Source organism: Scyliorhinus canicula, chromosome 11 (assembly GCF_902713615.1).
Source record: "Scyliorhinus canicula chromosome 11, sScyCan1.1, whole genome shotgun sequence".
Lineage (NCBI taxonomy): Eukaryota > Metazoa > Chordata > Chondrichthyes > Carcharhiniformes > Scyliorhinidae > Scyliorhinus > Scyliorhinus canicula.
The window spans coordinates 3,180,118-3,418,324 of record NC_052156.1 but is presented as its reverse complement, the minus strand read 5'-3'; the positions used below and the strand labels follow the sequence as shown (position 1 = coordinate 3,418,324).

Below are 238,207 nucleotides of genomic sequence, written 5' to 3'. Positions count from 1 at the left end.
TTCAGCCCACTTCTTATTTAACCAACTGGATTTATTGGGCTGAATTCTCCACCTCGCAACATTGGCAGCTAAAATTTCCATCGAGTGAAAAATGGCAGATAATGTAAAACCGAAACTCAGGCCCAGTGGGGAAGGCTTCTTGGGCTGGGGGCAGTAGCGGGGACTGACCTGGTACCAAGTCCATGCACTCGGATGTCTCCCCCTCAGGATTGGGGTGACCTGGCTCAGACCGCCATTGCTTTGTCAGTGCCCCTTTTATAGGATGTGGGATGCGATGGGATGAGGGAACTAAATATAATATCTCCAAGTTTGCAGATGTCACAAAGTGAGGTGGGAGGGTGATCTGTGAGGAGGATGCAGGGATCCTTCAGTGTGATTTGGACAAGTTGAGTGAGTGGGGAAATGCATGGTGGATGCAGTATGATTTGGAAAAATGTGTGGTTATGCACTTTGGTTGCAAAAAGCGGAAGGTAGATTATTATCTGAATGGCTATGGATTGAGCGAGGTAAATGTGCAACGAGATCTGGGTGTCCTTGCACATAATTACCGACGGTCAGCATGCAGATGCAGCAGGCAGTAGAGAAGGCAAATGGTATGTTCACCTTCATGGGTGAGAGGTTTCGAGTACAAGAGAAGGGATGTTTTGCTGCAATTATACAGGACCTTGGTGAGGCCACACCTGGAATATTGTGGGCAGTTTTGCCCCCCTTATCTGAGGAAGGATGTTCTAGCTGTCAAGGGAGTGCAGAGAAGGTTTACCAGACTGATTCCTGGGATGGCGGGATGGACATATTAGGAGAGATTGAATCGGTTAGGATTATATTCATTGGAGTTCGAAAGAATGAGGGGGCTTGTCATAGAAACCTATAAAATTCGAACCGGACTGGACAGGGTAGGTACAGGAAGGATGTTTCCGATGGGGCGGGGGGGGGGGGGGGGGGGGGGGGTCCAGAACCAGGGGTCACAGTCTGAGGATACGGGGTAGACCATTTAGGACAGAGATGAGGAGACATTTCTTCACCCAGAGAGCGGTCGGCCTGTGGAATTCATTACCACAGGAAGTAGTTGAAGCGAAAACATCGTGGGGTGAATTCTCCACCGGAAGGATTCCCGTTCCACCAGCAGCCCACCCCCCGCCTGTGGGTTCCCAGTGGGTTCTTACAATGGGAAGTGACATTGGCCAGTGGCGGAATGGACAATCCCATTGCCAATGACGGTGTAATATCGAGAAACATACGGCTGGGAGGGGGAGAATTCACCACTGTATATAACAGTTAGATATGGCACTTGGGGTGAAGGGGGTCAAAGGATATAGGGGAAGGTGGGATCCAGCTCTTGAGTTAGATGATGAGCTATCATAATAAATGGCAGAGCAGGCTTGAAGGCTGAATGACCTCCTCCTGTCCTATTTTCTATGTTGACTAACATTCATTCCCTCCACCACCGATGAATCGCGTGTACCATCTACAGGATTCACTGCAGTAACTCACCAAGGTTCCTTCGACAGCACCTTCCAAACCCACGACCTCCACCATCTAGAAGAACAAGAGCAGCAGATACCTGGGAACCCCACCACCTAGAGGTTCCCCTCCAAGTCACTCACCACCCTGACTTGGAAATATATCGGCCGTTCCTTCACTGTCGCTGGGGCAACATCCTGGAGCTCGCTCCCGAGCAACACTGTTACTTCAAAGGTTCAAGAAGGCCACACACCACCACCTTCTCAAGGCCAATGAGGGATGGGCGATGAATGCTCACCTCGTGAGAAGTACCCACATCCCATAAATTAATTTTCTTTTAATTAGGAAAGAAAATGACATGATGTTCTTTATCACAAGGAGATTGGAATACAGGAATATATAATGTTGTGTTACAGGGAAGATCACATCTGTAATACTGATATACTGTGGGCTGATTCCGCCTCCATATTTAAGGAAGGATATACTTGCATTGGAGGTTGTGAAGGGGCTTGACAGGGACATCACCGGGAGGCTGTTCCCCTGGTTGGGGAAGACGTGTGTACACTCTCAGGTTAAGGGGATGGTGTTTTGGGACTGAGGTGAGGAGGTTTATGAATTTTTGGGATTCTCTATCTCAGTGAGTTGTGACTGTTCCTTTGTTGAATATATTTAAGACTGAGACAAGCAGAGTTTGATCTCTCGGGGGAACCAAGGGATATGGGGGCCAGGTGGGGAGTATCAGAGCCAGAACAGGCCATCTAGGCTGCTCCACCATTCAATACGATCATGCCTGACCATTCACGTCAATGCCTTTCCCCTCACACTATCCCCGTATCCCTTTATGTCAATCCGTGCTTTAAACATACTCAACGCTGGAAGTTCCACAACTCTCTGGGGTAGAGAATTCCAAAGAATCACAATCCAGTGAGTAAAGAAAGGCCTCCTCATCCTGGTAACATCCCAGGAACAGCAGGGGAGTTCCCCCTCCCCCCTCCACCCCCACCCCAACGTCCGGACCAATATCTATCCCTCGATCAACAACACCAAAAAAAAAATCATCTGCTCATTTTCACATTGTTAACCACGCTTGTGAATGTTGGCAGAACACAGATATTCATCTGCGATGCCAACAGTAAGTGTCGGTTTACATCCCACTCCAGGGTTTGTTGGCCAAGGAAGGAGATTCAGTTTGATAATCAGCCCGCGAATCTGTCCAACTTTTCCGCACTGTTCCCCAAAGGGTGGGAAAAGTGTGTGTGAAAATAGCAAACAAACAGAAAAGCAAGTACAAAATTTAAATATTGAATATCACAGAATTGTCAAAACGCAGCTCACTTAACCCATTGTGTCTGCACCAGCTCTCCAAATAAGAATTTCCTTTCCTGCCATCCTCCCAACCTCTCCCTCTAATCCTGCATATTCTTCCTTTTCAGAAAACCATCTAAGTCCCATTAGAATACTTCAATTGACCCTGCCTCCACCCCACTCTCAGGCAGCGCATTTCAAACCTTAACCACTGGCTGTGTGAAAATGATTTTTCGCACGTGACTTTTGCTTCCTTTGTCAATGACATTAAATCTGTTCCCTCTCGACCCTTTCTTGAGCGGGAAGACTTTTTCCCGGCTACTCTGTCCAGAACTCTCATGATTTTGAATACCTCTATCAGATCCCATCTCAGCTTTCTTATCTCCAAGGAAAAATGTCCCAACTTCTCCACTCTCATCCTCATTACACACCCCTGGATCTTTTCTGCACTTTCTCCAATACCTTTACATCCTTCTTAAACTGTGGTGTGCAGAACAAGACCCAATACTCCAGCTGAGGCTTAACTAGTGTCTTATAAATGTTCAACATAACTCCTTGTTCTGTACTCTATTGATAAAGTGCAGCTTTCTTAACCACACTCGAAACATGTCCCGCCAACAAATACATAGATACATAGAACATACAGTGCAGAAGGAGGCTATTCGGCCCATCGATACTGCACCGACCCACTTAAGCCCTCACTTCCACCCTATCCCCATAACCCAATAACCCCTCCTAACCTTTTCTGGTCACTAAGGGCACTTTAGCAGGGCCAATCCACCTAACCTGCACAGTTTTGGACTGTATAGAATGTATAGAATATATAACATTGAATAATGTAAGTCTTTCTGATATGATAAAACTATTCTGGTTTTCGGCAATGCCAATTTGCTGATCCAGACCGGAAAGGCTCTATCTGTTCCAGGTTTTCTCAACGTCCAGTTACTGAAGTGGATTTGGAAAGGATCTGATCCGCTTCATGTTTTCACAATGTCCAGTTTGCTGATCCAGTCAGGCTCTGATCCATTCCATACCTTCTCAATGACCACTTACTGGTCCCGGTGGGCTTTCACCGCTCCAGGTTTTCTCAATATCCTATTATTGATCCGGATCCGGACTGGCTCTGATCCACTTCAGGCTGTCTCAATGTCCAGTTTGTTGATGTAGGAGGACTGTGACCCGCTCCAGGTTTTCTCAATCTTGAGTTAAAGGTCTGGATCCAGACAGGCTTTGATCTGCTCCAACTTTTCTCAATGTCCAGTAACTGATCTGGATTCGAACAAGCTCTGATCCACTCCTGGTTTGCTCGATTGCTATGACTTTTAAAAAATAAATTTAGAGTACCCAATTCATTTTTTACAATGAAGGGGCAATTTAGCATGGCCAGTCCACCTAGCCTGCGCATCTTTTGGGTTGTGGGGGTGAAACCCACACAGGCACGGGGAGAATGTGCAAACTCCACACAGACAGTGACCCAGAGCCGGGATCGAACCTGGGACCTCGGCACCATGAGGCAGCAGGGCTAACCCACTGTGCCACCGTGCTGCCCTCCAATCCAGGTTTTCTCAACGTCTAGTTAATAATCTGATAAGGATCCCAGATGGGCTCTGATCCGCTCCAGATTTTCTTCCTGTCCAGTTTGCTGATCTGGAGAGGCTCTGGGCCACTTTAGGTTTTCTCAATGTGCAGTTTCCTGATCCGGATGGACTCTGATCTGCTTCAGGTTTTCTAAATATCCAGTTTGGTGATGCAGATCTGTCTAGGCTCTGATCTGCTCTGGATTCTCTTAATGCCCAGTTACACATCTGGGTCTGGACGGTCTCCGATCCGTTCCAGGTTTTCTCAATATCCTGTTATTGATCCGGTCCGGATGGGCTCTGATCTCCTCCAGGTTTTCTTTGGGTGGCACCATGGTTAGCAATTCTGTCTCACAGCGTTAAGGATCAAGGATTGATTCTGACCTTGGGTGACTGTCTCTGTTAGGGTTTTGTGTTCTCCCCGTGTCTGCGTGGGTTTCCTCCGGGTGCTCCGGTTTCCTCCCACAGTCCAAAGATGTACAGGTTGGGTAGATTGGCCATGATCAATTGTCCCTTAGTGTCCAAAGCTTCGGTGGATTTACAGGGATGGGCAGGGGAGTGGGCCTAGATAGGTTTCTGTTTTGGAGGGTGGGTACGGACTTGATGGGTCAAATGGCCTCCTACGGCACTGTAGGGATTCTATGATTCAATATCAAGTTGCTAATCCGGATCCAGATGGGCTCTGATCAGCTCTAAGTTTTCTTAATGTCCAGTTTACTGAACCAGATCCGGATGGGCTCTGCTCCGGGGTTTCTCAGTATCCAGTTTGCTGATCCAGATCAGGACGGGCTCCGCTCCACTCTGGGTTTTCTCACTCTCCACTTACTGGTCGGGATTTGGACGGGCTTTAGTCTGCTCTGGGTTTTCTCAATGCCCGGTTATGCTCCGGATCCAAATGGGCTCTGCTCCGGGTTTTCTCAATGCTAGGTTACGGATTTAGATCTGGCGAGCTCTGCTCCAGGTTTTACCAATGCTAGGTTTCTGATCGGCCGGCTCCGGGTATTCCCAATGCCCGGTTTCTGATCCAGATCCAGACGGGCTCCGCTTTGCTCCGGGTTTTATCGATGCTTGGTTTACTGGTCCAGATTTTGACAGGCCTTGCTCTCCTCCAGGCTTTCTCAATGCCAGGTTGGTGATTCAGATCCGAACTGGCTCTGCTCCACTCTAGGTTTTCCCAATGTCTGGTTTCTGATCCGAATCCGGACCTGTTCCGCTCTGGGTTTTCTTGATGCCCGATTCTGATCTGGACGGGCTCTTTTCTGGTTTTTCTCGATGCTCAGTTCTGGTCCGTATCCGGGTGGGCTCCACTCTTGGTTTTCTAAATGGCCGATGTCTGATCCGGATCCAGACAGACTTGCTCCGGATTATCCTAATGCCCGGTTTTGGATCCGGATAGGCTCTGCTCCTGGATTTTTAGATGCCCGGTTCCTGACAGACTCTGTTTTGGGTTTTCCCAATACCTGGTTTCTGATCTGGATCTGAACGGACCTAGCTCCACTCCAGGTTTTCTCAATACCCTGTTACTGATCAGGATCCGGATGGGCTCTGCGTCGAGCTTTCTCGATGCCTGGTTTCTGACCCGGATCCGGGAGGGTTCAGCTCCTCGTTTTCCTAATGGCCAGTTTTTGATCCGGACGTGCTCCGCTCCAAGTTTTTCCAATGCCCGGTTTCTGATCCAAATGAGCACCACTTTGCTCCGGGATTTCTCAATCCAGGGTTTCTTATCCAGATCCAGGAGAGCTCCGCTCCAGGTTTTCCCGATGCATGGTTTCGGCTCCGATCCGGGCGGGCTCCGCTGTGGGATTTCCCAATGCCCGGTTTCTGATCCAGACAGGCTCCACTCCAGGTTTTCCCAATGTCCGGTTTCTGATCCGGATCCGAACAGGCTCTGCTTCACTCCATTTTTTCCCAATGTGGTCAACGTATTGCATTAACCATTCACCATGTATGTCACTACCATGCTGTTGCCCATGAGGGCTCCACCTATGGACCATTGTAAGGCATTACCTGTGGTGTATCATATTGGTGTCTTTGTGAGCTCCACCCCTGGCTCCTCCCCTTGAGGGGAGGTATAAAGAGCAGCAGCCCTGTAGGTGACTCTCAGTAGCAGATCAGTCAGGCACCGTTCTAGTCGATTAAAGCCACAGTTTACATCTACTCTCTGTTTCGCGTGAATTGATGGTCGCATCAATTTAATCGACTACAACACCACAATGGAATCTGCCCTCAAACCTGACCGACTGGTACTCGACCCACAGGCCGCGGAGGCCAAAGAGATTTTTCCGCACTGGCTCCGCTGTTTTGAGGCCTACCTCGCCGCCTCCTCCTCGCCTTCCATCTCCGACGAACAGAAGCTGAGCCTCCTCCACGCCCGGGGAAGCCTCCACCTACGCAGACGCCCTCGCGATGCTGAAGCGCCTATACGTAAGACCCGTGAATGAGGTGTATACGCGGCATCTCCTCACTACTCGCCGCCAATTCCCCGGGGAATCACTGGAGGAGTACCTATGCGACCTCAAAGTCATTGCGTGAAGTTGCAACTACCAGGCCGTTACAGCCACTCAACATATGAACCTCTTTTCCTATTACGCCCAATGGGTCCCCAAGTATGCGGACAAAGCCCGCCCACTAATCAAGGCCACCACCTTCCCACTGGCGGCCGAGGCCCGCCAGAACTTCAGCTGCATCAAGGCGGACATCGCCAATGCCGCAATGCGCTCAGTGGACGAGTCCGTCCGGGTGGATAGCAACGTGTCAGAGGTCGCCCTCTCCGCTACCCTCAATCAGGCGGGCAGGCCAGGAGCATTTTTTTCACGCACCCTCACCGCCTCTGAAAATTCTTTGGGTCAAAAAAGAAGCCCAAGCCATCGTGGAAGCCGTACGGCACTGGAGGCACTACCTCGCTGGTAGGAGGCTTACCCTCGTCACCGACCAACAATTGGTAGCCTTCATGTTCGATAATATGCAGCGGGGCAAAATCAAGAATGATAAGATCAAGAGGTGGAGGATCGAACTCTCCACCTATAATTACGATATAGTATATCGTCCTGGGAGCCCCCAGATTCCCTGTCCCGCGGCACGTGCGCCAGCGCACAAGCTGACCGACTCCGGGCTATCCAAGATGGCCTCTGCCATCCGGGGTCACCCGGCTTCTCCACTACATCAAGTCCCGCAACCTGCCCTACCCCACCGAGGAGGTCAGAGCCATGACCAGTGACTGCCCATCTGCGCGGAGTGCGAGCCGCACTTCTATCGACCAGATAAGGCCCACCTGGTAAAGGCAACCCGGCCCTTTGAGCGCCTCAGTATCGATTTCAAAGGGCCCCTCCCCTCCACCAACCGCAACACATATTTCCTCAATGTCATTGACGAGTTCTCCCGCTTCCCCTTTGCAATCCCCTGCCCTGACATGACCACTGCCACCGTCATTAAAGCCCGACATAGTGACTTCACTCTGTTTAGTTTCCCCACATATGTTCACAGTGACCGGGGCTCGTCGTTCATGAGCGTCAGTACCTGCTCAGTAAGGGCATCGCCTCGAGCAACACTACCAGTTATAGCCCCAGGGGGAACGGGCAGGAGGAGAGGGAGAATGCGAAGGTCTGCAAGGCCGTCCTCCGGGCCCTACGGTCTAGGAATCTCCCAGTTTCCCACTGGCAGGAGTTCCTCCCCAACGCACTCCACTCTATTAGGCCCCTCCTTTGTACGGCCACAAACGAGACCCCTCATGACCACCTGTTTGTTTTCCCTAGGAAGTCCACCTCTGGGGCCTCGTTTCTGTCCTGGTTGAAGACACCAGGGCCCTTCCTACTCCGCAAACACGTCAGGAGCCATCAGTCCGACCCCCTGGTCGAGAGGGTCCAGCTCCTACACACCAACCCCCAGTATGCACACATAGAACACCCCGATGGCCAACAGGTACGGTTTCCCTCCGGGACCTAGCGACCGCAGGTTCCACTACCACCGCCACCCCAAATTACCCCGCCCAACCTATGCTGACCAGCGTCCCCGCCCCTACATGGCACCCGCACCCCCTCCCACCCCCCATTTCCCCTTCACCGACCCACAGGAACGAAGCTCCAGAAGACACGCTCCCGGAGTCTGCGTCTGTACCCACACTGGCAACTTCACTACTTTGAAATCGTGACCCCTTTGTAACTGACAGCCCCACTCTTGGAAAAAGCTTGTTGCTATCCACCCTGTCCATACCTCTCATAATTTTGTAGACCTCAATCAGGTCTCCCCTCAACCTCCGTCTTTGCAATGAAAACAATCCTAATCTACTCAACCTTTCTTCATAGCTAGCACCCTCCATACCAGGCAACATCCTGGTGAACCTCCTCTGCACCCTCTCTAAAGCATCCACATCCTTCTGGTAATGCAGCGACCAGAACTGCACGCAGTATTCCAAATGTGGCCTAACCAAAGTCCTATACAACTGTAACATGACCTGCCGACTCTTGTACTCAATACCCCGTCTGATGAAGGCAAGCATGCTGTATGCCTTCTTGACGACTCTATCGACCTGCACAGCCACCTTCAGGGACCTGAACTCCCAGATCTCTCTGTACATTAATTTTCCCCAGGACTCTTCCATTGACCATATAGTCTGCTCTTGAGTTAGATCTTCCAAAATGCATCACCTCATATTTGCCTGGATTGAACTCCATCTGCCATTTCTCTGCCCAACTCTCCAATCTATCTATATTTTGCTGTATTCTCTGACAGTCCTCCTCGCTATCTGCAACTCCACCAATCTTAGTATCATCTGCAAACTTGCTCCTCAGACCACTTATACCTTTGTCCAGATCATTTATGTATATCACAAACAACAGTGGTCCGAGCACGGATCCCTGTGGAACACCACTAGTCAGTTTCTCCATTTTGAGACACTCCTTTCCACCACTACTCTCTGTCTCCTGTTGCCCAGCCAGTTTTTTATCCATCTAGCTAGTTCACCCTGAACCCCATACGACTTCACTTTTTCCATCAACCTGCCATGGAAAACTTTATCAAATGCCTTACTGAAGTCCATGTATATGACATCTACAGTTCTTCCCTCATCAATTAACTTTGTAACTTCCTCAAAGAATTCTATTAGGTTTGTAAGACATGACCTTCCCTGCACAAAACCATGCTGCCTTTCACTGATAAATCTATTTTCTTCCAAATGTGAATAGATCCTGTCCCTCAGTATCTTCTCCAACAGTTTGCCAAGCTCACACGTCTATAATTCCCTGGATTATCCCTGCTACCCTTCTTAAACAAAGGGACAACATTAGCAATTCTCCAGTCCTCTGGGACCTCGCCCATGCTCAAGGATGCTGCAAAGATATCTGTTAAGGCCCCAGCTATTTTGTCCCTCGCTTCCCTCAGTAACCTGGGATAGATCCCATCCGGTCCTGGGGACATGTCCACCTAAATGCCTTTTAGAATGCCCAAAACTTCCCCCTTCCTTATGCCGACATGACCTAGAGTATTTAAACATCCATCTCTAACCTCAACATCCGTCATGTCCCTCTCCTTGGTGAATACCGATGCAAAGTACTCATTAAGAATCTCACTCATTTCCTCTGAGTCCATGCATAAATTCCCTCTTTTGTCTTGAGTGGGCCAATCCTTTCTCTAGTTACCCTCTTGCTCCTTATATACAAATAATAGGCTTTGGGATTTTCCTTAACCCTGTTAGCCAAAGATATTTCATGACCCCTTTTAGCCCTCTTTATTGCGCGTTTGAGATTTGTCCCACTTTCCCGATAGCCCTCCAAAGCTTCATCAGTTTTAAGTCATCTTCATCTTACATATGCTTCCTTTTTCATTTTAGCTAGTCTCACAATTCCACCCGTCATCCATGGTTCCCTAATCTTGCCATTTCTATCTCTCATTTTCACAGGAACATGTCTGTCCTGCACTCTAATCAACCTTTCCTTAAAAGACTCCCACATTTCAAATGTGGATTTACCCTTAAACAGCTGCTCCCAATCCACATTCCCGAGCGCCTGCTGAATGTTGGTGCCTTTGTGGGCTCAGCCCCTGGCTCCTCCCCTTGAGATATAAAGCACAGTAACCCTGTAGGCAGCTCTCAGTAGCAGAGCAGTCACAGGCAGGCACTGTTCTAGTCGATTAAAGCCATAGTTTACAGCTACATCTGTTTTGCGTGAATCGGTGGTCACATCACCCAATGCCCGGTTTCTTATCTGGATCCGGACATGCTCCACTCTGGGTTTCCCCGATGCCCAGTTTCGGATCCAGACAGGCTCCGCTCCATGTTTTCCCGATGCCCGGTTTTTGATCGGGATCAAGATGAGCTCGTCTCCGGGTTTTCCCAATGCCGGATTCTAATCCGGATAGGCTGCGCTCCAGTCTGGGTTTTATTGATGCCCGATTTCTGATCGGGATGGGCTGGGCTCTGCTCTGTTTTTTCCTGATGCCCGGTTTCTTATCCGGATCCGGACGGACTGAGCTCTGCTCCGGGTTTGCTGATTTCTGATCCAGATCCTGACGGGCTGGACTGCGCTCTGCTCCGGGTTTTGGTGGTGTCAGATCCGGACAGGCGGGGCTCCGTTCCCGGTTTTGGCGATCTCTGATCCAGATCCGGACGGGCTGGGCTCCGGGTTTTGGTGGTGTTTGATCCAGATCCGGACGGTCTGGGACTCGCTCTGGGTTTTGCTGGTTTCCGATCTGGATCCGGATGGGCTGGGCTCCACTCCGGGTTTTTGGTGGTGTTTGATCCGGATCTGGATGGGCTGTGCTCCGCTCCGGGTTTTGGTGGTGTTTGATCCGGATCCGGACTGTCTGGGATCCGCTCCGGGTTTTGGCGGTTTCTGATCCGGATGGGCTGGGCTCCGCTCCGGGTTTTGTTGGAGTCTGATCCGGATCTGGACGGGCTGGGCTCCAATCTGGGTTTTGGCAATTTCTGATCCAGATCCGGACAGGCTAGACTCCGCTCCGGGTTTTGATGGTGTGTGATCCGGATCCAGACGCGCTGAGCTCTGCTCTGGGTTTTGGCGGTGTCTGATCCGGATCCGGACGGGCTGGGCTCCGCTCCGAGTTTTGGCAGTGTCTGATCAGGATCTGGACGTTCTGGGCTCCGCTCTGGGTTTTGGCGGAGTCTGATCCAGATCCGGACGGGCTGGGCTCCTCTCCGGGTTTTGACGGTGGCTGATCCGGATCTGGACGGGCTGGGCTCCGCTCCAGGTTTTGGTGGTGTCTGATCCGGATCCGGACGGGTGACCTCCGCTCTGGGTTTTGGTGGTTTCTGATCCGAATCCGGACGGGCTGGGCTCCGCTTTGGGTTTTGTCGGTTTCTGATCCGGATCCGGACAGGCTGGACTCTGCTTCGGGTTTTGGCGGTGTGTGATCCGGATCCAGACGGGCTGAGATTCGCTCTGGGTTTTGACGGTGTCTGATCCGGAGCTGGACGGTCTGGGATCCACTCCGGGTTTTGGTGGTGTCTGAACCGGATCCGGACGGGCTGAGCTCCGCTCTGGGTTTTGGTTGTTTCTGATCTGGATCCGGATGAGCAGGGCTCCGCCCCGTGTTTTGGTGGTGTCTGATCCAGATCTGGATGGGCTGGGTTCCGCTCTGGGTATTGGTGGTTTCTGATCCATATGTGGACGGGCTGGGATCCGCTCCGGGTTTTGGCGGTGAGTGATCCGGATCCGGACAGGCTGGGCTCCGCTCCGGGTTTTGGTGGTGTCTGATCCGGATCCGGACGGGTGACCTCCGCTCTGGGTTTTGGTGGTTTCTGATCCGGATCCGGACGGGCTGGGCTCCGCTTTGGGTTTTGTCGGTTTCTGATCCGGATCCGGACAGGCTGGACTCTGCTTCGGGTTTTGGCGGTGTGTGATCCGGATCCAGACGGGCTGAGATTCGCTCTGGGTTTTGACGGTGTCTGATCCGGAGCTGGACGGTCTGGGATCCACTCCGGGTTTTGGTGGTGTCTGAACCGGATCCGGACGGGCTGAGCTCCGCTCTGGGTTTTGGTTGTTTCTGATCTGGATCCGGATGAGCAGGGCTCCGCCCCGTGTTTTGGTGGTGTCTGATCCAGATCTGGATGGGCTGGGTTCCGCTCTGGGTATTGGTGGTTTCTGATCCATATGTGGACGGGCTGGGATCCGCTCCGGGTTTTGGCGGTGAGTGATCCGGATCCGGACAGGCTGGGTTCCGCTCCGGGTTTTGGTGGTGTTTGATCCGGATCCAGACGGGCTGGGCTCCGCTCCAGGTTTTGGTGGTGTTTGATCCGGCTCTGGACGGGCTGGGCTCCGCTCCGGGTTTTGGTGGTGTTTGATCCGGATCCGGACGGGCTGGGCTCCGCTCCGGGTTTTGGTGGTGTTTGATCCGGCTCTGGACGGGCTGGGCTCCGCTCCGGGTTTTGGTGGTGTTTGATCTGGATCCGGACGGGCTGGGCTCCGCTCCGGGTTTTGCTGGTGTTTGATCCGGATCCGGACGGGCTGGGCTCCGCTCCGGGTTTTGCTGGTGTTTGATCCAGATCCGGACTGGCTGGGCTCCGCTCCGGGTTTTGGTCTGGTTTGATCCGGATCCGGACGGGCTGGGCTCCGCTCCGGGTTTTGCTGGTGTTTGATCCAGATCCGGACGGGCTGGGCTCCGCTCCGGGTTTTGGTGGTGTTTGATCCGGATCCGGACGGGCTGGGCTCCGCTCCGGGTTTTGGTGGTGTTTGATCCGGATCCGGACGGGCTGGGCTCCGCTCCGGGTTTTGCTGGTGTTTGATCCGGATCCGGACGGGCTGGGCTCTGCTCCGGGTTTTGGTCTGGTTTGATCCGGATCCGGACGGGCTAGGCTCCGCTCCGGGTTTTGCTGGTGTTTGATCCGGATCCGGACTGGCTGAACTCCGCTCCGGGTTTGCGTCGCCGTTCCCGCCAGAGCCGCGGGGAGAACGGGGATGGATCGGCAGGGGCCGGGCCCGGGCCTGAGCCTGGGCCTGGAGTGCCAGCAGCTGCCGGGCGCACAGCCACACGGAGCGGAGGAGGCGGAGGGCCGCGGACGGACCGAGCCCGACATCCTGGTGCTGCTGAGCCTGGGCGGCGAGGCCGAGCTGGAGGCGGGCGGGGAGGGCGCGGGGCCCGGCCTGGGGCTGACTGTCAGCCCCGAGGCCCCGCCGCGCCCGGCTCCCCCCGCTAGGCCCGAGCCCCCCGCCGGCCTCTCCGGCACCATCACCATCAACAACCGCAACCTGCTGGTCCGCATCGAGAACGGCCTCCTCCTCCTGGCGGCGCCTGGTGCGGGGGAGGCGGCGCCGAGCGCAGGCCAGCCCCAGGCTACGGCCTACCCCGAGCCAGAGTCCGAACCGGAGCCGGGCCTACAGGAGGCGGGCAGCCTGGGCCTCGAGTGCGGGGCCGGGCCGGCCCCCGGCGCTTCCTACGGGGACCTGATCCTAACGGAGAGCGGGGATGTGCTGATGAAGCTGTCCGAAGGCCTGGGGTTGGATCACGGCGCCAAGGCCTCGGGCCCTGCCCTGTACCCGTGCCCCGAGCACAACTGCCGGGAGGCCTTCGACAAGAAGCACCTGCTGAAGGTGCACCAGTTGTCACACAGCCCGCGGCCTTTCCGCTGCAGCGTGCCCGGCTGCGAGTGGGCCTTCACCACCTCCTACAAACTCAAACGCCACCTACACTCGCACGGCAAGCTGCGGCCCTTCGGCTGCCAAGCCGAGCGCTGCGGCAAGCGCTTCACCACCGTCTATAACCTCAAGGCCCACATGAAGGCCCACGTCCAGGAGCTGGCCTTTGTCTGCGAGGTCTGCTCGCAGCCCTTCGCCACCGCCCTCAAGCTCAGCGGCCACCGGCGCAGCCACTTCGAGCCCCAGCGGCCCTACAAGTGCGACGTGCCGGGTAAGCCAGAGCCAAACCCAGACACGGGCTATCGGGGGGACCGGCAGAAGACACTCGATAAAGTTCCCCACGATAGACTGTTCGCTAATGTTGAATCAGGTGGAATTATTGATCTGGTTAGGAAGGTGGGAACAGGAATACACCATTTAGTGAGATCGAGGCTGATCTGTGGCCTCCTGCCTTTGGCCTTTAACTCCTTAATATTTTTGCTTTCCAAAAGTCTATCTCCGATTTAAAATTAACAGCTGATCATGCATCAATTGCTGTTTGTGGGAGAGAGTTCCAAACCTCTACTGCCGTTTGAGTGAAGAAGTGCTGACTAACATCTCTCCTGAACGGATTGGCTTTAATTTCTAGACTGTGCCCCCAGGTTTTAGAATCTCCAACCAGTGGAAATACTTTATCTTTATCTACTCTGTCTTTTCCTGTTAATGTCTTGAAGACTTTGATCAGATCACCCCTTAACCTTGTAAATTCTAGAGAAAATTTGTATAATCTCTCATAACATAAGCTCTGAAGTCCACGGGTTGAATGATATGGGTTCTTCAACTGGGTGTGGGACATAGAACCTGCGTTTGTTGCTTCATCTGTTCACCTTTATTAGCAATATAGTTGATGGGGTGGGGTCATACATCAAAGTTTTCCAGTGACACAAAGATAGGCAACATTATGCACAGTGTGGATGGGTCCATCAAATTGCAAAATCATGAATAGATTAAGTAAATGGACAAACGGATTTCAATGTGGGCAAATGTGTGCTCTTCCACTCTGTATCGCGGTAGAACAGGAGAATTTCAAACTGGTGAAAAGTTAAAAACATTGGAAATTCAGAGAGACCTGGGCTTCCAGGTACGGAGATCATGTCATAAAGATAATAATCAAAAAGGCTGAAGGAATGCTGGCCGTTATATCCAGAGGGCTAGAATACAAAGAAATAAAAGTCCCTGCAATGATAGAACGTAAGTAGCAGGGGCTGTATTTGGTCATTTGTTTGAGTAGGTTGGGCCTGTACTCATTGGAGTTTGGAAGACTGATGCAACCTTAGAAAGTGAGAGGTTGTTTCCCCTTGTGGGAGAGCCTCGGGCCAGAGGGCATAATCACAGAGTAAATGGTTGCTCATTTAAGACAGCGATTGGGGGAGAGGGGGGGATTTCTTCTCTGAAGGTAGTGAACCTGTGGAATTCGTTACCGCAGAGAGATGGAGAGGCTGTGTTGTTTATTATGTTCAAGGCTGAGATTGATTTTTAATCAGTAAGGGAACCAAGGATTATGGGGATAAGGAGGGAAAGTTGAGGATTATATCAGATCAGCCATTTTATTGAATGGCAGAACCAACTCAATGGGCCGAATGGCCTAATTCTGCTCCTCCGTTTTATGGTCTTTCGAGCCTATGGAACCATTTAAGAAATTTGTGGCTGATCTATTTAAACCCATCTTCCTGCTCTATCCTCCTGTTCCTTAATTCTTTCAGAACCCATAAATCTATCTGTACTATGACAAACTCACAATATACTTTCAGAAGGAAGTATTGTCCTCTGAAGGAAAGTTCACTCAGCTTCCAAGTGTAAGATTACAAGGAGCGATTAAATAAAGCAGAGTTCTTGTCCTGGAATTGTGAGAGTTCAGGGGTGATTTGGTCAATGCTTTCGGGGAACATTTAAGGGAGATTAAAAAAATATTACTGCTGATTTAGATTTTCAAGAGTTTTAATTAGGAAATACTCTACACCCGCACAATATTGGAAGTCCCTTCCACCAGAGGCGATTATTAGTCGATCAGTTGTTCGTTTTAGCTCTGAGACTGATAGAATTTTTTCAGCTTGAACTATTGAAGGCAAAGTTGGGAATTTGGTCACAGATCTGCCATGATCTCGTTCAGAACAGGCTCAAGGGGCCTCCTCTGTTTTGATGTTCCCAATTGGCAGCAGGGGTCCCCTCCGAGCATCCATAATAAGGAATATGTGTTTGAAGGGAGAAAATGACAGAATTCTTTGGAGGTGGGGCAGAAAACAGGGCAGTTGCACAACTTTCAAAGCACCGACACGATGAGCTGAATGATATACTGTCGTGAAAACCTCTCCTATGGGAATTAGTTAGAATTGGACATGAAATTGGAGAGGAAATGTTCATGGCTGTATTCAGTACAGGTGGAAAGCTGTCCTGTTTAACCCGACACCTCAGCTTTTACTTAACGGCAAACATGGAGATGTTTCCATTTGTAGGGGCAATACAACAGCCACTAATAAATCTAATCAGGAATTTAGAAGATTCTTTACCCAGACAGGGGTGAGAATTTGGAACTCGCTCCCACAGGGTGTGGTTCAGGTGAAGAGTATCGAGACATTTAGAGGGAGAGAGAAAGGAATGGGAAGTTATGGTGAGAAAAGTTGGGTTGAATTTTCTGCAACTGATTTGCTTGTAACATTAGAATGATAAAACACAGAGAGACCCAAGGCTGTACTGTAGATGCTGCAAATATTCAGCAGGTGTGGCCACACCTGGGCAGGATAGAAATGGCCAACGTCTGAGATCGATGACCTTTCACCAGAACAAAAAGTCATCAACCTGAAGCATAACACAAGACAGCATATCAGGTTTTATTACATGTAGAAGCCATTCAGCCTCTCGGATGTTGAAGGACAGTACACCGACTTGATTGGTTGGTGTCTTTAGTTGTCCAGACGAGCTAGTTTTTCAACAACAATGTGACAGTTTTCCGTAGCACTTCAAGGGAACACAAATTTGACACAGCTCGGTTAAAGTGATAGGTGGAGAGACACGGGCATTATGACTATGGTCCAGACACGAGGCTACCCGTGGATAGTGTGGGGAGTTCCCATACAGCTGCATGTCTAGGATTCATTGCGTTCTATCGACGCATAAATGGACACTTTTTTTGTTTTTGCATTATTAATGCAGACCAATATCTGGAGATGGCCATGTGTGTGTTTTGTTTTAAAGCTGGCAAAACTCATTTTCTGTTGCAGGTTGCGAGAAGACGTTCATTACCATCAGTGCCCTCGGATCTCACAACCGCTCCCACTTCCGAGATCAGGAACACTTCATCTGCTCCTTCCCAGGCTGTGACAAACGTTACGACAAAGCCTGCCGCTTGAAGATTCACCTGAGAAGCCACACGGGTAGGCTGATAAGTGGGGCAGTCTGGTTCAGCCAAGATTTCTTCTCTGGAGCTCTTAAAGGAATCTCACTCTGGTTAACTGTTATGACAGGACTGTTTAAAACAGGCTGTTCAGCTGTAAGTATTGATGTTTTCAGTGGAGTCACTGTAATGTCAAAACAGCTCCAGTTTTCAGAGATGGGAAGCTTTGTAGCTCTTCCCTTTGTGTGGAAACATTTACAATTTCCTTCAATTGGAACAGCCTTTTCCTGTTTCAGCCTGGCGACTGTAGACTCTACTGTCGTTGCAGACAGATGCAGAATGCATACCCTTCCTCAGTCTTACGGGTTTGGTGCATTGAGTGCTATGAGGATGCTTTCCAAATTGTGTATCATCACCGCTGGGTGTTAATGTTTTAACTTGGTTGGAATGCTGTAAAATTTCTGAGCTCAACTGGAATAATTGTCGCCGCAGATTTTTAAAAGGACAATCTTTCTTGTGCAGGTGAAAGACCCTTTATATGTGACTTCGATGGCTGTGGCTGGTCATTCACCTGCATGTCAAAATTACTACGACACAAAAGGTAAATTAGAAAGCCCAAAAATCAGTGTTGGTCTCCAGGGGGTTTCCATCAGACTGTGTGCGCAAAGCTGCAATTTATAAATTGAAATTTAGCACAGTGTGGTCACTGTTGTAATGTGAAACACAGCAACCAGTTTGTACAGAGGACCCACAAACAGCAGTGCAATAATGAGCAGATGATTTGTTTATCGTGATGTTGGCCACGGCATTGGGGAGAATTTCCCTGCTTTTCAAAACAGTGCTCGCTGCTGAGCTGTGGCTGACACAGGATTAGACAAATGGCCCCCGCACTCGTATGCTTTAAACTTCTCATTTCATTCCCAGGATCTCGAAACGGTGAAATGCCCCCGTCTTCTCTTACTGTCACAACCTAAACGTTTTAAAATGTTATTTAGATCAGCCATGATGTAAGGAATGGTGAACAGGTTTCGGGGCTTAATAGCTTCCTGTTTCTAAAACTAGCCTGTTGTTAGCTAGTCGCTATTGTTATTTCCCCTCTTTTTTACCCTTTGCAGCCTTAGAGCTTTCCTCATGTGTGACCTTTAGTACCTCACCCAGCTCTCAAAATAAACTGTGTCGTGTTTCCTGGTGCAGCCCTTTCACAGCCTGAAGTTGCAACGTGACGAGCTCTAAAACAGTTTGTTGTATTTCCTCTAGGACCCACGAAGATGATCGGAGGTTTGTCTGCCCTGTGGATGGATGCGGCAAATCATTCACCAGGGCAGAGCACCTGAAAGGGCACAGCATCACTCACCTCGGAACCAGGCCGTTTGTTTGTCCTGTCGAAGGTGCGTCCCAGCTAGTCTGTGTGGGTACAGGAGTCATACTTTAGTTCCTTGATAGTAAAAGAGCAACTGAGTGCTGGGTAGGCCAGAACGAAAAGGTTACCAGTTAGTCAGGTGAGACTCTAAGCAGGTGTGTGATGGAGTTCTCTCCAATTGCCTGGTGGCTAAAGCTGTTGAGGCAAATATCGGCCAGGACATTGGGAAGAATATGTTAGGAATCTTTTCTATCCACCTGAGTGGGCAGACGAGGCCTCAATTTAACATCTCACCCAAGCAACAGCACCTCTGAGAGTGCAGCGTTCCCTCGGTAGGTTAGGGGCTCGAGTCTCTGGAGTGGGACTCTTCAACCTAATCTGACTGGTGAGATTGCGAGTCCCAGCTGCTTCCTAATGCCTGCCATGCGGGCCTGTACAGCAATAGGTGCTATATAAATACAGACCGTCCTCCGCCATTCCTCAAACTCCTAAATTTTATAACCGATGTTTGTGTTTCAAGTCCCAGGTGTAACAGCTGAGTTGGGTCACACATTGTAACACAACATATTGACAGTACAGTAATGTTCTCTCCTCTGCCACCAAATTATTTTAAGAGTAATAATTTATTCCCCCAAAAGATCACAAGTTGAATTCGGAAAATGTTACGAAACGTTGGAGAAAGGATTGCAAAAATGGTGTCAGCACTGAGGGGCTAGAGCAATCCGGAGAAAGTGAACGGGTTGGGCTCCTTACTTTAGGTAATGAAAGGGTTTGACATGGTGGATCTACAAAAGATGTTGCCTGTTGTGGGTTAGTGGGAGTGTTAACCTAAGCTAGTCACTAATACACCCAATGGGACATTCAGAAAAACCTCTCAAACCCAGAGTGGAGAAAATACTGGAGGGAATGGTTGAGTTGCATTTAAGGGGAAGCTGGATAGACACATGAAGGACAAAGGAATAGAAAGAAATGCTGATTGGGTGAGATGAAGAGGGATTGGAGGAGACTCACTTGGAGTCTAAACACTGACATGGGTGGAAGGCCTGTTTCTGTGCTGTACATTAGATATTTTCTGTATTTATACAGTTGTACGTTTTCTGCATGTATACATTATGTATTTTGTATTTGTTCAGATGAAGATATTGGAGGTGTGGGGCGTTTTTCTAGAATGAATTGTCTTTACATAATGCAAGTTTCCCATGTGCGCAGGTTGTGAAGCCAGGTTCTCAGCACGTAGCAGTTTGTACATCCACTCCAAGAAACACCTAGAGGATGCAGACAAGGTGAAAACTCGCTGCCCTCTCTACAACTGCAGCAAGCTCTTCAATTCTAAGCACAGCATCAAGACCCACATGATGAAGCAGCACAATATCAGCCCTGGTATGGTCACCTTGACTCGCTCGATCTCTACTTATGACTGTGGCAGCATTTCCTGGTCTTGGCTAGAACATAGAACATACAGAGCAGAAGGAGGCCATTCAGCCCATCGAGTCTGCACTGACCCACTTAAGGCCTCACATCCACCTTATCCCTGTAAGCTAATAACCCCTCCTAACCTTTTTGGACACTAAGGGCAATTTATCATGGCCAATCCACCTAACCTGGAGAATTAGCAGAGGAGGCAAGACCATGGAGGGATTTGGACTGTGGGGGGGGGAAAACCGGAGCCCCCGAGGAAACCCACGCAGACACGGGAGAACGTGCAGGCTCCGCACAGACAGTGACCCAGCGGGGAATCGAACCTGGGACCCTGCCGCTGTGAAGCCACAGTGCTAGCCACTGTGTACCGTGCTGCCCGCAGTGCAGGATTATAGGAACTTTATCCTCCCACTGGCCTGTTTCAGTGGACACCCTAACAATGGGCTATCCCAGTCAGTGATTTTTGAAGCATTGGGCTCCTGCCCCTCCTTTCTCCCAACAATCATGTCAGCAATGTTTCTGTACCTGGGTGCAGAAGCGATGTTTCCTCGTGGTGTTCCTAGTTTTCACACTGTGGGTGGCTGAGGTTACACCTGTCAGTGTTGGCTGGAATGTAATATCTGGAATTAGCTTCTGCTCTATGTTGTTACATTTCGGTACATAGGAACTAGGAGCAGACTCGGCAATTCAGCCCTTCGAGCCTGCTCCACCATTCAATCAAATCATGGCTGATCTCTTCCTGGTCTCAAATCCACCTCCCTGTCTGTCCACCATATGAGCATGTGAGAGGCAGTTGGGCCTCCTAATGGGGCAGCATGGTAGCAGAGTGGTTAGCACAGTTGCCTCACAGCTCCAGGGTCCCAGGTTCGATTCCCGGCTTGGGTCAACTCTGTGCGCAGTCTACACGTTCTCCCCATGTCTGCGTGGGTTTCCTCTGGGTGCTCCGGTTTCCTCCCACAGTCCAGAGCTGTGCAAGTTAGGTGGATTGGCCGTGATAAATTGCTCTTGAGTGTCCAAAAAGGTTAGGTGTGGTTACGGGGATAAGGTGGAGGGTGGGCTTAGGTAGGCTGCTCTTTCCAAGAGCCGGTGCAGACTCAATGGGCCAAATGGCCTACTTCTGAACTGTAAATTCTGTTGATTTAGCCACCGACTCTATCCCTCTCCCTGGCAACAGGCTAAATCTGAACCAAACCGTTGGCTTTGGTGTTGTGTTTTGACCCTTCATTATCAAGACTACCTACACCCATCTCCATAACGTGGCCTGACCCTGCTTCTGTCTTAGCCCATCCACTGCTAAAACTCTCATCCATGACCTCTTTACCTCGAGACTATTCCAACACTTGTCTTGCTCACTTCCCATCTTCCACTGACCACAAACTCCAGCTGATAACTTGCACCGAGTCCAGTTCGTTAGTCACCTCCTGTTTGTTGACATGCATTGACTTGCCAGGAAATGTTCAATTTAAAAATGCTCATCCTTTTTCAAATCCCTCCATGGTCTTGCCTCCTCTACTAATTCTCTTTACCTCATTCCCCTACAAACCTCTCCTTAAAACCTACGTCTTTGACCAGGGATTTTGGCCACCTGTTTGAACACTCCTGTGAAGCACCGTGCGTTATTTACTTTGTTGAACGTGCTATATGAATACAGGTTGTTGTCCGTGACACATCCCTCTCTGACTGATTAGTTTGATAGAGAAAATCCTGAAGGGTTTGTTTGAGTAAATAAAGATAAACTATTTACAGTTATTGGACAGTCCAAAATTCAAAGGATACAAGTTTGAGATAATTAGGAAAAGCACCAGGGTGGGTTTCAAAATATTTTTACACAGTGTAATCTGGAATTCACTGCCTGGATAGCAACTTTCGAGGGGAGCTGGATAAATACTTGAAAAGGAGATAGTTGCAGGGCTCTGGGGAAAGTTATGGGGAGTGGACAGATTGGATAGCTTTACCAAAGAGTTAGCACAGGTAACATTAGGCTAAAGTAGCCTCCACCCACAATGTGTTTCTGTGATTTTAAGTAGAATTGGTAGTGCCTGCTCTGAATTGATAGATTTTCTGAACATCTCTGTTTCAGATTTGTTCTCCCAGTTGGAAATGACGGGCTCCTTGACCCCAAGCAGTGAGCTGACCAGCCCGAGCCAAGGCGACCTCAGCAACGTGGACATTGCCTCGCTCTTCACCACCGTCCCTGTCAATCCAGTCAGCATCTCACCAGATATATCGCTTGTCAGCTCTGGAATCCTGACAATTGACGCTGCATCTGTGGGGTCCACTCTTGGAGGGGCAGTTTCTGTTAACAGCAACGCCATGGTGCAAGCCTCAGACCCTCTTATCGTAGCTGCCACGGATATGTCGCACACCATAGACAGCAACCTGGGCCTCACTACGAGCGTCTTGCAGCAAACTAGCTTGAACTTGGACGGTGTGCAGCCAGTCAGTACGGAACCACTAGGGTCCCTGAGTTCCTTGTCGATGCGATCTGCGGGAGCCTGTCAGGAACTGCAGGGTCTCTCATCCAGTGGGGCACTGACCCCTTCCAGCAGCCTGGGGGGCAGCCACGTGCCAGAACTGTTAACTCCAACTAAAGTGGAACATCACATGCTGAGTGTGTCCGATATGATGAGCCAGCAGGAAACGGGCAAGGTGGTCACCCAGTTTGTCTTCTCCAATTTAAACCCTCCGGCTGGCAACTTTAGCGCACAGAAAGAACTAGAATTAAACATGGTGCCCTGCTGCCCCTTTCTGGTAGGTAATGACTGTGTTGAAAACTTCCAATCGTTTAGACAGTTCTGATGGGGTGAGATTGAGCAGGGTTGGGAAGAGCTGGTGTGGAGTATAAGCACCAGCATAGACTAGTCGGGCTGAATGGCCTACCTCTGCTGCAAAGCATTGTGCAATTCGGGTCTCATTGAAATGGAAGGTTTATAAGTTCAGGAAGTGAATAAGTTCATTGTTCAACTAACCCACACACACGAGAATATATGAATTAGGAGCAGAGGAAACCACTCACCTTTCCAGTTTGCTTCACCGCTCAATATGATCAGTGGCTGATCAGATTGTAACCTCAATCCCACATTCCTGCTTCCTCCGCCCCCCGATAACCTTTCACCCCTTAACAAGAATCTAGATACCTCTCTCTGCCTTAAAAATATTCAAACACTGTCTCTTCCGAATGAAAAGAAAATTCTTACCTCTGTCCCAAATCAGTGACCCCCTAGTTCTATACTCTCTTACAAGAGGAAACATCCTCTCCACATCCACCCTGTCAATAACTCTCTGGATCATTTATGTTTCAATCAAGTTGCCTTTACTCTTTTAAACTCCAGCTGATACAAGCCTAACCTATCCAAGCCTTACCTGATAAGACAACCAGCCCATTCCATATATTAGTCTAGTAAACCTCTGAACTGCGCTTTTTATACCTCTGAGAATGTTCATTTTCACAAATTATACTCCATTTGCTAGATCTGTGTCCACTCACGGAAGCCATCTATCCCTTTGTAGCCTCCTTAAGTCCTCTTCACAACTTCCTTTCCTACCTATCTATGTGTCATCAGCAAATTTACCAATCATACCTTCGGTTCCTTCATCCATGTCATTTATGTGAATTGAAAAAAGTTGAGGCCCCAGCACCGATCCTTGTGGTACGCCACTCGTTACATCTTGCCAACCTGAAAAAGACCCAACTATGCCTACTCTCCTGCTAGCTAGCCAATCTTCTATCCATGCCACTCACGCATCCACACCATGAGCTTTTACTTTCCGCAATAAACTTTGATGAGGCACCTTCTCAAAGCCTTCTGGAAATAGAAGAGCATATCCACCGGTTCCCTTTAAACCACAGCACACTCTTCAAAGGACTCCCAATAAATTGGTTAAAACATGATTTCCCTTTCACAAGACCATGTTGACTCTGCCTTGAATTTATCTAAGTGCCCTGTTATAATATCTTTAACAATAGCGTCTCATATTTTCCTATTACAGAATGTTAAGCTAATTGACCTGTAGTTTCCTGTCCTCCCCCTTCCCCCACCACCCCTCCTTTGAATAAAGTTACATTTGGTAACTTCCAATCTAAGGGAACCGTCCCTGAATCTAGACAATTATGGAAAATTAAAACCAATGTATCAACTATCTCATTAGCCACTTCTTTTAAGACCCTAGGATAAATTCCATCGGTATCCCTGGAAGTTTTATCCCGCAGTTCCCAACAATGTGCTCAGTGCCACTTCCCTGGTGATTGTAATTTTCTGGAGTTCTTCCCTTCCAATTCCTGACTTACAGCTATTTTGGTGATGTTACTGGTATCCTCTATATAGAGAAGGCTGATGACATGGCATCTCTTTAGTAATTCCTATACGAATTTCTACAGGACCAACGTTCACTCTAGTTTTAAAAATATCTTTAGAGATCTTAACTATCTGTATTTATATTTCTAATTAGCTTTCTCCTGTACTCTTGATTTTGCCTTCCTTATTAATCTTTGTCACTCTTTGCTGTTTTTTATATCTTGTCCAATTTTGTATTCTGACCTGCCACCCTTTCTTGCACAATTATATGGTTCTCGCCGTGGAATTTTCCTTTCTCGTTAGACTATGTTTATTCTGTGTATTCTGAGATACCACCTTAACTGTCTGCCACTGCATCTCTATTGACCTATCCCATAGTCTAATTTGCAAATTTAACTTTGGCTAGCTCTGCTTTCATGCCCTCAGAATTACCCTTATTTAAATTTAAAATACGAGTCTTAGATCCACTCTTCTCTCCCTCAAACTGAATGTAAAATTCAATCATATAATGACAGCTACTTCACTATAATGGCATTAATGAATTGTCCTCATTTTTGCACAATACCAAGTCTAGTAAGCTTGCTTTCTCTGGTGCTGTTCTAAGAATCTATCCCAAAAACATTTTATGACCTTCTCATCAAGGCTGCAGAGATTTAAAACACCCGTCAATATCGCCAGATCATTCTTACAAGTTTCCAGTAGCTTTGACAAAGAGTCATCGGACTCGAAACGTTAGCTCTTTTCTCTCCCTCCAGATGCTGCCAGACCTGCTTGAGATTTTCCAGCATTTCCTCTTTCGTTTCAGATTCCAGCATCCGCAGTAATTTGCTTTTTTCTAGTATTTCTTCCTTTGTATTGAATCCTAGCATGTGGGTACTGTTGGAGGCCTGTACACCACTCCTACAAGTCACATCTGATCTGCCTTTATCATTTTTCATCGTTACCCAAGTTTCTCTCCAGTCCTGAACCCTGGCATCGGGCAGGCAACACAGACGTCTGGACTCGCGTTCTCAACTGCAGAGAATGGTATCTGCGCCCTGACTATTCTGTCTCCTATCACTGACACATTCCTCTTGGTTGCCACTGCTTGAATGGCATCCTTCACCATGCTTAAACTCCTCATCCACCTTGCAGTCCTACGCGCCATCCACACGGATAGCAAGCACCTCGGACCTGTTGGACAAAGTCAAGGCTGAAGCTCCTCCATCACGACATGCTGATTCCCCAAACCTGCCTGACTCGCAGTCATGTCCCCCTGCCCCTGACCAACTCTGATGTTCTGCCTAAGCTAAGGGACGTGACTCCCTCCTGGAACAAAGTGTCCAGGTAAATCGCCTCCTCCCTGATGTCCTGTAATATCTGCAACTCAGACTCCAGCTCAGCAACTCTGAGCCCAAGTTGCCTAATCTGCAAACATTTTCTGCATTGTCCAGGTTTGAAGTTCATTCCACAGATGCTGCAGTCACTGCACACCACCAGCCCTGCCATTTCTGTCCAACCTCATTTACTTCATTAGCCAATTAGTGAATAATTTACACAGTTAAACTAATAGAAAGTTGCACTCGCCTCGCCTAGAGACACGGGAGGAAACTGTAGACTACTAGATGTACAGGTGCACAGTTCTTGTGGAAGGATGGAGTTGACCTGATGGACATATCCAAACCGATTCAGGAAAGCGGGTTGATGTGTGAATTGTCTGCTGGTCTTAGCTATTGAACAGCAGTGAATCCACAGCAATTCCTTGGATGTGAATGCCTGTTTTATGTCAGAGGCTTGGTTATGCAACATTGCAACAGCCATTTTTACCCGAATGCTTTTAGCCGGAATGAGGGATTTTGGCTGGAGGAACTGTGATTGTTCATCTTGGAGTGGAGATGCTTGTGTGGATATTGACCAGAAATGTTCAACGTCCAGAGTCTCTGATGAGTAGATTGGGCGAAACAGTTTCCACCGGCTAGTAATCAGAGGACAAAAGGGAGAAGAGACGTTATTTCATGTAATGTGTTATTGTCATAAAGTCATTATGACATACAAAGATTCATTCAGCACATCTATTGATGCAGGCTATGTGTAATGCAAGTTTATTTCCTTCACTTTGGAACTCTGAAGAGCACTTGATGCTAGGTTATTATAAGTTTTGTAACTGCGATTGGTAGATATTTGTTAACCAAAGGTTTTGAGGGTTATGGAGGGATATATGGAATTAGGTTGCAGATCAGCCACAATCTCGCTAATGTCAGAGCAGGCTGCTTCTTGCTTGTGTTGAGCTTGAACTCACAACATTCAGATTCATAGGTTAAAGCTTTAGAAGCAGCATAACAAGTAAAGCCAGTCCTGAAATTATAGAACTATTATTAAAAGCTACTTTTCAGCACATTGACCTTTGCTGCCATTGAGTGCTTACCTTGACTATCTGTACATGCTGTTTGCTTTGCCTTGAACTAATTAATGAAGTGTTATCTAGGAAAGCGGGGGATCAGCTCGGACAGACTACAGGGCTATTCAGCTTGCTAAGAAGAGGAAACAAAAGGGAGTTGGAGGTAACACAGGTAAGGACTGCCCTTTCAAAGTTGACTGAGGAAACTATGCTTTTTCTGGTTCTATGTCTACTGGGTGTATTTACAGCTTTTCTTTTTCCATTCCATTTGTCATCTCCCTGAGCCCCCCACACACCACCTGGTAGGGAGGTAGCTTTGGGATCACAGCTCGTGCTGCCCAATGACTGATGTCTGCATGAGGTGATTAAAGCTTCACTTTTGGAAAGAAAGTCTTGCAGTTATACCATGCCTCTCGTAACCTGCGGATGTCCTGAAATCCTTGGCAGCCATTATTGTTGTAATAGAGGTGACCGTCAGTAGATGCTAAGCAAACTCCCGCAAAAAGCAAGGAGTAAATGACATTCAGTGATGTAGATTGAAAGGGGGGCAAATATTGGCCAGATGAGAGGGAGAACTCCCCTGAATTAGCCATGGGATTGTTTAATACAACAAGATGCTTTACCAAACAAAATCTGATACTGAGCCCCTTAATTAGAACAAATAGGTGCTTGATGGCCGACGCAGACATGCTGGACAAAGGGCCTCTTTCTGTGCTGTAAAACTCTGACTAGGGACACTCGACAGAGGATCAAAGGTTTGGTTTTAAGGAGCATCTTAAAGAAGGCAAAAGAGGTGGAATTGTTTATGGAGGAATTCCAGAGCTTGGGGCCTGATGGGTAAAGGTGTGGCCACCAGTGGAGAAATGATGGAGATAAGGGGTCAAAATCTGATCGGGGTGGATATCTTGGAAGGGTTGTAGGTTGGAGAAGATGTCAGAGATTATGTCAGACAAGGCCTTGGAGAGATTTGAAAATAAGGATGGGAATTTTAAAATCAAGAACTTGCTTAACTAGCAACAATGAGGACAGATGAGACCTCAGTTTAATGTCTCACCCCTTCAGTAAAACCTCTCTGACATAGGGAGCAGGAGTAAGCCATTCGGCCCCTCGAGCCTGCTCCACCATTTAACTAGATCATGGGTGAACTTCGACCCAACAACATTTTCACGCACTACCCCCTATATCTTGATATTTTTAACATCTAGAAATCAATCAACTTCCGTCTTGAACATACACTGACTGAGGATTGGATTTGGTTATTGTCATGTGTACCGAGGTACAGTGAAAAGTATTTTTCTGCGAGCAGTTCAACAGATCATGCTGTACAAGAAGAGAAAATACATAATAGGGCAAACGTAAAATACACAATGTAAATACATAGACACAGGCATCGGGTGAAGCTTTGGATTCAGTACCACTCAGTAGAGAAGATGTGTGAAGAGAACAAAGAAAAGTACAGCACAGGAATAGGCCCTTCGGCCCTCCAAGCCCGTGCCGACCATGCTGCCCGACTAAACTACAATCTTCGACACTTCCTGGGTCCGTATCCCTCTATTCCCATCCTATTCATGTATTTGTCAAGATGCCTCTTAAATGTCACTAACGTCCCTGCTTCCACCACCTCTGGCAGCGAGTTCCAGGCACCCATTACCCTCTGTAAAAAAACTTGCCTCGTACATCTACTCTAAACCTTGCCCCTCGCACCTTAAACCTATGCCCCCTAGTAATTGACCCCTCTACCCTGGGGAAAAGCCTCTGACTATCCACTCTGTCTATGCCCCTCATAACTTTGTAGACCTCTATCAGGTCGCCCCTAAACCTCCATCGTTCCAGTGAGAACAAACCGGCTTTATTCAACCTCTCCTCATAGCTAATGCCCTCCATACCAGGCAACATACTGGTAAATTTCTTCTGCACCCTCTCTAAATCCTCCACATCCTTCTGGTAGTGTGGCGACCAGAATTGAACACTGTACTCCAAGTGTGGCCTAACTAAGGTTCTACACAGCTGCAACATGACTTGCCAATTTTTATACTCAATGCCCCAGCCAGTGAAGGCAAGCATGCCGTATGCCTTCTTGACTACCTTCTCCACCCGTGTTGCCCCTTTCAGTGACCTGTGGACCTGTTCAACTAGATCTCTCTGACTTTCAATACTCTTGAGGGTTCTACCATTCGCTGTATATTCCCTACCTGCATTAGACCTTCCAAAATGCATTACCTCACATTTGTCCGGATTAAACTCCATCTGCCATCTCTCTGCCCAAGTCTCCAAACTATCTGAATCCTGCTGTATCCTCTGACAGTCCTCATCGCTATCTGCAATTCCACCAACCTTTGTGTCGTCTGCAAACTTACTAATCAGACCAGTTACATTTTCCTCCAAATCATTTATATATACTACGAACAGCAAAGGCCCCAGCACTGATCCCTGCGGAACACCACTAGTCACAGCCCTCCAATTAGAAAAGCACCCTTCCATTGCTACTCTCTGCCTTCTATGACATAGCCAGTTCTATATCCACCTTGCCAGCTCACCCCTGATCCCGTGTGACTTCACCTTTTGTACCAGTCTACCATGAGGGACCTTGTCAAAGGCCTTACTGAAATCCATGTAGACAACATCCACTGCCCTACCTGCATCAATCACCTTTGTGACCTCTTCGAAAAACTCTATCAAGTTAGTGAGACACGACCTCCTCTTCACAAAACCATGCTGCCTCTCGTTAATACGTCCACTTGCTTCCAAATAGGAGTAGATCATGTCTCGAAGAATTCTCTCCAGTAAGAGATCCCATCAGACCACAAGAGGGTTGTTTAGGAGTCTGGTAACAGCTGACATCTACCAGGTGATGCAGGAGGTGGAGGAGGCATCGGTAGAGGAGCTGAAGGCTAAGTGGGAAGTGGAGCTGAGGGAGCAGATTGAGGAGGGGACATGGGCGGACGCCCTGGAGAGGGTGAACTCCTCCTCTTCATGTGCGAGGCTTAGCCTCATCCAGTTCAAGGTACTGCACAGGGCTCATATGTCCGGGACGAGGATGAGCAGGTATTTTGGGGGTGAGGACAGGTGCATTAGGTGTTCGGGGAGCCCAGCGAACCATGCCCATATGTTTTGGGCATGCCCGGAACTGGATGAATTCTGGAAAGGGGTTGCAAGGACGGTGTCGAGGGTGGTAGGATCCAGGGTCAAACCAGGCTGGGGACTCGCAATATTTGGAGTTGCGGTGGAGCCGGGAGTGCAGGAGGCGAAAGAGGCCGGTGTTTTGGCCTTTGGGTCCCTAGTAGCCCGGCGGAGGATCTTGTTGCAATGGAAAGATGCGAGACCCCCAAACGTGGAGACCTGGATCAATGACATGGCGGGTTTCATTAAGCTGGAGAAGGTCAAATTCGCCCTGAGGGGGTCGGTACAAGGGTTCTTTAGGCGGTGGCAGCCTTTCCTCGACTTTCTGGCTCAACGATAAGGAACTAGGTCAGCAGCAGCAGCAACCCGGGGGGGAAAAGGGGAGGGGGGGGTTTCACGGGGGTATTGTTTATGTTAATTTAATTAATTTATTTTGTTGTTTATTGGGTTTGGGTGGGGTGGGGGGGGTTTCGTTATATGCGTTGTTACGGGTGCCGGGGGGTGTTTATTATTGTTATTATTATTGTTGTTCTGTTGCTATACATTTTTCAAAAAATTTCAATAAAAATTATTTTTTAAAAAAGGAGTCTATAACAGCGGGGAAGAATCTGTTTGTGTGTGTTCTCAAACTTTTGTATCTGCTGCCCGATGGAAGAGGTTGGAAGAGAGAATAACCCGGGTGGGAGGGGTCTTTGATTATGCTGCCCGCTTTCCCAAGGCAGCGGGAGGTATAGACAGAGTCAATGGATGGGAGGTGGGTTTGTGTGATGGACTAGGCAGTGTTCACCACTCAGTAGTTTCTTGCGGTCTTGGGCCGAGCAGTTGCCATACCAGGCTGTGATGCAGACAGATAGGATGCTTTCTATGGTGCATCTGTAAAAGTTGGTAAGAGTCAATGGGGACATGCCAAATTTCCTTAGTTTCCTGAGGAAGTACAGGTGCTGTTGTGCTTTCTTGGTGGTAGCGTTGATGTGGGTGGATCAGGACAGATTGTTGGTGATGTGCACCCCTAGGAATTTGAAGCTGTCAACCATCTCCACCTTGGCCCCGTTGATGCAGACGGGTGGTGGAAGCAGAGAATAATCTTGCACGGTTCGAGTGGGGCTCACTGGATTGCTCCATGGGAGCCAGCATGGACTCAATGGGCCAAATGGCATCTTTCTGTGCCGTGAATGACTTGTAAGTCTCCCACCATCTTCTGACTTGGGAAAAGCATAACCGACATATTGTCCTTTATCCTCCTGTAGAAATGCACTGGCTTTTATGGAGTAGTTATCATCAGAAACATGCTGGGTTGGGAGTTGTAAATGAGGGGCTCTGAGAAAATGTGCAAAAGTTCCTTTTACTTTTCTCTTTTCCACTGCCTGCTCCCTCCCCCTCTCTGCTCCCTCGGTGCTAACTCACAATAATGTTTTATCCCATTTTAAGAGAGTACCAACGGTGCTGGACAAAGGAAGAAAGCCAACAGGGGACAGTCCACGCCATCCACTGCTGTGAGCCAGAATTGTCGCTTCGGTAATGTTATAATGCCCACTGGTGGCCTGACTATCCGTGACCCGACTACCTACGTCCAGGCACAGCTATTGCAGGTAGGACTTGCTAGTGGCTGCAAGCATCAGTGTTCAATACAACATCTGGTGTCTCAGCTTGGTCTCAGCCTACTTTCAGTAATGTCCACGAACAGCTTCGTTTTTGGAACTCGTAAAGAAACATGCAGTCATTATGTTTAAAAACAAAACCCCTCACAGGCCTTTATTGCGAGGAGCCTGGAGTACAGAGGTAGGGAAGCCTTGCTCCAATTGTATTGAATTTTGCTGAGTACTCTGCAGTTTTCATCTCCATTACTAAGGAGGATGAACCTGCCTTTGGAGGCAGCAGAGCGAAGATTGCTGGATTGGTTTCTGGGCTGAAAAGCTGTGCACACAGTCTATGTTCTGTGGAGTTTGGAAGAATGAGAGGTGATCCCATTGAAAGGACCGTGATTATGAAGGGGCTTGGCAGGGTAGACACTGAAAGTTGTTCCCCAGGTTGAGCAATCTGCAACATGGGCTCAACCTTGGGATAAAGGGTCAGTTGCTTTGGACTGGGATAAGGAGAAATTTCTTCACTCGGGGTGTTGTGAATCTTTGGCATTCCCAGAGGGTTATGGATACTCAGCTGCTGAATATATTTCTGAAAGGTAATCAGTAAGGTGCCGCATTAAAGATTACTGCTCAAGGTTAAAGCTCATGGTGCTGGAGGTGACATATTAGAATGATTAGAGGATTGACTAACAGGAAATCAATTGGGGATAAATGGGATAAACTGAAAACCAGTGGAGTGCTGCAAAGATTGGTGCTGGGGCCTTAACTAGTTACCAAAGTCATTAGTGTAAAGTATAACAGGACTATATTGGAGCCAAATTTCCTGATATGAAGGTGGGACAAGCATTTGTGAGCAGGATAGAATCTGTAAAGGGTGAGAGAAAGAATGTCACTGGGCAAACCATGGCAGATGGAGTATATTGATGTAAACCGTGTGGTTGTCCATTTTGGCCAGAATTTCACTGGACTGTTTAAAGCAGCCTGTTTTCTGACAGTAGAGCATTTTGATTGACTGGGGCAGTTAAAAAACAATTTTGAGGAGAGGGGTGTTGATGGTAGCTGCAGGTGTGAATTGTTTGTGAGAATAAGGACAAGGTGGCCGTGAGGGAAGTGGAGAGAACTTTGACAAAGAGTTAAACATGAGGGGGGGTGGAAAAATCACAACATTGCAGGAGTCAGGACGGGAGGGTCTAGGCTCCTGAGAGACAGTCTTAATAAAGATATCCATGGGCTCCTCATACCCAGAACTGGTGATGATGGAATAGCAGAAGATGGTTGCAGGAGGCAGTTTGAGACCTGTCGGTTGGGATTGAGCTGCTCTGAGGCTAGGAGGATTGAGCTACAGGAAGAAGTGGGATGGGCCAGCCAGATCCATTAGTGATGCCCCTGTGCGCTCCAGTGTAACAATATCATAGACATGAGCCCGAGGAAGATCCTCATCTGCAGAGTAGACTTAAATAAAACATTCCGAATGTGTCTCCAGGTTTGGCAGTCATAGTGCTATTTATATACGGCAATGAATTTTCATTAACCGTTCTTAATCTAGCATCAAAATATATATTCCAACAGTGCCTTAAATTCACAATATGAAATGAAATGAAAATCGCTTATTGTCACGAGTAGGCTTCAATGAAGTTACTGTGAAAAGCCCCTAGTCGCCACATTCCGGCGCCTGTTCGGGGTCGGAATATGACAGGTTGATCAGAACCAGGTGCCAGGCTGCTGTCTAATGGATTTTTAATGGGCCTTTGGGAGTTTACTGACTGTGGGAGGAGTAACTCCTGTTCTTGTGGGAGGGGTAACTCCTTCTGTCCTTGTGGGAGGGGTAACTCCTTCTGTCCTTGTGGGAGGGGTAACTCCTTCTGTCCTTGTGGGAGGGGTAACTCCTTCTGTCCTTGTGGGAGGGGTAACTCCTTTAAATGTTTCATGTGTTATTTTTGATACTGCTGTCTGGAATCCCTCCTTCGATGTTCTCAAATGACTAATTCAGTCAGCTGCAGCTTGATGTTTGATCTTTTAAGTTGAAAATTATGAGTTTATTTACATCATTGCTATATAACTAAACCCGTTTAAAGACATCAGTGAAGGGGGGCTTTTCAAATGGTGTCCTTATTACTGGAATAGAGAATATCAAGGGAGATGAAATTGAGGATTCCAACTTTGGGAAAGGATTTGAAAGAGTAAATGGTGAAAGGTTGAGGGGCAGCAGGGTAGCATGGTGGTTAGCATAATTGCTTCACAGCTCCAGGGTCCCAGGTTCGATTCCCGGCTGGGTCACTGTCTGTGTGGAGTCTGCACGTCCTCCCCCTGTGTGCGTGGGTTTCCTCCGGGTGCTCCGGTTTCCTCCCACAGTCCAAAGATGTGCGGGTTAGGTGGATTGGCCATGCTAAATTGCCCGTAGTGTACTAATAAAAGTAAGGTTAAGGGGGGGGTTGTTCGGTTACGGGTATAGGGTGGATACGTGGGTTTGAGTAGGGTGATCATGGCTCGGCACAACATTGAGGGCCGAAGGGCCTGTTCTGTGCTGTACTGTTCTATGTTCTATGTTCTATGTTTCCTCTGGCTAGTAGATCGGTCAGTAGGACGCAGACTGGAGGATATGTTGTTTGACAAGTTAAGCAACTTTGCAGCCTGTGTGTTTGGACTTGAGTTGCTGTTACCTTCGATGTCCATTTATATAACAGATGGGACACTATAGAGGGTGGGCAAATCAAGGGCTGCTGTGGAGATTCTCCCCTGACCATGATCAACGCGTGTAGAATTGTGGGGCCAAAATCCTTGCCATTATTCCAAAAGTGGTCGACTGCTATGATGGGAACTGTCGGGATTGTTTTTGATGAATGGGCTGAATGGCCACCTTCCATCAGTTTCTACCTTCTGATGTACATTATTAAACATTTCATTTTAGGATGACCCGTCGGGAGATGGGGATCTGGCCTTCCAGCTCACGGCACAGTCGACAACATCCCATTCACAACTCACTGTTGATCTTCCTGTCAATATTCTACAGGTACCACTCTACAGAGATGTTACTTCATAAAACCTGCTCTCGGATTCCTCTCTTAGAGCAAAGAGATTAACAGAAGAGTTAATGGGAGTGATTTAGTACTGAAAATCAGGAGGGTTTTGAGAGAACAAGGAGAACTGTTACCAGGGAGAGTAAGCAGGAGAACATAGATTGGAGAGCACAGGCAGGGAGTAATGATCATGTAATGAGTTGTGATCGGAAATCTGAATGGGTAGTCAATGGAAGCATATTCAGTAGTAACATTCAATGGGGATTGAATAAATACTCAAAAGGGGAAACATGCAGGGCTAAGAGGAAAGAGTGGGGGGTGAGACTGATCTAATAGCTTGTTCAAGGAGTCAGAACAGACAGAATGGGCCAAATAGTTTCAATATCTTGATTTTGAAATGGGTCCTCATGGCTCGTTAATCTAAAGCCTTACCTGATCTGCGTTCATACCCTTGAAATAGCTTCAGGAGTTTCAGACAGATTACACTGTCATCCAACGTGCATAACTGTTTCTGCTTTTGGTCTTTTGAGTATTGACATCCATAGAAATCCATCACTGCTTATGTCACTGAGCACGTTACATATCCCTCATGATTTCCATTGACTTCATTTTGATAAGGCTCCTTGATGCCATACATACAGTCAAATGCTGCCATGATATCAAGGACAGTCATTCTCATCTCACCTTTAGCGTTCAACTCTTGTCCATAGAATCCCAACAGTGCAGAAATAAATTGTTTGGCCCATCAAGACTGCAGCGACCCTCTGAAAGAACACCCTCCCGAGGCCCACTCCCCTGTCCTATACCCGTAACCATGCCTAACCTGCACATCTTTGGATTGTGGTAGGAAACCGGAGCACCCGGAGGAAACCTATGCAGACACGAGGAGAATGTGCCAACTCCACACAGACAGTCAGCCGAGGCTGGAATAGAACCCGGGTCCTGGTGCTGTGAGTCAGCAGTGCTAGCCACTGTGCCGCCGTGCCGTCCAGGTTTTGGAACGTCAGGAGCTGAGTGACACTGGAGGAACTCAAACTGAGCATGGATTGCGGTGGTTCAAAAAGGCAGCTCACTACCAGCTTCCCGAGGGCTTTTGGGTATTTAGCCGTTCCTTGATAACCCCTGAAATGAATCAGATTGACTGAAGACTGACATCTCCAATGCTGGGGACCTCAGGAAGAGGCAACACTGGATCATCCAATCAGCAGTTCTGGATGAAGATGTTTGCGAATGCTTCGGCCTTGTGGTGTGATGGGCTCTCCCATCATTGATGACAGGCTGCACATGGAATCTTCTCCATCAGGAGGGGAAATTTGCAGTGTTGGCAGGTCCAGGTGTGTCTTTGTCATGTCCGATGCCCTCTGACCTGCCCCTTTTGTTATTCCCAGTTGGTACAGCGAAATGGCTTTTTAAACATTCTTTCGAGAAACTTTTTAAAGTTTCGAGAAACTTTAAAAATATCCTCTTGATTACAGCTCATTCCTGTCAACAGGAGATTAAAGTAAGAGAAGGTGTTAATAAGACTGTTCTCAATAATCACAGGCACAGCCTTCATGAGGACAGCATTTGTTACCCATCTCGAATTCCCCCTGAAACGAGAGCTGGAAACTAAGACCCGATCCCTACTGGTCTGGAATTACATCAGATGGAGAATTTCTTTCCCTGAACAACATCGATGAATTAGATGGTTTTTTATGACAATCTGATAGTTTCATGCTCACCATTACTGATGATGTGGAGATGCCGGCGTTGGACTGGGGTGAGCACAGTAAGAAGTCTTACAACACCAGGTTAAAGTCCAACAGGTTTGATTCAAACACTAGCTTTCGGAGCCGCGCTCCGAAAGCTCGTGTTTGAATCAAACCTGTTGGACTTTAACCTGGCGTTGTAAGACTTCTTACTGTGCTCACCATTACTGAGACCAGCATTAGCTGAATGTAACTTTTTCAGCAGGTGGGATTTGAACTTGTGTCTCTGGATCTTTTGTCCGGGCCTCTGGATTAGCAGTCCAGTATCAGAACCATTGCCTCCAGGGATCCAGTGGGATTTAGTGGGGATCTGTATGCCCTTTCATCGGAAGGATTTTTGGACTTGACTCCACTAGAAGGTGGTTTAGTTGTTAATCTGGCCTATCACTGATGGAATCGCTATCCTTTGGATGGTGCTTTGAAGACATTGGCTGCTGATGTGACCGTCAGAGCCTCAGACCATGATTTAAAGAGCAAATGTTCTTGCTATCCTATGGCCAGTGTTTGGCCATGTCAAAAAGCCGGCTAACTAGTCATTTCACTATTGTTTTCTTGGGGGGAAACATTTTAAGATATTTTGATGGTGGAATTTTACAATCTACATCACAGAAATGGCATTCATCCCAGTTTGTCTGAGCTGGTGTTTCTGTTCCATAAGACTCCTCCCACCCTACTTTATCACACATTATCCGTCTATTGGATTCCTGTCCGCATCGTGTGCTAACCTAGCTTCCCTCTTAATTGTATCTGCCATTCACCGCAATCACTCTGCCTGGTGGTGACTTCCACACTCTGCGTAAAGACTTTCTGCTGAATTCCTATGAATTTATTAATGACCATCTTATATTTATGGCCCCCAAATTTTTGACTCACTGGAAGTAGAGACATTTCCTTTATCGAACCCGTTCACAATTTAAAAGACTCTGGTTAGGATATTCCTCCGCCTTCCCTTCACAATCATACAGCACAGAAGGAGGCCATTCGGCCCATCCTGTCTATGCCATCTCTCCAAGTGGGCAATGCGCCCAGTGCCATTCTCCCACCTTCTCCCGTAACTCAAAAGGGTCCTTCCGGCAAAAGAAGCCCAGCCTCTTAAGTTTTGGGTGCTGTATAAATGTGCGTCTTGCTTTAGGTGTAGGATTAGTGTTACTAACTGATGTTTCATTTCATCCTTCCAGGAGCCTCACCCATCAGTGGAGGATGACAGCACTGGCAACTCCCAGTTTACTGGAAGCACGATAAATCTCCAGGACTTGGAGTAACTGACAGTACGATTCGGGTCCAGCTGATGAAATTTGCACTTTCTACAGAGCCAGGCACAATCCAGGAGCTGGGAGATTCAGATTGCTGCTTCTGGAACTGTTGACTGGCCTAATGCTGGAAATCACAGAGGTTTCACTGTACTTCTGAAAGTGTAATTTCCTGAAGAACGCAAGCTGCCCAGAGTTTGAGGGTGAACGGAAACCTGAGCTTTAAATTTTGGCCTCCTGGAATCTGCAGCTTAGGGGATGTCTGCTGCTGGAGGAATGAGAAAAACCTGGCACCTCAAGCTGAAGGTTTCGCCTCCACTTTTAGAATTGCAACTTCTGGGAAAAGGCAGTAATTCTGAAGTTAACATGAGGGTAACGCATGTAGCTGTCAAGGCAACAAAGCTTAACTGGTCTCTGAGAGGTGTGCAGTGGACTTTTCCATTCCTTTCTACATCTGCCTTAAAGAGATGGCCTGGGATCAACTGGGGATGGCTTATAGCAGCTCAATAAAACTGGAGTGTGTCTGATTCCTGCTGTTCTGATCTGAGCTGTCAAATCTCTAAATGGTTTTACTGTACCGCAGTGTGCACGGGAGACAGAGACTTCTCACTGTTGAGATTTTGAAACGAAAATCTATTAAGCCTCCTCCCAGGTCCGATTCCAAGGAATCCAGTGCTGTTCTCTAAGAATGGATTATCATCGACATCAGTGTGTAAACTGCCTGTCTCTGGGACCCTTGGCAGTCATTAATGCACCTCATCTGGCCTGATGTTGTGGGGCTTGTGTAAGAATGACCACACCGTAGCCGGGACGCTTGGATTACATGTTACTATGAGTGAATGAGTCTGACGAACGTGTGTAAAGTTTGTCTCGTCATTCTCTGCTCTCTGGATGTTTTGTCAGGGAATGTGAACCTTCTGCTGTGTCAGCTCGTCACCACAAACCCGGCCCCCTTAACTGGTTTAAATATGTATATTTTAAATGTTTTTATATTGTACAGTATGTATATTTATTTATTCTTTTGTACATTTCTAAAGAATATTTGCGTGAAAGGAGATTTTGAGTGAGCAGGAATGATTGAATTTGCACTCATTTCTGTGCCTGTGGATACATGACGCACCATGAAAGAGCAGTGAGATGTACGGTCGGGCTGGGGGGGACGTGTTGTGCATTTACTGAGCATCAAATCTCAGTGAGGAGAGAAATGGACTCCTGACAACTTTTAATTTTCACAATTGAACTATTGGGACAGGCAGGGGAAAAATTCCCCCCCCCCCCTCTCTCTCGCCTCGATCCATCCCGTTCCGACTTTTGCGATTCTGACACAGACACACTGCAAGTGTTAAAACTACTTAATGGCCTGGTTAATGCTTAAGATTTTGAAACTTCAAACTTCCTATAATTTGTTTGTCTGTGTTGTGGCCCAAACTCAGGCAAGGCAGCAGATTTATATTAACAAAAATAAATGGAATTTTGGCACTTGTCTCCAGTTATTGATCTTTTCCTGGACGTTAAACCTTTATCGTAGTACCAAGCGTTCATTGCAAAATAAGTTTTTGTGCACAGTCATACTGGTGGCTGCCACTTCCGCCTGAACTGGCCTTTGATTAGTTTATGTTGTTACAGCAAACTACGCATTTAGTATAATGGGAATGGTCTGACGGAATACTGTTTAAGTTATTATGATATAGCAGCAGAATTAGGCCATTTGGCCAACAAGTCTGCTCTGCTATTCGATCATGGATGATCTCATCCTGACCTTAACTCCACCGTCCTATCCGTTCTCTATAACCCTTCAACCCATTACTAATTGAAAATCTGTCTAACTCTTCAAATGTACTCACTGTCCCAGCATCCCCCGCACTCTGGGGGAGCGAATTCCACAGATTCACAAGCCTTTGGGAGAAGTAATTTCTCCTCAAACTTGCTACCTCTTATCCTTAGACTATGCCCTCGTATTAGAATGCCCCACAAGTGGAAGCATCCGCTTCACATCTACTTTATCCAAACCTTTTCGCATCTTGTATACCTCAATTTGATCTCCTCTCATTCTTCTCAACTCTCAATCTCTGGAATCAATCTAGTGAACCTCTGAACTGCCTCCGATGCCACTACATCTTTTCTCAAATAAGGGGATCAAAACTGTGCTCAATACTCCAAATGTGGTCTCACCAATGCCTTGTGTAGTTGCAGCAACACTTCCTTACCTTTATACTCAATTCCTTTAGCTATAAATGCCAACATTCCATTCACTTTCTTTATTACCTGCTGTACCTGCATGTTAGTTTTCTGCGACTCATGAACAAAGACCCTCAGATCCCTCTCCATTGCAGCACCCCATAGTCTCTCCCCATTTAGATAATTAGTTATCTTCCCATTTTTCCGACCAAAATGCATGACCTCACACTTACTTGCCCACGTTAAACTCCATCTGCCACATTTTGGCCCACTCTCCTATCTATCTATTTGTAGTTATTTCCTCATTGCAACTTACTGTCCTGCCTATTTTAGTGTCATCTGCAAATTTGGCTATAGAACCTTCTTTCGCTGTATCCAAGTCGCTAATATAGATTGTAAATAGCTGGGGCCCCAGGACCGAACGCTGTGGCACCCCACTAGTTACACCTTGAAGAATTTAAATTGTTTTTATGAAAAATCTGGAAATAAGCTTGTATTGTGAAACTGGCAAATTGTAAAAACCCCAACTAGTTCACTAATATTGTCGTGAATCCGATTTGCTCATTTATCTTAACAGTACGGGAAAGGCTGATCAAAATATGATTGAATTCAATGATTGTTTATAAAGTAGAAACTTAGCAGGGTTGCTAAGATCCTCTATTTTGATCATGCTAACTTTAACAGGAGAGAAACAGGCATACAGCTGACAGGTGCAAACTGTGATTAGGTAAAACTATAGATGAACAGGGGGTATTTGAAAGCTCTGGTTTAGTACGAGACCAATATATAAGCCCTAAGGGGCAAGAGCTCGCGTTATCACCACCAGGGTGAGATAACGTCACTCCAGCAAAGTGTAGTTTCAGTGAACTGGAGAGTCAGTGACCAGCAAGTGGCTATTTCAAAAAGAAACTTGGATAGATTATCAAGATGAACACTTCTTTTTCTGTTTCATTCAAAGAGAAAGGATAATGTGGGCCCTTTGAAAACAGACGCCGGTAACGCTGCCAATGGAAATAATGGATTGGCCGGCCTGTCGGATAACTTTGTGAGGAAGATCTGCTGAACAACAATCAAAATATATCCGACATTCCAGGGAAACCAATAATATAACATGAGTTGGCAAGTGGGGACTTTGAAAGGAATTGATTAAAACCTTTTCTGCTGATGGAGGGGGGGGGGGGGGGGGGGGGGGCCGTCAAGACAAAGGGATGATGAGAGAACCTTACAATCCCAGCCAGGCCATTTATTGAGATATTAGGAAACGCACACAAGAATGGTAAAAATGTGGAACACGCCCACTAAAAACGGGACACACTGGAGCTCAATTAATAATGTTAAACTTGTCAATAGATTTTATTTTGTGAGGAACAGGATTTGGAACGATGGCAGGTAAATGCAGTTATGATCCCACTAACTTGGGCCTAGCAATAAATTCTGTGTATCAAAACCAGCACCAAGGATTCGAGAAGGCACGCCATCATCTTGGTGATGGAGAGGAACTGGGATCAATTAAGGGAATAAAAGCTGGACGTGGGTCAGTTAAACATCATTAGAGAAGGTATTTAATATTCAGTCCACTGAAAGCTTGATAGCACAGCCAGTGAGCTGATGCATCTGGAACAGCGATGCTGTGTTAGCATCACCTTGACAGCTGCCTTTTCACAGCACTGTGGAACTCTCCGGTAAATATCAACTCTTGTCAGGTAGGAAATGAAAATCGCTTATTGTCACGAGTAGGCTTCAATGAAGTTACTGTGAAAATCCCCTAGTCGCCACATTCCGGCGCCTGTCCGGGGAGGCTGGTACGGGAAGGAGTGTAAAAAGTTAATATAAATAGAAACGTTACTATAAGTTATGAAAGGCTATCTCCCCACCCCTAACCCTACCCCACTTTTAAGGCTCCTTAAAGGCTGCCTCTGACCAAGCTTTTAGTCACCTTTCCCAATCTGCCCTCTTGTGGCTCAATGTGAGTTTTTAGAGTTATGCTTTTTTTGAAGCACATTTACTAAAGGCTTGTGCTGCACTCGTATCCTGCATTTGTGCACGTGTTGGTGTGCCAGCTGTATGTACCATCTGTACAGTCCCGAACAAGTTGCCAGTTCTTGTATCCACGTTATCAACTGTGTCCTCTGCAAAACATGCTGAGGAGGATTCAGTAAATAATGATTATATAATCGGGAAATGTCAGTAATAATAATCGCTTATTGTCACAAGTAGGCTTCAATGAAGTTACTGTGAAAAGTCCCTAGTCGCCACATTCCGCCGCCTGTTCAGGGAGGCTGGTACGGGAATTTAACCCATGCTGCTGGCGTTCTGCATTACAAGCCAGCTATTTAGCCCACTGTGTTAAACCAGCCCCGAGTACAGGGGATTCCCAGCCTTCAACTTGGAGAATTGATTGTAAGATTTAGGTGAAGGACATTCACGTTAGATCAGAATTATTTTGATGAATACAAAATCATTACCCATTGAGAGACTCAAAACATCGGCCCTCGGATTAAGAGTCCCATTGTGCTCCAGAACTTGCCGCTCCCCTAGCCAAGCTGTTCCAGTACAGCTACAACACTGACATCTACCCGGCAATGTGGAAAATTGCCCAGGTGTGTCCTGTACACAAACAGGACAAATCCAACCCAGCCAATTACCGCTCTATCAGTCTACTCTTGATGGAAGGAGTCATCAACAGGGCTATCAAGCGGCACTTATTCAGCAATAACCTGCTCACGGACACTCAGTTTGGGTTCCACCAGGGTCACTCAGCTCCTGACCTCATTACAGCCTTGGTTCAAAATGGACAAAAGAACTGAATGCCAGAGGTGAGATGACATTGCCTGCACTTGACATCAAGGCAGCATTTGACCGAGTGTGGCATCAAGGAGCCTGAGCTAAACTGGAGTCTATGGGAATCAGGGAAAACTCTCCGCTGGTTGGAGTCATACCCGGCACAAAGGAAGATGGTTGTGGTGGTTGGAGGTCAATCATCTCAGCTCCAGGACATCACTGCAGGAGTTCCCCAGGGTAGTGTCCTCAGCCCAACCATCTTCAGCTGCTTCATCAATGACCTCCCTTCCATCAGAAGTGCGGATGACTGCACAATGTTCAGCACCATTTGTGACTCCTCAGATAATGAAGCCATCCATGTCCAAATGCAGCGAGACCTGGACAATATCCAGGCTTGGGGCTGACAAGTGGCAAGTTACATTTGTGCCACACAAGTGCCAGGCAATGGCCATCTCTACAACAGAGGATATAACCAAGCCCTTTGACATTCAATGGCATTACCATCGCTGAATCCCTCACAATCAATATCCTGGGGGTTACCATTGATCAGAAACTGAACTGGACCCAGCCACATTAATACTGTGGCTACCAGGGCAGGTCAAAGGCTGGGAATCCTACGGTGAGTAACTCACATCCTGAATCCCCCCCCAAAGCCTGTCCACCATCTACAAGGCACCAGTCAGGAGTGTCATGGAATACTCTCCACTTGCCTGGATGAGTGCAACTCCAACAACACTCAAGACGCTCGACACCATCCAGGACAAAGCAGCCCCGCTTGATTGCTCCCCCTTCCACAAACATTCAGACCCTCCACCACCGACGAACAGCAGCAGCCGTCAGTACCATCCACAAGATGTACTGCAGTATCTCACCAAGCTTCCTTCGGCAGCACCTTCCAAACCCACGACCATCACCATTTAGAAGGACAAGCACATATCTGGGAACCCCACCACCTGCAGGTTCCCCTCCAAGTCACTCACCACCCTGACTTGGAAATATACCGGCCGTTCATTCACTGTCGCTGGGTTAAAATCCTGGAACTCTCTCCCTAACAGCACAGTGGGTGTACCTGCACCTCAGGGCCTGCAGCGATTCAAGAAGGCAGCTCACCATGCCCTCCTGAAGATCAACAGGGATGGGCAATAAATGCTGGCCTAACCAGCGACGCCCACATCCCGTAAATGAATTTAACAAAAATCATGTCTCAAAAGCTGTCTGGGCTGTGTAGAAATTCCTTGCCCACAGCTTAACTAATTTTAAGAAGGCTGCACTCGTACAAAATCTCACACCCTGGGTGGAAGGAGGAGGGTCTCCTCGTAAACCTGGGCTTGGCCAGTGTGGCCTTCAACGGCTCCAGGCAGTGAGCGGTCAAGGGGGATGTCCGACCCGAGTAGCTGCCCCTCTACCGTGGCTGTGATAATGGCCAGGTGGCCCCGGGGGGGGGGGGGGGGGGGGGGGGGGGGGGGGGGGGGGGGGGAGGGGAAGCACAGGAGCACGCCGTGTCCACCGGCACACGTCAGGCCTTCTGCGACCGGGAGGCGAACACAACACAAGCAGTCATGTCAGCCAACCTGTCTGCCTCTTCACTGTGGCTATATTCATGGCCAGGTGGTCCTTGAGAGGCAGGAACATACTGTCCACAGGTGGGCTCCAGGCCTTCTGCTACCAGTGTGTGCATCAGAACTCTGGAAACAACTTTGGGTTAAAGTCCCTTTGAAGTGTAGATTTTTTGTTACAGTGCCTTACGTATCTTTCATTTGTGTTTATTATCCATTTGTTCTATTTAACAGTATGAAATCTCATTGACATCAGTGACCCATCACACACGAGGAGCCGGGATAACTTGTTCCTGGACAATGTGCTGTGGTGAAATCGATGCTGATCCAAACCTGTCACCAACAGAGAGATGTCAGGAGTTAATGCCGATTAAATGAACGGCAACTCCAAGATACCAACATCAGCCATGATTGAATGGTGGAGCAGACTTGATGGGCCGAGTGGCCATTTCTGCTTCTATGTCTTATGGTCGCGGTGACAATCTGGCCTTGTCATATTGTTGTAATCTGGTTTGAAATGAATTTTCTCTGACTCCTCCGCACAAACTTGTATCACTTCATAAAAGAGGAAGGCAAATAGTTAACATTTATTTCAATAATTCAGACCATTTCTGTGAATACAAACTTACACTGCAACATAAACCAGGCAACTAAAACTGCTCCAAATTGTTTTGGGTGGGCATGGCCACAGACTCCCCCACCCCGCTGGGCTGGTGTGGAAACAAGTCACTGCTCCCCACCTGAAAGACAATATCATCGCAAACCCTCCGCCGTGGCCAAACTGTACAAATCACTCACCGCAGCAGAACATTTTAACATCATGATGTCTGTGCACCTGCATTTCATTCCTTCATAAATTGTACATTTAATTGCTAAAAAAATACTCAATCTCCTCCTTCTCCTTGTCAGTGGTCACTTGGCTCTTCTTCTCCAGCTCCTTCATTAAAGGTGGGTTTGATCGGTACACCAGCCTCCTCACAGTCTGTGGAGAGGAACAGGAATTAGTGCCAGAATTCACAAACGACTTCCCCCGGAACCCCGCACTGCCAATTGTGGCCTGAGGGGGTGTCGGCACCTCTTAGTTTGGCCTGAGAACAGACACCCGGCTGCCACTCCCAGTGCCAATGCTGTGGGTAGGGCCATCTCACAGGTGATAGGTTAAATGGGCAGCAGTGCTTTAAAATGATCTCAGTACAGTGAGTGGAGGGGTAGGGGGAGAGGAGGGGTCTGTGACTGTGGGGCCTACCTTTTTCTGGTGCTCAGCCTGTGATCTGAGAACTGCGCGGTGCATTCGCTCCTCCTGGTGAAGTCTCTCTGCCATCAATCGCTCTTCCCTTACCCTATGGAACAAGAGGCATCATGGTCATATTTATGCACAATACATAGACGATAGGAGCAGGAAGAGGCCTTTTGGCCCTTCGAGCCTGCTCCGCCATTCATCACGATCATGGCTGGTCATCCAACTCAATAGCCTAACCCTGCTTTCTCCCCATAGCCTTTATCCCATTCTCCCCAAGTGCTATATCTAGCCGCCTCTTGAATATATTCAATGTTTAGCATCAACCACTTCCTGTGGTAGTGAATTCCACAGGCTCACCACTCTTTGGGTGAAGAAATGTCTCCTTATCTCTGTCCGACATGGTTCACCCTGAATCCTCAGGCTGTGACCCCTGGTTCTGGACACACCCATCATTGGTAACATCTTCCCTGCATCTACCCTGTCTAGTCCCGTTAGAATTTTATACGTCTCTATGAGATCCCCCCTCACTCTTCTGAACTCCAGCGAGAACAATCCTAACCGACTCAATCTCTATATGACAGACCCGCCATCCCTGGAATCAGTTTGGTAAACCTTCGCTGCACTCCCTCGAGAGCAAGAACATCCTTCCTCAGAGAAGGAGACCAAAACTGCGCACAATACTCCAGGTGTGGCCTCACCAAGGCCCTGTATAATTGCAGCGACACATCCCTGCTTCTATACTCGAAACCTCTCGCTATGAAGGCCAACACACCATTAGCTTTCAAATGCGAATGATTCAAATGCAGAGGTTATTGCCGAGCCTTAGTCAGATCCCCCCTGCCTCACGACGACTGTTCCTGGTTCACATCCTCGCTGACTGCCGAGTTACTGGGTCGTATCCCGGAAAGATAATGCTGTAATATCCTGAAGGCTTTCTTAATTTATTCAGGCATGTGGGCGTCGCAGGCCCAGCCAGTATTTATTATCCATCCCTAATTACCCCTGAGAAGGTGGTGCTGGGAAGCTATTTTTCTGGAGTACAACCTCGGGGCTTCCTGGGCCACTGCTGAGGGCGGTTAAAAGGCAGCCATACGTCTCTGTGTCTGCAGTCACCTGTAGACCAGGTAATTGCAGCAGATTTCCTTCCCTAAAGGATATTAGTGAACCTGATGGGTTCCATCATCACCATTTTCATTCCAGATTTATTTAATTCAATTAATTGAAATTCCTCAGTTGCTGTGGCGGGAGCTCGACCCATTTCCAGGTCATTAGAATTATGAGTTCAGTAACAAAACCACAATAAAATGAAAATGAAAATCGCTTATTGTCACGAGTAGGCTTCATATGAAGTTACTGGGAAAAGCCCCTAGTCGCCACATTCCGGCGCCTGTTCGGGGAGGCTGTTACGAGAATCGAACCGTGCTGCTGGCCTGCTTGGTCTGCTTTCAAAGCCAGCGATTTAGCCCTGTGCTACACAGCCCCTATAATGTTCCTGTACTGTTAACTGAGAGCCCACACCAGTCCAGGGGCATGCTGGTTAGGCGGATTGGCCATGCTAAATCGCCCCTTAGTGTCCAAAGATGTGCAGGTTTGGAGGGGTTACGTGGGTCGGACTGGTGAATGGGCCTGGGGAAGATGCTCTTTCAGAGGGTGATTGCAGACTCGATAGGCCGTATGGCCTCCTTCTGCACTGTCGGGATTCTATGGATTCAACACGGATGAGGAATTACCCAGAGGATCATCACGGCGTTCTCTGGATTGCCATTGGCAGAGCATTCAAACAGAGACACCTCTCCCCCATCTTCCCTCTTCATCAACCCACAGCTGAATTACGTTTGTGTCCTCAGTGACTCCTATAGCTGTTCGTGTGATTCCTGCAGCAGGAAAAGGCAACACACACACGTGGCTCATCATTCAGACCCGAGTTCCAGAGTCTTCGGCTGGGAAAACATCTCAGTAGCAACCTGTCCAGCCCTCAATGTTTCAATGAGGTCACATCTCATGTTTCCAAACTCCAGAGATGCAAGTCCTTTCGTCTCAATCGTTATTCAGAGGACAACCATTTCACCCCAGGAATCAGCTGGAGAACCTACATTGCACCTTTGCCAAGGGATCAACCCCCCTTTGATAAGGGGACCAGAAAGACACTGGGCACGATTCAACAGCAGCATTGTGTGCGGCCCGGATCCGGACTCAACGGGTGAATGGCGTGGTATGGTGTGATCTGGTTCTCGCCCTCGATGGGTGAGATCCAGATATGAATATTTAAATACTCGAATACTGGAATCACCTGGGTCCCTGGGTGACCTCGCCAGGGCGCCCTTTAGTACTGGTGTACCTGGGGGGTGGGGGGGGTCTCCCAGGGCATTGGAGACCCCTGGGTGGTCAGGGCAGGTTGGCATTCTGGCAGTCCCCCGGTAACTGGGCACCTTCCAGCCCGGCACCCTGACTGTGGCACTGCCAGGGTGCCCAGACTGACACTGCCAGGGTGCCCAGACTGACACTGCCAGGGTGCCCAGACTGGCACTGCCAGGGTTCCCAGACTGACACTGCCAGGGTGCCCAGCCTGACACTGCCAGGGTGCCCAGCCTGACACTGCCAGGGTGCCCAGACTGACACTGCCAGGGTGCCCAGGCTGGCACTGCCAGGGTGCCCAGCCTGACACTGCCAGGGTGCCCAGACTGGCACTGCCAGGGTGCCCAGACTGACACTGCCAGGGTGCCCAGACTGGCACTGCCAGGGTTCCCAGACTGACACTGCCAGGGTGCCCAGCCTGACACTGCCAGGGTGCCCAGCCTGACACTGCCAGGGTGCCCAGACTGACACTGCCAGGGTGCCCAGGCTGGCACTGCCAGGGTGCCCAGCCTGACACTGCCAGGGTGCCCAGACTGACACTGCCAGGGTGCCCAGCCTGACACTGCCAGGGTGCCCAGCCTGACACTGCCAGGGTTCCCAGGCTGACACTGCCAGGGTGCCCAGACTGACACTGCCAGGGTGCCCAGGCTGGCACTGCCAGGGTGCCCAGCCTGACACTGCCAGGGTGCCCAGACTGGCACTGCCAGGGTGCCCAGACTGACACTGCCAGGGTGCCCAGACTGACACTGCCAGAGTGCCCAGACTGGCACTGCCAGGGTGCCCAGACTGACACTGCCAGGGTTCCCAGACTGACACTGCCAGAGGCCGGGCCAGAGGGAGCTTGCCAAGTGGAGAGGCAGTGAGGGAGGGTACTTGGGGCCCTCCCCAAGGTTGGGGGGATGTGAGGGGGGGGGGTCAAAAAGTGAGGGGGGTGGGCCTGAAACGGGAGGTGGGGGCAGGGGCACGTTCGGAGCTGCTGGGCAAAATGGCGCCCTGATTTGCGAGGAGCCTTTCCTGCTGCTGAGCTGAGCCCTCGAAGTGGGGCCTCGGTGGGGAAAAGTTCCCCAAGGCCAAACATAACGGCAAAGTGGGGTCAGAAAGCAGGATATTTCCCAGCTCTGCAGCCACCGGGGAACACCCCACTAAACCCGTCCGACAACAGACTTTAACTTCAGCCTGCTGAATCACCCCCACCACCTCTATGCCTCCTTCTCACAGCTTATGTTGCCACAAAACATTCTACGCTTCCTGCTTAAAAATGGGTGTTTTGCCAAATAGTTTGTACAACATCAGGTCCAATCTCTGCTGAACCGTCTCTACCTCATCCTTCTCTCCTTTTCTTTGTTCCTTTGTGCCAATTCCACCTTCTCCCGAGGCAGCTTCTCCAGATTATCAAACAAATCTTCCAGGTAGTTCTCAATACTGGTCAGCATCTGGAGCGTGCTCATGTTGGCCTCGTTCTCTCCGATGCAGGATCTGTAAACCTCTCCCACCTTCTGATCAAGAGAGTCCAGCATTTTATCCTGGGGGATTGGGGAGAGTGGGGGAGGGTGGAATAAATCGCAACAGTCAAGAATGTCAAAAATAGGAGCAGGAGGAAAACAGACAAGTCCTTGAGCCCAACCTGCCATTCAGTACAGGTCAAGACTAATTTCCTCCCTCCACCCCACCTTCCTGCTCTATTCCTCTGCTGTAACCTTTGATCCTCTTAGTATCCAAAAATCAATAGGTCTCAGTCCTGAATATCCTCTTCGGCCAGTGGGCCGATGAATGGCAGATAGAGTTTAATTTAGATAAATGCAAAGTGATACATTTTTGTAGATCAAATCAGGGCAGGACCTACTCAGTTAATGGTAGGGAGTTAGGGAGAGTTACAGAACAAAGAGATCTAGGGGTACAGGTTCATAGCTCCTTGAAGGTGGAGTCGCAGGTGGACAGGGTGGTGAAGAAGGCATTCAGCATGCTAGGTTGAATACAGGAGTTGGTTGAATACAGGAGTTGGGACGTCTTGTTGAAGTTGTACAAGATGTACAAGTTGAAAGACCACACATGGAATATTGTGTTCAGTTCTGGTCACCCTGTTATAGGAAGGATATTGTTAAACTAGAAAGAGTGCAGAAGAGATTTACGAGGATGTTCCCAGGACTTGATGGTCTGAGTTATAAGGAGAGGCTGGATAGACTGGGACTATTTCCCCTGGAGCGTAGGAGGCTCAGAGGTGATCTTACAGAGGTCTATAAAATAATGAGGAGCATCGATGAGGTAGAGAGTCAACGGGCGCGATTCTCCGCCCCCCACGCCGGGTGGGGGAATAGCGGGAGGGCCTCCCGACATTTTTCACGCCCTCCGGCTATTCTCCCCCCCCCCCACCCCACGCCCGACCCACGCCACGATTCTCCGAGGCCGATGGGCTGAGCGGCCGGGCCTTCACGCCCGTTTCAACACGGCAGCAAACACACCTGCTCGCTGCCGTCGTGAAACGGGCACCAGATGCCAGTTTGGGGCATCTGGGGCCCCGATTGGCACGGCAGTACCACGGCCGTGTCAAGGGGGCCGTGCGTCCGTAACGGACGCACTCTTTTCCCTCCGCCAACCCCGCAAGATCAAGCCGCCACGTCTTGCGGGGCGGCTGAGGGAAAAGATGTCAACTGCGCATGCGCGGGTTGGCGTTGTCCAACCTGCGCATGTGCGGCTGCCGTCATCGGCCGCGTCAGCCGGCGTGACGCTTGGCGTGCGGCCTTGACGACCGTCGTCAAGGCCGCGCCGCCGTGATGCACGGGGCCGTGCTCCTAGCCCTGCCAGGGGGGGGGAGAATCGGCCCCGGAAGTGGGCGTGAAGGCTGCCGTGGGTCACTGCCTGTCCCACGGCAGCCTTTACGATTCTCTGCATTTGCGGAGAATCTCGCCCAACATCTTTTCCCAAAGGTAGAGGAGTCTAGAACTAGAGGGCACAGGTTTAAGGTGAGAGGGGAGAGATACAAAAGAGACCAGAGGGGAACTTTCTCCACACAGAGGGTGGGGAGCATCTGGAACGGGCTGCTAGAGGCAGTGGAAGAGGTGGGTACAATTTTGTCTTTGAAAAGCAGTTAGACAGTTCCATGGGCAGGGTGGGTATAGAGGGATCTGGGCCAAATGCGGGAAAGTGGGACTAGCTTAGTGATAGAAACTGGACGGCATGGTAGCGCAGTGGTTAGTACTGTTGCTTCACGGCGTCAGAGTCCCAGGTTCGATTCCAGCTTGGGTCACTGACTGTGCGGAGTCTTCATGTTCTCCCCGTGTCTGCGTGGGTTTCCTCCGGGTGCTCCGATTTCCTCCCACAGTCCAAAGGTGTACAGGTTAGGTAAATTGGCCAGGCTAAATTGCTGGTAATGTCCAAAATGGTTAGGTGGGGTTACTGGGTTTTGGGGATAGGGTGGAGATCTGGGCTTAAGTGGGATGTTCTTTCCAAGGGCCGGTGCAGATTCAATGGACTGAATGGCCTACTTCCGCACTGTAAATTCTCAGTATGACAAGCTGGGACGAAGAGCCTGTTTCCTAGCTGTCAACATCTATGACTCTATGACTGAGCATCACAACTCTTTAGGTAGAGAATTTGATACATTCTGATTGAAGAGATTCCTCCTGATCTCAGGCCGAAATGGCTAACCCCTTATTCTGAGACAGGGGAATAAAGGAACGGTGATGTATTTCCAAGTCAGGGTGGTTAATGACTTGGAGGGGAACTTGCAGGTAGTGGGGTTCTAAGTGGTAGAGGTTGTGGGTTTGGAAGGTTTATCTAAGGGACCTTGGTGAGTTGCTGTAGTGCATCTTGCAGATGGTACACACGGCTACCACTGTGCTTCGGAGATGTAGGGAGTGAATATTAAAGGGGTGGATGGGGTGCCAATCAAGGTCTGTCCTGGATGGTGTCGAGCTTCTTGAGTGTTGGAGCTGCACTCATCCAGGCAAGTGGAGAGTATTCCATCACATTTAAGATTAAGTCAGGGGTTGGGAAGGGTGTGTAGGGGGTGTTCTACTAACTGTACCCTATGAATGTGAAAGACAAGCTCGCAGGGTACCTGATCTTCAATTGTACTCTGGCTGAATGAGAACATCTTAGCTTTGAGTTCGAGTTCTGCAGCCCTGCTCTCCTCCTTGGCCACAGCTTCATTCAACATGTTCAGCTGTTGCTTCAGAAAGTCAGTCTCGCAGTTCCTGCCAAACACAAACAGTGAAGTCACTGGCTACAACTCCACAATTAAAAATATAGTATTTACCCGAATGATTGATGAAACTCTTTCAAGAGTTTCAATTCTGTGAATTGAAACCACTTTTGTGCCTGCAGCGTGACCAGGAAGGTTTGGGATTCCAGTCACTGGGATGCAGTGAGATGGTTGTTTTCTGTTTGGATGGCGAAGGTGGAATGGAAGAAGAGACCATTCAGTCCCCAGAGTCTGCAGTATAGGAACAGGAGGAGGCCATACGTACTTCATACCTGCTCTGCCTTCTCATTTCATAGGATTACAGAAAACAACATGGCATCAAAAACAGACAGTGAGGCATCACCCTCAAACTTTGATAAGTTACATTTACTGCAGTAATAAACCTGAAATATTAACCATGTTTGTTTCTCTCTCTCTCTCTGCCGCTCACTCACTCTGTCGCTCCCTCTCTCTATCTGTCCCTCCCTCTCTCCCTTCCGCTCCCTCCCTTTCTGTCCCTCCCTCTCTCTCTCTGTCCCTCTCTCTCTCTGTTACCACCTCAAAAAGTTCAAGAGGTTTGGTCAAGCAGGATTTTTCTTTTTGGAATGCATGCTGAATAACTTTGGTTGTAAATCTAGCACGGACTGTCCTCTTGTAAGTTTATTTGAAAAATAAAAAATTTAGTGTACCCAATTAGTTTTTTCCAATTAAGGGGAAATTTAGCGTATTCAATCCACCTACCCTGCACATCTTTGGGTTGTGGGGGTGAAATCCACGCAGACACGGGGATAATGTGCAAACTCCACACGGACAGTGGCCCAGAGCCGGGATCGAACCTGGGACCTCAGCGCCGTGAGGCTGCTGTGCTTCCACTGCGCCACCGTGCTGCCCTCTCTTGTAGGTTTATGAACAGATTGTTCCAGAAAACTCATAAAACTTGCTAACTTTTAGGACTTGAGTGGTTCTACACCTTCCTGTCTGTCAAATTAAAATCTCTTATTACATATAAGAATTCTCTTTTTGCACAAATTTGTGTGCTCTCAGTGATTATTTTTCATTATGGTTCTGCTGGTTTATCTGCTTTTGTTCCTTCACTGTCGCTGGGTCAAAATCCTGGAACTTACCCCCTAACAGCACAGCGGGTGTACCTACACCACATGGACTGCAGTGACCACCACCGATTGGTGGGCAATTCGGGATGAGCCCCAAACGCTGGCTTGGCCAGCGATGCACACATCAAATGACAAAATGTTGACATCCTATCAACGAATAACTAAAAAAAAAACCCAGCGGTCTCCAGACAACAAAGTCTTGCATCTTTTTTGATTCCTCAGTTCTGCAACAGGAGAGGATGAGGACGGAGCTACTGATGGACATCAATTGACTGCAGGTCTTACATCTTCAGCTGTGCCGTGGCCATGGCCTGTTTGATTTCCTCCACAGCTTCCTCAGTCTCCTGTGAGTTGAGGATGAGTGACAGGTTCTGTTCCTCCAACTCCGTGTAGATATCCAGTAGCTGCTTGGGATCCGTGAAGTAAAGTTCTTGCTCCTGCAGAACATCAAACACAGCTGCAAAGGACAACATTCTCAGATTCTCAAAGACAAAGATATAATACTGCAGGTGCTGGAAAAGTGGAATAAAAACACAAGCATGCTGGAAACAGTCAGCGGGTCAGGCAGGATCAGCGGAGGCAACGCTTCAGATCAATCATCTTTTATCAGATCAAATTCCTGAAACTCCCTCCCTACCAGCACTGTTGGTGTACCTACACCTCATGGACTGCAGCGGTTCAAGAATCTGGATTACCACCACCTTCACAAGGGCAATGAGGGATGGTTCTGACAAAAAGTCATAAACCTGAAATATTAACCATGTTTGTTTCTCTCTCGCTGCCGCTCACTCACTCTGTCGCTCCCTCTCTCTGTCCCACCCTCTCTCTCTTCCGCTCCCTCCCTTTCTGTCCCTCTCTCTCTCTCTGTCCCTCTCTCTCTCTGTCGCGCCCTCTCTCTCTCTGTCCCTCCGTCTCTGTGTCGCTCCCTCCCTCTCTCTGTCTCTTTGTTGCTCCCTCTCTCTGTCACTCCTTCTCTCTCCCTCTCTGTCCATTTATATCTGTCCCTCCCTCTCTCCCTTCCGCTCCCTCCCTTTCTGTCCCTCTCTCTCTATCTGTCCCTCCCTCTCCCTGTCCCACCCTCTCTCTCTTCCACTCCCTCCCTTTCTGTCCCTCTCTCTCTCTCTATGTCCCTCTCTCTCTCTGTCCCTCCGTCTCTTTGTCGCTCCCTCTCCCTGTCCCACCCTCTCTCTCTTCCACTCCCTCCCTTTCTGTCCCTCTCTCTCTCTCTATGTCCCTTTCTCTCTCTGTCCCTCCGTCTCTTTGTCGCTCTCCGTCTCTTTGTCGCTCTCCGTCTCTTTGTCGCTCCCTCCCTCTCTCTGTCCCTCTGTCTCTTTGTTGCTCCTTCTCTGTCACTCCTTCTCTCTCCCTCTCGCTGTCCATTTATATCTGTCCCTCCCTCTCTCTGTCCCTCCCTCTCTCCCTTCCGCTCCCTCCCTTTCTGTCCCTCCCTCTCTCTCTCTGTCCCTCTCTCTCTCTGTTGCTCCCTCTCACTCCCTCTGTCACTCCCTCTCTCTGCCTCTCACTCCCTCTGTATCTCCCTCTCTCTCTGTCGCTCCCTCTCTCTCTCTGTCCCTCTGTCTCTTTGTTGCTCCCTCTCTCTGTCACTCCCTCTCTCTCCCTCTCTCTGTCCATCTCTAGCTGTCCTTCCCTCTCTCTGTACCTCCCTCTCTCCCTTACGCTCCCTCCCTCCCTGTCCCTCTCTCTCTCTCTGTCCCTCCCTCTCTTTCTGTCGCTCTCTCTCTCCTTCACCATCTCTCTCTCTGTTACTCCCTCTGTCCCTCCCTCTCTCTCTGGCCCTCCCTTTCTCTCTGTCGCTCCTCCCTCTCTCTCTCTGTCCTTCCCTCTCTCTCTCGCTTCTTCTCTCTCTCTTTCCCTCCCTCTCTATGTCTTTCCCCTCTCTCTCTGCCACCATCTCTCTGTCACTTCCTGTCTCTGACCCTCCCCCCCCTTTCATTCCCTCTCTCTGTCCTTCCCTCTCTTTTTGTCGCTCCCTCTGTCTCTCTCTCTCTGTCCTTCCCTCTCTTTGTCCCTCCCTCTGTCTGTTGCACCCTCTCTCTCCATGTCACCATCTGTCTCAGTCCCTCCCCCATCTCTCTCCGTCCCTCCCTCTCTCTCTCTGTGTCACTCCCTCTCTCTCTCTCTCTGTCGCTCCCCTCTCTCTCTGTCCCTCCCTCTCTCGCTCTGTCCCCTCTATCTTCTCTCTCTCTGTCCCTCCCCCTCTCTCTCTATCCCTCCCGCTCTCTCTCTCTCTCTCCCTCTCTCATTCTCTCTCTCTGTCCCTCCCTCTCTCTCTCTGTCCCTCCCTCTCTCTCTCTGTCCCTCCCTCTCTCTCTCTGTCCCTCCCTCTCTCTCTCTCTCTCTGTGTCACTCCCTCTCTCTCTGTCCCTCTCTCTCTGTCCCTCCCTCTCTCTCTCTGTCCCCCTATCTTCTCTCTCTCTCTGTCACTCTCTCTCTCTCTGTCTCCTCTATCTTCTCTCTGTCCCTCCCCCTCTCTCTCTATCCCTCCCGCTCTCTCTCTCCCTCTCTCATTCTCTCTCTCTGTCCCTCTCTCTCTCTCTGTCCCTCCCTCTCTCTCTCTGTCACTCTCTCTCTCTCTGTCCCCTCTATCTTCTCTCTGTCCCTCCCCCTCTCTCTCTATCCCTCCCTCTCTCTCTCTCTCTCTCTGTCCCTCCCTCTCTCTCTCTCTGTCCCTCCCCTTCTCTCTCTGTGTCACTCCCTCTCTCTGTCCCTCCCTCTCTCTGTCTGCTCTATCTTTCCTCTCTCTGCCCTCACCTTGTCTATCACTTGCATTTGGCTGGAACCGGTAGCAGTGACATTATATCTGGACCTCTGACGACATAGAAAGTACAGCCCAGAAACAGGCTCTCCAGCCCATCCATTGAACACGTGGCTACAGGGATGGTACAGGAGGGAGGGTTTCAGATTCCTGGATAATTGGGGCTCATTCTGGGGTAGGTGGGACCTCTACAAACGGGATGGTCTACACCTGGACCAGAGGGGTACCAATATCCTTGGGGGGGGGGGGGGGGGTGGAATTTGCTAATGCTCTTCGGGAGGGTTTAAACTAGTTCAGCAGGGGATTGGGAACCTGAATTGTAGCTCCAGTATACAGGAGGTTGAGAGTAGTGAGGTCATGAGTAAGGTTTCAAAGTTGCAGGAGTGTACCGGCAGGAAGGAAGGTGGTTTAAAATGTGTCTACTTCAATGCCAGGAACATCCGGAATAAGGTGGGTGAACTTGCGGCATGGGTTGGTACCTGGGATTTCGATGTTGTGCCCATTTCGGAGACATGGATAGAGCAGGGACAGGAATGGTTGCTACAGGTGCCGGGGTTTAGATATTTCAGTAAGCTCAGGGAAGGTGGTAAAAGAGGGGGAGGGGTGGCATTGTTAGTCAAGGACAGTATTACGGTGGCGGAAAGGACGTTTGATGAGAACTCATCTACTGAGGTAGTATGGGCTGAGGTTAGAAACAGGAAAGGAGAGGTCACCCTGTTGGGAATTTTCTATAGGCCTCTGAAAAGTTCCAGAGATGTGGAAGAAAGGATTGCAAAGATGATTCTGGATAGGAGCGAAAGTAACAGGGTAGTTGTTATGGGGGACTTTAACTTTCCAAATATTGACTGGAAACGCTATAGTTCGAGTACTTTAGATGAGTCCGTTTTTGTCCAATGTGTGCAGGAGGGTTTCCTGACGCAGTATGTAGATAGGCCGACAAGAGGCGAGGCCGTATTGGATTTGGTACTGGGTAATGAACCAGGACAGGTGTTAGATTTGGAGGTAGGTGAGTACTTTGGTGATAGTGACCACAATTCGGTTATGTTTACTTTAGTGATGGAAAGGGGTAGGTATATACCGCAGGGCAAGAGTTATAGCTGGGGGAAAGGCAATTATGATGCGATGAGGCAAGACTTAGGATGCATCGGATGGGGAGGGAAATTGCAGGGGCTGGGCACAATGGAAATGTGGAGCATGTTCAAGGAACAGCTACTGCATGTCCTTGATAAGTATGTACCTGTCAGGCAGGGAGGAAGTGGTCAAGCGAGGGAACCGTGGTTTACTAAAGTAGTTGAATCATTGTCAAGAGGAAGAAGGAGGCTTATGTAAAGATGAGACGTGAAGGTTCAGTGAGGGCGCTCGAGAGTTACAAGTTAGCTAGGAAGGACCTAAAGAGAAAGCTAAGAAGAGCCAGGAGGGGACATGAGAAGTCTTTGGCAGGTAGGATCAAGGATAACCCTAAAGCGTTCTATAGATATGTCAGGAATAAAAGAATGACTAGGGTAAGAGCAGGGCCAGTCAAGGACAGTAGTGGGAAGTTGTGCGTGGAGTCCGAGGAGATAGGAGAGGTGCTAAATGAATATTTTTCGTCAGTATTCACGCAGGAAAAAGACAATGTTGTTGAGGAGAATACTGAGATTCAGGCTACTAGACTAGAAGGGCTTGAGGTTCATAAGGAGAAGGTATTAGCAATTCTGGAAAGAGTGAAAATAGATAAGTCCCCTGGGCCGGATGGGATTTATCCTAGAATTCTCTGGGAAGCTAGGGAGGAGATTGCTGAGCCTTTGGCTTTGATCTTTAAGTAATCTTTGTCTACAGGAATAGTGCCAGAAGAGTGGAGGATAGCAAATGTTGTCCCGTTGTTCAAGAAGAGGAGTAGAGACAACCCCGGTAACTATAGGCCAGTGAGCCTTACTTCTGTTGTGGGCAAAGTCTTGGAAAGGTTTATGAGAGATAGGATGTATAATCATCTGGAAAGGAATAATTTGATTAGAGATAGTCAACACGGTTTTGTGAAGGGTAGGTCGTGCGTCACAAACCTTATTGAGTTATTTGAGGTGACCAAACAGGTGGATGAGGGTAAAGCAGTTGATGTGGTGTATATGGATTTCAGTAAAGCGTTTGACATGGTTCCCCACGGTAGGCTATTGCAGAAATTATGGAGGCATGGGATTCAGGGTGATTTAGCAGTTTGGATCAGAAATTGGCTAGCTGGAAGAAGACAAAGTTTGATGGGAAATGTTCAGACTGGAGTCCAGTTACTAGTGGCGTACCACAAGGATCTGTTTTGGGGCCACAGCTGTTTGTCATTTTAATAAATGACCTGGAGGAGGCGTAGAAGGATGGGTGAGTAAATTTGCAGATGGCACTAAAGTCGGTGGAGTTGTGGACAGTGCGGAAATATGTTACAAGTTACAGAGGGACATAGATAAGCTGCAGAGCTGGGCTGAGAGGTGGCAAATGGAGTTTAATGCAGAAAAGTGTGAGGTGATTCATTTTGGAAGGAATAACAGGAAGACAGAGTACTGGGCTAATGGTAAGATTCTTGGTAGTGTGGATGAGCAGAGAGATCTCAGTGTCCATGTACATAGATCCCTGTAAGTTGCCACCCAGGTTGAGAGGGTTGTTCAGAAGGCGTACAGTGTGTTAGCTTTTATTGGTAGAGGGATTGAGTTTTGGAGCCATGAGGTCATGTTGCAGTTGTACAAAACTCTGGTGCGGCCGCATTTGGAGCATTGCGTGCAGTTCTGGTCGCCGCATTATAGGAAGGATGTGGAAGCATTGGAAAGGATGCAGAGGAGATTTACCAGAATGTTGCCTGGTATGGAGGGAAGATCTTATGAGGGAAGGCTGAGGGACTTGAGGCTGTTTTCGTTAGAGAAGAAGGTTAAGAGGTGACTTAATTGAGGCATCCAAGATGATCAGAGGATTAGATAGGGTGGACAGTGAGAGCCTTTTTCCTCGGATGGTGATGTCCAGCACGAGGGGACATAGCTTTAAATTGAGGGGAGATAGATATAGGACAGATGTCAGAGGTAGGTTCTTTACTCAGAGAGTAGTAAGGGTGTGGAATGGAATGCCCTGCCTGCAACAGTAGTGGACTCGCCAACACTAAAGGCATTCAAATGGTCATTGGATAGGCATATGGACGATAAGGGAATAGTGTAGATGAGCTTTAGAGGGGTTTCACAGGTTGGCGCAACATCGAGGGCCGAAGGGCCTGTACTGTGCTGTAATGTTCTATGTTCTCTATATTCTATTCATGGCAGACATGCTGCACTTAAGCCTCCTCATAGATCACATCCTCACCTGTCACCATACACAGCTATTGCTTGCTGCCTCCTGCGCTTTTCTAGTTGCCCCTTAGCTGCCTCCATGTTATTATATTATCAATACCAACACCTCAACCACTCCCTGTGGGAGCAAGTTCCACATTCTCTGTGGGAGCGAGTTCCACCTCCCCTGTGGGAGCGAGTTCCAAATTCCCCGTGGGAGCGAGTTCCACATTCCCTGTGGGAGCGAGTTCCAAATTCCCCGTGGGAGCGAGTTCCACATTCTCCGTGGGAGCGAGTTCCACATTCCCCGTGGGAGCAAGTTCCACCTTCCCTGTGGGAGCGAGTTCCAAATTCCCTGTGGGAGCGAGTTCCACCTTCCCTGTGGGAGCGAGTTCCAAATTCCCTGTGGGAGCGAGTTCCACATTCCCCGTGGGAGCAAGTTCCACCTTCCCTGTGGGAGCGAGTTCCAAATTCCCTGTGGGAGCGAGCTCCACATTCCCCGTGGGAGCGAGCTCCACCTTCCCTGTGGGAGCGAGTTCCAAATTCCCTGTGGGAGCGAGCTCCATATTCCCCGTGGGAGTGAGTTCCACGTTCCCAATCTCCAGGTGAAGACATTTCTCCAGAATTCCTGATTGGATTGGTGACTATCCTATATTGACGGTCTGTAGTTTTGCTCTTTCCCAGAAGAGGAAACATCCTCTCTCCGTATCCACTCCATCAAAACCTTTCGGAATTTAAAAAAACTCAATTAGTCCCCCCCCCCCCCCCCCCCCCCCCCCCCCCCCCCCGCCCCGAAGAGAACCGAGACCCAATTCTTTCCTGATTTGTAAACCCACACAGTTCTGGTATCATCCCCGTGACTGGTTTACACTGTGTAAGGCCCCTTCCTGTTTGTTCCCGTTTAGTTCCTTAATTTCCCTTTCTTTCATTTTTCACATTACATTTTTGATCCATGGCTGATTAATGGACCTGTCTCTTTAAGGCAGCCAGTATCTTTAATTCAAATGGAAGGAAGCAGAAGGCTCTGTTAATTTAAATTGGTGATTACAGACAGACCGGCATTAATGACAGAGATGGCTGGCATCAGTGATGATTCGGTTTGATTGACTGGCTGGTGGCAATGAATTGGTCCAAAAGGCTGTGCTCTGCCTGGTAACGGATGGTGATTGGGTCTGATCCCACCAGAATGTTTCGGAACTTCAAGGGTTGAGTCTTGGTTTCAGTTTGGCTCCTGCCTCCTCAGAGGAAGGACGGCTGTCCTCTCCCTACTCTGTTTTCGCCAGAAAGTCTGTGTTTCAGAACTGGCAGGGTGCCTGGATGAATCGATGTGCAGGAGAGCCATTACAGGCCGTGCCAGCAGGGGAGAACCAACCAACCCTCTCTCCAGAAAATGCAGAGGCCTGGAAATAAACCACAAACTGAAAGTAACATTTGACGTGAAGCAAGGGACCCCTCCAGGAAAAGCTGGGAATAATACATTTCTAAACTACAAAGAAGATCATTAAAGGCTGCAAACCAGAGACTTTGATCACCTAGTGTGCTGAGGAAAGTGTGCTGAAGAACCACCATTGGAAGCAAAGAATCTTATCTTTTGACCTTCATCCATATTATTTTCACCCTTTCCCCCCCTCTGTGTTTGTCTGTCTTGTGTGTGTGGATAGAGGGTGGGCAATTAAAGGGGATAGTAGATATTAGCTTGTTGTTAGCCTGTTGGGTTTACTGTATATTTTATCATTATTCCTATTATCAATAAACAGTAATTGTGTTTAAACTTAAAACCTGGTGATTGTAATTATTGGGCAGCCAGGGGCCAAAAACTTGAGGAATTTTTCATAAGAACTATTGGTTAATTCACTTGTGTTGTGACTCCGGGACGAGTGGGGCTGGAATTGACCGTGCGTTAGCTCAGCGTGTCGCAACAACACCTTCTCCGATGCCCTTAGTACAAGGTGGAAACCAGAACTGTGCATAGCCATCCAAGTGTGATTTATACAAGGTTCTATTAAAGTTTAGCATACTTACCAATTCGACCCCTCTACAGATAAAGCTCAGTGCTTGGTTTGAGTTTGTTAATCGGCTCGCTAACCTGTGACACAGCCTCGAGTGATTGGTGTATTTGTACTCCTGATGTTTGTCCTTTCTGGTTCTCCATTTTCTAACTAATATGTGACCTTATTTTTATTATAAAGATGTAATTCCACACACTCAGTTGAAACACATTTATGATTCTTTGCCTGCGTGGGCAGCACGGTGGCCTAGTGGTTAGCACAGCTGCCTCACGGCGCTGAGGTCCCAGGTTCGATCCTGGCTCTGGGTCACTGTCTGTGTGGAGTTTGCACATTCTCCCCGTGTCTGCGTGGGTTTCGCCCCCACAACCCAAAAATGTGCAGAGTAGGTGGATTGGCCACGCTAAATTGCCCCCTTAATTGGAAAAAATAATTGGATAATCTAAATTTTAAAAAAAAAATGATTCTTTGCCTGCTCTTCCAAGTTTATTAACACCTTTGTAATTTGCGATCCTCCTTGTTTAGCATTCTCCCTTGCCCCCCCCCCCCCACTTCAAATGGTATCATTCACAAATTTAGAAGTTGTACTTTTGAGTCCAAACTGTGACATTTATTGTGAATTACAGCGATCCCAGGAATGACTCCTAATTCTTATGGTCACCATCAATCTTAGAATTCTCAGACTCTGGTTCTCTGCTCGATTTTATCTTTGACAAATATCTGTGAAGAATCATCTCCCGTAGAGATAATTTCACCAGTATCAGCCGAGTCACATTCACTATCACTATCACTTGATATGTGGTTAATGTCGTTCAACATTTCTTTCTTTGAGTCACTTACTGCCCCAATGGGTTTTCCTAACTCACACATGCTCTGCCTTTGGAATCTCAGGTGATATCTGCAGTACTTCCCTCGGACTCTCTGTGATCATGGGTGCAGCTACAATCTTCACTCCTGCCAAATCATTCCCCAGAGGTAAGTCTACTCCAGGGGCTGGTTTAGCACAGGGCTAAATCGCTGGCTTTGCAAGAAGACCAAGGCAGACCAGCAGCACGATTCAATTCCCGTACCAGCCTCCCTGAACAGGCGCCAGAATGTGGCGACTAGGGGCTTTTCACAGTAACTTCATTTGAAGCCTACTTGTGACAATAAGCGATTTTCATTTCATTTCCTTCCACTGGGAATTCCTTTACCATTCCCAACAATTACTGAACCTGACACTAAATCACACTCCAATTGTACTTTATACAATGGAAATAGGATACAATTTACACCTATCCCACTCACTAATACCTCAGCTTTCATTGAGTTCTCTGGAGGGAAAACCAAATCCTTCTCCAGATAGTGACGTTTAAGGGGCATCTTGACAAATATATAAATAGGATGGGAGTAGAGGGATACGGACCCCGGAAGTGTACAAGATTTTAGTTTAGACGGGCAGCATGGTCGATGCAGGATTGGAGGGCCGAAGGGCCTGTTCCTGTGCTGTACTTTTCTTTGTTCTTTGTACGAGAGTTTGAGTAGCCCCTGTATCGCTGATGATATTTATGTATCCAAGAAGATATTTATGGGCATGGCTATGTCAGTTGAGGAAAATGGTATGACCTTCCCCGGAGACAGAAACCCAGCATAGATCTCATTCCTCACGCCTGCTCCCACAGCAGTGTTTACCTCAGCTCTCCTAAGTCCAGTCAAAGCTACAGTCTGCCCTATAGTATTCTCCACTTTTCTTCCATTTTCAGAATCCTCCTTATGAATTCCCACAAGTCCCATAGGTTTTCCTTGGAACCTCCAACATGCTGAATGAACATGTCCCACCTTGTTACAATGGTAATACCTGGGCTTTCTAATCTCACCTTCCCCCTCAGTACCTTCTTTCTTGGTCCGAGGAGGTGATCTCGAAGCATTCCCATCTGTCAATCCCTTACCTTGGCCATCTGCCTCCCTTTCACTCTCCCACTTCCTATCATTGCCTAAAGTATGGAGGTGATGGAACAAAGATTCACATTTATGGGTTAGCTCATAATCATCAGCCATAATTGCTGCTTGTCTAGCAGTCTTCACCCTCTGATCGTCCACCTGAGTTCTTACTAAAGAAGGTAGCGAACTCTTAAACTCCTCTAAGAGCATGACCTCTCTCAGAGCTATTGGTAGTTTCAACTCCCAATGCTCACACCCACCTATCAAAATTGTTCTGCTTAACCCTTTCAAATTCAGCATAAATCTGTCCCGGCTGTCTCCTTGAATTCTGACGCTTTTGCCCATCCGCTTTGCGAACCAATTCATCTGCATCCAGAATAGGCCTTCTTCGCACATCATAACTCTTAGACTCTCGCTCTGACAGGGAAACATAACCTTCCTGTGCCCGTCCCGTCAATTTACTCTGCAGGGGTAATGTCCACTTTGCTCTTGGCCACTCCATTTGGGTTGCTATTTTCTGAAAAGGCCCTCATTCTTATTGAATTTTGGGAGGCCTGTAATAACTTTAAACATATCACCACTGGGTTCCATTCTAGGGTTAAGCTGCCCTCTACTTTCTGGCTGTTCCCCACTCACTCCCAGTGCCTTAAGCCGCAAGTCTCTCTCTTTTTCTTTTTCCTCTCTTTCCTCTCTCTTCATTTTCATCTCCACTTCTTTTGCTCTTTCTTTTCGCTTCAGCCCCCTTTCCTTCTTCTGCATCTCCATCTCTATTTTTTTTTAAATCCCTTTTTGCGCTCTAACTGGATCAGAACTCTCTACAGCTCAACATCCCCACCAGAAAATATCCCCGAGGCTACACTACTTTGTTGGCTCTTGTTAGATGTTGAACAATCGCTTCAATTAACTCCGCCTTTCTGGCTCTAGCTGGTATCTGTTTTTAGTTCAGCTACCAGTTTGATTTGATTTGATTTATTGCCAGGTGTACCGAGGGGCAGTGAAAAGTATTGTACTGCACATGACCAACTTGTCTTTTCAAACTCTTTTAACTAAACCAGAGACAGGTCTTCCACCTTAAGGAAGTTCTTAGCAGCTTCCAGAGCCTTCCTGTCAAATCACTACAAACCTGGTGTCTCTTTTAATTTACACTGTCGCCTTAATTTGCTGTCTACCACTCCAAAAATCCCAGACGAGCCCCCAATTTATGTTTCGGCTCCCTGGGCAAGTGCGTGGTAAATTACAACCCCACTCATCCTGGTATCAACCAATAATTCTTACAAAAAATACCCAAAATCTTTGACCCTTGTCTGTCCAATAACTACAGTCACCGGACCTGTAAGTTTAAACACAATTACTGTTTATTTATAAAAAGAACAAATGTGAAAATATGCAGTAATACAGCTGCTTAATGACAAGCTAATACTGCCCCTCTAACTGTCCCACCCTCTACCCCCACCCTCTACCCCACACACAGGATAAGCAAACACTGAGGGGTGGAAAGAGGTAAAAATAATAAGGACTAGGTTAAAAGATAAGAGTCCTTGCTTTAGATAACGAGTTATTTAGTGCACTTTCTTCACAGTGTGAGCATGGTTTGAAGTCTCTAGTTTACATCCCGTAATGATCTTCCTGGCAGTTAGCAATATCTTACACAGCTTTTCCAGGAGTGGCCCCTGGTTTCACATCAGTCTGTTCTGCAGAGAGACAGGTATCAGATTCCAGGTTCTGCTTGCATCAGCCTTTTCTGCAGAGAGGGATCGTACTCATGGTAACCTTTTGGTGAGAATTCGCTGGTTACTTCTGGAGAAAACAGAGTGGGAAAAATAAAGCCTTTCTCCCTCAGCTGCCAAAAGAGAAACTGAAAGCTCTTTAAGCCTGTGAACCATTTCAGTGTGGACAGATCCAATCGCCACCTGTTACTGGCCAGAGTACCGCCTTTTAGGCCAATTCATTGTCCTCAGCCACATCCATCAATCCGGGCCATCACTGATGTGAATATAAAACAGCGTCTTCCTGTTTGAACTAAAGGTGTAGGATGCTGCTCAGCCAAAAAGTCACAGGTTCATTCAACAGCCATGGATCAAAACTGTAACAGCAAAAATAAAAGAAAGGGAATAAACAGGAATAGACAGGAAGGAGCGTTACACCAGGAATGAATTGTGTGACATGAGCGGTGGCAGCATATTCAATCATAACTTTCAAAAGGGAATGGCATAAATATAAATACCTGACAAGGTGGCATGTGCTGTGCTATAGTGGAGTGCGATTAATTGGACAGCTTTTCCAAAGGGCTACCAGGGGCACGATGGGCTGAATGGATTATGAATTGAGTTAAGACACTTTAGATAACAAAAAGAAAACATCACCATGGGTGCTGTTGCCAATCACAAAGAAGGTGAGAAAGCTGGCTTAGCAAGTGAGCAATGAGGTGCACCAGCCAGGCAGCGCATTTTAGGTGGGCAATATTCAGGCCATGAGTAAAAGCGCCTCTCAATAGCCGTGGGATTGTACGTTCTACAAACCTCATCACTGTCAGACCACTCGACCTCGTCTTTTGATGCAGAATGCACGGCGCTCCTTAAGAGACAAGAGGATATAAATGGTTAACAGAGAAACTAACAGAGGGCAGCAAAATCTGCTACCACCCCATCTCTTCCTCTCCCCCAGCCCTCAGTTCTCGACAAACATCAACAAAGACCAATTCAGATCAGCGCGTTATATGCCTCCCACTTTGGGGTCAGCTGTAGCTCCATGGGCAGAGGTTCTTGCTCCTCAAACTGAGCTTGTGGCCTCGAGGTGCATTCCAGAGACTTGAGTGCAGAATCCAGGCTGACACGCTGCAGTTCCCAGGGAGTGCTGCGCCGTCACAGCGGCAATCCATTGGTTCATAAATTAAACACAGGATCTGACCACCTTCTGAGGTAGACATAAAATATCAACCATTGTAGTTATCGTAGATACAGAGTAAAGCTCCCTCTACACTGTCCCCATCGAACACTCCCAGGACAGGTACAGCACGGGGTTAGATACAGAGTAAAGCTCCCTCTACACTGTCCCCATCAAACACTCCTAGGGCAGGTACAGCACGGGGTTAGATACAGAGTAAATCTCCCTCCACACTGTCCCCATCAAACACTCCCAGGACAGGTACAGCATAGGGTTAGATACAGAGTAAACTCCCTCTACACTGTCCCCATCGAACACTTCTAGGGCAGGTACAGCACGGGGTGAGATACAGAGTAAAGCTCCCTCCACACTGTCCCCATCAAACACTCCCAGGACAGGTACAGCACGGGGTTAGATACAGAGTAAAGCTCCCTCCACACTGTCCCCATCAAACACTCCCAGGACAGGTACAGCACGAGGTTAGATACAGAGTAAAGTTCCCTCTACACTCTCCCCATCAAACACTCCCAGGACAGGTACAGCACGGGGTTAGTTACAGAGTAAAGCTCCCTCTACACCGTCCCCATCAAACACTCCCAGGACAGGTTCAGCACGGGGTTAGATACAGAGTAAAGCTCTCTCTGCACTCTCCCCATCAAACACTCCCAGTACCTCACTGACACACCCAGTCCCTCACTGACACACCCAGTCTCTCGCTGACACACCCAGTCCCTCACTGACACACCCAGTCCCTCACTGACACACCCAGTCCCTCACTGACACACCCAGTCTCTCACTGACACACCCAGTCCCTCACTGACACACCCAGTCCCTCACTGACACACCCAGCCCCTCACTGACACACCCATATCCTCACTGACACCCCCAGTCCCTCACTGACAGACCCAGTCCCTCACGGACACACCCAGTCCCTCACTGACACACCCAGTCCCTCACTGACACACCCATATCCTCACTGACACACCCAGTCCCTCACTGACACACCCAGTCCCTCACTGACACACACAGTCCCTCACTGACACACCCAGTCCCTCACTGACACCCCCAGTCCCTCACTGACACCCAGTCCCTCACTGACACACCCAGTCCCTCACTGACACACCCAGTCCCTCACTGACACACCCAGTTCCTCACTGACACACCCAGTCCCTCACTGACACACCCAGTCCCTCACTGACAGACCCAGTCCCTCACGGACACACCCAGTACCTCACTGACACACCCAGTCCCTCACTGACACACCCAGTCCCTCACTGACACACCCAGTCCCTCACTGACACACCCAGTCCCTCACTGACACACCCAGTCCCTCACTGACACACCCAGTCCCTCACTGACACACCCAGTCCCTCACTGACACACCCAGTCTCTCACTGACATACCCAGTCACTCACTGACACACCCAGTCCCTCACTGACACACCCAGCTCCTTAATGACACACCCAGTCCCTCACTGACACACCCAGTCCCTCACTGACACACCTAGTCCCTCACTGACACACCCAGTCCCTCACTGACACACCCAGTCCCTCACTGACACACCCAGATCCTCAATGACACACCCAGATCCTCAATGACACACCCAGTCTCTCACTGACACACCCAGGTTCTCGCTGACACACCCAAGATGTTCACTGACACACCCAGATCCTCACTGACACACCCAGATCCTCACTGACACACCCAGTCCCTCACTGACACACTCAGTCCCTCACTGACACACCCAGCCCCTCACTGACACACCCAGTCCCTCACTGACACACCCAGTCCCTCACTGACACACCCAGTCCCTCACTGACACACCCAGTCCCTCACTGACACACCCAGTCCCTCACTGACACACCCAGTCCCTCACCGACACACCCAGTCCCTCACCGACACACCCAGTCCCTCACCGACACACCCAGATCCTCACTGGCACACCCAAGATGTTCACTGACACACCCAGATCCTCGCTGACACACCCAGTCCCTCGCTGACACACCCAAGATGTTCACTGACACACCCAGTCCCTCACTGACACACCCAGATCCTCACTGACACACTCAGATCCTCGCTGACACAGCCAAGATGTTCGCTGACACACCCAGAGCCTCACTGACACACCCAGTCCCTCACTGACACACCCAGAGCCTCACTGACACACCCAGTCCCTCACTGACACTCAGTCCCTCACTGACACACCCAGTCTCTCCCTGACACACCCAGATCCTCACTGATACACCCAGCCCCTCACTGACACACCCAGCCCCTCACTGACACACCCAGTCCCTCACTGACACACCCAGTCCCTCACTGACACACCCAGTCCCTCACTGACACACCCAGTCCCTCACTGACACACCCAGTCCCTCACTGACACACCCAGTCCCTCACTGACACACCCAGTCCCTCACTGACACACCCAGTCCCTCAATGACACACCTAGTCCCTCACTGACACACCCAGTCCCTCACTGACACGCCCAGTCCCTCACTGACACGCCCAGTCTCTCACTGACACACCCAGCCCCTCACTGACACTGTGAATTAAGCAGTGAGTGAGTGGCTGGTTCCTGTAGAGAGAGTCGGTTAGAGATGTAGATTAATGGAGACTTAACTCTCTTGTCTGTCTGCTTTCCATTAAATTCCATCTTTGGAACATTTGGCTGAAATCTCGTGTCTCCCTATCTGAATCATAAACATCAATCTTGTCGACTCCAACACGGCCCTTACTTTCTCCTGTCGTGGGTTTGCTTCACGCCCAGCTTTACCGTGCGGAGTTCCTGACTGGATTGGAAGCTGGACTTGCTGCCAATCCCTGGATGGGGAAAGGGACAAAGTGAGATATATTGAAAGCATAACTTTGAGAATCACATTCATGCATCACGGGTTGATGATTAACAGGGGCAGGACATCGCGCAAAATGTTTTTTTTTGCCCTCCTGGGCACGTCTGTCTGCTCGTTCCATTGGCCTTACCTGAAACCAATTTACAATTCATTGATGCGAGAGGTAAGTGGTTTCGCTGCTGACTAACACAACATGAGGACAAACCACAATCTGGGCAGTTTGAAAATTTGAATTTAGTTTAGATAAATCTGGAGAAGTGATCAAGAGGCCTTTGGACTGGCCAATAAACCCAACTGTTTCACTGCTGTCCCTTTGAGCAGGACTCCGGCCACCCTCCTGTACCTTTTCTGGGCCTGTCAGTGACTCCAGTCCCCCCGCCCCCCACCAACATGGCCGATACATAATTGTGAAATGTTTCTGTGAGACATTCAGTTGCATTGATGCGAAGAGGCCATCTCACCACCATCTTCACGAGGGCGATGAAGGATGCCGACCTCATCAGCATTATTTATCATTTCAGCATTCATTAACAAATTTCATAATTGTGTCTCAACCAGCGATGTACCTTCAACACCCACTGTACCATACACAAACCTCCTCCAATCCAACAGCGTCAATTAACCCAATAACTCTGTCTTGTCTGTGAACACACTTTCTAACCGTGCTACTACCTTCCCTTTTCACACCATGGGCTGGATTCTCCGTTTTTGGGACAAAGTTCCCACACCGTCGTGAAAACTGTGTTTTTTACTACAGGAAAACTGGCATCAAAAGGTCATGGATTTCCCGTTTTGCAGGCGCGAGCAGGCAGCTGCCACAGAGCTCTCAGCTCTAGCTGCTGATATGGCCCCCCCCCCCCCCGCACTTCCAGTTTAGAAGCAGCGCATGTGCACAGCGGCAGCCTCCTGTGGCCACACCGTGCTCCATGGCAGACTCAGCCCGCGGACCTGGACCGGCAAAATAGTGCCCCGTATTGGCCACTCGCGCGCCCCGGACCGCCCCCCCCACCCGCCGATCAGCCCTCCCCCGACTTTGGCGGCTCCGGACTGAGTCTGCAGACGGCACGCAAGATTCCCAGACGGTGTGAGCACACGTACCCCACACCGTCGGGTAACTCGGCCGGTCTGGGGCGGAGCATCGTGGGGCGGGCCTCAGGGAATTCCCTGAACGCGGTGTACTCCACGAGGACACTGATTTTCGGGGGCCGGAGAATTGAAGAACCGTCGCCGTTCCCGATTTTGTGCACCGAAACGCATTCTCTGCCCTGTCGCCGAATGCGATTTTGGCGTTGGGGTGAGGCAAATCCAGCCCCATGAGTCAGAATGTTTGCCTAGACTTCCTCTGAGACATATTAGTTAGTGTTTTAGGAAACATTTTTCCAACCCAGTGTAAGGAACCTCTTTTAAATCTTTGTCTGGTCCTTATGTCTGGTTTAGCTCACTCAGCTAAATCGCTGGCCTCCCCGGACAGGCGCCGGAATGTGGCGACTAGGGGCTTTTCACAGTAACTTCATTGAAGCCTACTCGTGACAATAAGCGATTTTCAATTTCAATGTCCTTTTTAATTCCTGTCTTGTTGGCTTTTAAATTGCAGATATTGCTTTTGTATTATGAAATGAAATGAAACAGACTTTGGTCAAACTGAAAACACCCCTGGTCTAAGGTGCCATGTGGACTGGTCCAGGCAGTCCGTTTTTATGTCTACCATGGCGCTCGGTGCGGCCGCTGGAGGCCGCCGCAGTGCGCATGCGCGGAGTCGGAACCGGAAGTGCAGGGGCCCGTATCCGCAGTTAAAGCTGTGTGAATTACTCTGGGTCCCTGCTAGCCCCCTGCAGGGCTGTGAATTAGCTCCACTTATTCCCAGAAATCGGCAGAGTAAAATGCCAGCATTTTTACGCCGGCGTGGGGATCATCGTCCCATTTTGGGAGAATCCAGTCCGTGGTCTTTTACGCCAGGAAAACTGGTGTCAAAAGGCCACCGATTCACAGAGGGGCAGGGGGCTGTCGTGGATCTCTCAGTTCCAGCTGCCGATACAGCCTCCGCACTTCCAGATCAGAGGGCGCACATGCACACGGTGGCTGCCTCCAACGGCCCTGCTGTCCTCCATGGCGGACTCAGACCGCAGACCGGGACTGCGGAAATAGTGCCCCTGATCGGACGCTTGCCCACCCCGGATTGCCTGCACAAGAAAAACCCTTGTCCCGAATGCTCCCCCCCTCCAAAATGGCATCATCGAGGAGTACGCGCACGCCATTGGGAAGGCCTCAAGACATTACCTGAAGGCCCTACCCCAATGGGCCACGTTCCCGACCGCACGGTTCACGTGAACCCAGTGCGGAGACTGTGGACTGTGTCCAGCACCGTCACAGATGGACGGAAGCCGTGCCGCTGGTCAGGGGGTCGGCTTGGGTGAGGGCTGTGGGGACTGGTGGAGGGTGGCGAGGGGGTGTCCAGGGGGGCACTATCTGGCAGGTCGGATCCGCGCATGGCAGGCGCTAGGCTGTACGGCACGACCGCTGCAGGTAATCGCCATGCACATGCACAGCCACGGACCCGGTAATTCTCCATGCACAGCCACGGACCCGGTAATTCTCCATGCACAGCCACGGACCCGGTAATTCTCCATGCCTTTATATTGGGAAGGCCGTGCGTTTTACGTTGCGTGGTTGCTAGCCCCTCACCGGTTGGAGGATCGGTGCTGGGGCCTCGCCGATTTTATCATCCAAACATCGCCTCAAAATCGGAGAATCCAGCCCATTGTGTGTAGTCTTTGTAAGATGATGTAGTTAATGGGAGGAGCAGGGACTGAAGCAGTTAGATTTGGGATCAGTTTGGGATTCAGTTAGAGGTCTGTCTGTGAACAGACCAGAACCTTCTGTCAAAACAGTAAGTTTGGAGTTTGCCTGGGAACAGAACCAAAGTCTATGAGAAGGCTGGCAGGTTAAACAGTAGTCTGACACAGACAAGAAGCTGCCGGCTGTATCCTGATCAGTTTTTTCTCTCTCTGTCTCCAATCAGTCTGTTAAAAGGAACTCTATTCAAGAATACAGCAGCTAACCCTGGTGTTTGCTAACCGTACTTAAAAGTGGATTTTGCCTCAGATGGCATTGCTTGAGTGGAGGTAAAAGATAGCAGTTAGGAGTTTAGGCTTTCGTTTTCACCTTTGAATATTGTTTAACGGGTAATTGTGAGTTATTTTATTGTATGACGTTAAAGTTATTTAAATATACTGTAAGGAATTTGTTCAATCCTTGTCTATTTCTTTTTTTAAATTCCTGCAACATTGCAGATTTTGTATTAAACTGCAGACTTTGGTCAAACTGAAAAGAGTCTGGTCTAATGTACTGGCCCAGGACTCTCCTTGATACTCTGTGGCAAAGCCCATGATGTCATTTTGATGGAATTGACAAGCAGCCAATCGGTGCCTCTGAAGTTGTGGGGGCCTTGTCTGTTCTCATTTGGGATTGGTTGAGTTAGTCAGAGTTTCTGGGAGATTCTGAAACAACCAGACAAGTTCCATTTTGTCTCTCAGTTCTATATAGACCTGGAAAGCAGCACAGAGCAAGACCCTCTCGCTCTATCGGCTATTGGCCTGCCGATTTGAACGCTTCCAGCCAGCCCGGGGAAGTAACGTCTGCCTTAAATATCTCCAGCCAGGTCGGTGAAAGTGCTAAACTCTGTTTGAAAGACTGCCGATTTAAATGTTTCCAGCTAGCCTGTGAAAGTGACCTATCCTGCTTAAGAACTGTGAAGTCAGTGCTCCAAATTCTCTCTCCCTTGTTGGATTCCTGAGGGTTCAGAACAAGACGAGGGGCTGTTTAAAAGCCCACTTGAAACCCTCACGCTGACAACTGTAGTTTCAACTCAGTAAGGCTGATACTCCATCTGGTGAACACAAGCTAGAATTGACCTGAGGGGAACCGTCAGTGGGAGATTGAGGTCAGTCAAATGGAAGTGACTCCTCAGAGAGAATTCTACAACCTGCCGATTCTAATTGAAGCAGACATGAGAAGATCTTAACCAACCAATGATTGCAATGCTTTGTGTCTGTGGCATATCGCCAGCTACAAAGACCGCTACCTCAGCAGCAAAGACCCATTTCAGGCCCTTTTGACCCCTGTAATTTTCAAGCCTTTCCCTACCCCCACTGTATGTTTTTCTTGCGTGTGTCTGGGTGGAAGGTGGGACGGGGTTTTGGGAATAATTAGATTAGTAGACCATTGTTCCATCCTTATCATTATATGTTCATCTTTTTTGTTGTTAATTATAAACAGTTTTTTTTATGTTTTACCTACAGATCTGGTGCCTGGAACACACTGGAGCAGACAAAGGTCAAATATCTCAGGAAAATACACAAATTATTGGTTAATTCCCTGATGTTGGGGCTCCGGTGTCTGTGGGGCTGGAATTGACCGTTCACCTGCCCGGGGGTCGTAACAAAACAATATCCTTATTTGTGCGCGGAGTCACTCCGGAATGCAAAGTAGCTCTTCCTCGCAGTCTTGCACATTAAATAAAATATTGGGGTTTTTTTTTGTCCGGTATCCTAGCAGCTGGTGGGGTCTGGTCCGGGATCGTAATTTGGAAGTAAAAACAGGAAGGCAGATTACTACCTGAATGGTTGTAAATTGGGAGAGGGGAGTGTGCAGCGGGACCTGGGTGTCCTTGTGCACCAGTCGCTGAAGGTAAGCATGCAGGTGCCGCAGGCGATAAACAAGGTTAATAGTATGTTGGCCTTCTTTGCAAGAGTTTCGAGTATAGAAGCAGGAATGTGCTGCTGCAGTTGTACAGGGCCTTGGTGAGGCCACGCCTGGAGTATTGTGAGCAGTTTTAGTCTCCTTCTCTGAGGAAGGATGTTCTTGCTCTCGAGGGAGTGCAGCGAAGGTTTACCAGACTGATTCCTGGGATGGCGGGACTGTCATATGAGGAGAGATTGATGAGATTAGGATTGTTCTCGCTGGAGTTCAGAAGAATGAGGGGGGGATATCATAGAGACTTATAAAATTCTAACGGGACTAGACAGAGTAGATGCAGGGAAGATGTTACCAATGATGGGTGTGTCCAGAATCAGGGGTCACAGTCTGAGGATTCAGGGTAAACCATTTTGGACAGAGATAAGGAGACATTTCTTCATCAAAGAGTGGTGAGCCTGTGGAATTCATGATCAGTCATGATCGTGTTAAATGGCAGAGCAGGCTCGAAGGGTCAAAAGACTATAAGACCATAAGGCATAGGAGCAGATCCAGACCACTCGGCCCATCGAGTCTGCTCTGCCATTCAATCATGGCTGATATTTTTCTCATCCCCATTCTCCTGCCTTCTCCCCATAACCCCTGATCCTATTAGAACATAGAACATGGAACATACAGTGCAGAAGGAGGCCATTCGGCCCATCGGGTCTGCACCGACCCACATTAAGCCCTCACTTCCACCCTATCCCCGTACCCCAAGAACTCTTCCTAATCTTTTTGGTCACTAAGGGCAATTTATCATGGCCAATCCACCTAACCTGCACATCTTTGGACTGTGGGAGGAAACCAGAGCACCCGGAGGAAACCCACGCAGACACGGGGAGAACGTGCAGACTCCGCACAGACAGTGACCGAGCGGGGAATCGAACCTGGGACCCTGCCGCTGTGAAGCCTTATTAATCAAGAACCTATCTGTCTCTGTCTTAAAGACACTCAGTGATTTGGCCTCCACAGCTTTCTGCGGCAAAGAGTTCCACAGATTCACCACCCTCTGGCTGAAGAAATTCCTCCTCATCTTTATTTTAAAGCATCGTACCTTTAGTCTGAGACGGTGTCCTCTGGTTCTAGTTTTTCCTACAAGTGGAAACATCCTCTCCATGTCCACTCCATCCAGGCCTCGCAGTATCCTGTAAGTTTCAATCAGATCCCCCCTCATCCTTCTAAACTCCGACGAGTACAGACCCAGAGTCCTCAACCATTCATCATATGACAAGCTCTTCATTCCAGGGATCATTCTTGTGAACCTCCTCTGGACCCTTTCCAAGGCCAGCACATCCTTCCTTAGATACGGGGCCCAAAACTATACTCCAAAACTATACTCACAATACTCCAAATGGGGTCTGACCAGAGCCTTACACAACCTCAGAAGTACATCCATGGTCTTGTATTCGAGCCCTCTTGACATGAATGCTAACATTGCATTTAGCTTCTTAACTGCCGACTGAACCTGCACGTTAACCTCAAGAGAATCGTGAACAAGGACTCCCAAGTCCCTTTGTGCTTCTGCTTTCCGAAGAATTTCCCCATTTAGAAAATAGTCTGCCTAAATTCCTCCTTCCGAAGTGCATAACCTCACACTTTTCCACATTGTATTTCATTTTCCACTTCAGTGCCCACTCTCCTAGCTTGTCCAATTCCTTCTGCAACTCCCCTGCTTCCTCAATAATACCTGTCCTTCTACAGATCTTTGTATCATCTGCAAACTTAGCACCAGTGCCTTCAGTACCTTCTTCCAGATCATTAATGTATATTGTGAAAAGTTGTGGTCCCAGCACAGACCCCTGAGGCACACCACTAGTCACCGGCTGCCATCCTGAAAAAGATCCCTTTAATCCCCACTCTCTGCCTTCTGCCAGTCAGCCAATCCTCTATCCATGCCAGGATGTTTCCCTGAACACCATGGGCTCTAGTTACTTAGACTGAGGCAAAGTAAATATTTAACAGTCTCCTATACGGCACCTTGTCAAATGTGCAGAGTACTGGGCTAATGGCAAGATTCTTGGTAGTGTAGATGAACAGAGAGATCTCGCCATCCAGGTACATAAATCCCTGAAAGTTGCCACCCAGGTTAATAGGGCTGTTAAGAAGGCATATGGTGTGCTAGCCTTTATCAGTAGGGGGATTGAGTTTCGGAGCCACAAGGTCATGCTACAGCTGTACATAACTCTGGTGCGGCCGCTCCTGGAGTACTGCGTGCAGTTCTGGTCACCACATTATAGGAAGAATGTGGAAGCTTTGGAAAGGGTTCAGAGGAGATTTACTAGGATGTTGCCTGGTATGGAGGGAAGGTCTTACGAGGAAAGGCTCAGGGACTTGAGGTTGTTTTCATTAGAGAGGAGAAGGCTGAGAGGTGACTTAATAGAGACATATAAGATAGTCAGAGGGTTAGATAGGGTGGACAGTGAGAGTCTTTTTCCTCGGATGGTGATGACCAACACGAGGGGACATAGCTTTAAATTGAGGGGTGATAGATATAGGACAGATATAGAGGCAGTTTCTTTACTCAGAGAGTAGTAGGGGTGTGGAACACCCTGCCTGCAACAGTAGTAGACTCGCCAACCTTAAGGGCATTTAAGTGGTCACTGGATAGACATATGGATGAAAATGGAATAGTGTAGGTCAGATAGGCTTCAGATGGTTTCACAGGTCGGCGCAACATCGAGGGCTGAAGGGCCCGTACTGCGCTGTAACGTTCTATGTTCTAAAGGCATTCCGGAAATCTAAATAAATCACATCCACTGGTTCTCCTTTGTCTCAATTCCCCATTACCTCCTCAAAGAACTCTTAACAGATTTGTCAGACATGACCTTCCTTTGACAATGCTGTGCTGACTCAGTTCTATTTTACCATGCACTTCCAAGTGCTTCGCGATCTCATCTTTAATAACAGACTCTAAGATCTTACCAATGACCCAAGTCAGGCTAACAGGCCTATAATTTCCTGTCTTCTGCCTCCCTCCCTTCTTAAACAGCGGTGTTACATTAGCCACCTTCCAGTCCTCTGGGACCCTTCCTGCCTCCAGTGGTTCCTGAAAGATCATCACCAATGCCTCCACAATTTCCTCAGCTATCTCTTTTAGAACTCTGGAGTGTAATCCATCCAGTCCAGGTGACTCACCCACTTTCAGACCTTTCAGTTTCCCCAGAACCTTCTCCTTGGTGATGGCCACTGCAGTCACCTCTGCCCCCTGGTTCTCCTGGAGCTCTGGCATCCCACTGGTGTCTTCCACCGTGAAGACTGAGGCAAAGTAACTATTCAGTTCGTCTGCCATTTCTTTGTTAAGGCCTCCTCCTATCTTCTTTGTATCTATGTATATGGAATACTTTCTGCTTTGGATGCTAGTCCTCCTCTGCAGGGAGCTGGCGCTGACCAGATTCTCCACCCACGGAGCTGGCGTGAAACCCGTGAAAGATTGTTTCTTTTAATTGGCTACTAATGCGATGGGATAACCTGCCAATGCTGCCAGTGGGCTCTGCTCCACTTTTCCTGCCCGAGATGACACTTCGACAAAAATTGGGAAAATTCGCCCAACGTTTGCTGATTCTCCCTTATCCACTCTACTAATTACATTTTTAAAAAGCTCCGAACAGATTTATCCAACACAATATCAGTTCAATAAACTCTGGCAGTTTTGGTGCCGAACACTCACGTCGTAAGAGAGGCGGAGTCATAGATGCCTTCACAAGAAAGTCCGAAGGTCTCTCCATCGTAGGGGGCTCTGGTGCCTTAGCTTCCTTCTTTTTTTTCTCCTTCTCTTCTTTCCATTCCTTGGGGGAGAGTTTGATGAGAAAGTCCCTGTAGATCTGGTAATCCTTTAGTGTCTCTTCAAACTTGACAATATCACTGGTGGATAATAAACAAGGACAAGAAAAAAAACTAAATTAATCCCTTCAGATTGGGGCCAGTGCCTCTCTCTCAGAGGGCGCTCGAGGGGAGTGGGAATAGAAAAGATTAAGCTGGGTAGAACATGCGTGCCACTTGGCAAAGCCCAGCTGAATTCTGTCCCCAATGCCACAAATCTTTGCTTCTGTCCCGACACTGATTGCTCGCAGAAGCCACTGGGTTGTGAACTTGAGGCCATTGTGGATTACTTTCACACCAACTCTCTCACTCTGGGGTCAATGTCATACACCCTTCCCCCAAATATCTTCAGCCGGCGCAGAGGAAATCAGGGATTAAAATCCTCACTTCCACACAACACATAGACTCAAGGCTGGTGAAATGAAATGAAATGAAATGAAAATCGCTTATTGTCACGAGTAGGCTTCAAATGAAGTTACTGTGAAAAGCCCCTAGTCGCCACATTCCGGCGCCTGTTCGGGGAGGCTGGTACGGGAATCGAACCGTGCTGCTGGCTTGCCTTGGTCTGCTTTCAAAGCCAGCGATTTAGCCCAGTGAGCTGGATCAAATTGCTCTTGGCCTTTTATTAAACCTTGCCACAACTGTTCAACTGTGGGTTTTGATTTTTTCGGCTGAGTTTTCAAAAAATTAATAAACCTCACAGCACAGAAGGAGGCCATTTGGCCCATTATGCCTGTGCCATCTTTTTGAAAGCATTTCTCAGCTATTCTCATTCCCGATGGCCATGCAAACATTTCTTCCAAGTGTGTTGAGTAAGTTATTATTGAGCTTGCTCCCACCACCCTGTCTGGCAGCACATACCAGATCACGACAATTCATCGGCCAAATATTATTTTCCTCATTCCCTCCTCTGGAATGCTTTTTTGCCAATTAGCTTAAATCTGTGCCCTCTGGTGCCAGGATTCCCTCCCGGCCAGTGGAAGCAGTTTCCCTCCGCCTCATATAGTCAAAACCTTTTGCTGTCTCACTTTTTCACCGCCATCATTTGCGTTGTCACTTTCTTTATTTCAGCCACTTTATCCAGCTTCAGTTTCGTTTCTCGTTCAGCTCTGAAAACAGAAAGACAATTAACTTCACCCAGGAACTCACACAGAGCGGCAGAGAGATTTCTGTCATGGAACAAGGATTGCTGGAAAATCTCAGCAGCTCTGGCAGCATCTGCAGAGAGAGAACTCGGAGTTTTTAAAAATAAATTTAGATAACCAAATTCATTTTTTCCAATTAAGGGGCAATTTAGCGTGGCCAATCCACCGACCCTGCACATCTTTGGGTTGTGGGGGTGAAACCCACTCAGACACGGGGAGAACGTGCAAACTCCACACGGACAGTGACCCAGAGTCGGGATCGAACCTGGGACCTCGACGCCGTGAGGCCGCAGTGCTAACCCACTGCGCCACCGTGCTGCCCTCGCGAACACAGAGTTAACACTCCGAGTCCCTCCGACACTTCATGGGAACGGGCTTGAAACGTTAACCCTGTTTCTCCCTCCCCACAGATGCTGCCGGACCTGCTGAGATTTTCAAGCACTCTCTGTTTTTGTTTCAGATTCCAGCATCCGCAGCATTTTGCCGATTATTCAGTCACTTTTCTTGGAGCATTAATGTTCTAAATATTCGGCAGATTATCCGAGATGACAAAGATTCACGTTCCATGGAGGCAGCAAGAAACGTCAGAGAGTCGTGAACACCGCCCAGTCCATCACACAAAACTGCCTCCCATCCATGGACTCCATCTATACCTCCCGCTGCCGGGGGAAAACGGGAAGCATAATCAAAGACCTCTCCCACCCGGCTTATTCACTCTTCCAACTTCTTCCATCGGGCAGGAGATACAGAAGTCTGAGAACACGCACAAACAGACTCAAAAACAGCTTCTTCCCCACTGTCACCAGACTCCTAAATGACCCTCTTATGAACTGACCTCATTAACACTACACTCTGTATGCTTCATCCGATGCCGGTGTCTATGTATTTACATTGTGCACTTTGTGTTGCCCAATTATGTATTTTATTTTTATTTTCTTTCCTTTTCATGTACTGAATGATCTGTTTGATCATCTTTCTGACATCCTAAGCACATGACTGGCCTACTGGAGTTGGTTTTGGATGATCATGGCCTCGATGCTGGTGGTCTTGGCTCCTTCAAGGACACTTGTTAGCATGCCTGACCTCCCAGATGATGCAGAGAAACTGTCTCAGGTTGTTTGATGGCACCTCTCCAGGGTCTTGAGGTGGCGCCTGTATGTAGTTCAGGTTTCTGAGCCGTATAGAAGAGTTGGGAGGATGACCGCCTTGGACACGAGGATCTTGGTTGCCAGGACGGATGTCAAAGACCCTCATCCTAGGCGTCCAAAGGAGGCGCGTTTAGGTTGGATACGATATTGGATCTCCGCGTCAATGTCAGCCTACAAGAGGGGGCTCCCCAGGTATGGGAAATGTTCCATGTTTGGGAGGGTTTCTACATTGATCTTGATGGAGGGAGAGACCTGATCTTGCCCTGGGGTGGGTTGGTAATGGACTGGAGTCTTCTTGGGGTTAAGGCTGAGACCAATTCTTCAGTATGTTTCCATGAAGGTGTCAAGAACAGCTTGGAGATTCTCTTCTGAGAGCGTGGAGATGGCGACGTCATCCACATACTGAAATTCCGCGAGCGATGTCAGTGTGGGTTTCTCCTTGGATTTCAACCGGTTGGGGTTGAAAGGTTTTTCGCCCATACTGTAGCCGACGTCCACTCCCCTGGGAAGCTTGCTCTCCACAAGGTGAAGGATGATGATGTTCAAGATGGGGAAATGGGTGGGGGTGATGACACATCCCTGCTTGACTCCAGTCTTGGTCTCAAAGGTTTCTGTATTATTTCCATTGTGAGGCCTGTCACCGACATCTTGTCGTGGAGAAGCCGGAGATTAATTTCTCTGGACATCCGGCCTTGACAGAGTCTTCCACAGCACTTCCCGATTGACTGAATCACAGCCTTGGTCAGATCGATGAAGGCCATGAAGATTGGTTGATGCTGCTCCAAAGTAAAAATGCCCAAACACACATCACAGGAGCGCCATTCAAAAGAGAACCATACAGCAGAATGGGTGGGATTTCTCCAGCCTCCCAGCCGCGTGTTTCGCGGTAAGGGTGGACGGAGTGCCATTCACTGGCAGCAGGAATCTCTGCTCCCACTGCTGTCAATGGGAATTCGCATTGAAGCCACTCCAGGCCGCCAGGAAACCCGTAACTTGCATTTACATAGCATCTTGAATGTACTGAACTTTTCTAAGGTACTTCACAGGAGCAATTATAAAACAGAATTGGACACAGTAAGGAGATCATAAGTAGATAAGGGTAGCACAGTGGTTAGCACGGCTGCCTCACAGCTCCAGGGTCCCAGGTTCGATTCCTGGCTTGGGTCAGTGTCTGTGCGGAGTCTGCCCATCCTCCCAGTGTGTGCGTGGGTTTCCTCCGGGTTCTCTGGTTTCCTCCCACAGTCCAAAGATTTACAGGTTAGGTGAATTGGCCGTGCTAAATTGCCCCTTAGTGTCCAAAAGATTAGGTGGGGTTACTGGGTTAGGGTGGAGGCTTGGGCTTAAGTAGAGTGCTCTTTCTGAGAGCTGGCGCAGACTCGATGGGTCGAATGGCCTCCTTCTTCACTGTAAATTCTATGATTTATTGGTCAAAAAGACAGATTTTAAGGAGCATCTTAGAGGTGGAGAGAAAAAGGTGAAAGGTGAAAGGTTTTAAGGAAGGAATTCCAGAGATGGGGCCCAGGTAATTTAAGGGATCGACGCCAATGTTGAAGCGATTAAAATCAAAGATGTCCAAGAGGCCAGAATCGGAGGAGTGCACCGATCTCAGTAAGGGGTTGCAGAGATAAACAGGTGTTTTGAAAAAAAAAGAATAAATTTAAAAATCGAGGTGTGGCTGGAGTGGCTGCCACTGTAGGGCAGCGAACACAGGGGATGATGGTAAATGGGGATGGCTCAGAGTTTGAATATAATCATGTCCTCGTTTGATCTCTTGTTCTTTTGCCAGCTCCTTTAATTTGACTGACCTGGATCTGGAATTAAGTTTCCATTTAATCATTCCCATTCCAAGATAAATAATCCCAGCTCCTGTACAAACATATGGCATAAGTGGATAAGGAAAGACCAGTGCTCCATCTATCTTTCCCCATAAACAAACCATGGCTGGAGCATTGTGACAAGGCATTTCCTTTACCCCCAATACCAAACACCTTTCCCAAGATCACTAAATCAACCAGCATATGGGGGAACTAGAACCAGACACCATGCATCAGGTACGTCTGAGAATGATTTGTGCAGCAACAAAGTGATGCCTTCTGATTATAAGGAATATCTACATCAACAGCAAACCCAATACCTTGCAACTATAACAACAGCTTCTCTAATTTGCGATCAATGTAAGCGATCGATGTATATGGAATGGCAGGAATGTCATTAAAAGCCCTTGGTTAAGGCATATATTTGTTGCAGGAATATTATTGAAGAACCTAGGATAAAGTTGTAATTAAAGAGTCATAAAAAGTGAGATCATGATTGAGTTAAACCACTTACAAGGTTACAGATACAGGTCTAATGGGACACTTTTTGAATGCGGGAGTAGACAATTTATAAGGGTTGCATTTAGTCCTAGCTATGCAGGTCATGTGAGATTCAGATGATGTATTAATGGGAGGAGCCAGGTCTGTCTGTAGCTTTACAGTTTGCCATGGGATTTGAGTCTGACAACACAGGAGGATTTTAAGTTGAACAGCAGTTTTTGTCAAAACACTGATTAGCTGAGTAGAAGTGTACTGAACCTGCTTTTGAAAGGAACTCTTTCCAAAGGACTCGACATAGGTGAGCAAATAATCTGTTTGTCAACTTTATTTCTAAATGGCATTTGAACCGTAATGGGTTACTTAATTGGAGTTAGAAGCCGGTATAGATCGTACGTTTTACCTTGTGTTTAATATATAATATATACAAAATATAATCGCTTACTGTCACAAGTAGGCTTCAATGAAGTTACTGTGAAAAGCCCTTAGTCGCCACATTCCGGTGCCTGTTCGGGGAGGCTGGTATGGAAATTGAACCCGCGCTGCTGGCCTTGTTCTACATTACAAGCTAGCTGTTTGCCACTCTGTTAAACCAGCCCCTACAGTGTTTAAGAACAGTTTAACTGATAACTATAAAGCTATTTCTTTGATGTTAATGTGGTTAATTCTGTGTTTAAATTAAAGTTTGTTTTAACATGAAAGATACCGATTGACCAGAGTCATCACCCCAGTGAAGTATCCTTTCCTCACAGTTTTACAAATTAAAAAAATCATTTGGGATTCTTGACCGGTATCTTAACAAATTCACCATGAACCTTTGCCTCTTGTCAGGTAATAAAAAAGTAAAATGTTTACATTTGCATCGCTTCCACAGAATTCTTGTCATTTTCTTTCAAGAACTCGTCAAACATGGCGGCGTCTTCCTCAAGGTACTGCTCTGCCGTCTCCAGCTTCTTCTCCTCTGCTGCGGCCACCTCGTCCAGTTTCCTCATCTCGTCCTTCTTCATGGTCAGTGAGTACTGGACAGAAACAACAAGCCAAGAAGCTTAGGAAACCATCAGCAAAATACATCCATCTCCCACACCCCTTTCACCATTTCCTTTAATATACTCAGGTCTCTGTCTCTCTCTTGCTGTCTGTGGGTCAGGTGGTTGTGGGTTTGAGGCTGATCTCTACAACCCAGGCCGACAATCCCAGTGCTCATATTGAGGAAGTACTGCAGCGTCGAAGGTGCAGTAATCTGGGTGAGGTGTGAAACCAGATGTGGCCTGTGAAGGCCCTGTGGGCAGTTTTACAATTGCCACTAAATGGCGTGGAGGATACTGAAGGAAAATGCTCCTCCAATCACAGGCCATTTCTCTCCTGCATTTGCCGCTGATAGGCCAGTAGAAAGTGGGAGAGCAGCAACATGTGATTGGAGGAGGAGCAACACCGGCTGCAACGAGTGCGCCCGGAGAAAGAGGAGTTCGCTGCAGATAGAAAGGCTGTCGGAGTGAGCAGGGAGGGGGAAGGCTGCCGGACCTGGGCCGAGGTTGACTGCTGTGCTGGAAGATGCTAGAAACAATGGCCGGGGGAGGGGTGGTGGCAGTTGGGGGGGGTGGCGAGAGCTAAAAGATTCACTGCCCAGAGGTATGAGAGAGAGATAGAAAGTGTGGGAGGGAGATGGGAGGAGTGGAAGGAGTGAGGCAGAGATAGAGAGTTGAGGTGATGAATGTAGAAATTCAGATAGCTTGTATTATAAGTATTTGGTGCAGTAAGGGTTAAACGCCTGGATTAGAGTGTGTTTGACAACTGCAGTCATGCTTTTAAAAGAATCTTAGTTTGAACAACAACAACAACAAAGCTTTTAGTGGCGAGGGCTGCAATTAACCACTGCAAAAGGCCTGGGCTAATGCAATTTTGTTTTGATTAAGGGGATTCCCTGGGGAGTTAATTAGTTTTCAGCTTGTTGTCATTGCTGGGTGCAGCTAAGGCATCAGGCTGTTTGAGAAAGCAATTTTCAGTTGAATTCCGATCTGTCTGATGGCGTGCCCAGTGAAACAGTTCTGCTCACAATGTAAGTTAGTGAAAAGAGATTAACTGTATTTAAAGTAGTGCAGACTTGTCTGAGGACAAGGGGAGCTGAAACAAGCCAGCTAACAACAGCTTTTGAAAACATCCAGCCAGTGTTTCTGCAGGGGATCGGACCAGAGTCAGTATAGAGCCGTGACCAGAGATCTCTTCCTCAAAGAATAACCCTGTAAAGCAAGTATTCCTCTGTGCCATTGGCATTTAAGGTGGAAAGAGAGCTGAGGTTATTTATTTTCTTGTTGTTTAAGTGAGAAGTTACTACGCACAGAATGAAATGCAGTGACTGGAATCTCCTGATTGGATTATAGGACACCCGATCCGCAGAATCCCATTATACTGGAAAGAATTGCATTGCCTGCAACTCATCATCATGTACTCCTCGCAAATTAAGTAATTCTGTGTAACTTTCCATTTCTAATCCGTATGTTTTACTTTTTCTCCTGACCTATTAATAGTTAATAAACTTTGTAGTAATCCATGGGAGGCAGGAGTTCCGTCACCACACCAATATTTATTTACAATAACGATATTACAGGAGCAGCTACAAACAGTGCTGCTAGCAGTCCAGTCAACTTAAGACTGCCTCACAAAGCCTACACAGGTGATTATATGGGACCCCTCAATGAGCTATCATTGAGGGAGCTCATACTCCAATTGGCCAACCAATAAAGCCAATTGGAGTTCATTACACCCCTCCCCCCCCAAGGTCCGAGGAATTTCTGCCAGCTGGCATTCCTCTGAGCTTCTTCCTGCTCCTCATGTCTGGGTGTGTCACCTCTGTGTCGTCCGCCGGGTCGTTCTCCGACGTGGGCAGGGTGTACCTTATAGGTGTCCGTCTTTTCCTTGACGACCTCCTTGGAAGTTGTTCTTCCTCCTCCTTGGGGAGAGGTGTCGCGGCGGCCTCGTCGAGTGTGTCCATCTCCGACTCTGACGACTGGATGACGGGGTCTGGAGAAATTGCTCGGGGCTGGGGATCCTTTCCGTCTGGGCTACCCCAGCTTGAGGCGGTCCTGCTTCGCCTGCCTCCAGGTGTGGTTCCACTGCCCTTATTTGGTCTAGGTGTTTCTTCAGCACCTTGCCTCCTATTGAAACCTCATAGGATATGGGCCCTGTTTGGGACTCTACTGTGCCTTTGACCCACGTTGGTCCATTCCCATAATTCTTGACCCAAACTTGTGCCCCAACCTGGAAATGTCTCTGCTGCCGACTATTATTATGCCCCCTGCGTTGTGCCTCCTGTTGTTTCTCCACTTTCCCCGTTAAATTTGGGAAAAGGATACTCAGCCTCGTTCGCAGCCGCCTTCCCATTAAGAGTTCAGCTGGCGGTGTGCCCGTTGTGGAATGCGGTGTGGTCCTGTAATCAAACAGCCAGCGGGAGAGCTTTGTGTCTATTGACACTGCCGGCTGTTCTTGAGTCCCGCTTTAAGTGTCTGGACCACTCTCTCTGCCAGGCCGTTGGATGGTAAGGGGCCGTTTTGATGTGACGGACTCCGTTTTCCTTCAGGAATTTTTCAAATTCCCCACTTGTGAATGCCGTTCCATTGTCTGACACCAATACCTCCGGAAGTCCATGTGTTGCAAACGAGGCCCTGAGCTTTTCAATTGTCGATGCTGTGCTTGCCGTGTTTACCCGGTGGACGTCCAACCATTTGGAGTGGGCGTCCACTATCACCAAAAACATTGAGCCCATGAAAGGGCCGGCGTGGTCAATATGCAGGCGGGTCCACGGTCTGCCTGGCCATTCCCACGGGTGCAATGGCGCCACTGGTGGCACTCTTTGTCCTTGTTGGCACTCCTGGCACCGACATACCAAGGCTGCTATGGCTGTGTCCAAACCTGGCCACCAAACGTAGCTTCGAGCTAGCATCTTCATTTTAGACACCCCTGGGTGTCCGTGATGTAACTCGGTTAAGATTGCCTGACGGCCCTGAGTTGGGACGATTACCCGGGCTCCCCATAACAGGATACCGTCTTCTACGGTTATTTGGTCCCTTCTGCTCCAGTATGGGTGCATCTGGGGCTCCACTGGTCTTTCCAGTTCCCCTGTTAGCAGTAAATGCTTCAGCTTGGCTAAAACTGGGTATTTTTGCGTCCACAACCGAATATGTTGTGCGTCTACTGGTAGGGTGTCCAAAAAATTTAGAGTCATCACTGTCTCCTCTACTTTTGGTATTTGCGGCGGAGTGTCCAGGAGGGGAAGTCTGCTCAAAGCATCTGCATGTGCTACTCGCGTTCCCGGTCTGTGCTCCAGAACGTATCTATACGCTGCCAGTAGCAACGCCCAGCGTTGGATCCTAGCTGATGCAATCGGGGGTATTGACTTGTCTTCTTTTAATAACCCTAATAACGGCTTATGGTCCGTCACTATGGTGAATTTCCACCCGTACAGATACTGGTGAAATTTTTTTACTGCGAAAATCACCGCCAGTGCTTCCTTCTCGATTTGGGCGTACTTCCTCACAGCCATCGCCAAGGTCCTCGAAGCATAGGCTATTGGCCGTTCTTCCCCATTCCTTCCTCTATGGGCTAAGACAGCTCCTACCCCATAGGGGGATGCATCACAAGTGACCACCAACTCCTTCCTTGGGTCATAATGCTCTAGGACATTTTCGGATGACAGCTGTTCCTTGATGTCCCTAAATGCTCGGTTTTGGCGGGTGGACCATTTCCATTCTTGCCCCTTTTTTAGTAGCTGGTGGAGGGGTTCTAGGATGGACGCCCTATTTTCAATAAATTTTCCATAATAGGTTACCAACCCTAGAAATGATCGTAACTCCTAGACCGTGGTGGGAGCTGGGGCTTCTTTTATTGCCCTTACTCTGTCTTCTAATGGGTGTAAGCCTGACTCGTCTACTTTATATCCCAGGTACGTCACTTGTGGGGCCAGAAAAACACATTTTTCCCTTTTTAGCCGTACGCCTGCCTTTGCGAAACGCCTGAGCAATTCCTCCAGGTTCCTTCAGTGTTCCCTGTTTGTCCTACCCGTGATTAAGACATCGTCCAAATAAATCGCCACCTGCGGTAGTCCCTGCAGAATATTTTCCATCGTACGCTGGAATATAGCGCAGGCTGATGACACTCCGAAAGGTAGCCTAGTATAACGAAAAAGGCCCTTCAGGGTGTTGATCGTAGCGAACTTCTAGGAGCCCTTGTCCAGTTTTAACTGCAGGTAGGCATGGCTCATGTCCAGTTTCGTGAACAAAAGCCCACCTGCCAATTTGGCATATAGCTCGTCTATTTTCGGGATTGGGTATTTGTCCAGCAGTGCGTTTTTGTTTACTGTCTGTTTGAAATTTCCACAGAGACGTATCGAGCCGTCTGGCTTCAAAATTGGTACCACCAGCGCTGCCCATTCCGAGAACTGTACTGGTCTGATAATGCCGTCGCGCCGTAACCTTTCTATTTCGTCATCTACTTTCTTCCTTAATGCAAAAGGTACCGGCCTGGCCTTACAAAATTTCGGAAGGGCTTCTGGGTCCACGTGCAAAGTTGCTTTTCCACCTATGATTTCCCCCAAACCTTCCTGGAAGACCTCTGGGTATTTTTGGAGTACTCCACTCAACTGCCCGCTTCCACTCTGGAAAATTTTCATCCAATCTAATTTTAGGTCTTTCAGCCAGTTCCGTCCAATTAAGCTCGGTCCGGAGCCCTCTACTATAGTCAACGGTAATCTGAGCAATTGTTTCTCATATTCCACGGGTACATGAGTCGTGCCTAGAACTTCCAGGGGTTCCCCTGTGTAGGTTTTAAGTTTCGTCAATGTTTTTGTTAGGGTTAGTGGCTGGAGTCCATCTTTGATTTTTCTAAATGCTGCCACTCCCATTACTGATACGGCCGCACCCGTGTCTATTTCCATTATTGTCGGCCGCCCGTTCACCCGTGGGGTAATCCTAATGGGTTCTGCTTTCTTTGTTGTAATATTATATAATTGTTCCCCTTCAGAGGAGGATGGGGCGTCTAGGTTGTGTACTTCCCTGCGTCCCCACCTGCTATTCCTCTTTTGCCACCTCCTTCTAGGGTTTCTGTCGTTGTTACCCCACTCTGTCTGGTGCCAGAAACGGTCCTTCTCTGTTGGGGGAGCCTCAGCTGGTACTTCCCTCTGTCTCCAGTTAGTCCTGGCAGACTTGGGGGCAGTTCTGGGGTTTTCCTTTTTCCCTCTATTCCTCAGGTTTTTCCTGAGGGCGGCTATCTGGTAGCAGGACCCGTTGTGGTAGTCCCTCTCACAGGTATCTACCTCCATTGGCGTGCCCTGTAGTTCCTGCGCCCCACTTGCTGCCTTTTCTAGGGACAGTGCGAGCTGTAACGCCTACCTGCAGTCTAGCTCCGTTTCCGCCAACAGCGTTTCTGTATTGTGAGGTCGTTTATGCCACACACTAACCGGTCCCGAAGCATTTCATTTAGCGTCGGGCCGAACTCACATTTTTCTGCCAGCCTTCTCAGGCGGGTCAAGAAATTCGTGACTGACTCCCTGTCTTCCCGCTTCGCTGTGTAGAATCTGTACCTACGCAAAATGAGGGGTGGTTTTGGGTCGTAGTGCTCTTTCACCAATTCCGTTATTTTTTGGAAAGTTTTCATGTCCGGCGCATCGGGATAAGTCAGACTACGTATAATGGTGAAAGCTGAGGGTCCGCATGCCGACAGCAGGATAAGCCGTCTCCTTTCGTCCGTCAGTCTATCATTTGCCCGGAAGAAGTAACACATTCTCTCCACATACTGGGACCAGTCCTCAATAGCCGGGTCGAATGCCTCTAACCTTCCAAAAAACGGCATTTTTAAAATGGCAAGGCTTACCCTCCGAGTGCGGCAGCTGGTCTCCACAAAATTCTTAGTTTACCTCGTCGCCACTGTAGTAATCCACGGGAGGCAGGAGTTCCGTCACCACACCAATATTTATTTACAATAACGATATTACAGGAGCAGCTACAAACAGTGCTGCTCGCAGTCCAGTCAACTTAAGGCTGCCTCACAAAGCCTACACAGGTGATTATATGGGACCCCTCAATGAGCTATCATTGAGGGAGCTCATACTCCAATTGGCCAACCAATAAAGCCAATTGGAGTTCATTACAAACTTCCTCAATCTTAACTCAAGACAGCCGGGTTAAATTAGCTCCTTTGCTGTCTCGAATAGATGTGATTCACAATTGGACAGCACTTGATGAGCAATGGCAAGTGCGCCATGAGTCCCACAAAAAAGCAAGTTATGATTATCAGTCGAGCAATGGAGTTCAAAATTCCACTGAATAAATGCCTAAAAAGGAAAGTACAACACTGCAGCTGTGAGGGAAGAACAAGAGAAGTGGAGCTAAGTCGATAACTCTTGCGAGAAGCTGACATGGGCATGATGTGCCGCGTAGCTCCGTCTGTGCTTTAACATTTCATGAGTTTGAACAAAAGTGTGATGAACGTTGGTTTGAGTGCAGTGGGATGCCTGGAAGGGGGAATTACTGCCAGACGAGAATGTTTCAGCTTGCCAGGAACCAAGAGCAGAGCAGGATAAAAGAGTCAACGGGAAGGGAGAGAGCGAGCTGGAGAGAAAGGGAAAGATAGTCACAGCTGGTGACAAGAGCAAGGGGTCAAGAGTGAGAGAATGAAAAGTATAAACAGGTACGCAGACAGAGCAGGAAGGCTTGAAGTAAAATAAATAATATTGAGAGTGATTTAATGGCCCTGTTTCGCCCGACTTGGTGACGTGACAGAGTGGATAGTCAGAGGCTTTTTCCCAGGGTAGAGGGGTCAATTACAAGGGGGCATAGGTTTAAGGTGCGAGGGGCAAGGTTTAGAGGAGATGTGGCAGCACAGTAGCACAAGTGGATAGCACTGTGGCTTCACAGCGCCAGGGTCCCAGGTTTCGATTCCCCGCTGGGTCACTGTCTGTGCGGAGTCTGCACGTTCTCTCCATGTCTGCGTGGGTTTCCTCCGGGTGCTCCGGTTTCCTCCCACAGTCCAAAGACGTGCAGGTTAGATGGATTGGCCATGATAAATTGCCCTTAGTGACCAAAAAGGTGAGATGGGGTTATTGGGTTATGGGGATAGGGTGGAAGTGAGGGCTTAAATGGGTCGGTGCAGACTCAATGGCCTCCTTCTGCACTGTATGTTCGATGAAAAAAAAATGTGCGAGGCAAGTTTTTTACACAGAGGGTAGTGGGTGCCTGGAACTCGCTGCCGGAGGAGGTGGTGGAAGCCGGGACGATAGTGACGTTTAAGGGGCATCTTGACAAATACATGAACAGGATGGGAATAGAGGGATACGGACCCAGGAAGTGTAGAAGATTTTAGTTTGACGGGCAGCATGGTCGGCACAGGCTTGGAGGGCCGAAGGGCCTGTTCCCGTGCTGTACTTTTCTTTGTTCTTTGTGACAAGAATGTTAATCACGAGATTTGGGATGCTTGCAAAGCTTCGAGAGATTTCACGACATCTCGCGGGATGTCGGGATGTGGATCCCGTCTTCGCTGGGTGAAGTCCAGATGAAAATATTTAACTGCCATTAGGATCATTTAAATATGTTGGCAACCGAATTCTCCCGAGGCCCAGGAACCAGCGGCCTCACCTGGGAGAACTCGCCAGGGTGTCGGTATAGCACCGGCCCACACAAACGTGGACCAGGCATAATGGCACCTGGGGGTCTTCCAGGCCATAGGAGACCCCCAGATGGTAGGGCTCTGGGCAGGGTGGTACCCTGGCACTCCCACTGTCACCATGGCCATGCCAGCCTGGTACCTTGGCAGGACCACCCTGCTACTGCCAGGGTGCCCGGATTGCCCTGCCAGGACAGCAGGAGCATTGCCAAGGTGTGCGTGTACCAGGTTGCTGTGCCAGAGATCGGGCCCGAGGGAGGGGGTGCTCTGCCCTTAAGACGTCGGGTGAGGGGGAGCTCGAGGACCTCCTGAAAGATAGGTTGGGGCAGTGGGGGATCCAGAGGCTGCGATAGGGATTCTGAGGACAGAAGGTTGGGGGCGCCGCCTTCGTGCATTGATGAGCTGAGCTCGTTCGTACAGGAAGTGAGGTAACCTCGGTGGGGCGTTCCCAACCACAGCAAAAATAAACAACACAATCCCGCTAGGTCCAGTGCTGCAGGTGCCGAGAGAAACCCCACCAGACGCGCCCACAAAAACGTTTGCGCTTTTTATTTCAATAATAATAAGGTTACCTGCAGGATAAACATCTCTCTTTTCTTGTTGATATATTCATTCAAAGTTTCTTTCTCAATATGACGATCTGCAATCAAACAAAGTTATAAACCGACCAAAAGCAACAGGGAGAAATAGATAGAGAGATTCAAAGATAGAAAGTGAGAGATACAGGGAAGGGGGTAGAGAGTGACAGAAAGAGAGTGAAAAACACAGAGAAAGAGAGAGAGAGACACATAGGAAGGGAAGGAGAAAGAGAGAGATGGAGTGAGAAAGAGGCAGAGAAAAAGAGATGGACTGAAAGAGAGAGAGAGTGCGAGAAGGAGAGAGAATCAGAGACATAAGAACACAAGAACTAGAAGCAGGAGTAGGCCATCTGGCCCCTCGAGCCTGCTCCGCCATTCAATGAGATCATGGCTGATCTTTTGTGGACTCAGCTCCACTTTCCAGCCCGAACACCAACCCTTGATCCCTTTATTCTTCAAAAAACTATCTATCTTTACCTTAAAAACATTTAATGAAGGAGCCTCAACTGCTTCACTGGGCAAGGAATTCTATAGATTCACAACTTTTTTCCTACTAAAATCAGTCCTAAATCTACTTGTCCTTATTTTGAGGCTATGCCCCCTAGTTCTGCTTTCACCCGCCAGTGGAAACAACCTGCTGCATCTATCCTATCTATTCCCTTCATAATTTTATATGTTTCTATAAGATCCCACCCGCATCCTTCTAAATTCCAACGAGTACAGTTCCAGTCTACTCAACCTCTCCTCATAATCCAACCCCATCAGCTCTGGGATTAACCTAGTGAATCTCCTCTGCACACCCTCCAGCGCCAGTACGTCCTTTCTCAGGGAAGGAGACCTAAACTGAACACAATACTCCAGGTGTGGCCTCACTAACACCTTATACAATTGCAACATAACCTCCCTAGTCTTAAACTCCATCCCTTTAGCAATGAAGGACAAAATTCCATTTGCCTTCTTAATCACCTGTTGCACCTGTAAACCAACTTTTTGTGACTCATGCACTAGCACACCCAGGTGTCTGCACAGCAGCATGTTTTAATATTTTATCATTTAAATAATAATCCCTTTTTCTGTTATTCCTACCAAAATGGATAACCTCACATTTGTCAACATCGTATTCTATCTGCCAGACCCGAGCCCATTCACTTAACCTATCCAAATCCCTCTGCAGACTTCCAGTATCCTCTGCACTTTTTGCTTCACCACTCATCTTAGTGTTGTCTGCGAACTTGAACACATTGCCCTTGGTCCCCAACTCCAAATCATCTATGTAAATTGTGAACAATTGTGGGCCCAACACTGATCCCTGAGGGACACCACTAGCTACTGATTGCCAACCAGAGAAACACCCATTAATCCCCACTCTTTGCTTTCTATTAATTAACCAATCCTCTATCCATGCTACTACTTTACCCTTAATGCCATGCATCTTTATCTTATGCAGCAATCTTTTGTGTGGCACCTTGTCAAAAGCTTTCTGGAAATCCAGATATACCACATCCATTGGCTCCCCGTTATCTACCGCACTGGTAACGTCCAGTTAGAATTGATTTCTCCAATATTGGAGCTGCTCCCTGATTGCTGGGCGGTTCCTAAATGTCATTAACCTTCCTTTGTCTTGGCTCCTGCTGGCACCGAGGAGTCTGGTTTGGTCTTGATTACTTCAATGTATCTAATTGTTCTTGGGGATTGCTCATTAATATGTAGATGGCTTTTGATTTCGGTTCTGTCTGGGTTCTGCACGTCTTAATACACAGGAAACCTTGTACCTGCTTGTTTTCCTGTCCTTGGCCATTTCTCCCAGCATTCTTAGCGGATCTCCATTTTGGAATCAGGAAGTGGCCAACCCAGGTGGCTACACTCCCATTATTAAATCTCCCTTCTCATCCTCTAAAGGACCAATATTTACCTTAACTGCTCTTTTTTGTTTTATGTATTTGTAGAAATTTTACTATTTGTTTTTATATTCTGAGCAAGTTTACTCTCATAATCTTCTTTAAAGCTTTTTTAGTCGCTTTCTGTTGCCCCCTAAAAATTTCCCAGTCCTCTAGTCGCCCACTAATCTTTGCCACTTTGTATGCATTTCCCTTCAAATTGATACTCTCCCTTATTTCCTTAGAGATCCACGGTCGATTTTCCCTCTTTCTACCGTCCTTCCTTTTTGTTGGTATAAACCTTTGCTGAGCACTGTGAAAAATCGCTGTGAAGGTTCTCCACTGTTCTCAACTGTTTCACCATAAAGTCTACCTCTTCTCTCATCCCATTGTAATCTCCTTTGTTTAAGCACAAAACATTAGTGTTTAATTTTACCTTCTCACCCTCCATCTATATTTAAAATTCCACCATATTGTGATCACTCCTTCCGAGAGGATCCCTAACTATGAGATCATGAATCAATCCTGTCTCATTACACAGGACAAGATCTAGGACCGCTTGTTCCCTCGTAGGTTCCATTTCACACTGTTCTAGGAAACTATCGCGGATACATTCTATAAACTCCTCCTCAAGTCTGCCTTGACCGACCTGGTTAAACCAAATCAACAAGGAGAAAGGCAGAGAAGGAGAGAGAGAGAGAGAGGTCATTAAACATCTCATTTTGATTCCCCCATCCCCACATCATCTGTTCTGCTACTCTCCTGAATATAGAATATTTACGAAAGTTTGAATTGAAGTACAGCACAAGTGGAGGCCCTACTTCTGCACAGCCCCTCTGTCCCCCTGTCACTGCACAGTCATGCTGGCAATACGTTGTTTCACAGTTTCTAACTCTGTGCTGTACCTGTCCTGGGAGTGTTTGATGGGGACAGTGTAGAGGGAGCTTTACTCTGTATCTAACCCTGTGCTGTACCTGTCCTGGGAGTGTTTGATGGGGACAGTGTAAAGGGAGCTTTACCTGTCCTGGGAGCGTTTGATGGGGACAGTGTAAAGGGAGCTTTACTCTGTATCTAACCCCGTGCTGTACCTGTCCTGGGAGTGTTTGATGGGGACAGTGTAGCGGGAGCTTAATTCTGTCTCTAACCCCATGCTGTACCTGTCCTGGGAGTGTTTAATGGGGACAGTGTAGAGAGAGCTTTACTCTGTCTCTAACCCCGTGCTGTACCTGTCCTGGGAGTGTTTGATGGGGACAGTGTAGAGGGAGCTTTACTCTGTATCTAACCCCGTGCTGTATCTGTCCTGGGAGTGTTTGGTTCATATTTTGACCAACACAGGCAGATAACTGATACAATTGGGAGGGAATGGCTGTACCTCTCGTGACTTTGACCTTCCACGATGGGTCACTTTTGAGAGCGGAGAGCTTTTTCACGTTGGCCTGATGTTCTGCCTCCGCATCTTCCTCTGGTTCTTCCTCCACCTTTTGCGCGCTGCCAAATTTTGCATTAACACGAGTTGCATATGTGACCTTGTCGTGAATCTTCAGCTTTTTTTGTTCGTTTTGTTCCTGGAGGGCAGTAGCAAAGGGGAGAGGAGGCGATGATGACAGAGGACAAATTGATTATTTAATTCATAACTTCTGCAGGCCCCACAAGCCAAGTTATAACATTGTGAAATGACACAGGGCATTGAACCCCTCCTGACCAGCTGTTCTTGGCTGAGTTATTCACTGGGGATTATTTAGAATGTCCAGGTCTCGGACAATGAACCCTCAAACTCAAATTTGCACTAAGTTTTGCAATAAACTCAATCTAAATCTACCACTGACCTTCGACTCTGATCAGAAAATAAGAGATCCTACACATACGTACATAGAAACATATATAGAAAATAGAAGCAGGAGGAGGCCATTCGGCCCTTCGAGCCTGTTCCGACATTCATTATGATCATGGCCGATCATCAGGTTCAACACCCTGATCCCGCCATCCCCCCATATCCCTCGATCCCTTTCGCCCCAAGAGCTGTATCTAATTCCTCCTTGAAATTACACAATGTTTTCACCTCAACTACTTTCTGTGGTAGCGAATTCCACAGATTCTCTGGGTGAAGAAATTTCTCCTCACCTCAGTCCTAAAAGGTTTGCCCTTTATCCTCAAACTATGACCCCTAGTTCTGGGCTCCTCCACCATCGGGAACATTCTGTCTGAATCTACCCTGTCTAATCTTGTCAGAATTTTGTACGTTTCTATGAGATCCCCTCTCACTCTTCTAAACTCCAATGAATATAATCCTAACCGATTTAGTCTCTCCTCGTATGACAGTCCCACCATCCCAGGAATCAGCCTGGTGAACCTTCGCTGCCCTCCCTCCATAGCAAGAACATCCTTCCTCAGATAGGGACACCAAAACTGCTCCCAATACTCCAAATATGGCCTCACCAATGCCCTATACAATTGCAGTAAAACATCTCTATTCCTATACTCGAATCTTCTCACTATGAAGGCCAACATACCATTTGCCTTCTTTACTGCCTGCTGTACCTGCACGCTTACTTTCAGCGACTTATGCACGAGGACACCAAGGTCTCGCTGAGTATCCGCCTCTCTCAATTTACACCCATTCAAATAGTAATCTACCTTCCAAAGTGGATAACCTCACATTTATCCACATTATACATTTATCCACATTATACTGCCTCTGCCATGCATGTGGCCACTCACTCAGCCTGTCCAAATCCCATTGAAGCATCTTTGCATCCTCCTCACAATTCAAATTCCCACCAAACTTTGTACCATCTGCAAATTTGGTGATAATACATTTAGTTCCCTCGACCAAATCGTTAAATATAATGTGCACGGTTGGGTTCCGAGCACAGATACCTGCGGGGCCCCACGAGTCACTGCATGCCAAGCGGAAAAAGACCCATTTATTCCCATTTTTGCGTCCTGTCTGCTAACCAGCTTTCTATCCATCTCAAGGCACTACCCGCAATCCCATGCGCTTTAACTTTACCGAGTAATCTGCTATACGATACCTTGCTGAGGCCATGATCGCCCGACAAAAACTGGGTAGTGTCTTTCTAAAACAAACAGTGGAGCTTTGCACTCTGCACATTTAGTTTCATTTTACCTTCCGTTCTGCCGATTGTAGGTACAGATTCCCCGACATGTTTTCAGAATGATATTTGCAGGCGTCAAGGTGTTTAAACTTTTCCTTAAACACAACATCTGGGACCAGAGAAACCATTGCCCCTGTACCCCGATTCATATGTATTGATTGGCCATCCAGCAGCCGTGTTACCCAGGAACCCTGTGAACTAACTACCACTGACAAGATGTGGAGGGGCCTTTTCCCTCAGACTCGGTGTCTCTCTGATCCTCCCATTCCTACTGAGATCCTTTTTCTTCTTGTTATGTCAGACGGCAGGTTTATGTTTCTCTAGGGCGGCACTTGGCGCAGTGGATAGCACTGGGAGTACAGCGCTGAGAACCCGGGTTTGATCCCGGCTCTGGGTCACTGTCCGTGAGGAGTTTGAACATTCTCATCGTGTCTGCGTGGGTTTCGCCCCCACAACCAAAAGAGGAGGTGGTTAGGTGGATTGGCCATGCTAAATTGCCCCTTCATTGGAAAACAAAATACTCTAAATTGAAAATAAAAAGGTTTATTTTTCTCTGGTTTGCCTCTCAGACTCTGTGCTTGTTTTTTTGTTTTGACAAGCATGCTGAATGTGTCCCTTATTGCCACGCTAACGGCATTCAAAGTTTCTGCACCAAAGAATTAGATGGGTGGTGACCAAGCTTTTCACAGTGGGCCACTCTCGGCAGCTTGCTCTCTTGTGTGCATGCTCCACTGTCATGATGGGCAGTCGAGTTGATGCATTCAGTCGCTCTGCTTTTGCAACCAGCTCCATGGAGACTGCAATCTCTCTGGCTTTCTGCAGGGTGAGGTTAGCCTCTGTCAGGAGGCGTCTCTGGATTGCTTCACTCTGAAGGCCACAGACCAACCTGTCATGGAGGGTACATTCAGTACTTAGACCATAAGATCCAGGAGCAGAATTAGGCCACTCAGCCCATTGCATCTGCTCCGCCATTCAATCATGGCTGATATTTTTCTCATCCCCATTCTCCTGTCTTCTCCCCATAACCCCTGATCCCCTAATCGAGAACCTATCCATCTCTGTCTTAAAGACACTCAGTCATTTGGCCTCCACAGCCTTCTGCGGCAAAGAGTTCCACAGATTCACCACCCTCTGGCTGAAGAAATTCCTCCCTATCTCTGTTTTAAAAGATCATCCCCTTTATTCTGAGATTGTGTCCTCTGGTTCTAGCTTTTCCTACAAGTGGAAACATCCTCTCCACGTCCACTCCATCCAGGCCTCAGATTATCCGGCAAGTTTCAATCGGATCCCTCCTCATCCTTCTAAACTCCAACGAGTACAGGCCCCGAGTCCTCAACCGTTCCTCATACGACAAGCTCTTAATTCCTGAATTCACAGTGTTCACTGAGCTTCTTGAATATTGCAACACATTGTGCAACAGTTTTACTCTCTTCTTGGGTGTCTTTTGTGAAATTAAACCTTTCTGCTCTGACAAGTGGCTGGGGGCGGGGGTGGGGTGGGGCAGAATGCATCTCCAGGACGTTTACAATGTCCTCATATGATTTGGTGCCAGGATTGTCAGGCTGCACTGGTCTTCTTAATAAGGTTTCTGTGCCCATCACACTGAAAAACGTTGCCACCTCCCTATCATTTTCAATTCCATTTGAAAGGACAAAATGGTGGTATAGTTCAGAGTAGGAGCTCCATTGTTCAACAGTCTCATCAAAATAGCCCAGAAGATCTGGGAAGTGAGGACAACTTCAGCCTTTTATTTTCTCTTCTTTGTCCGTTGCTGTGTTGCCGTTTTAAATGTGTTGCCACTTCAACAGCTGTACCCAATTAGTTTCTTTTCTGGGCAATTCAAGATTTATGCGGCAGGGATTTTCACTTTCTGTGATCTCATAGAATCCCTGCAATGCAGAAGGAGGCCATTTGGCCCATCCAGTCTGCAGCAGGTCTCCGAAAGAGCACCCTACCTAGGTCCACGCCCTCACTCTATCCCCGTAACTCTACCTAACCTTTTGGACACCAAGGGACAATTGATCATGGCCAATCCACCTAACCTCTACATCTTTGGACTGTGGGAGGAAACCGGAGCACCCGGAGGAAACCCACACGGACACGGGGAGAACGTGTAGACGCCGCACAGACAGTGACCCAAGCCGGGATTCGAACTTCGAAACCTGGAGCTGCGAAGCAAAGGTGCTAACCACTGTGCTACTGTGCTGCCCAGAGGGAGAATAGGGAAGTGGGGTTAGTTTGGGGTGGATCCAGGACTATGGGGAAAGTACAGGTCAGTGGGATTAGTTTACGATTGATTCAGGACTACGAGGAGAGAGTGGGACAATGGAATTAGTTTGGGATTGATACAGGGCTATGGGGGCGGGGGGGGGGGGGGAGAGCGGGGGCAGTGGGATTAGTTTGTGGATTGGTACAGAGCTATGGGGAGAGAGTGAGGCAGTGGGATTAGTTTGTGGATTGGTACAGAGCTATGGGGAGAGAGTGGGGCAGTGGGATTAGTTTGGGGATTGATACGGGGCTATGGGGAGAGCGTGGACAGTGGGATTAGTTTGTGGATTGGGACAGGGCTATGGGGAGAGAGTAGGGAAGTGGGATTTGTTTGGGATTGATACAGGGCTATGGGGAGAGAGTGGGGAAGTGGGATTAGTTTGGGATTGATACAGGGCTATGGGGAGAGAGCGGGGCAGTGGGATTAGTTTGGGGATTGATACAGGGCTATGGGGAGAGAGCGGGGCATTGGGATTAGTTTGAAATTGATACAGGGCTATGGGGAGAGAGAGGGGCAGTGGGATTAGTTTGGGATTGATACAGGGCTATGGGGGGGGGGGGGGGCAGTGGGATTAGTTTGGGGATTGATACAGGGCTATGGGGAGAGAGTGGGGCAGTGGGATTAGTTTGGGGATTGATACAGGGCTATGGGGAGAGAGTGGGGCAGTGGGATTAGTTTGGAGATTGATACAGGGCTATGGGGAGAGAGTGGGGCAGTGGGATTAGTTTGGGATTGATACAGTTCTATGGCGAGAGGGAGAGATTAATTTGATATTGTTTCCGGATTCTGGTGGGAAAGGGCGGAACAATGGGATTAGTTTGGGACTGATCTAATTAAGATGGGAGGTGTGAACTGTCTGTCTCTATTTCCACTACCCCACAGGTCAAAACATTTATTCAAATGATTTCTCCTGAATGTTCTTAGATGGGCCACTTTCTGTGATTGAGGTGTTTCCCACTCGAATAGAGAGACAGTGCAGAAAGAACCAGATCTTGGACCAGATCACCAACTTCTGCATATTAGTTTAACCATGAAGGATTAAAATATTACCCTTTTCCTCTGCTCCCGCTCAATATCCCGAAGGACAAAGATATCACAATCACGGGGTATCTTGAAAGGATTGTGCCTCTGATTCCGCATCACAGAACATGCTATGGAGAAGAATCAAAATATTTTGCTTCGGTTAGGACGTTATTTATGTCAGTTTTTTGTTCAAACCGTCCCATTGCAAGAATGAAAGAAATAATGGGCATTTCACCAGCACTTTTCCCCAATCTCACAGCACTTCAGCCCCAAAGTCAAGTGGACCATATTTTGGTGCAGTTATTGCAGCGTTCAGTTTAATAATGTCCAAATAATGTTGTTTTTTTTGCAGTAAATATTCACCAAGGAACTGGGAAAAATGCCCCTGCTCTTCTTCGAAGTAATGGATTTGAGTTCTGTAACATTCATCTGAGCATGCAAACAAGGCTGCAGTCTAGTGTCTGAAACAAAAGATGGCAACTCTGGTAGTGTAGCGCTCCCTCAGTACTGACCCTCTGACAGTGCAGCACTCCCTCAGTACTGACCCTCTGACAGTGCAGCACTCCCTCAGTACTGACCCTCTGACAGTGCTGCACTCCCTCAGTACTGACCCTCTGACAGTGCAGCACTCCCTCAGTACTGACCCTCTGACAGTGCGGCGCTCCCTCAGTACCGACCCTCTGACAGTGCAGCACTCCCTCAGTACTGACCCTCTGACAGTGCAGCACTCCCTCAGTACTGACCCTCTGACAGTGCAGCACTCCCTCAGTACTGTCCTTCTGACAGTGCGGCACTCCCTCAGTACTGACCCTCTGACAGTGCAGCTCCCTCAGTACTGACCCTCTGACAGTGCGGCACTCCCTCAGTACTGACCCTCTGACAGTGCAGCACTCCCTCAGTACTGACCCTCTGACAGTGCGGCACTCCCCCAGTACTGACCCTCTGACAGTGCAGCACTCCCTCAGTACTGACCCTCTGACAGTGTAGCTCTCCCTCAGTACTGACCCTCTGACAGTGCGGCACTCCCTCAGTACTGACCCTCTGACAGTGCGGCGCTCCCTCAGTACTGACCCTCTGACAGTGCAGCACTCCCTCAGTACTGACCCCCTGACAGTGTAGCTCTCCCTCAGTACTGACCATCTGACAGTGCGGCAGTCCCTCTGTACTGACCCTCTGACAGTGCAGCACTCCCTCAGTACTGACCCTCTGACAGTGCAGCACTCCCTCAGTACTGACCCTCTGACAGTGCGGCACTCCCTCAGTGCTGACCCTCTGACAATGCAGCACTCCCTCAGTACTGACCCTCTGACAGTGCAGCACTCCCTCAGTACTGACCCTCTGACAGTGCAGCACTCCCTCAGTACTGACCCTCTGACAGTGCAGGACTCCCTCTGTACTGACCCCCTGACAGTGTAGCACTCCCTTAGTGCTGACCCTGTGACCAATGCCCTTTATGTAGTATGTCCCATGATTTTGTGTGACATCAAAGGCACTGGGGAGATTTTCCCTCTCTTCCAGCTTAGACTGTGAGCAACTCGTTTTTTTTACAGCCTACCCCCTTATTTCCTGACTTTCTCCTTTCATGGAGGTCTGCCTTTTGCATCGTGAGCCCATCGATTGAGCAAATTGACTGGCACAACAGTCAACGCTCCGGCTGAAAAGTGTTCTCCTTTCCCCCTCACGGATTTCAGTCGCGCAGAAACAAATCCAGGAGCAATCCCGAGTGCTTTCTGTGCTCTCTGAGCAAGGCTGGAAAACTGTGTCAATAAACTCTGACAACTGGTTACGTCACCTACGGGAAAGCAGCCTGGTGTTTACATTGAGTAAAAGTGAAAACTTTGAAAACAGTATTGAAAACAAAGCTGGCAACGAGGATGCGTTTCCAATAATAGTGAGAAGAAATGATGTGGAGATGCCGGCGTTGGACTGGGGTGAGACAGTAAGATGTCTGACAACACCTGGTTAAAGTCCAACAGGTTTGTTTCATATCACTAACTTTCATCGCCTGAGGAAGGAGCTGTGTTCCGAATGCTAGTGATTCGAAATAAACCTGTTGGACTTTAACCTGGAGTTGGAAGAAAAAACAACTCGGACCTGGACCTTGAAGTGAAGGTCGATTTTCGGGAGACAACTCACCCTCCACGGATGTGCGGTTGCGCTGGCTGTCAGGAACCGGTTTTTCAGCCTTGCAAAGAGCGCACATTAATTTGGAAGGGACAGAAAGCACTCGGGACCACACTTGGATTTCTTTCTGCGCTCAGAGAGCCGGGGTGGGAAAGGAGAACATTCTTTCAGCCAGAACGTTGACTGTTGTCCCAGGCGATTTGCACAATCAATAGGCTCAGAACACAAAAGGAAGACATCCAAGAAAGAAGAAATCCAGGAAATAAGGGGGTAGGCTGTAAAAAAACAAGTTTCCCCTCGAAGCTGGGGAGTTTTCCCAGCTGTGTTCCTTCGCACCTGGCGACTGCAGCGTCAGATCCTCGAACATAGAGACAGAGAGACCCCCTCAAATAGGAAAAAAATAACGCGACCGTAACCAAGGTTAAGCAGAATCACAGCCAAAACTTTCTACTTTAAAGCTGATTGGTGTTTGTAAAAAGAAAACTTCTTAAAGCCACAGTCCAAACAAAAGTTGTGTTTTTTTTTTAAAAACCATAAAAGAAATTATACAAATTAAATTGGAAGAGAAAGAAATTAGAGGGGGGGGGGGGGGGGGGAGTTAAAGAAAGTGCTGCAACTTAAGAAGAAGTAACTGCGATGCCGGGAAAGGTGAGCTCTGGAAACATTCAATGAGAATGCGGAATCATAGAGTTCCTGCAAAGAGAGATTCCAGTACTACATTGCTGAAAACAGGATTTCTGGCAACTTTCCTGAGTGTAATCGGGTGTCCATCCTGCAAAGCCTGGTAGAATAATTTCTGAGGAATTAACAAAGACTCTTGGAGAACACGTCTCGCCCAAACCATTAATCATCGCAGAGAGATTCAGATTTTATCAAAATAGCCAAGAAGAGGGAAACTGGCAAAGAATTGAGATTTGGGATCGACCCTTGAGGACATGCTGCGAGACAGACTTGTGTGCAGATTGAGAAATGAAACAATCCAGAGATGACTGTTGACAGAAAGCTCTTTAACACTCAAGCTTGCTTGAATGAATTACAGTGTCCATGGAATTGGCAAAAAAAGAAGCTTCCCAAATTTCAGCTGGCACCAAAATAAACAAGATGAATACTGAGAATAGAAGATCTTTCAACATGTAAGATGCAAGCATGCCGTAGGTGTGGGAATTTTCCACATGAACATTGGTGCCGGGAAAACAAATGTCGTAATTGTGACAAGAAAGGTCACATAACAAAGATGTGCTGGGCCAGACAAAATCCTCAAACCTTGAAAGTGGGTAAACGCAAGAACGCACTCAAATCCACAAAAAGAATAGACACAATGACTGAAGACAATGGAAATTCCCAGGAAAACACGATGGCTGGGTTCTTCGGCCGAATCCACCCGGTAACCGGAAATTACCGCCCGAGGTCAATGGACCTTTACGTGGTCCACGTCCATCCTGCGGCGGGCACGGCCAAAAAATCCAGCCCGATGTCTAAGGAGATCAAAGAACTAAAACCTGGTGTATTATCGCTGCCAGGCGTTACACAGAGATTGTGGATCTAGCCAAAATGAAATGGGCACAAAGTTAAAATGGAAGTAGATACGGGAGATTCTGTTGCTCTCATCTCTGAAAACCTATATCAACAAAAGTTCAAGCATGCCATAAGTGCCATAGGATAAACAACAACACCACCTCCACATTAGTCCTCAATACCGAGCCCCGCAAGACTGCGTACTAAGCCCCCTGCTATATTCCCTGTACACACATGACTGCATGGCAAAATTTGGTTCCAACTCCATCTACAGGTTTGCTGAGGACACGACCGTAGTGGGTCGGATCTCGAACAACGATGAGTCAGAATACAGGAGGGAGATTGAGAACTTAGTGGAGAAGTGTAACAACAACAATCTCTCCCTCAACGTCAGCAAAACGATGGAGATGATCATTGACTTTAGGAAGTGAAGTATCGTACACACCCCTATCTGCATCAACGGTACCAAGGTGGAGATGGTTGACAGCTTCAAATTCCTAGGTGTGCAGATCACCAATAATCTGTCCTGGTCCACCTACGTCGAAGCTATGTCAAGGAAAGCACAGCAGCGCCTATACTTCCCCAGGAAAGTAAGGATATTCAGCATGTCCACACTGACTCTTACCAACTTTTACAGATGCACCATAGAAAGCATCCTATCGGGCTGCATCACAGCCTGGTATGGCAACTGCTCAGCTCAGGACAGCAAGAAACATCAGAGTCGTGAACACAGCGCAGTCCATGACATGAACCTGGCTCCCATCCATTGACTCTATCTACACCTCCCATTGCCTGGGGAAAGCGGGCAGCATAATCAAAGACCCCGCCCACCCGGGTTATTATCTCTTCCAATCTCTTCCATTGTGCAGGAGATACAAAAGTTTGAGAACACGTACTAACGAGTTCAAAAACAGCTTCTTCCCCGCTGTTACCAGACTCCTGAATCACCCTCTTATGGACTGAGCTGATCTCTCCACACATCTTCTCTACTGAGTAGTACTCCACTCCTGTATGCTTCACCCGATGCCTGTGTCTATGTATTTACATCGAGTATCTGTCGTATGTCCTATGTTTTTTCTTATATGGAACAATCTGTCTTGACTGTACACAGAACAATATTTTTCACCGTACCTCGGTACACGTGACAATAAATCTTTTTTTAAAATTTAGAGTACCCAATTAATTTTTTCCAATTAAGGGGCAATTTTAGCGTGGCCAATCCACCTACCCTGCACATCTTTGGGTTGTGGGGGCAAAACCGACGCAAACAATCGGAGAATGTGCAAACTCCACATGGACAGTGACCCAGAGCCGGGATCGAAGCTGGGACCTCGGCGCCGTGAGGCTGCAGTGCTAACCATTGCGCCACCATGCTGCCCTACAATATATATATAAATCCAATGGGAAATCTCGTCGACAGCGGTGGCAAATGGCCTGGCGTCTCCCGCCGCCAAGAAACATGTGGCTGAGGGGCTGGAAAATCCCACCCATACTCTTGAGAACTTACATGGAACAGGTGGTTCCAGTGAAGGGTTATCTCATGGTGCAAGTTGAAATAAAGGGCCAATCTGAAAAATTGCCATTACATGTGGTAAAGGGAAATTTTCCTGCAGAATAGCTTGGTTGATCGAAAACAAACTAAATTTGGCAAGCTGTGAACCAATTGGTTGATGGAAAGAACACATTACAGAAACTCTCAGAAAAGTACAAGAAGATATTTGAAAACACCTTAGAGGAAATGACCGGAGATGAGACACGACTTAAGATAAAACCTGATAGCACCCCTAAATGCTTAAATGCCAGAGCCGTGCCAGATACTGTCAAATCAAAAGTCAGAGTGGAATTTGATGAAAGGTGGAGAGACCGAGAGTGTGAGGGCGAGAGATTGGACAACCCAAATTGTCCCAGTTATCAAGTCAGATGGCTCACTAAGAATCTGTGGTGACTTTAAAATGATGATAAACTCAGTGTTGTGTGTCGACCATTAATAGAGGATCAGTTTGCTGGATTGTTGGGTAGACAACTCAGTAAGATAGATTTATGCCAAGCATACCTCCAGGTGAAGGTAGCAGCTGAGTCGCAACCTCTTCTGACGATTGCAATGTACAAAGGACTGTTCAGTACAATCGCCTATGTTCAGAATAACGTCTGCACCAGCCCCATTCCAAATGTTCATGGGCCAAGTGTTCACTGTTATTTGGACAACATTTTAATTACTGGGTTGAATAGGAGCACCTAAAGAATTTAGTACATACATTGGAACATCTTGAAAGACATAATCTTAAAGTCAAGAGAGAATTTTTCCAATCATCAATAAGCTGCCTTGCCGTGTAATTGATAAGGCCGAGCTGCACAAGGAACCTCAGAAAATGACGGTGATTTTAGATGCACCAATTATTACCATACCATATTACAACGACTCCATGCATCATTATATGGAAACCAACAATGAATTTGGACAAAAGAATGCGAAGAGGCGGAAACTGAAGTCATAAATGTGCTGAAGAAATCGGAAGGCTGAGTTCATTTCAACTTCAAATTGAAAATACAACTCGCACGTGTCATATCATCCAATGGCGTGGGTGCAGTTGTCCCTCATACAACGCCAAATGGAAACAAAAGATCAATTGCTTTGAGAACGTTGACAAACACGGAAGAGAATGACCCTCAATTGGAAAAATAAGCCTTGAGTATAGTTTTTGGAATGAGAGGATTTCATCACTATCTGTATGAAAGACATTTTCCCTCGTGAACAGACCACAGGACTTTGTCAACGATTTTTGGTCCATACCAAGGAATACCGTCTCCAGCTGCCAGTTGTTTGCAGAGATGGTCCCTCATCTTATCAGCGCACAATTCCGAGATTAAATAAAGAAGATTGGAGCATCATGTGAATTTCCGATGTTATATCACATTCATCAACATGGGACAAAGCCGAACCACAGGAGAACTATGTGTACTTTTCCCAGTGGACCTGAACAATATTCATGAAGGCCGTGTCTTCACAACCTTGCACCTTGCCTCAGGTTAAATCCCCACCAGTCAGTTCTCCCCCTCAAAGGGGAAAGCAGCCTGTGGTCAGCTGGGACTGTGGTGACTTTACCTTTAGCATACCTATGACTGCATCTCAAAATGCAGAGTCACACAAGGTCAGACCTGGTGATGGGGAAGGTCATGGACATGATCTTGAAAGGTTTACTTTTGGATGACGTGGAGATGCCGCCGTTGGACTGGGGTGAGCACAGTAAGAAGTCTTACAACACCAGGTTAAAGTCCAACAGGTTGAACTTTAACCTGGTGTTGTAAGACTTCTTATTGTACTTTTGGATGAACAGAGGAAGAATCCAGAATTCAAGCCGCACCGAACAAGGGAACCTGAATTAACCGTTCAAAATGGAGTACAGAGATGGGGGATCAGAGTCATCATTCCTCCATGCTTGCGGAGTTGTAAACTGGATCAATTCCACAAAAGATGTCCGAGAATCGTATGTATGAAAGAACTCGCAAGGAGTGGCCAGGCCTAGACTCACAGATTGAAGAAAGAGTAGATAATGTCCATCTTGTGCTAGGATACAAAATACTCCATTGCTTCACCATGGTAAAGAGCACGCATCGATTTTGCGGGGCCAGTTGAAGGATGCGTTTCTTGTCTTGACCAAGGAAATTTGGCATGTCACCTACGACTCTCACCAACTTCTACAGATGCACCATAGAAAGCATTCTTTCTGGTTGTATCACAGCTTGGTCTGGAGCTTGCTCTGCCCAAGACCGTAGGAAACTACAAAAGGTTGTGAACGTAGCCCAATCCACGCAAACCAGCCTCCCATCCATTGACTCTGTCTACAATTCCCGCTGCCTCGGAAAGGCAGCCAGCATAACTAAGGACCCCACACAAGCCGGACATACTCTCTTCCAACTTCTTCCATCATGAAAAAGATACCAAAGTTTGAGGTCACGTACCAACCGACTCAAGAACAGCTTCTTCCCTACTGCCATCAGACTTTTGAATGGACCTACCTCGTATTAAGTTGATCTTTTCTCTGCACCTTGCTATAACTGTAACATTATTTTCTGCAGTCTCTCCTTCCTTCCCTATGTACGGTATGCATTCTTTGTACAGCATGCAAGAAACAATACTTTTCACTGTATACTAATACATGTGACAATAATAAATAAAATAAAATCCCAGTGGATGCACATTCCAAATGGCCCAAAATAATGACAATGAAGTTAGTAGAGAAAAGGTAATCAAAGTTTCGATGAAGCACTTGCACAGCTCGGCAAACTGGGACAACCAGTGAGCGATAACGGGACTTTGTTCACGTCAAAGTAATTCAGTGACTACCTGATAAACAATGGCATACAATGTATGAAGACTGCGCATTTTAATAATAATCTTTATTAGTGGCACAAGTAGGTTTACATTAACACTGCAATGAAGTTACTGTGAAAATCCACTACATTCCGGCGCCTGTTTGGGTCGACAGAGGGAGAATTCAGAATGTTCAATTCACCTAACAGCACATCTTTCGGGAATTGTGGGAGAAAACCGGAGCACCCAGAGGAAACTCACGCAGACACGGGGAGAACGTGCAGACTCCACACAGGCAGTGACCCAAGCCGGGAATCGAACCTGGGCCCCTGGCACTGCGAAGCAACAGTGCTAACCACGGTGCTACCATGGCCCCCTTACCATCCTTCCACAAACAGATTGGCGGAGAGGTTGGTACAGTCATTGAAAAATGCCATCGAAGCATCAAAGGATGGAGAACTGTTAGCTAAAATAGTAAACAGGTTTCTCATTTCCTACAGAAACCCCTGCCCGTCTGCCTACTCCAACCCTTCCGTCAATATTGCATTTCGAAAAGGAGTTGAGAACAAAGTTTGATTTGCTTTGACCCCCTGACACGGCCAGCACTGTTGGCCGACAACAACAAAACCCAAGTTACTCTCCATGAACAGACATGGAAACCATGAAGATTTCAGCAGGGAGAAAGAGTTGAGGCAAGAAATTACTCTTCAATGACGAGTGTGGCCTGCCACAATGTTTCACAAGAGAGTTTGGAGGAGACACACACATCAAATCCTCGCTTCAAAAAGAGAATTTGCAGAGTCGCTTTCTGAAAGACCAATGTCGGACACCAAAGATTTGGAAATCCCTGAACCTACGGCCAAGTCGAATTCAGATTCTGCACCAGTTGAACCAACAGCATGTGTAGAAGCTGAAGAAGAATCAACTTATCAGATGATGTTCCTGAGCCAAATGTGGAACATGGTACCAAGAGAAAGACAAAGACTCCCGAGCAACGGACTCTGCCTCAGCGGAACCAACATTCACCTGAAATATTGCCATGCTGATGCGTATATAAAATTGTACAATAATAATAATACCATTACTGTTCACCATGAGTAAAAGTTGAAGTTAATTTTTGTTGTCATTCTCCATAATCATGTGACCAATTCCCTGTGTGCAGTATGTCGCATGATTATGTGGGAACGTCATCAGAGGAACTTGGGAGGTTTCCCTCTCTTCCATCGTAGACTGTGAACAAGCAACACCTCCATAAATAAAGTCTGACAACTGGTTAAGTAACCTATGGTGCGGCAACCTGGTTATCCTTTGCAATCAATAATGGCCTTGTCTTCAATGTCCACGTCCCCTTGAAAGAGCAAAAGAAGCACACTGATGAAGTTGACATTTCAATCATCATTTTGTTCAGAAACTCTTCTGCCAACAGCCCTTCTCACCTGTGACTGCTTCAGTAACTTCAGCAAGATTTCAGGAATTAAATAACCTACACAGATTGATAAAGCACATGAGGACGCTCGGTCCATTAAATCACACTAGCTCTTTGAATGAACTCTCTCCCCATAGCTCAGAAAATTTGATATTTCTTGTAAAATCAAAAGCACGAAGGACAAATCCACATCACACAATCGGGAAAAGCAGTAAGCTTATAATTACCTGTATCGACAGACGTATCCACATCACTGACCATTTTATCAAGAGGTTCAGAGGCAACCTCTGACTCTGAATAAGTAAAACAAAGGCAATTATTTTGAGTGAGAAAATGCTACTCATACAGGTCAGATTAATAAATTTCTGGAAAACATTACATTTCAAAGATCCTAAAACTGGCACAAATCAGGTTGGCTGTCGCCACTCAGCACAGTTACAGGGGAGTTGTCACAACTAAAAGCTGAGGCCGTAGTTTGGTTATTTCAGAAGAAGCCTTACTGACACTGTGTCGTACCTGTCCTGGGAGTGTTTGATGGGGACAGTGTCAATGGAGCTTTACTCTGTATCTAACCCCGTGCTGTACCTGTCCTGGGAGTGTTTGATGGGGACAGTGTGGAGGGAGCTTTACTCTGTATCTAACTCCGTGCTGTACCTGTCCTGGGAGTGTTTGATGCGGACAATACATAACGAGCTTTACTCTGTATCTAACCCCGTGCTGTATCTGGGAGTGTTTGATGGAGACAGTGGAGAGGGAGCTTTACTCTGTATCTAACCCTGTGCTGTACCTGTCCTGGGAGTGTTTGATGGGGACAGTGTAGAGGGAGCTTTACTCTGTATCTAACCCCGTGCTGTACCTGTCCTGGGAGTGTGTGATGGGGACAGTGTAGAGGGAGCTTTACTCTGTATCTAACCCCATGCTGTACCTGTCCTGGGAGTGTTTGATGGGGACAGTGGAGAAAGCTTTACTCTGTATCTAACTCCGTGCTGTATCTATCCTGGGGTGATTGATGGGGTGATGGAACTATCAATTGACTAGATACGTGCTTTAAGATATGAACAGTGGTTTTCATCTACTTACAACAGAGCCAGCCTGTTCCGCGTTGAACTATCGATGAACTAAACGACTGGCTCTGAGCATTGGTATTCATACAGCAGTCCAGGGGGAGGAGTCATGGGCGGAGCCAAGGGTGGAGCCCTGTACAAACTCCTAAGCATTCCCAGCGCTACTACCCCTAGTGGTTGGGCAACGCAACTGCGCTTACAAATGCATGGTCTCATGTATATACAATACAGTGTGAATTACGGAGTTACATTCACCACATTCACCCCCTACAAAAAAAATCAAGTCCGGCGGGTGTGGTGGTCCATAAATTGAGTCTGTCCGGTGGTCGGACTGTCCGGTGCGATCTGCGAAGCACCGGGGTTGCAGCCTCTTGTGGTGGCTGGATGGGTGTTGTGGGTTGGGGTACGATGGCGGACTCCAGGGAAGATCTCGTCCGAGCTCCATACCCGTCTGGTTCGACTGGGGACCGAGGGCGCTGGGGGTTAGCCGGTGCAGGCACGCGGAACAGGTGGAGCGAGCTAGTGGGCTCAGTGGGCTCGGGAGCCCGAGGGGGCGACAGGATGGGATGTAGGGTGAAGGGAGCATCTGTAGTGATACAGGGGATGCTGGACCTGGGGGGTGCCAGGTCCCGGAGGGATACGGTGTCCTGACGGCCGTCGGGGAACTCGGCGAAGGCGTACTGGGGGTTGCAGTGGAGCAGGCGCACCTTCTCAACAAGGGGGTCGGTTTTGTGTGCCCTGACGTGCTTCCTCAGGAGTACAGGGCCCGGTGTCTTCAGCCATGCCGGGAGTGAGACCCCCATGGTAGTGCCCCTGGAAAAAATGAAGAGCCTCTCGTGAGGGGTCTGATTGGGCGCTGTGCATAAGAGGGACCTAATAGCGTGGAGCGCGTCTGGGAGGACTTCCTGCCAATGGGAGACTTGGAGATTCCTGGACCGGAGGGTCAGTAGGACGGTCTATCAGACCGTCGCGTTCTCCCTCTCCACCTACCCGTTCCCCCTGGGGTTGTAGCTGGTAGTCCTGCTCGAGGCGATGCCCTTGTCGAGTAGGTACTGACGCAGCTCGTCGCTCATGAAGGATGAACCCTGGTCGCTGTGCACATAGCTGGGGAAAGCAAACAGGGTGAAGATGCTATGCAGGGCCTTAATGACTGTGTGGGAGGTCATATCAGGGCACGGGATAGCAAATGGGAAGCGGGAGAACTCATCTATGACGTTTAAGAAGTAAACGTTCCTGTTAGTTGAGGGGAGTGGCCCTTTGAAATCGATCGCGAGGCGTTTAAAGGGCCTAGAAGCCTTGACCAGGTGGGCCCTGTCTGGTCTATAGAAGTGCGGTTTGCACTCCGCACAGATCGGGCAGTCTCTGGTGACGGCTTTTACCTCCTCAGTGGAGAAAGGCAGATTTCGGGCTTTGATGTAGTGGGTGAGCTGGGTGACCCCCGGGTGGCAGAGGTCGTTGTGGATGACTTTCAGGCGGTCGATCTGCGTGCTGGCGCATGTCCCGTGGGATAGGGCATCCGAGGGCTCGTTGAGCTTCCCCGGTCGATATTTAATATCGTAATTATAGGTGGAGAGTTCGATCCTCCACCGCAGGATTTTATCGTTTTTAATTTTGCCTCTTTGCGAGTTGTCAAACATAAAGGCAACCGATCGTTGGTCGGTGATGAGGGTGAACCTCCTACCTGCGAGGTAGTGCCTCCAGTGACGAACAGCCTCCACGATGGCTTGTGCTTCCTTCTCGACTGAGGAGTGTCGGAGTTCTGAAGCGGATAGGGTACGGGAGAAAAATGCAACTGGCCTTCCTGCCTGATTTAAAGTGGCTGCTAAAGCTACCTCTGAGGCGTCGCTCTCAACCTGAAATGGAGTGGATTCATCCACCGCCCGCATGGCTGCCTTGGCGATATCCTCCTTGATGCCGTTGAAGGCCTGGCGTGCCTCGGCTGACAGGGGAAATCGTGTGGCCTTAAAGAGTGGGCGGGCTTTGTCTGCATATTGAGGGACCCACTGGGCGTAGTAGGAAAAGAAACCCAAGCACCGTTTGAGGGCCTTGGGACAATGAGGGAGGGGGAGTTCTAAGAGGGGGTGCATGCGGTCCGGGTCGGGGCCCAGGACTCCGTTTTCCACGACATAGCCGAGGATGGCTAGTCTGGTTGTGCGGAAAACGCATTTCTCCTTGTTATAAGTGAGGTTTGATTTCTGAGCGTCTGGAGAAAATGTTAGAGGTTGGCGTCGTGGTCCTGCTGGTCATAGCCGCAGATGGTAACATTGTCCAGATACGGAAACGTGGCCCGCAGCCCGTACTGGTCCACCATTCGGTCCATTGCTCGTTGGAACACCGAGACCCCATTAGTGACGCCGAAAGGGACCCGGAGGAAATGGAAGAAGCGGCCATCGGCCTCGAGTGCCGTGTAGTGGCGGTCCTCCGGGCGGATTGGGAGCTGGTGGTATGCAGACTTCAGATCCACCGTGGAAAATAGCCGATATTGGGCGATCTGGTTTACCATGTCTGCAATCCTGGGGAGGGGATATGCGTCGAGGAGCGTAAATCTATTTATGGTCTGACTATAGTCGACAACCATACGGAATTTTTCCTCGGTCTTAACGACCACCATCTGAGCTCTCCAGGGACTATTGCTGGCCTCTATGATCCCCTCACTGAGAAGCCTTCGGACCTCTGCTCTGATAAATACCCTATCCTGCAGGCTATACCGCCTGCTACGAGTGGCTACGGGTCTACAATCCTGTGTGAGATTGGCGAAGAGGGAAGGGGGGGAGATTCGCAGCATGGCGAGGCTGCAGATAGTGAGTGGGGGCAGGGGCCTGCCGAAGCTGAGGGTGAGGCTCTTAAGGTTGCATTGGAAGTCTAGGCCTAATAAGAGTGGCGCGCAGAGTTCGGGCAAGACATAAAGTTGAAATTTTGCATAGCTAGCGCCTCGGATTGTGAGTGTCGCGGCGGTGCGTCCCTGGATCTGGACCGAGTGGGAGCCTGAAGCGAGCGCAATAGTTTGCTGCACGGGGAAAACGGGGAGCGAACAGCGTCTTACCAGATCTGGGTGTGTGAAGCTCTCAGTGCTCCCGGAGTCGAAGAGGCATGGCGTTTTGTACCCGTTGAGTTGGACCTCTGCCATCGAGTTTTGCAGATGCTTCGGGCGCGATTGGTCCATAGTGACCGCGCTGAGTTGCGGGTAGTCGGCGGCTCGATCAGCTGAGCTGGAGTGGCCCCGTGATGGCTGCCCTCTGAGTTTGTAGTCATCGAGGTGCGTTTCAGAGTGTGAAGGGGATGGATCCCAAGATGGCCGCCCCCATGAGTCGCACATGTCTGGTGGGGGCGGAGTCGGTATACAGGCTGCAGCATTTCGGGGCCTGCAGGCCTGTGAATTCAGGGAACGAGTGCTTTGAGCCGTGGGAGGGTTAGAGGCTGGGGCTTTCTTCGCCAGACACACTCTGGCATAGTGTCCTTTTCGCCCATAGCTGCTGCAGGTCGCGTTGCGGGCCGGGCAGTGCTGCCGCGAGTGCTGATTCTGGCCGCAAAAGTGGCGGGCTGGGGCAGCATTGTGGCTGGGCGGCCGCACGGCGCAGGCCTGGGGGAGTCGCTGGTTGGGGTCCATGACGGGGTCGCGGGGTCCGCAGGGAACAAGGTGAGGCTGCGGAAGGAGACCTCCATAGTGGTAGCAAGTTCAACAGTCGCTTCAAGATTTAGGGCCCCATTTTCCAGCAGTCGCTGGCGCACGTAATTTGTCCTAAGGCCCGCAACAAAGGCATCACGTACAGCAAGTTCTCTATGTTCTGCCGCGGTTACCGCCTGGTAATTACAGTCACTAGATAAAGTTTTAAGCTCTCTCAGGAATTCTGCGAGCGATTCCGTAGGCCGCTGGCGGCGAGTAGTGAACACGTGTCGTGCATAGACCTCATTAACAGGCCTCACATACATTTTGTCGAGTAACGCTAGGGCTTCAGTATACGAACCGGCGCAGTTTAGTTGAGTAGAGATTCTGTGGCTCACCCTCGCGTGCAGTAGGCTCATTTCCTGCTCCTCCATTGTTTCGGCTGTGCTTGCTTCCGCCAGGTAGGCTTTAAAACACCGCAGCCAATGAGAAAACATTTCTTTTGCCTCTGCATCCTGTGGGTCGAGTTCCAGTCGCTCAGGCTTGAGGGCTGATTCCATGATTGATCCTGACTGTTTCTTAAGTAGATTAAATTGATGGAACACTCAATTCACTAGACACGTGCTTTAAGAGATGTACAGTGGTTTTAATCTACTTATAACAGAGCCAGCCTGTTCCGCGTTGAACTCTCGATGAACTGAACGACTGGCTCTGAGCATTGGTATTTATACAGCAGTCCAGGGGGAGAAGTCGTGGGCAGAGCCAAGGGTGGAGCCCTGTACAAACTCCTAAGCATTCCCAGCGCTACTCCCCCTAGTGGTCGGGTAACGCAACTGCGCTTACAAATGCATGGTCTCATGTATAAATAATACAGTGTGAATTACGGAGTTACATTCACCACATGGGGACAGTGTAGAGGGAGCATTACTCTGTATCTAACCCCGTGCTGTACCTGTCCTGGGAGTGTTTGATGGGGACAGTGTAGAGGGAGCTTTACTCTGTATCTAACCCTGTGCTGTACCTGTCCTGGGAGTGTTTGATGGGGACAGTGTAAAGGGAGCTTTACCTGTCCTGGGAGCGTTTGATGGGGACAGTGTAAAGGGAGCTTTACTCTGTATCTAACCCCGTGCTGTACCTGTCCTGGGAGTGTTTGATGGGGACAGTGTAGCGGGAGCTTAATTCTGTATCTAACCCCATGCTGTACCTGTCCTGGGAGTGTTTGATTGGGACAGTGTAGAGGGAGCTTTACTCTGTATCTAACCCCGTGCTGTACCTGTCCTGGGAGTGTTTGATGGGGACAGTGTAGAGGGAGCTTTACTCTGTATCTAACCCCGTGCTGTACCTGTCCTGGGAGTGTTTGCTGGGGACAGTGTAGAGGGAGCTTTACTCTGTATCTAACCCTGTGCTGTACCTGTCCTGGGAGTGTTTGATGGGGACAGTGTAGAGGGAGCTTTACTCTGTACGTAACCTCGTGCTGTATCTGTCCTGGGACTGTTTGATGGGGACAGTGTAGCGGGAGCTTAACTCTGTATCTAACCCCATGCTGTACCTGTCCTGGGAGTGTTTGATGGGGACAGTGTAGAGGGAGCTTTACTCTGTATCTAACCCCGTGCTGTACCTGTCCTGGAGTGTTTGATGGGGACAGTGTAGAGGGACCTTTACTCTGTATCTAACCCCGTGCTGTACCTGTCCTGGGAGTGTTTGATGGGGACAGTGTAGAAGGAGCTTTACTCTGTATCTAACCCTGTGCTGTACCTGTCCTGGGAGTGTTTGATGGGGACAGTGTAGAGGGAGCTTTACTCTGTAACGTAACCTCGTGCTGTATTTGTCCTGGGACTGTTTGATGGGGACAGTGTAGAAGGAGCTTTACTCTGTATCTAACCCTGTGCTGTACCTGTCCTGGGAGTGTTTGATGGGGACAGTGTAGAGGGACCTTTACTCTGTATCTAACCCCGTGCTGTACCTGTCCTGGGAGTGTTTGATGGGGACAGTGTAGAAGGAGCTTTACTCTGTATCTAACCCTGTGCTGTACCTGTCCTGGGAGTGTTTGATGGGGACAGTGCAGAGGGAGCTTTACTCTGTATCTAACCCCGTGCTGTACCTGTCCTGGGAGTATTTGATGGGGACAGTGTAGAGGGAGCTTTACTCTGTATCTAACCCTCTGCTGTACCTGTCCTGGGAGCGTTTGATGGGGACAGTGTAAAGGGAGCTTTACTCTGTATCTAACCATGTGCTGTACCTGTCCTGGGAGTGTTTGATGGGGACAGTGTAGAGTGAGCTTTACTCTGTATCTAACCCCGTTCTCTACCTGTCCTGGGACTGTTTGATGGGGACAGTGTAGAGGGAGCATAATGAAATGGTTCATCTCATTGGTTAGCATTAGAAAATAACATAAAAGGTAGGCAAAATATATTCACATTCCTACCTGACATCGCAGCTGAATTTTCTGTCTCAGGGGGCTTTGTTGAGTGAGACTGGGCGTCAGTGGCCATTTCTGGGCAAGTTTTCTCCAAGCAACTTGATCTAAATTGATCCAACAGAGACTGAGATTCAGAATCATCTTGTGATTCGAACAAAAACCATCCAGACAGGGGAATGTTTTTAAGTAGAGGCATGATCATACTGAGATGTCTATTACGGTGTGGTGATTAGCTTCACAAACTTAATGAGAGCAGGTCAGAGGCTGGGAATACGCTCGTGAGTAACTCACCTCATGACTTCCCAACGCCTCTTTAACATCCACAAGGCAAAAATTGGGAATGTGATTAAATATTCTCTGCATGCCTGGATGCATGCTGCTCCAACAACACTCACGAAGATCGACACCACGCTCGCTTGATTGACCCCCAACCACTGCCTTCCAAACTCACTCCCTCCACCACTGACACAGTGTGCACATTCTACAAAACTCACTGCAGTAACTCGCTGGAACCTCTCTCGCAGCATCTCCCTCACCAACAATCCCTAACATCGAAGGATGATATGGAAGTAAGCACATGGGGACATTGCAACCTACAAGATCCCTTGCAAATCAGGCACCATTCGACTTAGAAATATATCGTCCGTTCCTTCATTGTCGCTGGGTCAGAATCCTGGAACTCCCTCCCTGACAGCATGGTGGGTGTACCTACACCACACGGACTGCAGCGAGTTCAAGAAGGCAGCTCACCACCACCTCCTCAATGGGCAGTTAGGGATTGGAAATAAATGCTGGTCCAGTCAGAGACGCACCCACACCCTGTGAAGGGAAACCGTTTCTCACCAAAAAGTTGGTGATTTGGATTCACCAACAGAAATCTGAAGCAATATCACTGGCCGAGTCCATTTTCTCCCCCACCTGGGTATGAATGCAGCCTCCATCTTGAAAGATTGCTCGCTCACCATAGCCCTGCTGCTCGTTTCCTTCTCTTTATTCTTACACAAGGTCTGGGCTTCACTAACAACATCAACATTTGTTTTCCACAACTAATTGCCCTTGAACTGAGAGGCTCGCTGGGCCATTTCAGACGGGCAGTTAAGAGTCAACCACATTGCTGTGGGTCTGAAGTCACATGTAGGCCAGAGAGGGTAAGGACGCCAGATTTCTTTCCCCAAAGGAGGAACCATTTTTCACAGAGAGTGCTTGGAGTCAGGAACAGACTGCCTAAGGGTGGAGGAGGCAGGTTTGATTGAAGCATTCGAAAGGGAAATGGATTGCTATCTGAAAAGAAAGAATGTACAAGGATACGGGGATAAGGCAGGGGTGTGGGACTCAGTTGGATACTCTTTCCGAGAGCTAGTACAGACTCGATGGGCCAATTGGCCGCCTTCTGTGCACTGTAAAGATTCTGTGATTCAGATGGGGTTTACAACAATCGATAGTTTCATGGTCAGCATCACCGAGACTGGCTTTAAATTCCAGAGTTCTTCATTGAATTCAACTTTTGAATACCAGTCCTCAGAGCACCAGGCTGCTCTGATGTATGACTAGTCCAGGGACATCATCACGGTACCACTAGCTGTTCATGAAACCCGGTTTCCTCCCTTTCTTTGCACTATTCTCCTGAATACATACCTGGGGAAGGTATTCTAGTAGAACCAGGCTGCAGATAGTCAGAGTAGTTAGAATTGAGTCACTGTTAGTCTGGAATTGTGTAAAGTGAGGTTAGTGAGGATGAACACAGAGTGAGGAGGTTGCAGAGTGAGGGGGTTGCAAAGTGAGAGATCTCAGAGTGAGGGTCTGCAGAGTGAGGAGGTTGCAGAGTGAGAGTCTGCAGTGAGGGAGGGAGCTGCACAGTGAGGGGCTGCAGAGCGAGGAGCTGCAGGGCGAGGGATCTCAGAGTGAGGGATCTCAGAGTGAAGAGCTGCAGAGTGAGGAGCTGCAGAGTGAGGGATCTCAGAGTGAGGGATCTCAGAGTGAGAGATCTCAGAGTGAAGAGCTGCAGAGTGAGGATCTGCAGAGTGAGGAGCTGCAGAGTGAGGGTCTGCAGTGAGGGAGGGAGCTGCACAGTGAGGGGCTGCAGAGCGAGGAGCTGCAGGGCGAGGGATCTCAGAGTGAGGGATCTCAGAGTGAGGGATCTCAGAGTGAGGGATCTCAGAGTGAAGAGCTGCAGAGTGAGGGATCTCAGAGTGAGGGATCTCAGAGTGAAGAGCTGCAGATTGAGGGATCTCAGAGTGAAGAGCTGCAGAGCGAGGAGCTGCAGAGTGAGGGATCTCAGAGTGAGGGATCTCAGAGTGAGGGATCTCAGAGTGAAGAGCTGCAGATTGAGGGATCTCAGAGTGAAGAGCTGCAGAGCGAGGAGCTGCAGAGTGAGGGATCTCAGAGTGAGGGATCTCAGAGTGAGGGATCTCAAAGTGAAGAGCTGCAGAGTGAGGGATCTCAGAGTGAGGGATCTCAGAGTGAGGGATCTCAAAGTGAAGAGCTGCAGAGTGAGGGATCTCAGAGTGAGGGATCTCAGAGTGAAGAGCTGCAGAGTGAGGAGCTGCAGAGAGGGATCTCAGAGTGAGGGATCTCAGAGTGAAGAGCTGCAGAGTGAAGAGCTGCAGAGCGAGGAGCTGCAGAGTGAGGGATCTCAGAGTGAGGAATCTCAGAGTGAAGAGCTGCAGAGCGAGGAGCTGCAGAGTGAGGGATCTCAGAGTGAGGGTCTGCAGAGTGAGGGTCTGCAGACAGAATGTTGCCAGCAGCTCACATTCCGGGTGCCAGGAGCGTCCCTGTTTGGTTGCCATGGCCACCCAGGTTTGTCTGGTTGCTTAGCAACGCCTCACAGAACAAACCTTCCACACCAGGCATTGCCCCGCCCCCTGTCCCGCCTTCGGCCTCCAGCCCCGCCCACAGTCACCGGCCCCGCCCCCTCCAGGCCCCGCCCCCTGGTCATTGCCCCTCGGAGCCGAGCGCAGGCTTGCGGAGTGACGTCACCAGACATGGGCGCCGTCCGCGTGACGCGTTTGACGTGACGTCACCGCAATGACCTCACGGCGGGAGAGGTCAAAGGTCTGTACGGGGGTTTGGCGGTTTAACGGTTGAGGCGATTTCCCTTCAAAGGCGGTTTGCGGTGAATTAGCCGGGGGGGCGCAGGGGGACAGCGAAATGTTCACTTTGGCAATGAATGCGCTGTGAAACTTGCTGCTTGTTTTGTCTTTGCCTCAGTTGAGGTGCCTTTTGTGGGCAACTAGGCCTCAGGCCTCAGATTAGCTCAGCCCCGCCTCTGGCCCCGCCCCCAACCCCAGCTCTGGCCCCGCCCCCGCCCCCAACCCCAGCTCTGGCCCCGCCCCCAACCCCAGCTCTGGCCCCGCCCCCAACTCTAGCTCTGGCCCCGCCCCCAACCCCAGCTCTGGCCCCAACCCCAGCTCTGGCCCCGCCCCCAACCCCAGCTCTGGCCCGCCTCCAACCCCAGCCCCACCTCTGGCCCCGCCTCCACACCCAGCCCTGCCCCCAGCCACAGCCCCGCCCTCAGCCCTGCCTCCACCCCCAGCCACAGCCCCGCCTCCAGCCACAGCCCCGCCTCTGGCCCTGCCTCCACCCTCAGCCCCAACTCTGGCCCTGCCTCCCCCCTCAGCCTTGCGTCCAGCCCCGCCCCAGCCGTGGCCCCACCTCCACCCTCAGCCCCAACTCTGGCCCCGCCTCCACCCTCAGCCTTGCCTCCAGCCCCGCCCCAGCCATGGCCCCACCTCCACCCTCAGCCCCAACTCTGGCCCCGCCTCCACCCTCAGCCCCAACTCTGGCCCCGCCTCCACCCTCAGCCCCAACTCTGGTCCCGCCTCCACCCTCAGCCCCAACTCTGGCCCCGTCTCCACCCCCGCCTCCAGCCCCGCCTCCGCCCCTGCCTCCACCCCCACCCCCGCCCCCACCCCCGCCCCTGCCTCCACCCCCGCCCCCGCCTCCACCCCCGCCCCCAGCCCCGCCCCTGCCTCCAGCCCTGCCCCTGCCTCCAGCCCCGCCCCTGCCTCCACCCCTGCCCCCACCCCTGCCCCCGCTTCCACCCCTGCCCCCAGCCCCGCCCCTGCCTCCAGCCCCGCCCCTGCCTCCACCCCCGCCCCACCTCCACCCCCGCCCCACCTCCACCCCGCCCCACCTCCACCCTCACTCCTGCCCCCAGCCCTGCCTCCACCCCCCAGCCACAGCCCCGCCTCTGGCCCTGCCCCCAGCCACAGCCCTGCCTTCACACTCGGCCCCACCTCTGGCCCCACCGCCACCCTCAACCCTGCCTCTGGCCCTGCCTCCACCCTAGCCCCGCCTCCACCCTCGCCTCCACCCTCAGCCCCACCTCCACCCTCAGCCCCACCTCCACCCTCAGCCCCACCTCCACCCTCAGCCCTGCCTCTAGTCCCGCCTCCACACTAGCCCCACCTCCACCCACAGCCCCACCTCAACCCCACTTCCAGCACCGCCTCCACCCTCGCCTCCACCCTCAGCCCCACCTCCACCCTCGCCTCCACCCTCAGCCCCACCTCCACCCTCAGCCCCACCTCCACCCTCAGCCCTGCCTCTGGCCCTGCCTCCACACTAGCCCCACCTCCACCCACAGCCCCACCTCCACCCACAGCCCCACCTCAACCCCACTTCCAGCACCGCCTCCACCCTCGCCTCCACCCTCAGCCCTTCCCCCAGCCCTGCCCCAGCCACAGCCCCACCTCTAGCCCCGCCTCCATCCTCAGCCCTGCCTCTGGCCCTGCCTCCACCCTAGCCCCGCCTCCACCCTCAGACCCACCTCCACCCTCAGCCCCACCTCCACCCTCAGCCCTGCCTCTGGCCCCGCCTCCACACGAGCCCCGCCTCCACCCACAGCCTCACCTCAACCCCACTTCCAGCACCGCCTCCACCCTCAGCCCCACCTCCACCCTCAGCCCTGCCTCTGGCCCTGCCTCCACCCTAGCCCTGCCTCCACCCTCAGCTCCACCCTCAGCCCTGCCTCCACACTAGCCCCGCCTCCACCCACAGCCTCACCTCAACCCCACTTCCAGCACCGCCTCCACCCTCAGCCCCGCCCCCAGCCCCGCCCCAGCCACAGCCCCACCTCTGGCCCTGCTTCCAGCCCCAGCCCTGCCCCCAGCCACAGCCCCGCCCTCAGCCCTGCCTCCACCCCTAGCCCCAGCCACAGCCCCGCCCTCAGCCTCGCCCCCACCCCCAGCCTCGCCCCAGCCACAGCCCCACCCCAGCCCTGCCTCCATCCCCAGCCCTGCCCCCAGCCACAGCCCCGCCTCCGGCCCCGCCTCCACCCTCAGCCCCAACTCTGGCCCTGCTTCTACTCCCAGCCCTGCCTCCAGCCCTGGCCACAGCCCCACCTCTGGCCCCGCCTCCACCCCCAGACCTGCCTCCACCCCCAGCCCCGCCCCAGCCACAGCCCCACATCTGGCCCTGCCTCCACCCTCAGCTCTGCCTCTGGCCCCGCCTCCACCCTCACCCCGCCTCCACCCTCAGCCCCACCTCTGGCTCCGCCTCCACCCTCAGCCCTGCTTCTGGCTCCGCCTCTACCCTAGCCCCGCCTCCACCCACAGCCCCACCTCAACCCCACTTCCAGCCCCGCCTCCACCCTCGGCCCCGCCTCCACACCCAGCCCCACCTATGGCTCCACGTCCAACCTCAGCCCCGCCTCCGGACAGGAATAAACAATTGTTGTAGTTTGTCCATGCGCTCCTTGACTGCCTTTGCCTATCCACTGTCATCCCTTTAAGTAATGTTCCCCAATCTATCATAGCCAACTAGAACCTCTTACCGTCGTAGTTTCCTTTATTAAGATTCAGGGCCCTAGTCTCAGAATTAACTACTTCACTCCACCTTGATGAAAATTTCCTTCATATTATGGTCGCTCATCCCCAAGGGATCTTGCACAACTAGATTGCCAATGATTCTGTTATCATTACACAATACCCAGTCCAGGATGGCCTGTTCTCCAGTTGATTCCTCAAAGTATTGGTCCAGAAAACCATCCCTTATATACTCCAGGAATTCCTCCTCTCCGCTTTATTGTGAATGCTCCACGTGCTAAGACACAAAGTCTTTAAGCTTATCGTTTTAGCATTGTTTCTCCTAACACATTTACTGTGGTCCTGTTTGAATCTGGCCCTTGGTGTCTCTGCTTATCACTTTTCCTACTCCCCTTTCTGTCTTTTGTATTTGTCCTTGTTTCCTCCTCCTCTGACTCCTTGGATAGCTTCCCACCCCCTGCCATTTTAGTTTAAACCCTCCCCAAGCACTCTAGAAATACTCCCCCTCGGACATCAGTGTCGGTCCTACCCAGGTTTAACCCGTCCAGTTTGTACTGGTCCCAATGCCCCAGGAATCTGAACCCCTCCCCCTCACATCATCTCTTCAGCCACGTATTCATCTGATATATCCTGCTATTTCTACTCTGACTAGCAGGTGGCACTGGGTAGTAACCCTGAGATCGCTGCTTTAGAGGTCCAACTTCTCAGCATTCTTCTTAACGCCCATATTCTGCTTTTAGGATTGCATCCCTTATTTTACCTATGTCATTGGTACTGGTGTGTACCACAACCACTGGCTGTTCACCCTCCCCCTCCAGAATGTCCTGTAATTGCTCCGAGACATCCTTGACCCTAGCCTCAGGGAGGCAACATACCACCCTGGAGTCTTCGTTTGGGCCACAGAAAAGCCTATCAATTCCCCTTACAATTGAATCTCCTATAACTATTGCATTTCCATTCCTCCCCTCTGCATTACGAATCATGTTGCACCGAAGTTGGCTGTTGCTGCTTTCCGCTGAGAGGTCATTCCCCTCAACAGTATCCAAAACAGTATATCTGTTTTTCAGGGGAATGGCTACAGGAGATTCCTGCACTGCCTGCCTTGTTCTCTTGCTCTACCTGATGGTCACTCATTCCTTCCTGCCTGCGAAGTCTGAGCCTGCGGTGTGACCACATCTCTATGCATGCTATCTCCGCCTGTCGGATGCTCCACAGTGTCCCCAACTGCCACTCCAGCTCAGAAACCCTGGCTTACAGGAGTTGTAGCTGGAAACACTTGCTGCACACATGCTGGTCCTGGGCACTGGAAATATTCCGGGCTTCCCACATGCGGCAAGAGGAGCAAATCACGTCTTGAGCTCTCCTGCCATGAATTACCCCTTTAAATTAAATCTTTGGAAGATGCTTGATATTAGATTAAGTGCAATTCTCTATGGCCCTTCTTTCCTTGTCCTTGTTGCTGCCAATTATAACCCTTACAGTTTATAAACCACATAATGTATTTCAACTATCAGTAATAAAAGTTGTAAAAAGTTAACGACGGGCTGTCATCCTCTACCAATCAGAAAGCACAAAGGCTCGCTACCCAACCGAATGATGATTGACTGCCAAACAGCCATTTCCCCATTTCTAATATTTTTATATCTGGTAAAGAGAAATGTATCAAGAAATTCAAAAACAAAATTGTTTTTGCATGTCCCGATGATTGCCTGATTCTCCTCCAGGGTCACACAGCTTATCCTGGAAACTGATCTTCAATTCCTAGACACTCCAGGCGAATTCCTGGAGGGTTGGCAGCCTGAGGAGCGTGTGTGGGAGTTTGTTTAAAGTCACCAAAACTTACAGCTTACCTTAAACTGGTATTCCGGCCACACTCTTGGCTGGCTGTGAAAGTTTGCACAAAGTTACTTCGATGAAGAGCATGGGAGATTTTCCCCAGAAATCCGGCCGTAGTTAGTCCTTAATGAACATCATAAAAACAGCAGACCAGGTCATTATCGCTGTTTGTGGGAATGTACTGTATGTAAATTTCAAATTGTGCTGCATTTCCGATATTGCAATGGGGGTGGGGGAGGGTGGAGGTTTGTATAAAACCAGGAGTCAGTCTCAGAATAAGCTGTGCCATTTAGGACTGAGATGAGGAGGAATTTCTTCACTCAGTGGGTTGTGAACCTTTGGAATTCTGTCCCCCAGAGGAATGTGGAGGCTCAGTCATTGAGCATGTTTAAGACAGATCTGTAATTTCCAAATATTAAATATATCAGGGCATACAGCGATAGTGCGGGAAAGGACAACGAGAAAAGCAATAACTGGGGAGAAGATGAAATATGAATGTAAGCTGGCTAGTAATATAAAAGCAGATTGCAAGAGTGAAAGGTAAGAGAGAGACAAGAATGGACATCGGACCACTGGAAAATGAGGTTGGAGAAGTAATATGGAGAATAAAGAAATGGCAGAGGAACTGAATAGTTACTTTGCAACAGCTTGATGATGGACGACACCAGTGGCATTCCAGAACTTCAAGAGAGTTAGGGGGCAGAGGTGTGTGTAGTGGCCATGACTATGGACAAGATGGATAAATCACCCAGACCGGATGAACTACACCCCAGGACTCTGAATCAGATAGCTGAGGAGATTGCAGAGGCATTGGTGATGGCCTTTCAGGAATCACTAGTCAGGGAAGGTCCCAGGGGACTGGAAAATGGCTAATGTAGTATCACTGTTTAAGAAGGATGGGAGGCAGAAGACGGTGAATTATAGACCAGTTAGCCTGATGTCGGTTGTTGGTAAGATTGTAGAGTCCATTATTAAGGATGAGATTTCGGAGTACTGGAAGTGGATGATAAAATAGAGCTGAGTCAGCATGGCTTCGTCTAGGGAAGATCATGCCTGACAAATCTGTTAGAATTCTTTGAGGAAGTAACGAGGAATTGAGACAAGGGAGAGTAAGTGGATATGATCTATTTGGATTTCCAGAAGTCCTTTGACAAGATGCTGTACAGGAGGCTGCTAAACAAGATAAGAGCCCATGGTGGTGTAGTGGTTAGCACTGCTGCCTCACAGCGCAGAGCACCCGGGTTCTATCCTGGACCCAGGTCACTGTCCTTGTGGTGTTTGCACATTTTCCCCGTGTGTGTGTGTGGGTTTCAATCCCACAACTCAAAGATGTGCCGGGTGGGTACATTGACCACGCTAAATTGCCCCTCAATTTGAAAAAAAATTTGCACTTTAAATTTATTTTAAAAATATAAGATAATCTCATAGAATTTACAGTGCAGAAGGAGGCCATTCGGCCCATCGAGTCTGCACCGGCTCTTGGAAAGAGCACCCTACCCAAGGTCATAACCCATACCCTACCCATAACCCAGTAACCCCACCCAACACTAAGGGCAATTTTGGACACTAAGGGCAATTTAGCATGGCCAATCCACCTAACCTGCACGTCTTTGGACTGTGGGAGGAAACCGTAGCACCCGGAGGAAACCCACGCACACACGGGGAGGATGTGCAGACTCCGCACAGACAGTGACCCAAGCCGGAATCGAACCTGGGACCCTGGAGCTGTGAAGCAGTTGTGCTATCCACAATGCTACCGTGCTGCCCCCGATGTGAAAGTGGTGTAGCTGCCCCCGATGTGTAAGAGCCCACGGTGTTAGTGGCAAGGTACTGGCATGGATGGAAGATTTGGCTGACTGGCAGAAGGCCGAGAATGGGGATAAAGGGGTCGTTTTCAGGGTTGCAGCCGGTGACGAGCTGTTCCTCAGGGGTCCTCAGGGGAGTTGTGTTGGGACCACAACTATTCACGATATACATTAACGATCTGGAATAAGACACTGAGGCCATTGTTGCTACATTTGCAGATGCTACAAAGATATGTAGAGGGGCAGGTAGTACTGAGGGAGCAGGTAGGCTGAAGTAGGACTTGGACAGGCGAGGAGAGTAGGCAAAGAAGTGGTGGATGGAATAAAATGTGGAAAAGTGTGAGGTTATGCACTTCGGTAGGAAGAATAGAGGCATAGACTATTTCCTAAATGGGAAAATGCTTCGGAAATCAGAAGCACAAAGGGACCTTGGAGTCCTAGTTCAGGATTCTCTTAAGGAAGGCAAATACAACGTTAGCATTCATTTGAGAGGGCTAGAATACAAGAGCAAGGATGTCCAGTCAGACCCCATTTGATATATTGTGAGCACTTTTTGGCCCTGGATCTTTTTTAAAAATGTTTGAGTACCCAATTTTTTTTTCCAATTAAGGGGCAATTTAGTGTGACCAAACCACCTCCCCTGCTTGGACCTGTATCTAAGGAAGGATGTGCTGGCCTTGGAGAGGTTCCAGAGGAGGTTCACAAGAATTATCCAAGGAATGAAGGGCTTTTCATATGAGGAGTTGTTGAGGACTCTGGGTCTGTATTCAATGAAGTTTTGAAGGATGAGGGGGCGATCTCTAGCCTAGATAGAGTGGACATGGAGAGGATGTTTCCACTGGGAGGAAAAACTAGAACCCGAGAACACAGCCTCAGACTGAAGGGATGATCCTTTAAAACTGTGATAAGGTGCAATTTCTTCAGCAAGAGGGTGGTGAATCTGTGGAACTCTGAGGCGCAGAAGGCCATGGAGGCCAAATCACTGAGTGTCTTTAGGACAGAGATAGATAGGTTCTTGATTAATCAGGGTTATGGGAGAAGACAGGAGAATGGGGATGAGAAAGATATCAGCCATGATTGAATGGGCCGAATGGCCTAATACTGCTCCGATATCTTATGGTCTTATGAAACTTATGGAATACTGAGAGACCAAGATAAAGTTGACATGAAAAATCAGTTGAAGAGACCAGAACCCAAGGCCACAGCCACAGACTAAAGGGACAATCCTTTAAAACTGAGGAGAAATTTCTTCAGCCAGAGGGTGGTGAATCTGCACAGAAGGCTGTGGAGGCCAAGTCTCTGAATGTCTTTAAGATAGAGTTAGGTAGGTTCTTGACTAATAAGGGGATCAAGGTTACAGGGAAAAGGCAGCAGAATGCTGATGAGAAACATATCAGCCATGATTGAATGGCGGAGCAGAATCAATTCTGCTCCTATATGTTATGGTCTAAGATAGTGAGTCGGAGTGGTTTGTTGAGGACCCAGAGCCTCAGCCACCAGACGTCACAAATGGCAGTGAGATAAATGATTAGTGGATTTCTTTTCAGCACTGGGGTTTGAGGATGAATGTTTGCCTCATAGGTTTCCCAGTCTTGGAACAGTACCATGGGATCTTTGGCAGCTATGGCCTCAGTCTGTTCAAATGGCACCTATGGCAAGCTGGACTCACTCAGAACCACACTGAAAGTAGCAGAGCTCACAGCAGTTTGTACACTCCAGGATTTCAGAAGCAGAAAGAGGCCCACCTGCACCTGAATGGTTTAAACACCATCGCTCCAGGGCAACATTTGAACCCATCACTGAATGAGTATGACGTTTAAAGAAGACAGTCGATCATTTACTTTGCTTTATACTGATCTTCAACACCTGCCTTTAGCCAAAGGAACAGAGCCAGGAGTTGCAAGAAGCTGCCAGTCTGAGGGCACGTTTCCCTGAGGAGCAGCAATTAACCTCTAATTAATGTGATAGAACCATCGACTGCATTAGTAATCCCGAGGCATGATCTAATGATCCAGAGACACCAGTTCAAATTCGACCACAGCAGCTGCTCGGACTTTAGATTCAATTGGGGCAGCAGGGTAGCATGGTGGTTAGCATCAATGCTTCACAGCTCCAGGGTCCCAGGTTCGATTCCCGGCTGGGTCACTGTCTGTGCGGAGTCTGCACGTCCTCCCCGTGTCTGCGTGGGTTTCCTCCGGGTGCTCCGGTTTCCTCCCACAGTCCAAAGATGTGCGGGTTAGGTGGATTGGCCGTGATAAATTGCCCGTAGTGTCCTAATTAAAGTAAGGTTAAGAGGGGGTTGTTGGGTTACGGGTATAGGGTGGATACGTGGGTTTGAGTAGGGTGATCATGGCTCGGCACAACATTGAGGGCCGAAGGGCCTGTTCTGTGCTGTACTGTTCTATGTTCTATGTTCTAATTTAAATAAACCTGAAATAAAAAGCTAGTATGAATTTTGGTGATCGTGAAATGATCAGACTGTCATAAAGCCATGGGCTGGATTCTTCGCAGCCATGCGGCACAATCGCGATTGGTGCGAAGACAGAGAATTGAAGTTCACGACTGAATTGGGCCCACCGCCGCTCTGGCAATTCTTGTGCGCGATTTACGCCGTGCGGCTCATTACCAGAGGCCCTCCCAGCTCTACTCCGCTCCCGACCGGCCGAGTTCCTGGCGTGGCACTAATGTGGTATGGCCAGTCGCGCAGCAGCTGCGGACTCAGTCCACGGCAGCCCTGGTGGGGGCTGGGGGGATCGAGCACCTGGGGGGGGCCTAATGGGCGGCTGGGGCAACGATCAGGCCGGTTCGACGCAGTGGCGCGCGTTCGATCGGGGGGGCCTAGATTGTGCGTGTTGATTCGCGGGGCGAGTCCTCCATGGCGCTCGGCGCAGCCACTGGAGGCCGATGCCGTGGGCATGCGCGGACTTGGAACCGGAAGTGAAGGGGCCCGTATCCACAGCCAAAGCTGCGTGATGCTCCCCTGGTCCCTGCTAGCCCCCTGCAGGTAAGTATTTTTGCAGGAAACTGGGGAGTGAAGGCCAGCGTTTTTACACCGGCGTAGCGATATACCCCCATTTTGGGAGAACCAGCCCAATCCGTTTCACTTCACAAAAAGGGACTGCCTTTCAAAGTAACAGGATTTCTTCAGTCTTCATCTATGTCCCAAAGGAAAGGGTTTCCAAGCTGCAAGTACCTCTTCCTTTACAATATGGACCATTGTGCACCATGTGATATCAGACAACAGAAGAAAGCAATCAGAATGCCCAGGGGATGGGAGAATTGGATGACAAGGAGTAATTAAGCTGTGTGTGGTCTCACCGGAATAGTGAAGGTTCAGAGGTGACACGATTACCGATTCTTGGACTCTAAAGTCACTGGATAATAGAGTGCAACAAGCTACCTCACCTCATCTGCAGTAAAACCAAACGGCATGCCTATACTCAATGGTGGGAAATTCTAAACTTAACCGGGAAATTACATTTCAGAGAATTTCACCAATCGATGGGATAGGCTGTCTATGGGGTTGGTGCGAGCATCTATCATTGATTCATTCAAATGCAAATTATATAGATTTTCAGAAAATATTTTATATATATACTAGATATATACGGCAGTAGTGTCGGGAACATTGAGGAATGGGTGACTTTGGATTTAAGGTTGCCGAAGCTTTCAATAAATTGAGAATATTTTGCTGGACTACACCTCTATGGGGTGGGGACAGTAGAGGGAGCTTTACTCTGTATCTAACCCCGTGCTGGACCTGTCCTGGGGGTGTTTGATGGGGACAGTGTAGAGGGAGCTTAACTCTGTATCTAACCCCGTGCTGTACCTGTCCTGGGAGTGTTTGATGGGGACAGTGTGGAGGGAGCTTTATTCTGCATCTAATCCCGTGCTGCATCGGTTCTGGGAGTGTTTGATGGGGACAGTGCAGAGGGAGCTTTACTCTGTACCTAACCCCGTGCTGTACCTGTCCTGGGAGTGTTTGATGGGGACAGTGCAGAGGGAGCTTTACTCTGTATCTAACCCCGTGCTGTACCTGCCCTGGGACTGTTTGATGGGGACAGTGCATAGGGAGCTTTACATCTGCACCAAACCCCGTGCTGTACCTGTCCTGGGAGTGTTTGATGCAGACAGTGTAGAGGGAGCTTTACTCTGTACCTAACCCCGTGCTGTGCCTGTCCTCAGAGTGTTTGATGGGGACAGTGTAGAGGGAGCTTTACTCTGTACGTAACCTTGTGCTGTATCTGTCCTGGGAGTGTTTGATGGGCACAGTGTTGAGGGAACTTTATTCTGTATCTAACTTCAACTTCATGAGAACAGTATTTAAGTATTTTGTAAGATGTCAGTATGTTCTGCATTTAAAAAATTAATATTAAAGCAACGTTGAACATAATATTCCTTCAGCACTCTTTGATCAGTCGTACTTTCATTTTGTTTCTAATATTTTAGTTCACTTCCTGAAGCTGTACAGATAGGTTTGAATGGAGAATACAGTAACGTCTAAACCTTCGTCAAGACGTGGCCGCCAGGCTTACTTACAACCAGAAGAGGCAAAACGTCGGCGCCTGGAACGCTACCGTTTGCGGAGAAAAAAGATGGTTAATATTGGTGCGCAAAGTGGAAGTTGGCAGCAGCTGAAATTGGAAATGGGCTTCAAGTCAGATGATTCTTTGGCTAAATTTCTATTGGATTATTACAGGTCATATATTTGCACATATTTGGATGCAATTTTACTAAATGGGAACAAAGCCCCATAGCGAGCGCGGTTAGCCGTGTGTTTCCTGGCACTCGCAGCACTGAGAAGTGCAAGGCGATAAATTGGAACTCACATTTCATAAGGAGCCTCAATGCGGAACTTAGCCCCGTTGTGTGCACTGAGGAGCTCTGATCTCCGGAACTCCTCAGTCTAGTGAGAGATTGGGATGCAATTTTTAAATGGTGTCCCAATCTCCAAGGCTCTCAAAGTGACCCCCAACCCCCCCACAACCACCCTTCACTAACACCCATGCAGGTCATCCCGGCCCGATTGCACCTGCGCTAAAACTTTCCTAGGCACCCTGGCAATGCAGGCTGGCACCCTGGCAGTGCCACCCGGGCACCCTGGCAGTGCCACCTGGGCACCCTGGCAGTGCCACCCGGGCACCCTGGCAGTGCCACCCGGGCACCCTGGCAGTGCAGGCTGGCACCCAGGTACATGGGTAGCAGCAGAAGTGCAGGGTACCACCCTGCCCAAACGACAAGCACCTGGGGTCTTTCGATCCCCTGGGCGACCCCCACGCGTGCCGTTCCATTTGGTCCCCATTTGTGGAGACCAGTACTGAATGGCGCTTTCCCGAGGTCTCCGAGTTGAAGGAGATTGATCCCACGCCTCGGATACTTTGGGAATAAAGTGAGACTAGCTGTGTCGCTTTAATATGTTGATTTGCGAGAAAGTGATAACGCCTGCAATGGGCGGGATTTAGATCACAGCGTCTTGCGAGATTGCGATATTGAGAGTCGTGTCGATGCTGGGAAACGCGGTCTCCACGCTGCAAGCTGCTTTTCTGGCAATGTGGCCATTAAATTGCGCCCAAATTGTTTTGATATCTTCTTCAACATGCTTCAGTTTTATCATTATGGAAGTGTTTGAAACCAACTTCATGAAGTAAAAGTCACTGGATAATGAAACACGGCAATTATTTATTTGAAAATGAACTTTTATCTATTTTTAATCCCTGTAGATCTAATAGCGTGTCCCTGAAGTTCCATTCAGATCCAAAAGCAAAGACAGAAGTTGTTCACCGCAAAAGTTAGTAATTACAAATGTATATACTGATTGACATATGTCCTGTGCTACATGCTATTTAAACCTCCCTGTGCGAGACTCTTGAAAATTCATTCACTTGCAAGGCCTGCATTTATTACCCATCCTTTACTGCTCTTGAGAAGGTGGCGATGAACTCACTCCTGGAATAAAACTGAGAGGCCTATTCGGCTATTTCACAGGGCAATTAAGAGTCAACCACATTGCTGAGGACTTTTCCTTTACTGCATGGGATGTGAGCATTGGTAGAAAGACCAAAATTTTATTGCACAATCCGAATAGCCCATTTGAAAGTAGTTGTGAGCTGCCTTCTTGAAACTCTGCAGTTCATCTGATGTAAGTACAGCTATAGTGCACTTTGGGCAGCATGGTAGCACAGTGGTTAGCATTGTTGCTTCAGAGTGCCAGGGTCCCAGGTTCGATTCCTGGCGTGGGTCAGTGTCTGTGCGGAGTCTGCACGTTCTCCCCATGTCTGCGTGGGTTTCCTCCGGGTGCTCCGGTTTTCTCCCACAAGTCCCGAAAGACGTGCTGTTAGGTGAATTGGACATTCTGAATTCTCCCTCTGTGACCCGAACAGGCGCTGGAATGTGGTGACTAGGGGCTTTTCACAGTAACCTCATTGCAGTGTTAATGTAAGCCTACTTGTGACACTAATAAAGATTATTATTATTAAGAGAGTTCCAGGATTTTGACCCAGTGACAGTGATGGAATGGCAATATAGTTCCAAGTCAAGCCGGTTAGTGACTTTGAGAAGAACTTGCAGATAGTGGTATTCCCTTCTGTTTCCTGCCCTTGTCCTTCTATAGATAATAATATAATAATAATCGCTTATTGTCACTTGTAGGCTTCAATGAAGTTACTGTGAAAAGCCCCTAGTCGCCACATTCCGGCGCCTGTTCGGGGAGGCCGGTACGGGATGGAATAAGTAATGGATTTGGAGAATGGATTAAGCTATGGATACTTAAAAAAGCAGATTAAGCAGAGACATTAGACTCCATATGTTCAAATTCAGGAGTAAAGGAATACTGCGAACCAGAGGGCGAGAGATGATCGAATTCCTGTCTTCAGAAAGGTCGGACCAATATAGAAAGCAGCTTACCTCGGGTCAGTTGCAGGGAAGAGACTAGAATCTTTGCTAAAAGATTAAATAACAAATCATCCAGAGACAGAGAATGTAATAAAATATCATCAGCTAAAAGGAAATTCACATTTACCCAACATTCTGAAATAATTAAAAGAGTAGTTAGGGATAATACAGTGTGATATACATGGGTTTCTAGAAGGCCTTTGAGAAGGTCCCACATGAGAGCAGCATTGTAAAGGTCAGCGTATGTGGAGTCAGGGAACTGGTAACAGAATGGATGGGAAGGATGTGAAGGCATTAAAGAGAGTGCAGAAAATATTCACAAATTGGTTCCAGGGATGAGGAACTGTCATTAGGTCGGTAGATTGGAGACATTTGGGCTCTTCCCTTAAGACAAGGTTGAGAAAAGATTAGTGATAGGGGTGTTCAAGGTCATGAGGGGTGTGAACAGAGTCTGAACAGAGTAGACCTGTTCTCATTGATAGAAGGATCAAGAACTAGAACGCACCGATTCAAGTTGATTGGCAAAAAAACCCAAAGGTGGATAGCCTCCTCCTGTGGTTCTGTGATTTTTCATTAATGGTGATCACAAAGCTCTCAGATTTTGGTACAAATCCAGCTGGGATCAGTGATCCTGGGAGAGAAGTCTGTCACCCTAACCCAGACTGGCTCTATATGTAACTCCTGTTCAACAGCTGTCTGAAGATAAGAAACGTAAGTGGTGCAGAGGAACAAAGGGATCTGGAAATACAGATATATAAATCACTACAAATAGCAACACATGCAGATGAGGAGTACAAGCATTCCTTTCAACTTACAGGAACTATTTGATGAGGTGAATAAAACACAAAAGAAGGACAGTTACATTTATATACAACCCTGATTGGACAACACTCGGAGAACAGTGTACAGTTCTGACTTCCATACTACAAGAAGGATATTGAATATTGGAGAAAGTGCAGAAAAATATTACATACGGTTTTCAAAATGAGGACTCTCAAGTGTAAGGAAAGTTTGAGCAGAGGGTGCCTTTGCTCTGGAAATGAGAAAACTAAGAATCTGATGGAGTGTACAATAAGAACGACTAAGCATTTAGAGTAGTAAAGGAGACAGTAGGCATTGAATACACTATAGAGATGGTCGCCATTGATGTGCTATATGGAACACTAGGCAATGTATTGTGAAGGATAGCAGATACTCATGTTATGGGCCAGGAATTAGAAATTCCAAAGTATATTATGAAGTCCACCTGACCGACAATCTTTATGTTGAATTTGGTTAGGATGAACTTCAGGTGTGATTCATCAGTCTTCCGAGACATTTTAACCAAAATAAACAACAAGCTTTATTCTAAGAACTTAGTTAACATATCTATGTAAACACACAGCAAGAATTTTTATCAATTACAAAGATAAAGACCCCACCCAGCTACAATAATTTATGTATAACACTTAATGAATTCCCCCTTAACTGTTCCAATTCAAAAACAAAATTCACTGAACAAAAGCCCCTGTTCAAGGGCGTGACCCAGCACTCTGCATTCTCACTTGAATGAGACTGGCTTTCCCTGAATATATCTTTTAAGTTACCAAAGCATATAGTCACAACAGTTTTTAAAATGAAAATAGAGAGACAAAACACTTCTTTCTCCTTGAGTCCACAGCAGTCAAACTGAAAATGAAACTTAAAAAGCTCACAGCCACAGCCCGGCTCCACCCACACAATGACATCACTGAAGCCATGTGATAAGACAACAGCTTTTCTTAATGGGACATTCATATGACACTGAGGGTACCAAAAGGAATGATAGGTCCTCCTGAACACTGGAAATCTGAAATTAAAGTAAAAAATGCAGCAAAAACTGAGCAAAATGTTATCAACCTGAAACATTGGGTTGGATTCTTCCGCCCCGCCCATCGCAAGAACGCCAAGGGCGAGAGGCGGACAATGGAAAGTCCATTGACCTCGGGCGGATTCTCCGGTCACCTGGTGGATGTGACCAGAGAATCCCGCCCATTAACTCTGTTTCTCTCCACAGATTCTGCCTGACTTGCTGGGTTTCTCCAGCACTTTTTGTTCTTATTAAAGTTGACGTTATGAGTACTGTTGAAGACAGAAAGCCCTGTATGTTCTACGACTTGCAATAAATTATCTGCACAGCAATAAACACTTTCATTGAATGGATTGCTTAAGCAGATCAGTGTATATAGTTACGCAGGATGTTTCTGATTGTTTTATCTTGCTAGGGAAAAATGAAAGCAGTAATACGTCATCTACATCTTCCTTTGAAACCCAAAGTGAACAGCGAATCCGATCTTCATTGATGATAACTTTCCCTCAGATAACTACTCCGCAATTACTGTCAACTGTTGGGTATGTTTCTCTGTAAATCAACCAGGCGTTAATACAGAATAATGATTTGTACACAATGCTGGCAAGAATGTTTTGTGTCCGTTAAAGGAATGTTGGCGTTGCTGGCTAGGCCAACATTTATTCTCCGTCACTAATTGCCCTTAAGAAGGTGATATTGAGCTGCTGCAGTCCCAGAGCTGCTGGTACACCCACAGTGTCGTTAGGGAAGGAGTTTCAGGATTTTGACCCAGCGCCAATGAAGGAACTGATAAATTTCCAAGTCAGGATGGTGAGTGGCTTGGCGAGAAACCTGCACATGGTGATCCCTGATGTGTGTCATCTGTCCTTCTAAGTAATAGAGGTTGTGGAATTGGGAAGATGTGTGGAAGGAAGCTTGGCGAGTTGCTGCAGTGAATTTTATAGATGGTACACACTGCTGTCACTGCGCGATGGTGGAGAGAATGAGTGACTATTGTGGTGGATTGGGTGCTGATCTAATGTGTAGCGTTGATGGTGTTGAACTTCTTGAGTGTTGTTGGAGCTGCACTCACCCTGGCAATTGGATGCCATGATATTCCTGTCCTGTGCTTTGTAGATGGTGGACCGACTTTGGGGAATCATGAGGTCAGTTGCTTTCTGCAGAATTCCCAGCCTCTGACCTGCTCTTGCACCCACAGTATTTATATGGCCAGTCCAGTTCAGTTTTTGGTCAATGGTAACCTCCAGAGGGGAATTCTGTAATGGAAATGCTATTGAATGTCAAGGGAGATGATTCAATTCTCTCTTTTTGGAAATGGTCATTGCCTGGTATTTGAGCGGTATGAATGCTATTTGTCACATATCAGCCCAAGCCTGAATGTATCCAGGCCTTGCTGCATATAGACACGGACTGGTTCAGCATCTGAGGAATCGCATATGTTGCTGAAAATAATGTAATCATTAGCAAACATCCCCACTTCTGACCTTACAACAGAGGGAAGGTTATTGATGAAGCAGCTGAAGTTGAGTGAGGAGTTCCTGCAGTGACCTCTCAGGACTGAGATTATTAACCTCCAAAAACAACAACCAAAAGCCTCTGAGGTAGGCATGACTTCAACCAGCGGAGAGTTTTTCCCGATTCCCATTGACTCCAGATTTACTATGATTCCTTGATGTCACACTCGGTCAAATGCTGCCTTGTTATCAAATGAAGCCACTTTTGCCGCACCGCTGGAGTTCAGCTCTTTTGTCCAATTTTAGGTCAAGGCGGTAATGAATTCAGGAGCTGAATGGACCTGGCGGAATTCAAACTGAGTGTCAATGAGCAGGTTATTACACAACTTGATAGGAGTGTCGATGACTTTTGCTAATAATCAAGGGTAGACTGATGGGGCGGTAATTGGCCAGGTTGGACTTGTCCTGCGTTTTGTGAACAGGCCATACCTGATCAATTGTCCATAATGCTGGGCAGATTCCAGTGTTGTAGCTGTACTGGAACAGCTTGTCTAAGGGCATGGCTAAGGGCATGGAGCACACGTCCTCAGTACTATTGCTGGAATATTGTCAAGGCCATAGCCCTTGAAGCAGTCAGTGCCTTCAACCAATTTTTTGATTTCACATGGAGTGAATTGAATTGGATGAAGACTGACATCTGTGATGCTGGGGACCTCTAGAGGAGACTAAGATGGATCGGCACTTCTGGCTGAAGATTGTTGCAAATGTTTCAGCCTTATCTTTTGCACAGATGTGCTGGGCTCCTCCATCATTGAGGAATAGGCAGCAGAATTCTCTGTTGGATCCTCCTGTCCGCCAGCAGCATACCCACGCCCAATGGCGTGGGGTGGCCACAATGGAAAACCCCATTAGCCGGCTACGGGAACGGAGAATCCCACTGCCGGCGGTGGCGCGTGGTGCCGGTAAAAGCAGCAGGCAGACCGGAGAGTCCCGCCTGGGATATTCTTGGAGCCTCTTCCCCCAGTGATTTGATTAATTGTCCACCACCATTCATGACTGGATGTTGCTGACAGGTTCTCAAGGACAACTCTCTCTAGATGTTCATCATGAGAGTCCAGTCTTTTGAGCGACGGTTTTACCATGGAAATGAGTTAGACTCTGTTGCCACCTGTATTTCCAGAAGATCAGGCTAATAGTGTTCAGAAGCACAGTGCACATTTGATTTTCCTCATTTCCACCCACCCTCCTCCCCCCACTCGTGTGTTGAAGCTGTTTGCAGAGTCAGCTGTTATCAGGCTTTGTTCATTTGTTAAGCATAAGCTGGGGACTTGAATTTCTGACGTGGGTGGTGATATAAGCCCTGTAGAAACTAAGAATACTTAAGAAGAAATTTGAACTTCCAGTTAAGAGTTTTACTGTAACAAATGACTAAAAGCACCAGAAACTAAACACTATTTTTGAAGGTAACTTATACCTTAAAAATATAAAAAGTTCCTCTTTTATATTAATCGCACATTGCACAATCCACAGAATTCCATTCCTTGGAGTAAACAGTGGTCGCATTCAGCTTCTAATTGGTTCACATTATCCCATTTCACTAGTAACTTTGTATCCAGGCGCTTCCCTCAGTTTTTGGGAATTTCCCTAAACCACTACCAACAGTAAAACCTGGCCACACCAGGACAAATTTGCCAAATTCCTTAGATGGCTGCGGAATGCATCTGTTTGCGTGGAGCCTGTCTCCCTCCTGCATTTGACTTAAATAGCTCAGAAATAACTTGTAGTGTCTTCTCCCTGCCGACCATATCAACCGTTCTTTTCATTTCTCTCTTTTCCTTCTGAGCCAGAAGCTTTGAGCTGACAAGTCTATTCACTGTTAGCAAAACTGTCCTTACCCTATGTTTCCAGACATGAGAACTTTGCACCTCGCTCGGTCGGTCCGTTGACTAGCCCAGGCTTGTTGCTAGGCAGAATTTGGAGTAGACACCTGACTTCCTTCATTTTTACTTGGAGTTTAAATATACAGTCCAAAACATAATCTTATAATCTGCATAATCGTAACTGTGGCCAGCGCATTCCTAAATTAAAAGCAACTTTTGTTTTGACTACTCGATTGCACAAAGGTGCATGACATTGACGGGACAATGCCTTTGTTTGATAATGTTTAGTGACTATAGAAATTGTTGGAGCATGTGTTTTTCTGGATGAAGGCTAATTTGTATCGTGAGGATGATTAACTCATTGATGAGATTTGCATTCCAGTATGAGTGAGTGAGATCAAGGAGGAATGAGAATTTTAAAAATTGAGACTTTTGTCAGGCCAGGAGAAATGCAAGTCAGTGAACATAAGTGACAGTCAAATGGGATTTGGTGTGAGTTCAGATGGCACGTTACAACACTGCTCAAGTCAAACTGATATTGTTGCATTTGAAGTTCCTTGCATATCTTCAGTGTACTACAAGATATATTTGTTGTTCCAGTTCATTCACCATTGACAGTGACACAGACACAGATCATGACAAACAGAGTTTGGAGCTCATAGAAGATTCTGAAGATACATCTAAATATCTTCTGCCAGACAAGTAGGTATATTTATCAGCATAATTTTTGTTTGAATCATTCATGGGGTGTGAGCATTAATAGAAAGCCAAAATACTCATCCCTATTCCAAGCTCACAGGAACATGCAATCCAAATTCATTAACATCCGCAGAAGACACTGGAGATGCTCAGCAGGCTGGGCAAAACCTGTGGAGATAGAAGTAAAGTTTCTGGTTCATGATCATTCATCTGAATTATTCAAATCATTGTTTGAAACACCAACATGCACAGTTGCTGCCTGATGTGTTGGGTATTGTAAATCTGTTTGACGTCAGCTTTTCAGCATACCAATATTTTGCTTTTGTCAAAAGTGCGATGCTTATGCCTTTCGGGGATACTGATTCACAAACACAAGGCAGTCTCCAATATCTGCCCCCCCCCCCCCCCCCCCCCCCCCCCCCCTCCCGGCCACCGCTGTCTGCCTTCCAATGGATATTCTCTCAAAGCCTTTGGAGAGCATAACAACTGGGCCGAATGGCCTCCTTCTGCACTGTAAATTCTGTGAACTGAGCATCGTCTTGTCCTCACCTGACGTTCAGTCACATACACTTTTCAGAGAACTACATAATAAATGGGAGATTTTTAGAAAAACCTTCCTCCTTGCCCACATACCCATATCCTGGGGGCACTGACATCAAACACAACCCTGTACATCTTTGAGATCGGCGAATTAACCGCCAGAATTTGTTTTCACTAATATAGTGCTAGGTTCAACCCTTTAAGGCCACTGGTTCATGTATCGTTCTGGGTTGTCTAACCTTTTTACGTCAGGGGCCTCATTTCAACGTTTTCATCTCTCAAGGGGCTGAGCAGCAAATTTGGAAAGGTAAGTTTTGGCACAACCTGAAGCTTGATGTTTTTTTTTAAAGTTGAGCTATGAAGAAAATAAACACCTTGCTGAGCAACAAATAAAAAAACAATATCAAAGCAATATATCGATCATTTTTAAAACTGAGTAATTAATAAAGAGGGCCACTGGAGTGAGTTCCTGTGACTTGTTTGACACATTGTCTCAGGCTACTCACTCACTTATGCCCATGTTATGATATGGAAGGTGGGAATTGCCGGGCTTCCCAAATCCCAGAGGGAAACTTGGACAAGCTATCACAGCCATTTATAATTTGTATTTTACTATGATAAGACATCCGCACTGAAGTTAAGAGCACAAATATCAAACCAATTTTGGAGATTCCAAATATTAAATTTAAACATTTATTGAAAAAGAAAGAAAACTTAGACACCAAGGATTACATTCACGCAGTTATCAGCAGTTCTACAAACATTTTCCAGGAGTATCTGCTTAGTTGAGCTCAAAGTTAAATTCCTTTTTCGGGAACAGTACTCAGATTTTCTCTGTAAAATTCCAGTAAAATGGCCGCAAACAACGACTGTTGTTACACGGGAAATATTTCAGTCTTCGTCCTCCCTCATTCAATACAGGAAAACAAAGCTTGTATGAAAACCTTGCAGACACAACAGTTGTCTTCTCTGAGAGTGGCTGCTTTCTTCACAGGTCTGTTTCACACATGTTCTTCAGGGTCTCATGGCCAAACCTTTACAGTACATCCTTCAATCAATATTTAAATGTGTGTTCCCTCTTCCTTCTTTTAAAAAAAATTGTTTTTACATCCAATTAGAAGTTTCCTTTCGCAAAATATACAAATGTTTTATGTTATTTTTTGGCTCCAACTTTTGGGTAAAAATAACCATAATACTTTGCTTTATTCACCTACCATCTCTGCGAATTAAAACAAAGATAATTTTTGAGTTGTGAGCGACACTGGTTAGGGCAGCATTTATTGCCCATCCCCAATTGCACTTGAGAAGGTGGTGGTGAGACGCCTTATTGAACTGCTGCAGCCATGCGGGGTAGATACGGCCACTGTGCTGTTAGGGAGGGAGTTCCAGGATTTTGACCCAGCGACAGTGAAGGATGGTGAGTGACTTGGAAGGGAACCTTCAGGAGGTGGTGTTCCTGTGTGTCTGCTGCCCTTGTCCTTCGAGATGGTCATGGCCATACATTTGGAAGGCCGTGTCTGAGGATCCTGGGAGTGTTGCAGCAGTGCACCTTGTAAATGGTATGCACTGCTGCTACTGTTTGTTGGTAGTGGAGGGAGTGAATGTTTGTGGGAGGGGTGCCAATCAAGTGGGCTGCTTTGTCCTGGATTGTGTTGAGATTCTTGAATGTTGTTGGAGCTGTACTCAACACACTGCTGACATGTGCATTGTAGATGGTGGACAGGCTTTGGGGGTAAATAGGTAAGTTACTCTCCACAGGACTCCTAGCCTATGACCTGCTCTTATAGCCACGGTATTTATATGGCTTGTCCCGTTTGGTTTCTGATCAATGGTAACACCCCCAGGATGTTGGTAGTGGGGGGATTCAGCTGACCTGATGATGGAGAGATTGATGAAGCAGCTGAAGATGGTTCAGCTGGGAAACTACCCTGGAATTGAGGTTATTGATCTCCAACCACCACAATCATCTTCCTTTGTGCCAGGTATGACTCCAAGCACCGGAAGTGTTTCCCCCTGATTCCCATTCACTCCAATTTTGCAAGGGCTCCTTGATGCTATACTCAGTTAAATGCAACCTTGATGTCAAGGGCAGTCACTCTCACCTCACCTCTGGCATTCAGCTCATTTGTCCATGTTTGAACCAAAGCTGTAATGAAGTCAGGAGCTCAGCGACCTGGCGGAACCCAGCTGAGCATCTGTGAGCAGGTTGTTGTTGAGTTAAGTGCCGCTTGATAGCACTGCAGATGATCCCCTTCCATCACTTTGCTAATCTTGATTATCATAGAATTTACAGTGCAGAAGGAGGCCATTCGGCCTATCGAGTCTGCACCGGCTCTTGGAAAGAGAACCCTACCCAAGGTCAACTCCTCCACCCTATCCCCATAACCCAGTAACCCCACCCAACACTAAGGGCAATTTTGGACACTAAGGGCAATTTAGCATGGCCAATCCACCTAACCTGCACATCTTTGGACTGTGGGAGGAAACCGTAGCACCCGGAGGAAACCCACGCACACACGGGGAGGATGTGCAGACTCCGCACAGACAGTGACCCAAGTCGGAATCGAACCTGGGACCCTGGAGCTGTGAAGCAATTGTGCTATCCACAATGTTACCGTGCTGCCCTCCACAATACTACCGTGCTGCCCTGAGAGAGTAGACTGGTAGGGTGGTAATTGGCTGGGTTGGATCTGTCATTTTGTGTGCACAACATACCTGAGCAATTTTCCACATTGCCGGGTAGATGCCAGTGTTGTACCTGTACTGGAACAACTTGGCTTGGGGTGTGCCAAGTTCTGGAGCACATGTCTTCAGTACTATTCCCGGGATATTATCAATCCCGTTTCATTTCTTTCATTGTCTTTGTAGCAATTGGATACAACTGAGAGGCTTGCCAGGTCATTTCAAAGGGCATTTAAGAATCAGCTGCATTATTGTTGGTCTGATGTCACATGTAGGCCAGACCAGGTAAGGACGGCAGATTTCCTCCCCTAAAGCACATTAGTGAACCAGATGGGTTTTTATAACAATTGACAAAGAACTGAAACTCATGTAAATACATTGGCATCTTACTAGCAGGCCTTCCTGCCAGGACATTCCCCCCAAGCTTACTGAACATTCAGCGCACACCGGCATGCCGTTCCACCAGCGCAACTTTCAATAGATGTATAAAATCTAAACCTGGCGACCTCAGATCCGAAGGTGATATCGGTGGTGGCGCCCAGGTCGGCATTACCCTCTGGGTACCCTATTGCAGAGGGGGCACCGAAGAGTGCGCGGGGAACTAGATAAGCGCCACTCCGGGTTGGGAGAGGGCAGGGGGTTGTGTCTCAGCATTTTGCAGTTGGTGGTGGGTGAGTGTTTCTCGCAGGCCTCAGCTGACCTTCACTGCTTTGGTCCTCCAGGTCTCAAGGGATCTGACGGCTGGTGTGCTTGGTTTCGCTTCTTGGGCCCCTTTTGCTGAGCTTTAGTCATTTTTCTGCTGAGGGATTGCCTTTCTAGTGTGGCAGGTTGGTGGGAGTGGGGACAATCACTGGATCAGCACAGGGGGCGACTGTCAGGTCCATGGGTGGAATCCCATGAAATGCCAGGCTGCATGAGCAGAGTTGGGGACACTGACAAGAGATGTTGAGGAGCTACATGAGAACAGAAGGCCCTCCACGGGGGAAGAATTAGTGCAATCCGAATGAACCCCCAACCCTCAGGCTACAAAGTTCATCCTCAGGGCATGAGTTGTCTGGAAGGGAAAAGCCACTGGTATTGAAGGTCACATCATCAGGGAATAATGTCAGAATGGCTGGCTGTTCAAGGTAGGAGGCTTGTATAATCGCAGCCCATGGGAGCTGGGGAATGGGGGTGCAATCTAAGGCTGAAGGTGACTGCAAATTTCTATCTCAATGTGAATCAGGTGTGTCTCGCCTGCCACTTGGGGAAGCCAGTTGCTTGATCAGCTCCTGGACACTTCCTTGATGAGTCAGTTGTGCCAATGTAGTTGGCCCTGCTTGAGTGTGCCACTGAATAGTGCCCAGTGGTTAACTTTTGGGAACACCAAGGCTCATACCCATCTCTCCATGACAGAAAGGTGACACGCGTTGCCCCTAATGCAAAGCGGGAGGGTGGAGGCACTCATCAGTCAATCTATTCAGGACATGAAGGGAGGATGTCATAGAACATAGAACATTACAGCGCAGTACAGGCCCTTCGGCCCTCGATGTTGTGACGTCCTGTGAAACCCCTCTAAAGCCCATCTACACTATTCCCTTATCGTCCATATGTCTATCCAATGATCATTTAAATGCCCTTAATGTTGGCGAGTCCACTACTGTTGCAGGCAGGGCATTCCACGCCCTTACTACTCTCTGAGTAAAGAACCTACCTCTGATATCTGTCCTATATCTATTTCCTAGATCTTGAGAGGGCTGTGGGCCGGGCCTCTGGTGCTGACACTATTGCCTGCACCACGCAGTTGAAGTCTTGCACCACAGAGCTCATGATTTCAGCTATGGAGCAGTCATCCACTGCCATCTCTCTTGGGAGAACAATCCCAGTTTATTCAATCTCTCCTCATAGCTAATACCCTCCATACCAGGCAACATCCTGGTAAACCTTTTCTGTACTCTCTCCAAAGCCTCCACGTCCTTCTGGTAGTGCGGTGACTAAAATTGGACACAGTATTCCAAATGTGGCCAAACCAACTTTCTATATAACTTTTTAACTCATAATCTTTGAGCTTTTATACTCGATATCCCGTCCCATGAAGGTAAGCATGCCATATGCTTTCCTTACCACCATTTCCACCTGTGCTGCCACTCTTAAGCATCTGTGGACCTGCATGTCCAGATCTCTCTGTATATCCATGCTCCTGATGGTTCTGCCATTTGTTTTATATCTCCCCATGAATTGGATCTACCAAAATGCATCACCTCGCATTTGTTCGGGTTAAATTCCATCCGCCATTTCTCTGCCCAATTTTGCAGCCTATCTGTATCCTGTAGTATTCTCTGACAATCTTCATCACTATCTGCAATTCCTGCAATCTTAGTACCATCTGCAAACTTGCTATCAGACCTGCTACGTTTTCTTCCAAGTCGATATTTTACAAAGAGCAGAGGTCCCAGTACTGATCCCTGCGGAATACCACTAGTTACAGACCTCCATTCATCGAATTTGATCTGCACATCCTACTCTCCCTTTGTCCCTCGTATTTATCCAGCTTTTCCTTAAAGGCATCTATGCCACTCACTTCTATCACTCCATCTGGTAGCCAGTATCACTGGGTGAAGTTGCTCCTGAATTGTTTGTTGGATTTATTCATGGTATTTTGCATTTTTAACTCTTAATTCTGGTCTCCCTATATGGAAAACCATCTTAATGTCTAACCTATCAGGCCCTTTCCTAACCACTCAAAGAATTTTAGACATTATGGATCCTTCCTTTGTTTCTGCTCTATTTAAGTGTGTCACAGAGATTTGTGTGATGTTGAAAGTGTGCCAACATGCATTTATTAGAACATTACTATGATGTGCTGGTACAATAGACCAGACAATCCCTCTTTATATGTAATTGGTGTATGAGTTACCAAAGTAATTATAATTTCTGATTTCTGAACAGCTTCATAAATACTCAGCTGAGGGACTGCACAGTGGAAGAGGAAGTCTTAAATATCGTTAACGATGAAATAGCATCTGGAGAAGATGAATCTGTCCCAGCTTCAGCCAGTTCAGCACAAGACAAGAGCATATGTGGCATGAGGACTGGCATCATCTTTGATACATGTCTGATGTCCCTAGCTGAGAAAGCATTTTCAAAGTGCAAGTCTCTCAACTGCAATGGTAAAATAGATTTGGAACTGCATGTTGTAGCAACAGCGATGAAGGTCGTGAGTCACTGCTGCCATGGACACAAGTCTGTCTGGTGGTCACAGCCATTGCTCCAAGGAGTCCCTGCCGGTAACATTCTGCTGGTATCAAGCATAGTTTTATCAGGGAATAATTATCGGAAAATTGCATTGATGTTGAAATTCCTGAATATGCTTCCAGTCGGTCATCAATCATTTCTCAAGATTCAAAAGTCGTATGTTCAGCCTTCAGTGACAAACTACTGGAGGAAGATGCAGGAGAAACATTTTCTGGAGCTTACTCGTCCTATTGTGGTGGTGGGAGATCGATGCCACAACAGCCGTGTCCTTTCAGAGAAGTACCTCACCCACACAATGATGGACAACTCCACCCACAAGATCCTGGATGTTCAAATGATCGATGCCAGAGAAGGAAGCAGGAAGCTGAGAAATGTGGAAATCTCTGGGTTCCAACGTGCCCTGCAGTGTTTGGTACAAAATAACCTTGATGTTTCTGAGATAGTTACAGATGCAGATCCCCAACTCTTGATGATAATGAGTAAGTGTTCATGATTTTCAGAGAGAATAAAGAAGGAACCAGCTGCCTCAGCTGATTCCCCATCTCTAGTCCAATGAGCTAAGTCTCCCCACCAAGATGACCCATGAAATTAGCATATTTCTCCACTTTCTCTCATAGCTCCTCAATTTCAGCTCACTTGACAAAAGAACCACCTTCTGCTCTCTCAACCTCGTTCCCACTAAACTACTAACCACCCAACTTTCCTTCCTTCTCGCCATGTAAGGTGATGTTGTAATTGCTTTCCCCTCCTCAGGTATTCAAGAGATTAGGACGCTAAGTAAAGTTGGAGGGGTGGCATTGTTGATCAAGGGTGGCATTGGTGCAATAGTTAGAGGCAACCTTGTTTCAGAAGATCAGGCTGTGAAATTGGTTTGGGTGGAGATGAGGAATACTAGGGGGAAAAATACACTGGGAGGAATAGTCCACAGCCCCCCCTAACAGTAACTACAATCTTGGTAACGTATACAAGAATAACTATTGGGTGCTAGTGATAAAGAAATGGCAATATTCTTGTGTTATTTTAATCTACATAATCTGCACATAAACTTTAAAAAAATCAGATTGGCAGCAAATGCCTGGGTGAGGAATTCTTAGAATGCTTTCAAGATAGTTTCTTCAAACAGCACGGTCTGGAACCAAGCAGAGAGCAGGTTATTTTAGTATCGTGTAACATGACAGACTTAATTGGTTATCTCGGTAAAGGCACCTCAAGGTAGCAGAGACCACAATATGTTTAATTTTTACATCCAATTTGGCCGGGGTTTGCCAAGTTCTGGAGCACAAGTCTTCAGTACTATTGCCGGAATATTGCCGTATTCAGAACCGTTTATTGATATCGCGTGGAGTGAATAAAATTGGCTCAAGCCCTGGGGTGCTGGGGATTGCTAGGGGAAGCTGAGATGGATCATCACTTGGGACGTCTAACTGAACATTGTTGATTTAGGTTGGCCAAGGGAAAGGACGAAGAACAATCCAGAGCAGGCACAATTAATTAGGAGAAAACCAACATCGTTGGGATGAGAATGCATCTGAGTTGATCGAGTGTGTGCAAACAAATGCTGACAGAAAAGATAGCGGCTGAACAATAGGCTGCCTTCAAAGAATGAAATGAAATGAAAATGCCACGGTATATCCCCTTGAAGGGGAAAGGTAAAACAAATGAATCTAGGGAACCCTGGAAGATGAGAGAGATAGAGGTGATGATGAAAAGGAAGAAGTACGTGTATGACAGATGTCAGATAAAATATACAATGGAGAATCGGCCTGAATATAGATGGACCAGAGGGGAAATGAGAAAACTTATGAGAAAAGCAAGGAGGGAGCATAAAAAGACACTGACAGCTAAAATAAAAGGGAATCTCAAGGTCTTCTATAAGCATGTAACTGATAAAAGGGTGGGAAAAGAAAGTCGGGCCCATTAGGGATTTAAAAAAGAGGCAGGAGAAATAGCGGAGGTATTAAACAAGCACTTTGCATTTGTCTTTACAAAGGAATATGATGCTACTCAGGCTGAGGTGAGAGCTGGGACACTTGTGGAATTTACTATTGAAAAGGAGACCAGGACTGGATGACAGTCATCCAAGGATACTGAGGGAGGTGAGATTGAAATTGGAGGGGCACTGGTGATATTTTTCTTGTCTTCCTAAGACATAGGCTGATGGGTTGGAGAATTGCAAATGCTACACCCTTGTTCAAAATGACGCACAAGGATAATGGCATGCATTATGAGACCAGTCAGTTTGATTTCAGTGGTAGGAAAACTTCTGGAAGAGATAGGGACAAAATCAATGGTCACTTAGACAGGTGCAGGATAATTAAGGAAATCGTTAAGGGAAAATCGTGTTGAACTAACTTTTTTGAGGAGGTAACAAAAAAATTGATAATGGCAACACTGTTGATGTGATATATGATTTTCAAAAGGCATTTGTTGCAGTACATCACAACAACAGACTTGTGAGTAAAATTCAGTAAAAGGGAAAGTTGACACTTGGAGAAGAAATGAGCTGAGTGATAGGAATCAGCGCCGGGATTCTCCCCTACCCGGCGGGGCGGGGGGTCCCGGCGTAGCAGAGTGGCGCCAACCACTCCGGCGTCGGGCCTTCCCAAAGGTGCGGAATTCTCCTCACCTTTAGCGGCTAGGCCTGCGCCGGAGTGGTTTCCGCTCCGCCGATGGCACCAAAACCGACGCCAACGGCCTTTTGCGCTACGCCGCCCGGTGTGTCGGGGCTGGCCAAAAAACCTTCATCGGTCCGCGCATGCGCTGGTGCGTCAGCAGTCGCTGATGTCACCACCGGCGCATGCGCGGTAGGGGGGTCTCTTCTGCCTCCACCATGGTGGAGGCCGTGGCGGTGGCGGAAGAAAAAGTGCCACCACAGCAGTGGCCCACCCGCCGATCGGTGGGCGCCAGTCGCGGGCCAGGCCACCGTGGGGCACCCCCCCGGGGTCCGATCGCCCCGCGCCCCCCCCAGGACCCCGGGAGGTTGCTCGCGCCGCCAATCCCGCCGGCATCAGAGGTGGTTTAAACCACGTTGGCGGGATTGGCCAGTCAGCGGCGGGACTTTGGCCCATCGCGGGCCGGAGAATTGATGCGGGGGGCACGCCGATCGACGCGGGGGGCACGCCAATCGGCGGGGCATGATTACTGCTCCTGCCGATTCCCGGGTGGTGGAGAATTCCGGCCACGGCGGGGGCGGGATTTACGCCGGCCCCGGGCAATTACCCGACCCTGCGGGGGGGGTCGGAGAATTCCGTCCCAGAGTAGTGATAAATAGTTATTTTTCAGATTGGTGGAAAATGTGTAGTGGAGTTCCCCAGGGGTTCAGTGTTGGGTCCCTCGATCTCCCTGATATATATTAATGACCTTAATTTCCATCCCCCCCCACACAATCTTATCCATCTTTCCTTCACCTTTCTCGTCTTTGCTTCCCCCTTCCCCCCCCCCCCCCCCCTATCTACAGTTCATCCTCTGATAGTTTCCCTGCTGTTTGATCTTTCACATCTTTTGTTCTCTCTGGGGACTGCTATTAACACTCTTTCAGCTTGGTTTCTGTGGCCATTAGCACCCGGTTTCCCTGGGTTTCTGTGGCTATGACTCATCTTTCTCACTCCATCAGTATAAATATTTCCCACTTTCTCTGTCTGTTAGCTTTGACAAAGAATCATCGGAATCGAAACGTTAACTCTTTTCTCTCCCTACAGATGCTGCCAGACCTGCTGAGATTTTCCAGCATTTTCTCTTTCATGTCAGATTCCAGCATTCGTAGTGATTTGCTTTTATCCTGTGGTAGGCAGGGCCTGATTTCAAAAAATTTCAAAGGATGTAAAGATTGGAAGCATTGTCAACTGTGATGAGAAACATCTTGAACTTCAAACGGACATAGGCATGTTGGTGGATTGGGCAGCCACGTGGCAGATGACGTTCAATGCAGAGAAATGTGAGGTGATTCATTTGAGCAGGAAGAAAATGGAGAGACAGTATAAACTAAGGGAGAAACTCGAAAGGAGGTGCAGGAAAGAGGGACATCAGTGTTTATGTACATAAGTCATTGAAGGTGACAGGGCATGTTAAGAGGGTTAATAAAGCATGAAGTGTCCTGGGTTTTATTAATAGGGTCATTGGGTACAAGAATAAGGAGTTAGGGTTAGGAGTTAAATACATGAATAGGATGGGAATAGATGGATACGGACTCAGGAAGTGTAGAAGATTGTAGTTTAGTCGGGCAGCATGGTCGGCACTGGCTTGGAGGGCTGAAGGGCCTGTTCCTGTGCTGTACTTTTCTTTGCTTTTTGTTCTTTGAGTTTATGTTGAAATTGTGTAAGATACTCATGAGGTTTCATCTGGAGTTCTGCGTTCGGTTCTGGGTGCCATACTTGAGGAAGAATGTGCAGGTATTGGACAGAGTACAAAGGAGATTCATAAGAATTATTCCAGGAATAAACAGCTTTAGCTGTGGCTGTAGATTGGAGAGCTTGGCTCTGTTTTCCTTGAAGAACAGACGCTGAAGGAGGCTTGTTAGAAGTATTCAAGATCCTGAGGGGAATGGACAAAGATACACTGTTCCCTCTCAAGAGAGCATCAAGAACGAGAGGGCACCAATTCAAAGTAATTGACACAAGGAGTAGAAGCGATGACAGATATTCAAAAGTTTGGTAGGTTTTGTGATGCTGTCCTGTATTTATGATTTATACCATTTTCTATTTATATTTAGAGTCAAAATATCCAAACATTCTTCACCAGTTCGATCTCTGGCACGGGATTAAAGCTGTACAAGAAAAGTTAAACAAGGTAATCTATAGTCAATCTATTTATATTACTTCACTTACACAGGAAGATAGCAACAAGCCTTTCAACCCTATTCCTTCAAACCTTTGGATCATGGCTGATCTGTTCCTCAACTGCATTTACCTGTCTTTGGTCCACACTCCTCGAAAGCCTGACCCAAGGCATGAAAATTATAACGCGACACTTTACTTTTCTGAGGGTTGATGAAGGCTGATTCTTCATTGGTCTGTTTCAGCACACATGCTCTGCAAGATTTCATAACCATACCTACCTCTACAGCCTTAAATCACTCTTTAAAAACGTTTTTCTCCTTTTATCTTTAAATCTATTGTTTTTACATCAGTAAGTGTCTGTACAAGCAGTGGGAGAGAGCACATTCTGAGTGAGACACAGTCCATGTGACTAGATTTGGGAATTTGGATCAAAGTCGGAATTTGGTGCAGAGGGGAACGAGGTGCTCTTTTGTTTTTTGCTTCCTAACCTTTTCACTCTTCAGAAAGTGGTCCTGCCCTGCTGCAGGAGTAGTGAGCTGTTTGGTGTGTATCTGGTGGGTATCTAGTAAATGTTTGAGGTTTATTCCATTGCTGCGGTCTAAAATAGCACAGTAAGAAGTCTAACAACACCAGGTTGAAGTCCAACAGGTTTGTTTCAAATCACTAGCTTTCGGAGCACTGCTCCTTCCTCAGGTGAAGCAGTGCTCCAAAAGCTAGTGATTCGAAACAAACCTGTCGGACTTTAACCTGGTGTTGTAAGACTTCTAACTGCTCACCCCAGTCCAACGCCGACAAGCCCACATCAGAAGTAGAATTAGACAAGGAGACTAAGTTAAGGTAAGAGGACTATACTTTAACACTAAGTAATATGAAAAGTTAGCAAGTAGAATGAAGTATGTTTAAGCTCAAGACATGGCAGGCGAGGTCAGCCAAGTGGAATGTGTGACCTGTTCTATGTAGGAAGTCATCGACCATACCAACATCTTAGATAACCACATGTTCAGAGCTCATGCTGCGGCTGGAGACACTGTGCCACACTGGCGAGAGTTATGTGGATTGAAAGTTTAGAGAGGTGGTCACACCACAGCTCAAGGCACTGGAGGTAAAAGGGTGGCCATTAACAGTCCAAGGTAGTGTAGGTGTCCCTTGGGGTCCCACTCTCAAATTGATTTTCCATTTTGAAAGCTGATGAGGGTGAAGGTCCTCAGGAGAGTGCAGTCAGAGTCAGATTTCTGCCTTCACAAGCAGTCTGACTGTACAGGAGGGGAGAAAGAATGAAGGAAGATCGATAGTGATAACAGGTTAAAGAGGGGGATGGTGGTTAGAGATTAGATAGTAGTTGACCAGTTGGAGTTGTTTAATTATAGTCACGGTTAATAATGTCATGATAATGTCACTTTAAGAAATGGTAGTCTGCTAAAGTTACTGCAGTGATGTCAGAGTGTGGGTGGAGTTGAGCTCTGGCTTTGCTTTTTAGTTTCACTTTGAGAAAAGCTTGGGTGTGTCTGGGTTTTTTGGTTTGGTTTCAGTGTTGGAGCTGCAGTCAGTCACAGAAGATATAATGTTGTTCCCTCTGCCATGTAAAGACTCTTGATCATTTGGTGAATTCAGAGTGATAACTGTTCTCAGTAGTAAATTTAAACCTGATGTGCTTCTGTTAAAATATTTTTTTTAAAGTCTTATGGATGTTAAAAGGAAAGTTTGAGGATTACTTAGTGTTGTATTCTTTGGGGTTGTATTTGAATTGATGGTTGCTAAGATGTTCACTGTATGTTTTAAAAAGGTTAACTTGAGTTCATAGAATAAACATTGTTTTGCTTTAAAAACTACTTTTCGATCTCTCTGTACCACACCTGTAGAGTGGGCCGTGTGCTCCCCATACCACAATCTAATAAAAGTCGTGGGTCAGGTGAACTCCATGATACACTTTGGGGTTCTCTAAACGCTGACCCATAATAATAATAAAAAGTTAATTGTGTTTAAATTTACAAACCTGGTGACTGTAGTTATTGGGCAGCCGGAATCTTCGGGTTTTTAAAAATTAAATCAAATTTCAACCGTGTTGTGACTCCAGGTCAAATGGAACTGGAATTGACTGTGCACTGGCCCAGGGTGTGGTGACAGTGTCTTCAGGCTAATCCAATTAGTCTCACCCATATACACAGTTGCTATCTGGTTTCACAGTATACCACTGTGATATTGGGAAAATATTGAAAAATATGATATTTGGCAGAAAAAACTGGATAAAAGCAAATTACTGCGGATGCTGGAATCTGAAACGAAAGGAAAAATGCTGGAAAATCTCAGCAAGTCTGGCAGCATCTGTAGGGAGAGAAAAGAGCTAACGTTTCGAATCCGATGACTCTTTATCAAAGCTAACAGACAGAGAGAGTGGGAAATATTTATACTGTGGAGTGAGAATGAAAGATGATATTTGGCAGTATGTGAGGACAAAGGATCCTGAAGCCTCCGTTAAACTTACTAATGGATGAAACAATAACCATCTGAAGAATCCTAACCAGGAATATACATCCTTTGTCTGAACTAAGGTGAAGAAATAGGAGTTATGTCACATGACCCCTCCCAACAATGATTATCATTGTATTGTGTGGCAGTCAGGATGATAGTCGGTGAATTCAAAGTACCTCAGCCTTTTCTTGTCCACAGATCCGTATATTCAGATCATGAATGAGGCATCAAATAGCTTCTCTCCTACTTTATTGTGTATTTTTACAGTGTTTCTTATCCCATTTTCCAGGTAGTGTCTTCCAGTGACAACAAAGACCTACAACCGTGGATTAATGACATCATAAGACACTTCATGTATTGCTGCAAGTATAGTAATGGTGATGTAAACACCTTAATGGTGAGTGTCACCCATGCTGAACCGAAGGAAATAATGGGGCAACAGTAAGGCATTTGATAAGGTTCCCCATGGTAGGCTTATGCAGAAAGTAAGGAGGCATGGGATAGTGGGAAATTTGGCCAGTTGGATAATGAACTGGCTAACTGATAGAAGTCAGAGAGTGGTGGTGGATGGCAAATATTCAGCCTGGAGCCCAGTTATCAGTGGCGTACCATAGGGGCCAGTTCTGGGTCCTCTGCTGTTTGTGATTTTCATTAATGACTTGGATGAGGGAGTTGAAGGGTGGGTCAGTAAATTTGCAGATGATATGAAGATTGGTGGAGTTGTGGATAGTGAGGAGGGCTGTTGTCGGCTGCAAAGAGACATAGATAGAATGCAGAGCTGGGCTGAGAAGTGGCAGATGGAGTTTAACCCTGACAAGTGTGAGGTTGTCCATTTTGGAAGGACAAATATGAATGCGGAATACAGGGTTAACGGTAGAGTTGTTGGCAATGTAGAGGAGCACAGAGATCTTGGGGTCCATGTTCATAGATCTTTGAAAGTTGCCACTCAAGTGGATAGAGCTGTGAAGAAGGCCTATGGTGTGCTAGCGTTCATTAGCAGAGGGATTGAATTTAAGAGCTGTGAGGTGATGTTGCAGCTGTACAAAACCTTGGTAAGGCCACATTTGGAGTACTGTGTGCAGTTCTGGTCACCTCATTTTAGGAAGGATGTGGAAGCTTTGGAAAAGGTGCAAAGGAGATTTACCAGGATGTTGCCTGGAATGGAGAGTAGGTCTTACGAGGAAAGGTTGAGGGTGCTAGGCCTTTTCTTATTAGAACGGAGAAGGATGAGGGGCGACTTGACAGAGGTATATAAGATGATCAGGGGAATAGATAGAGTGGACAGTCAGAGACTTTTTCCCCGAGTGGAACAAACCAAGGGGACATAAATTTAAGGTAAATGGTGGAAGATAGAGGGGGGATGTCAGATGTAGGTTCTTTACCCAGAGAGTAGTGGGGGCATGGAATGCACTGCCTGTGGAAGTAGTTGAGTCGGAAACGTTAGGGACCTTCAAGTGGCTATTGGATAGGTACATGGATTATTGTAGAATAATGGAGTGTAGATTAATTTGTTCTTAAGGGCAGCATGGTAGCATTGTGGATAGCACAATTGCTTCACAGCTCCATGGTCCCAGGTTTGATTTCGGCTTGGGTCACTGTCTGTGTGGAGTCTGCACATCCTCCCCCTGTCTGCATGGGTTTCCTCCGGGTGCTCCGGTTTCCTCCCACTTTCCTCCCACAGTCCAAAGATGTGCAGGTTGGGTGGATTGGCCATGAAAAATTGCCCTTAGTGTCCAAAATTCTATGATCTATGATTAACCTAGGGCAAAAGTTCGGCACAACATCGTGGGCCGAAGGGCCTGTTCTGTGCTGTATTTCTCTATAACTCTGTAACATGCAGTAAAGCTCAGGCCTGGATTTACGCAGAGTCGGGTAGACTCCTCGCGTCTTCAAAAATGGTGGGCAGGACCCGGATGCAGAGGTCCGCTCCCATTCCAACATATCCTATTTTTTTTGGTGGGGGGGGTGGTCTGGGCTGGGAGGAAGGGTGCAATTTACAGATGAAGGAATCATGAACTTAGCAAAGCCTTTTGAACTCAGTGCTGAGTATAAACAGACACTATTTTGGCTGTTGCAACCCACAGTTTGGCGACACAGATTGAATGATGGGTATGGTCCTGAATGATGGGTATGGTCCTTTCTCACGGTCATGATCTGAAGTTATTTAAAACAGGCTGTAGGCATCAGCATTAATTTTTATTGATGGGCCAGGTGGAGTAGCATCTGTTCTGGCAGTTTCAATGGTTGTTTGTTGACCTGGTCCGAAGGATTCTTTGTGAATACTTGGTTGCTTTCAAAATCTACAACTACATCAGCAAGGGAGGGGAAGGGGGCTGAGTTCACAGTTTGATTAACAAGTTCAAGAACTTATTAAAAGAATAGCTGTCTTTGATGTGAGGTATTATTGAAAGTTTGTTTGGTTTTAATAAGAGATTGAACACTTGAGATTTTTTTTAAAAAGTGTTTGCCATTGAAGAAGTGGTGGTGAGCTGCCTTCATGGACCACTGCAATTCATGTGGTGCAGGTACATCCACAGTGCCGTTGGGAAGGGAGTTCCAATATTTTGACCCAGTGACAGTGAAGGAGCAGCACTATAGTTCCAAGTCCTGTTAGCATGTGGTCTGGAGGGAAACATGCAAATGATGGTGTTCCCAATGCATCCTTTGCTCTTGTCCTTCTAGATGGCAGAGGTCTGGAAGCTACTGTCGAAGGAGTCATGGCGAAGTTATTTTGTGATGAATGTAGAAAACTTTTATATATATATGTATTGTATTATATATATTGCAATGATAAAAATCCTGGTTCAACATACAGGCAGGTGATATGTCCGCTCGGGTTGTAATTAAAGTATCATAAAAGCAAGGTAATCATTCATTTGTTTACCTATATGGGGTTAACGGAATATTGTATATTTTGGAAATTTCCTGACGTGTAGATAATTGAGGGGTTGTATTTAGCCTTAATTAAGATAGTTACGAGACAGTGGGACAGCGATGGTGTTATTAATGGGATGAGCCAGGTATGTAGCAAGTAGTTTAGCTGTAGGATCTTTTTTAGTCTGACAAGAACAACAAGATTTCTAGGTTGCACCTGAAAGGGTCCCTATTTTTCTGAAAGGAAATCATCACCCAATAGCACAGCATGTGGCCTTGTGTTTGCTAACTTTATTTGCAAGTGGCTTTTGACCTGTAATGAGCTTTGCTTAATTGGAGTTGGAGACGGTATAAGTTAGCAGTTAAGGTGTTTCCTTTTAAATTAATAATTGTTTAACTGTTAATTGTAAAGATATTTTTTGTAATGGTAATGTGTTTAATCCTGCATTTGTTTCAATATAAAAGATCCCTATTTGTCAGTGGAATCACTCGTGGGGGTAAAGTATCCTGTCCTCACAGTATTATAAACTGAAAATTGTTGGGGTTTCTCCTCCGGTTTCCTAATATAAATTGGAGTCTGAACTCTATTCCCCTGTCGTACCTCCATATTCCTTGATTCCCTTAGCGTTCAAAAACCTATTGATCTGAATCTTGAATATACCGAGAAAGACTGAGCACCCATAACTCTCTGGAGTAAAAATTCCAAAGATTTATGATAATACGATTATCACTTGCTTTGAGCATGACTGGATCTTCAGGAATTAATTGGGTCCCCACTGAATATTCACTTGTTATTTGGAAAGTAGGTGTGTTTCTTGCATTGCTCTGAGTACAGGATGGTCTGGGTTGAGCTCAGTCAGTTAGTGCAGTTTTCTTTGGATTTCTTGTTTAGTTTGCCCAGTGAGAAATCTGGTAACTTGGGGGACATAGATTATTATGATGTGAATGTTTAGAGAGAAGAAGCGGGTGGTGCAAGAATATGGGAAGGGGTGGAAATTAGAATTTTACATTTCAATCAGAGATCAAGGCGAGAGTATTCTTATGAAGCAGTTACAGTGAGAACATTATACCACAGTTTGAAAATGCTCAGTTTGAAATATTGGCTGCGATATTTTGTGTATGTGATTTCCTGTATGCTGACTAAATAATGAAACAGCTTGATAAATTAGACATAAAGATGATGTTCCAACTTTTAAAGGTGTCCAAAACTTTAATAGTGACTATCTGATCTTTATGGCTCCTCGTTTTAGTTTTTCTACATGAAATGAATGAAAATCGCTTATTGTCACAAGTAGGCTTCAAATGAAGTTACTGTGAAAAGCCCCTAGTCGCCACATTCCGGCGCCTGTTCGGGGAGGCTGTTACGGGAATCGAACCGTGCTGCTGGCCTGCCTTGGTCTGCTTACAAAGCCAGCGATTTAGCCCTGTGCTAAACAGCCCCAACATTTGGAAACTCTCTCCACTGCTATAATCTCCTCCAGCCCAACAACCCTTTGAGATTTCTGTCCTCCTCCAATTCTGACTTCTTGATTATTTCCAATTTTAATCGCTCCATCATTAGTGGCTGTCCCTTCAGTAGCATTGGTGCTAAAGCTCTGGAATTTCATCCTTAAACCTCTCCGCCTCCCCACCTTGTCCACATCCTTAACAAACTCCTGGAAACCTGCCTCTTTTAACCAGTTTTTGGTCATCTGCTCTCATGGCTGGATTCTCCGATTCTGGGTCCATGTCCCCACGCCGGCATGGGAATGGTGGCATTTCACGCCAAAGAACTGCCGCAAAATGGCCACCGATTTCCCGTTTGGCTGGGGGCTAGCAAGCCAGCAGCATAGAGCACCCCGCTCTAGCTGCCGATTCGGCCTGGAGAATTGCTGGGTCCATGGCCACACCTGCACATGGCGGCAGCCTGCAGTGGCTGCGCCGGGCTACATGGTGGGGGCTGCTCACGAACCCGGCCCGCGAAATAGTCCCTCCTTCGGCTGGCTTGCATGCCCCTGACCCACCCCCCCCCCCCCCCCCCCCCCAGTCAGTGCCTCCGGCCCCGAATAATGTCCGCAGCCACCACGCCGAGTTCCCGACGGGTGAGACCGTGAGAGACCCATGCCATCGGGAACTCGGCCAGCCGGGACAGAGCATCGCGGGACGGGCCTCAGGCAATGTTCTGAGGCTGTCGATTCGTGGCTCGGTGTACGCTTCGGAGGGGGTAAGCATCGCGAAAGCGGAGCCGCCACCGATTTCGTCGTAAATTTGGATTCTCCGGCCGGTTGCCCAACGCGATTCAGGCATCGGCGACCAGAGAATCCAGCCCCATATCTCCTTACGTGGCTTTGTCAAATTTTATTTTTGAAAATGTTAAAAAAATAAATGAGAGTACCCAATTCATTTTTTTTCCAATTTAGATTTAGATTTAGAACAGTACAGCACAGAACAGGCCCTTCGGCCCTCGATGTTGTGCTGAGCAATGATCACCCTACTTAAACCCACATAACCCGTATACCCGTAACCCAACAATCCCCCCATTAATCTTACACTACGGGCAATTTAGCATGGCCAATCCACCTAACCCGCACATCTTTGGACTGTGGGAGGAAACCGGAGCACCCGGAGGAAACCCACGCACACACGGGGAGGACGTGCAGACTCCACACAGACAGTGACCCAGCCGGGAATCGAACCTGGGACCCTGGAGCTGTGAAGCATTGATGCTAACCACCATGCTACCGTGAGGGGCAATTAAGGGGCAATTTAGCGCAGCCAATCCACCTACCCTGCAAATCTCTGGGTTGTGGGGGCGAAACCCCCGCAAACATAGGGAGAATCTGCAAACTCCACACGAACAGTGACCCAGAGCCGGGATCGAACCTGGGACTTCACGCCGTGAGGCAGCAATGCTAACCACTGAGCCACCGTGCTGCTCCGTCAAATTTTATTTGATCACGGTCCTGTGAAGCACTTGGTGATCTTTGTTGCGTCAACAATTATAAATAAATACAAGTTTGCATTGTTGAAACATCTTCTCTTCTTCTCCCCATCAAACACTTTCGTAATCTTTAAAGATTTAATCAGGTCACCTCTCAGTCAAACAACTGGAGTGATGGGAATACAGGGACAGATTAGTGCCTGAATAAGAGGGAAGGAAAGGGGAGGACGTTGGCATTGTGATGTCTTCTAAGATGAATTCTTGTCACTGAAGGCTCGCTGGCGCAGCATCCTGCATCACACAGTGAATGTGCACGAGTGGCAGCTCGGTGACTGTTCGACCGCAGCATCCTGTGACCACGGCCCTCTCACCCACAAGGAAATCAAGGACAAGCACTGGCTCACAGCGGGTTCAGCTGCCCACCATGCCTTGCGCAAAGTGGTGTACGACAAATGGCTCACCTCCCACCTCAACTATTTTGTCCAAGCCAGGTTTGTTTCTTTAATTTATTTCTGGCTGAATTATTCACTGTGCTCGTTCGCAATTGTAAGGCAATTTTTCAATAACTTTTGCAGGGTAACCAATGAACTGGAGTCATTTAACAATCACATTCAAATGTATGCTGCAAAGAACTTCACATATGAGTAAGTACCAGTCAACAAAACATTCGTCTTTAAGAATGTTATAGTTATCAGTGAAGTAAGGTGAAGAGTGTGAAGAGTTACTGGGACTGCTCTCCAGAGAACAGAGAAGCATCAGAGTGAGATTTAACAGAGGGAGTCAAACTCTTCAGGGTTTTTATGGGGGTTGGGGGTGGGGAGAACATTCGCAGGGCTGTGGGGAAAGAGCAGGAGGGAGTGGGTCGAATTGGATAGCTCTTTCAAAGAGCTAGCGTGGGCAAGATGGGGCTGGTTTAGCACAGTGGGCTAAACAGCTAACAAGACCAGCAGTGTGGGTTCAATTCCCGTACTGGCCTCCCCGAACAGGCGCCGGAATGTGGCGACTAGGGGATTTTCACAGTAACTTAATTGGGTAGAGTCAGTGATAGGGGAGAGTGTACATGGGGATGTGGGAGGGGAGTGAATGGGTGGGTAGAGTCAGTGATAGGGGAGAGTGTACATGGGTATGTGGGAGGGGAGTGAATGGGTGGGTAGAGTCAGTGATAGGGGGGAGTGTACATGGGTATGTGGGAGGGGAGTGAATGGGTGGGTAGGGTCAGTGATAGGGGAGAGTGTACATGGGGCTGTGGGAGGGGAGTGAATGGGTGGGTAGAGTCAGTGATAGGGGGGAGTGTACATGGGGATGTGGGAGGGGAGTGATTGGGTGGGTAGAGTCAGTGATAGGGGAGAGTGTACATGGGGATGTGGGAGGGGAGTGAATGGGTGGGTAGAGTCAGTGATAGGGGGGAGTGTACATGGGGATGTGGGAGGGGAGTGAATGGGGGTAGAGTCAGTGATAGGGGAGAGTGTGCATGGGGATGTGGGAGGGGAGTGAATGGGTGGGTAGAGTCAGTGATAGGGGGGAGTGTACATGGGGATGTGGGAGGGGAGTGAATGGGTGGGTAGAGTCAGTGATAGGGGGGAGTGTACATGGGGATGTGGGAGATGAGTGAATGGGTGGGTAGAGTCAGTGATAGGGGAGAGTGTACATGGGGATGTGGGAGATGAGTGAATGGGTGGGTAGAGTCAGTGATAGGGGAGAGTGTACATGGGGATGTGGGAGATGAGTGAATGGGTGGGTAGAGTCAGTGATAGGGGAGAGTGTACATGGGGATGTGGGAGATGAGTGAATGGGTGGGTAGAGTCAGTGATAGGGGAGAGTGTACATGGGGATGTGGGAGATGAGTGAATGGGTGGGTAGAGTCAGTGATAGGGGAGAGTGTACATGGGGATGTGGGAGATGAGTGAATGGGTGGGTAGAGTCAGTGATAGGGGAGAGTGTACATGGGGCTGTGGGAGGGGTGTGAATGGATGGGTAGAGTCAGTGATAGGGTAGAGTGTACATGGGGATGTGGGAGGGGAGTGATTGGGTGGGTAGAGTCAGTGATAGGGGAGAGTGTACATGGGGATGTGGGAGGGGAGTGAATGAGTGGGTAGGGTCAGTGATAGGGGAGAGTGTACATGGGGAGAGTGTACATGGGGCTGTGGGAGGGGGGTGAATGGGTGGGTAGAGTCAGTGATGGGCAGAGTGTACATGGGGCTGTGGGAGGGGAGTGAATGGGTGGGTAGAGTCAGTGATAGGGGGGAGTGTACATGGGGCTGTGGGAGGGGAGTGAATGGGTGGGTAGAGTCAGTGATAGGGGAGAGTGTACATGGGGCTGTGGGAGGGAGTGAACGGGTGGGTAGAGTCAGTGATGGGGGGGAGTGTACATGGGGCTGTGGGAGGGAGTGAATGGTTGGGTAGAGTCAGTGATAGGGTAGAGTGCGTATGAGTGGGTTCTTCCTGAATGTGGATGATTGATGCGAGCAGTGTCAGGAGGAGTGCCCGACCAACCACATCCACATGTTCTGGTCCTGCCCCAGACTCGGAGTTCTGGACAGCCTTTTCGAGGACCTGTCCAGTGTGGGGGTCGAGATGGAGCTGTGCATATCTGTGCCAGTCGTCAAGGTGTCAATGCTCTGGACAGAGATGGGGGCAGAGCCCTGGCCTTCGCCTCACTGATTGCTAGGCGGAGACTTCTGCTGGGCTGGAAGTTGGCAGCACCACCCAGGGTCTCGGAGCGGCTCCGAGATCTGGCTGAGTTCCTGAAACTAGAAAAAATAAAATTCTCGATAAGGGGGTCCGAGGAGAGATTCTACGACATGTGGAAGAAGTTCACAGACCTCTTTACAGATCTGTTTGCAACCAGCAACTAACTAGGGTGGGGTGAGTAGATAGGAAGAGGGTGAGGGGAGGGATAGGAAGGAGGGGCCGGAAGCACCAACCGGAAGGGAGCTCACGTATAGCAGAGAAGGAATGGGGAGGAAGGCCATTCGCAGGAGGGAACATAGATCCTCCACATGTGCAAAAGAGGAAGGCAGACCATCCTAACCTCGTCAAGGAGTGAGAGGACTCCCCACCCCCCTCACCCTCCTTTCACCCCCCCCTCCCCCCCCCCCCACCTCGGGCACCACGGTAGCACAGTGGCTAGCACTGTGGCTTCACAGCGCCAGGGTCCCAGGTTGGATTCCACGCTGGGTCACTGTCTGTGTGGAGTCTGCATGTTCTCCCCGTGTCTGCGTGGGTTTCCTCCGGGTGCTCCGGTTTCCTCCCACACTCCAAAGATGTGCAGGTTAGATGGATTGGTCGTGATAAATTGCCCTTAGTGTCCAAAAAGTTAGATGGGTTATTGGGTTACGGGGATAGGGTGGAAGTGAGGGCTTAAGTGGGTCGGTGCAGTCTCGATGGGCCGGATGGCCTCCTTCTGCACTGTATGTTCTATGTTCTATGTCTGTGCAGCAAAACAAATGTAATTATGAGATGTAAAGTGTTCTGGCGGTAATTGTAAATACGTATGTAAAGTTGTGGAAACTTCTTATTACTAAACATTACAAATCCCAATAAGAACACTTGTAAAAAGTGGGATGATAAAAACACTGATGTAAATAATGTAGGAAATGATAGAAATGGGACGACTGTCACTGAGAAGGTGGCAGCTTGTGATAGTCGTGTTGGTGTTGTTACGGTTTTGGTAATTATTGTTCTGCAAAGTTTTGATATTAAGTGCAAAAATTCCAACAAAAATACTTTCAAAAAAGCTTTAGCAGTGTTACAAAGAAAGTGTAGGTTCAAGCATCCACCTTTTATCTGGCTAACTGTCGTACTTCATTGCTGTGTTCATTGCCAACTTGCTTCTCTATTCTAAGGTTTCCACTTTGCTCCTTTCATTTATCTTCCATTGTAGGTACGAGGATTACCTGGCCCGTACCTTGCTGGCAGCAATTGATTATAATTCGCATGTTGACCGTGACTACAAGTGTAATGCTGCTGGTGACATTGTGTAAGTTGGCAATAAGTAGAGAGGGAGGGAGACCGGGGACTCCATGGAATCCCACTGGATAGACTGCTGAGTGACAAGGTACTCCATGGAATCCTGCTGGATACAGTGCTGAGCGAGATGGTACTCCATGGAATCCTGCTGGATACAGTGCTGAGCGAGATGGTACTCCATGGAATACCACTGGATACAGTGCTGGGAGACAGGGAACTCCATGGAATACCACTGGATACAGTGCTGGGAGACAGGGAACTCCATGGAATACCACTGGATACAGTGCTGGGAGACAGGGGGCAAGATTCTCCGCAAATGTGGAGAATCGTAAAGGCTGCCGTGGGACAGGCAGTGACCCACGGCAGCCTTCACGCCCACTTCCGGGGCCGATTCTCCCCCCCGGGCGGGGCTAGGAGCACGGCCCCGTGCGTCACGGCGGCGCGGCCTTGACGACGGTCGTCAAGGCTGCACGCCAAGCGTCACGCCGGCTGACGCGGCCGATGACGTCAGCCGCGCATGCGCAGGTTGGACAACGCCAACCCGCGCATGCGCAGTTGACGTCTTTTCCCTCAGTCACCCCGCAAGACATGGCGGCTTGATCTTGCAGGGCGGCGGGGGGAAAAGAGTGCGTCCGTTACGGACGCACAGCCCGCGATCGGTGCCCACCGATCGCGGGCCTATGCCCCCCTTGGTACTGCCGTGCCAATCGGGCCCCCAGATGCCCCAAACGGGCATCTGGCGCCCGTTTCACGACGGCAGTGAGCAGGTGTGTTTGCTGCCATGTTGAAACGGGCGTGAAGGCCCGGCCGCTCGGCCCATTGGCCTCAGAGTATCACCGCTCGCCGTACAAAACGGCGAGCGGCGATTCGTGGCGTGGGTCGGGGGTGGGGGGCGTGAAAAATGTCGGGAGACCCTCCCGCTATTCTCCCACCCGGCGTGGGGGGTGGAGAATCGTGCCCAGGGAACTCCATGGAATCCCACTGGATACAGTGCTGGGAGACGGGGACTCCATGGAATCCCACTGGATACAGTGCTGAGCGACAGGGAACTCCATGGAATCCCACTGGATACAGTGCTGGGAGACGGGGACTCCATGGAATCCCACCGGATACAGTGCTGGGAGACGGGGACTCCATGGAATCCCACTGGATACAGTGCTGGGAGACGGGGAACTCAATGGAATCCTACTGGATACAGTGCTGGGAGACTAAGTTCATAAAGGCCCCATCTTCTCAACCTTGCCCCACGCCTGAGGTGTGGTGACCCTCAGGTTAAATCACCACCAGTCAGCTCTCCCTGTCAAAGGGGAAGCTGCCAATGGTCATGTGGAGCTGTGACGACTTGATTTTATTGAAGTCATTGACCCATGGTGAGCTGCAATCAGAGGGCAGCAGCTTCCCTCCAGTACTTTGTCCCAATGGTCAATATGCCTCGATGTTAACAATAATAATAATCATTTATTTTTGAAGTTACTGTGAAAAGTCCCTATTCGCCACATTCCGGCGCCTGTTCGGGTAAGCTGGTACAGGAATTGAACCGTGCTGCTGGCCTTGTTCTGCATCACAAACTAGCTGTCTAGTCCACTGAGCTAAACTAGCCTAACACTGGTAGGCTGTTGCACTGCAAGGACACCGATAATGGCAGTCGAAGCCTTTAGATAGTGGTTGTAGAAAGCGACGGAGTGCCCACACGGGGAAGCACAGTTGAATGCAAAAGTAACACAGGTTTATTCACAATACAGCAATCTCTCCACTCCCTGAAGGACCTCCTTCCCCGACCTGCACCCAGGACAGGGTTTATATAGCGAGAGGCTCCCCTAGTTAAGGGAGATGTCCCATCCCGTTTACCTCGGAAGTTTGTATTCCAGGAGGTCACAGGGAGCCAGACGGTGCACACCCTGTGACCTCTGAGGGGGTCATTACAGTGGTCAGCACCCTTATTAATCTCTGCAGTTCGCAAGCTATTGGGGTTCTTCCACATTCATGGGTAGATTGAAGCTTGGAGTTTGTTTTTATTGTGTGCCATCAGTTGATCAACTGCCTCTTTCTTTATCTCAGATACCACAGGATGTACTCACAGCACAAAAAGTACTGGAGAGCCGTTCCCGCAAAGGTCCAGAAACAGTACCGTTACTTCGAGGAGCTGAAAGAGGACATGGTGAAAGCAATATCCTCAAACGATGACATTCAACAACTGCCCAGAAGATTAGGAGCAAAAGGAAGGAGGGTCCCAGCCCCGCTAAGCAAAGCAATTTCCACCTGAAGAGCAAATAGGTATTGACGGAAGAAAACGTGACCTTAAGGAACGATCCTGCGCTGTTTTGGTATTATCGTTTAATAAGTGTTGCATATTTTTGCACTATTTACATGAATGTTTTTATTTAATGTAACATTAAATGTACACTTTGTTTTATGATACACAATCACAAGACTGTCTGTGGCCATCATTAGTTTACGAACGCCTTCTTCAGCACCCTCTGTTCCTAACAGCCTACTATTTCCCAGCAAAAGGCGAATGAGTCCAATGCCATGACAGACATGGGGATGATGAGATACAGGATTGGTGTGACATTGTGAGTGTCCCAACACTGGCATTTTGCAAGTCTGTGTCTCAGCTGCAGCCCTTTCGCAATCTTCTGACTCTATTCTTCAGTTATGCTATTTTGCCACTTTAAAATTCCCGAGGTTGGTGTATTCAATAATTGCAAAATGCAATTGAGCCATATAGACTGGTGTTAGTACAACGGAGCATCCCTGATTCTCCCGTCCACTAGGTCCTTGAAGCTAGGATCCCTACTGGGAGAGCGTCGTCCTGTGAAGATTCTGCCCATGGACTGCACAATCCCACATTGCTTTACTGGGATGCAATCTTGTGCCTACTTCACAGTACAGAGTAGAGCATTGTTGGTGGAAGTCGGCGTTTTTAAAAGTACGTATATTTTATAATTTTATAAAAGCAAATTATTGCAGATGCTGGAATCTGAAACCAAAGAGAAAATGCTGGAAAATCTCAGCAGGTCTGGCAGCATCTGTAGGGAGCTTTGACAAAGGGTCATCTGGACTTGAAACGTTAGCCCTTTTCTCTCCCTACAGATGCTGCCAGACCTGCTGAGATTTTCCAGCATTTTCTCTTTGGTTATAATAATCTTTATCAGAGATGAGACAGGTATGAGAGTTATAACCAACAGAAAGGATGTGAGGGTGAACAATGTAAAAGGATTTCCCCACCTGGATGGTACATCTTGAAAGCTTAAAAGAAAAATAGAGTTTGAAAATGATCCTGCACAAAAAAGGTGCCACTATTTAGCCGCAGTGTGTGACATGAGGTAGCAGCTTGCGGGGCTGTTTAAATGCAGCTACTTACAGACAGTTCCTGAATTTCTGTGACAATGCTCGACAGCCAACAGTGACACCACTGATTTGTTAATCAAAAGAGCAAATGCTTTCAAAGCTCTGTTATGTAATTATGATATTCCCAAATTTGTTAACAAGGTCAAAGCATCACAAAGACTTCTTGTTTGTTGTGTTTCGTTGAGGGAGCCTCACTTTGGGAGATGGAACACAGTTAATGTCTGGTTTCACATAATTGTAATGGTACAGAAGGAGGCCATTTGGCCCATCATGTCCGCACTGGCTCTCCAAACGGGCACCATGCCTTAGTGCCATTCCCTTGTCTTTTCCCCAAACCTCTGCACAATGTTTCTATTCAAATAATCATCTAATACTCTCCTGAATGCCTCGATTGAACCTGCCACCACCACACTTCCAGGCCGTGCATTCCACACCCCAACCACTCGCTGTGGGAAAAGCCTTTTTCTCACTTTACATTTGCTTCTTTTGAAAATCGCATTAAATTCATCCGTGATCCTTTTACGAATGGGAACAGTTTCTCCTGATCTACTCTGTCCAGCCCCCTTATGATTTTGAACATATCGATCAAATCTTCTCTCAGCCTCCTTCCTCGAAGCAGAACAGTCCCAACCTCTTCAATCAATCCTCGCAACTGAAGTTTCTCATCCCTGGAACCATTCTTGTAAACCTCTTCCCCACTCTCTCCAATGTGTTCACCTCCTTCCTGTAGAGTGGAGCCCAGAACTGTGCACAGTATTCCAGCTGAAGGCTAACTAGTGTCTTGTATACGTTCAGTACAACTTCCTTGCTCTTATACTCTATGTCCCTATTAATAAAGCCCAGGATATTATTTGCTTTATTAAATATTCCCTCCACCTGTCCTGACACCTTCAATGATCTCTGCACAAATACACCCAGGTCCTTCTGCTCCTGCACCCTTAAGAATTTAACCCCTTACTTTGTTTTGGCGCTCCATGTTTTTCCTACCAAAATGCATCACCTCAAACTTCTCTGCATTGAACTTCATCTGCCATCTATCTGCCCACTCCACCACCTTGTCTGTGTCATAGAACAGTACAGCACAGAACAGGCCCTTCGGCCCTCGATGTTGTGCCGAGCAATGATCACCCTACTCAAACCCACGTATCCACCCTATACCCGTACCCCAACAACCCTCCCCCCCCCTTAACTTTACTTTTTAGGACACTACGGGCAATTTAGCATGGCCAATCCACCTAACCCGCACATCTTTAGACAGTGGGAGGAAACCGGAGCACCCGGAGGAAACCCATGTACACACGGGGAGGACGTGCAGACTCCGCACAGACAGTGACCCAGCCGGGAACCGAACCTGGGACCCTGGAGCTGTGAAGCATTTATGCTAACCACCATGCTACCATGCTGCCCACTGTTCTCCAGTGTCCCCTTCACCATTTACAATACTAAGTTTTGCATCATCTACGAACATTAAAATTGTCCCTTGCACTGACCCCTAGGGAACCCCACTACAAACCTTCCTCCTGCCTGAAAATTATCTTTTGATCATTGCTCTCTGCTTCCTATTATTCAGCCAATTTCGTATCCACATTGTTCCTGCCCTTTTGTTCTATGAGCTATGACTTTCTCACATTTTCGTTGTGTGGGGCACATTGGGTGGGTAAATTGGGGTAGATTTCAATGTGGGATTGATGATGGTGAGTGTGCGTCTTGTTTAGCACACTGGGCTAAATCGCTGGCTTTTAAAGCAGACCAAGGCAGGCCAGCAGCACGGTTCAATTCCCATACCAGCCTCCCCGAACAGGTGCCGGAATGCGGAATGTGGCGACTAGGGGCTTTTCACAGTAACTTCATTGAAGCCTACTCGTGACAATAAGCGATTTTCATTTTCATTTCATTTCTTTATTTGTTGTTGGTGGGACTGTGGACAGGAAGGGTGAGGGAAGTCAGAGGCATTGGGCCCATGCTAGCTGGGTGGGCTAGTTAACTGGAGTGAAGTGGGGGGGTTGCCAGGAGGAAGGATTGGCGAGGTGGGGGGAAATTGGGTTAGTTCTTTTTTTGGTTGTGCGGGGAGGTGGGGGAGGTTGCTGACATCGGTATGTTTGGTGTGGCACAGTTGGGAAGGGAGAAATGGCGCAGACATCTGGGAGTGGGTCTGGAGTGGCATGTGATGTGGGGCTGGGGCTGGCTCAAAAAGAGATATGGCTGATCATCGGGGGAGGGAGGCCGGGAGCCCCCCGACCAGGCTGGATGGTGGAACATGCGAGGGTTGAATGGGCCGGTTAAACAGTCGCATATTTTCCCGTATCTGAGTAGCCTGAAGTCGGACGTTTTGTTCTTGCAGGAGACGCACCTGATGTTTGGGGATCAGCTGAGGAAGGGATGTGTGGGCAGGGGTTCCACTCGGGGAAAGACATGAAGATGAGGGGGATGGTGGTTTTGGATAATAAGAGAGTGGCTTTCAAGATGGGGAGCATTGTACCGATCCGGGAGGGTGGATATGTGATGGTGAGTGAGAAGCTGGAGGGATTGCTGGAGGGATTGCCGGTGGTCCTGATGAATGTTTATGCCCCAAATTGGGTCAGTGTGGACATCATGAGGTGGGTGTCAGGGAAGATCCCGGACCTGATCATGGAGGGCGATTTTAATACGGTCCGAGGTCCGAGTTTGGACAGGTCGAGTCCTAAGTTGTCGAGAGTGTTGACGGTGGCGAGAGAGTTCATGATGCGCATGGGCAGGGGGGGGGGGGGGGGGGCATGGAGGTTTGGGAGGCCGAGGGCAAAGGAATTCTTGTACTTCTCCCATGTGCAGAGGGTGTATTCCCGGATCTGTGTTGAAAAAGGCGATGCTGGTGGAGGTGGCCGACTCGGAATACAGGGCGATTGTTTCCGATCACGCGCCGCATTGGGTGGATCTACGGGTGGTGCAGGGGGAGGCCCAACGGCCTCATTGAAGGTTGGATTGGGGCTGCTGGCGGATGAGAGGGGTTTTGAGCGAGTGAGGGCTGCCATTCGGGGCGATGTGGAGTTGAACGATACGCAGGAGGTCACAGCCGCCACACTGTGGAAACATTTCTGGCGGTAGGAGGGAAGTTATTTAGATCCGGGCGTATATGGGAGGGTGGAGCATGAGGAGAGGGCGACGCTGGTTGAGGGGATTCTGAGGGTAGACCAGAAATTATCATTGGCGCCGGAAGGAGAGGCAGAGACTCCAGATGGATTTGGGTTATTGCCCATGTGGAAGACGGTGGATGGGGCAGTTGCGAGGGCCAGAGGAGCAGTGTATGAGTACGGGGTGGTGGCGAACAGGATATGCCCCCTCAGCTGAGGAAGCAAGCAGCAGTGAGGGAGATTGGTAGGGTGAGAGGGGTAGCGTAGTGACGGACCCGGAGGGGGTGAATGGGGCATTTGTGGCCTTCTATAGGAGGCTGTACAAGTCGGAGCCACCGGCTGGGGAAGTGGGGACACAGCGGTTCCTGGGTAGGTTGGAGTTCCCTAAGGTGGAGGAGGAGAGGGTGCAGGGGCTGGGGGCCCTGATTAGGTTGAGGGAGGTGATGGACAGCATGGGTGCGATGTCGGCAGGGAAAGCCCCAGGAGGACGGGTTCCCAATAGAGTTTTCTAAGATGTTTGGTGCAGAATGGGGGCCGTTGTTGGTGAGGACACGCAATGAGGCGAGGGATCGGGGCAGCTTCACCCCCCCCCCCCCCCACATTGATGCCGGCATCCATCTCTCTGAACTTAAAGAAAGTTGAGGACCCGGAGCAGTGTGGGTCGTATCGCCTGATACCGCTGCTGAACTTTGATGCAAAGTTGTTGGCAAAGGTGTTAGCATCGCGAATTGAGGAATGTTTGCTGGGGATGGTAGGGGAAAACCAGACGGGATTTGTGAAGGGAAGGCAGTTATTGGCGAATGTGCACAGGCTACTTAATGTAATTATGATGCCCTCGGAGGGGCCAGGTGGTAGAAGTAGTTGTGGTAGTGGACACGGAGAAGACCTTTGATCGGGTGGAGTGGGCATATTTGTTGGAGGTGCTGGGGCTGTTCGGATTTGGGTAGGGTTTGTGTGTTCAGCTATTATACAGGGCGTTGGTGTGAATGTTCAGACGAACCGGATGAGTTTGGGGTATTTTGGGTTACATTGGGGGACGAGACAAGAGTGCCCATTCTTCCTGTTGCTTTTCACCTTGGCGATAGAGCCGTTGGCAATGGCGCTTAGGGCATCAAGTGATTAGGTGGGGGGGGGGGGGGATTTCTGACATACAAGTAGTTAATCTTTCAAGGATTGAATGCGAGCTTCGGCTAAGGAACCAACATTTTCAACAGGACCTTTTTCCTCTGCTTCATCGAACCCTCTATTAGTATTCGCAATTCATGAGCACTAATATTCTGCATCAACAAGCCGTGTTTCTCATCTCTCACACTAATAAATGTTCGCAGTCACCATCTGCAGCCCTTTTGAAAGCACCAGGTCGAGATCCCGCTCGAGGATCAGCTTGGCACATTGAGGAGACAGATGCACCTCCGTTGCGTCTGACTGCTCTCTTTTACCACCAGCTTTCTGACGATGCCTGGGTATTTTTACTCCCACGAATCTTCTCGGGACATACTATGAAGCATTAACTCCCGGATTGGGCAAGTGTGTGCCGTGTAAACAGGATAAAAGAAGGATTAACAAATGAATCAGCCAAAACCCACGGAAAACTGCTATTCCCACACCCGCATCACGTGATTCTCCCCTTCCAACGTTTTTTGAATAAGGGAGTCATGTTTGCAATTCTCCAGCCCTCTGGCATCTCCCCCGAGTCCGGTGAAGACGGGAAGATTATGGCCAGAGCCCTTGCAATTTCCATTCTCACTTCCTCCAATATCCTTGAATGCATCATCTGGCCCCGTTTGCCTTGTCAGCTTTAAGTACCGACAGTTACATAGAACATAGAACAGTACAGCACAGAATAGGCCCTTCGGCCTTCGATGTTGTGCCGAGCAATGATCACCCTACTCAAACCCACGTATCCACCCTATACCCGTAACCCAACAACCCCCACTTAACCTTACTTTTAGGACACTACGGGCAATTTAGCATGGCCAATCCACCTAACCCGCACACCTTTGGACTGTGGGAGGAAACCGGTTGATTCAACACTTCCTCCTTATCAATTTTGTGATCTATTTTCTGTGACAGAGTTTTCTTGTCTGTCACCATGGCCTGGATAGCATCTACTTCCTCGGCAAAGACAGATATAAATTAATTTAATATCTCAGCCCATGCCCCCTGCCTCCATGTGTAAATTCCCTTTCAGGTCCCCAATCAGCCCTGCTCCTCCTGTTACTATTGATCTGCCTGGAGATAAGACCATAAGACCATAAGACATAGGAGTGGAAGTAAGGCCATTCGGCCCATCGAGTCCACTCCACCATTCAATCATGGTTGATTTCAACTCCATTTACCCGCTCTCTCCCCATAGCCCTTAATTCCTCGAGAAATCAAGAATTTATCAATTTCTGTCTTAAAGACACTCAATGTCCCGGCCTCCACCGCCCTCTGTGGCAATGAATTCCACAGACCTACCACTCTCTGGCTGAAGAAATTTCTCCTCATCTCTGTTCTAAAGTGACTCCCTTTTATTCTAAGGCTGTGCCCCCGCGTCCTAGTCTCCCCTGCTAATGGAAACAACTTCCCTACGTCCATCCTATCCAAGCCATTCATTATCTTGTACGTTTCTATTAGATCTCCCCTCAACCTCCTAAACTCCAATGAATATAGTCCCACGATCCTCAGACGTTCATCGTATGTTAGGCCTACCATTCCTGGGATCATCCGTGTGAATCTCCGCTGGACCCGCTCCAGTGCCAGTATGTCCTTCCTGAGGTATGGGGCCCAAAATTGCTCACAGTATTCTAAATGGGGCCTAACTAGTGCTTTATAAAGCCTCAGAAGTACATCCCTGCTTTTATATTCCAAGCCTCTTGAGATAAATGACAACATTACATTTGCTTTCTTAATTACGGACTCAACCTGCAAGTTTACCTTTAGAGAATCCTGGACTAGGACTCCCAAGTCCCTTTGCACTTTAGCATTATGAATTTTGTCACCGTTTAGAAAATAGTCCATGCCTCTATTTTTTTTTCCAAAGTGCAAGACCTCGCACTTGCCCACGTTGAATTTCATCAGCCACTTCTTGGACCATTCTCCTAAACTGTCTAAATCTTTCTGCAGCCTCCCCACCTCCTCAATACTACCTGCCCCTCCACCTATCTTTGTATCATCGGCAAACTTGGCCAGAATGCCCCCAGTCCCGTCATCTAGATCGTTAATATATAAAGAGAACAGCTGTGGCCCTTTCTGTTGGCTGTCAGTCTTTTCTCACATTCCGCTTTGCTTCTCTAATGGCCTTTTTTACCTCCTCTCTGAACCTTCCGTATTCCTCTTGGTTGTTAACTGTACTTTCCACCTGTCACAAACACACTTTTACTTCCTGATATTAATTTCTATCTCCTTTTTTATCCAGGGAGCTCTGGATTTGTTGCCCTGCCTTTCCCTTTTAAATGAACATACCATGACTGTGTCTGGACCATTTCTGTTGTAAAGGTAACCATTGAGTGAGTTTATCCACCAACTTTTCATTCCAGTCTATTCGGCCCAGCTCTGTTCTTGCTCGAATTCATTATTTTACTCTGGATTGCTCATTGTCCTCTTCTAGCACCATCTTAAACATTGATCACTGTTTGCTAAATGCTCCCCCGCTGACACTTAATCTACTTGGACCACCTCATTTCCAAGAACCAGGTCCAATAGCACAGTGTTGTACTGGAGACTGCTGTAGGAAATTCCCCTGAACACAATCTAGGAATGTTTGCCCCTCTTCACCCTTTACACTACTACCGTCCCAGCCTGCATTTGGGTAATTAAAATGAGGTTTCTCACAGCGAACACTGAATAAAGCTCTCTCTATCCTGCCCCAACCATGTGCCTCAGCCCTCAACCTCAGTACAGCAGCCACTTCTGCACCAGAGAGGTGGAGGACACAAGGATGGGGCATTCAGCCCATCCAGTCTTTTTAAGTAAATTACTGCGGAAGCTGGAATCTGAAACAATAATAGAGAATACTGGACAATCTCAGCGGGTCTGACTGCATCTGCAGAGAGAGAAGGGAGCTAACGTTTTGTTAGCAGTTCTTGCCTCAACCACTAACCCTGGCAGTGAATGTGCAGCCTCACAGTTGTGTGTGTGTGTGTGTGTGTCTGTGTGTGAAGATGTTTATCCTGGCTTCTGTTCTCAGTCTCTGGTATTTAACCCTGTATCTACAACCTCTCTCTCTCTCTCTGATAATCACTCAAAGTGAGGATAATGCTTGCCACAGAGCACAGCCCTTGGCAAGACCCTGCACATGGAGTCTTTCAACATGGGGAGTCTGTTCCACTTCAGTTAGAAATGGCTGTGCCTGACCTGGACACTCTCTCAATCTGTTTGGCTATGTTATGAACGCACCTTCCATTGCAATCAAGTCTCTGGGTAAAGCTCGAACCTGCAGCTTCTGGTTCACAGTTTGGGACGTTATCCATTGCACCACAAGAGAGTTATCATTGCTGCTCCCTCAATTTACACCATTAAATTATCCATTCACATACCTGATAGTGGTTTACCTGAACTCACTGTATGCAAATTGTTTGCTGCATATCTTAATACAGTGAAAATCATTCAAGGGTATTTCATTGCCCCAAAAGATTTGGGATGTCAAGAGGTGCTGAAAGATGGAATAAACATGCAAGTTTTTCAATCATGTCATATTGTCAATAAACCATTAGGTGTCACCATTGGCCAATGTAAAATTGAAACAAAGTCCGAAATAAATCAATCACTCTGCTCTGTTCCTGAACTCAGGGAAATGTCAGAAAGACAGCACACACTGATGGGAGGATACAATTTGACAGACTCCTCACTTGCCTTCTCTCAGCACTGACCTACTGACAGTGCAGCACTCCCTCAGTACTGATTCTCTGACAGTGCGGCACTCCCTCAGTACTGACCTACTGACAATGCAGCACTCCCTCAGTACTGACCCTCTGACAGTGCAGCACTCCCTCAGTACTGACCCTCTGACAGTGCAGCACTCCCTCAGTACTGACCCTCTGACAGTGCAGCACTCCCTCAGTGCTGACCCTCTGACAGTGCGGCTCTCCCTCAGTACTGACCCTCTGACAGTGCGGCACTCCCTCAGTACTGACCCTCTGACAGTGCAGCACTCCCTCAGTACTGACCCTCTGACAGTGCAGCACTCCCTCAGTACTGACCCTCTGACAGTGCAGCACTTCCTCAGTACTGACACTCTGACAGTGCAGCACTCCCTCAGTACTGACCCTCTGACAGTGCAGCTCTCCCTCAGTACTGACCCTCTGACAGTGCTGCACTCCCTCAGTACTGACCCTCTGACAGTGCAGCACTCCCTCAGTACTGACTCTCTGACAGTGCGGCACTCCCTCAGTACTGACCCTCTGACAGTGCAGCACTCTCTCAGCACTGACCTACTGACAGTGCAGCACTCCCTCAGTACTGACCCTCTGACAGTGCAGCTCTCCCTCAGTACTGACCCTCTGACAGTGCAGCACTCCCTCAGTACTGACCCTCTGACAGTGCAGCACTCCCTCAGTACTGACCCTCTGACAGTGCAGCTCTCCCTCAGTACTGACCCTCTGACAGTGCAGCACTCCCTCAGTACTGACCCTCTGACAGTGCAGCACTCCCTCAGTACTGACCGTCTGACAGTGCGGCACTCCCTCAATACTGACCCTCTGACAATGCGGCACTCCCTCAGTACTGACCCTCTGACAGTGCGGCACTCCCTCAGTACTGACCCTCTGACAGTGCAGCACTCCCTCAGTACTGACGCTCTGACAGTGCGGCACTCCCTCAGTACTGACGCTCTGACAGTGCGGCATTCCCTCAGTACTGACCCTCTGACAGTCCGGCACTCCCTCAGTACTGACCCTCTGACAGTGCAGCACTCCCTCAGTACTGACCGTCTGACAGTGCGGCACTCCCTCAGTACTGACCCTCTGACAGTGCGACACTCCCTCAGTACTGCACTGGCAGAGGATTTTGTGCTCAAGTCTCTGGATGTTTGAACCCACAACCTGTGACTCAGAGGCAGGACAGATGCTATCACCTGTGACTTGGCACAGGCCAGGAAATGATCCCAAGGTTTTTCTGGTGTCTGATACTCCCCTGGAGACATGCTCACGGTGATTATGGACTACTTATGGATTTTGGTCTGTATTTAACACCTTTCAACCCAAAATTCAACAGAACGTGGCACAATGGCTGCGTCTGCATCGGATGTAAACATGTCCGGTAATTACTCGCATTTTGTGATCTAATTCTAATGTTGCACTTCAGTCTCAATATTGAATCAAAACTCCATCATACTTCGCAAAGTTGAAATTCCTCACTGACATCTGCCACATATCTAACCGCAAGGGGTTAAGTCAGATTAAAGCTCCATTTAAACAATCCCCATCAAACACTCCCAGGACAGGTACAGCACGGGGTTAGATACAGAGTAAAGCTCCCTCTACACTGTTCCCATCAAACACTCCCAGGACGGGTACAGTACGGGGTTAGATACAGAGTAAAGCTCCCTCTACACTGCCCCCATCAAATACTCCCAGGACAGGTACAGCACGGGGTGAGATACAGAGTAAAGCTCCCTCTACACTGTTCCCATCAAACACTCCCAGGATGGGTACAGTACGGGGTTAGATACAGAGTAAAGCTCCCTCTACACTGCCCCCATCAAATACTCCCAGGACAGGTACAGCACGGGGTTAGATACAGAGTAAAGCTCCCTCTACACTGTCCCCATCAAACACTCCCAGGGCAGGTACAGCACGGGGTGAGATACAGAGTAAAGCTCCCTCTACACTGTTCCCATCAAACACTCCCAGGACAGGTACAGCACGGGGTTAGATACAGAGTAAAGCTCCCTCTACACTGTCCCCATCAAACACTCCCAGGACAGGTACAGCACGGTGTTAGATACAGAGTAAAGCTCCCTACACTGTCCCCATCAAACACTCCCAGGACAGGTACAGCACAGGGTTAGATACAGAGTAAAGCTTCCTCTACACCAGGGGTGGGCAAACTTTTCCGTGCAAGGGCCACATTCAGAAATTCACAATTTTAAAGGGCCGCATAGTATTAATAGTCCCGGTTGTAACCAATTAGCGTGCGGCATATACCTCAGCGCTTCCCCCGGCGGCATCCTGCATTTAGCCCTCTTTTTCTCTACTTTTCAAAAATGGCGCTTCACCCGGTTATGATTCTGGGCGCCTCATATAGAACATAGAACAGTACAGCACAGAACAGGCCCTTCGGCCCTCGATGTTGTGCCGAGCAATGATCACCCTACTCAAGTCAACGTATCCACCCTATACCAGTAACCCAACAGCCCCCCACATTAACCTTATAAAAAAAAAATTTTTTTTTTTAAATTAAAAAATATATTTTTTTTTTAATGACTTGATCTTGGTGGGCCGCATAAAGACCTTTGGCGGGCCGCATGCGGGCCGTAGTTTGCCCACCCCTGCTCTACACTGTCCCCATCAAACACTCCCAGGACAGGTACAGCATGGGGTGAGATACAGAGTAAAGCTCCCTGTACACTGTCCCCATCAAACACTCCCAGGACAGGTACAGCACGGGGTTAGATACAGAGTAAAGCTCCCTCTACACTGTCCCCATCAAACACTCCCAGGACGGGTACAGTACGGGGTTAGATACAGAGTAAAGCTCCCTCTACACTGTCCCCATCAAACACTCCCAGGACAGGTACAGCACGGGGTTAGATACAGAGTAAAGCTCCCTCTACACTGTCCCCATCAAACACTCCCAGGGCAGGTACAGCATGGGGTGAGATACAGAGTAAAGCTCCCTGTACACTGTCCCCATCAAACACTCTCAGGACAGGTACAGCACGGGGGTTAGATACAGAGTAAAGCTCCCTCAACACTGTCCCCGTCAAACACTCCCAGGACAGGAGTCCACTGCAGATGGTGAAATTTGAATTCAATTAAAAAAATATATAAAATTAAAAGACTAACGATAACCATAAAAAGATTGTCGATTGTCATAGAAACCCATCTGGTTCACTCATGTCCTTTATGGAAGGAAATCTGCCATCCTTCCCTGGTCAGGCCTACATGTGATCCCAGACCCACAGCAATGTGGTTGATTCTTAACTGCCCCTCAAGGGCATTTAGGGATGGGCAATAAATGCTGCCACAGCCTGCGATGCCCACGTCCCAGTAACGAATAAAAAGAAAAGGTACAGCACGGGGTTAGATACAGAGTAAAACACCCTGTTACTATCAACCACCTTATTATCAAACAGGTGGCAGCCGAAGGAACTCTGTCCAGGTACAATCGGCCGGCCCTCACCTACACTGTGAGCCACTGGAACATTGGAACTGAGCCATCACCCCTCACAGAGTCTCACATCTGCAGAGACAGGTCACCCTGAGACAGTCAGCCGACCTATCCTCTGAAGAAACTCTGCATTAGACTTTTGATTCAGGATTCTGGACTCAGGTAAATCACAACTTGTATTGTTATTGTGGTCTTTGCCTTGTACCCCTTTTTTCCCCTTCTCCCTCTTTTATTCTGTGGGTGCAAAAGGGGCAGGTGTTGCAAAATGCCTTGCCCACATTTTGTGTGAAATAAATCAACCTTTTTACGTTATCTTATAGGGAAGGCAGTGACGTCGAGGTATTGTCGCTGGATTAGTAATTCAGAGACCCAGGATAATAATCTGGGTCCTGGGTTCCAATCCCACAACGCCAGGTGGTGAAATTGGAGTTCAATATAAAAAAAATCTGGAATTAAAAGTCTAATAATGACCGTGAAACCATTGTTGATTGACGTAAAACCCCATCTGGTTCATTAATGTTCTTTAGCATGAGTGACCAGCACGGTAGCACAGTGGTTAGCACTGTTGCTTCATAGCTCCAGGGTCTTGTGTTCGATTCCCGGCTTGTGTCACTGTCTGTGCGGAGTCTGCATGTTCTCCCCGTGGTCTGCGTGGGTTTCCTCCGGGTGCTCCGGTTTCCTCCCACAGTCCAAAGATGTGCAGGTTAGGTGGATTGGCCATGATAAATTGCCCCTGAGTGTCTAAACAGGTTGGGTGGGGTTACTGGGTTACGGGGATAGGGTGGAGGTGTGGGCTTAAGTAGGGTGCTCTTTCCAAGGGCCTGTGCAGACTCGATGGGCCGAACGGCCTCCTTCTGCACTGCAAATTCAATATATTCCATGCACTTAGGGAAGGAAATCTACCTGGTCTGGCCAACACGTGACCCCGGACCCATAGCAATGTGGATGACTCTTAAATGCCCATTGAACAGCAACTCAGTTGTATTCAACTGCTACAAAAAGGAATGAAACTGGCATCGAACCAGGCACCAGAAACGACAACGGCAAACCCAGCCCTGACGACCCTGCAAAGTCCTTACTAACATCTAAGGGCCTGTGCCAAAGTTGGGAGAGCTGTCTCACAGACTAGTTAAGCAACAGCCTGACACAGTCATACTCACAGAATCATACCTTACACAAAATGCCCCAGACACCACTATCACCATTGCTGGGTGTGTCCTGTCTCACTGGCAGGACAGACACAGCAGAGGTGCCGGGGGCACAGTGGGATACAGTTGGGAGGGAGTTGCCCTGGGAGTCCTCACCATTGACTCTGGGCCCCATGAGGTCTTGTAGCTTCAGGTTAGACATGGTCAAGGAAACCTCCTGCTGATTACCACAAACCGGCCACCATCAGCTGAGGAATCAGTACTCCTCCATTTCGAACACCACTCGGAGGAAGCACTGAGGGTGGCAAGGGCGCAGAATATACTCTGGGTGGGGATATTTAATGTCCATCACCAAGGGTGGCTGGGTAGTACCACCACAGACCGAGCTGGCCGGGTCCTAAAGGACAATAGCTGCTAGACTGGGACTGCAGCAGGTGATGAGGGAGCCAACAAGAGGGAAAAACATACTTGACCTCATCCTCACCAATCTGCCTGCTGCAGATGAAATGTAAATTAAATGAAAATCGCTTATTGTCTCAAGTAGGCTTCAATTGAAGTTACTGTGAAAAGCCGCATTTCGGTGCCTGTTCGGGGAGGCTGGTACGGGAATTGAACCCACGCTGCTGGCCTGCCATGATCTGCTTTCAAAGCCAGCCCTTTAGCCCTGTGCTAAACCAGCCCCACTTCCTGCTCTTAGAGTCATATCTTGCTGACCAGGACAGGTGGCTTGTGTTATGGGCCAGGATTTAGAGAATCCCAAAGTATATCATGGAGTTCACCTGACCCACAACTTTTAATAGATTGTGGTATGGGGAGAATACGGCTCACTCTACAAGTATGGTACAGCAGAAAATGGACCAGTGTTTTTTCAAAACAAAACAATGTTTATTCTATGAACTCAAGTTAACCTTTTTAAAACAAACAGTGCATATCTTAGCAACCAGTAAATCAAATACACCCACCAAAGAATACAACACTAAGTAATCTGTATGCTGTTCCTTTGACTTAACAAACCTTCAAACAGGAGCACATTAGGGTTTACATTCAATACTGTGACCTTTTTACAATTCTGAATTTGCCAAATGATCCATAGTCTTTTGATGGCAGAGATCAACAGCAGAGCAACTCACTTTTAACTTCAGATTCAGCTCACTGAAAAACACAGACACACCCAAGCTTTCTCAAACTGAAACTAAAAAGCAGAAGTAGAGCTCAGCTCCACCCACACTCTGACATCACTCCAGTAACATGAGCAGCTCCATTTCTTAAAGGTACATTTCTTAAACACCCATTTCTAAAAGGGTAATCTCACGTGACACTTGAGTTGGGACCTTCTCCTACATGTTGCCACCGGAAGTCTCCCATTTTATTATTTATATGCCTATTGCTATGACACCGTGGGTTAGTGTGCAGTCAATTCCAGCCCACAGACCCCGGATTCCCAACACAAATTAATTCACCAATAATTTGCATAAAGTTTCTGAGATCTTTGGTCCTTGACTGCTCCAAGACTTACAAGCACCAGGTCTGTAAGTGAAACACAACAACTGTTTATTTATAACAAAAATAGAGATAAGACATACAATAATTATACTAGATTAATGACCAGCTAATCTCTTACTCCCCCCTTTTACCGTCCCATGCTCTATCCAAACACACAAGACAGACACCCACAGAGGAAGGAGAAGGGGTAAAATGATAGGGATTAAAATGGGATAATGATAATCTTTATTGTCACAAGTAGGCTTACATTACCACTGCAATGAAGTTACTGTGAAGAGAGATGAATATCCTTGTTGTGATATTGAAATCGTTGTAGCTGGCTCTCCCCTCCAGACACAGAGTCTTTGAAATCACCAGTTGGATTGCTAAGGAGGATCTTCTGGCGGTTGCATTCAGTCAGAATTTCCTTATTCCCAGCTGTAAGTTTTCCTTTGGGGATTCACTTTCACTTTTATTAACCTGGGCCTTCACAGAAAAGAACAGCCTCAGTCTTGTTTAATTATTAGATGGACAAGAACAGAGTTCCCCACATGAGAATTTAAAAGGGTTTTTAAACCACTGACCCTGCCTGAAGCTGCTGCTGGACTGCATTTTCCCTGCAGTTCAATCTGACTGTGCAGAGAGAAAGGTCTTTACTTTGTTGGTTTTAGACTGGATCCATCAGATGAGAGAGATTTACCCTTACAGGGAGAGAGCAACTAACAAGAGCCTCCTTCAGCTCGGAGTTCAAAACAAAACTAAAAGCAAGATAGAAACCCTAATTACTTTGCAGAATATTCCAGAATGGTCAGCTCCAATCAGCATCAAGTATCAGCTAAGATACAGCAATGTTAATACAGCTCATTGGCTGCCAGCCAAGTCCATTAAGATGTGTCATCACTGATGTCAGGCCATACGGAATATACTGCTATTTTGTAAATTAAAGGTGAAGCCCATCTTAAAGGCATAAGTCCATGTCCAAAAATTGAAATAGCAAATAACAGAAATTAAAAGGAAAAACAAGGGACAGGCAGGGATTAATAGAAGGATCCTTATGCTACTGAATACCTTAGATGTCCATTTTACGTTGGCTGCTGGTCTTTTATCATGATCCCTCTTTGCTTCTCTAATGCGGTTTCCACCTCCTCTCTGAATCTTCCGTATTCCTCGTGGTTCTCAATTATATTTTCCATCTGTCATAAACACACATTTTCTTCTTTATCTTAATGTCGATCATCTTTATCATCCAGGGAGTTCTGGATTTGTTTACCCTCCCTTTCCCTTTTAAGAGAATATACTGTGGGTGGGTCCGGACCATTTCTGTTTTGAAGGTAGCCCATTGTTCAGCTGCAGTTTTTCTCGTGAACTTTGTGTTCCAGTTCATCCATCCCAGTTCTCTTTTTCCCTGTTGAATTCTGCTCTCTCCCAGTTTAAATTCTTACCCAAAATGCTCATTGTCCTTTTCCATTGTCAATCTATATACAATGGTAACTGTCTCCTAAATGTCCTCCCACTGACATTTGATCGACTTGACCCACCTCATTTCCAAGATCCAGGTCCAACAGTGCATCCATTCTTGTCAGACTGAACACTGTAGGAACACAATCTAGGAACGTTTGCCCCTCCCTGCCCTTTACTCTACCACTGTCCCAGTCTACATTTGGGTAATTAAAACCCCCCATTATAACTGCTCTCTAATGTTTGCATCTCTCTGTAATTTCCCTGCAAATTTGTTCCTCTACATCTTTCTCACTAGTTGGTGATCTATAGACTAGGCCCAGCAATGTAATTTCAGCCTTTTTGTTCCTGAGCTCTGTTCAGATAGATTATGTTCTTTACCCCTGTGACATCCTCTTTCTCCCACACTGCAATGCTCTCCTTAACCAATACTGCCACCTCTCCACCTTTCCTTAATTTCCTGTCTTTTCTGAAGAACTTGGACCGGGGAATAATTACCACCCAGCCCTGCCCTTCCTTGAGCCACAATATCATTATTCCACAAGGCAATCTGCACCCGGTTTACCAGACTGAGTCCTGGGAAGGCAGGACTGACGTATGAGGAGAGATTGAGTTGGTTAGGGACAGAAACTAGTCACATCGAAAGTAGAAAGATAATGGGTGAAGTTGGGCTAAGGGAGAAAATTACAAAGTCTAAATCAGGGTTATGCATATGTATGTGATCTCTACCTCCCTTTTTAAAAGTCGAGTTGCATAGCATTCCTCTGTGACACTCTCTCTTCGTTGCCACACCCCTCTCGAGTTGGTTTGAAGCCCTCCCAAAAGCATTGGCAAAACATTCAGCCCCAGTTCTGTTCAAGTGCAACACGTCCGTCTTGTACAGGTGTCATCTCCCCAGAGCCAGTCCCAGTGTCCCAGGCCCCTAAAGCCCTCCCTCCTGCACCACCTTTCCAACCATGCGTTCATCTGCCTTATCCTCCTATTTCTGTACTCATTTACACGTGGCACTGGGAATAATCTGGATATGATTATATTTGAGGTCCTGCTGCTAATTGTCTGCCTAGCTCTCTAAAGTCTGACCCCCTCCCTGTTCCTACCTAAATGATTGGTGCCAATGTGGACCATGACCTCTGGCTGTTCACCCTCACCCAGAAGAATGTCCTGTAGCTGCTCTGTAACATTCTCGTGTCTGGCACCAGACAGGTGACACACCATCTGGAGTCACATCTATGGCCACAGAAATGTCTGTCCGCTTCCCTAACTAATGAATCCCCTATCGCTCTCTTGCTCTTCCTCCCCTCCAGCACTGTCGAACCATTCATTATGCCACAAACCTGGTTTGACTGAACTTCTTTGAGGATTGAAGGTACTCACCAGTATCAAAAACAGGAAACCGATTCGCAAGCCAAGCCCCAGGTGACTCCAGCACTAACTGCTGGTTCTCTTGCACTAGCTGGCAGTCACCCGCTCCTTCCTCCCTGCTCCTAACCTGCAGTGTGACCACCTCTCTGAATGTTCCATCCGTGTGACTATCAGCCTCCCGCTTGAGCTTCAAAACCTGGAGATCAAGTTTCTGCAGCTAGTAGCATTTCCTGCACATGTGATCATCTAGGCCACCAGTCATGTCAACAACTTCCCACATACTACAGGACACACATTCCCCATGACCAAGCTGCCCTCCCATGTCTCAGCCTTACTTCTCTTATGTTAATTTGAATTTACTTAGGTTTACTTGTGTTATTTTCTGGCCCTGTCTTCTTAAACATAGAACATAGAACATAGAACAGTACAGCACAGAACAGGCCCTTCGGCCCTCAATGTTGTGCCGAGCCATGATCACCCTACTCAAACCCACGTATCCACCCTATACCCGTAACCCAACAACCCCCCCCCCCTAACCTTACTTTTTAGGACACTACGGGCAATTTAGCATGGCCAATCCACCTAACCCGCACATCTTTGGACTGTGGGAGGAAACTGGAGCACCCGGAGGAAACCCACGCACACACGGGGAGGACGTGCAGACTCCGCACAGACAGTGACCCAGCCGGGAATCGAACCTGGGACCCTGGAGCTGTGAAGCATTTATGCTAACCACCATGCTACCGTGCTGCCCCTTAGTCCTAGTTTTTCATACTCAAATCCAATTAACTGTAAAAATAATACACTTTTCTCATTTACAAATTTACATCTATTTAAGGACACTCTCTAACAGTAGTTTCTTACCAATCAATTCATTTACGGTTTTCTGCGAGTCACACATTAATTTTTCAAAACTCAGCTCCAAAGGTGAGATTTACACTCAGGTTTGTGCTCAGCTGCTCCTGTTCCTGAAAATAGTTCCGAAGTACACTACCCTTCTTTCCCCCCATGCACCGACTTCCCACGGGAACCTAATTCGCTACTCATTTGCTTTCTGCCTCATTCGGGTGTAGTCACCAGTCTACCCGCACAGCCCTGACTGATCATGTGTTTGAAAAGCTTGTCTCTTTTACAGATCCGGTGATAAGTCATTAGTTAGTTCAGCTTTCTTGCTGCAATAATTAACACCATTTAGAGCCATCTGCTTTCACATGATGGACAGATAACTGCCACTCCAGGCAGTTCTCTACTTAAAAATTTACTTATGTCAGATCTGGAATCTTACTCTGAAGTTGAAGCTAAAAAGCACTTGGCAGAACTTACCAAAGTGAACTGAATTTGCTGCTCACCCAATCTCCACCTCACTGCGGTGTAGCCACCTTCGCCCCTACTGAATCCTGATTGCATCTCCTCCATTTTGTAACTGGTAAACAGGGAAATTTCATGCCTATGTTTTGACTGGATTGGAGTCCTCGTCAGAATGCCTAATCTAATGGACAGCTGAGATTCCCAATGTAATTATTTATACCATCATGTTTTGAAGGCCGTCATAAATAATATCTCCTGTGACAGTGTGCATGCTGGCATTCCAAATCTGCCTGAAATTGTCAGTCAGATAATCTGTGTTGTTCAATAACTCACATAACATGTGGTTGCAAACATCAAAGTCTACAGCAAGCACCTTTCAACACCTAAACGTCAGTCAATGTACTTGTCCTTTCCCCCACGGACCAGCGGTAAATCTGCTGACCAGTCTGTAACAATGGTACATGGACAAGGAAGGACCAGGAATGAACCCAATTGGCCAAGAGAAACAAAACTTGCATTTCTATCACATCTTTCAGCTCAGGATATGGGAAGCGTACTGCAGCCAATGAAGAACCTTTGAAATTAGTCACTGCTATAGTGTAAGAAATGACCAAATAATCAATTTTTCTTGTAAACTATCCTCAATACTTTTTGACCTCAGGGGAGTAGTAAATACTTTCCAATGTGCTTCTTTGAATTTTGTCATGGAATCGTTGACATCCAGCTAAGAGAGCGTTGGGTCGTGAAGGTTGGCCGGTTGGTAAAAATGGGTCCCCGGAAAAAAAGTTTGAAAAACACTGGTTCAGACCATAAGAGGGTTATTCAGGAGTTTGGTGACAGTGGGGAAGAAGCTGTTTTTGAGTCTGTTCATACGTGTTCTCAGACTTTTGTATCTCCTGCCCGCTGGAAGAAGTTGGAAGAGAGAGCCGGGTGGGAGGGATCTTTGATAATTCTGCCCGTTTTCCCCAGGCAGTTGGAGGTATAGACAAGAGTCAATGGATGGGAAGCGGGTCCGTGTGATGGACTGGGCTGTGTTCACACAACTCTGTAGTTTCTTACAGTCTTGGGATGAGCAGTTGCCATACCAGGCTGTGATGCAGCAAGATAGGATGCTTTCTCTGGCGCATCTGTAAAAGTTGGTAAGAGTCTCATAGAATTATAGAATTTACAGTGCAGAAGGAGGCCATTCGGCCCATCGGGTCTGCACCGGCTCTTGGAAAGAGCACCCTACCGAAGGTCAACACCTCCACCCTATCCCCATAACCCAGTAACCCCACCCAACGCTAAGGGCAATTTAGCATGGCCAATTCACCTATCCTGCACATCTTTGGACTGTGGGAGGAAACCGGAGCACCCAGAGGAAACCCACGCACACACGGGGAGGATGTGCAGACTCCGCACAGACAGTGACCCAACCCGGAATCGAACCTGGGACCCTGGAGCTGTGAAGCGATTGTGCTATCCACAATGCTACCGTGCTGCCCCATTGTAGACATGCCAAATTTCCTTAGTTTCCTGAGGAAAGTATAGGTGCTGTTGTGCTTTCTTGGTGGTAGCTTTGACGAAATGTTTGTAATGTACTTTCAGATATTTTATGAATAAAGTATATTTTTGCAAAAGAAAATCCACAGTATCATGTTCTGGACTGATGAAAGGTGTCAGGTGAGCACAATTAATTTCTTTCTTTCCAGGATCCGGGGCAATAAATGCTAACAACATTCACTGGCTGAGATTGAATTGTAGAGTACCACCTCACCAATCATTTCCACATTCACTCCTCTCTCCCTACCTCTGTCAAAGTGAGGGGGAGAGGGAATATAGAAACACAGATCACACTGCCAGAAATTCCCTTTGCACAGAACATGGCAGCTGACTGATCACATTATTGAGGAATGACAAGCATTTTGTCCCGTGTGTTTAGCAGTGGAAGCTGTGAGTTAATCCCTGAGCTGTCACAAGTGGCGTGGAAGCGAGCCGATATGTATATTCTTTTGGGAAAAGAATACTTTCAGAAAAAATGTTTTGAAAGGTCCTGTGTGGCCCATCCCCCCTGGAATGTGCCAAACCAATGGGAGGAGGAGAATCGGTCGAGCCTTCCTTGTCCAGTGCCTGGGTTGTAATCACAGAGGAGTGAGTCCCTCACCAGTCATGTGAGGAGTGGATTTAATTCTCTAGCATCTGGGAAACACACTCTACACATAGCCTCTAACTGAGAACTCTACACATAGCCTGCAGCTGGAGCACTACTTCAAGGGCACATTGTCCCAGGTAGGTCACTCCCTGAATTGAATGCATCGTTTAAGCAGCAATGGACTAAGTTGCTTGTGTGTGTTTTGAGCAGTTTCTCTGTCACCCTGTTAATTACAGGTCAGTTTACCTGGTTGTAGTTACGGGTTCAGTGTTTCAGGGACTCGGTTCGTTCCTCTCTGCGACTGGAAATTATTATTGTTTTTTAAAATTCTCTCCGCCACATTCTCGGGGAAAGTTTGTTGAGTTTGGCAGCTGGGGGATGGAGCCAGGGAGCTTTTCAGATACCTTGAAGCGCTGCCAATATTGACGTGTTTGCTCCTGAAGGGTTACTGTCGGTCAGACTGATGCGGGGCCAGTATTGGGGGCAGAGGGGAGAGGTGGAAGGGGGGAGAGGGACAGGGGGGGAGAGGGACAGGGGGGGAGAGGGACAGGGGGGGAGAGAGGGGGGAGAGGGACAAGGGGGGAGAGAGGGGGGAGAGGGACAGAGGGAGAGGTGGGAAGAGGGGGAGAGGGAGAGGTGGAAGGGGGCAGAGGGAGAGGTGGAAGGGGGCAGAGGGAGAGGGGCGAGAGGGACAGAGGGAGAGGGGGGGAAGAGGGACAGAGGGAGAGGGAGAGGTGGAAGGGGGCGAGAGGGACAGAGGGAGAGGGACAGAGGGAGAGGGACAGAGGGAGAGGGACAGAGGGACAGAGGGGTGAGAGGGACAGAGGGGCGAGAGGGACAGAGGGAGAGGGGGGAAGAGGGAGAGGGGGAAGAGGGAGAGGGGGAAAGAGGGAGAGGGGGAAGAGGAAAGAGGGAGAGGGGGAAGAGGGAGAGGGGGAAGAGGGAGAGGGGGAAGAGGGACAGGGGAAGAGGGGGAAGAGGGACAGGGGAAGAGGGGAAGAGGGACAGGGGGAAGAGGGGGAGAGGGACAGGGGAAGAGGGACAGGGGGAAGAGGGGGAGAGGGACAGGGGGAAGAGGGGGAGAGGGACAGAGGGAGAGGTGGAAGGGGGCGAGAGGGACAGAGGGAGAGGGACAGAGGGAGAGGGGCGAGAGGGACAGAGGGCGGAGAGGGGGAAGAGGGAGAGGGGAAGAGGGAGAGGGGGAAGAGGGAGAGGGGGAAGAGGGAGAGGGGAAGAGGGAGAGGGGAAGAGGGAGAGGGGGAGAAGAGGGAGAGGGGGAAGAGGGAGAGGGGGAAGAGGGAGAGGGGGAGAAGAGGGAGAGGGGGAAGAGGGAGAGGGGGGAAGAGGGACAGGGGGAAGAGGGGGAGAGGGACAGGAGGGAGCGGTGGGGAGAGGGACAGAGGGAGCGGTGGGAGAGGGACAGAGGGAGCGGTGGGAGAGGGACAGAGGGAGCGGTGGGAGAGGGACAGAGGGAGCGGTGGGAGAGGGACAGGAGGGAGCGGTGGGAGAGGGGACAGAGGGAGCGGTGGGAGAGGGACAGAGGGAGCGGTGGGAGAGGGACAGAGGGAGCGGTGGGAGAGGGACAGAGGGAGCGGTGGGAGAGGGACAGAGGGAGCGGTGGGAGAGGGACAGAGGGAGCGGTGGGAGAGGGACAGAGGGAGCGGTGGGAGAGGGGACAGAGGGAGCGGTGGGAGAGGGACAGAGGAGCGGTGGTGAGAGGGACAGAGGGAGCGGTGGGAGAGGGACAGAGGGAGCGGTGGGAGAGGGACAGAGGGAGCGGTGGGAGAGGGACAGAGGGAGCGGTGGAGAGGGACAGAGGGAGAGGGACAGAGGGAGAGGGGGGCAGAGGGAGAGGGAGAGGTGGAAGGGGAGAGGGACAGAGGGAGCGGTGGAGAGGGACAGAGGGAGCGGTGGCAGAGGGACAGAGGGAGCGGTGGCAGAGGGAGAGGGACAGAGGGAGAGGGACAGAGGGAGAGGGACAGAGGGAGAGGGAGGCAGAGGGAGAGGGAGAGGTGGAAGGGGGGAGAGGGACAGAGGGACAGAGGGGCGAGAGGGGGAAGAGGGAGAGGGGGAAGAGGGAGAGGGGGAAGAGGGAGAGGGGAAAGAGGGAGAGGGGGAAGAGGGAGAGGGGGAAGAGGGAGAGGGGGAAGAGGGAGAGGGGGAAGAGGGAGAGGGGGAAGAGGGGGAGGGGGAAGAGGGGAAGAGGGGGAAGAGGGGAAGAGGGGAAGAGGGAGAGGGGGGAAGAGGGGGAAGAGGGGAGAGGGGGAAGAGGGGGAAGAGGGACAGGAGGGAGAGGGGGAAGAGGGGGAAGAGGGACAGGGGGAAGAGGGGGAGGGGACAGGGGGAAGAGGGGGAGAGGGACAGGGGGGAAGAGGGGGAGAGGGACAGGGGGAAGAGGGGGAGAGGGACAGGGGGAAGAGGGGGAGAGGGACAGGGGGAAGAGGGGGAGAGGGACAGGGGGAAGAGGGGGAGAGGGACAGGGGGAAGAGGGGGAGAGGGACAGGGGGAAGAGGGGGGAGAGGGACAGGGGGAAGAGGGGGAGAGGGACAGGGGGAGGAAGAGGGGGAGAGGGACAGGGGGAAGAGGGGGAGAGGGACAGGGGGAAGAGGGGGAGAGGGACAGGGGGAAGAGGGGGAGAGGGACAGGGGGAAGAGGGGGAGAGGGAGAGGGACAGGGGGAAGAGGGGGAGAGGGACAGGGGGAAGAGGGGGAGAGGGACAGGGGGAAGAGGGGGAGAGGGACAGGGGGAAGAGGGGGAGAGGGACAGGGGGAAGAGGGGGAGAGGGACAGGGGGAAGAGGGGGAGAGGGGACAGGGGGAAGAGGGGGAGAGGGACAGGGGGGAGAGGGACAGGGGGAAGAGGGGGAGAGGGACAGGGGGGAGGAGGGACAGGGGGAAGAGGGGGAGAGGGACGGGGGAAGAGGGGGAGAGGGACAGGGGGAAGAGGGGGAGAGGGACAGGGGGAAGAGGGGGAGAGGGACAGGGGGAAGAGGGGGAGAGGGACAGGGGGAAGAGGGGGAGAGGGACAGGGGGAAGAGGGGGAGAGGGACAGGGGGAAGAGGGGGAGAGGGACAGGGGGAAGAGGGGGAGAGGGGAGGGGGGAAGAGGGGGAGAGGGACAGGGGGAAGAGGGGGAGAGGGACAGGGGGAAGAGGGGGAGAGGGACAGGGGAAGAGGGGGAGAGGGACAGGGGAAGAGGGGGAGAGGGACAGGGGGAAGAGGGGGAGAGGGACAGGGGGAAGAGGGGGAGAGGGACAGGGGGAAGAGAGGGAGCGGTGGGAGAGGGACAGAGGGAGCGGTGGGAGAGGGACAGAGGGAGAGGTGGAAGGGGGGAGAGGGACAGAGGGAGCGGTGGGAGAGGGAGAGGTGGAAGGGGGAGAGGTGGAAGGGGGGAGAGGGACAGAGAGAGGTGGAAGGGGAGAGGGACTGGGGGAGAGGTGGAAGGGGGGAGAGGTGGAAGGGGGGAGAGGGACAGAGAGAGAGAGAGAGAGAGGTCGAAGGCGGGAGAGGGACAGAGGGAGCGGTGGAAGGGGGGAGAGGGACAGAGAGAGAGAGAGAGAGGTCGAGGGGGAGAGGGGGAGAGGGACAGAGGGAGCGGTGGGAGAGGGAGAGGTGGAAGGGGGAGAGGGACGGAGGGAGAGGTGGAAGGGACGGAGGGAGATGAGGGAGAGGTGGAAGGGAGAGAGGGACCGAGGGAGAGGTGGAAGGGGGGAGAGAGACAGAGGGAGAGGTGGAAGGGGGGAGAGGGACAGAGAGAGAGAGAGAGGTCGAAGGGGGGAGAGGGAGGTGGGAGAGGGAGAGAGGGAGAGGTGGAAGGGGGAGAGGGACGGAGGGAGAGGTGGAAGGTGAGAGAGGGACGGAGAGAGAGAGGTCGAAGGGGGGAGAGGGACAGGGGGAGGCAAAGAATGAGGGGGAGGAGGTGACAGAGGCAGAGAGAGGGGGAAAGTGCTGGGCTCAATGTGTCCAGAGGTTTTATCTGAAGTCCAATACTGGACAGTTAATTGAATAAATGTGGAATATAAATCCCAGTCTCAGTAATGATGATCACAAAACTATCAAAAGCCACCAGGTTCAGCAACGCCCTTGAGGAAACGCAATCTGCCACCCTTACCTGGTCTGGCCTAACTTAAGCCTCAATGTGTCAGCAATGGCTGAGTTGGTTGTGTTTGTGAGAAGGTTGTGGCCTCCCATCCTCCTCCAGTACATGAGCTCAGAAATCCAGGTTGGGGAGCCAATGATCATGAGGGCGCTCTGCACTCAGGGAGATTCTCTTTTCGAACAAAGTTCTCGCTCAGGTGAATGGTTGACATTATTTTGAAGCGGAAAAGGGAGTTTTACCCAGTGTCCTGGCCAGTCAACATCACAAACAGACGACCTGACCGTTATATGACTTTGTGGGATCTTGTTGAGCATTTCCTATGTTATAACAGTGTTTCAAAATGACTTCATTGGCAGTAGAAATATTTGGGACATCATACCAGATGTTACACTCTCCCCTATCACTGACTCTACTCATCCATTCACCACCCTCCCACAGCCCCATGTACACTCTCCCCTATCACTGACTCTACCCACCCATTCACTCCCCTCCCACATCCCCATGTACACTCTCCCCTATCACTGACTCTACCCACCCATTCACTCCCTCCCACATCCCCATGCACACTCTCCCCCATCACTGACTCTACCCACCCATTCACTCCCCTCCCACAGCCCCAGGTACACTCTCCCCTATCACTGACTCTACCCACCCATTCACTCCCCTCCCACAGCCCCATGTACACTCTCCCCTATCACTGACTCTACCCACCCATTCACTCCCCTCCCACATCCCCATGTACACTCTCCCCTATCACTGACTCTACCCACCCATTCACTCCCCTCCCACATCCCCATGTACACTCTCCCCTATCACTGACTCTACCCACCCATTCACTCCCCTCCCACATCCCCATGTACACTCTCTCCCCTATCACTGACTCTACCCACCCATTCACTCCCCTCCCACAGCCCCATGTACACTCTCCCCTCCCACAGCCGCATGTACACTCTCCCCTATCACTGACTCTACCCACCCATTCACTCCCCTCCCACAGCCCCATGTACACTCTCCCCTCCCACAGCCGCATGTACACTCTCCCCTATCACTGACTCTACCCACCCATTCACTCCCCCCTCTCAGCCCCATGTACACTCTCCCCTATCACTGACTCTACCCACCCATTCACTCCCCCCTCTCAGCCCCATGTACACTCTCCCCTATCACTGACTCTACCCACCCATTCACTCCCCTCCCACAGCCCCATGTACCCTCTCCCCTATCACTGACTCTACTCATCCATTCACTCCCCTCCCACATCCCCATGTACACTCTCCCCTATCACTGACTACTCATCCATTCACTCCCCTCCCACATCCCCATGTACACTCCCCCCTATCACTGACTCTACCCACCCATTCACTCCCCTCCCACATCCCCATGTACACTCTCCCCCCTATCACTGACTCTACCCACCATTCACTCCCCTCCCACAGCCCCATGTACACTCCCCCCTATCACTGACTCTACCCACCCAATCACTCCCCTCTCACAGCCCCATGTACACTCTCCCCTATCACCGACTCTAGCCACACATTTAATCCCCTCCCACATCCCCATGTACACTCTTCCCCATCGTGCTGTACCTGCCCTGGGAGTGTTTAATGAGGACAGTGGAGAGGGAGCTTTACTCTGTATCTAACCCTGTGCTGTACCTGTTGTTAATGAACGTAACCTATTAGAAAGGAGCTAGTGTATTTTAGATATAATGCAATTGTATAGTTATTTATATGTAAATATAAAACATCTTGTGTTTATTAGGCGCTGTGTTCATTTGGCACACTGTGGATTTGGACCCCGATAGCAGGAGATCTGCGGTAGTAAGTCATTGACTCTAATCTTTCTTCAAATTGAGATGGTGGATCACTGGTTCTCTTCTGACAAGAGCTTCCTGTCAATGAGCCCCACTGCGGGTAACCTCAGCAATATGATAATGGACAGCAGGGGCTATCAGACGCTCCCATCACCCCTCTCTGAGGATGACAGCGACTATTCTAGCTCCCGATCCTGTTCCAGCCCTGACTCCTTTGTGCTAACCTCGAGCCGCAAGAGTTCATTCCGCAGTGACAGCAGGAATAATATCATCGATTACCTGCTTTCCCAGGCCTCCATTGGGAATCATGCAACTCCCTGTTGGGGCAAGAAGGATTGCCATTCGATCGTCAAGGAGGAGGCTCTGGAATTTCCCCGTTTTGGGACGAACATGGAAGATTTGGGGTCATTCCAGCCTACGCTCGAAGAAATTGAGGAATTCCTTGAGGAGAACATGGATGTGGGCTCAAAGGATGAACCCGAAAGAGAGGCGAAGGAGCGGACCAATGGGGATCCAGGATCAGTAACCATGGTGCAGGAGAAACACCAAACCCAAGTGAGCCCCATGCAATCCAAGTATGACCAGGTCAGCAAAACGAGGGATTCTGATGAGGAATTGAAGGTTGAAGGAGCCATCCCAGTTACTCTTCATCTACAGCCCATTGACGTGAAACAAGAGCATGTCGGTGGAGTTAGCCCACCACCTCGGACAGACATGAAGATTGGTCAGCTCCTCATCAACATTCAGGGACAAATGTTCACTCTGGTGCCTCAGTTTGTGCAGTCGTCCAGCTTGAGTTGCTCACGTCAGTTTGTTCGGATTGCCCCCGTTCCCATTGCTGCCAAACCCATGGCTGGAGCTCTTGACAGTTGCCAGGCCCAAGGTGGGGTCCTGTTGGGGCAGAAGTTTCAAAAGGGGACCCCAGCAGAACTGCTCAAAATGCACAAGTGCACATTTCCAGGATGCACGAAGATGTACACCAAGAGCAGCCATTTGAAAGCTCACTTAAGGAGACACACTGGGGAGAAACCGTTTGCTTGTACATGGCCAGGATGTGGTTGGAGGTAAGTTCAAAATGCATCTTTCACAACCCCATGACATCGCAAAACACTTTCAACAACAATAAGCAGATTATCTTTTTGTTTTTTTGTTTACTGATGCTGACCGTGGCACCAGCGCCAAATTTATTGCTCACCTTTTTAAAAAGGTGGCCAGCGATCATTTGACTCCATTTTAGAAAGCAGACATGGCCTTGGTTTAATATCCCAGACATCTTCAACGGAGCAGCATTACCTCCACACTCCAATACTGCATTGCAATGGCAGCCAAAGTCTTCAAGTTCCTTGAGTGGAATTTGAACCCATTACCTTCTGCCTCCGAAGCGAGAGAATGATACTCTCGCTGCCCCCTCAGTTAGATTTTGACAAGGTCAACATTTGTTGCCATCCCCTAATTGCCCCTGAACCAAATATCTCGGTCAGCCATTTTAGGCAGCGGCAGTTCAGGGCCAATCACATTGCTGTGGGTCTGGAGTCACATGTAGGCCAGACCGGGTAAGGACGGCAGATTTCCTTCCCTAAAGGACATTAGTGACCCAGATGGGTTTTTACAGCAATCTTTTCATGGTCACCCTTACTGAGACTAGCTTTTAATTCCAGATACAAGGAATTAAATTTAAATCCCACCAACTGGTTAAATGTTAAAGTTTCAATGATAATGATTTGGATGTTAAAGATCACATAAATACATTCAAAACAGGAGCAGAAGTAGGCCATTCGGCCCCTTGAGCCTGCTCTGCGATTCAATAAAATCATAGCTGATCTGAAATTAAAACAGTGTTTGATAAACTCAGCTTGTCTGGCAGCATGTGTTTATGTTGATTTCCACATTCCCATAACCTACCTCTGCCTTAAAAATATTCAGTGACTCCCGTCTCCACCGTCTTTTGAGGCGGATAGTTCCACAGTCGCACAACTCTCTGAGGGAAAAATTATTTCAATCCCTGTCCCCTAGGAGTGACTCCTAATTTTAAAAAGAGTTTCCCCCTCGTTCTGGGCTCACCCACAAAGGAAACACCCTTTCCACATCCACCTTGTCCAGACCATTCAGGATCTTCTTCCCTTCAATCAAGTCGCCTGTTTCTGGATGGAAAGAGGTTGGGTCCAGTGGCTGTTCAAGAAGACTTGTGGATTCAGGTGCACAGATCCTTAAATTGCCAGGAACAAGTGCAGAAAATAATCAAAACGGCTAATAGAATGCGAGCTTTTACATCCAGAGTATTGGAGTATAAAGACATAGAGGTTGTGCAAACCCTGGTTAGACCCACTTGAACCACACTTTTTAGGAAGGATAATTTGGCCTTGGAGGAAGTGCAACATGGATTTACCAAAGTGATACATGGATTACAGGGGTTAAGTTACGAGCAGAGATTATAGCCTGTTAAGGAGTGATCTGATCGAGTATTTAAGATATTAACAGGGAAAGTCAGGGTAGATAAAGATAAACTAATTCTACTGGTTGGAAATGATAAAACTAGGGGGCATAGTCTGAATGTTAGGGCCAGACCGTTCAGGAGAGATGTTGGGAAACACGTTTACATACAAAGTGTGGTAGAGGTTTGGAGTGCTCTGCTACAAACAGCAGTTGAAGCAAGATCAGTTCATTTTAAATCTGAGATGGATAGATTTTTGTTAAGCAAAGGAAGGGATGTGGTCCAACGGCAGAGATATAGAGTTAGGCCACAGATCTGCCATGATCTCATTAAATGACAGGGCAGGCTTGGGGGGCTGAATGGCCTCCTCCTGTTCTATGTTCGCCTCTGACTCTTAAACTCCAGACTTTCCAACCTGTCTGCGTAAGACACAAGGTCAGAATTCTGGAACTCCCTCCCTAACAGCACAGTGGGTGTACCTACTCCTCATGGACTGCAGCGGTTCAAGAGGGCTGCTCACCACCACCTTCTCAAGGGGCAATTAGGAATGGACAATGAATGCTGGCCTAGCCAGCGAGGCCCACATCCCATAAATGAATAAACAATAACCCGATCATTCCAGGGATCAATCTCGTAAACCTTCTCAATATGAGGAGACCAAAACTGCGCACCGTGTTCGGGATGCGGCCTCACCAAAGCCCGGTATAACTGAAGCATAACGTCCTTAATTTTACAACAAAAATAGGGAAAACCGGAAAAATCAGCAGGACTGGCAAGTTCTCCGTACATGAGGGGGTGGAACAGCTGGAAGAGTGATTAGTGGGTGCTGGGAGAGACTGCAACAAAGATGTCGTAAAACCTAAGAACAAGTAACAGATGACCGTGTGTGGGTGTGTGTGTGTGGCGGGGGGGGGGGGGGGGGGGGGGGGGTTTGCAGAGGAACAAAAAAATGTTTGTGATGTAATAAAAAAATGGGAAAGATCGAGCAGAAAGATCACAGTTCTAAAATTGTTGAACTCGATGTTACTTTTCTTTTATGGTCAATTCCTCGGAATAAAAGATAGTGTTTCATTACCTTCTTGATTACATGCATAATACCGTTTTGTGACTTGTACACTAGAACACCTAGACCCCTCTGCATTGAAAATCTGCAATCGATTGGCATTAAGTAAAACTACTTTTTAAAAAATTCTTTAAAAAAAAACTTAGTGTACCCAAATCATGTTTTTCCAATTAAGGGGCAATTTAGTGTGGCCAATCCATCTAGCCTGCACATCTTTGGGTTGTGGGGGTGAAAACCACGCAGACATGGGGAGAATGTGCAAACTCCACATGGACAGTGACCCAGAGTCGGGATCGAACCTGGGACCTTGGTGCAGTGAGACTGCAGGGCTAACCCACGGCGCCACCGTGCTGCCCTAAGTAAAATTCTACTTGACACTTTCCCACATTATTCTCCACCTGCCAGATTTTTTTGCCCAAATTCTCAGCCTATCTATCTCAATCTGCAAACTCCATATGTCTTCATCACAACATACTTTCCTACCTATCTTTAGGTAGGACCCATTTATGCGTACGCTGTTTTCTGTCAGCCAGCCGTTCGACTCTCCATATTAATATGTTAACCCTGACACCATGAGTATCTACTTTTCACAATAACCTATGATGTGGCGCCTTGTCAAATGTCTTGTGGAAATCTAAGTACAGGACAGGGGCGGTACAGTGGCACGGTGGTTATCACTGCTGCCTCACAGCTCCAGGGACCCAGGTTCAATTCCTGCCTCGGGTGACTGTGTGGAATTTGCACTTTCTCCCCGTGTGTGCGTGGGTTTCCTCCCACAGCCCAAAGATGTGCAAGTTAGGCGGATTGGCCACGCTAAATTGTCCCTCAATGTCCAAAAGGTTAGCTTTGGTTACTGGGTAATGCGGATAGGGTGGGGGCGTGGGCTTAAGCAGGGTGCTCTTTCCAAGGGCTGGTGTTGACCCGATAGGCAGAATAGCCTCCTCTGCACTGTAAATTCTGTGACACATCTACAGGCTCATCGTTCTCCACAGTGATTCCTTCAAATAATTCCAATAAAATGATTTCCCTTTCACAAAACCATGCTGACTCTTCGCAATTACCTTGATGCCCAGTTACAACCTCCACCATGATGAATTCTAACACCATCCCCATGACTAATTGGCCTATAGTTTCCTGTTTTTTGCTACTGTCCACTGTAATGGAATATTTCTAGAATCCATCAAATTTTGGAAAACTAACACCAACGTATCTACTATCTCATTAGTCACCTTGTTTCAGACCCGAGGATAAAGTCCATCTGGACCCGGATATGAAATTTAAAATCGCTTATTGTCACGAGTAGGCTTGAATGAAGTTACTGTGAAAAGCCCCTAGTCGGATATCAACCGCGGCTCAAACACTTTGCTCAGTGCTGCTTCTCTCGTGATTGTAATTTCACCAAGTCCCCATCTCCTGATTTGCAGCCTTTACGGGAATGATATCGGTATCTTCTACAGTGAAGCCAGAAACAAAATATTTATTAATTTCATCCGCCATTTCCTTATTATTTACTATTGATTCACATTCTTGCTCTCGAGAGGACCAAACTCATTTTACTCTTTTGCTGTTTAAATATCTGTAGAAATTCTTGTTATCTATTTTTACATTTCTAGCTAGCTTCCCCTCAAACTCTAATTTCTTTCTCCTGATTAACCTTTCAATCATTCTCTGCCATTCTTTATGTTCTTAAGAATCATCTGACCTGCCTTTTACGCTTTTTCCTTATGTTTGAAGTGTTCCTTAGCTTCTTTAGAACATACAGTGTGGAAGGAGGCCATTCGGCCCATCGAGTCTGCACCGAACCACCTAAACCCTCAATTCTACCCTATCCCCATAACCCAATAACCCCTCTTAACCTTTTTGGTCACTAAGGGGCAATTTATCATGGCCAATCCACCTAACCTGCACGTCTTTGGACTGTGGGAGGAAACTGGAGCACCCGGAGAAAACCCACGCACACACGGGGAGAACGTGCAGACTCCGCACAGACAGTGACCCAGTGAGGAATTGAACCTGGGACCATGGTGCTGTGAAGCCACAGTGCTATCCATTTGTGCTACCGTGCTGCCCAAAGCTGTGCTACCGTGCTGCCCACAGTTAACCATGAATGGTGGGTTCTCCCCTTAGAAATTTTCTTCACAACGTGAACATACTTATTTTGAGAATTCTGAAATATCCCCTTAAAAGTCTGCCACTGCTTCTCTCTTGATTTGTCCCCTAGCCAGGCATCCTTGGTCACTTCAGTTAGCTCAGCTTTCATGCCCACAGTTTCCCTTATTTCAGTTTAAAATACTAGTCTTAGACCCACTCTTCTCCCTTTCAAATTGGATATAAAACCTAGAGGTGCCTTTACACTGGGATCACTATTTAAACCTGTCACATTACACATATCGAAGGCTAATATGACATCTTTGCTTGGTTCCAGAAAATGCTATTCCTTCATCACAAGAACCCAATATTTCTTCCCATATACTACATCCCTGCTGTTCCTCATTTCTACACAGACCTGGTCCACATCCTGATCTCTTGAACCAAGGTCATCTGTAATTTTTGCACAATAATTAACAGCGCTGCCCCCCCCCCCCCCCCCCCAACCCCACCATGAATGAGATACCCCCCCTCAATATTCAGGACCCAATCCTTGTCATCCTGGAGGCAGGTCTCCATAATGGCTATTGGATCACATTTATTTACTTCAATGTGTGCTAGCAATTAATTTATTTTTGGTATGAATGCGACATGCATTCAGATATGGAGCCTTTAGTTCAGTCTTTTTGCTATCTTTGTAACATCTAGTCTTGACTGTTGGTGTGTCCGTGGGTTTTCTTTTCTCTCTGTCCCTTTCTGCCATTTTCTGACCTTGATTTCCCAGATTAGTATTTTGCTCTCCTGCCTTGACTCTAGCCCTCGATTTGCTACTTTTACCAAAGCTCAATCCCTCACCTCCCACGTTTAGTTTCAAGCACCATAGAAAGGTTATGGTGCAGAAAGAGGCCATTAGGGGCTGGTTTAGCTCACAAGGCTAAATCGCTGGCTTTTAAAGCAGACCAAGCAGGCCAGCAGCACGGTTCGATTCCCGTACCAGCCTCCCCGGACAGGCGCCGGAATGTGGCGACTAGGGGCTTTTCACAGTAACTTCATTGAAGCCTACTCGTGACAATAAGCGATTTTCATTTTCATTTTCATTTCATTAAGCCCATCAAGTCTGTGCCAGCCAAAAGAAGAGAAAAAAAATAAACCAGCCACTCATTTTAAATCCACTTTCCATTCATCCCACTTTCCAGCCCCTGCTCCGTAGCCCCACAGCTTCCACTTCTTGAGATACAGATCCAGGGACCTTTTTAAATAAGTTGAGTGTTTGCACCTCAACCGCCAACTTGGGTAGTGAGTTCCAGATGCCCACCACTCAGTGAAAAAGATTTTCCTCATGTCCCCTCTAATCCTCTACCAATCACCTAAAATCTATTCCGGCTTGTAATTGGCCCTCAGTTAGGAGGAGTCAAGTATTTCCTGTCTACTCTGTCTGTGCCCCACATAATTGTTCACCTCAATTAGGTCACTCCTTAACCTCCTCTGTTCTAAGGAAAACAACACTAGCCTATCCAATCTCTCCTCTTTGCTGCCCTGGCAACAAGGACGGCACGGTGGCACAGTGGTTAGCACTGCTGCATCACAGTTCCAGGGATCCGCTTTCGATTCCGGCCTTGGGTGACTATCTTTTGTCTTTTTCCCCGTGTCTGCGTGGGTTTCCTCCGGATGCTCCAGTTTCCTCCCACAGTCCAGAAAGGTGCAGATTAGGTGGATTGGCCATGCTAAATTGTCTCTTAGTGTCCAAAAGGTTAGGTAGGGGTTGCTGGGCTATGGGGATGGGGTGAGGGCCTAACTCTAGGTAGGGTGCTCTTTCAGAGGGTCACTGGAGACTCGATGGGCCGAATGGCCTCATTCTGCACTGCAGGGATTCTATGTTTCTTGTGAATCTCCTCTGAACTGTCTCCACCTTCAGGGGTTTGTGGATGTAGTCCAATGTGTCTCACTTCCTCAACCCCTCTCAATATTTTCCCGTTTATGGAGATTTCCCTTTATTGGCCCTCCCCAAATGCATTACCTCTCCAGCTCCCCAGTTATGCGGTTTGCTCGAACACTGGTCCTGGCATGGTTCAGGTGTAGGCCATTCCTCTGGTACAGACCTCACTTTCCTCAGCAATGATGCCAGTAACCCACTAACCCCAGACCAGACTCTGAGCCGCTATTTACTGTCTCGAAGAGCTGGGGGTGTTGTTCTTGCGTCCTGAGTCGGCCTTCAGTCCTCCACCAACACCACTAAAGTGGATGAACTGCTCATTTTCCATTTTAGATTTCCTGACCAATGTTGGGTGTCAACGTTTTGGGCAAAATTGGACAATCCCAGCCGGAGCCTTTCATCAACGATGATAGACAATGAGGGACTAAAAGGTGAGGAATGGAAAAATATCAGTTTGGTTCCTGGGTTCACTAAGATGCTGCCTGGCATGAGAAATAAGACAGTAAAGCTGGATCTACCCCATCAGCACACCACACATCACACAGCGATGTGATCGAAATGTATAAAATAGTGATAGGATGGGTCAGGGTAGACAGGAGCCGACAGGTTCCAATGATCAAAGGGGCGAGAGACACAGGATTGAATGTCAAAGACTGAGAACAACGACCAGGAGAAACGGCTTCACCCAGAGAGTTGTGAGGGTGTGCATTCACTCCCTGGGTTAGTGGTTGAGGCAGGAACAAAGAACAATACAGGACAGGAACATGGCCCTTCGGCCCTCCAAGCCTGTACCGGTCATGATACCAACCTTTGCCTCAGCACTTCCTTGAGCGGTATCCCTCCATACCCATCGTATCCATGTGTTTGTCAAGATGCCTTTTGAACGCCGTTAATGTATCTGCTTCCACAACTCCCCCGGGCTACGCGTCCCAGGCACTCACTACCCTCTGCATAAAAAAACCTGCCTCACACATCTCCTCTAAACTTTGCCCCACGGACCTTAAACCTACGCCCCCTGGTGACTGACCCCTCCACCCTGGGAAAGAGTGCCTGCCCATCCACTCTATTCATGCCCCTCCATAATCTTGTCGACCTCCGTCTTTCTAATGAAAACAGTCTGAGTCTGTTCAGCCTCTCCTCCTCATAGCTAACATCCTCCAGACCAGGCAACATCCTGGTAAACCTCCTCTGCACTCTGTCCAAAGCCTCCACATCCTTCTGGTAGTGTGGCGACCAGAATTGTGCGCAAAATTCCAAGTGCAGCCTTATCAAAGTTCTGTACAACTGCAGCATGACTTGCCAGTTTTTATACTCGATGCCCCGTCCAATGAAGGCAAGCATTCCATCTGCTTTCTTGACTACCTTGTCCACTTGTGTTGCCACTTTCAAAGATTTGTGGACCTGCACGCCCAGATCAGATCTCTCTGGCTTTCTATATTCCTAACAGTTTTGTCATTTAAGATATGTTTCCTCTGTATGTTAGACCTACATTTGTCTGGATTAAACTCCATTTGCCATTTCTCTGCCCAAGTCTCCAATCTGCCCAAGTCTCCAACATATCTATGTCCTGCTATATCCTCTCTGTCCTCAACACTATCTGCTACTCCACCAACCTTGTTCCCGTACCAGCCTCCCCGAACAGGCGGCGGAATGTGGCGACTAGGGGCTTTTCACAGTAACTTCATTCGAAGCCTACTTGTGACAATAAGCGATTTTCATTTCATTTCATTTCATTTGGTGTCATCCGCGAACTTACTAATCAGACCAGCTACATTTTCCTCCAAATCGTTTATGTATACTACAAACACCAGAGGCCCCAGCACAGATCCCTGCGGAACACCACAACCTTCCATTCAGAAAAACACCCTTCTACTGCTATCCTCTGCTTTCTGTGACTGAGCCAGTTCTGTATCCATCTTACCACCTCACCTCTGATCCCGTGTAACTTCACCTTTTGTACCAGTCTGCCATGAGGCACCTTGTCAAAGTTTTACATCATCCACTGCCCTCCCCTCATCAATCATCTTTGTCACCTCCTCAAAAAACTCGATCAAGTTATTGAGGCACGACCTCCCCTTCACAGGCACTGAGGATTGGACGGGGGTGGGGGGTGATGGAAAAGGAGATTGAAGGGAGATGGTGGATAGGGTTGGGTAAATTGGTTTGGGTCTGCTGGCCCGTGAGGGGTGTCAAGCCTAAAAAGACTGGATGGGCTGAATGGCCTATCTGTGTGTTCTAAACCACTCTAGTACAGGAAAGGCTGGTATACTGAGGTTGTGGGCTGAGGCACTTTGTTGGGGCAGCGTGGAGAGAGCTTTATTCGGCTTTAACTGTATTCCATCTCCCAGCACGAGGCTCCCTCAACGAAACACAATAAACAAGAAATCTTTGTGATGGTTTGACCTTGTTGACAAATTTTGGAATATCATAACTATATAACAGAGCTTTAAAAGCATTTGCTCTTTTGATTAATGAATCGGTGGTGTCACTGTTGGCTGTCGAGCATTGTCACAGAAATTCAGGAACTGTCTGGAAGTAGCTGCATTTAAACAGCCCTGCAAGCTGCTCCCTCATGTCACACACACTGCGGCTAAATAGTGGCACCTTTTTTGTGCAGGATCATTTTCAAACTCTATTTTTCTTTTAAGTTTTCAAGATGTACCATCCAGGTGGGGAAATCTTTTTACATTGTTCACCCTCACATCCTTTCTGTTGGTTATAACATCAACTGGGATCATAACACAAATTATAACTGGGCAGGAAGATCCAAGAATGGAACCCTCACTCAAAAGATTGTCACATTTTACTTTTTTTAAAGAAAATGTGGAGGAACAAAGTCACAGGACCGTGAATTACTTTTTAACAACAATAATATTTTTTTCCTCTAACACCTTATCTGCTTTTTCCTTGTATTCCCCTGCACTTTGTTCAACTTCTTGGCCTCTGTTCCCTTAACTTTAGTCTTCCTACGACATTCTTTCTGTCCCAATTCCCTGGTTGTCTAGATTTTATCTGCTTCTTTGGGAAGTCTTCCTTACTACAGCCCCCTTGTCCTGTCCAGCTTTTCTTCTGGCACCTAGAGGTTGCTAAGCAACGACATCTACTTCTCTGCAGTCATTTACTTTTCACTACTGTAATCCTCTCTAAGCTACCCCCCTCTCCCCAGATGAAAACACTATGAAGCAGGCACAAGACTCAACCCAGTAAAGCAATGTGGGATTGTGGAGTCTGTGGGCAGAATCTCCACAGGGCGACACACTCCCATCACTGCAGGAGTTCCTCAGGGTAGTGTCCTAGGCCCAGCCATCTTCAGCTGCTTCATCAATGACCGCCCTTCCATCATTAGGTCAGAAGTGGGGATGTTTGTGGATGACTGCACAATGTTCAGCACCATTGGCCCTCAGATAATGAAGCAGTCCATGTCCAAATGCAGCAAGACCTGGACAATATCCAGGCTTGGGGCTGACAAGTGGAAAGTTACATTCACACCACACAAGTGCCAGAAGAATCTAACCACCGCCCCTTGCCATTCAATGGCATTACCTTCGCTGAATCCCCCACAATTAACATCCTGGGGGTTACTATTGATCAGGAACTGAACTGGGATAGCCAATTTAATACTGTGGCTACCAGGGCAGGTCAAAGGCGAGGAATCCTGCGGCGAGTAACTCACCTCCTGACCCCCAAAGCCTGTCCACCATCTACAAGGTACAAGTCAGGAGTGTGATGGAATACTCTCCACTTGCCTGGATGAGCGCAGCTCCAACAACACTCCAGAAGTTCAACACCATCCAGGACAAAGCAGCCCCGCTTGATTGTTCCCCCTTCCACAAACATTCAAACCCTCCACCACCAACGCAGAGTAACAGCCGTGTGTACCGTCTACAAGATGCACTGCAGGAACTCACCAAGGTTCCTTCGACAGAACCTTCCAAATCCACCACCTTCTGAAGGGCAACTAGGGATGGGCGATAAATGCGGACCTAACCAGCGATGCCCACATCCTGTAAATTAATTTTTTTTAAAGTAGGGATCCCAGCTTCAGGGACCTTGTGGATGGGTGGGAGGGTCCGGGATGCTGCATTGTACTAACACCTGTCTGTATGGCTAAATTGCACTCTGCATTTACTGAGGATGACGGGTAAGGCATTGGAGGGAGATGGGAACAGGATGAATGGGATGGGACTGTTTTACAAGTCTGCTTTTGAGATGCAAATCGGGGAACAAATTCGTAAATGAGGTCACTTGAACATTCCGCCAGTTTACGGCCCAGCTGTGAATTCATTTTGAATTCCGCAGTTAGCTCACAATACAGGCTGGGCCAATTCCTGAACCCTCTGATGGTGAAACATTTCATGGAACACAGGGCCTCTCGAGTGGGAGTGCAAGCGGAGTTTTAACTGATTACCTTTTGATGATTGGCGAATATTCTTATGGAACTTTCTCTTAGGTGATTGAATGAATGTGGGAGAGTCCACAACAGGAAAGAATGTGTGTCGAGACTCCTCCAGATCTCTGCTCTTTATGGGTTCCACTCCATCATTCACCATTGATGGTGCTGCCTTCAGCTGCCTGAGCCATGGGCCCTATGTTCTGGAATATTCCCCCAAACTTCTCCAACCCTGTACCCTCTGTCCCGTTTAAAAACTGCCTCTATTGACCAAGCTTTTGGTGATTTGCAGTAATAGTTTATGTGGTTGGTTGTGCATCTTCGTTTGATAATTGTTCCTGTGCAATACCTTGAGACATTTTATTACATTTTAGGTGCTATATAAATGCAAGTTGTTCCCTTTCCCCTTTCGGTGATGTTGGATGAGACATTTTTCAGTTTTTGTTGTTGTAGCACAGCTTCTTCCTGTAATATTCTCTTCCATGTTACCCCCAATATCTTTTGTGAAAGAAGGACTTGCAGTTAAAAACCAACTTTAACATCTTCACATTTATAGTCAATAAAGCGCTTTTGAAGTGTCAACAGTATTGTAATGTAGGAAGCACATAGTATTGTAACGTAGGATTGTAATGTAGGAAGCTCGCTGCCAGTTAGTGCACAGCAAGGTCCCACTCCCACAAACAACAAGCTGATAATGACCCATATATTGCCCGAGGGATAAATTTTGGCCGGCATGCTGGAGCGACCTGCTCCTCTTCAAGAGGAGCCATGGAATATTTTACATCCACCTTTCATAGAATAGATTCATAGAATTTACAGTGCAGAAGGAGGCCATTCGGCCCATCGAGTCTGCACCGGCTCTTGGAAAGAGCACCCTACCCAAACCCACACCTCCAACCTATCCCCATATCCCAGCAACCCCACCCAACACTAAGGGCAATTTTGGACACTAAGGGCAATTTATCACGGCCAATCCACCTAACCTGCACATCTTTGGACTGTGGGAAGAAACCGGAGCACCCGGAGGAAACCCACGCACACACGGGGAGAACGTGCAGACTCCGCACAGACAGTGACCCAGCCGGGAATCGAACTTGAGACCCTGGTGCTGTGAAGCAATTGTGCTAACCACTATGCTACCGTGGTGCTCCTTAATCAATCCCTTGGTTCTCCTTTGCTGATTTTTAAACTGCCGATTCGGGGTGGGGGGTCTGTCTGTCGGAGGGGGGGTGGAGATCCCCTGATTTTGGGAGGGGGGGGGAGATCCCCTGATTTTGGGAGGGGGTCCCCTGATTTTGGGAGGGTCACTCAATTTGGGGGGTTCAGGTGAGACCAGACTTTGAGAAAGGGGATAACTCAGAAAATGCGGAGTTTGGGGGGGGGGGGGGGTTTGCGTGCCAGGTGGGGTGTTGGAGGGAGGGTTCACGAAGTGGGGCGGGGGGGGGGGGGGTACAGTTGTGAGACATCTCTATTGGGCTACCCACTCAAAATGGCGGCCCAATAGTGGGTTTCCCTTGTATTCCTCACCATGCATAAATGTGCACCGCGCGGGCAACTGAATTGTTGGGAGAGAAAATCGGTTCTAATTCACGTCCGGTGGGAGAACATTCGGGCAGGTATCTCTCGCCTGCCGCAAGAACCCCACGGGGCGAGCTGCGTACAATGGAGAACTCCATTGACCTCTGGTGGGATTCTCCAATCACCGGACGGACGCAGCCGGAGAATCCCGGCCACAGTCTCCCAAACGGAGAATCATGCCCAATGTTTATTTAGTCCATTCGGGGGTTGGCCTGGTTCTCATTTTTGAAGTTCAACCCCCCCCCCCCCCCACCTCCCCCAACCTTGTTCTAAACTCCCCCCACCCTGGGAAATAGTTTCTCTGTCGACTCCCCTTTAGTCAACTGAAATAGCTCAATGCAGTCACCTCTTGACCCTAATCTGTGCAGCCTGTCCCCGCTATTAAACCCTTTAAGTCTCCTGTGTCCTTCAGCCGAAACCTAGAAAAATAGCTCCTTCTAATGAGGAGCTGGACGCTGGAAGAGGAGATAGCTGACCACTGATGGGTCCGTGGTGTCAGATGACTGTCTAAACATTTGATTCTTTGCTTCAGGTTTTCAAGGTCCGACGAGCTGTCTAGACACAGACGTTCGCACTCCGGAGTTAAGCCGTACCAGTGTGCAGTTTGTGAAAAGAAGTTTGCTCGCAGTGACCACCTGTCCAAACACACCAAGGTCCATCGGTTCCCCAGAACAGGTCGCACAGTCCGGCCCATAAACTGACCACCCTGGACACTGACTGGGAAGTAGCCAAGAGCTGCATCTGATCTTCAATTGGGGTGGAGGGGCAAAGGGGTGGGGGTGGAGAAAGTCGGAGAGAGATTGCGGCAGAAATGCACGGTTTTACTCAAGCCCATCGCCTTCAGGATTCTGCACCATGACCCATGGAGTGACCGCGAGAGTGACCGGCATGAACAGGATTGACCCTTTTGTCTCAAAGCTGCCGTGAGGTGATGGATTCACGATGGCCGTCTCCTGCCACTGACAGGATTCCTTAAACTAAGGCCTCTGTCCCAGGAACTCGCCTTTAACTAACACCACACAAGCAGAATCCCTAATGGAAGGGTCCATAGGTTGTGTTCCTCAGTAAAGCTTTACTCGTTAATGTGCATGGAAAGATTGGACATTTTAAAGTTCATCATTCACCTGAGGTTCACTGCAAGGCCTCATGTTACACCGTGAGCTGTGGATTGTGAGAGCGATGTTCCCAAAATACACTTCAGATTATCTACTTGGCTATTTTGGGGGGGACATTGTCTAGGAAATGCATGAATAAGGCAGCAAAAATTCATATTTTCTCTTAATTTTAAACATGTCTTTTTGGAAAAAAAAATAGTCCCCCAAATCTGCCGGACTGTGGGGAAAGAGCAGGGGAACTGGCACTCAACTCTTTCAAAGAGCTAGCAGAGAGACACTAGGCCGAATGGCCTTCTTCATTGCAGTATTTGTCGCTGATATTGATATTGTCATGCAGTGACTCTGATTCTGGGCCTTACCGTTATGGTTGTGAGTTTTAATCTTGCCCTCACAGGTTGTGAAATTGAATTCAATAAATCTGGTGATTTGGAATCGGAATAAAATGACCATAAAAGTTGCTGGTCTGTGAACTGGTCACTCGTGGACTTCAGGGAAGTAATCGGCCAGGGCCAGACTGACTTGGATGTAACTCCAGAACGATGTTAAATATGTCCGACTTTAAGGCTGCATTTGTAGAGCGCCTTTTGCAATCTCGGGAGTTACCAAAATGTATTTCAAACCAATTAAGTACTTTTTAGAAGCGTAGTCACTGTTGTAATGGAGGAAACTCGGGTCAGTTTGCACACAGCAAGATCCCGTGCAAAACAATGCAATGATGACCAATGATGTTGGTTGAGGGATAAATACTGACAGTGCGGCTCTCCCTCAGTACTGACCCTCTGACAGTGCAGCACTCCCTCAGTACTGACCCTCTGACAGTGCAGCACTCCCTCAGTACTGACCCTCTGACAGTGCGGCACTCCCTCAGTACTGACCCTCTGACAGTGCAGCACTCCCTCAGTACTGACCCTCTGACTGTGCAGCACTCCCTCAGTACTGACCCCCTGACAGTGCAGCACTCCCTCAGTACTGACCCTCTGACTGTGCAGCACTCCCTCAGTACTGACCCTCTGACAGTGCAGCACTCCCTCAGTACTGACCCTCTGACTGTGCAGCACTCCCTCAGTACTGACCCCCTGACAGTGCAGCACTCCCTCAGTACTGACCCCCTGACAGTGCGGCTCTCCCTCAGTACTGACCATCTGACAGTGCAGCACTCCCTCAGTATTGACCCTCTGACAGTGCAGCTCTCCCTCAGTACTGACCCTCTGACAGTGCGGCACTCCCTCAGTACTGACCCTCTGACAGTGCAGCGCTCCCTCAGTACTGACACTCTGACAGTGCAGCACTCCCTCAGTACTGACCCCCTGACAGTGCAGCACTCCCTCAGTACTGACCCCCTGACAGTGCAGCACTCCCTCAGTACTGACCCCCTGACAGTGCGGCTCTCCCTCAGTACTGACCCTCTGACAGCGCAGCACTCCCTCAGTACTGACCCTCTGACAGCGCGGCACTCCCTCAGTACTGACCCTCTGACAGCGCGGCACTCCCTCAGTACTGACCCTCTGACAGTGCGGCACTCCCTCAGTACTGACCCTCTGACAGTGCAGCAGTCCCTCAGTACTGACCCCCTGACAGTGCGGCTCTCCCTCAGTACTGACCCTCTGACAGTGCGGCACTCCCTCAGTACTGACCCTCTGACAGTGCAGCACTCCCTTAGTACTGACCCTTTGACAGTGCAACGTTCCCTCAGCACTGACCTTCTGACAGTGCGGCACTCCCTCAGTACTGACCCTCTGACAGTGTGGCACTCCCTCAGTACTGACCCTCTGACAGTGCGGCACTCCCTCAGTACTGACCCTCTGACAGTGCGGCACTCCCTCAGTACTGACCCTCTGACAGTGCAACGTTCCCTCAGCACTGACCTTCTGACAGTGCGGCACTCCCTCAGTACTGACCCTCTGACAGTGCAGCACTCCCTCAGTACTGACCATCTGACAGTGCAGCACTCCCTCAGTATTGACCCTCTGACAGTGCAGCTCTCCCTCAGTACTGACCCTCTGACAGTGCGGCACTCCCTCAGTACTGACCCTCTGACAGTGCGGCTCTCCCTCAGTACTGACCCTCTGACAGTGCAGCGCTCCCTCAGTACTGACACTCTGACAGTGCAGCACTCCCTCAGTACTGACCCTCTGACAGTGCAGCACTCCCTCAGTACTGACCCTCTGACAGTGCAGCACTCCCTCAGTACTGACCCCCTGACAGTGCAGCACTCCCTCAGTACTGACCCCCTGACAGTGCAGCACTCCCTCAGTACTGACCCCCTGACAGTGCGGCTCTCCCTCAGTACTGACCCTCTGACAGCGCAGCACTCCCTCAGTACTGACCCTCTGACAGCGCGGCACTCCCTCAGTACTGACCCTCTGACAGTGCGGCACTCCCTCAGTACTGACCCTCTGACAGTGCGACACTCCCTCAGTACTGACCCTCTGACAGTGCAGCAGTCCCTCAGTACTGACCCCCTGACAGTGCGGCTCTCCCTCAGTACTGACCCTCTGACAGTGCGGCACTCCCTCAGTACTGACCCTCTGACAGTGCAGCACTCCCTTAGTACTGACCCTTTGACAGTGCAACGTTCCCTCAGCACTGACCTTCTGACAGTGCGGCACTCCCTCAGCACTGACCCTCTGACAGTGCGGCACTCCCTCAGTACTGACCCTCTGACAGTGTGGCACTCCCTCAGTACTGACCCTCTGACAGTGCGGCACTCCCTCAGTACTGACCCTCTGACAGTGCGGCACTCCCTCAGTACTGACCCTCTGACAGTGCGGCACTCCCTCAGTACTGACCCTCTGACAGTGCGGCACTCCCTCAGTACTGACCCTCTGACAGTGCGGCACTCCCTCAGTACTGACCCTCTGACAGTGCGGCACTCCCTCAGTACTGACCCTCTGACAGTGCAGCACTCCCTCTGTGCTGCAGTGGGAGAGGTGGCCTGGATTATGGGCCAAAGTTACTCGGGTGGGACTTGAACCACCATCTATCTGACTTTAGTAGAGAGAGAGAGGGCCATCACCAAGCGACGTCTGACACTTCCTAATGTGAGGTGTCCAGAGAGCCAGTGATTGCTGGAATGGAGGGGGACTGAATCTTCTCAGGGTAACTTGGGATTTACAAGAGTTGTGATCTTGACTGCTTTTGAAAATATAAAGCTCACTTTTGCATCAAACCCACACCTTTTGGGACCATTTTTCTGAATCGCTAACACTCAACCTAGTTAGGACCCTCATAAAATAGTGCTGGAGGTTGGCCTCATAGCATCGTTCTGTTGCCTGGGAGACACGGTTGATTGCCCAAAGTCCCATTCTCCTCCAGTGCTGGGGCAGCCAATAGGTTTGAAGCCATGTTTCCCACTGCTGACCTTGCTTGTTCCCGCTGGGAACTCCACCCGAGTACTGGTTTAATTAGAGTATGGGTTAATTATTAATGTGTAAAGTCTTCAAATGACCTTTCAGAAATTGTAGATAGCAGCCTGGCTGAATAATATTGACTCTGATGGTGATGGAGTGCTTTGTATTTATATCAATGCTTATCAGCTTTCTCTAAACATCTCAAAGTGCCTTATCTGCAATAAATGACTTTGAAGTGTGCAGGCTGGGTATGGAGGGGGTTGTGGCTCCCATTTTGTGCACAGCACGATCCCTGACACAGCAAAGTGGCGAATGAATCGATGGTGTTGGTTGATGGTAAAATGGTGATCAGGACACCAAGGAGAGCCTCCCTGATCTTCGTGGGAGTTCCTCAAGGTCTCGCAAGTTCACCATTGACTTTCCAACTCTCCCTTTCTTCCTGCATTTTTCTAAAAATATCCACAGACTTTGTCATGTTACTTATTTTCCAATATGTTTGATATTAAACAAAAGTAATGAAGGTTTGCAATAATCCAAAGTTTCCAAGTTCCCTGAATTCTGGTGAACATCACACCTTTACCGAGCCATTGATGATCACAAAGTATCTCTGGAACAATGTGGAATGTCTCCCCTTGCCCGGGCAGCTGATGCAATTTGAAATTTGTCTCAGTAATGGTGACCATGAAACTATGATCAACTGTCATAAGAACCCACCTAGTTCGCTAATGCCCTTGAGTGGAAGGAAATCTGTCGTCCTTACCCGGTCTGTCCTACATGTGACTCCAGACCCACAGCAAAGTTCTTGATTCTGAACGACCCTCTGAAATGGCCAAGCGAACAGCTCCATTCAAAGGCAATTAGGGATGTGGGCCAGGGTTTAGAGAACCCCAAAGTGTATCATGGAGTTCACCTAAGCCACAACTTTTAATAGATTGTGGTATGGGGAGCACACGGCACACTCTACAGGTGTGGTACAGCAGAAAATGGATCAGTGGTTTTTTAAAACAAAACAATGTTTATACTATGAACTCAAGTTAACCTTTTTTACAACGAACAGTGAATATCTTAGCAACCAGTAAATCAAATACACCCCCCAAAGAATACAACACTAAATAATCTGTATGCTGTCCTTTTAACATCCAAAAGACGGAACAAACCTTCAAACAGGAGGACATTAGATTTATATTCAATACTGAGACCTTTTTACAATTCTGAGTTCACCCAAATGATCCATAGATAGCTTTTGGATGGCTGAGATTAACAACAGCGCAGCTCACAGAAAACACAGACACACCCAAGCTCTCAAACTGAAACTAAAAAAAAGTAGAGCTCAGCTCCACCCACATTCTGACATCACTCCAGTAACATGAGCAGCTCTATTTCTTAAAGGGTACTCGCACATGACACCTCCCCCCAAGAAAAAAAACCCCATTAACCTCAAGATGGTTTCATTTTTCACGTTTTCACCATCCTTTAAAAAATGCACACAGTAAATATACTTTTTGTTTCAAAAAACATAATACACAACTCCAACTGGAATCCTTCTCAAATAACAGTCTCTTTGAACAAGAAGGTCTCTGCAGGATCCGTCCATTTCTCTACGCCTCGGCATTTCTCTTTAAAGTCAGATAATTTAGTTCAATCTCATCCTAGAGTCTCTTGCAATTCTCCAACACAGGAGCATTGGTTATCACAGTTTTCAGGCAGTCAAATGCCTGTTGAAAGTCCGTTGTCCATTGAAATTTTCAACGTTTCTTAAGCAAGTCCATCAGTGGAGCAATCACGCTACAAAACCTTGCACAAATGTTCGATCAAATCCACTCGTGCCAAGAAATCATATTATTTCCCTTCGTCTTGAGGGTATCGAAAACTCCAAGGAAAGTGATTTGGGCTTTTCCAAATTTACTTTTGGCTAGGTTTATCACCAAACCCGCCTCCAGAAGTCGATCGAATAACTCCATCAGATGTTTTAAATGTTCTGTCCATGTCGGGCTGAAAATTATCAGATCGTCGATGTCTACCACACAATTGGATAATCCTGAAATAACTTTGTTAGTTAACCGTTGAAATGTGGCTGGGGTGTTTTTCATGCCAAATGGCATAACTTTGAATTGGTCTATACCATCTGGAGTCACAAAAGCTGAAATCTCCTTCGCCCTTTCGGATAAAGGTACCTAAGTAAATCCAATTTGGAAATAAAAGCTGATTGTCCCACCTTCTCAATGCAATCCTCCAAACGTTGGATAGGATAAGAGTCCGTTCTTGTAACTGCATTAACCTTTCTATAGTCCACACACAACCATTGGGTACTGTCTTGGTTTAGGTACCATCACTATGGATGAGCTCCATTGGCTGCAACCCACTTCAATTATGCCATTTTTAAGCATACACTCAATCTCTTTGTTAACCTGTGCCAATTTTAAAGGGTTAGGTCTATATGGATGTTGTTTGATTGGAACAGCATTTCCCACATCATGTATAGCTGTTTTAGTACTTTCCAGTTCATCTCTACAAACTTGCCCACGTGATATCAATAACTCTTTCAGGTCAGTTCGTTTTTCCTCTGGAAGGGAACTCAACAATTTATCCCAATTTTTAAGAACATCCCCATTTCCCAATTTAATTTGAGGAATGTCAAATTCACAATCATCTGGATTTGGTTCGTCACTTTGAGTTAGAATCATTAAAACCGCCTCCTTTTTCTCTCCTTCCCTTTCAAAGTACCTTTTTATTTTTATTTTTATTTTTATAAATTTAGAGTACGCAATTAATTTTTTCCAATTAAGGGGCAATTTAGCGTGGCCAATCCACCTACTCTGCTCATCTTTGGGTTGTGGGGGTGAAACCCACGCAGACACGGGGAGAATGTGCAAACTCCACACAGACAGTGACCCAGAGTCAAAGTACCTTTTAAGCATATTCACATGACACACTCGGTGAGTTTTCCTTCTGTCTGGTGTTTTTACCACATAATTCACCTCACTTAATTTCCTTTCAATCTGATAAGGTCCACAAAACCTAGCTTCTAAAGGATCACCTACCACTGGCAACAACACTAAAATTTTAACCCCACTGACAAAACTACGAACTTTGGATTTCTTGTCCGCTACCCGTTTCATCACATTTTGTGCACCTTTTAAATATCTAGCCAATTCACCTGCTCTATTTACTCGTTCCCTAAAATTTGACACGTAATCCAATAATGTAATTTCTGACTGCTCACTCACCAATTTTTCCTTAGTCAATTTAAGTCGTCCTCTTACCTCATGACCAAAATTTAGTTCAAAAGGGACTAAATTTGGTTGACTCATTAGATGCATCCCTAATTACGAATGGAATTCCTTTATCCCAATCCTCTGGATAATCTTGACAATAAGCCATCAGCATTGTCTTTCATGTCTGATGCCACCTTTCTAACGCTCCCTGCGATTCTGGATGGTACACAGTTGATTTAAATTGTTTTATTCCTGAGCTTTCCATAACTTCTTTGAATAACTTTGAGGTAAAATGTGATCCTTGATCCGATTGTATTTCTGTGGATAGTCCATATCTAGTAAAGAATTTAAGTAACTCCTCCACAATCTTTTTAGCTGGAATATTATGTACTGGAATGGCCTCTGGAAACCTAGTAGACACATCCATTATAGTCAAAAGATATTGATTCCCACTTTTTGTTTTCGGAAGCAGTCCTACGCAATCAATTAGGACCCGTGTAAAAGGTTCCTCAAATGCTGGAATGGGTATTAAGGGCGCTGGTTTTATCACTGCTTGAGGTTTCCCTATCACTTGACTTGTGTGACATGATTGACAAAATTTAACTACATCTTTATGTAGTCCAGTCCAATAAAAATGTTTCTGTATTTTAGCTTGAGTTTTCCTTATTCCCAAATGACCTCCCACTGGTACCTCATGTGCAACTCGCAACACCTCCTTTCTATACCCTACCGGCAATACTACTTGATGAACTTCTGCCCACTTTTCATCCGCCTGCATATGTAAAGGTCTACATTTTCTCATCAAGACATTACTTTTACGGTAATAACACTCTGATATACACACAGATTCCTCTTCCGTGTAGGCTTTCTGATACATCCCTTTTATTTCTATATCTTTTTGTTGTAACTCCGCCAATTTTCCTGAACTAAAAATATCCGCCTCATCCTCCACCTGTTCTTGTTCTTTTTCAGCCATCTGATCAAAAATCGTTTCTGATCATTATCTGCCTCATCCTCTTGTTCTTTTCCAAACATATGCTCAAAAATTGAACTTCAACTTTATCTTCATTCTTTGATTTCTGCTCTTGTCTTAACCTGTGACTTTGCGACCTTGTTACTACACAATCCGGAAAAACCCAGCATATTCGTCCTTCAACTCTTCAGTTGACTTATTTTCCACTGGCTTATCACCCACAGTAGGCATCACTCCCATCTGCGATTCAGCTATATCATTACCCAAGATAAACTGTATTCCTGGACAAGATAGTTTCTCTATTACACCTACTACCACTTCACCACTATTCACTGGACTTTCCAACCTTACCATATATAATGGAACACTACTCCTCTCACCCTGAATTCCACAATTACAACCTCTTCTGGCAACATTCTTCCCAAACTACATAACTCCTCATCTCTTACCATTAAAGATTGACTAGCTCCCGCATCTCTTAAAATTGTGACTTCTTTACCTGCTCCTCCTGATACACATGAGTAAACTTTACCCACACAAGTAAATTCTTTAAAGAGATCTGGCACCTTTTTATCAATCACCTCTTGATCAGGCTGCACAATCTTTTGCACTTCCTTCGCTTCACTTGGGCTTTCCTTTCCCACTTTAACAAACCCCACTGTCTTATCCCATTTTACCACATCAGCCTTCCCAGTGCTTTTCTTCAACCACCAACACTGTGACTTTACATGGCCTAGTTTATTGCAGTGAAAACATTTGAAACTTTTAATTTCTTTTCTGGCAGTACGGTAGCATGGTGGTTAGCATAAATGCTTCACAGCTCCAGGGTCCCAGGTTCGATTCCCGGCTGGGTCACTGTCTGTGTGGAGTCTGCACGTCCTCCCCGTGTCTGCGTGGGTTTCCTCCGGGTGCTCCGGTTTCCTCCCACAGTCCAAAGATGTGCAGGTTAGGTAGATTGGCCATGCTAAATTGCCCGTAGTGTCCTAAAAAGTAAAGTTAAGGGGGAGGGGGGGGGGGGGGGGGGTTGTTGGGGTACGGGCATAGGGTGGATACGTGGGTTTGAGTAGGGTGATCATTGCTCGGCACAACATCGAGGGCCGAAGGGCCTGTTCTGTGCTGTACTGTTCTATGTTCTATGTTTTCCACCCTCCTGGATTTGTTTTTTAGTCTGAGGTACACTCTCCTTAACATCTCCCATCAGATCACCTTTACCTCTATCACTTGAGTATTTCTCATGTCCCCAGTTTCTATCCCTCACAGGCTGAAACTGATGTCGGAAACCAAGCTTTGATTTATGAACTAATTCATAATCACCTGCCATTTCTGCTGCTAACCTCGCAGTTTTAACCCTCTGCTCTTCCACATGAGTTCTCCCTACATCAGGAATTGAATTTTTAAACTCCTCCAAAATTATAATTTCTCTGAGATTCATACGTTTGATCTATTTTCAAAGCCCTTATCCACATATCAAAATTACTCTGAGCCTTTCAAACTCCATGTATGTTTGACCAAATTATTTCCTAAAATTTCTAAACCTTGGTCTGTTGGCTTCAGGCACCAGTTCATATGCACCTAAGATGTATTTTTTCACCTCCTCATACGTCCCAGATACCTCCTCCGGTAGTGATGCAAACACTCCACTAGCCCTGCCTACCAGCTTTGTTTGAATCAGTAATACCCACATGTCCTGTGGCCATTTCATTTGTTTAACTACCTTCTCAAATGAAATGAGAAAGGCTTCCATTTCCTTCTCGTCAAACCTTGGCAATGCTTGGACATATTTAAATAGATTCCCACCAAACCTTCGTCTTTGACGCTCTTTCTCACTATGCTCATCGCTATCATCCAACTCTCATTTCCCTTTACGTCTGCCAATTTTAATTGACTGTCATGTTTCATGCCCATTTTCTGAAGTTCAAACTCTCTCTCTTTCTCTTTTTGCCTGATCTGTATCTCCCTTTCTCTTTCTTTTTGTTCTGCTCGGGCGATTCTTTCTTTTCTTCTTTCTTCTCCCTCCTTTTCTTTTTCCTCTCTCTCTTTCTTTTTCCTCTCTCTCTCTTTCGTATTCAAGCTGCTTTAATTCTTTCTCATGTTCCATTTGTTTAATTTGCAACTAAGTTTTTGCCATTTCTAATGTGTCAGACTGTATCTCAGGCAACTTTAAATGCTTAGCCACTGCCATAATTACCTCATCTTTTTTGCATTTTGTCAGGTAATGTTAACTGCAATGTTTTTGCCAAATCTAACAGTCTGCTTTTAGTCTCTGTCCGTAAGGTACTGCCTGTGACCGTCTCCACCCCCAAAAACTTCTGAGCCTCTGAAAGAGCCATTGTCCACAACACACTACCCACTTACACTAAAATACCACACCTGAAAAGTGACCACAATATGCTCACCCCTCACTGTCTCAGATAGACTTTTATCCCCCTCGAGCCCCCAAATGTTATGGGCCAGGGTTTAGAGAACCCCAAAGTGTATCATGGAGTTCGCCTGACCCAGGTGTGGGGAGCACACAGCTCACTACACAGGTATGGTACAGCAGAAAATGGATCAGTGTTTTTTTTTAAAACAAAACAATGTTTATTCTATGAACTCAAGTTAACCTTTTTAAAACAAACAGTGAATATCTTGGCAACCAGTAATCAATACACCCACCCAAGAATACAACACAAAATAACCTGTATGCTGTCCTTTTAACATTCGCAAGACTTAACAAACCTTCAAACAGGAGCACTTTAGATTTATATTCAATACTGAGACCTTTTTACAATTCTGAGTTCACCCAAATGATCCATAGATAGCTTTTGGATGGCTGAGATTAACAACAGCGCAGCTCACAGAAAACACAGACACACCCAAGCTCTCAAACTGAAACTTTAAAAAAAGCAGTAGAGCTCAGCTCCACCCACACTCTGACATCACTCCAGTAACATGAGCAGCTCCATTTCTTAAAGGTACATTTCTTAAACACTCATTTTTTAAAGGGTACTCTCACATGACACTCAGTACTGACCTTCTGACAATGCAGCACTCCCTCAGTACTGCCCCTCTGACAGTGCAGCACTCTCTCAGTACTGACCCTCTGACAGTGCGGCACTCTCTCAGTACTGACCCTCTGACAGTGCAGCACTCCCTCAGTACTGACCCTCTGACAGTGCAGCTCTCCCTCAGTACTGACCCTCTGACAGTGCAGCACTCCCTCAGTACTGACCCTCTGACAGTGCGGCACTCCCTCAGTACTGACCCTCTGACAGTGCGGCACTCCCTCAGTACTGACCCTCTGACAGTGCAGCACTCCCTCAGTACTGACCCTCTGACAGTGCGGCACTCCCTCAGTACTGACCCTCTGACGGTGCGGCACTCCCTCAGTACTGACCCACTGATGGTGCGGCACTCTCTCAGTACTGACCCTCTGATGGTGCGGCACTCTCTCAGTACTGACCCTCTGACGGTGCGGCACTCTCTCAGTACTGACCCTCTGACAGTACAGCACTCCCTCAGTACTGACCCTCTGACAGTGCGGCACTCCCTCAGTACTGACCCTCTGACAGTGCAGCGCTTCCTCAGTACTGACCCTCTGACAGTGCAGCACTCCCTCAGTACTGACCCTCTGACAGTGCGGCTCTCCCTCAGTATTGACCCTCTGACAGTGCAGCACTCCCTCAGTACTGACCATCTGACAGTGCGGCTCTCCCTCAGTACTGACCCTCTGACAGTGCAGCACTCCCTCAGTACTGACCCTCTGACAGTGCGGCTCTCCCTCAGTACTGACCCTCTGACAGTGCAGCACTCCCTCAGTACTGACCCTCTGACAGTGCGGCACTCCCTCAGTACTGACCCTCTGACAGTGCGGCACTCCCTCAGTACTGATCCTCTGACAGTGCAGCACCCCCTCAGTACTGACCCTCTGACAGTGTGGCACTCCCTCAGGGCTGACCCTCTGACAGTGCAGCACTCCCTCAGTACTGACCCTCTGGCAGTGCGGCACTCCCTCAGTACTGACCCTCTGACAGTGCAGCACTCCCTCAGTACTGACCCTCTGACAGTGCGGCACTCCCTCAGTACTGACCCTCTGACAGTGCGGCACTCCCTCAGTACTGACCCTCTGACAGTGTGGCACTCCCTCAGTACTGACCCTCTGACAGTGCGGCACTCCCTCAGTACTGACCCTCTGACAGTGCGGAGCTCCCTCAGTACTGACCCTCTGACAGTGCAGCACCCCCTCAGTACTGACCCTCTGACAGTGCGGCACTCCCTCAGTACTGACCCTCTGACAGTGCGGAGCTCCCTCAGTACTGACCCTCTGACAGTGCAGCACCCCCTCAGTACTGACCCTCTGACAGTGCGGCACTCCCTCAGTACTGACCCTCTGACAGTGCGGCACTCCCTCAGTACTGACCCTCTGACAGTGCAGCACCCCCTCAGTACTGACCCTCTGACAGTGCAGCACTCCCTCAGTACTGACCCTCTGACAGTGCAGCACTCCCTCAGTACTGACCCTCTGACAGTGCAGCACTCCCTCAGTACTGCACTACACTTCTCAGCCTGCACTATTGGCTCAGGTGGCTGAAGTGGGTCTAGAACCCACAACCTCCTGACTTGAGTGGCAAGAGGAATTGTGCTACCCACTCAGACTCTGCTGGCACAAAGAAGCCAGAGGCTCCTGGTACGGGTTGCCCGATGTAACGATCAACAATGAGTTAACATTAGATTCTGTCTGTCTCTCTTGGCTGCCATTGTGATGGGAGGTGAACACGATGGACTCTCTGTCTCTGCCATGCCTCTGTGTCTTGTCTTCCTGCCTGGTCCTCCCATTCCCTGCCCTCATCTCACCAGCAGCCCTTTGCAAACCAGTCAGCGCAGTAACTCCCTGCACATGACTCCCTCACCTTCCAAAGTACAGGAATTCAGCTCGGACAAAGCCAGGACGTTTTGGACATTGCTGCTCCATTGGCGTCTCCGATAGCCATTGGAATATTGTCAGTAACTTAGTGACTTTTACACATATATGGAAGCAGTGTACAATCTAGAAGCATGTACTGTATAAAAATCAACATTATTTTTAATGTAATCAATATAGTTTGCACCGTATGAATGTGTGTACATACAGTTAGGATTTATATCATTAAACTATTAAAGATGTTGCACTGATGATGTAAATATTGTGAATTATGCATTGTACATAAAAGCAATTCTGTGTATTTTCTTTGTTCTATAAAATATATTTACTTTTAAAAGAGATAACATTAAATTCAGAGTCAAAGGAAATTTCTGATGGATTGTTTTTTTAAAAATTGGAATTGGCGCTTGCCCGTGTAGCACTGGGAGGTGAATTTGACAAACCATCGCCTTTTCTCTTGTTTCTCCCATGATCATCACCTGGGCTGTTTGGTTGTGGTCACTAGGTGACCGCTCAGACTTGTGATCGATGCCCGGAAGGTTCTGTTGCAAGCAGGAGAGAGTACTGCAGACCACTATATTTTGGATCAGTTGCCAGCGTTAGCGATAGGCGGAGGTCACGCTGGCCAGAGGTCACGCTGGGCGGAGGTCACGCTGGGCGGAGGTCAAAGAACAAAGAAAGTTACAGCACAGGAACAGGCCCTTCGGCCCTCCCAGCCTGCGCCGATCCAGATCCTTTATCTAAACCTGTTGCCTACTTTCCAAGGATCTACTTCCCTCTGTTCCCGCCCGTTCATATATCTGTCTAGATGCATCTTAAATGATGCTATCGTGCCCGCCTCTACCACCTCCGCTGGTAAAGCATTCCAGGCACCCACCACCCTCTGCGTAAAAAACTTTCCACACACATCTCCCTTAAACTTTCCCCCTCTCACCTTGAAATCGTGACCCCTTGTAACTGACACCCCCACTCTTGGAAAAAGCTTGTTGCTATCCACCCTGTCCATACCTCTCAGAATTCTGTAGACCTCAATCAGGTCTCCCCTCAACCTCTGTCTTTCCAATGAAAACAATCCTAATCTACTCAACCTTTCTTCATAGCTAGCACCCTCCATACCAGGCAACATCCTGGTGAACCTCCTCTGCACCCTCTCTAAAGCATCCACATCCTTCTGGTAATGTGGCGACCAGAACTGCACGCAGTATTCCAAATGTGGCCGAACCAAAGTCCTATACAACTGTAACATGACCTGCCGACTCTTGTAATCAATACCCCGTCCGATGAAGGCAAGCATGCTGTATGCCTTCTTGACCACTCTATCAACCTGCGTTGCCACCTTCAGGGTACAATGGACCTGAACTCCCAGATCTCTCTGAACATCAATTTTCCCCAGGACTGTTCCATTGACCATGTAGTCTGCTCTTGAGTTAGATCTTCCAAAATGCATCACCTCGCATTTGCCTGGATTGAACTCCACCTGCCATTTCTCTGCCCAACTCTCCAATCTATCTATATTTTGTTGTATTTTCTGACAGTCCGCCTCGCTATCTGCAAATCCACCAATCTTAGTATCATCTGCAAACTTGCTCATCAGACCACTTATACCTTCGTCCAGATCATTTATGTATATCACAAACAACAGTGGTCCGAGCACGGATCCCTGTGGAACACCACTAGTCACCTTTCTCCATTTTGAGACACTCCCACCACTACTCTCTGTCTCCTGTTGCCCAGCCAGTTCATTATCCATCTCGCTAGTACACCCTGAAGCCCATACAACTTCACTTTTTCCATCAACCTGCCATGGGAAACGTTATAAAATGCTTTACTGAAGTCCATGTATATGACATCTACAGCCCTTCCCATATCAATTAACTTTGTCACTTCCTCAAAGAATTCTATTAGGTTTGTAAGACATGACCTTCCCTGCACAAAACCATGCTGCCTATCACTGATAAGTCTATTTTCTTCCAAATGTGAATAGATCCTATCCCTCAGTATCTTCTCCAACAGTTTGCCTACCACTGACGTCAAGCTCACAGGCCTATAATTCCCTGGATTATCCCTGCTACCCTTCTTAAACAAAGGGACAACATTAGCAATTCTCCAGTCCTCCGGGACCTCACCCGTGCTCAAGGATGCTGCAAAGATATCTGTTAAGTCCCCAGCTATTTCGTCCCTCACTTCCCTCAGTAACCTGGGATAGATCCCATCCGGTCCTGGGGACTTGTCCACCTTAATTCCTTTTAGAATACCCAAAACCTCCCCCTTCCTTATGCCGACATGACCTAGAGTATTTAAACATCCATCCCTAGCCTCAACATCCATCATGTCCCTCTCCTTGGTGAATACCGATGCAAAGAACTGATTAAGAAGCTCACTTATTTCCTCTGATTCCACGCATAAACTCCCTCTTTTGTCTTTGAGTGGGCCAATCCTTTCTCTAGTTACCCTCTTGCTTCTTATATACGAATAAAATGCTTTGAGATTTTCCTTAACCCTGTTAGCCAAAGATATTTCATGACCCCTTTTAGCCCTCTTTATTGCGCGTTTGAGATTTGTCCTACTTTCCCGATATTCCTCCAAAGCTTCATCAGTTTTGAGTCGCCTCGATCTTATATATGCTTCCTTTTTCATCTTAGCTAGTCTCACAATTCCACCCATCATCCATGGTTCCCTAATCTTGCCATTTCTATCTCTCATTTTCACAGGAACATGTCTGTCCTGCACTCTAATCAACCTTTCCTTAAAAGACTCCCACATTTCAAATGTGGATCTACCCTTAAACAGCTGCTCCCAATCCACATTCCCTAGCTCCTGACGAATTTTGTTATACCTGGCCTTTCCCCAATTTATTACCCTTCCTTTAGGACCACTCTCTTCTTTGTCCATGAGTATTCTAAAACTTATGGAATTGTGATCGCTATTCCCAAAGTAATCACCGACTGAAACATCAACCACCTGGCCGGGATCATTCCCCAATACCAGGCCCAGTATGGCCACTTCCCGAGTTGGACTATTTACATACTGCTCTAGAAAATCCTCCTGGATGCTCCTTACAAATTCTGCTCCATCTACACCTCCAACACTACATGAGTCCCATTCAATGTTGGGGAAGTTAAAATCTCCCATCACAACCACCCTATTGCTCCTACATTGTTCTATAATCTGCCTACATATTTGTACCTCTACTTCATGCTCACTTTTGGGAGGCCTATAGTAAAGTCCCAACAATGTTACTGCACCCTTCCTATTTCTTAGCTCTATCCATATTGCCTCAGTGCTCGAATCCTCCATCATGCCCTCCTTAATCACAGCTGTGATATCATCTCTGACCAGTAATGCAACTCCTCCACCCCTTTTTTCCTCCCTCTCTATCCCTCCTGAAGCATCTATACCCTGGGATATTTAGTTGCCAGTCTTGACCATCCCTCAACCAAGTCTCAGTAATACCAATAACATCATATTCCCAGGTACTGATCCAAGCCCTAAATTCATCTGCCTTACCTGCTACAATTCTCGCATTAAAACGAATGCACCTCAGACCATCTGTCCCTTTGCGATCATCATCTCTTCCCTGTCTACTCTTCCCCTTAGTCACAATGAGTTTATTATCTAGTACCTTACTGGCTTTAGTTGCTGCCTCTTTACTGACCTCTAACTTCCTAATCTGGTTCCCAGCCCCCTGCCACATTAGTCAGGATGGCTGGAGGTCACACTGGGCGGAGGTCACGCTGGGCGGAGGTCACGCTGGGTGGACGTCAGGATGGCCGGAGGTCTCACTGACTGGAAGTCATGCTGGCCAGAGGTCATGCAGGCAGGAGGTCAGGATGGCTGGAGGTCTCACTGGCAGGAGGTCTCGCTGGCCAGAGGTCATGCAGGCAGGAGGTCAGGATGGCTGGAGGTCTTGCTGGCCGGAGGTCACGCTGGCCTGAGGTCAGGATGGCTGGAGGCCTCACTGGCAGGAGGTCTCGCTGGCCTGAGGTCAGGATGGCCGGAGGTCACGCTGGGCGGAGGTCATGCTGGCCGGAGGTCACGCTGGGTGGAGGTCCTGCTGGCCGGAGGTCACGCTGGGCGGAGGTCATGCTGGCCGGAGGTCACGCTGGGTGGAGGTCCTGCTGGCCGGAGGTCACGCTGGCCGGAGGTCTCGCTGGCCGGAGGTCACACTGGCCGGAGGTCACGCTGGGCGGAGGTCTCACTGGCCGGAGGTCACACTGGCCGGAGGTCATGCTGGCTGGAGGTCATGCTGGCCGGAGGTCACGCTGGGCGGAGGTCTCACTGGCCGGAGGTCTCACTGGCCGGAGGTCACGCTGGCCGGAGGTCATGCTGGCTGGAGGTCATGCTGGCCGGAGGTCACGCTGGCCGGAGGTCACGCTGGCCGGAGGTCATGCTGGCTGGAGGTCATGCTGGCCGGAGGTCACATTGGCCGGAAGTCATGCTGGCCAGAGGTCACGCTGGGTGGAGGTCTCGCTGGGTGGAGGTCGCACTGGCTGCAGGTCACGGTGGGCGGAGGTCACGCTGGGCGGAGGTCACACTGGCCGGAGGTCACGCTGGCCGGAGGTCTCGCTGGCCGGAGGTCACACTGGCCGGAGGTCATGCTGGCTGGAGGTCAAGGTGGGCGGAGGTCACACTGGCTGTAAGTCACGCTGGCTGTAGGTCACGTTGGGCGGTGGTCACATTGGCCGGTGGTCATGCTGGCTGGAGGTCACGTTGGGCGGGGCTCACGCTGGCCCGAGGTCACGCTGGCCGGAGGTCTCGCTGGCCGGAGGTCTCGCTGGCCGGAGGTCACGCTGGGCGGAGGTCACGCTGGCCGGAGGTCCTGATGGCCGGAGGTCTCGCTGGCCGGAGGTCCTGATGGCCGGAGGTCACGCTGGGTGGAGGTCACACTGGCCGGAGGTCACGCTTGCTGTAGGTCACGCTGGGCGGAGGTCACACTGGCCGGAGGTCATGCTGGGCGGAGGTCACGCTGGGTGGAGGTCACGCTGGCCGGAGGTCACGCTGGGTGGAGGTCACGCTGGGCGGAGGTCACGCTAGCCGGAGGTCACATTGGCCGGAGGTCACGCTGGGCGGAGGTCACGCTGGGCGGAGGTCACACTGGCCGGAGATCACGCTGGGCGGTGGTCACGCTGGCCGGAGGTCACGCTGAGCAGAGGTCACGATGGCCGGAGGTCACGCTGGCCGGAGGTCACACTGGCCGGACGTCAGGATGGCCGGAGGTCACACTGGCCGGAGGTCATGCTGGCCGGAGGTCTCGCTGGGCGGAGGTCGCACTGGCCGCAGGTCACGCTGGCCGGAGGTCAAGGTGGGCGGAGGTCACACTGGCCGGAGGTCACGCTGGCCGGAGGTCACGCTGGGTGGAGGTCACGCTGGGTGGAGGTCACGCTGGCCGGAGGTCACGCTGGCCGGAGGTCACGCTGGCCGGTGGTCACGCTGGGCGGAGGTCACGCTGGGTGGAGGTCACGCTGGCCGGAGGTCACGCTGGCCGGAGGTCACGCTGGCCGGAGGTCACGCTGGGCGGAGGTCTCGCTTGGCAGAGGTCACGCTGGGTGGAGGTCACGCTGGCCGGAGGTCACGCTGGCCGGAGGTCACGCTGGCCGGAGGTCACACTGGGCGGAGGTCACGCTGGGTGGAGGTCACGCTGGGTGGAGGTCACGCTGGCTGTAGGTCACGCTAGCCGGAGGTCACATTGGCCGGAGGTCACGCTAGCCGGAGGTCACATTGGCCGGAGGTCACGCTGGGTGGAGGTCATGCTGGCTGGAGGTCACACTGGCCAGAGGTCATGCTGGCTGGAGGTCACGCTGGGCGGTCACGCTGGGTGGAGGTGACGCTGGGTGGACGTCACGCTGGCCGGAGGTCACGCTGGGCGGAGGTCACGTTGGGCGGAGCTCACGCTGGCTTGAGGTCACGCTGGCCGGAGGTCACGCTGGGCGGTGGTCACGCTCGCCAGATGTCACGCTGGCCGGAGGTCACGCTGAGCAGAGGTCACGATGGCCGGAGGTCACGCTGACCGGAGGTCATGCTGGGCAGAGGTCACGATGGCCGGAGGTCACGCTGACCGGAGGTCACGCTGTCCAGAGGTCACGCTGTGTGGAGGTCACGCTGGCCGGAGGTCAAGCTGGGTGGAGCTCACGCTGGCCGGTGGTCACGCTGGGTGGAGGTCAAGCTGGCCGGAGGTCATGCTGGGCGGAGGTCACGCTGGCCGGAGGTCATGCTGGGCGGAGGTCACGCTGGGCGGAGGTTACGATGGCCAGAGGTCATGCTGGGCGGAGGTCACACTGGGCGGAGGTTACGATGGCCAGAGGTCACACTGAGCAGAGGTCTCGCTTGGCAGAGGTCACGCTGGGCGGAGGTCACGCTGGGCGGAGGTCTCGCTGGGCGGAGGTCTCGCTGGGCGGAGGTCACGCTGGCCGGAGGTCACGTTGGGCGGAGGTCACGCTGGCCGGAGGTCGCGATGCTTTTTATTTTGTTGTGCCAGGGGCAGTGTTTCCTGGTCAAGCATCTCACAGGACACAAAGCCGTCATTAAAACTCCCAAATGAAGCTTCCAGAGAGTCTTTGTGACAATTCCTTTGACCTCCATTGAAGCACATCCCAGACTCAAAACCTCCATCGAAGATTCACTGCGTTATGCAAATGTCCGGCACCCTGGCCACATAACCAGCCCAGTTCAGCGGCGACTGTCTCCGTGTGCTGTGGGTATTTGTCACCCAGCTCAGGAGAGCCCCTGACTGGGATTCTCGTTCTGTCACCTGATCTTCAGAAGCTTCTGACGGAAGCTCCAGGGAAAGTGGTTGAGGTTCTTTGCCGGTCGCTGGTACACATCCCAGTCTCGCATGTGGAGCAAAATGGGAAGAACTATTGCTCTGTGGTCTCTGTAGCAGACTTACTCCTCTTGCTTCCGGAAGTCTACCGAAGGCGACATTTTCTTTGGCTATTCTTGCAAGTGTCTCATTATCAATATAGACAGCTCGAGAGATTGTGCTGTCAAGAGAAGTGAACTTATCTACTGACAGGTTCTGGCCTTGAGCTCGAGATGGGGCTTCCCAGGAGCAGATTGGTCATGACTTCAGTTTTCTTTATGTTGATCATTAGGTCTAAGGCAGGTCAGCACCGTATTGTGAGTCCACTCCTACCAGCTTCCAGGATGGAAGACTTATGCAGCCAGTGGAGTATTTTGAAGTGCAGTTACTGTTGTAAAGTAGGTAAGGAGGCAGCCAATTTTCACACAGCAATATCTCACAAAGAGCAACCTCAACTTTAGTCAGGAGGCCAAGTAACGTTGGTGAGGGAGGGAGTGGAGAGGTGGGGGGAGGGAGGTGGTGAGTGCTCAATTGTGCTTGGGATCTTTTACACTTGAGAGGCCAGCCAGGCGCTATGGTTGCATCTCTCACCTGAAAGATAACACCTCCTTTCCGTAGACAATGTTCTCTCTCCAGAGCTGTATCACCTCTGGGTTATGCTGGTGCTTGGAGCGGCAGCCACAATCCCCCCCCCCCCTTTGCTATGAAAATGCACGCACAGCGGGGAGTGACAGGAACTCCAGTTCCGAATCCCGCTATCGGGCTGCTTGTTTGAGCGGGTGCCTGAATAGCGAGATGTGGCAGTTGGTCCCAATGCAATGCAAATCCAGCCCCCCAACAGACACCTCCCCACCAGATGTTTGCATCGTTTATGTTCATTTTCCTTCTTGCTTGAAAGTATCTCAGGTACCTAACTACAATGTTTATAAACATCTAGGAGTCAAGTGCTTTCACTTCCTATTTTTCTCAGCAGAAAGTACTTGCTGCTTTTGGTGTGGTCAGTAGCTGTCAATCATAGCTAGATGTTTATAAAGATTGCCATTAGGCTCACAGAAGGGTACATGAGATGCATTCAAGTGTGAAGGGAAATGGAAATAAATAATCCATTACCTTTTCAATTACAGCCAACTAAAAACTATTTATCTTTGAAAGGGAATAGAAGCCTTTCAGATCAAAGGATTTGAGGGCGTTTAAAGCCTTGTGATATGTTTTGACTTTCTAACAGCAGTTAATGTCTCCACCTCTGTCAGAAGCAGCAGGTGTAGGGGACAGGTTAGTGCAAAGATGGTGATTTTTCTCTGTTTCTGTCCAGACTGCTCTTTAGCTTCAAGGCAGAGGTCACTGATTTGGCTGGGGGGTGGGGGGGGGGGGGGTGCTCTGATATGGTGGGTCATCAAACCAACCGGGGACCAGACCAGAGCATCTGAACGAATCTGATCCCCCTTTTTTCCCAACACGAGATTCTCTGCCGCTTCAGGAACTCCGCTACCGGTGGCAGGTGGTGGAGCATCACCCCAGTAGCTCCGAATTCAAACTCTCTTCACTTATATAAATTTCTGCTGCTGAAATAATAACACTCTGCTCCTGGTCCAGCAATGTCTCTATTTTTAAATCTAATCCTCATTTTCAAATCCCTCATCAATGGCCTGGCCCCCCCTCCCGATCTCCTTTGTCCCACGCCACTCTGAGATCTCTGCAGTCCTCCAATTCTGGTCTCTTGTCCATCCCAATTTCAAACGCTGCACCAGCGTTGGTCACGTTTAACTGACTGTGTTAGAACAAACACATCTTCCCAGAATCTCCACAAAACAGAAGTTTCTTATGCTTGGCACCATTCCAATAAATCTCTACTGCACCCTCTTTTAAAGAGTCAAAGCAGATTAATTCAGAGCAGGAAGAGGCCACTCAGCCCCTCGAGCCTGCTTCTCCATTCAATAAGATTATGGCTGATCTGATTGTAAGCTCCGTCAGGATCCTTTTGTGGCTCATTGTCTAATCCTTGCATCTTTTAATTCCTGTCCTGGACAACATTACAGACTTCTGGTTTTGAACTCGACACCCCTCCCCCACCCCCCACTACAAGCTGCTATTTGGACTGATCCAGCAGATTGATTTGATTCCATACGCTCTGTGGGGTAGCCCATTACGTCATTTTGATGGACTTGGCTAGCAGCCAATCATATCCATTGCAATCCGGTGGGTAAGCAGATCCTTGATGCAGATTGATGTTTTTTTTCTGGAATACCATGCTGGGTGATTCTCAGTGTTTTTGGTTTCAATTTTGTTTGGAGCTGCAGAGCTCCATATTTTTGGGCTGAATATTTTTGAGCTTCTCTCCCAGAAGGGGTGGCATTCACTCTCAAATCTTAGCTGGAATTCCCTTCAGGTAAACAGAGCAGTTAGTGAGTACGCAACAAATCTCTACGGTGCAGTATGAGGCCATTCGGCCCATCGGGGCTACACCGACCCTTGGATAGAGCACCCTACCCAGGTCCATGCCTTGACCCTATCCCCGTAACCCAGTAACCTCACCTAACCTTTTGGACACTAATTGAGTAATGCCACCTAACCTGCACATCTTTGGAGTGTGGGAGGAAACCGGAGCACCCGGAGGAAACCCACGCAGACACGGGGAGAACGTACAGACTCCACACAGACAGTGACCCAAAGCTGGAATTGAACCTGGGCTTTGAGACATCATTGCTAACCACTGTGCCACCGTGTCATCCAAAGCCTAAAGATTGAGCTGGGGAGGGGGAACTTTCCAGATTTCTCTCCCATTAAAGGTACCCGGCCACTCAAAGGCCTCGTGAAAACTGCTGCTCTGATATTCTGTTTAACTTTTAAAAAATAAATTTAGCGTACCCAATCCGTTTTTTTCCAATTAAGGGGCAATTTAGCGTGGGCAATCCACCTACCTGGCACATTTTTGGGTTGTGGGGGTGAAACCCACGGAGACACGGGGAGAATGTGCAAACTCCACACGGACAGTGACCCAGGGCCGGGATCGAACCTGGGACCTCGGCACCGTGAGGCAACAGGGCTAATCACTGCACCACCGTGCTGCCCCCTATTCTGTTTAACTGAGACAAGCTATTAGTGAGTCTGCTGAAGCTGACCACATGTCAGAAACTGAGCAGAACTGAAGTGCATCTTCCGAGGGTAAGGCTCAGCTCAACACCAGTTGAAACTTCTGTCTCTCGAGGAGATCCGACAGTCTGAGAATCAGGCCTGAGTGGCCCAGCTTGAAGATCCAAACCAACCTAGCATTCTGAAGAGATCACCGCCTGCAAAGACCTCAACCTCAGCAGTGAAGGACCTCAAATCTCTTACCTTTTATTCCCTGATATTTTGAACCTTCAATACCCCCTCCACCATGTGTCTGTCTTGTGTGCATCTGGGTGGCGAGTGGGATGGGGTTTTGGGAATAGTCAGACTAGTAGACCATTGATCCATTATTCCCATTATATGTTCATCTTTTACTCTTGATATAAATAAACAGTTTTTAAATGTTTTTCTGATAAATCAGGTGCCTGTAACTCATTAGAGCTGTCAGGGGTCATTTGGGGCACAGAGTAAATAATGGAGACACCAGGTTTGTAGTAATATTACAGGATGGCTATGGAAGCAGCCAAGCAGTTTCCCCAGGTGGAAGATGTATCTTTAGGTTTATTTGGGGGAGCTTCGCAAAGACCCGCTCATCAAATTGGCAAGGGAATTAAAACTGGTTGTACCAGCTAGAGGTAAGAAGGTAGAGGTAATTTACGCGATTGCTCAGCATTTAAATTTGACGGCAAAACAGGCAACACAGCTGAGGCCAGATCAAGAATCAGTATAATTGGCTAAAATTGCAGATGGAACCATTAGAAATGTAGAAAAAACAGAGAGAAATGTAACTACATTAAAACCAGAAAGAAGTGGAAATGGAAAGGAAGAGAGAGGAAAGAGAGAGTGAGAGATGGGAAGGAGGAAGGGAGAGAATATTCTAGTTTAAGGCACTGGGAATGAACAGGAAGCTGCCAGAATGTAGAGGGTTGCCTAGTCCTAGAATGGAACTCAATGGTGACATTGTTAAGTTTATATAGTCTCTCCCAAAATTTGATGAGAAAGAGGTAGAAACATTATTTCGGGTTTGAGAAGAGCAACCCAAATGGAGTGGCCAAAAGAGAAGTAGGCATTCCCCTTGCAGAGTAAGTTGACGGGGATGACACAGGATGTTTATGCCACCTTGTCAGAGCAGGAATCTAGGGGTTATGACACGGTCAAAATGACTATTAGGTTTGCATGCAAGTTAGTTACCAAAGCATATGGGCAACATTTTGTGAATTTAACGAGACAGCCGGGACAAACTTCTAAAGAATTTGAAAGGGGTAGGCAGAACAATTTTAATAGATGGGTACGAGCATTGGGAGTCAAAACTATGAGGCTCTGAGAGAGGTCATTCTCTTGGAGGAGTTTAAGAATTATAAGATGTTAAAGACCATGGAGTACAAACTGTGAGGCAAGCAGCAATTATGGCTGACTGATTCTGAGCAAATTCATGAATTACAACCTTTGTTCCATTACCCCATAATTTTGAAAAGGATGGAAGTGGGAGCGAGAGGACACAGGTAACCAAGGTAAGGAATGGATAGCTGGGAAGGCTCCGAGATCGCCTCCTCCAACCAAAAAGGAAGGAACTGGGGGTGGAAGTGATGGAAGCCTAGGTGTTACCATTGTAATGAGATGGGACACATTTGGCGAGCATGTTGGAAGCTGCAAGGAAAGTCCACGGGGGTTGTGGGGGTTTGGAAGGAGGATTCTGAGAAGGGAGGAAAGTAGAGAAGGCTACTGTGCCGACAGTAACGTTAACTGGATTGAACACTGGTGAACCAAGTGAACACTGCTGGGGGAGCAGGTGGAAGGAATGAGGTAGATGAGATGCCGATTTTGTGTCCCAGGGGAAGGTCACCCCATTTTCCTCGACAGAAGTAACCAAATCTACTCAAACGCCTGTGCTGGAGAAGGATTTGGTTTTTCCTCCAGAGAGCTCAGTGAACGCTGAGGTATTAGTGAGTGGGATGGGTGGAAGTTGTATCCCAGTTCCATTGTATAAAGTGCATTTGGAGTGTGATTTAGTGTCAGGTCCAGTAGTGTTTGGGATAGTTAAGGAATTCCAGTGGAAGGAGTAGACTTAATTCTAGGGAACGATTTAGCGAGAATGAAGGCTGTAGTTTCACCCATGGATGCAGAGAGTCACCAGGACGTTTTGAAGTTAGCATCTGAAATGCTGACCGTAGGTCATGTGGGAGCTAGAAAAACTCATTGGAACAGTCAAGGGTTAAAGATCAATAATTATTGGTTAATTTGCTTAAGTTGGGACTCCGGGATCTGTGGGGCTGGAATTGACCCCACACCTCAACCTCACATTCCTACTGACCCCCCAATAACCTTTCACCACCATACTAATCAAGAATCTATCCAGCTCTGCCTTAAAACTATTCAAAGACTCTGTTCCACTGCCTTTTGAGGGCCCGGGTTCCAGGGGCTCATCAGCCCCTGAAAGAAAGAAATTTTCCTCATCTCTGTCTGAAATGGGCGACCCCTTATTTTTAAACTGTCACCCTCTGATTTGAGATTCTCCCACAAGAGGAAACATCCTCTCAACATCCACCCTGTCAATATTCCTCAGGACCTTAAAAGTTTCAATCAAGTCACCTCTACCCTCTTCGTTTTTTTAAATTAAAATGTAGTGTCCCTAATTCATTTTTTCCAATTAAGGGGCAATTTAGCACGGCCAATCCACCTACGCTGCACATCTTTGGGTTGTGGGGGTGAAACCCACGCAGACACGGGGAGAATGTGCAAACTCCACACGGACAGTGACCCAGAGCCGGGATCGAACCTGGGACCTCGGTGCGGTGAGACTGCAGTGCTAACCACTGCGCTGCCGTGCTGCCCCTGCCTCTCACTCTTCCAAACTCTAGTATAGACAAACCTAACCTCTCCAACCTTGGCATTCTTAAGCCCAGAGTTCAGGACTGGACAGCACACCAGGTGAGGCGGAGCCTGTGTTTCATAAAGTTTAGCATTATTTCCTTGCTTTTATTCTCTACGTCTCGGTGAAAGTGAAGAATTCTGTCAACTCATTCAACAGCCTTTGCACCTTGTCCTGTCACCTTCAAAGGTTGGAGTGCACACACCGTGTTTCTGCACACCATTTAAAGTAGTACCGTTTAGATCGTGTCTCCTCATTTTTCCCAACAAAATTCATCAGATGATCAGTGATGGTGTGATTGATATGAACAGAATTTAAATCTCACTTGTTTTAGATCAGACAATGACAAAGATCTGCAGCCTCAGACTGGGAGCTGTTGCATTGAATCCACCAGGTTGTTGAAGAACACGCGGAATTCAAACTCTCAGATGCCTCACCTTTGACGTTGAGGGGAGTATTTGCTGCAAAACGTCCCCTTCACATTTCAGGCAACCAAATGCATCACTCAGCCAGGTCAGGAATAGAACGCACTCATGAAGGTTCTGTTTTGTGGCTCGGGTCTAGACAGGGGTGTCGAGACTGTTTCTACTCACAAGGTATGTTGCCCGAATCCATAATTTCTCAAAACCATTATTCTATGTTAACAGCAATTTACAACTTTGGATTTTTACACGAGCTTGGAGCTTCTCTGCTGACCAGACCTCTTGTTCTCAGTAATGTGATCTGACATAATTATAACATCAGCATCATGTATCCTTCTGATGTTAACCCTGTACTCTACAATTAAGGGTTTTCCCCTAACCATCCCTCTCCACCGTCCCATCAAGTACTCCCAGGGCAGGTGCAGCATGGGGTTAAATACAGAGTAAAGCTCCCTCTACACTGTCCCCATCAAACACTCCCAGGGCAGGTGCACATGGGGTTAGATACAGAGTAAAGCTCCCTCTACACTGTCCCCATCAAACACTCCCAGGACAGGTACAGCACGGGGTTAGATACAGAGTAAAGCTCCCTCTACACTGTCCACATCAAACACTCACAGGACAGATACAGCACGGGGTTAGATACAGAGTAAAGCTCCCTCTGCACTGTCCCCATCAAACACTCCCAGGACAGGTACAGCATGGGGTTAGATACAGAGTAAAGCTCCCTCCACACTGTCCCCATCAAACACTCCCAGCACAGGTACAGCACGGGGTTAGATACAGAGAAAAGCTCCCTCTGCACTGTCCCCATCAATCACTCCCAGTACAGGTACAGCACGGGGTTAGATACAGAGTAAAGCTCCCTCTGCACTGTCCCCATCAAACACTCCCAGGACAGGTACAGCATGGGGTTAGATACAGAGTAAAGCTCCCTCTGCACTGTCCCCATCAAACACTCCCAGTACAGGTACAGCACGGGGTTAGATACAGAGTAAAGCTCCCTCTGCACTGTCCCCATCAAACACTCCCAGGACAGGTACAGCACGGGGTTAGATACAGAGTAAAGCTCCCTCTACACTGTCCCCATCAAACACTCCCAGGACAGGTACAGCATGGGGTTAGATACAGAGTAAAGCTCCCTCTACACTGTCCCCGTCAAACACTCCCAGGACAGGTACAGCACGGGGTTAGATACAGAGTAAAGCTCCCTCTGCACTGTCCCCATCAAACACTCCCAGGACAGGTACAGCATGGGGTTAGATACAGAGTAAAGCTCCCTCCACACTGTCCCCATCAAACACTCCCAGCACAGGTACAGCACGGGGTTAGATACAGAGTAAAGCTCCCTCTGCACTGTCCCCATCAAACACTCCCAGTACAGGTACAGCACGGGGTTAGATACAGAGTAAAGCTCCCTCTGCACTGTCCCCATCAAACACTCCCAGGACAGGTACAGCATGGGGTTAGATACAGAGTAAAGCTCCCTCTGCACTGTCCCCATCAAACACTCCCAGTACAGGTACAGCACGGGGTTAGATACAGAGTAAAGCTCCCTCTACACTGTCCCCGTCAAACACTCCCAGGACAGGTACAGCACGGGGTTAGATACAGAGTAAAGCTCCCTCTACACTGTCCCCATCAAACACTCCCAGGACAGGTACAGCACGGGGTTAGATACAGAGTAAAGCTCCCTCTGCACTGTCCCCATCAAACACTCCCAGGACAGGTACAGCATGGGGTTAGATACAGAGTAAAGCTCCCTCCACACTGTCCCCATCAAACACTCCCAGCACAGGTACAGCACGGGGTTAGATACAGAGTAAAGCTCCCTCTGCACTGTCCCCATCAATCACTCCCAGTACAGGTACAGCACGGGGTTAGATACAGAGTAAAGCTCCCTCTGCACTGTCCCCATCAAACACTCCCAGGACAGGTACAGCATGGGGTTAGATACAGAGTAAAGCTCCCTCTGCACTGTCCCCATCAAACACTCCCAGTACAGGTACAGCACGGGGTTAGATACAGAGTAAAGCTCCCTCTACACTGTCCCCGTCAAACACTCCCAGGACAGGTACAGCACGGGGTTAGATACAGAGTAAAGCTCCCTCTACACTGTCCCCATCAAACACTCCCAGGACAGGTACAGCACGGGGTTAGATACAGAGTAAAGCTCCCTCTACACTGTCCCCATCAAACACTCCCAGGACAGGTACAGCACGGGGTTAGATACAGAGTAAAGCTCCCTCTACACTGTCCACATGTACATGTACCAGGTACTGATTTAATCTCGGATTTGTTCTGTGGATTCTCTGAAACTAGTATGATATGGAACAACCCACGAAGTGCCTCACAGCTGCAACATGTACTGGGCCACTGCTCCAAACTCACTTTTATATTTGTTCTTGAGATGGGCCATAATTTGTTGCCCATTCCTAATTGCCGTTGATTGAATGTCTTGCTCGGACATTTGAGAGGGGGGCAGTTGAGAGTGAACCGCATCGCTGTGTGGGTCGGGAGTCACGTGTAGGCCTGACCGGGTTAGGACGGCAGAAATGTCACCGTCTGCCAGAACGGGATTTGAACCTGGGACCCCAGAGACTGACCCTGTGTCTCAGAATTCCGAGGCCTGTGACAATAATGCGACACATCGGCCTCCCCTTGCCTCAGTGCTCACGCACACGCACATACCCGCTCACGCACACGCACATACCCGCTCACGCACACGCACATACCCGCTCACGCACACGCACATACCCGCTCACGCACACGCACATACCCACTCACGCACACGCACATACCCGCTCACGCACATACCCACTCAGGCACACGCACATACCCGCTCACGCACACGCACATACCCGCTCACGCACACGCACATACCCGCTCACGCACACACCCGCTCACGCACACGCACATACCCGCTTACGCACATACCCGCTCACGCACACGCACATACCCGCTCACGCACATGCACATACCCACTCATGCACACGCACATTCCCGCTCACGCACATGCACATACCCGCTCACGCACACGCACATACCCGCTCACGCACACGCACATACCCGCTCACGCACACGCACATACCCGCTGACGCACACGCACATACCCACTCACGCACACGAACATACCCGCTCACGCACACGCACATACCCGCTCACGCACACGCACATACCCGCTCAGGCACACGCACATACCCGCTCACGCACATACCCGCTCACGCACACGCACATACCCGCTCACGCACACGCACATACCCGCTCACGCACGCGCACATACCCGCTCACGCACACGCACATACCCGCTCACGCACACGCACATACCCGCTCACGCACACGCACATACCCGCTCACGCACACGCACATACCCGCTCACGCACACGCGCATACCCGCACAGACACATGCACATACGTCACACACAAGCGCGTGCAATTAAATGAGACATGCTACTGCTATTGAGACAAGCAAAACGCAGGGAGATAAGATTAGCAAGTTAAACATTAATCGTCTATGACCTGATCAGGCTTTGCTGGCCTTCACAGTTAACATTTAATGGGTTCCATGGGTCACCATGGCAACGGCAGTGAAAGAACTGTGAAAATCAGGAGATGAAGACTGGAATCAAATTTCCAAAGGCCAATGTGGAAGTGGCTGTAAATGCCTTTCACTTGGACATGCAGCATTTAATTTTTTTCGCAGTACATGAATCTCCTGTTAATGGAGCTTGTTAGTCAATTGAGTTCAGAGATTGCAGCCATTGTCTGTGCGACTCCCATTCCACCTCTACATTCCTGGAACTGCCATTAGCTTGGCTGAGGTAGGATTTCCCTCAGTCATGACTGCTCTCCAACTCCTCTTCCTAAAATCAACACATGATCCACGTGCAGGTACAACAAAACGGCAACCCAGCAGTGCCCACATGTGCCCATTACCCAGAATGCGCAGCCTACCAAGGGCAAAAGACAGCCAATGTCTCTTTCCTGTAGCCCAGGGTCATTGAGATGATGTGATGTGTGGAAAGATCCACATTCTCCCAATTCCCAGTGGGAGCGAGTCCCACATTCTCCCCACTCCTCATGGGAGCGAGTCCCACAATCTCCCCACTCCCTGTGGGAGTAGGTTCCACATTCTCCCCAGTCCCTGTGGGATTGAGTCCCACATTCACCCTAGTCCCTGCGGGAGCGAGTTCCACATTCTCCCCACTCCCTGTGGGAGTGAGTCCCACATTCTCCCCACTCCCTGTGGGAGCGAGTTCCACATTCTCCCCACTCCCTGTGGGAGTGAGTTCCACATTCTCCCCACTCCCTGTGGGAGTGAGTTCCACATTCACCCCAGTCCCTGTGGGAGCGAGTCCCACATTCTCCCCACTCCCTGTGGGAGTGAGTTCCACATTCTCATCAATCCCCGTGGGAGCGAATTCTACATTCTCCCCACTCCTCATGGGAGCGAGTCGCACATTCTCCCCACTCCCTGTGGGAGCGAGACCCACATTCTCCCCATTCCCTGTGGGAGAGAGTCCCACATTCTCCCTACTCCCTGTGGGAATGAGTCCCACATTCTCTCCACTCCCTGTGGGAGCGAGTCCCACATTCTCCCTACTCCCTGTGGGAATGAGTCCCACATTCTTCCCACTCCCTGTGGATCGAGTGCCACATTCTCCCCACTCCCTGTGGGGGCGAGTCCCACATTCTCCCCACTCCCTGTGGGGGCGAGTCCCACATTCTCCCCACTCCCTGTGGGAGTGAGTTCCACATTCTCCCCACTCCCTGTGGGAGCGAGTCCCACATTCTCCCCACTTCCTGTGGGGGCGAGTCCCACATTCTCCCCACTCCCTGTGGGAGTGAGTTCCACATTCTCCCCACTCCCTGTGGGGGCGAGTCCCACATTCTCCCCACTCCCTGTGGGAGTGAGTTCCACATTCTCCCCACTCCCTGTGGGAGTGAGTCCCACATTCTCCCCATTCCCTGTGGGAGCGAGTCCCACATTCTCCCCATTCCCTGTGGGAGTGAGTTCCACATTCTCCCCATTCCCTGTGGGAGTGAGTTCCGCGTTAAGAAAGTATTTAATTGGTCATAAAGCACCGAGAGGTGAATGTAAAAGATGCTGAGGTGGCACAGTGGTTAGCACTGCTGCCTCACGGCTCCGAGGGCCTGTGTTTGATCCCGGCCCTGGGTCACTATCCGTGTGGAGTTTGCACACTCTCCCCGTGTTTGCATGGGTTTCACCCCCCACCATGCACAAAGATACGCAGGGTAGGTGGATTGGCCACATTAAATTGCCCCTTAATTGAGTTTTTAAAAAATTGGGTACTCTAAATTTAAAAGAAAGATACTGCATGCGTTCTTTTGAAGCAGAACAGTGGTCTGGGTTCAATATTTATTGCCTGTGTTTTGTGAGGTGATGGGGGTTTATTCTGGTGATGTTAAGAGGGGTATTTGTCATGTTGCTGCATGGCATTCCAGATATTTCATTGTTATGGAAGCAATTTCTGATCTCTGAGATCTCAGAGAAGACGATTGAACATCTGGAATAGAAAAAGAAGGAATTTTAAATTGTGAGAACTCTGTCTTCTGTCCACAATTGGATCAATGCCTAACAATTAAAGACACAGCTGACTCTATGTTTCTCTATGCAGTAAAGATACTGATAACTCAACAAAGTAATTAAAATAATCCGATCTCACGTCCTGAGCTGGAATAATATTACATGCTTTGAGTGCCTTGTTTTGATTTTGAAAATTTAATTGATTCTTTTTAACTCTCCAACATCTATGATCTATGATCTTCTCCAGCGCTACCATCCTCCACGTCATCCACATTGCTTTAATTTTGACCCGTTACCCATCACCAATGTCCATCTCTCCATAATTGGCAGCTGTGCCTTCAGCTGCCTGAGGCTTCAGCTCTGGAACTCTCTCCGGAAAACCTATCCCTCTCTCCCCCGCTCTTTCCTTCTTGAAGCCGTTCCTCATAATCGAATTGACCAAGGTTTTGATCAGCTTTCTTACTATCCCTTTATGTTTCGATGAACGTTTGGTGGTACAGAACTGGAGTATAGCTGAAAAAGACACATGTTGTCAAAGCTTTGCATCTTACATTCATCAGGCCATTCACAAAAATATTAAATGTAAAGGGAACGACAATTTATACTTCACGTTGAAGACAGTGCTGATTGGTTGGCAAGTGGACTGTGATTGGTGGAGGCGTTGCCATGGAGAATGCACCAGTTGGTGATGACTGACAGTTAACTGCAAGGCTTTGTTTAAATTCAAACCAGCAGGTTGATTGTGATTGGTTAAGGCATTGCCCTGGAGAATAAGCTAGAGAATGGCTGCATCTATTTTGTTTCGTCAGGCTGGTAGAATGGCTCACTTACGAATGCAAGAAGCTCCATATATTAATACTGTAGACAGGGTTCGTTGCATACAAAATGGACGTATACACGCATTGCGCCTGTTTCAACCAGCTTCTTACTCCTGAGTCAGAAGATTGGGAGCGGCCAGCTCCACTTAGAAAAATAAATATTGATGGAGAGGTATTCAGAGCAGGAACATTCCGATTTGGGAAGAGTGGCGAGATGGAGGGATAACATTGGTGTTCTCAAAGCTTCGGGTAACTAGGGCCGAATGATGAATACCAACTTTGCCAGTGATGCCCACATCCTGCAGATTAAATGAAAACATAAATTTAATCATCATCGAATTTACAGTGAAGAAGGAGGCCATTTGGCCCATTGAGACTGCACCAGCCCTTGGAAAGAGCACCCAACTTAAGCCGACATCTTCATCCTATCCCCGTAACCCAGTAACACCACCTAACCTTTTGGACACTAAGGGCAATTTATCATGGCCGATCCACCTAACCTGCACATCTTTGGACTGTGGGAGGAAACCGGAGCTCCCGGAGGAAACCTACACAGACACGGGGAGGAGAACATGCAGACTCCGCACAGACAGTGACCCAAGCCGGAAATTGAACCTGGGACCCTGCAGCTGTGAGGCAGCAGTGCTAACCACTGTGCTACCGTGCCACCCCCTTTAAAAGTGCGGGGTTGAAGAACATGAGAATCTGA

The 238,207-nt window shown here is 48.6% G+C and overlaps 5 protein-coding genes across 13 annotated transcripts; 3 read left to right on the top strand and 2 right to left on the bottom strand.

Moving 5' to 3' along the window:
* Positions 1–11,410: 11,410 nt before the first annotated feature.
* LOC119973628 (pollen-specific leucine-rich repeat extensin-like protein 1) lies at positions 11,411–12,442 on the bottom strand. Its single transcript, XM_038812009.1, has one exon. The coding sequence runs from the start codon at positions 12,440–12,442 to the stop codon at positions 11,411–11,413; it is 1,032 nt and encodes a 343-aa protein (XP_038667937.1).
* Positions 12,443–13,196: 754 nt separating this feature from the next.
* si:dkey-156n14.3 (zinc finger protein ZXDC) lies at positions 13,197–38,947 on the top strand. Of its 2 annotated transcripts, none has more exons than XM_038812115.1 (10): positions 13,197–14,195; positions 17,182–17,334; positions 17,817–17,895; positions 18,552–18,682; positions 19,864–20,034; positions 22,154–22,824; positions 26,833–26,917; positions 31,294–31,454; positions 34,357–34,458; positions 37,392–38,947. In XM_038812115.1, exons 1-10 carry the CDS (start codon positions 13,247–13,249, stop codon positions 37,473–37,475), a joined length of 2,586 nt encoding a protein of 861 aa, XP_038668043.1. In that variant the 5' UTR covers positions 13,197–13,246; the 3' UTR covers positions 37,476–38,947. The 2 variants fall into 2 exon arrangements, with proteins under 2 accessions (XP_038668043.1, XP_038668044.1); XM_038812116.1 differs by having other exon boundaries at positions 14,056–15,154.
* A 5,599-nt stretch (positions 38,948–44,546) lies between these two features.
* cfap100 (cilia and flagella associated protein 100) lies at positions 44,547–118,479 on the bottom strand. Of its 2 annotated transcripts, none has more exons than XM_038812114.1 (16): positions 117,344–118,479; positions 115,715–115,812; positions 108,849–108,914; positions 99,272–99,372; positions 94,209–94,401; positions 90,954–91,021; positions 82,588–82,751; positions 78,156–78,236; positions 76,976–77,169; positions 68,461–68,545; positions 65,362–65,416; positions 53,151–53,302; positions 51,631–51,766; positions 48,894–49,096; positions 45,225–45,318; positions 44,547–44,960 (listed from the first exon to the last, which is right to left on the bottom strand). In XM_038812114.1, exons 2-16 carry the CDS (start codon positions 115,779–115,781, stop codon positions 44,844–44,846), a joined length of 1,776 nt encoding a protein of 591 aa, XP_038668042.1. In that variant the 5' UTR covers positions 115,782–115,812; positions 117,344–118,479; the 3' UTR covers positions 44,547–44,843. The 2 variants fall into 2 exon arrangements, with proteins under 2 accessions (XP_038668042.1, XP_038668041.1); XM_038812113.1 differs by lacking the exon at positions 117,344–118,479 and adding an exon at positions 116,000–116,293.
* On the top strand, positions 72,203–176,195 carry LOC119973715. 4 transcript variants are annotated; one of them, XM_038812110.1, is made up of 13 exons: positions 72,203–72,232; positions 72,873–72,906; positions 129,564–129,813; positions 130,835–130,902; positions 134,249–134,375; positions 137,768–137,869; positions 144,017–144,801; positions 149,031–149,107; positions 151,856–151,963; positions 157,634–157,851; positions 157,936–158,004; positions 161,244–161,339; positions 163,388–163,752. In XM_038812110.1, exons 3-13 carry the CDS (start codon positions 129,596–129,598, stop codon positions 163,590–163,592), a joined length of 2,073 nt encoding a protein of 690 aa, XP_038668038.1. In that variant the 5' UTR covers positions 72,203–72,232; positions 72,873–72,906; positions 129,564–129,595; the 3' UTR covers positions 163,593–163,752. The 4 variants fall into 4 exon arrangements, with proteins under 4 accessions (XP_038668038.1, XP_038668039.1, XP_038668037.1 ...); XM_038812111.1 differs by lacking the exons at positions 72,203–72,232; positions 72,873–72,906 and adding exons at positions 118,674–118,759; positions 176,066–176,195 and having other exon boundaries at positions 163,388–163,603; XM_038812109.1 differs by lacking the exons at positions 72,203–72,232; positions 72,873–72,906 and adding an exon at positions 118,674–118,759.
* Positions 176,196–184,854: 8,659 nt separating this feature from the next.
* Positions 184,855–205,953, top strand: klf15 (Kruppel-like factor 15). Of its 4 annotated transcripts, none has more exons than XM_038812104.1 (4): positions 184,855–185,126; positions 190,847–191,962; positions 198,747–198,844; positions 204,914–205,953. In XM_038812104.1, the coding sequence occupies exons 2-4, from the start codon at positions 190,941–190,943 to the stop codon at positions 205,075–205,077; spliced, it is 1,284 nt and encodes a 427-aa protein (XP_038668032.1). In that variant the 5' UTR covers positions 184,855–185,126; positions 190,847–190,940; the 3' UTR covers positions 205,078–205,953. The 4 variants fall into 4 exon arrangements, with proteins under 4 accessions (XP_038668032.1, XP_038668036.1, XP_038668033.1 ...); XM_038812105.1 differs by lacking the exon at positions 184,855–185,126 and adding an exon at positions 185,149–185,225; XM_038812106.1 differs by lacking the exon at positions 184,855–185,126 and adding an exon at positions 188,942–189,281.
* Positions 205,954–238,207: the final 32,254 nt, after the last annotated feature.

What these genes read in the sequence shown, in the direction of transcription:
- klf15 (XM_038812104.1), top strand. Translation starts at nt 190,941, where the DNA reads ATGGTGGATCACTGGTTCTCTTCTGACAAGAGCTTCCTGTCAATGAGC. An exon ending in TGGCCAGGATGTGGTTGGAG is followed by an intron (nt 191,963 to 198,746) that starts GTAAGTTCAAAA and finishes TTTCCATTTTAG; the next exon opens with ATTTCCTGACCAATGTTGGG. An exon ending in AGACAATGAGGGACTAAAAG is followed by an intron (nt 198,845 to 204,913) that starts GTGAGGAATGGA and finishes TCTTTGCTTCAG; the next exon opens with GTTTTCAAGGTCCGACGAGC.
- LOC119973628 (XM_038812009.1), bottom strand. Translation starts at nt 12,442, where the DNA reads ATGGATCAGAAACCACCAATACCCAGAGCGGAACCCAGCCCATCCAGA.
- LOC119973715 (XM_038812111.1), top strand. Translation starts at nt 129,596, where the DNA reads ATGGAGAATACAGTAACGTCTAAACCTTCGTCAAGACGTGGCCGCCAG. An exon ending in AACTATTTTGTCCAAGCCAG is followed by an intron (nt 157,852 to 157,935) that starts GTTTGTTTCTTT and finishes TAACTTTTGCAG; the next exon opens with GGTAACCAATGAACTGGAGT. An exon ending in GCAAAGAACTTCACATATGA is followed by an intron (nt 158,005 to 161,243) that starts GTAAGTACCAGT and finishes CTTCCATTGTAG; the next exon opens with GTACGAGGATTACCTGGCCC.
- cfap100 (XM_038812113.1), bottom strand. Translation starts at nt 116,235, where the DNA reads ATGCTGCGAGAGAGGTTCCAGCGAGTTACTGCAGTGAGTTTTGTAGAA. An exon ending in GACTCCGCCTCTCTTACGAC is followed by an intron (nt 68,546 to 76,975) that starts GTGAGTGTTCGG and finishes TTCCCCATCCAG; the next exon opens with GGATTGGCAGCAAGTCCAGC. An exon ending in GCCACGGCACAGCTGAAGAT is followed by an intron (nt 51,767 to 53,150) that starts GTAAGACCTGCA and finishes TGTGTTTGGCAG; the next exon opens with GAACTGCGAGACTGACTTTC.
- si:dkey-156n14.3 (XM_038812115.1), top strand. Translation starts at nt 13,247, where the DNA reads ATGGATCGGCAGGGGCCGGGCCCGGGCCTGAGCCTGGGCCTGGAGTGC. An exon ending in GCAGCACAATATCAGCCCTG is followed by an intron (nt 20,035 to 22,153) that starts GTATGGTCACCT and finishes TCTCTGTTTCAG; the next exon opens with ATTTGTTCTCCCAGTTGGAA. An exon ending in TGCCCTGCTGCCCCTTTCTG is followed by an intron (nt 22,825 to 26,832) that starts GTAGGTAATGAC and finishes AGTGTTATCTAG; the next exon opens with GAAAGCGGGGGATCAGCTCG.